This window comes from Leuresthes tenuis, unplaced genomic scaffold (genome assembly GCF_036924035.1).
Source record: "Leuresthes tenuis unplaced genomic scaffold, fLeuTen1.0.hap1 SCAF_3, whole genome shotgun sequence".
Lineage (NCBI taxonomy): Eukaryota > Metazoa > Chordata > Actinopteri > Atheriniformes > Atherinopsidae > Leuresthes > Leuresthes tenuis.
This window is the reverse complement of record NW_027325357.1, coordinates 23,017,981-23,248,895: the sequence shown is the minus strand read 5'-3', so window position 1 is coordinate 23,248,895 and position 230,915 is coordinate 23,017,981. Positions and strand designations below refer to the sequence as shown.

The 230,915-nt window shown below is 40.8% G+C and overlaps 21 protein-coding genes and 2 non-coding genes across 47 annotated transcripts in view; 13 read left to right on the top strand and 10 right to left on the bottom strand.

Moving 5' to 3' along the window:
• Positions 1-1,190: 1,190 nt before the first annotated feature.
• On the top strand, positions 1,191-5,267 carry cd8b (cd8 beta). The gene is made up of 7 exons (XM_072382641.1): positions 1,191-1,342; positions 2,338-2,691; positions 3,585-3,662; positions 3,931-4,020; positions 4,208-4,241; positions 4,401-4,453; positions 4,541-5,267. The coding sequence occupies exons 1-6, from the start codon at positions 1,291-1,293 to the stop codon at positions 4,417-4,419; spliced, it is 627 nt and encodes a 208-aa protein (XP_072238742.1). The 5' UTR covers positions 1,191-1,290; the 3' UTR covers positions 4,420-4,453; positions 4,541-5,267.
• Positions 5,268-10,594: 5,327 nt separating this feature from the next.
• On the top strand, positions 10,595-12,892 carry cd8a (CD8a molecule). Its single transcript, XM_072383053.1, is given in 7 exon segments — positions 10,595-10,858; positions 10,977-11,052; positions 11,054-11,317; positions 11,398-11,492; positions 11,569-11,679; positions 11,893-11,932; positions 12,554-12,892. Coding segments are annotated over 7 exon segments (687 nt in total). The 5' UTR covers positions 10,595-10,809; the 3' UTR covers positions 12,606-12,892.
• Positions 12,893-13,414: 522 nt separating this feature from the next.
• On the bottom strand, positions 13,415-40,557 carry cast (calpastatin). Of its 3 annotated transcripts, XM_072382632.1 has the most exons (34): positions 40,377-40,555; positions 28,195-28,263; positions 26,266-26,409; positions 25,472-25,573; positions 24,735-24,872; positions 24,384-24,428; positions 24,212-24,313; positions 24,010-24,090; positions 23,270-23,308; positions 22,168-22,245; positions 21,818-21,949; positions 21,522-21,659; positions 21,337-21,441; positions 21,008-21,124; positions 20,803-20,916; positions 20,612-20,707; positions 19,372-19,476; positions 19,114-19,218; positions 18,857-18,973; positions 18,111-18,224; positions 17,807-17,920; positions 17,596-17,679; positions 17,345-17,449; positions 17,075-17,191; positions 16,855-16,968; positions 16,664-16,768; positions 16,452-16,556; positions 16,249-16,341; positions 16,108-16,152; positions 15,888-16,016; positions 15,589-15,675; positions 15,266-15,295; positions 14,996-15,096; positions 13,415-14,902 (listed from the first exon to the last, which is right to left on the bottom strand). In XM_072382632.1, the coding sequence occupies exons 1-33, from the start codon at positions 40,449-40,451 to the stop codon at positions 15,004-15,006; spliced, it is 3,237 nt and encodes a 1,078-aa protein (XP_072238733.1). In that variant the 5' UTR covers positions 40,452-40,555; the 3' UTR covers positions 13,415-14,902; positions 14,996-15,003. The 3 variants fall into 3 exon arrangements, with proteins under 3 accessions (XP_072238733.1, XP_072238734.1, XP_072238735.1); XM_072382633.1 differs by lacking the exon at positions 25,472-25,573 and having other exon boundaries at positions 22,156-22,245; positions 40,377-40,557; XM_072382634.1 differs by lacking the exons at positions 24,735-24,872; positions 25,472-25,573; positions 26,266-26,409 and having other exon boundaries at positions 22,156-22,245; positions 40,377-40,557.
• Positions 40,558-51,279: 10,722 nt separating this feature from the next.
• Positions 51,280-65,022, top strand: pcsk1 (proprotein convertase subtilisin/kexin type 1). The gene is made up of 14 exons (XM_072382624.1): positions 51,280-51,712; positions 52,792-52,896; positions 53,024-53,146; positions 55,665-55,811; positions 56,838-56,914; positions 57,877-57,965; positions 58,700-58,872; positions 59,271-59,483; positions 59,627-59,727; positions 59,847-60,080; positions 60,792-60,949; positions 61,045-61,178; positions 61,404-61,565; positions 62,998-65,022. Exons 1-14 carry the CDS (start codon positions 51,524-51,526, stop codon positions 63,415-63,417), a joined length of 2,325 nt encoding a protein of 774 aa, XP_072238725.1. The 5' UTR covers positions 51,280-51,523; the 3' UTR covers positions 63,418-65,022.
• Positions 65,023-66,444: 1,422 nt separating this feature from the next.
• Positions 66,445-69,108, top strand: LOC140303740 (globoside alpha-1,3-N-acetylgalactosaminyltransferase 1-like). Its single transcript, XM_072382623.1, has 3 exons — positions 66,445-66,741; positions 67,181-67,243; positions 67,489-69,108. Exons 1-3 carry the CDS (start codon positions 66,708-66,710, stop codon positions 68,445-68,447), a joined length of 1,056 nt encoding a protein of 351 aa, XP_072238724.1. The 5' UTR covers positions 66,445-66,707; the 3' UTR covers positions 68,448-69,108.
• Positions 69,109-74,840: 5,732 nt separating this feature from the next.
• ell2 (elongation factor for RNA polymerase II 2) lies at positions 74,841-89,525 on the top strand. The gene is made up of 12 exons (XM_072382622.1): positions 74,841-75,029; positions 78,132-78,179; positions 78,731-78,855; positions 78,970-79,133; positions 81,329-81,588; positions 82,002-82,126; positions 83,438-83,510; positions 83,600-84,275; positions 85,211-85,274; positions 85,466-85,637; positions 86,089-86,133; positions 87,015-89,525. Exons 1-12 carry the CDS (start codon positions 74,856-74,858, stop codon positions 87,129-87,131), a joined length of 2,043 nt encoding a protein of 680 aa, XP_072238723.1. The 5' UTR covers positions 74,841-74,855; the 3' UTR covers positions 87,132-89,525.
• Positions 89,526-91,665: 2,140 nt separating this feature from the next.
• glrx (glutaredoxin (thioltransferase)) lies at positions 91,666-95,887 on the top strand. The gene is made up of 3 exons (XM_072382642.1): positions 91,666-91,927; positions 92,860-92,992; positions 95,678-95,887. The coding sequence occupies exons 1-2, from the start codon at positions 91,721-91,723 to the stop codon at positions 92,971-92,973; spliced, it is 321 nt and encodes a 106-aa protein (XP_072238743.1). The 5' UTR covers positions 91,666-91,720; the 3' UTR covers positions 92,974-92,992; positions 95,678-95,887.
• rhobtb3 (Rho related BTB domain containing 3) lies at positions 95,696-115,788 on the bottom strand. Its single transcript, XM_072382635.1, has 12 exons — positions 115,308-115,788; positions 114,775-115,006; positions 113,800-113,992; positions 111,410-111,567; positions 111,100-111,208; positions 108,428-108,623; positions 108,095-108,291; positions 102,137-102,246; positions 100,795-100,900; positions 99,791-99,964; positions 97,401-97,567; positions 95,696-97,276 (listed from the first exon to the last, which is right to left on the bottom strand). Coding segments are annotated over exons 1-12 (1,776 nt in total). The 5' UTR covers positions 115,310-115,788; the 3' UTR covers positions 95,696-97,144.
• A 3,022-nt stretch (positions 115,789-118,810) lies between these two features.
• On the bottom strand, positions 118,811-123,932 carry rfesd (Rieske (Fe-S) domain containing). Its single transcript, XM_072382621.1, has 4 exons — positions 123,842-123,932; positions 122,772-122,929; positions 119,721-119,755; positions 118,811-119,519 (listed from the first exon to the last, which is right to left on the bottom strand). Exons 2-4 carry the CDS (start codon positions 122,911-122,913, stop codon positions 119,214-119,216), a joined length of 483 nt encoding a protein of 160 aa, XP_072238722.1. The 5' UTR covers positions 122,914-122,929; positions 123,842-123,932; the 3' UTR covers positions 118,811-119,213.
• A 1,539-nt stretch (positions 123,933-125,471) lies between these two features.
• Positions 125,472-127,898, top strand: nudt2 (nudix (nucleoside diphosphate linked moiety X)-type motif 2). 2 transcript variants are annotated; one of them, XM_072382620.1, is made up of 3 exons: positions 125,472-125,547; positions 127,039-127,169; positions 127,263-127,898. In XM_072382620.1, exons 2-3 carry the CDS (start codon positions 127,043-127,045, stop codon positions 127,583-127,585), a joined length of 450 nt encoding a protein of 149 aa, XP_072238721.1. In that variant the 5' UTR covers positions 125,472-125,547; positions 127,039-127,042; the 3' UTR covers positions 127,586-127,898. The 2 variants fall into 2 exon arrangements, with proteins under 2 accessions (XP_072238721.1, XP_072238720.1); XM_072382619.1 differs by having other exon boundaries at positions 125,480-125,870.
• A 5,041-nt stretch (positions 127,899-132,939) lies between these two features.
• On the bottom strand, positions 132,940-140,235 carry ube2r2 (ubiquitin-conjugating enzyme E2R 2). The gene is made up of 6 exons (XM_072382618.1): positions 139,545-140,235; positions 138,999-139,209; positions 136,783-136,869; positions 135,898-135,995; positions 135,104-135,238; positions 132,940-135,000 (listed from the first exon to the last, which is right to left on the bottom strand). Exons 2-6 carry the CDS (start codon positions 139,173-139,175, stop codon positions 134,715-134,717), a joined length of 783 nt encoding a protein of 260 aa, XP_072238719.1. The 5' UTR covers positions 139,176-139,209; positions 139,545-140,235; the 3' UTR covers positions 132,940-134,714.
• A 2,841-nt stretch (positions 140,236-143,076) lies between these two features.
• On the top strand, positions 143,077-149,682 carry ubap1 (ubiquitin associated protein 1). Its single transcript, XM_072382617.1, has 7 exons — positions 143,077-143,288; positions 144,780-144,828; positions 144,992-145,116; positions 145,837-146,673; positions 146,818-146,976; positions 147,348-147,449; positions 147,539-149,682. Exons 2-7 carry the CDS (start codon positions 144,789-144,791, stop codon positions 147,677-147,679), a joined length of 1,404 nt encoding a protein of 467 aa, XP_072238718.1. The 5' UTR covers positions 143,077-143,288; positions 144,780-144,788; the 3' UTR covers positions 147,680-149,682.
• Positions 149,683-151,052: 1,370 nt separating this feature from the next.
• Positions 151,053-158,083, top strand: dcaf12 (DDB1 and CUL4 associated factor 12). Its single transcript, XM_072382638.1, has 9 exons — positions 151,053-151,457; positions 153,075-153,365; positions 154,197-154,475; positions 155,102-155,162; positions 155,342-155,535; positions 155,635-155,700; positions 155,943-156,105; positions 156,818-156,996; positions 157,124-158,083. Exons 1-9 carry the CDS (start codon positions 151,398-151,400, stop codon positions 157,280-157,282), a joined length of 1,452 nt encoding a protein of 483 aa, XP_072238739.1. The 5' UTR covers positions 151,053-151,397; the 3' UTR covers positions 157,283-158,083.
• Positions 158,084-159,348: 1,265 nt separating this feature from the next.
• On the top strand, positions 159,349-172,909 carry ubap2a (ubiquitin associated protein 2a). 7 transcript variants are annotated; one of them, XM_072382631.1, is made up of 27 exons: positions 159,349-159,445; positions 161,173-161,310; positions 161,588-161,665; positions 161,794-161,904; positions 163,864-164,026; positions 164,166-164,237; positions 164,327-164,390; positions 164,950-165,047; positions 165,151-165,209; positions 165,335-165,405; positions 165,560-165,722; positions 165,808-166,078; positions 166,187-166,491; positions 166,612-166,838; positions 167,182-167,449; positions 167,994-168,033; positions 168,193-168,367; positions 168,644-168,695; positions 168,842-169,157; positions 169,329-169,422; positions 170,598-170,655; positions 170,775-170,868; positions 170,954-171,370; positions 171,492-171,596; positions 171,675-171,742; positions 171,817-172,008; positions 172,102-172,909. In XM_072382631.1, exons 2-27 carry the CDS (start codon positions 161,215-161,217, stop codon positions 172,195-172,197), a joined length of 3,753 nt encoding a protein of 1,250 aa, XP_072238732.1. In that variant the 5' UTR covers positions 159,349-159,445; positions 161,173-161,214; the 3' UTR covers positions 172,198-172,909. The 7 variants fall into 7 exon arrangements, with proteins under 7 accessions (XP_072238732.1, XP_072238731.1, XP_072238730.1 ...); XM_072382630.1 differs by having other exon boundaries at positions 164,166-164,246; positions 169,329-169,420; positions 170,605-170,655; XM_072382629.1 differs by having other exon boundaries at positions 164,166-164,246.
• A 613-nt stretch (positions 172,910-173,522) lies between these two features.
• On the bottom strand, positions 173,523-178,877 carry nop56 (NOP56 ribonucleoprotein homolog). Its single transcript, XM_072382637.1, has 12 exons — positions 178,798-178,877; positions 178,028-178,117; positions 177,830-177,944; positions 177,467-177,631; positions 177,017-177,215; positions 176,423-176,610; positions 175,928-176,079; positions 175,624-175,724; positions 174,961-175,109; positions 174,615-174,736; positions 174,249-174,350; positions 173,523-174,006 (listed from the first exon to the last, which is right to left on the bottom strand). The coding sequence occupies exons 1-12, from the start codon at positions 178,798-178,800 to the stop codon at positions 173,689-173,691; spliced, it is 1,704 nt and encodes a 567-aa protein (XP_072238738.1). The 5' UTR covers positions 178,801-178,877; the 3' UTR covers positions 173,523-173,688.
• LOC140304268 (small nucleolar RNA SNORD57) lies at positions 174,427-174,494 on the bottom strand. The gene has a single exon (XR_011915260.1). It is a non-coding gene; the product is annotated as a small nucleolar RNA SNORD57 (small nucleolar RNA).
• On the bottom strand, positions 176,153-176,283 carry LOC140304273 (small nucleolar RNA SNORA26). Its single transcript, XR_011915266.1, has one exon. It is a non-coding gene; the product is annotated as a small nucleolar RNA SNORA26 (small nucleolar RNA).
• Positions 178,194-183,127, top strand: mlnl (motilin-like). The gene is made up of 4 exons (XM_072382643.1): positions 178,194-178,290; positions 181,018-181,196; positions 181,681-181,811; positions 182,587-183,127. Exons 3-4 carry the CDS (start codon positions 181,692-181,694, stop codon positions 182,890-182,892), a joined length of 426 nt encoding a protein of 141 aa, XP_072238744.1. The 5' UTR covers positions 178,194-178,290; positions 181,018-181,196; positions 181,681-181,691; the 3' UTR covers positions 182,893-183,127.
• Positions 183,128-183,510: 383 nt separating this feature from the next.
• LOC140303750 (retinol dehydrogenase 11) lies at positions 183,511-192,783 on the bottom strand. 2 transcript variants are annotated; one of them, XM_072382639.1, is made up of 6 exons: positions 192,534-192,783; positions 188,680-188,919; positions 188,163-188,252; positions 187,856-188,044; positions 186,168-186,277; positions 183,511-183,756 (listed from the first exon to the last, which is right to left on the bottom strand). In XM_072382639.1, the coding sequence occupies exons 1-6, from the start codon at positions 192,679-192,681 to the stop codon at positions 183,577-183,579; spliced, it is 957 nt and encodes a 318-aa protein (XP_072238740.1). In that variant the 5' UTR covers positions 192,682-192,783; the 3' UTR covers positions 183,511-183,576. The 2 variants fall into 2 exon arrangements, with proteins under 2 accessions (XP_072238740.1, XP_072238741.1); XM_072382640.1 differs by lacking the exons at positions 183,511-183,756; positions 186,168-186,277 and adding an exon at positions 186,293-186,537.
• Positions 192,784-201,550: 8,767 nt separating this feature from the next.
• aqp7 (aquaporin 7) lies at positions 201,551-204,979 on the top strand. Its single transcript, XM_072382614.1, has 6 exons — positions 201,551-201,925; positions 202,756-202,882; positions 202,963-203,100; positions 203,212-203,330; positions 204,080-204,297; positions 204,468-204,979. Exons 1-6 carry the CDS (start codon positions 201,788-201,790, stop codon positions 204,655-204,657), a joined length of 930 nt encoding a protein of 309 aa, XP_072238715.1. The 5' UTR covers positions 201,551-201,787; the 3' UTR covers positions 204,658-204,979.
• A 1,123-nt stretch (positions 204,980-206,102) lies between these two features.
• tpgs2 (tubulin polyglutamylase complex subunit 2) lies at positions 206,103-208,485 on the bottom strand. Of its 2 annotated transcripts, none has more exons than XM_072382615.1 (7): positions 208,319-208,485; positions 208,128-208,207; positions 207,957-208,044; positions 207,715-207,855; positions 207,443-207,556; positions 207,129-207,292; positions 206,103-206,651 (listed from the first exon to the last, which is right to left on the bottom strand). In XM_072382615.1, the coding sequence occupies exons 1-7, from the start codon at positions 208,392-208,394 to the stop codon at positions 206,433-206,435; spliced, it is 882 nt and encodes a 293-aa protein (XP_072238716.1). In that variant the 5' UTR covers positions 208,395-208,485; the 3' UTR covers positions 206,103-206,432. The 2 variants fall into 2 exon arrangements, with proteins under 2 accessions (XP_072238716.1, XP_072238717.1); XM_072382616.1 differs by having other exon boundaries at positions 207,718-207,855.
• A 159-nt stretch (positions 208,486-208,644) lies between these two features.
• On the top strand, positions 208,645-223,554 carry kiaa1328 (KIAA1328 ortholog). 4 transcript variants are annotated; one of them, XM_072382599.1, is made up of 12 exons: positions 208,647-208,721; positions 210,239-210,274; positions 210,382-210,653; positions 210,813-210,913; positions 211,087-211,202; positions 215,953-216,077; positions 216,937-217,325; positions 217,458-217,676; positions 217,894-217,989; positions 218,107-218,198; positions 218,397-218,505; positions 223,209-223,554. In XM_072382599.1, the coding sequence occupies exons 1-12, from the start codon at positions 208,667-208,669 to the stop codon at positions 223,435-223,437; spliced, it is 1,839 nt and encodes a 612-aa protein (XP_072238700.1). In that variant the 5' UTR covers positions 208,647-208,666; the 3' UTR covers positions 223,438-223,554. The 4 variants fall into 4 exon arrangements, with proteins under 4 accessions (XP_072238702.1, XP_072238700.1, XP_072238699.1 ...); XM_072382598.1 differs by having other exon boundaries at positions 218,394-218,505; XM_072382600.1 differs by having other exon boundaries at positions 208,649-208,721; positions 210,245-210,274; positions 218,394-218,505.
• Positions 223,555-228,850: 5,296 nt separating this feature from the next.
• The window catches only part of celf4 (CUGBP, Elav-like family member 4), an 83,904-nt gene continuing 81,839 nt past the window's right edge, over positions 228,851-230,915 (bottom strand). For all 11 annotated transcript variants that reach the window (XM_072382603.1, XM_072382605.1, XM_072382604.1 and 8 more), the window contains 2 exons: positions 230,254-230,447; positions 228,851-228,936 (listed from right to left, as the gene is read on the bottom strand). In XM_072382603.1, coding sequence (XP_072238704.1) covers positions 230,320-230,447 — 128 coding nt within the window. In that variant the 3' untranslated portion in view covers positions 228,851-228,936; positions 230,254-230,319. The remainder of the gene's footprint in view (positions 228,937-230,253; positions 230,448-230,915) is intronic.

Here is a 230,915-nt window from a genome sequence, read left to right as displayed (position 1 = left end):
GAAAAGTGAGTATTGTCATGCCACGTTTTTTGAATGTTCTGGTACAAAATCCATGTATGTGTATGTTTCCTTTGCTCTTTGATTACCTTTGAGACTGATTTTAAAAGAATAAATCTAATAACAATATCATATAATTTGATCAGAAACAGCTAATTGATGGGCCCTATTGGCTCGTTCCAGATTACAGACTTCTGTTTTCATGCAGGATTTACCTGAAAAAGAAATTGGTTCGTTGCGCTGTCGGTTTCACACGGGATGTAAAGAAGAAACTTTACAGATTTATGCAGTTGTTCGTCAAGACCAGAAAGGCGAGTGTTGGGTGCAGACTGCACTACCAACAGACAAAGTTCAAGAAAGCAGTTGATTTAAAACACAAGCTGCACCTAAAGGTGTCCTGTCAAATAAAGGAGAGCCTACTTTGTCACAAATACTAAATCTGGGCAGAGCGAATGATTTCACTGTGAGACTACACATTTTTTTCCAGGCTGAATTGGGACACAAGCTGTTTTACAAAAGTGCATCCAAATACCAGAACCGTACAGGTTTTGATCTGAATATTTCCTGAACACGCGTCTTTCACTTTGCCCGCTTCTTTCCGAAGCTCTAAGACACAACTGAGACGGCTGTGTATACATGCAAAAAAATCTATATATTTGAGAAGGCTGTACATGGCTCAGAGGTTGCATCACTGACAGGCATCATGTCAGCGTGAAGCCTGGGCTCCGTACGGTGGTGTTCCCTCTCTGTGCTCTGCAGTGACACGTGAAGTTGCATGTAGGGCTCTGCTGAGCTCTAGGTCATGCACCTGGGCAGAGACCACAGCACTGCAAACTGCTGCACTGGGAATATAACGCGTTTTCATTGTTTGATATGTGGTATCATGTCAGCTCTCATTAAACGTTACCACACGTTTTCAGCTGTTTGTCACGATTCGTGTGACATGAGACGCCCGGTGCCTTGCATGTTGAATTGTTTGTTCTTTGACAAACCACACATTCTGCTGATCGGGTGCATTTTATTAATGCTTCTCCTTTTCCTTTAACTCAGATCATTTTAGTCAGCAGTATGTGACACAGTATATGTGCCCTATGTTGGCCCAGGCTCTATAGCTGGTGGACGGGCCAATCTGATAGGCCCTTCATGTGTCACATCTGGGTGTTACCTTGAAGACTGACGGCCCTGTCAGCAGGTTCCTCCCATAATCTCTGACAGATAGACAGCAGGAAAAGAAAGTATCAGCACCATCCTTCAGCGACAAGTCACATCTACACACACTGGCGACCTGACAAAATGATCCCAGTACTGCTGGCATGGACTCTGACAGCGTCGGTCTGGACACTTGGTAGGAGAAATATTATTTTGTAAGCCTGCAGTGTTGTCAGCATCGTTTCTCTGCCAGGGGCCTTTACCGTGGGATGCCGTTCCTCAGCTCAAACTGATGTCGTTTAACTTACATGTAACTCTTTGTTAAGCATATACAGACCGGGGTGTTATTATTTGTTTTTACAAAGTCCAAAAGAGTAGAAACAAACTAAATGCAGCAGCTTTTGGTTTGATGATTGTTATTTCAGAGATTTTCGTTGATACTCTGAATATGTTGTCGTGCTGTTACATGAACTATGTGCACGATCGGCCCCTGACTTGTGGAAATCCCGAGGGAAATGGTACACAGCCTTTTTGTGCTCTGTAGTAGGTCAACATGGTGATAATTTATCTATTTGCATACTTTCAAGACGTCAAAACTTGTTTGTAGACTGTGTATTGCATTTTGTTTTCAGACACGGCCAGCTGCTTAGTTATTTTATAACACTACTGTTTGCAACAGTGTGTACTTTTTTACATATATTTATATATGTATATATGTGTGTGTATATATTTATATATATATAAATATATATATATACACACACACCATTTCCTTTGCGATGTCTTCATGGTTTTGCTTCATTTTTATTTCTGTGGCACTTTTGGGGGATTGTAGGGTTTTCATGTCACCTATTGCATTTCCATTCTTTGTCCGCTTCACTTGAAGGACGATTACTTCATTATGCTTTTCACATTACAATCAGTGTTCGCTTTGCTGCGTAGCAAAGACGGCAAAGCGTTGAGGCTTTTTCCTTTAATCTTTACAAACCCCAAATGGTGGACGTGCCGGCTTCGGTTCAGTGACCCTTTAATGGATGTTATCTTCACAGTTCTTGGCTTTTTGGTTTTGACCCTTTTCAGTTCTCCAGTTAAATCAAATAACCAGAAGCTCCCTCACTTGGCTGTGGTTGTATTTTGGTGTACAATAAGTGCTCTTACGTTTTCAAACATCTCTCTGTTTCCACTCCCTAGGCTCAAGCCAGTTCCAGCAAGGAAATCCCGTCAATGTTCTTTATCCTAACATTTCCAGTAATGTGACTGTTGACTGTGACTGTGGTAACATCCTCTGTGACAATGTGTACTGGTTTCACACGGTTCCCACCGAAGACAAACTGGTGTTTCTCGGGAAATGCAACAATGCTGATCGTGTTATCTACGGGGATGTGAACGCCACACGGTATAAGTTAAGCAGGAGAGGTAGTGGGGCCTTTGTGCTGCGCATCCTTGGTGTGACAAAAGCGGACGCGGGGATTTATTCTTGTGTCGTAAGGGACTCCAAAAACAACAAAGAAACGCTTCGGCCCAGCTCTCTTCTTCGACCTGGAGGTTTGTATGCTAAAATGTCAAGTGCTTCATTTCCAGCAGTTAAATATCAGAAGTGTAATTAGAATGATCAGAGACTGTTTAAGTTTATCCGTCTAACTCTTAAGTGGCAGGTGGAGGAGTAAACAGTTTAATGAGGTGCCATTTATATGTGGTAGAACGAGAACTACTGAACCATAAAGATTATGATCTGAAATAATCGCATGCCACTGCGCACCCTCCAATTTCAGGGTACTCAGTTTAAGTGCACCCAGACTCAAGTTCCCCCCTCTGGTTTTTCTTTTACAGTGCGACATTCCACTGTTTACGAATCTTTAGAAATACATAAAGGTAATCTTAGAAATAAGAATATATATAGTTTTAAATCAGTCAGTGTTAGGGATTAGTTTTTAGTTCGGACCAAAATGTTTGTGTCACGCCATCTTTAGCTTGAATTGCTTTCTTGGCTGTGCTGCTCTAATACAACTATGAAGAGCTCGTGGACACTCAAGAGCCGTAGTAACTCCCAACGTAGCGCCAAATGTTGCTGCTTTTGTCGAGAGATGTAAACATGTCAGAGGTACGGTTTTGTGTAGGGATCAGCGCTTAACTTTGTCTCGCTGCTGTCACTTTATGTGAATGAATACGTATTTACATAAAACAACATGGCTGTGTGGACATGGTTTATTGATCATGGCATGAATTTCTATGAGCACAAACAGTGAAATACTGGAAAGAAAACTGGAGAGTCACATTCAGCGAACATCTGTAGAAGGAATCTGTCCAAAGATTCTGGTCACAATCATTTATCCTGTACGAATCATTATGCTGCGTTGATCTTCACAAAATTCTTTTTGTTCTTGCTTTACTGCTATTTGTTACTTTGTCCTCATGGCTCTTTGGTCTTTATATGGCAGAGATCCCCCCAACAACCCCACCCCCAACCGTGAAGCCAAGACCCAAACCGCCGTGTCGCTGCAAGAATCGTCCGCAGGGTATGAATTTTTCAACACTTTCCATGCATCGTATCTAAAGGCATGATATGTACAAGCTCTTATATTCTGTGAATATATCGCTGTGTGTGGATTCAGGTAGGAAACTCCCAGGTTGTAATTATGCAAATGCAGTGGAGAGTACGGTATTAAAAGAGGCTGCGCGGGAAGAAGTGACCCTGCAGTGATTGATTGTACCCTAAAACGACGGTGAAAATAAAATGTGTAACAAATTTAAATGTGACCTGTACATGTTGTGTGTTCTGTCCAGGCGGCTGTGACTCCCTGTTGCTGTGGCCACTGGTTGGACTTGCTGTTGGCTTGGTTCTTGTTATTCTGTTCACACTGTATTACTTCAGCCGTGAGTCCCGTTTCTGTTTATTGCGCTGATTGATATGAAGTCAGGCAGGTAAAAGTACCCTAGTTGTAGAGACTCATGTCTTTTAATACTTTAATGTCATTGAAATATAATCATTAGAGTTTTAAACTGTTTTCTCGTGTCTCTGACATTTTTTCTTTTACCTCTTTTGAAACGTTCCCGCTTACAGGGCTGCCCAAAAAATGTCACCACCACTTTGCAAAGTAAGTCCAGTACTAACGATAATGAAAAGAGCTGTATGTTTTCTATATGATTTTTCCTTTATGATCGGAGAAATATTTATACGTTTGGTTTTGCTTCTGAAACAGTTTGTACTGACAGTATTTGAATCTCTACTTTAACCATTTGTTTTTTCAACAAAGGAAGCGGATGATGACCTAAAAGCAGTGCGTCTGTAACTTTTATCCGGCAAAAGGTAAGTCCATTGTGTGTCTAATACAACGTATGATTATTAAGGTTAATTAACTGATAAAGCTAACGGTGCGCGCTCTTGTGATTGCAGACGCTGAAGTGTTTCACTGGAACTATCTGCCCTGTGGAGACGCGCAAAGATGCGCTCTGCTAATAAAAACATGTGCTGAATGCCGTGAAATGTGCGCTCAGCTGGTGAAAAGCAGTGACCATGTAAAATACTGTGCTATGTATATTTTTCTCACTGCTCATTTTGCAGTTTATATCATCAATTATAAAGGAGGTTTTCTACTTTTTCCATGTAAGGGTTGGGAACGTGTGTTGTTGTTGAGCTTTTATGTTGAGATGATTGTTGAATAAGGACTAAACCCGCCCAGATCCCATCACGAAGAGCTGTTCACCGTAATATGAAGATGTGTTGTGTAGCAGGGCCGTGAATCATTTTATTCGTTTCAGTTGGTATGGCGCCGCTCCACAACAAAATAATCTCATTTTACAGCGAGAGCAGACAAATTCGATACAAGTTCAGTTATATACAGTCCAGTGTGTAAAAGTATCCATGCCAATTCATAGAAAGTAGCCTTGTGAAGTTTATTTTTTTACATACTAAAGTTACAGTGCAGCTGAACTGAAAAAGTCATCTTCTGTGATACTTATCTCTGAGATGCTCACCGTGTGCACCTTTGCTCTCTTCTGTATTTATTTATGCTTTCGTTCTCCACAATATCATGGAAATGTCACATGTTCACACACCTATTACGTGTAGATTTTTCTGTGACTGTAATTCTGTTCAATCAATAAAGCTGTGTATTTCCAAACATTCACAGAGTAGTGAGACATTTATAATCCAGTCCCTTCTATACAGATAAGAGATTTATGGTATTCAGGGACACTTTTGCAGTAGCAGAAAGAACACAGATAGAAGGAAAGAACATGTTTCATATCACAGAAAGGACGTGGATTGCGTGGATTGCTGATGTTCTAAGAAGTACTCTGCTTCAAAATGTGCGTTGAGTAGTACAGTTCACATGTATGGAGAGTTTTGGAGGTGGGTGTTGTACTTCCATTGTCAATATTGTGTTCAGCGGAAGTTGAGTAGGTGAGTGACGGGGGTTTGGTTTCTTCCTTTACTTTTGATGTGTAAACTTATATCATACTCAGTTTCTGTCAAAAATGATGTCGCAACTGTGCAAATAATCTTTAATGTTGTAAAAATTTAGCCTACAATTAAAAAAACAACAACATTTTAATAGCACAGTGTGAGTTCCCTGCAGTTTCAGTCTCACATACACACACACACAGGCAGCACGAGATCACACCTGTGCGACTGAGGAGTGCGAAGACTCGACTGAGTTGGTGGTCGTCCGGGTCTCAGGGAGTGTGCACAACCCTTTCCTGTGCGCTGGAGGGAGAGGAGACACAGACGTGTTCGCTGAGATGCTATCGCCTCGCTCAACTTTGAGCTCGTCACATCGTCTCAAAAAACAAAAAGACCGCAAAAAGTACCACAGACCCAACCACAAGCACTGACACAGACTCCGAGAGATGTTAAGAGAAAGACACAAAGAGGGTTTATAAAGAAGAACACTGCAAAACACAAAAAAATCCACTGAAAACCTGTAAATTATTGTTCCTTTGTGCTTTATTGGATTTGAAATAATACGAGTGCAAAACAAAATGCATGGACAAGTGTCAGTGTATAGGTATTAATTAATGTACATACAACCACAAACTACTGTTGTAGTAAATCATGATAACAACAAACTCAAATGTGGTGATTCCCTGTAAATTGTGGAAAGATTTACTGAATTAATTTAGGAGGTAAAGCAAAATCAGTTAAAGAAAAGCATACATTTATTACATTCAGCTGCTTGTTTTATTGGAACACTTACATTTCTTGCATGAACTTAATTGATAAATCCTCTCTCAGTTGAAGACAACACAGCTGAACAGGGCCACAAAAAGCCTCCAAAATGTCGAGGTTGAATCAAGACCTCAGACTGTATCAAGAGTACCAAATATTATCAACCTTTGAGAGTGTGGAATTCATCACAGAATGATTGTATTAAACAGCTGTCGCTTGCTAGATCAACCTTATGAACTGGTACACAGCATTTACAAAAGCCCATTACAGTTCTGTCGAGATATTTGAGGAAATATTGCATTTGCTCTTGTGCGTTCCAGGAAATGATCGAATGAATGCGGCAGCTGTAAATGAACAGGGCCATCATTTCTGCTTTTTCTCTGATCACAAAATTTGAAACTTATATGAAAATCTCAGGACACAATGAAAAAAAAATTAAACGCACAAAATATTTTTTAAGTCGTTTGGGCTTTTTCTTCTTCTGTCTTACTTAAGGTGAAAAACTGTTTAAACTCGTAAGATTTATGAAAAACGTTCTCATCAAACATTAATGTAAGTCTTTGCTCTGTTTTATATAATAAATTATTACATAACCCAACAAAAAGAAATCAGCTTAACTTGCGTTTCACACCATGAATTGACAAACTTTTAATCCAATGTATCTATAGTCGTATGTTTCGACTCGAAGTGTGGGAGATGTTGATGAAAAACAGATGTCTCTGCTGCTTTTATTCTAAGAGAAGAGTTTGTCTTCAGCAGATTATAAGCGTACAGAATGCTGTATGTCACTGAGCTGTCCTGTAAAGAGGGGACAGTCTGAGTAGATAAAGATGTCTGATCTCAATACGCAAATAGCTGACGCAGCAATGCTGAACAGCTAGCAGTTTGTGGGGAAATCTGTATATGGTGCCCTGTGAAAGCTATTACTTTACACCAGGAGTGTTTAAAAGTCACGTACTAATGCGATATTCTATGGCGAGGCGGAAAGAAAAAAAACATGGTGGAGGCTGAACACCATTTAAAATCTGACCAAAGGCTGAAATCAGACACGACAATCTGTCTAACAGATACAGGAAGCAGTCAGAATTTCAAAGAGCTACATTTGTCACACCGCGTCTGAATCCAATACGTGGACGGTCGGCCACTTTATTTTGAGTGCCATTTGCCCATCATGACACAACAATGTAAAGTTATTAAAGTGCACAAATCAAATTATATGCTTTTATCTTTCAATACCCAAGACAACAGCAGCTCATAACTCAACTTAATAAGCATAAAAAAACATACATTTTTCCTTTGTCTGTTCTCTCTGGGAGCACATATTTGTTGACTGTGCTGCACACTAGTTGTCTGTTTCCCATCAGATGGTCAGAATACTTTTTAGTCTCTCAATAAGTCAAAGTATTACCTTGAGTAGACGAGTACACTACATTATAATACAGTACTTTTATGCTGTAGCGCTGGCACTTTCAGTTCTAAATAACATACATTTTTAAATTTGACATAAAGTAAAAAATTATCAAGAGGGCATACTTTAAAAGATGATTTTGTCAGACAATAGTCAAAAAGACATTCACGTTCATTTAGTTTTCTTTCCCCACTCGAATTGAGGGTGCTGCCACGCATCCTAACAGGAAGTGAGCAAACGTGTGTGCGCACAGCTATCTGCATTTGTCCAATTCCTCTTTTTCAGAGCTTTCAATTTCTACTTACTCCTGTTGGTGCTTTTGGTTTCCATGTAACAGCTTCTTGTCCCATAATGCTTGATGGAGAGCCAAACTGGCAAAGAACAAGCAGACAGTGCTGATGTTCATTCACTGGAATGGAGGAGGTTGCTTTTGAGAGAGCTTCAGCTGCTATGGCGCAACGCAAAGCCCGTCACATTTCCTGTACTGTGATGGAAAATAAATGCGCCAATTTGGTAATGGGCAACAAGAGCTGACATTTTGCTTTTCTGTGGGCGATTTATCTGTTCCATCGGTGGGCAGGAGATAGACAGTAACAAAACAGACTAAATAAAATCAGAGACAGACTTAGGCAATTAGGCAATTGTGTCATTGACTTTTGCCGTAGAGCTTTTACTGTATGCTGTCACAGTTTCCCGTTAATATGCTAGAATGATGGTTGGTACGATTTATACTTTTTATTTCAAATTAATTACTTTGACATTTGTTTTCACTTGAAACAAATGTCAAAGTAATTAATTTGAAATAAAAAGTATAAATCGTACCAACCATCATTCTAGCATATTAACGGGAAACTGTGACAGCATACAGTAAAAGCTCTACGGCAAAAGTCAATGACACAATTGCCTAATTGCCTAAGTCTGTCTCTGATTTTATTTAGTCTGTTTTGTTACTGTCTATCTCCTCCCACCGATGGAACAGATAAATCGCCCACAGAAAAGCAAAATGTCAGCTCTTGTTGCCCATTACCAAATTGGCGCATTTATTTTCCATCACAGTACAGGAAATGTGACGGGCTTTGCGTTGCGCCATAGCAGCTGAAGCTCTCCTCAGTTAATCTGAAGAGAGTTTCACTTTCCCGCAAATGTTAGACCACCTTTCACACAAAGTAACAGAATGTATTAACTTTTGCTATTGCTTTCAAGTCACAGTCAATTATCATCCTGGCTGTTTTGAGTCAGATATTTAGCTTTGATCAAAGCTGGATCGGGTACTAATTCTACTTCTCCAGGCTCTTAAATAAAAATACTACAGCTACAGTTTTATTTTTTGTTATTTTCAATTTGATTAATTTGAATAAAATAGAATATATATATATATATTCTGACTTTTAGTGCAAGTTTTCATCAAGATGCCTAAACGAACCAGTCTGACAAGGTCTTCTGTCAGACCTTACATGTCAGTGTCTCCCCAATCTCTCCACTTAATGACACCTTATCACCATGTCCATTCCCACTCTAGCTCTTCTAGCCATAAAACACATGAGTAATTAATTTTCCCCTGTTTTTCTCTTTGTTGGTCCAAACCTACTGTATGAGTGTGTAGCCACAGCCCACAGCCCCGACCACGGATGTCAAAGCAGGTGTTTTTCTTTTGAAGTTTCCTCATGTTCTTTTAAGGGTAGAAACACCTGTAGTGTCATGACGGGGGTGTTGACAATAAAAAAAAGCACACTCTCAATAAGCTTTGGCTCTTGCACAGCACATCAGCCCACTCTAATGTGACTCATGATTTGGTGATCAACTGTTCAATAAAACGTCACAGCTGTGAATCCTGCTCCTGCTGCCATCTAGTGTCTTAAATCTTTCATTTCTGTAGCAATGTGACGCCACATGATGCCAAACTCTTACAATACAAATGAGCACTTTTTCATTACAGCAAGCCATCGCTACAAATATTTGGGAAATGCTGTTAAACCAACACAACATCCAGCTGAAAGGGTGACCACATTGACAATAAAGATAAAGAAGATCATTTACACATGTGTGCAGACTCATAATGGCAGATATCAGATGTATAAGACATAATATCCAAAACAATCATTTTTTGTGGATGTACTTTTCAAATGAGTAAAGAGGCTATAAATACAAGACAAAACCTGATCCCATTACTAGTTGGCAGAGGACTGGAGAGACAGGAAAACCACTAACATGAACTGTGATCAGGTTCTTCCTAATTTTCGGTGGAGACTATTTCCTAAATTTCTCGTCTTTCAAATGAGGAACCAAAACAGCAGATCAAAAAAGAGAAAGCCACACAGCAACTGAGCATGTTTTTCTGTAAGCAGAATATGAGATCAGTTCTCTGTTTCACACACATATTAGGATTTCTAGATTTTTTTTAAAACAAAAGTTTTATTGGAATCATAATTATATCAAAAATATTCAGTGTTTGTTGTTTGAGATAAAGATTTATGGCTTTTTTTTCTTAAACAAATTTGTTGAGTTGTTTCCGAATCCGGGACTTTTTCACTCTTGACTTTGAACTCAATTTAAAAGCGTAAACCACCCCTATCAACGTGCAAAAGGGGGGGTCAAAGGTCAACTACCGACTGCAATTGTCAGAGATTCTGGAAACTTCTTCGGGGCACATTTTACCGACATCGTGTGTGGATGAAGCTCAGCATTTGATTTGTGCAAAAACAAAGTGAAATTGTGTAAACAGACTTCATATCATGTACCCCATGCTCATTTTTTTTTTCTTTTACACTTCCTACCCATCCTTTTCAGCCCACATACTGTGCATTGCTCCATTTGTGTGCCAATAGCTTGTGGATCAGGTCGTGCCGTTCGATGCTTCAAACTAGCGGCAGATCTAGCGGGCTCTACTTCAAACGCCGTGCAGACCACGACTGCGTTGCAGGAGGGCTCTGCAAACGCTCCGCTGCAATGATACCATTTGACACAGCAGAGAAGAAGGTTACAGCTGGGGCGTGGTTTCATATCTCATTGAACTATCTCCCAGCAGATTCCAATAAACACCACAGAGACGGGTAAAGCAGCTATTGCTGTCTGCAGGATTTTTTAAAAAATGGCCAGAAAATGGATTCAGATCCTGGTGATTCTGGTGTTCTATCAACGTAAGTTAGACCTAAATGTTTTTGATTTGTTTTCCTTGAGTTTTTTATACTTTTGTGTTATGTTCTGAACAACTGAGAAGTGAATAATCGCTGTTCTTCTTTTATGACAACATTGAAGAAATCACCTCAGAAGCTGTTCAAGAGAAGACAGTAAAGGAAGGGGAAAGGGTTGATGTTTATTGTCATACTTCTGGGGGGGACCATGGTCATCTGGTTTCGAGTGCTGAGCTTATCTCGCATGGAATTCATTGGATCATTCAGCCCCGGTGGTACACAAAAGTCAGTCATGACCAACTATAACAGCATCTTCCAACACGAAACAACAACAAAAAAAGAGTATATTCTAAGACTAAAGTCCTTCAAAAGAAGCGACAGTGGCATCTACAGCTGTGCCTCTCTTGTCAAAGGAAATGAGCTGGAATTTGGAGAAATAACACGGCTGGTTGGAGGTGAGTTTTTGTTCTCTAATTGTGGTCGAAAACACATATGATTCTTTCCAAAGGAATAACCTCTCATGGTACTCTTACCTCTTTCATAAGAAAAAATAAAGAGCCAACAAGAGAATTGTCGCCGTTCACAACCAAAAGAACTCCAACTACCACGAGCTGTGCTTGTAAAGACAGGAGCAAACCAGGTAAATGTCCCAAAACACATCTAAGTAATGACTCTTTATCACTACATTATAATGTAGAACTGGTGTACATGTTTAGCAGCACCAGCTGGTCTTTCCCTGTTTTGCGCTCCAATCATACTGGGCCCACTGGTCGGCGGCTGTGGCTTTCTTCTGCTGCTGCTCGTCATCATTTCCTCATACTGCAACTGTAAGTCCATCTGATATATTACACCTAAAACAACAGCCCTCTTGTACATCCAATTTGTCATTAAATTACATCTAAAATGTTGTCATTGAATACCTCTGGAAATCTGGGAATTGTTATTTGTGATTCTACATCTGAAAAATAATGTCAGGTTTGTGGATTTTCTGTAATTTGTATGCAGTCATTTGCTGAGTTTAAAATCCCTCTTTGTTGTAGACATAAGAACGCGCAGGTGCCCACACCATCACAAGAGAAAGTAAGTTATTCATTCTTTAATCACAAATCGTCTTTCCATCGGGGGGCCGCAGTCACAGTTTAGAAACAGATCTTTCCATTTCCTCCTTGAAACAAAAAAAGATAAAAAACTTCAAAACTGAAGTGTTTACATATTCATTAATTTTATGTATTGTTCAGTGATTATTTCATTTTATTAATTTCTTTTTTTAAGCTTAGCTAAGCTTTTGTTTAGATGTTGCTTGTCATTGAAACAAAACTGTGACTCGAGTTTTTTCTGAAAACTGCTGCATTTACCTCATAATTGGTCCCTAATTAAATTCTTCCTGAGCTCTTCATAAGAAACATTTTTACATTTTATTTGTAGTATTATCACCCACCATGAAAAAAAAAACTATCAAAACTATTTCAAAGAATTTTGCATGTAAGAAATATGTTGTAAATAGTGAATTGTTTGTCTATTCATAGCATATTTTATGTATGACTGCAAACTGAAATGTATCACACTAAATATCAGCCCCCTTAAAAACATGTTCTGTAGTTGTCTGTATATTTATTTTTTTTGTAGCTATGGCCCCTTTTCCTTGTTTATATTTAAAATGTTAACTTAATGTTCACTTTTCTTTTTTTCTCTCGCATGCAGGCCGAGGATGGTGGTGACAGACAAACTACCGATGACAAACCGACACATCTGAGCTAAAAGTTGAAATTTCATTTCATTTTCAAACTGCAGGCATTTTTTTCAAAGCATTGCATCTTTCGCCAGAATCGATTTCCAATTCAGCTTCGCCAAGTCTCCGCAAACAACGAGCCGATCTGCTAACTTTGAACTATTTCGCAGTGCAATAGAAAATGTTTAGAGGTCCAAGAATTAAACTCATCAGCGCCATTCGTTGCCTCTGTGAGAGTCTTTACCGTGTTGTAGTTTGATGGCTGATAACACTGTGCTGTGATATTTGAATAGAAATTGGTTTTCTTTTTTTCTTTTAAAATAAAATCATGTAACATGAAACAACTTTTCTTACTTACCCAATTCCCATTCATGCTGATGGAAACTGGAAGTAATCCTGAGAATATACGACCATATTTTAATCCTCATTTTTCTTAAGTCAAATTTATACAGAATGTATATAATTATTATTGCTTTTGTGTTGTTTACACTTAAAATCTGTATTAATCATAAATACCAGGATGATTTATCTGTTTTTGCATTTTTCTTTGGAAACAATACTTTTTTAAATAAAAGCACATTTAAGAAAATAATTTCCTTTCATGTTTTTGTTTTTAATTTCTTTTTTAGGGTTAGGGTTTAATTTCTCTCGAAATGTTAAAATATTACTTTTCACTTTTTATTTATGATGTCCTTTGTAAGATTTTTACGATAAAGTCATATGTTTCAAAGGCTGGAAATGGATTATAAAAACAAAAAGCGATCATTCGGGGGTTTTTAAAAAAAATAACGTACAAAACCAAACATGAAAAGGGAGCAAAGATGCCCTCTTGCTGTAGTGAACTGAAATTTTATTTAATTATTTTTCCACACATAAAACCCACTCATTTGTGTCCCCCCATCAGTCATTCAGCGTCTTGGCACAATAGCACAATATCTGAGAAAAAGTCGTTTGTTTTAAGGCCCCCTTGAGTGAGAAGGAAGTGGGCTGCTTCAGCTGTATGCAGAGTGAAAAACCACACGTCAGGGAGTAGAGAAAGACACTTTCAGAGGAGATTCTGTTCCATCTCACTTTAATGCGCGCGCACACACCCACACACACACACACACAGATATAACTATTTCCCTTGCGCTTTCAAGACGACCAACTCTGTTGATTTTACTTACAGCATTTTACATTTTATGGTAGTTCATATTAGCTTTAAATTCTCTTTTAGGCACAAATGATAACCAGACTTACTGGTTCTATTTTTTTTTACATTTGCTTTATTGCTATTATTTAGTCAGCATTCCCACATCTGCAGTATCCACCCCACAAAAAAATATTAAAATTAACATTGAGAATGACGTTTAGTGACTTTTTACCACAGTTGAAAGCTACAGCCCTTTGTAAATGTGTACAGTGTTGTCTTTTTTCTTTTCTTTTTTTTTTAACAGTATACAAACAATGGCAGTTTACAAAGCTCATAAACACCTCGGTTCACTAAATGCACTTCTGAATGCCAGGAATTTTTTTTTCTTTAAGGCCAAATACATTGAAACGATCCTTCTCTTGAGAGACACTTCTCTACAGAAAAGAAAGAAGCGTTTGCAAAAAGCTCTCCGATACAGAAAAGAAAAAAAAGAAAAGAAAAACATCTCCTGGAAATCCTCCACATAATTAATAATGTAAACTAGGCACTGTTTAAAACATACGCAAACTAAGCTGTACACTAGTGTTTTAAATGGCATCTGACCACATGATAATAAATTTGGCTTTTTCTTTGTACATCAACATTGCACAAACAATCCAGACACCATACAACTACATGCGCACTGCTCCCCCGCAAGCTGACAGCCACCAGTGCTTCAACCAACACCACAACACCTGGCTTACGTAACTGCTGAGTTGCGATATTAGAGCGTCACTGGAGAATGTCAGCTGACATGTAGATGCAAGGCTTTCAGTGGCATGAAAGATTTTGTGTCTCAAACTCGTCTGCTTCCCCACAGTTTCCCTTTGTTCCTTCTTTTTTGTTTCTACACTCAGCCTTTACACCCATCTTGCCATAAAAAAAGTCTCTCTGTTCCTTTTTCCTCCAAAGACAGAAATCAAAAGTTCTCATCTTTGAAAGTAAAACTTTGCGAGAAAGGCGGTGCTCGCAGATATGGTTATGTGTGGGTGTGTTGAGCAAGCGTTGGGGGGGGGGGGGGGGGGGGGGGGGGGTATGTCGGTCATCCAGTATACATTCTTGACAATTTAGAAAAATAGAATCATTATCCGAAGAGCAGCTCCTTCGCCGATGAGTCCCTGTGGCCTGGAGGTCAAATTACACCCACGAGCTGAAACAGGTAAAACATTTAGCAGTTCAGTAGAAAGACTAGACATTGGTGCTCGTCATGTTCAGCAACTTAAACTTTAAAAGCAAACCTTACCAAGTGAACTAGCTCTTGCCTCCCTTCGCTGTAGATACAACATCTGAGCTTAGCTGAGTTGTTGGCAGGTCGGTGGCAGATGGCTCAGCAGCATGTTGTGTCTGAAGTGCAAAGTTTTAGGCAGTTAATAAAGTACACAGGGGAAGCAGCATTCTCACACGACATACTTGTTACAAACTGGGTTTATTTGGTTTATGGACTCAGCACACAGATCCTACAAAAGACAAACGTCGTGCATATTCAACTTCATGCAGCAAGCACTTCTCTTACTTTAGACTTTGACTTTGACTTGCTCTTGCCCTGTAACAAAGTTGACAGACTAGTTATGCTCGTCAGCTCCACACTGCTCCATGTGGTGGTGATCACTGATGCAGTAACTGCTCGTGAGCAATCTATACGGGGCAGCCATGTTACATTAACTAAAACAGTGCAGGATGACCAGAAATATGCAGAGAAGTCTGCATTTAAAAGAGTGTCTATCAGCTCTTGATTGACATATGACAGACAAAACATGGCCCCAACAAGAGATTTAACTACTGGATCTAATAATCTAACATCCTGATATCTGTATATATAGAGACTCATACGTTTACCTTCGGCTTATCCATTTTAGATTTGGACTTGGAGGCTTCTGGGAGGAGTGTACCAGCCAGGGAGTCCAGAACAGGACCAGCCATTGGCTTGGACAGAAAAAAAAAGACAGTACTCATAAACTTTAACATAACTGACTCCTAATGAATTCAAGAAAATCCCCAGAAAGCATCTTTTAAGCGATCTCTAAAAAGTGTAGAGCTTAAGTGCTGGAAGTAAAAATGTCAAATATGGTTTATTTTTTATAAGATCCACAAATCCCTGTGCTTTATGAGGGGTGGAATAGCATTTCGTCTGCTACCTTCAGGGGCTCTGAGTCAAGCACAGGTTCCAGCTTTGTTGGGGATGAGGTGACCGGTGCAGGAGGCGGGGCAACAGCAGAGAAGTCACCAGACAGCAGCTCCAAGGCTGTTTTATCATCCATAGTCTTCTGCAGGGTCAAGAAGAAAAACAGGGGATTAACCTCCTTGCATCCGTAAACATGTCCTATGTCTGTTTGATTTAATCATATGAGGACCTACCTCCTTGGATGATGCAGCTGCTTTTATCTTCGGATCTGCCATGCTCTGTTAAATCAGATAGATGTATATCAAACATAAACTGAAGTTTAAAAATTGAGCAAATGTACTTTTACCATCTGTTTTCAGCAGCTGTCAGTTTACCTTGAGGTCTTCCTCAGTGGGTCGATACTCTGGAGGCAGCGAGTCGTCTCTCTCTCCCATCTTAATCAGCTTCTCTTCAACAATCTTTTTCTCCTGCAACAACCCAGCAATCACACACGACAAGGCACCTTAAGTGACTGTGTTTCCTAAGTGAGTGTGCTTTTTCGAAAAAGAAAATCATGCACTTGAAGCATGTGGGCTACCTTGATAATGTCTTTAGTAGGAACTGGCACAGGCTGAGGAGCAGGAGCGATATCCTTCAGTGTGTCTGACAGAGCATCAAAGGCATTGTCTGCGTCACCTGGCAGCTGAGTTCACAAAAACAGAAAAAAACAGCTTCATTTGAAACTGTCGGAAAACAAAAAAGAAAAGAAAAAAAGCTGCACTTAGTTTACACTTAGCACTTAGTGCTTACCTGCAGGTCAGCTTCTCCTGAAACACAAGGTGAAGCCTTCACTGCCGGAGCAGCAGTGGAGGCAACAAAGTCTCCAGCCAAGGTTTCCAGAGCGAAGTCAGAGGCCTGAGGGTGTGACAGAATGAAATGCGCTGTCTGAAATAAGTGACTATCAGCATCAAATTGTTCTTATTATTTCCACAATTCTGCACCTGTGCAGGAGGAGCTGATGGGGGGACAATGGGAGCCTGGACAGAAGGAGCTGCTGAGGAGGTCAGGAAGTCTCCGGACAGAATGTCCAGAGCCTCACCAGTTCCCATGGTGGGCTGCCAAAAGAGAAATTTCAATCAAGAACCCAGACTCAATCCTGACTGCATCCGGATTACCCAGCTCACATTCTGACTGGTTAAAGTGAAGATGTCCAGGGCTCACCTTGGGTGTTGGAGCTGGCAGTTTGTTTAGCTCGTCCTTATTAAACCTGTATTCTGGAGGGAGAGCGTCGTCTCTCTCACCTACACGCACACCCTTCTCCTTTTTAAGTTTGTCCTCCTGTAAAAAGAGAAAATACACATGAAAAAAGGCAAATGCAAACACCTTCCTCTGGCCCTAGTTTGCTCTTGTAAGCACACGAACCACCTTTAAAACAAAGATCAGTGCGGACTTCCTACACTAAAGCAGTATGTGCATTTGTGTTCCCCTTACAGAGACAATATCTTCAGGTCGGAGTTTGGGGGGTTCAGGTTTTGGTTCATCTGTTGGCAATGTGTCGCCAAGAGCACTTAGAGCATCCAGGGACAAGGAGTCACCCTAAGGAGAGAGCAAGAGAGGGTTTTTTCCAAGGTCATGCTTGAGAAGAAAATTGTACAGTACTAGGCAGTAAAAAAAAAAAATTATGACAAAAATTCTAAATGAAAGAAAACTTCTTCAAAAAGAAATTTGTTGAAAGTTGTTACTGTCACTATCTTGGGTTTTATGTATTGGGGCTCTGCAGGGAGAACCTCAAGTGGGCAATGTTGCTCCAGGGGACAAACAGTTACCTGCAAAAAACACAGACACATGCAGACAAAAATGCAAAAATGCAAAAACTGGCACACAGCTTAGAAAATAGATAAATATAAATAAAAAGAGGGCCACAGATTTGTTTGTGCTCACACAAGAGCTTACCTCTGGTGCCTTTTTGGTTGGAGGAGGGACGGGCACCTGAACTCCAGTAGCCTTAGATGAAGATACAAAGTCTCCAGCCAGGAGATCCAGAGCTGACAAATCCTCTACTTTTGTCTAGAAAAAAAAAGAAAAAAAAGGACACTTTTAGCACATTGTTTAAAAACATATGAGGAGATACTGGAAAAAGTAAGGAGAAGAAAAAAAATGGATAAGAAACAGCTAGCCAGGCTTCTTCTAAAAGCACCTGTAAAATTACATGCGTTACTGTGATAAAATATGCAGGATTTCAGTATCTTCAGTATACCTGTGCAGGAGGAGCTGTGGGGGTTACAATAGGGGCTTGGACAGCAGGAGCTGCAGAGGAGGTCATGAAGTCTCCAGACAAAATGTCCAGAGCATCACCAGTTCCCATGGTGGGCTGCAGAGGGACAAAGAGAGGGAGAACATTCAGTATCCTAAAGTTACCGATAAGTTAATTCCATAAGTGTTTGAGCATAACCCTTAAAGCATCAGTAGAGAATCTGGCCATTTTTTGTTCTTTGGCTCCCCCTATAGTCGCGGTTGGGGGGTTCCCAGCCTACGCGGTGCAGACGGAGAGATGACTGAGATCATATTCTTTTTATGGTTATTACTGACAGAGCCAAGCAAGGCCAACATCATACAAGACTAAACAAGACAGCTAATCAGCTATTACTGGCAAGTTCACCAGAAACAAAGTTAACTCTGAATCCATTGGTCATGCTGTTTTTTCTCTGAGCTCTCTGCAGCAGCAAAAGCCAGTCTGATGTTCATTCTACACTTTATTTCTTTTTCACTTTATTGATTTTTTTTGTCCCCCAATCTTTACTTGTACAGGCAAAAGTATGCTGTTATCGATGTTGCTGTAAAGCTGTGGCGCTGGGATGAAAACCAAGTGTTCAGTGTGCTATTTCAGGCCCAGGAATGTGCATACCAAAAGTTGATAGGTATCAAAACTAGTCAGAAGTACATAGTTTTAAGGTTCACACATTTCTCTAGTGCTGCTTCGAATGACAGCTGTCCTTATCTCACCTCCGGTTTTGGAGCTGGCAGTTTTTTGAGCTCTTCCATATTAAATCTGTAGTCTGGAGGAAGTGTGTCCTCCCTCTCTCCAACAAGCACACCCTTCTTTTTCTTTAATTTGCCCTCCTGGAAAAAGTAAAAGAAGACTGAATGATACATATGAAGATCTTAGCCATAAATGCAACGCAATATGTAAACAACGGGAGTTTTTCCTGCTGTCAAAAAGCTTAAAGCTCCAAGTCAGAGAACGGTCGACTTATTCTTACAGAGACAATATCTTCAGGTCTGAGTTTGGGGGATTCAGGTTTTGGTTCATCTGCTGCCAACGTGTCACTAAGAGCACTGAGGGCATCCAGAGACAAGGAGTCACCCTGAGGAGAGAGCAAGAGAGGTTGTTTTTTTTTGTTATCTCAAGATGTCACACATTTTTTCATTTAACTGATGAAACGCAACGTCTCTCCCATGCAAATGCAAGACAGGAAGCAGGGGAGAAGGGAGGAAACTGCAGACATCCTGTATCACACCTGATTGGTTTTGGACTCAGCAGCAGTTTTCCTTACTTTGACTTTCTTATCAGCAGGTGGAGCAGGGCACACAGCCACGGGAGGAACTGCAGAGGATTCCACTTTCTACACAACACAGACAAAATTCAACTTTACGGTAACAACCTAAAACACACACAGATCACAGAAAGGGATCTTGTTATTTTAGTCACTATATCATTAATCTATTGAAAAAGCTTCTATATAAAACATTTCTAATAACACCTCAAAATATCTCTGTGTCAATAGCGCAGTTCTTGAGGGCAATTACTGGCTTAAAAGCTAAGCAGCTTGTCCTCATACTGCCCACAAGGAGTCAAGCTACGGGCTGGGATCTGAGAAGAAATGTCTGAACATTTCAGTTTTTAACATATTTATTTTGCTTTATAGTGTGAAGAGAAACTGGTGACAGAGTAATATATATATATATATATACACGTTATATATTGCTGAGTTCTTGGGTGCGGCTCACAGACGCTGAATTTTTGCGGCTGTCAGACATACCTCTACTTCAGACTCCAGCCTTGGCAGAGGAAAAAGCCAAAAAATATACAAAAGATTAGGGGTGTGACGATGCACTCAGCTCATGAGACGAGACACGATAATGGGTTCACGAGAACGAGACGAGGTTTTAAGAAAACTACCATGACACAATATATGACTGGACCAACAGACTTTTATTTAACCGAGTTGCCCATGCATTTTGAAATGTTTTATCATAACTCTTTACATGCATGATGTAAGCATGAGCTTTTAATAAACTTCTTCTTCCACAAATTGAAACTAAATTGCCGCGGTGTACGCCATTATTTTCATACAATGCTTGCATTTTCTCCGTGTCTTATCAGTCACTCTCCTGCATTTATAATTTCCGCCGATTACCCAAAATGCTGCCAAAAAAATTATTTGAAAGTGGCAGGGGCATCTTCAATGGTAATACCGGTATTTTCAAACGTCATTCTGCCTGCTTGCTGTTCCCCTCCTTCTCCTCCTCTTCTTCTCCTTCTTTAGGTTCTGGCAGGCTAGACGTAGCAAAGGCGCATTACTGCGCCAACAGGTACAAATAGAAGTTTGCATAGCTCACAAATCTCACGAGACAGATTTTTAACGCGATGAGAAATATTGTTGAGTTTAATCTCGCGAGATCTCGTGGCACAAGATCCCGTCACACCCCTACAAAAGATATTTTAAAAAAAGCAGGTGAAATGTTGCCATTCGTTACCTTAGCAGTGGCAGCGGACAGACCAGCTTCAAGTGAGAAATCATTTGAAGCTACCTCCTTCTTGGATCTCTTGTCAGCAGGAGGAGCAGGAGCTTTCTACAAAATCCAAAAGTTGTTATTAAGCAAGTTACCAGATACTCTAACTGTGCCTATTTTTGCCTGCTGTGACCTGTACGAGATCCACTGTGTACCTGTGCTGGAGCCGCTGAGGGGGAGACAATGGGTGCCTGGACAACAGGAGCTGCAGAGGAGGTCATGAAGCCTCCAGACAAAATGTCCAGAGCTTCACCAGTTCCCATGGTGGGCTGCCAGCGGAAAAAGAGAAGATTTAGGGAAAAGTGTTCCCATAATAATTCTTTAAAGGACCCCCTTTATGTGTATTTGTCCCCGTCCTACCTCAGGTTTTGGAGCAGGTAATTTTTTGAGCTCTTCCTCATTAAACCTGTAGTCCGGAGGAAGTGTGTCATCCTTCTCTCCTACACGCACACCCTTTTCCTTCTTGAATTTGCCTTCCTGAAAATGGGGAAAGAGGAGAAGATAAGACATTCTTCAGATTGTCAGTGTCTCAGAAGTTGTGTTTCAGAGGAGATTAAATGCAGCTAATCAGCCAAAAAAAAAAAAAAAAATTGTAACTGATCAAATAAAAGTCAACTCGAGGCTAAGTGAATAAATAAGTAAAAGGAATAATGCATTTTAAAAAGAGTGGGTTTTTTTTCTGCTCTTACCGAAACAATATCTTCAGGTCTGAGTTTGGGGAGTTCAGGTTTTGGTGCATCTGTTGGCAATGTGTCACCAAGAGCGCTGAGAGCATCCAGAGACAAGGAGGCACCCTGAGGAAAAAACACGGTGTTTATGATCAGCAAATCTGACTCGTTTTTTTATTTTAAATTCTGTTTCATCTCTACCTCACCTCATCATGTTTGGGTTTTGTGTCTACTTTATGACCCAGTCCAGCTTCCAGTGAAAACTCAGCAGCAGCAGTCTTCCCCATCTTTGCTTTCTTATCAGCAGGGGGAGCAGGACACACAGCTACAGGGGGAACTGTTTTCTGTCAATCGATACATGACCACACATAATAATGAGGTATAATCTTAAAGCAGCAGGTAAAATGTTTCACTTAATGACAAATTCCTCGTCGTCTGAAAATAACTGCTTTAAATAGTATCAGCTGATTGAAATTTTGAGACAGAGAACTGATCAAATTACAGTGGAGAGAGCAGAAGGAAGTCCAGCCTCCAGTGAAAAAGCATCTGAGACTTTCTCCATCTTGGCTTTTTTATCAGCGGGAGGAGCAGGACACACAGCCACAGGAGGAACGGCCACAGGAGTTACAGCTTTCTACAACAGAAAACATATTACTGAATGAAAAACTGAGCCTCTTAGGGCTGATGTTAAAATAATGAGGCTACTTTTAATGGTATAGAAACATGAAGGTGAGATTTGTTGGAATTGAAAGAATAATCGTACACCAAGTTTACTCTCTGTGGCAACATGGACTTGTCAACAGGGTGCACTGGATGGTATAACATCTGAGTGCTACATACTTTAACACTGACCTCTGGTCCAGGAGGAACAGTGGACGTCATGAAACCAGCTGAAAGGGAATCCAGGGCTTCGTCTGTACTTAGTGGTTTCTGAGATGAAAAACAAAGGGAACACCTGCAGATAACAACTTCAAACCAGATCTGATTTAGGGAAACCGATATCATGATTCAGTTAGAAAAAACAGCTTCTAATGATTGCCCAAAACAGCCACATAATCCTCCACTAGATGGCATAGCTAACTAAGTCACAAGGGTATACAATAGGGCAAAATAATACAAACCAGACTACATGTACCAACAGTGCAGGAAAAGTACAGGCACACCCTTCTTCACATTCCACTGTAACTAAAAACCCACAAATAAATGCTTTTGCACCACAGATTTGGCACCAAAAAATTAATTTGTTGTGTCAAAAATGGGATCAACACAAAAACTGAACACTAAAGTTGCACAGGAAGAGAGCTAGCTGGGGTCGAAAGCGATAATGCACAGAACCAAAGATCCACGACAACATGATGAAGCTGAAGTAGGCTGTCAAACTAATGTGGGCGTGTTGAGGGTAAGTAAATACTAACCTATGGATACATCACTGCATGTGCGTATGAGTTCAAGCGCACATATTTATGTGACTGTTTGGGTTTGGTCCGACAAGATTCGCTGGGCTCGGCCAGAGGAGGTAGATCCTGTGCTGTTTGCTGAGCCAACACCCCCCATTGCAATGCAACATTCCCTTCTCTAGAGGAACAAGCTTGTTGCAGAGTAGAAACAGTGCTTCCTGCATGTGAGCGTATGCATTTGCGAACTTGTTTTTCTATTTACACAAGGTTAAAAAAAAACTATACTTGTGGGGTCCAACGAGTTTTGTGGGGACAAAGTGGTGGGCCCCTCATGTTCAAAGAGATTTTTGAGGGTTTAAACCTAGTTTTGTGGTTAGGGTTGGATTTAGAATTAGTTTATGGTTAGATTTAAGGTCAGAGGACTAGCCCTCTGACCCTAAACCTAGTGAGTGTGTAAAAAATTGAGTGTACGAACTATATCTATATCAAAATTAGCCGTATGAGCAGCGTACAAGGCGATGGGTCCACTAAAGGAAAGGGATGAAAACTTTACTTACAGGCACATCCTTGGGCTTGACATCTACAGGAGCTGGAGCCTAAAAAAATGAATGTAAATTAGTTTAAGAACAAAAATAAATAAATAATTACAACGATGAGGATGATTTAAGAAGTTAATACTACTTCAAAGGTTAAGTTCCAAATTGAAAAAGAAAATTTGGAAAAAGATTTAACATGTTGATCAAAGTTAACTCTAAATGCATCTGGCTTTGGAACTATAGCAAACAAATTACTTCTGTAAGAATCCAATGTAACTGAAGACACTTTTCTGACATTGTGTCAGAAAAAACGGGGACGAAATGAAGAAGCAGTACTAGTTTTCCACACACACCATTTCTCTGTATTTGAACTGCTTTTGTCAACTACATAATGACATGGTGTCGAATGTCATGTGTTGTTGTTCATCTGAAGTTGTTTTTTACCTCATTTTAAAGACTACAGTAAGGGACAGATGATATTTTATTTTGTGCCGATATGTAAAAAAATAAATAAATAAAAATCGAGAACTGAAAAAGGGTGTTCTGTCTTTCATATGAGCATTGAGTGTCAGAGAAATATCCTCAATGCTCAACAGCCTTCACTGTGAACAGCTTACATAGGACTAATTCCAACCTGTAAAAAATCCACAGCCGTCCAAGTGAGGTATGGAAATAAAACGTGCATTAAATTATTATTTTTTTAAAGCTAACAAGGAGAATCTCATGCATTTCCAAGGAGGCAGAAATTGTGACAAACTGACCATATCCTCGAATCTGTAGCCTGGAGGCAGTGTGCTGTCTCTCTCTCCACACTTCTGACCCTTCTCAGTAGTGACGCCATGCTGTGAGACATGCATCACACAGTGAAGACACGCCAGATACATGCAGCTTAGTGTGATCACTCACTCTTCACCTTTCTGCATGAACAGACACAAATGCATGCAAGCTGGAGCTATGCTGTACCTCTTTGACCTCTGGCCCGGTGTAAACAGGCTGTGTGGGTGCCACGGGATCTGTTGATGGCAGTATGCTGGCCAGGGCGTCAAACGGGTCCACAGCAGGAGCCTGCACAGGCAACACAACTCAACACACAGGTGCAAGCAACATGCATTTCAAAGCATCTCTATGTCTTTACCTCTTTAGCTGCTGTCGCTGCTGAGGAAGAAACCTCCACCTGCACCTGCAACACGGATCCAAAGTTAGTGCCATATAGGAAATAAATCAGAGAAAAATCACTGCGTTATAACAAATAGTGTAGTTTATTGGAATATTTTTTAGCAGTTTAAAGAATGTTAACAGACCAAGTGTCATGTTTCCACCTTGAGACTATTTTTTACTACACAAGAAAATGGGTAAGTTTTACATCAATGAAAAATCCCTTGAGCCATATCTTGAATAGATCCAATCCTACACTCAATATTTGATAGAAAATACAGATTATTAGGTGTCGACCAGCCTCCACCATGGTTGTTATAGGATCAGCTACCTTTGTTTGTGTTGTTTTAGCTTCTTTCTTCCCGTGCACAGATACATTTCCAGCTGCAGCTGCTGCAGCTGGCTTTGAAGTTTTAGCAGGATCGGCTTTAGGCACGTCAGCTTTGACTGTTGACGCAGCAGTTGCACTCTAAAATATAATGAATTTGATTCCATTACAGACCAGGTACATGTCTAGTGAAATGAAAGGTTGCGTGTACACATTCAAATTCTGTAATATACAGTAAACAAAGAACAAACGGAAAACAGGAAAGCGAGGGGTTGATTTCAGCAGAGGAAAAGCCTCAAGCACCTGGATGATGTCAGTGATTGATGTGTTACGAAACTAGCCCAAAAGAACAAATGAACAAGCTGTTGACCTCTCCTCTTCCTTGCTTTCCCCTCACTGACTCAGGTTTAAGCGATGATTAGACTGGCGCTGTGGAACAACAAGCAGAGGCATGCTATGTAGAGAGAGCTGAAGAGCGATAAATAAAGGTCTTTGAAACCTCCAAAAAGTTTCTCTGTGAAGTAGAAAGAAGAAAGCCGAAGCAGAGTTTTCTTTTAAAGTAAACTCTTTGAGCAATGTCCAAAGCAGAAACCCGAGCGTTTTCAAGTAACAACAGTTACAAAACCTGATAAAAGCCAACCACACGAACAAGCAGAAAAGAGACAAAAGAGACAGCCTTGAATGAAACTTCACGAGAGTTGGAGTAAAGGCTCAGAATAGCCTGTCGCAGTCGAGTCTACCTTCGCTGCCTCTTTAGGTTTAGTTGCAGCAGCGGTGGCAGCTGTTCCAGAGGCAGGAGAGGGAACTGTAGCCGTGGCTTTGACTTGGGAGGCAGGTGTGGTCTACAAACACGTAGTCAAATGATTACTCAAAAACACAAAGATGAAAGAATTACAGAGACTCTAAAGAAAGTAGATGTGTTGCAAGAGATGTGTTAACACTGTGAAGGTGTTAGGAGCAGCAGACATGAGAAAAGTACACAGCGATGACTGGTCAGATCAATACTGTCTAAAGTAGTAATTCTACCCTCAACTGTGCTGTGATTCAGGATGGACGAATTAAGACCATTGCACAATGTATGTTGAAATACTGGTGCTTTTACACGCTTAAGCCAACAACTTGAAAAAGCGCCACCAGGCTTTAAGTTGGCATCTCTTCAAGACTGACCGCACAGTCTTCAAGTCATGGATTTAAAGGAAAGTTATTCACGTGGTCAGCGCTGCGGTATGTGAGGAGCATACATCCCAAGCGAGAACAAATGAGAGCTCATTAATGTCGCACAGTGACTGCTCAGGCTGTGATGCACGTGAAAGATCAAGATGTGCGAGTTAGACAGACATCCCACACACAGAAGTAAAAGTGCTTTGCAAGATGAAGAACCTGGATGAAGCAAGTGAAGAAGAGGCGCGCGCTGCCTCATGATGGGCACACACCAAGTGTTGAGACCAAAAAGAAGGAAGCTGTGATTCATGTTACACCAAACAGCCAAAAGCCCCCCATCCAACTTTCACTGAGTCACCCAGAGTCCATCTACCTCTGGTTTGGCTTTAGACGCCCCCTTCACTGCTGTTCCAACTGTAGCAGTTCCTCCTGCTGTAGCACCACTCGCTGTGGCTCCGCCTTTTGATGTGGAGACCACCCCAGGCTTTGTAGCCATGGTAGATCCTGATGATGCTTTCTGCAAAGCATCAGGTGTGGAAAAGTTGATCATCAATAAGTGTTCTCACAGCTCTTTGGACGCTTGCATCACCCGTGTGCTGACTTTTTTCTTGAGAAAATCGAGTTGCTTATTAAAGTTATTAAGTCCCAAACCGCCAGATTTATTCACAACGACTGCCACCCAGCTCATGTGCCGTGTCCTAAAAAGTCAATGTCTAAAATGTAGATGAAAACAAATTGCAATTATATGCATAGCATTTAAAAACTCTACATTAAACAGAAAATAGTACAAAAATAGGATATCAATAGTGGTCTTTGAGAAAGGAATATTCATTGGGAATTTGATCAAAGGGACAACCCAGACACCAGAAACAAACCACTTTAGCATCTGGAGTCATATTGTTGTAACATTTGCAGAGTGTGGCAGTGGATGGATGCATATGTTTCTGCAGAAACTGAACGGATCATTCGGCTTAAATGATGCCTTTAAAGATGTGCAAGAAGTTGCCCATGTTTTGTGCATCCATACACATACTTCACAGGCTTCACAGGCATGATCACAGGCTTTTGAATAGAGTGTTGATAACAAGCCAGATGGTAGCCCTCCCTCCTGGGCCCAGAATAAGGGCCTAGAAAAGTGCTAATTTTATACCAAATAATGTTACAGACCTGATTCTAATTTACTTAACTGGGTGTGAGATGTTACGCTCAAAATGAGCATATATTTTTCAGAGAGCAATTTTCAGTCCCAACGTTAGATAAATCGACTATGTACTATCATTTTGAACCATTTTCTATCAAATACTGAGTTGAAAAACTTAAACTGTTAAATTCTGTTTCTATTTACGTCTTTGGATTTATATACAATACTGGATGATGCATCATAAATATATTACACTCGGCACATCCTTCCACGCCGTCAATGAAACTTCAGCAGCTGCGGCATAATCAGCAAAGAAGAGAAACGAGGGTCAACAAGGTAGGAAGAAAGAACAAGAGTCGCTTTTAGCAGAAGGGTCGTGACTGATGAGCTCAGTTAAGTGGGTAAAAATGTGTAATGTTATAATGATCAAATACATTGTTTTATATCTTTTTTTGCACACAACTACCTGCATAACCAAAAATAGACCATGTCCAAGTCTCACTGTTGAGGGACAAGTGAAAGAACTTCAGGCTGCTTTGTTCAAACACTGTAAAACAGAATCCTTTCAGACAATCAGGCTGTGTCGTGGGAACAAAAGGAGGTGTCAGTGCAAAAGGCTGTCAGTAGGTGCTTTCACTCGTGGGACTGTAAGTGTAAATAAAGAATACCTTATGCCAACTACCATAAAAAGTCTTTGTTGATATCTGCCATTTGTTTTCTAGCAACAGAAGTCATCCAGATAAAAAAAAACAGATGATCAGAGAGTAATTACAGAGCAGTCTTTACGTCTGTAAATGAGTCCAGTCAGCAGCTCAACATGACTAATCTAACAATCTGATCCATTGTTTCAGAGTAGCTTTTATGCCTTAAACCGGGTGTTACCTCCCATGTGTTTGAACAGAAGGAAAAGGAAAACGCGTCGGAAAACTCTTTTCTGTGCGTTTCTGAGACCGCACCAAAGCCTATTCCCGGACTCTAATTAAGGCTGCAACTTTTAAACACAACACAGTGCTGGAACGGGACAGGAAGTAAGAACACAGCTCAGATAATGGGGGGGTCAGGGGTCTGCCAGACACAGGAAGTTAACGAATGAGTTTCTTTGGAGAAAGAGGTGGAGCGAGAGAAAAGGTTAAACAGCATTACAAAAGGAATGTTTGATACCTCAAACTGTGCAGGCTTCACAGTGGAGACCTGAGCTGCCGGTTTGGGTGTTGCCTGACTCGGCTGCGACTGCAGAGGAGAAAGACAGACAATACAGAAAGAGAGAGAAAAGTTAATCATGTGCAGTGAGCACGAGAAAACATGGTAATTATATCAAGATCCACACAAAGTGATATCTCCATTTCACAAGAGCACTACTTGTGGGAAAACAACACATTCCATGAAGCTCATTTCTGTATGGAGAGGAAAATATGCCTGAATCACCACAGCTTCAAATTTCACAGATGCACAATGCACTGCTCCATAATGAACACAAATACAGACATCATACCCCTGTCAGAGTTCAGCTATGGCCACACTGAAGGGTGCGACTGTTGGTTGACAGCAAAGTGCAAAATGACCCAGCATTGTTGTTGTAGTTGATCACCTTGGCAACTGGCAGCAGAGACAGCACATGATTCCAAAGTTAGCTCCTCTCGAGCTGAGGTCACACAGTGTTAAAATAAAATGCTAACATAGCTCACATATGTCTTCAAAGAGAGCTAGAGAGGTCAGCGTTTGACTTTGCAGGGCCGAGGGCCTCAGCGTAGCCGTGTTTCATGCTAACACAGTTAGCATTTACAATATTTGAGCTGCACTGCTTTGGATAAAACCCCTAACCCTTTCAGAGCTAAATTATTTGACTCCACTTTAAGTTAATTGAGCAAAGCATCTGTGGCAGCACGGTATTGATCAATTTGAACCTAAATCAGTACCACACACCTCTAAAATAGGACAAGTCAAAAAAAAGCAAGCATTTTCTGTGATTCTAGGTGCTCTGCAGATAACTGACTTATGTTTGTTGGCTTGTTGAAAACAAGTTATGCATGTATGGATGTAATCCTTTCCATGTAAAACCTGCTCGTACTGAAGGACAGACTAACTGCAGGCAAAATGCTTCACCATCAGAATGTGACCAGTTCAGTCAGACCACGTTCGGGGGGTCAGAGAATGTGAATGGGTTTTAGCCAGTTGTAAATGCAATCTGCATTCCATCCATGCATTTTGAAGATAAAACCCTAGACCTGCAAATGTCAGACAACTCTTTCTTTTTGTGTCACTTCATTGCCTCGGAAATGGTAAAACCCATGTGTTGGTTCCTTTAACAATTTGTTTGTACAATTAAAATTCCCTCAACGGTTTTTCCCGACGGTTAAGTTCTCCACAACAAGCTTCACACCTTTGGGAATGCTTGCAAAAAATGTAAATATTAAATTTCACAGAATTGGAACCATCTGTAAAAGCCCCAATGATACAACTCTGGTGCGTTCTCCTTGTATGTGGTGATAAGTAAAGTTATTGTTAACAAAAGGTTAAATAAAACATGAACAAAATGATGCACCGCTGTATTTTGTGAGCATGCCACATTCTCCAGGTGAAGCAGAGTATGCTGCAGAGCCAAGCCCAGATCTAACAGGTAGGTGTGATACCAGGATTGCTGCTGTTATTTCATGTCCAACCCTGTGCATTGTGTGGTGTCATATAGTTGTTTTAGTCAGACCTAACCTTGCCTGTTGGTGAACATTACTCTGCTTGTTTGTTCATAATAAAAGTTTCTAGAGCAAGTTCACCTGGAAACTAGCAATAAATCACTGCACTGGGTATGAGGGAGTTAGAGGAAAATGCCAATACCAATTAAGGGGACTGAGTCCAGATACAAAAAGAAAGAAAAAAAAAAAGACAAAAAAAAAACCAACAAAAAACTACAGTTACCATTACCGCACCTCAAAGCACACGTAAGCCTCTGACTGATTTAACCTGTCAGGCCAGCTGAGAGTCTCAGTTTACAGCTTACACCGAGCTAAAAGGACAGATGGTGAAGTCAGACTTGTGTGTGATAGCGAATGAAGGGAAATGGAGATTAACTACAAAGTGGGAGAGATATTTGGTAAATGGTAAATGGTAAATGGACTTGTACTTGTATAGCGCTTTTCTAGTCTAGCTGACCACTCAAAGCGCTTCACTACATGCCACATTCACCCCTCTCACACACATTCATACAGCACGTCTTAGGACATAACTACGTGCTTTCTAATCATTCACACACATTCATACCCCCAATGATACACTGGGGGAGCAACGTGGGGTTCAGTGTCTTGCCCAAGGACGCTTCGACATGTATCCTGGGGAAGCCAGAGTCGAACCACCGACCTTCCGATTGGTGGGCGACTGCTCTTCCTCCTGAGCTACAGCCGCCCCAGCGTATTTCCCAACTTTCACTGAGGCATCTGCAATTTTGAACCTCTCATTAGGAAATGATTGCACCTCAGCACAGTCAGTGGTTGCCTGACGCACTGGTGGCGCATCCAACACAATGAGATCACAGCCCTGCTCACAAAAGTCAATCCCACACAGAGTTTATCTTAGTTTCAACTAAAGGGCAACTTTGAGGATTAGACGTTTCCTCTATTTTTTCTCAGTCCAAGTTAACCATCAATATAAAAAAAAAATAAATAAATTTAAAAAAAACCAGTAACTTTAAAATCTGTTGTAATATCATTACTATCACTACTTTTCTACCATGATTGCTTTTACCTCTTTTGACACGTGTAGAAATACATATTTAGTATGAGCTAACTGACTGTTAGGAAGGTGAACATAATGTTCAAAAGAGATTGAGGAGGAAGTTTCACAGAGGAAGAAGTGAGGTCACAGTGAGCCTGGGTATCCCCCCCAGCTACGAGGGAAGTCACGTTGCCTCTGTGGGTACAGTAAATACTAAGGTTGCCAAGTTACCACAATAATGACTAAAAAAATGGAAGTTGTACTGCATGCTGGTAATGTCTTTGCCCATACACAATCTGTGCAGAAATGATTAAGCGCTGAACTAAAGCCATGGAAGCCTGACAGGGACACGCCACTGTTGTCATTAAACACATTAATTACATAAATGTATCTAACATGAAAACAAAATAAATGCTTTACGGCATCAACTCACATCAGTGTGGATTTGCCTTTATCTCAGGAGGGATTTCATGTTGAAACCAACCTTCGACACTGTACACTACACAAACAACACGGCCTTCCCTTGAAGGCAGATCTTAAAACAAACCCCTGTTTCAGCAGCTAAACAAACAAGCAACTTTTTTTGTCCACACTCCATTATGGTACATTATGGTATATCAGCATACCGACATGAGTCATGTTGCCAAAATCAGTAGATAATATAAATAATTATGTTAATGTGATTTCAAGTCAGTCTCTTACCTCAACTGCGCAGTGATGTAAAATGCAATATTAAGTCGAGCCAGCCGAAAAAAATTTTGAAAATGTTTTAATTGGTTGCTAAAACAGGAAATAAACCCAGAAAGATAAAGTCTAAAGAATCTTAAGGGTAAGGAATCCAAAAATGATTAAAAAAGAACCATAAACATCAACTTCAGCCAAAGTGAAGCACAGAACTCGCACCAAGTTTGAGTGAAATACCTGCTCTAACTTGTCTCCGGGTTTCAGCTGTATGTTAAAAGTTAAAGCAGACGGTTATTATGTCATCCTATTGAGCTCTTCGTGCTCACCTCTGACCCACCCAAAGTCTTTGTGAGTTTTCTGGCTGCTGTGACACCAGACTGCCACATTCCTGCATTCCTCATATCATCTGTGCAGCCGCAGCTTGTAGACAGGATGCCCATCCACAAACACACAATGCAAACAGTATTTATGCACTACAGGCTGTTTTAGCACAAGATGCACACGTTCGTTTTCATCTAAATCACCTTTAAGGGAGATTTCTTTGGTGCAGATGAAGTGACTCCAGACTGAATTATAAAGTAGACTGCCCTGCCCTCTTTGAGTTAAATGCTTCTGCCCAAAGATTTATTTTTTCATGGATTATTTTAAAAAAAAACCACAAAAACAAAAAAAACAGACCCAACCTGTGATGTTTTACCTAAAGAGTAGAGATGCTATCACATTGTGATGCTAGCTGTAACATACAAGTAACAAACTTTAGTAAACTTGTGAATACGCTGATGGGTGACAACTGAACACAGAATTTGTAAAGGAAAATCTCACAGATATTTATGTTATTTATAACCTGAAACCACAATGTGGAATGCAAGCTAACACCAACGGGTTGAATTTACAAAAGTAAATGTATCTCACATGAAAAATCCTGCCTCTTGTAATCTTAAAGAGACCTTTTAGAGACCTTAAAGTCACCTTTGACAGCAAAACATAAGAGTCCAGATAAAGCAAATTCTTGTAGCAGTGCTGAGAAAGCTTGTTGGTGCAGGAAAATGGGCCTTAATTGCCATTCATGTGTTATTTAGTGGATACGTGTTGATACAGTGAGCAGTGAATTAGTGCAGTTGACGACATACATGTAAATACTTGATATGACCTCATTCAATATGGGGCAAGGCATCAACATTCAGAACTTCAGAACTCAAAGGCAAACACAAATCCCGCAAAGCAAAAACTACTCTTAACTAACATTCAATTTTGTCCACTAACACACTGTATGTGCACTCACATGCATACATCTTTTGGTAATACCACTATATCAGTAACCAGTGAGGACAACACTGATTAACAATGTTAATAATAGGACACTTATATCAACATCATGGTCATTCTGGAAAGGCTAGCAGTGCCTATCACATGACCAGGAGAGCTAGTGACAGCGCAGCAAAACAATGTAGAAATGGGTGGCACGGTGCAATCTAAAACCATTTTCAACTGGAAGTGAATAGACAGAGCAATATGAATACAGGCCTTACCCAACAACAGTGATAAAAGCTTGGCCCTGTAATGAAAACTGATGACTAATGCTGTGCCCCACCCGACACCGCCAACAGGCATATGGTCGGAAAGGACTACTCAGCTAGCTGCTAACTGTGTTTTAAAATAGCACTGGCAACTTTCTAAGCAGTCTGCAGAGATGATGTAGGTCACCCCAACAGTGCAGTAAGCTGCAGTCAGTGTGTCATGGGAAGAACTTAGTAAAAGTTTCCGTTTAAGCACAGAACTGAATGAGATTGAATATCACTGCTGCAAGGAAGGTTTGCTGAGCAAGCAGGCGGCTGGGTAAAATCAACGGTGATGCAATCAGTAAAACCTAACGGCATAGGCTCTCTCCTCTGATGTGGTGCTGTTACTTCACTGTCACACGAAAAGAAAGCAAACCATATCCATCTTACTTCACAGTTTCTGTTTTACATTTCACCAGTTTTGCAACAGCGCTTCAGCAGTTATAATTGCTCTACATTGATAAAGGAACTAGGGAATTTTTCTTCTGTTTTTGTCAATGCATTACACAAGTATCAAAAGTTCAAGCTGACTAGCAGAAGTATGTCTAGTGTTAAGATTTCATTTAAAGTCACATTCATATTTAGTTAAAAAATGTAAAACGTAAGTCTATATTCTCTTAGTACACAGTCAGGCTTTAACTTTTTATTTGGATCCCATTTTGTTGTTGTACCTTAGCAACAACTTCCCTTGAGGTCCATAAAAGTAACAGCAACACTTGACTCATTTGCCAACTTTCCATAACTTGACATAAACAAAGCAGCAAACTTGTGCACCACCGCAACATGGAGGGTAGCTGCTAAACGCTGTCACACGAACTCTGATCTGAAAAAATATTCTCCAAAACAACAGCCATCAAACACATCTGACTAGTATCAGTCTAACACGGAGGCTCGTCACACAAGCATTCACAAAAGAGCAAGGATAAAGGGAAATACCATCCAGCTACATACCATAGGTTTGACTGAGAGTGTTCTGCCAAAATGCTCTCCTAAGCCTGGTTCACCTTGGACACTCGCTTTGGAAACACTTTAGTTAACAATGTACGACAAGCAAACACACAAATGCACATAAATACACATATGTAAACACACACAAAAGCACACGACATACACGCCCAGTGGTGAAAAACTTGCCGGTCCGCCCTCTTAAGTCAGATAAGGCGCCACCTCTTCATCCACAAGGCAGCAGAGCGTGTTCAATCAGACTGGACAACAGGACACACAATGACCCACCCCCTACTTGCTGCCTGCAAGGAGAACTAAATAAACCAGCTCACGGGAGACTTTGGGTTGGATCAGGGCAGGCTTTGTGACGAAGGATGTTGTGGTTCAATTACAGGCATGACAGTCTGACTAAGTCAGGAAGAGTTGCAGTTGAGGAGGAGCTGAAGGCTGAAGCAGGGAAGAGGCTCATGTGGGTTTATCGAAGCCGTCCTATTTGAAAGAGTCAGGGTGTGTCAGATCGACTCACTCCTTAGGAATCCAGACTGCAGAAGCACTTGAACAACAAAGACATGCATGTGTTCAAGAAAAAAAAAAAGAGGGAGGGGAATTATATCACATGTTGTGTTCAAACCACACCCAGAGCAGAGAAAATAAGAAACTCCACATTTAAGACAGAAAAACCTAAACATAAGAGAGAAAACCCAAGGAGGAGTCTTCAACACATTTTCTCTGGCCTTCAAAGTAGATTCTGGACAAAGGTTCAGACAGGAAGCAGCCTCTGGACAACAGCCAAAGGTTATGTAAGAGTTTTAGAAAAGCACAACAACGCAACCATTCCTCTCTCTGCATGAACACTGTTCAACTTTAAAAGCACTAACAAGTTTATGGTCTCCTATCAGCTTTTGTTAATTCAAAGAATTAAACCCTCTTCACGGATGGACGACTCAAAACAAAAAGTGTCAACCTTGCCCTGTGGGGCAGGGCTTTATGAGCAGCACCCCCTTCTGCCTGAACATGCTTATGGCACTTGGAGGAAAATAAAAGGTGGCTGTGTTCGTGTGTGTCATCTGTAACTGCTGGGTGCACTTACCGTGTCTGTCAGCTGATGTATCAACTTGTTGTTTTGTGCTCAACAAAGACAAGACTGGAGAATATGTGTGCCGTGTCTGTTTGTTTGTTTAGTCTCTGCAGACTTGATGTAAGATCTATTGGAAATATTCAAATGTTTTTTTAAAAAGACATGGGCAAATTTTCCTCTTCGACAACAGCCTGAAATTAATTTCCTCTACTTTATAAGATACATTTCTGTTCTCCTGGGAAGCTTCTCTGACATGGCCTTAAGCATAGTTGCTTAAACATCAGCCAAAGCAAGCTGATGATTAAGACATGGGATTATCCCATGTAACAATGATAAACAGAGCTCAAGAAGAGAACAGTTGTCATACTTTGCATTCTTCTACTTTGTGTCAGATCAGCTCTGAGCCTATTTTCTAAAGATATTTTCAAAAGGACAAAACAAGTGGACCTCTGATGTTCTCACATGGCTGCGCATTTTCCCAGACAGAAATATGTTTGTCTGTTTTGGGACCCTTTCAGAGAAATCTCTTCCAATAGCTTTGGTCCTGCTCTCCTCAAACACAGGAGCACCAGTGCTCTGCTTCTCTGTGTTTAAGGCTTTAGGTGTGAGAGAATGTGGAAAAAAAAAAAAAAAAAACATGTTTGTACTGGATCCACATGCCTAACACGGTGTCCCCTGGTAACACTTATTGTTGTTGCCCACCAATGAGCTACAGCAGACCCACCCACTCAAAGAGGGTCAGAACCATGAAGCTGTTTAGGAGTTTATTTCTCTGAAAATGTGGTTATTTTTCTTGAAATCCCCACAAAAAGAGTGTCAGGCAGTATGGCCAGGTATTTCTCAGCTCAGGCTTTTGGACGGACTGAGATTTTATATGCTCACTTGCAAGAGATCCCAACTGGAACTTCAGAGGAAGGTTAAACTGGCAGAGGCACACTTCCCCCAAAAGATACTATGGGAATTTAAGAGAGTCTTCATTATGTTAAGTCTAAAAATAAACACTGGCTGCCAGAAGAAATATGTATCAGTAAGATTATGTTATGGGGGCGCTTTTACGATGCGGAAACACTAAATCTGCAGTCAATATTGAGTCGGCTGTGTTGAAATAACCACAAATAATTCCAGAGCAGCAACCTGGATAACCTGACATATCAGACTAAGAAATACTATAACATGGATTAAACCTGCATTGAACAGGGTGTTGTCATCCTCAAGTAAAGCAAATACGAAGTGATCTTTTCAAAATATGTGACAGGTTTCCACTGACTGGTTTGAAATGAATAAACTTGGCGTCACAATCATCAGTAGGTGGTGGTATAGGTAACATAGCTAGTGGTTGTAATTCAGTAGAAGAAATAGTTCTAACCGAAAACAAACAGGAGGTGGGGAAAAAAGAAACAAATAGAGGGAAATATGAGGAATTGTTCTTCAGTAATGTTTTTCATTTCTGGGAATAGCTGGGATATTATATAGAGTCTGTGAGTTGAGTTTAGCGTTTCCTAGCTCAGTTAAAGAAACTGTGCTAGGAAAAAGCTAGATTGCGCCATAGATAAAGAAACTAGGGAGTTCTTTTCACAAAACAACAGAAAGCAAATGTAGTGTCTAGGTGTTACGGGTCTAAAGGGCGTTAGCAACTGGTTATCAGTTTCCTAACAACATAATTTCAAATCAACCCTGCCTACAGTCCAGGAAATGGTCAGCACAACACATATGACGTTATATATGACAAACAATTTGACAGCTTGCATTTTTCTCATGTGTCTTTTCTCTGGGCACTGTGGCTAGCTTCCACAATCCAAAAACATGCATGCTAGGTTAATTGGTGACTCTAATTGACTGTAGGAGTGAGTGTGCATGGGTGCTTGTCTTCTCTGTCTCTGTGTTGGCCCTGTGATGGACAGGTGACCTGTTCAGAGTGTTCTCTGATAGCAGCTGTGATAGGCCGGGATACCAGCTTGTCATAAAGGCCACATAGAAAGATTTTAGACCAGAAAGGGGCCATCCTCAACTGATGTTTGTTTGCCTCTTGATGACAAAATAAAGCTGCTGAATTTAGCAGAGGTTAGACACGGTAGAATGTTTCGAGCAATGTTCTCACAGTCCGCAGCATCTGACAGACTTCAGTCAAAATGAATCTACTCCAGTGCGTGTATGCCGGGACAAGAAATGTGGTCCAATCATACCACAATTTTAAACCTGTGCTATATTGGTACATGAGTACAAATAGAATGACTGACGTGTAACTTCGCTCCTCTGGTTCCGTCATGTGTCTGACAGCCCTCACGCTCACAGTAATGTCCTTTGCTCTCTAAATTTAGCAACCCACGTTTTAGACCTGTTTGTTGACCCATGTTTTATTCAACACCAGAGATACTTAGAAATTTGCTATTACCTGTAACCATATGTTATCTTAAGCTTATTATATGACATGCACTCACACCACAGAGTAAAGAGCCATTAGCCAAATTAAAGAATACAGCACAAGATTTACAAGGGTATCAAACAGTAGCTGGGATTAGTCAGCAACCACCATCAATAAATTCTGCTTGCTTCCATTAAGAGCAAAACCAAAATCCTTAATCACTGTATCACATTACAATTTCTAATCAGTGTGGGGCCGCAGGGTCTTCATTACACAGCTTTGCTCCTAAGGACAAACATCATGTGGCTACAAGCTTTTTCTCAAGCATGGCAGATGTAAACAGATTAAAATTACAGAGCTTGATGCCAAGCCATAACACATCGCTGACACATTGTCTCAGCTATGGCCAAAAGCCTAGGAGCTGTCCCGGGTTGCCTTTACATAACTGAGAACATTTGGGTCAAAAGTCAAGCTAAAGCCAAACTACAGGCAAAATCTGAGCATAATTCTCTACGAGCGTCACCGCCTAGTCATGTGATAAACTCCTTTACTTAATAATGATTTTTACAGGAGATGGCAGGGCAATGTTGAGCCGAGCAGGATATGCATGCTTATGGATAGGCTTATTTATGGCAACATGTACACAACGAGCCTTTCCTCTATCACACAAGCACACACACAGCCTGGGGGTTTAGTGATGTGCTCCACATGCTAAAGCATCTCATCAATAATGTTTTTCTCACACCCCTCCAGTCTTTTAGAAGCATGTCCACCATAGAGTTAATGCCTATTAGTTTTTATATTGTTTTTTTCCTTCTTCTCCTTTAAGCTCGTGGTAGATTGAGAGACGGTGAAAATGATTTATGATATTTGAACATCAGTACCCAGACACCACATGATATGCTTTCAGTAAGCTGCACATGACTCCAGCTCTGGCTGCCAACGCAGTATTTTCCTTTTTTGACATTTTATGCTTGAAGTTTCTCTGTGATGTTAAAGACTGAGTGGGTCCTGTCTGTGTTTACTACTAGCACATGCGTGAGGATGAGTGATGAAATGCAGTAAACATGGGTTTATCATACGTTGGAAACTGTCAAACATAAGTCCAATATTTGCTCTCTTTCAGCTTGTTGTTTTTGGTCACAAACCACTCTTAAAGGAAAAATCCAGTTCTTTCACTGCGCTTCACTATGTTCACCAATTTATATCTAACTATCCTTGTTTAGCACTGAACAAGTAAAGAACGGTTGAGTGTGGATTTTCCACTCAAAACAGCTGCCTACTGCAGCGTTCAACAATCTGTTAAAGCGGCAGCATTCAGTCATTCAGACATAAGTAACAGTCCTGCTGCATTCCTCACAACTTTACTCAGAGATAACCTTGACAGCAACTGAGTGAGCCACTGTACACACTCAATACATGCCACTCACTTGAGATTTGAGAGTACATTAAGTCGATTTTAAGCTCATAGCCTTTTCTGACAACGTCGTGTTATATTGCCGAAAGCAACTCATATTAGCGTGCAAGTGTACCATGACTGCGTAAAACATACAGGAGCAGAAAATACCCATCCTTCCATTTACATGCCTGCTTTTCAGCACAGCACTGTCATCTATTTACTGAGTAATGTGATCTGTTGGATTTCCTCCAGTAAATAGATCATAAGGCAACTTAGGAACCATTCTGCCGTTTGCATACCCATCTGTTTATCTGACCTAGTAATATTTCCTAATACATGTGGCAACAACACATTCAGTGGCTGTCAGATTAGTAGAAAGCAGTTTGTTGGTGGAATGGGCCTCTGAGAGCACTAAGAGTAAACCAATGGAGCACAAAGCTGACCCTGACAGTTAAACAATTAACTGTATTTAGCTCAATTTAAGGCTTGCTTCCTATTCAAATGATAATTCTTTTCACTTCTTATTCATTTAAACCCTGAACTTTGTTAAATTGTAATACTGCATCAATGTCATAAGTGAGTTGTGCAACAGCTCAGGACTTGATAAACGTGCCTATTTCACAATGGAAGTACATTGGATGTTATTTTGTCTTTTTAAGTATTTGCTGTATTAGTTAGGCATGGCATGGTTATAATTCAATGGAATTACGGTATAACCATGCCAGATGACTGTGAACTGCAAAGAAAACAGACTGGTGCTGTCCAGAGCTGGGAAAATTCTACTGAAAAACATAATTACTCCCCACTCCAGCTCTGAATGCTTTCTGTGTGCAGCCCTCCTTCCGGACACATTTATCTTCAACCTTTAACACATAAAGTGACTCATAACAAACTAGCACAGTCCTGATAAGAAAGTAGTCGCATCAAGACAGCCAGTGTAGCGTGTAGCAATCACATTCTCTGGCTGACATCTTTAAATGCAACAGACGATTATGAGGCTGCAGGATATGACATACAGTACATGCAATACAAGATGAACCATTAGGCCTATTCTAGCCACACACCCTGTCAGATTGCTTCATCTGTTCCTGCAGATTATCACAGGGGATTGCTATTTGGGGTGTGGGAGAAAAATCTAACTCTTTATGTAAAATCCCAAATAGAACCAAATGTTCTTTTTCTGTTAACCCACAGTTACGACAGTCTGAGCACAAAAACACACTGCCAAACAATTCCAAACAGGTTTTACTGCTATGATTCTATCAAGTAGTTTGATGCTTGTAGCAGCTCATGGCAAACACTGTAGGCCTTGTCCCTGTCTTGTTTTAATAATTCACTCTGAAAAGACACACACTGAACTCTCAGAGGCTAACCCGAGAGCCTCACACATTCCAACAGAGAGGGAGTGAAAGACATTTTGACTGGTGTTTCTCTAGAAGTCCTTTGGTACATGCAGTACAAACTAGACTTGGAAGACTAACAAAACAACAACATAGTTTCATAGTTGCAGGATGACCTACATTAACAAGACAAAACACACGTGGATACTTCTGGATTTCTCAAATTGACACATGTCACAAACAGACAAACATAAACACATTTGGCACAGACCTGCTCCTCCACAGCCACATCCTGCAGGCCCTGGATGTCCCGTGGGCCTCGGATCCAGCTCAGTATCTGGCCCATGTTAGCTCAATGTGTCTCCAACCGTGTGTCTGTGTGTGTAAGTCGGTCGGCCTCTGCTCTATCTGAGGGCTTGCAGCATGATTCCAGCAGGCAGGGAAAGAAGGGGAAAAGGGAGGGCAGAAAAACCAAAGGGGAGGGGTGGGGAGGTGGAGGTGTGGTCAGCCAGCAGAGAGGGATCGTGTGAGGAAGTTGCAGGAGGCTAGGCTGTAACTGAGCTATAAAAGGAAGCAAGCTGACCGTGGACTGACACCCACTTGATGAGGGGCCACATCTGAGCTGCTTCTCAGGGAAACAGATACAGCTTCTACACAGGCACAAATGCCCAAATGTGTAAAAATAGGCACATTTGTGAACGTGTAAAACTAGATTTGCAGAACACCATCAGTTTTATTTGAGTCAATATTTTTCTTTGTTATCAACAAGAGCCAACCAATACTTGTGGTAACATAGAATGCATTCTAAATCACAGTCAGGAACATTCAGACTCATATGTACACATCTGAATGCAGCAAAAAGACTTCCCAGGCTGCCTAATTACTGAGAGCCTACCATTACCACTGAGAGCAAACGAAAACTTGAGCCCATTTCCCGCTTACAGTAATATCACCTCTTAAAAACAATAACAGGAAGACATATTGATTACACACCGTTTTTAATCGGTGTCTGGTTGAACCAAAGAAAAGCAATCTTAGAGAAGTGCAGGGGATTTTATCATGATTTGATGCACCAGATCAACCTGTGCAACAGTCAGCACAATTGTTTTTCACAAACAGGAATGTAGGGAGTGTTTCTATAAATAGATGACTAATAGATTTGCTGAAGCTTGAGGCATGGGTGTTGGCTTTCTGTACATTCACCTATCCACAAGCTTCCTTTTCTTTCTGCGACAGATATTTGACTTTAAAATTTATCTAAATATCTAACTACGCACAATAGTGAAAAAAAAAATCCTATAACTGTCTTTTGTTTTTTTAGTACCTCCTGATACTTAATAACATTACGGCGTGAGAAAACAAAGTCAGGTTCTGGGACGAGGATAAGTACTTTTATTTAAAGTCAATGACAGTGCAAAGTGCAATCTCAGCCATATTTCTAAGGCCTCACTTCCTTTACAACTATATATATAAAACCTCTGGGTGTTTCATGGGTGGAGTGAACAGATGATAAGGCCTTTGAGTAAGTCACTGAGAGAAACAAAACAATCAGTCTGACAGATGAGTCGTCATTATGGAGGGTTTTAGAAGAGCACCTCAGCACTTGGTGGAAATAATTCCACTTGATAATTAACAAGTTACGACCAGCTTGACATGAAACTCCTGTTTGTGCTGCTCAGAGGTTGAATCACTAAATCTAAGCGTATAGGAACAGAGCCGCCCTTTTAAACAGCATAAAAGGGTTTGAGGGATAATTTACATTGATTGCAGCATGACACAACAAAGCAGTGACGATAGGAAAAAAGTAACTAGAGTAATACATATATCATGAAATGGATAAAAGACTATAAGAAGAAACTAAATGACTCAGCAAGATATTTAAAAAAAATTGAAAAATAGCCAGGCAAGGCAGAACTTGCCTTCCACGGCAGCACAACGACAATGCAGGAGTAGGCAGCTGTGTCCCAAAGGAAATCCATGTGATTTGGCCCGTTTACCATCAAAATCCTAAATACAAGCTAATAAACACAAATTGGAGACTTTGAGACAATGGACATGACTCATAAAAGGCAGAACTTGCCTGAGAATCTTTGAATTCTAATTACTAGTAAAAGCAGAAAATTCATATATAGAGTCAAATCTTTCACCCATACCTTACTTACTTACTCTTTAACAACATTAGGCAAACTTCCTGTTTACTCTCCCTAAAGCATGTGGTGATTTGATATGTTTCAAGTGGAGGGTGACCCACTGGAAGCACCCTCCCCTGCTCTTACACCACCAACTAGCACACGCATGAGGGTGGGACACTACGAGGGGTGATGCATTTTCAAGCATTTCCACCCCATCCCAGCACAAATCACCAAAGGTGGGACAAACAAAATGGGAAAAATAAACAACATAGGAGTAACACGATCCGATGAGCATTAGTGAAACAGAAAAAAATGTGCAGTTTTAGCATAATAACGGCTCCAAACACAAACATCTGAAGAAATACTGGAAATGTTTTGCGCTGATGCACTTCACATATACCCACACAAATGGCCAGGATTGCTCACAGATGCAAACCTCAAATACAGGCTTTTCCACATAACTCAAGGCACTATGCATTCCCCATCTGACAGACACACCTTTGGCAACATAAAGTGCTGGCTGGCCGAGCCTGTAAAACTAGCTGTTGCACCATGGGAAATTAGATTGAGCTGTAACCTCACAAATACCCATCTAAAGACAAAACTCTGCCAAATATGTATGGAGACATACTCAACATAAAAGTACGCATCTAAAAATGAATAAGGAACTAAAAGATGCTGTTATCAACATAACTATATGCAGTATACGTAACTGGACTCCCAGAGTAAGCTGGGGTTCATCTTTATATTTAGACATATGCTGGACTTAAATTGTCCCCATCTCCACTCCAAATTCAGTCCATAATAAACTCACACGTCACATCACTCTACGAACCGTATTGCATTGTTCACATACCATCCTGGGACTGTATGAAGATAAGCAAATGAAAAGCAGGTTGCAGATTAAAACTGTTTTTTATCTGTGTGAGATTTCTATGTTATCAAGTAAACTTCACAGGTCTCTTGAGAGCTGGTTCCATTAGTGGATTCTGACAAAGTAATCTTCAATTGTGAATCTTTAGAGACTTTTTAACAATGCGACACAGGTAACTTTCTCAGAGAACATCACCTGATGAAGTCTTTGAGTGCTCACTGTAAGTATGAGTGTATTCAGCAGAGGGAGACAAACGTAGATGAGGTGTTGCCTTCCTCCCAGTGCCGTTTGCAGGCCTTTACATCACAACAAACTCGACTCACCTACAGTCAGTTTCGTGACCCCATCTTTGGATTCCAAAATTCTCAGAGAAACAGCAAAAAGTTATCATTGTTGTACAAGACTTTCAAGTTCTTCAATTTCAAGTTATCTACATCAGATAGAACTGAAGCAACAAAGAAAGCTGTCTTTATATACACATACTTATATATATGTGTGTGTGTGCGTGTATACGACAAGAATCTTTCTGGGTGGTGCACAATGATATGGTGCATGTGAAGATTCAGGAATGGGTGTTGTCACTACCTTTCCATAATGAGACCCTGCAGTTGGATAGTAGACAGAAGTTTTGCTACTATGGGCTTGGAGGTGGGGGTCCAGTGCTTTCAGGGCTGTGTGCATTTTTTGCACTGACTTCACTGGAACCTCTGAACAGGATGCAGTGATTTCAACCTATTGTGTTGGTGGGTCATTCATAGCAGCTCTGACTTTTTTTCCTTTTACATTTTTTGACAGAGAGTATAATGCTACCTAATTTAATCAACAAAAAGCAAACATGTTGAGACATATGTTCATATTTTATCATATTTTGCAATCAGTAGGAGAAGGCAATGTATTCAGTTATTGTGCAACACTACTAGCCTACCACTCAAGTGTGTGTCGAAGCCTGTCTCAGATTAAATAGTCACACACCCTCCTGTATAAACAGCGCGTGTGTGATGGTAGAATATAGGCAAAGCTCTTAACAGTCCTTCATTTCATTTTCTAAAGTTCTCTTGTGCAGCCTGTGCCAAGTTTTAAAAGCAGACCGTTTCAGACGAGTTGTGCTGGTTTTCTGGTATAAAAACACACGCAGCATCCACACAGACGCCAAGCTTCACATGGAAGATAGTGTATTAAGCGTGTAGCCGGAGGGTAAGGAGAAAGAAAAGGAGGGGTGAGAAAAGAAGCATATATACTCACAAGACTCATCCAATACGCAGCATACGCCATGATGAACCAAATGTTGGCTTAATCCTGAGCCACTCTCTCACATCCCTGCCCAAAAGGTGTGCCACTCCCCGCACTGCTCAGACAATCGTTACGCACGGCTGCGTCCTGTCCTGCAGTGCCTCTCTCCACAAACTTTGCGGCTTTTTCCGCATGAACAAGTATAATCAAGCCTTGATGTCTTCACAGCACCACTCCTCCCCTCTCCTATACCGACATGGGTGAATACAAACCAACACACACACCAACTTTACCGCCTTAATCATCGTTTCCAGTAAGACATCGCGTTGCTGGAGGTTCGGCCAAATGGTCAAACCATTGGATGCTTTACTGGTTGAAGAATGGATCAAATGTCCGCACCACAGTGCAGGAATTCCTCACATACGATCGATCATAAAACATATGATCAATAAATAGTGGACTGACTGTCGTCTAAATGAGTAAATTCAGCTCTCTGGAGCAGGGTCTTTTTTAATGAAAGTTTTTGGTTGTAAGTGTATTCTAAGGAAGCATCTCTCATACGCGAATTCGCTTGAATTTTCTTTGTTCGCCCACAACAACTATTGCAACGACGTGTCAAAATAAGCCATCGGTGTGTGTTACAGATCTGCAATGCAGCAAAGAAGGCAACCCTACCTCCTTTTTGTCCTTGTGATGACCATGGCTCTTTCTCTTATGTGGCATCTTTAAAAACCTGATTGCACCAACTTTTAAGCTCTCTTCGCGTCCTCAGCACACTTTTGGAAAATCTGACTTTTACAAGCTCGTGCCCGCGAATTCAATTAAGATGCCCCTCCCGCTGAGAAAGCTCTCGGCTTCGATGACAGATTGAAGACGATAACGCCAAAAAAATTTCAACCAGATGTAGCTATGCTCGAGGAGCAACATGTAACGTCTTGTTCTGTTGCCACTTTAATAGATCTATAGGGTTAATTACGATATCTCGGATGGTTTCGTTACTTAAGTACGTTATCGAAATAGATGTAATAATAGGGATGCTTGAAGATAAAACTGGTTAATCTGGTTCAGTATAAACTGAAACAAACAAACTTTTACTCTGTCTGGATTTGTTTGACACGACCCACCCCGCATCCCGTGGAAGAGTTGAGTCACCCGTAAATACCATCAATACCATTAAAGAAGCGCAATGCCTCCCTCTGCTGGCCAAAATACGAACTGACCGAGTCAACAAAACGGCAGCAGGCGTTGACAAGTTTTTTTTTTTGGGGGGGGGGGGGGGGGGATCCTCTATTTAAATATTACAGAGGAGAGCCCTCCCCAGCTTGGAGCAACAGCTTGACGGCGCTGTTATTCATTTCCCTGTACATGGGCGGCCGTGGATAATAACCGGAAGGTTTGTGTTTCGATTCTCACTCTCGCCACTTATAGACGGTGACACTGACAGCGCTACCCCTCGAGTTGTGAGTGCTTCAACAAGGCATTAACAAGGCATGCTCCAGGATATGGCATCTGTCTCCATGAGTGTGTGGAGGTTCCCTGTACATGACTATAAATCGAATTTTAATTTATGGGAGCTGCCCGGAAAGGTATTGGCAATATTCCCACCCTCTTCCCACTTCCAGGGAAGGAAAGCGGACCCATCACCTCAGTTGCATCAACTGTTTGCTGCGCCACACGAATGTTAAAACTTTCGATGACTCACCCAGTCATTCCATCTGGACTGGTTGTGTTCATCTTTATCGATGAACGAATTACATCGATTCAAGTGTGTGTCGAAGCCTGTCTCAGGTTTGTCAGAATTAGAAGTTTAATTTTGTTGGATTTTCACCCCACAATCACTTTACCCTTAGAGATCACTCTACTACAGTAGAAATGTTGTGGTACACGTGAATGGTATCATTATTAGATACACGGCATTTTTTAACAGTTCTCGGTTGAATAATGATTGGGATTTACACCTAATATCTTGTTTTGTTTAAAATTATGTTGAAAATGGCTTTTTAAGCCAAAAAGGAAATGTCATCTGCATTCAGATGCAGCCAGTCAAATCTAGCATGTGATAACACAGCAGATACAGCCTGAGTACAAATATTTAATTGTAAACTCGTTTTCAATTCACGGCCAGTGTAATTTCTTGTATTAATGTTTTCCAATATCTTAGATATTACATTTGATTAAATTCAAACATACAGATTACCGTTTCAGGCTGTTTTATAGTACTGTTCTGAAGCATTTTTGAAAACTCTCATGTTTCTATCTATCTGCCAGAGTATGTCAGGCAAGTCAGCATCTCTGTACTTTCATTATTTCACTTTTATCTGTGGGCTTGGATACATGCATAAGCACGAACAATTAATGAGGTTTATTCCAAGACATTAAGAAATAAGAGGTAAGGCAACAAATCCAAATAAAATCAGCACTGAGGTGTTCTTTCTGTCTGATCTGCCTCTTGTGAAGACTCAGATCTTTAATTTTTTCTATCTGTTAGCGGCACAGAGTAAACAAAGTAATGACATGCATGTCCCTGGACCACTGGACCGCCACACCTCCTGATAAGAGTGCAGACGCCAGTAAAACCCTGAGACTGATTAACCGTTTCCTCAGTCTATCACCTGCAAAGTGATGCCCATCTCTCTGACACCAGAGCGGCGACATTTCCCCAGCACACGCAGATAACAGGTGACATTTGCACAATGCCGCTTGAACTTTGCTGACTCGAATGACTGAAACAGACTCTTAACTTGTGTTTTTGTTTCTGTTATTACTGATATTGCTCCAGCTAAAATGTCAGCCTAGTTCTTAGATAAACAATGGGCTGTTTTTTTTTTCTGCGGCTTCATCATGAGTTTTTAAAGAACATCAAACAAGCAGAAGATAAGTGGAAAGCAACATCTGTCTAACTAGAGCTCTGGAGTTTTGAGATTTAAAGTGAGTTTTTTTACCACAGCCACTAAGATAGAATTTCAATTTGCTATTTAGAACATTCAACAGCTCCGTGTTAACATAATTTCAGTCAAACACCAACTTCATGACAATAAAGTATTCGTGACAAACATAGCTGCATACTTTTAATTCTTTATCCTTTCAGTGACTTGGCTGATGATGTTTCTCATGTTTTGAACTCTAATGGCCGCAGTCACATTATAGACGACTAAAGGAGGGGGTTGACATGGCAACCATGTGTTCTCGGCATGGTCATAGCGGGCAGCATAGTTTGGAGAGGAACACGGGGGTGAATTGATCCCATACAGTGGTGTAATGTGTCTTTTTACTTCACAGTGGTTTGTTTTCTGATCACATTAGACGATGCTGTCAGTTGGATGGCAGATTTGGTTTCACTGACTTTATCTATTAGCATTTATATATTTCATGTTTTTTCTTTTACAGTGAAAATGGTGAAGTAAAATCAGAATACTCCAACCTTCAATGAACCAGCAGGAAGTGCAGTTGAAGTCTTCACATCTATTTGCTACGCCTAATTGATTTTGGTTGAATTATCATGTGTTGTGGCAGCTTTCCAGCCACCACGTCTGCATCTGCGTCACCCTCCAGCTAAAAGCTTTCCTTTAACACTGTGTGTCCGTGCAACTGGAAAAATAATTAGAAGACAACACACAGTCAGACCTCTGAACTCATTTGATGGGAAGGATGTGTGCAAGTGTGTGTGTGTTATGTACATTGGTGTGAGTCTTTTCTCATTGGAATAAGGAAGGTTGGATGAGTGATTGCCTTCCACGAAACGAACAGTCATCTCAGAGGTAAAGATGGAAGATGCTGAGGAACAAGGTCAAAGATTCAGTGATCTGAAAGCACAGCAGCATTTCCTGACATAAACCGCCCAGCTTATTAATATTTCTGCAGCTCCTCGGTTGTGCGTTTCTGCGTGCCTGAGTGAGTGCCTGGGTGAGAGCAAACAGTTGTTGCTAGGTAAAGAAGGATTATACTGCAGATCTGGCGTAGACCTGTTTACACATGACCAGATGACCACAGGTAATGACTACAAACTATCGAAAACCACGGCTCATCGGAATGAGACTTGAAGAGTCCTTCACTGCAGCGGTGCTCTCTTTGTTGTGTTTCTTTGTTCTAAATTTCGGCTGTCAGGAAATGCAATTGCATTATCTCTACTGTGTCCAAGAGGAAAAAATATCCCCCACTCAGAGAGCACCACTATCTCTGGATCATTGAACACACAACATTAAATCACTAACACATAGTTTCCATGAGTAAACAACCTGAGCAGCACCCGAGGAAGGCCACATCATTTCCATCAATATCTGCCAGTGGTCATTGTTTGATAGGACAACAAAAGGAGCGGGCATATTGTAATTAAACGCACTTTAAAGCATGCTGGTTTTCAGAGTGAGGGAAAGATTTCTGATCCATCTGCTGATTTGGAGTCACAAAAGCTTAGTCATTATTACCAGCATGTTTTAGACAATAAGGTGAAGAGTCTCACAAAATTGTGACATTCAGATAACTTAATTAATCCATATTTTTGTGATGTTTTTTCACACAGTGAACAAATCAGTTTAGAATCACCAAATGATTGACCATCCACACCAAACCCTGAATTCGCCTTAAATATGTGCTACACTATGAGATGAAAAACATGCGCATGACTGATTTTGGTCATATCGTGTTTTGTTGGACATTTGCAAACGTCCCATCTAATATTCATGAAAAACTATTAGATCAAGTGTTTATTTCATAATCACACTAATCGTTTTTAACTACCTTGTCCTATTTTGTGCCTTAAGCGTGCCAACATGAATTTATAATTTCAGTGTATTCATTTCTGTTGTTTTAACATCACATGTTGACATCAACACAATCAGAAATATTCATGTGTGTAGTGAGGGATGAAAGGAAGCATTCAACCAGTTTATGTGGGCTCTGTCAGGCTGACGATGCTATCACACATGCACTCACGTGTTGTATTAAGTGTTATCTGGAAACAGACAGAAAACAGTATTAAAGCCCCGACTGACACCTGTTTGTCTGCTTTAGTCTACACTGTGTGTGTTGGATGTTGGCTAAAATATTCTTCTATGTTTGTTTCTTTATGTTTAAAAGATTCCTAAGGCTGTGTGTTTTATTTAACCTTAATGTTAGATTATAAAAGTCAACACAGAATGATTGCAGTAGATAGCTGGGTTGATGGCTATCTCCATGTGCTGTAAATGTACTAATTTTCTATTCATAAATCCCAGACATGTGATACAATTCTCATTGTTTCTCTGGTTCTTATCAAGTGTGAGCCAACAAGAGCTATAGCATAAGGCAAAAGGGTAACAATACTATCTAAATATCAGCTGTTATACATATACCCCAAATTACCAGAATTATTGAGTGACCAGTTGGGTTTAGACTGCAGTTTAGTCATTCATCTCTGTTATTTTCTGTTATGACTCACCATACTGCATAAAGACTAATTCAAAACAAATCAAACGAAAGTTTATAGTACTTGCCCATTCAACACCTAACCTTATTCGGTATACGGCATGCCTTTTACACCGTACACATTCATAATATGAACACAACTGTAATGCTACTGGCCCATTTTGGGTCAAGTTATTGTGTAAGTAGTATCACATGTCACTGTTTGAAACACAGGGTTTGTGTCGTCTAATTAAATGTTGCTCAAAATACATCAGGGCAGACATGAAATAGAATACTCACTTCTCCAGGTACCACAACAGCACCACAGCTGTACAACACCACCTCAGTTTATTACAATAACTGCCTCATTGCTCTTGAGTTGACTCTCAGAAGCCCTCTCTGATTTTAGTAAATGAAAATCACTCTGTCTATTGTTGCAGGTTTTTTTTGTGTGTGTGTGTGTGTGCGTGTATGTGTGTGTTTGTGTGTGTGTGTTTTATATGAGTCATGGGTCTTTCCTGTCATGAAAAATCTTGACAACCACAGCAATAACCACAAGGAACATTTATATAATCGCAGTGCACTGTAAACCCTCTTAAGAAGGTGTCGCAGAGGAGCATTTGTCACAGACACTCTGTCGTGACTGCCAACTCAACAGTAAGGATTGTGTTGCCTCTGAGGCAGCTTTGTAAAGAGGAAAAATAAAACTAGAAAACCCTCATGGGCATGAGATTCGTGTATTTCAATACTACCCTATTGTAAGTGTAAGTTTTAATGTATCTTATACTGTGAAAATGCTTGGATGCTGAGTTATTATCTTCCACCTCCACCTCCATAAATCATAATATTACAGAGCTGCATGTCACTAATTACATCCCACCTAGGACTTTATGAGAATGCATCTTTCTTAGAAGCCATTCACCTGAAGCCTAATTATATCTTATTTTCGATACCTATTCTAATACCAACAGAGCTGGAGAGAATCTATTGCTTTATTCTGAAAAAGATGATAGTATTGTCTCCTCAGCTGCTGGGGCGACCAGCTTTTTCTCTCCTCCTTGTGTGTTCCAGTCAGTCTCATCTCGAGCTCTTGATGTGATTCAGTGGTGTGAACAGGAGCTGTCCGCGGTGCTGAAAACGTCTCGTCCCGCTCCTGGGGACGAGAGCACAGCCTGAGGACAGAGAGAGAGAGGCTTTACAGACTCCGGCAGACTTCCTTCATCCATAATCTGCATGAAATGGAGGAAGTGTGGCACAGATGCTGCAGAGCCTCCTCTTCATAATGATAAACTTAGTGTGCCCTTGGTAAATAGCTAATGTGATCACAAAAGATTTGTTTGACTGTTGTGTTTTTTCCCCCACAAATTCTCCTACGTCTCCTCCTCGTCCTCCTTTGGGGATAAACAGTGGGATATTTTTAGTTGGATCACCCTCACCTCCTCCCGTTTAGACTTTCTCCCTCAGGGACTAGAGCTCAATCTAACCAAAGGTAGACGCCAAACTGACGTCAGAGCACCCGTAATTTGACGTGTGAATACCCCCCCATCGCGACCACAAACAGACTCTCAGCGCACAGACCAGCCCTACCTATCAACAGTATTTCCTCTCCTTGGCGGACCAATAACGCGCAGTTTCCCTCCATCACAGCCAGCGGTGTCTTCGGGAATAAGCAGAATATAAAGGGGATTCTTTAATATCACCACGCCACAGCTATATCTCGGAGTTTTTGGCTGCTTTTCTTGGGGGTTAACTAAGCTATTTGTAAATATCTTTTTCTTATCTGGTTGAATTTCCTCTGACATGGAAATGAGATGTCGTCCAGCTGTGATGTGCTGTGTTTTCGCCGTCCTCTGCTCCGTGCTTCCCCGCACGCTTGGGTCTTCCTTCGGGGACAGGCAGTACCTGAACGAGTGGGCTGTGGAGATCCCTGGTGGGCTGTCCGCTGCGGAGTCGATCGCCCGGGAGCTGGACTACGAGCTGGTCCGACAGGTATGGCACCAACGCCCTGAAGCGAAGCACCGATAAAAAGCTGAAACTGAGTCCAAAATGTGTGCAAGTGTGCACAGACTGATTTCTGTGGAGTTGTGTATTTACTGGGCAGAGCTGGAATCTAAACAACAGCTTCACAATTTAAATATCCAACATCTCATCTCACAGCCATTAAACAGACAAGGCTTACGCAAAAATGTTTCATGAAATTTTAATCAAGCCAGTAGCCTACAGGGGGCTAACATGAGCTGTGTTGTAACAGCAGACCAACCAATAGCGGTTTGAATTATTCTGTTTTTGCTTAAAGAGGCCTTCAGAATACGCTACTTAATCCCTTTTCACCTGCATTTTCAGTGTCTTAAAAAGATAAAATAGGACAAGCTATGACTCATTGTTTACCCACTTTTGATAACCTATAACTGGAATTAGCCAGTTCTTTATATCCTTGTCTTTCCGGTAATGCAGCTTGAATAATATAGTCTTTTCCTAAACAAATATATTACCTTCATTCTTTATTGTAAGGCTAGTTCATGAATTCCTACAACATCTATGGCTCTGAACAACCACAGGTCCTTTTAATCTTCCAGGTAGAGCTCACAGTGTGGTTATTTTTCATAGAATATTTTCTCTTCAAATAAAACAAGGCATTTGCATTAAAACCAAATGAATCGGTCTTTATTTTGACAGTTATTTAATTTATTGCCAGATGCTTGGTTTATCTGTGGGAGGACCACATATATAGTTATGGTACTAATGTGGTTAATAAGTGGAAGCACAGGTATAAGGATACCTGCTCGACATTACTACCTGTCACACCTCCGACGGTGCCATCCGGGTAGCTGCAGGGTCATCAAAGCTTTCACACGTGTAGGTCCAGTGTGCTTTGTTTACCTTATAATTGGATAGAAATATAAATCTGTGAATAAATTTGTCTACTCATAAACCAATATCTATTAACTGACATAATAAGGAAATAACTGAAATGAAATTGTGTGACAAGCCACACTCACCAGATGACAGGTGTTATCTTTTCTCAGAAAGCGTTTTGCTCTTTTGACTTCCTGTCTGTTTCCTTGCAGATTGGGGCCCTGGAAGACCACTTCTTGTTCCGACACCGCAATCATCCTCGCAGAATGAAACGCAGCGCCCACCTAATTACCAGGCAGCTGTCGGAGGATGATCGGGTAGGTGGTGTTTTTTATAAATATATTTAATTTTTGTCAGGATTATCTTGTCCTGATCTGTGCAGGAGTATCTTGTCTCATCTTTAGGAAGACTGCCGGAATCAGATGTTTTCATTTGTCTGTTCAGGTGCTGTGGGCAGAGCAGCAGTATGAGAAGCGGCGCAACAAGCGAGCCGCCCTCAGAGGGTGCAGGGATTGCCCCGTGGACAAGCTGTTTGATGATCCCATGTGGAACCAGCAGTGGTACCTGGTGAGTCTCCAAGAAAGCTTGAACACTGGCTGAGACATGAAAAGTTTCAACAAACCATCCAGTTTGAAGAAAATATCTGAATACCTACTTGCAGAATTCTATAAACCACAAATTTAGGTTGATAATCACCCCTTCGGTCGAGAGTTGTATACTTTGGGTCTGCTTTTGCCTTCTGTTTGCCTTTCCATCCTCCCAAGAGACACAATTATTAAAATCCAGTGGCAAACAGTAAACACATGTACTTAGAGGAAAACATGATTTGAAAAAAAAGATAAAACAATCGAGTGCCACCAAGCCATTCAGGCCAAAAGAGCCATTTGCTTAATTGGTAACACAGTCCCTTGTGGAGATAAGAGGGGTGGAGAGACTATAATCCAACAGGATGGAGCAGAGTAGAGCACCATGCATTAAGTCCCAGTTTACACAGAATATAATATTATAGCAGCACAGAACATTGTCACAGCTGTGCATCCCATTCCAGACCTATTACTAACACATTCACTTTAGACAGATAATAAACTGAGACCAAAATTTTGACAGATTTAAATCTATAATCTTAAAACAAATTATATGCACATGCATATTATATAATGTGTACCAATCACTGATCATCTAAATGAGCTAAATCTGGGGGAAAAAACGGGTGAGCAACAATCAAAAAAGCCTTTTTTTAAAAATATTTTGTCGAAAGACAGAGATCACAGTGCGAGACCACCAGCTGTTTAGCTACAGGAAACAGATGTGATCTCTGCTATTGCCTATGTCAGATCACCGCTATTGGATTAAAGGGTTTATCAGGTAGGGATGATTTGAGAAAGTGGGTAGGGTACATATGTGTGTAGCATCAGTGCTTCTGTGTGCAAGGGAGATATTTGTTTTCTCAGCTTCGACTGCTTTGCACCTGCAGTAACCGAGCATGAGTCATGCTTGTGGGGAACAAATTGAGATGAATCATTTTTGCCGATGAGGGATGATGACACTAATGGAATTGGCCTTAAAGTGCCGCTTACTGTATTTCCACATCAGCCCATGTCTGTGTCACTGACAGAGCCACGTTAAAGCTCATCTGAGGCATTGTAATTTAGTGTCTTTCTCCATCAAGCGAGGGAAAATATGTGCAGTCTCAGGTGTAATCTTTTTACACCTGTCACCGTGATAAAATTCTTTTTTTTTTACCTCTTGCATTAGTAAATGAGGGTACATGATAATGAGGGAAAGGATAAGAGTCAAGAACACAGACACTGCACTGTGTAAGTAATGCAAAGTGATGCCAAAGATTACAAGGCAGTGACGTCGGCAGGCCTGATGAGCATGGATATTGGAGTTTGGGTGGAGCTGCAGGAAAAGAGCAGGGGATAGTAATTATGGCAGAGCTGGAGAGCTGGGGCTAAGAGTGTGATCTTCATCTATTACAAGTGGGTGACTGCCTGAATTTGATAAGGGAGTGACTCATACTTGTAGTCTGAAATTCCTCCTGCCTGCACAGTTTTGTGTGTGTGCGAGTGTGTTAATTGTGCATTTAGAGATCTCTCTGTGCTCTTGCATGTACTTCCACTTGCTCTTTATTTATGTAGTCAGAGCTGAGATGCTTACTTAAGCTGCTGTGTGTGTTTGCTGTATATCATTAAATCCAATGCAAGGCAAGCCATTGAGCAAGCCCTTCAGCTGCTACTGCCATCAACAAGTGACTTATTTTGTGTTGAAAACAGTAATTATGACCTGGCAGGAAGTAAAAGCCTCTCAAGGAAAATTGTGGGATATGTTGTGCATTGCCATAGAGGATTGCAGTCTATTTGCAGTTAGAACTGGTAACTGGTGGTAGAAAGAGGGGTATGAGAGAAGACTAAGTAAAAACAGGGAATCAAAGTGGTGGCCAATACATCACAGGGATGAGTCACATCTTGGAGTGGCGTTCTGCAGTGTCTGTGCATAATGCGCTGAGAGCGTAAGAGCAGTTCTTTTTTTAGTCTTAGCTGTCTCCAGCTCTGAATCATACTCTTCCCAAGGCAGGCAGCATGCAAGCATCAAGCCCTGCTTATTCTCCATTGATCCCTGCTGATTCTACTCTTAAAACAGGCTTGCAGCACCCTACGCTGCGTAATATCAGACAGCCTCAGAGATGATTTTATGAATGCCATGACAGGGGGATTCAATGTGAGTAGAGCCTGAAAAGCTCAGGTGGAAAAACTATGCATGTCTGGGTGCTTAAAAGCATGTTGGAGGTTAAATTCATCAATAGCGTTATTATACTGATACCAAAAAAGCCTGAATTATTATGACCTTCAACTAGCAATCTGCCTGCAAGTGGCCATAGAGTAGAAGTGGACTCAAGGCACAACAAAGGAAACGCTTACGACCCAGTAATGATTTTCAGTAAAGGTCACTGGCAGACTCAGAGGACTGTAGGATCCTACTTTGTTCAACCCTCTTTATGATAATACTTCAAAAGCCTCTTTATTTAAAGGGGTTATAGATAATTACAGATGTGCAATCATATTACTTTTTGCCTGTCTTTCAGCAAGACACACGGACATCTTCCTCGCTGCCAAAGCTGGACCTGCATGTGATCCCTGTGTGGCAGAAAGGCATCACAGGAAAAGGAGTGGTCATCACCGTTCTCGATGATGGGCTGGAGTGGAACCACACAGACATCTACTCCAACTACGTAAGACACCGTTTCCATGGAGACAGCCTCCGTCGTCTGGTCCTTCCGTTGCCATAGCAATGTTGCTGGTGACACCTTCCAAGGCCTTTAAAGATAGTAATAAATCTGCTATATGATTGTCCTAGTCTCTGAGGGGGCTTCAAGGTCTCAAATTACGAGATGAATAAGATTTTTTTTTTACATGAATGACTGCTCCCTTTGAATTAAGGAATGTTGGATTTGAAAATATTCATCATTCCTCCAACAATGTTTTGAAAGTTGTAAAGGGGATGCAGATAATTATGGCTGAATGGAAGCTCAATAAGGTTTCATTTTGGCATAGTCTCTCTTGTTTAGAGGAACTCTAAAAGCTCCATCTGTGGTGTTGCTCTCAGCAGCTAAACACTGCTGCCTCACCAGAGCAAAAGAATGGAAGAGAAAGTGTGTGCGTCAGCAACTCCCACTGTAATTAAGTTAACGCTGATTAATTTTGGGATCAATCGACTGAGACGCTCATCCTTAATAATCAAGGCGTATGATCAGCATGCATAATAGCAGTAAAATGACAGTCACAGGCATCTGATTTAATTGGATATTATAGCTTTCCTGGTGAAACATAGACTGACAGGATGATAAAATGCCTCTTTTTTTTTAAATTTCCAATCTAATAGTAGCAGTATCTGTAGATTGTATCAAATATCATGTTAAAGGGGAACAATGGGAATGACAAAAAACAGAGCTCAAACATGACTTACTGACCACATAAGATGCAATGATAGAAACCCTGCTTTCTTTAATCCATGACACAGTCCTCAGATTCCAAACAATCTCAGTGCTTTGAAAGATAGCTGCTGACAAGTACTCCTTCATAACCAGTCATTCATCACGTGTCGTGCCACTGTTTTGAGACATTTCGTTTCCCTTATCATTCGTCATATTGTATAGTTATCATCAAGACAACAGGCTTTTTGAAACTTTCATTGATGCTCTCATTGACGTAATCCCATCTTTTAAAAAGTTTAAAAGTTTTCTTTATATTTCCCAAAGGATGCAGCAGCCAGCTATGATTTCAATGACAACGACCCAGACCCTTTCCCCAGATATGACTCCACCAATGAAAACAAGTAAGTACTTCATTTTATTTAAATGAAACTGTCATGGAGTGCCCAGGGGCTGAGATACGACAATTCACGGCTTTGGCTTCTAGCCCCACACTACACTGTTTTGCTTTACAGTCACTTAAGTTTTTTTTAGGCTTTTGATGGCATCTTTGTGCCCTCTTCAACACGACAGCAGTTCATGTGTATAGCTTTACATGAACAGGGTTCACACGAGTTTTGTTTTTATGACAGTGTTATCACATCCTACAATTGTAGGGGGAGCCATAGAGCAAAGAATTTGCCAAATTGTTTTGTGTTACTTTGAAAAGCTTTTGGCAAGCATAATCCCTTTTTACACATTCTACATTGAGAAAGCATTTTCAAGATTCCTTCACCTTGATTTTTCAACCTTTTGTAACAAAAACTTCTGATAGTCTCTAATGCACAAGCCAATTTGAACTTGATGCGGCCCCAGTCCACCAATATTCACTACAATATATTTTTTTAAATGTACAAATAAAACCTTTTTGGAGGGTTTTTTCCTTACTTTTTTATAAAGCACCATGCAGATTTAAAGCTTGCAGTCTGCAACCTGCCACACAAATACACACATAAGCCCCTGCCAGTTACCCTGTGCTCCACTGTTGTCAGATTACTCCTACTGGAGTTCAAAGTCTCCAAAATGAATCATTTCAGGACCAATCAATAGGTGGAGCTCCCCTTTCTGGTTATGTAAATTCTCCTGTTCTCTCTATCACTGTTTTCTCTCCTAAGCAATACGTTTGAAGTAATTATGTAACTAAACAGATGATAAGCTCTTGTAATTAGGTTTGCTTTTTTTTTTTTCAATTATGAGACAGGAGAAATCGTGACATGAATATAATGCCTGCCAAAAGAACATCATGTCTGAATGTATTTTCTACAAAGTACTCTTCTTTTTGTGAGAGCAGGTGAACAAATCAATTGAGCATACCATTTCTTTTCAGACATGGCACTAGGTGTGCGGGGGAGATCGCTATGCAGGCAGACAACAATAAATGTGGAGTTGGGGTGGCATACAACTCAAAGGTTGGAGGTAAGAGCCTCATTTGTCTTCTGTCTTAAATATGAATGTACCTGATTTTACCACACGATATGGTTTCTCTAAATGTCGTGGTCCTTTTTTTTTCTGGATATGGACTTATTCAGTTTACTTTGGTATTTGTCTTTTGGAGATTCTATTTTGTCCCCTCTGACTAACATGTTTATCACATCAACCAGAAATCCCCTGCATTTGTTTGGCATGTCTCCAGTTGCCCAGTCAACACCTGCAGCGTGTTCACAATGAGCATCCATTTGTCTCATCACTCTCAGTAGCATTTTAACCACCAGTTATCACCTCAGCTTGTCACATGCTCTGTTCTGTTTCTTGGTTATTGCATTGCCTTTTGTCTTGTAGTTAAGATTGAAGTCAGTCTTTTTACAGCTGATAGATTGTATATTTTCTCAAAGAATATAAAATAAGAGCAATCATCACATTGATTTCATAATGTACTACCTTTAAAATAGTTGAGCTCCAATACACTGTGAAAAGCTTTCCATTAAAGGGGCTGCAATCTATGAATTGTTTCAAATAGTGGAAGCTTGTGCCCTCAAGCCCCAGAAGCACCTTCCAGGTTTTACTGCCATGAAAAAAATGTCTTTACAATTTTACTGTTGCTCATTCCTTTCACACTAAGGTAGAGCCAGAAAGGATCAGTATGTCCTTGAGTTTACCAGTTGATAAAAAACAACCCTGTGGGGTGTTCCAATTTCTCTGTCCTTCTCTAGGGATTCGTATGCTGGATGGGATTGTGACTGATGCCATCGAGGCAAGCTCAATTGGATTCAATCCGAACCATGTGGACATCTACAGTGCCAGCTGGGGACCGAACGACGATGGCAAGACAGTGGAGGGCCCTGGTCGTCTGGCCCAGAAGGCTTTTGAATACGGTATTCAGAAGGTACATTAGAAGACAGAAAGGTTTCACTTAAATTCAGTTGGTGTGATTTCCTGAAGGGAGCAATTATCTGCTGGAGTGATGAGAATAAGATAGAGCAGGATCAATACGGACAATGCAGTTAGCTGCTAAGGATGAAGCTTCTAATGACAGACTGTCGACAGCAATAGTTGTTTGCAGCGAGTAGAGGCCTGTCAAATTGTGCCTGTGTTACACCATAACAGTATTTTGAGGTTTGTTTTTTTTATCAACAGAATTGTTTCAACTATACCTAAAAAAAAATGGTTAAATCCTTAAATTTTTCCCCTCTATAAACTACTTAATCATTAATGCTTTTTAGTTTTGATAAGATGCGTTTACAGCACAGGCAACATCTACTTGTCTTTTATTGCCTTCTGTAGGGCCGCGGTGGGAAAGGCTCTATCTTTGTTTGGGCATCAGGTAATGGAGGCCGACAGGGTGATAACTGTGACTGCGATGGCTACACAGACAGCATCTACACTGTCTCAATCAGCAGTGCCTCCCAGCAGGGACTGTCCCCATGGTACGCTGAGAAGTGCTCCTCCACTCTGGCTACAGCATACAGCAGTGGCGACTACACTGATCAGAGGATTGTAAGCAGCTGCACTTGTTTTACGTTGTGTTGTGTCATGTTTTATTACATCGTGTCACACCATGATGGTTTTGTTTTAGAGACAGTTTATGTCATACAAAGTTGTTTTGTTTCATGAATTTATCTTTGCGTGCTCGCTTTCAGACAAGTGCCGATCTGCACAACGAGTGCACTCAGACTCATACCGGAACTTCGGCTTCTGCCCCGCTGGCTGCTGGAATATTTGCCCTTGCATTGGAGCAAAAGTATGAAATTCTGCTAATCTAACACCACACTCACATTTGTTGTGTTGTAAGTTAAAGCAAATGTCATACAACTTTGAGCATTTCATTAAATTCTCACTGTGCTGCCTTTGTTACCTTAGTCCTGATCTTACCTGGAGAGACCTGCAGCACATTGTGGTCTGGACTTCAGAGTATGATCCTTTGGCCAATAACCCAGGCTGGAAGAGAAATGGAGCAGGGCTGATGGTCAACAGCCGTTTTGGCTTTGGACTTCTAAATGCTAAAGCCCTGGTGGACCTTGCTGACCCAGCCACCTGGAAACATGTGCCGGAAAAGAAGCAGTGTATTGTCAGGGATGACTCCTTTCAGCCAAGGTATGTGAAGATTTGTTGATTTTCAGTCTTCCGTTGGAGTATACCTGTGTGCTCTGGTTTAGTCCTGTAGACTGATGAGTGTTAACCAATGACTAATTAGAAATTGTAGCTCAAGCTAAGACTGTTTTTTGTTTCATTTTGTCCTGACATAGGTCCAACAAAGCAAATCTTCTCACTATTAAACAAAGGGATTAAAAACCAGAATCCAAAAGCAGCCAAAAACTGAGGAGGCATTAGTTTAAGTGTTCATTCCGCAGTTTACTTTGGATTATGAGACTCAATAGCACCAACACACAGTTTCCACATTATCTTGCCACACCCCTGTTTAATCCCAAGCATTTGGCTCTACATTTCCGTCAGTGCTTAGTCTTCAATCCTCTCCAGCTTTATACTCGCTTGAACACGAAAATCCTTTCATTCATGTCTGGAAGAGTTGGGGATTAGCTGCTTTTACAAATGAATGACCAAATTCTTTGAAATCTGCATATGCATATTATGTCTGTTTGTGATTGTCATGTGGAAAAAACTACACAGCGGCATATAATTTGTACAGGTAGGGCAGTATTGAGTTTTTATTTCCTTGGTACTTTTTACAAAATCCTGCAAATCGCAATAATGAGAACACACTGTATGAAAGCCCATATGACAGACTACTGTTGTCTTGGGAGGCTGTTTGTGTAATATTCGCTGCTATTTTCATTCATCCCACAGGGAGCTAAAAGCAGCTGGGGAGATCACTATAGAGATTCCAACCAAAGCTTGTCAGGGGCAGGAAAATGCTGTCCACTCATTGGAGCATGTGCAAGTAGAGGCCAGCATCGAATACACCAGGAGAGGGGACCTGCACATCACACTCACCTCCCCAGCTGGTTAGAGATATGCACCCAAGCACACATAAACACACGGACATGTGAGCAAAATAACAAAGTTGTTAAATGATTTATCCCTTTGGGTGTTTCCTCAGGCACCACCACTGTGCTTCTGGCAGAGCGAGAAAGGGACACATCATCTAACGGCTTCAGAAACTGGGACTTCATGTCTGTCCACACGTGGGGAGAAGATCCTGCTGGTACTTGGACCCTAAAGATTACAGATACTGTGAGTTTTGTTCATATTCCTACATATTGGCCAAACAAACATTTTAAGGTTATGTGTAAAATCTTTTTTATGTGCAAAATGAAGGTACACTTAAAGTAATCAGTTAAATATGACAAAAAAGATCTTATATGAAGCTTCTTACGAGTGAATTGCATTTTGCTGTATCAAAAATAATACCTGATTTGTTGAGCGTAAGATTACACCTTTCTTATTCTGGTTTCACAGTCAGGCCGTATGGAGAACAAGGGAAGGATCTTGAACTGGAAGTTGATTCTCCATGGAACATCAGAGAAACCAGAGCACATGAAGAAACCTCGAGTGTACATTCCTTACAACGCTGTGCAGAACGACCGCCGAGGTGTAGAACACATGGATGACATGATGGAGGTGAGCACATGATGGCGGTGATCTGCTTATTATTAACCTGGTTTGATGTTGAAATCTAATTCCCCACAAAATCCAACCCTCTTTTTTTGTACAAATGATGATGAGTTAATCAATCAAATACTTTCAGATACATTTAGCAGTGTGTTTTTTAATCGTCAAATGTAGTGGGTTTTTATAAGTAATTATACTGATAATAGTGATGTGTTTCAGTCTTAAAACTCAAAAGAAATTAGTGAACAATGTGTTGAGCATTATGTTATGAGGAGTAGATATGGACTGAGATTTAATTTTAGTGGCTGATCCTGTAGTTTGAGCGCAGAGTACAACATGGCGTTGAGACAAATTGGCATGTGGCAACAACTTCACATTGTTTACAGTTTCTATGTCTTCATCAAGACCTATGTAGGTCTTAACAAGTTAGCTAATCACTGTTTCTCAAGAGGCTACAGTTATGCACAGCACTTTAAGGCTGTGAAACAAATGCTTAGAGGCAATATGCTATTGTAAGGATGAAAAAGGTCAGATATGACAATATTTCAGACTGAACTTAAGGTGATTGATTTTGGCACCAAGACGTTTTGCCAGAAACATGACAATGCAATAAAAAAAGTCAAAAACCTGTTACATCAAGTCCAACAACAAAATGTATTATGTTTTTTGTAAAATATACGAGTGTAGTGTCAATAGTTGTACTATTAATTTTGTTTAAGTAAGACTGCTTCCACATTTTCTTACTATCGATTTCATGATCATTATCACACATATCTGCTCACTAAATCTAAGTTACATTAAATTGTTAGTTAGCGTAAATAGCATAAAAACTGAAGACACTGTCTGCTGATGCCGTTTTCCTAGAGGCAATGCAAAAATATTTACATTTAAAAAATTCATATTATTTGTAATATCTAACAGTGCACTTGGGCTATGAGTAATAATGTGCCCCTAATTTTCTTGCCAACAATTAGACAATTGCTATCACTCTTATTTGTTTATTATTTTATTTCAGCCGCATATTAAGTGCACATATGTAGAAATTATACCATTCTTCTCATCAAACCTTCATCGGGAGGACAGATAAATTAATTTTTACTGTTTTTGTTGTTATCCACATTAGCTATTTTCACCATAATATTAGAACAACTAAGAGCATAGTGGCAGTCCAGTGTTGATTAAAAATATGTTGTCATGCTTCTCTGGACATTAGCTCCATTGCCTTCCTTTTTTTGTTTGTTAGTGTGTTTTATTTAGTTTTTTTTTTTACCACATGCATATCATGAAACTGTAGAAATATGCAAATAAAAAATAGTGCCTCATTCTCTTGGAACCAGATAAAACACAACACAATTCACATGCCCTTTCAGAGGATTACTTTCGCCTCACATCGTGTGTCATGACCAAATGCCATGTCTCCTCTTTGTTTCTGTTCATACAGGAGCCCACTCAGGCCCACCCACCTCAGGACACTGAGGCTGCACAAGCTTCTCCTTCATATCCAGAGAGGGAGCCCAGAAAACCTTCAAACTCCTCTTACTCCCCCTCTCTGGCCTTATTGCGTCTCCTGCAAACAGCCTTCAACCGTCAGGTCACGGCCTTGCAGCAGCCCCAGACTGCAGCAAGGCCATCCTCTGCTTGGAGGAAGCAGCACCTGGGCCAAAGCCTCTCCCTTCCTGCTACAAGACTCCCACCGCAAAAGCTGTACCAGGCTCTGGACTTGATCAACAAGTACCGGGGCCCAGAGGACAGCATCTACAGTGACTACAGCGATGGCTTCTACAGCAACAAGCCATACAGGCACAGAGACGACCGACTGCTGCAGGCCCTGTTTCAAATGCTAGATCATGATCGGAAGTGAGAGCCAGGAGGTGCGGAGAGAAGATGGTGTTGGTTTGGGAGCAGAGGAACAAGGGGGAGAGGCAAAATAAAGCAAACGATTGCTACTGGGTCTGGAAGAGAGGAGAAGATAAGAAATATCCCAAATGCTGCATTTCTGATCTATTTGCCAATCGCCATTTGTTAATTTGTTAATTCTTTCATTCCTTCATTTAGCCATGCAAAATTGACTAATGTGATTCAGAATATCCACTTATTTAGAGCCTCTCTGCTGTAAAATGTATCTCCATGTGTTGAATATAAAAGCATTTAACTAGAAAAATAAGGGAGGAGGAGGTTATGGTGGCCTTGTCTCTCTTCTCTCTACTGCTTGCTCAAGCATGCCACCTTTAGAATATAAGTTTTGTAATAGTACCTATATCTATATATCATTCAGACAATGATTGTAATACGGTTTAAACACTAATTTAGTCCCCATTTCTTCATAGTTATACTTAGTGTCTTACAGTATAACAGGATGCTTTCTTTCACACCACTGGGGAAGAATTGATTTAAAAAAACAAAAAACTAAATGAAGTAATTGAATTAAAAATACATATTTGAAACAGATTTCAATTGATTAAATATTCTCAGGGTGTTAGCAAAGCTCAAGAGAGTAACAGAATGATTTCTGTCCTCTTTCAAGTACCAAGAGAAATATATTTACTGTGAAAGGTTACTTATATAAGTGTGCAGATGAAATGATGCACTTATACTAAGATGCTTTTAATGAGATTAAACTTTTAAATTAAAACTTGACATTCAAAATGAAAAAAAAGAAGCAAATGAGCACCCAAATAAGAGATTAATTTTATTGTGCAATTTGTTCAATTTTTTTAAGAGTACAATGCTGCATTAAAGGAAATATTTTTCTAAGGAACCAATATAACTCATGAAATAATAACTATGATATCAAACCCTTTTAGCAGTTTATTTTATTGTGGCACAGTTCACACAGAAACTACAAAGTCAGTTGTAGTTGTAACTACATACAAACACTGCCAAAATCTGGTTTTCAAAACAGCTTCTATGTATTCACTGACTGTACAAATGGCTAATCCTCTCTAATAAGCCAGCTATTTCTGTGAACCCTCCTTAAAATTTGATGGTTTTACACACTTGTTGTCAGTAGCTGTATCACATGCAGAGGCTGTCCTCAATCTCTGCAGAATAGGGACTCAGCACTGCAACATTCAAGCACATTCATGTTGAACGCCTTAATTTATGCTGTAATAAATGTGCATATTCATCTCCACGTGGTATAGATCAGTTTTACGGATGCTATTGTAAGTGTTTATGACATGAATTACTATGAGGCCTCAATTCTCCAGCTTGAAACGTCCTGGCCCACTTCTCTGCCAACAAAGTGACAGGAAAAAGATGAAGTCTGAGAAAAACCTTTCCATGCTCCCTGTAATTTATTCATTCTTTAGAGTAGCCTATGCTGTTTTCTTTCTGGTTTTTCTTTTGTTTTGACTGATTCTTCAGTCCCAAGTTGTTTACACAAACCAATTTCATGTTGCAATTTCTGTATGGATGTATAAAAAAATATATATAAGATTTATCGAAATAAACTGCAAAGTGACAACATGAGTCTGCTGGGTCTTTGACAGCATACAGTAATTGTTGGAAATTGTGGCTACAGTAGCATCTTGTGGTAAACAAAAGGAAGTGAACACTGTCCTCTATGAGCTGCTGTACAGAGGTATTAAACTGAAAGGAAGTTAAGAATAGATCTTAGATTTTGTAAGAAGCTTAAAGTGAATGCTGCCTTAGAGGAAGTAACTGGTACTGACAGTCTATCGAGTATCTCTATGCATAATCCATATGTTAACATTAAGGCTCAGTAAAATAGCAACATTTTTCTATCTGTGAGTTGGTCCAACACTTCTAATGCTATCATCAGGTCACAAATAGGATTTGCCCAAGAATTTAATCAACAATCAAATAATTACAGACTGCCTACCTCTGTTTAGTGTCAAGTGCAAATTAGCAGATTTAAGCACATTAATAGAGGCTTAATGGTGAAGAACCCTACACATACTAAAAATAAGCATGTTAGCATTACGATTAAAGGATTCATGTGAAAGCACTTGTTTGCAGGCTATAAGTTTCACTATATTTCTTTTCTAGATTGCATGTGCAAATAAGCCACAGAAAAGATTCATAACGTAAGGGATATTTGGAGTGTATTGCGCTAGTAAGCCTTTGAATATTGCTTCATGCATCAAAATTCATTATTCAGCAAGAGATGTATCAAAATGAGTCGTTAAATGTTGTGTTTTCAGTTGCAATAATAGATTTGGATTGGGCGCTGAAGTTTATCCACTTACTGTCTTACAAAAGACAAAAATAGGGGGTTGGTAGAAATTGGACATCAATTTACCATACCTCACTTATGTTATATAGATTTATCTTGAGCTTCACATTGTAATTACAGTTAGCTGAGGAAAAACTGGTCTGAAATAAAAAGAAATTTCAGACTTCCACTGTCTGATCTCAACAAATGTTTTTGAATGTTTTGAAAGATTGATTACCCCTCACACTAACACATATTCATGTGTTTATGTTTTCATTCATGTGTTTAAGTGGGTGTGACCGCGGAAGCATTGAAAGGGTATCAGTAACTCAGAGGTAGCTCACTGACTACAATACAGATCTCAGACTTTACAGATTATTTTGTAAGACATATTAGTCACAAACTCTTCAAGAGGACTACAGTATGTTGACTGTTTTTTGGGGTGTCCATTCAATTGAATACTGCCACCTTTTGGTCAAAATGGGTTCAACACAAGAACTGGTATATAAAAGCGTGCATGTCTTTTAACTTCCTTTTTATATAAAGTTCATGCCTCTAACATAGATACAGTGACTTGTTCATGTTAATTCTCACTTACTTTCAGTGTCTGTGCTTCAGTGAGTGTCTTTCCCTGGTTGTGTTTTATTCTTCACTCCCCAGCTCCTCCCCACACATCTGGTTTATTTGGTTTTGCTCCAAAAGTGAGCACTGCAAAAGCACTAGAAGGAATTTGAGAGAGGGGAGTGGGAAACCAGATATGGGAAGAAAAGAAAGTGGAAAATAACACAAAAACGATGAAAAGCGAGAGAAAGAAGAGGCAAGTAAGGGAAATCAATGGCTGAAAAGAGCAACTTTAAAAAAAGATTTCCAGGAAGAGACTGTGTATACTACAAAGACACGCTTGCACATAAGAAAAGGCGAAAATAGAGTGTTCAGAAAGAGGGTTTCGTTCGTATCCACCAGTTAGTCAAAGTATGGCACGGTTCCCGTTCTGCAAGATAACTACAGGTTAGTCCAATCTTCTTGGCCTCTGCTCCACCTCTTGTGCCTTTGTCATGCCTTTTTGCGTTACTTTTAGTTGTTTAGTGACTGCTGTACATGTACGTGCTGTCTAAAAGAACGAGTCGCATTTAAGCATCAAATGCCCAGCTGTAGATGGCATAGTTTTATTTATCCGAGTGTCACTGGTTTCTTACATTCTCTTTTACCACCCTAAAAATCATAACTAGCTTTTATACACTGTGACAGAAATGACAATACATATTATTTTAAAAAAATAAATTCAAAGATTGGATTATTTGTGCAATCTCAGACTACCAAACTTTGTATTTTTATGTGATCAGCTCTTTTATTAATCAGGTTTAAAGAGGACATTTGTAGATAAAATAAGCGCAGCAACTTGAAATATGAACTGACGTGTTCATCTGTGTATTTGTCCTTCAAACAGGTCCTATCAGAACGGCCAGAATACAACTATTTTTGTATTGCTTTCTCCTGTCTCTTATCATATGTAAGTATTATAGAGGAACATGTTCTGTTCTTGCAAGTACTGTCAGGACACTGCATGCTCATGGACAAAAAGAACTTTACCGTCTATTTTTAAAATGACAACAGCTGAGCTGTATTGTAAGCAAATAAAGTGTGATCAGTTGGATTGGCGTGTATGACTCCATACAGAAGTCTGCTTAGCAAAAGGACTTACTGTTTGAAATAGTTTTGATCTTGAAAGATGAAACTATTTTTTTGTCTCATTAGATTTTCTTCATGGGCGTAAAGTTACTATCAGTCTGGATTCATCTCACTCCATCTACGGTGCCATGGAAAGAGAAAGGGGAAAAACACTGACTGACATGACAGGGGTCAGAGCAGCAGGACCACAAACTCCTGTGAAAACTTCATGGGGCGCTCCTATAGTGTGGGGTGACAACCGCAATTCAGTGTGGCGTAGGGCCAAATTTGCAGAACAGGGAATCCGCATAGGTCTGTTTGTCCTCGTGGTGGGAACTTATGCCCAGTTTGTCCGGCGTTTCATTTACTCAGCTGAAACCCACTTTCTCCCTGGTCAGATGGTCACATACTACATTCTCACAGACAATCCCCGTACACTGGATCCTCCTGTCGAGCTGGGGCCTGAACGGCAGATGAAGGTTTTTCCAGTCACAGAGCTGCCTGAGTGGGACAGGTTGGCTTATCGTCGGATGGTCCTACTTGCTGATGCCATCAGAGATCAGATTGGCAGTGAAGTAGAGTACATCTTCTGTGCTGATGTTGACCAGGAGTTTGTGGGCCTGGTGGGAGAGGAAATCCTCGGAGACCTGGTAGCCACATTACACCCAGAACTCTATGGGATGGCGCGAAATGCATTCCCTTATGAAGTTGAGGAAATATCATCAGCTTGTGTGGAGGAGGATGAAGGGGACTACTATTACACATCAGAGTTGTATGGTGGGCTCGTATCTGAGATGTACAGTTTGGCTCGTGCCTGTTCTTTTCTTATTCTACAAGACCAAGCAAATAAGGTTACAGCCAGAGGCCTGGAGGAAAGCTACCTGAACCGCTACCTGATCGACCACAGGCCGAGCTGTGTGCTGTCACCGGAATACAGCTGGTGGAATTCACACCTGACTGCTCCTGTGCCTGCACAGAGGTTAGTCTCCAAAGGAAGGCAATGTGCTGCTTATGATTTGCAGAAGCGGGAGCAACATAAATGTTGAAATTACATAACAGGAGGGTTCTGCTGGCTAAACCCACTAAGGTTAGATATAAACCTCACTCCTGTGTGAAGGAAAAATGTTTTAAAATGTTATCAATTCGTGTTATGATAAGACACCAGATGCAGAAAATTAATGAGGAAGCACATAATGCAGCCATCTTCATAAAATTTAGAATGCTCATTTGATGTTCTGTTTTCTTGGTCGACAAATGGAGCCTGCAATCACACAAAAACAAACTGCACAATCTGCACTGAATTAAAGCTCCATTTGTGTCAACAGCACCTTTGTATGCCTGCTATCTCTTCCCGGCAGAAAAAAAAAATTGACCTGTCTCTTTAAACGAAACACTGTCGTCTCTATTAATGTCAGCCTCAGAGATACTGCTCCAGTGGCTTTGTGGTCAGCAGCGATAAGAGTCAACAGTGTAAGTGCACACTTTCCCCACAGTGGCCAATCATTAACTGGAAGAGCTGCTGTTTCAAGGTCTTTAAAGACCATCTGGGTGAAAATGAATCCAACAGGATGCTGTTTCTTTAGGTTACACATGTTTAAAAGTTTGAGAATCGGGAAGAAAAAAAGTATTTTGAAAATGGTTTGTGTCCTGGAAACTATATGAATGAAAATATTCTGTTTGTCTCATAAGTTGGAATAAAAAGGAAACCCAAATGACCTGATTCTGATTGTTATGTTGTATGCTTCCTTCTCTTATACAAACACCTACATGCTCTCACATTCACACATTGCTTTCTCTTCCTTGTGTGCTGTATTTTTATGGGAGGGTTAAACAGGAGCAGATGTTGTTTTCTCACTGCCAGCAGAATCTGTGCTCAGCGCCAGATCGCCACGTGGAGCGAAGTTGGAGGTGAACTTCAAGTAATCCCATGAAACTTTTGTGCTTCTAGAGTCATGATCAGCATAAGCTTTATTCAAATTTGAACAGAACTGTTCAAAGGGCTGTAAGTTTCTGTCTCACAACACCCTGCTTTCACAAATCAGAATAACCATGAACCACAGAATGATAGCCATGTGCAGATGTTTCTTAAGATCTAGGGGTAGTTTCACTCGTTAAGCTCTAAATAGATCTAACTAGACACATTTCAGAAGGAACTAAATGTATCTGTTGCACAAATCTGTCTTCTTTTTTGTTATTTCTTGAAATATATTTTTGAAACCTGCCTCTGCAGTTGTTGGTTACGAATGCATGTGTCACGCAGTATATCACACAGGAGAGCACCACAGTAAAGTCCCTTAAACTTCAATTAAATCAAAATCATACCACCCCAAACTTGCAGGGTTGAATTACTTGTAACTTGTACAGTTATGGTACAGTGAAAAGGGACAAAATTATAAAAATAAAAGTACTGGGGAGCCAGCTGAGACCATTACCTGTCTAAAGCCACCACTGGTAACTGATAGGCCATGTGTGGGCAATGAGAAGGCAACCACTCATTAAACCATGGCAGTTACTAAGGTCTCTAACACTCTGCATCTGCTACTGCCTAAACAAGGTTGACTCTGGCAATTGAGATGTCATATAGGGTTACCAATGTCATACTGAAAGTTTCCCCTACTTTACAAAAACAAGCTATGAAAATAAAGTTCTGGTGTGCAACAAGCAAGGTCTTCCTTTGACAAAAATGCGAGAAAATACTCACAAATATCTTTTACTTTGTGTAAAATTGTGTCAGTATGATGCATTTGATTATCCATTCAAAACTAGATATTAGCACATGTGTATATACAGTATTATATTCTTCAATGATAATATAATAGGATAAAACATGTTGCTTGTGTCTTATTAAATCTATTAAATCAATAACAAATTGTTCTAAAATGAGGACTAAATGACTAAATTCCTTGATTTTGAAATGCTGTACAGATATCAAATTCTTGTTCATGCTATGCTGGTTCAAAGCTTTAACCATAAAGGTCTGTTCACAGGAACTTTATGAATTTAGGGGTGGCTGATTTGAACCCAGAGATTCAAACACCAATGGAATTTACAGTCCCATTGACTGACCAATCCAGGAGCTGCTCTGTTGATAGCATTGCTGTGCCAGTGCCCAGCCGAGGCACCAGATGATGCAATGCGTTGCTGCACTGGCGCTTTGCACAGAATTACAAATGCACGTTTTTTTGTTTTAAGATATTGCTTCCACTTGGTGAACAATATGATGTAAACTCGTCTTGCTCGTGTTGTTGGTCCTTTAGCTTCGGCCTGCCAGGAAAGACTGTGGGTACAGATCTGCTTTGTGGAGGAGGGAAATTATTTCAAATTTAGTCTCTTTATTGGGCCATAGCACCGCAGAGTACTGAGATTTACGACATTATAGATACAAGCCACGTAGAAGGCACTCAATTGATTTCTTTCTTTCTTTTTTTTCAAATACTTTATATGTCAACCTTTATGACACAGTCAGTTTACGTCAGCATGGAAGTTATTGGTGTTGCATGCAATTCTGGAAAGATTTCTGCCCTGTCTTCAAAGACTTTCTGTCAGGTGTTCTTTACTGGAGGGCTTTAGTGGTTCTGCATTTCTTTTAATTACAAAAAAACTTGTTCTCTTGGATTCAATCCAGGGAATATACTCCCTAGTCAGAAACTCAACTGATTTTGGCAGTGAACATTAGATCATTATCATGTTGGAATATTCCTCTTCAGGCAAGAGTGAGGAGGCTGGGAGTCAGAGAGTCAGTATTTTGATATTACCACAGATTCTATCTATAAATGTCATATCCCCAACACCTTTTACTCTCATTCTGCCCGTGCCAACGACCTCTGTACATCAGTGTTGGACAATGCAGTTAATCTGGTGGTGAAAATATCTTGCTCCCCTCTAACCAAACAATGTACTCCCAAAACTCCTCAGGTACTCCTCTTGTACTTTAGCTAAATTTCCTTTAGAAGTTTGATGCTAAAGTGTAAGTTTTGTTCTTTGTTCTCTGTCTGAGCTGTCACAGAAACGTTGTTTTCCACTAATAACTTCTATGCCATGCCTGTAGCACCTGCCAGTCTGTTTTTCCAGAGCTGGACAAGGAATACACATTAGATGATTAACAATGTTGGTGGCATCATTTTGATGGTTTGTTCTATAAATCACGGTCACAGCAGCCATTGTATTTCGGGTTTATAATTTTCGATAATATTAGTAGTATTATCATAGATTCGCTGCCAGTTTTTTGGGGGGGAATATTTGTCCATCTTCGTAACATCTTGTAATCAGATCTTTAAGATCCTTTGGTGAATCTTTTCATTGCGATGCAATGATATGTGCATACATTTAGACAGACACAGCCAATAGGTCTGGCAGGTACAAAACTGAGAAGGGTCAAAGATAATTTAAAAACCATACTCATGCAAATCGGCAGAGAGAAAATCATAGATTTACTCGATTTGTCTCAGTGACCACAGATTTTAATTTTATTCACTTGTTGCATCTTTTGGGGCAAGTATTTTCAATGTGTGTGTTTTTTTTTTGATTGCTCATAAGAGAAAAAACTTGTCAAATTTGAAATAATGCAGTTATTGAGTCATCTGAAGTTATTTGAAATGTAAGTGATATTGCAGAGTTGTGTGCTTACGTCTGCCATACACAAGGCACCCGTTTCTTTTACTTAAGTTACTTTCAATGTATCGGTCTGACCCCTGTTGAGTTTCCCTTTTCATGCCACAATGCAAAGCAGTTTTAAAGATTTGTTGGTTTAATCTCTGTCAGGTGCTTTACTGGTGGTAAGTGAGTCTATTGCTTGAATCAGCATAATGTAAAGTAGAAAGAAATAGCTAACGAGGAAAGATTTGTGTAACCCCCCTCTTCTCCTTTAAAGCAACATTTCAAATCTATGTTGAAAGACAAATCTGCTGTGAGGCAAGAGTTGGACAAAGGTGACACAAAGAGAATGTATTGATATGATAAAAAGTCAGATTAAATAGTATATTCCTACCTGGTTCTATTTTAATGTATGGACAAATTTAGAATAGACTTAAAAGTAGAACAGCTGTTTAAAGGTTCTTTGAGGCTTGCATTCCCCTGGCTTTACTTGGTCAGACTTGTCATAAGCATGTTTTCAGTGGCCACTACAAGCAGTTTTAAACGTCTAACAGCTGCATCAGTTTTTAAGTCGGTCAAGAAGGAGGCTAGTCTTGCCATAAATCAGTTCTACATTTCAAACTAATGAACGTAGGGACCACATCAGAGCAATGTCCATGCAGAGAAATACAACTGATCAGTTTGCAGGTGTGACTTTGTGTCATTTTCTGAGCATTCAAACCATTAGGGCGTTAGGAGTCCACAGCCCACCTGTCCTTCATTTATCTGCACTGATGGAGAAAGCTGGAGCAGCTGGATAAAATCCAGCCCAAGACCTAGCTCATGAGCCATTATCACGCTTCCTTATTAGTATCACCTACAGGTTGGTTGAACTGCTGGAGATGTTTGTAGGACCTCGTGAGGAAAAAAAAAATATTAAAAAAATGAAAATATTAAATGAACTTAACTGGTTTAGTACTCCAGTTCTGCAAATATTTATTGCTGATTTCCTATTTTCTAAATGCATCACCATCTCACTTAAGAGATGCTTAAGTTTAGCTTCATCTCAGCTGTCAAAAATAGGTTTGAGATGAAAGTGTTAGAAATCATCTACACTATGTTCCCTTAAAGCTTTTTCCTTTCATTCACATGGCTTCTTAAAGAGCACTGATGCACTTACACTGATAAGGTCTGGGCCATGAAGAGATTAAGTAGATGTTAGTGCCATTTGCCAGAGTTTACTTTAGCATATAGTGAAACATGACATGGGAAGAAGAAATCCAATTCTGAAAAGGAAAAAGGCATCTTTAAATGTTACAAAAAGAGCAGCAGCATCTTTATAAATGATTCTGACTGAAGACTCCAAGCCAAGGTCACTAAAGCATATACCCCTGATTAGTTCTAAAACTGACCAAATAATACATACATACATTAATGGTTCACCTTTTTCAGGTTTTTGAGAATTGTCATTAAGACAAAGAATAATTCTTGAAGATAAGCTATGTGGAAAATGAAGCAACATCAAAGAAAAGGCATTGCATTCTTAGCAACACTGTAAGCACCCCATGTTTAATGATGAGCCTGAAGCAAAGCTGGTGCAATTTTAATGTATTCTTAAGCCTACGCTAGGTGACACCTTCAGGACCTATGTCAACACGTAAACTCTAAAACAGAAAACTAATGAGTCAGGCCAACTCTTTGGCCTCACTTCATTATTTGCATAGCAGGTTACAAGTCAGACAAAACCATGACTAAGTACTTATAATCTGCTTGGTTTCTAAGAAAGACAGGGCGCACAACAGGAAACAATGCTCTGAAGCAAAACTGTCAATTCAGCTAGTGCTGCTTACCAGGTTTGATTTTACATTTCATACCTTCATTCCTCTTTAAACCAACGGAATGTCAGGTTATTTTGAGAAACAGGCAAAGCTAATTGATCATTGTCAAAGACATTTCAAACATAAGACTTGTGTAGATGTGTATAAGTGTGTCAAGGGGGTTGGGTGGGGTGGAGAGCTATGGTAATCTGTCGGATTCACACAAGGCTTTCCCCACCCTGCCCGGGGCTACGCCACTAATCATCATGTCAAGGGGAATGATACTGGCAGATAGTCCAGCCGACAAGGGAACCCACTTTTTTGTCACCTCATATTTTAAAAGGAACCACATAAGAGTTTGTTTTTTGTCCAACCTGACAGCACAGCCCCCATATTAGCTGAAACTATAGTACAACAGCTGATTATTCTGTTGACATCAGTGTTCTTATATTGTTGTGTGAATGTAGTGTGAGGCAGTTCATTTGAGAAATCAATATATCTGAAGGGTGATGTGGAACGATTCTGAATGTATGTTATCTAACATGGAGGAAAAGTAGTTTACATTTCTAAAGTATAATGTATACCCTTATATTAAATTCATTCAAATACATCAAAGCCTCATCTGGGAAGTGTATTCACAAAAGCAGCTACCTTTAACATTTTCAGTAGGCTAGAATTAGTTCTGCCATGTCAGCAAAACAGCAGAACGTGTTTGTGTGTATAAGTGTTTGCGAGGAAGGTTACAGGCTTACAGAGAAAGAGGAACTAGTAGGCAAGGAATGTTTTTCTAATGAGGGTTTAAAAGACCAAACACGACTCCGTACAGTTTCCTGTAACCTCGTAGCAAATCCAAAAACAAAAACAAATATTAGGCTAAATGTAAACCAACTCATGAAAGAAACACAATATAAACGTAATAATATGTGCGAAGTTGTAACTTTACTGTCCGTAGAAAGTGAAAAACTAACTGCCTTGCAAGTTAAGACCAATCCAACTGTCAGCCCTGTAGGCAACAATATAATCCCTCCCCGGACCAGTGTGAGCACAGGGAGCCTGGGCTGCTAAATGCTCCTGCCTCAGAGGGACGATGGTGGAGGGCTGGTAAAGATGGCGGCTCTCTCCGAGGATGGGAGGTATGGATTAAATTGTGGCCAACAAAGCGCAGAAAGAGTCACCGTATTACACGTTAAATTGACCGAGACAGCGCTGAGAGCCATAGAAAGCTACCAAAATTGTATGGTGAGTAAAAACGTATTAATTCATGTTGAAAGCAGCCAGGAGTCGGGCTGACACCGCTGTCTTAGCTAGGAAGACCAACTGCCACGCACAGCTAAAGCTACATAGTTAGCTAAGCTGTTGACAGAGCGAGTTTCTGCCTGTTTTTTGTATTACATTAGTTTAGTGTCATTCATTTGACCAACCGAAGAAGATAAACGAGGACTTGGTCTTATGCTCTGGTTTGGTTTTATGAGCTGACAAATGTTTGTTAACTTAGAAAACTTGTTTGTTAAGTTCGACACTGATTAGTGTTAGCTCTACGTTTGTGTAAACCCCCCTGTGCTGTTCATAAAGTCCCTTTTTTTTTTCTTTTTCTCTGGCCAAGTTAACTAACCTTCTTTACCAAATTAGGAAAGTGGAAAATTCATATCGACCAATACACTCGTTTCAAGGCAATATTTATTCGACGTGTCTAATTTCCAAAGCTTTGTTCACTAACAAGTTTAATTCGATGAGGTGGTAGTTATGTTGGGAGCAGACTGAAAACATACACATGTATGAATAAAACCTATAAAGATTTAACTGTAACTCTCAAGGTACTGGCGTCCCAAGTATGTCGATGACTAGTCATCTTACCATATGGTTACAAGTTTCAGCTAGCTTTAAAACCTAACACCGCAACCTGGCAGGGATACTCACTCTTTTTTTAAAACCGTTTACCTCAATTTCATATATATATGTTTAAAACAAAACAGTCGCAAACAAAGGGGCGACCTCACTAGCTGAAGGTTATGAAAACAAATATATGAACAAATACCTCAGTTTTAGACGGGACAAATATTTAATATGGGCCTTTTTTTTTTTTTTCTTACCAGATTGTTTTTTTTCACATTCCCTTCAACATCAAGCAGCACTTTACAAAGAGTGGTCAGTTACATGCATGCTATCTGATGACATTAATATATTGAGATAATGTGATGTCAAATGCAGTGTATTTATGTACTTTACTTAACCACTTCAGCAAACTGATTTTACACCAGGGTTTGACACCATTAGCTGACTTCCGAACATCGAAGCTGGGTTTGTTGCAGTGCACTGCCTACCTGTACAGATTATATATAACTTGTTAATCTAGAACTGTTCAGGTGATGTAATCATGTTGAGGGGAACACACTTGATCTAATCTGAAGAAGCCTCTGCAGTCTTGTGTTGCAGGTGCCTGTAGTCAAGTTACTTGACCTTAACTCCGCCAAGCTGCCAACAGCTATACAATTGCATAACACGGGGACTCTGCCTAGGTCTTCACCCAGGACCAGTGCACCATAGCTTAGCATGAGGGTTTTAGTGTTCAGAGGTCTGTGATTGGCAGACAATGCCTATATGTGTGCCTTACACGCGCTAATGCGTATGCACCTTTGGCTCAGTGTCCCTCCTGTGGGGCTGGCTTTTCCAAAAATTGTTTGTTTGATATGTGAAAATAAGCAGTGATAGACTGATTATTTGGAAAGGTGAGAGACGCACCTGGAGTTCAGGTCGCCTTGTCAGTGTTTCTGCGATAGAACAATATTTAATTTTATACTTTGGCAGGTATTCACTGTTATCTGCTGCCGTTTATGGGAGTAAAACACGTTTCCTGCCCACTATTGACTATTTGTCATTTAATTAATAAATTTTTTATTAGAAGTACTCCAGCAAACAATGTAGATCTCTTGTTGTTGAGTTAAAAGTTCAACAAATCTGAGCCTGGTTTGTGATTTATTAAGCAGTTGAATTTTATCAGATAGAAAAAGTACATGATATCTGTGTGATTGGCCGTGAGCCACCTGCTGTTGAAATCATCAATAGTGGAGCCTGTTTTTAAAGCCACCAATGTAAATCACAACTTTAACTGATTATTCGCTGAGGTTCTCACAACTGGTAAACGAAGTCCACATTAAGTTGAAGGAATTCTTTTGTAACAGCCAGAGCTCCAACCTTGCTGGGTGTGTTGGTTCGTTCGCTGCACTGAACGGCAGCCTGCCATCTCTTGCTGACTGAGCAGCCAAAACGGCCTGCTTTTTGTTTCTCTCCCTCTCAGTAATGTGTGCTGTAGCCGAACCAGTCATCGAACTATGGAGGCTGGCTATCTTTGTCTTTCTGTGGTGATGTGAAATGTGATCAGAACTGTGTGTGAGTGGGGGAGGGAATCTGTGGCTTTGGAGTGGCTTTAGCTTTCACAAGCATAATATACTCTCAGTGCTATAAAAGTATACCTTTTTATCCTGCAGTCATTTCGTTTAGCTACATGTCGACGCGCATGCTTTGTGTCCGGCATCAAAAAGAGTCTGTTGTTGATAAAAATGCACATTCCACTCCGACCAGTTCATGCAGCATTTCAGGAGTTTGGCCAACTGGTTCTTCTGTGTGCTTTAAGCTATGTGAAGAGACTGGGAGATGAATGTTTTCCTGTCTTAACTGCCTATATGCTGCTCCAGTACAGCCACTGCATATTTGCGGCCTTCAGCTCCGCCTCAAATCGACTCCCAACAAACCTACACAAGACAAAAATGCTCCATAAATATTTTGATGAGTGTTTTAAATCCCTTCCCCCCCCTGCTTTAGATAATTTAAACTGCAACCAATGTATTTATTGATTTATTTCCTAAGCTAAATACATTTGGTTTTGTTCGGTGGTTGTCAGATCAAGCCATTATCTTTAGTGTTATGTGAGAGTTGTTCTTCATGTGTGGTTATTGTTTTATTGTTAAAACAATTGGTTATCAAAATCTGAAAATAGTTAGATATTTTTCTAATGTTTTGCATTAATGGGACAAACTGCTGCTTGGTTACTAGTTGTCACCTAACTGAAGTCTTTTCATAATGCTAAACTGTGACTTTATATTCCTTTCACTGCTTAAGTCTGTAAAAGCAGTCTAAAGATTTACTTTTTCTATATTTGGATACATCAGGTAAATACTGCAGTGTGTTCTGGAGATTTTAGACCATTGCAGTTGAATTTCCACAGCTGCTCTCTGTAACCTACCCATCTGTTGTTAACCTCTTGGTTATTTTCTTTTCATGAATGTACTTTATCTGCTTGTAGTTGTTAATTAGTTCCACTGTGCTCTGTCCTTTCCTTTTCAGAATGTACCTTCATTGCGGCCTACAATACAATTCAAGGGACTCCAAGGGGTAAGATTGTTTCTTTCAGTTCACCTCATTATATGGGTCAAATAAGTTAAGCTTAAACTTGGATTAAATGATATGGAGCACTGAAATATGTAAAGCATGCAGGGCAGGGGGCCATGAAGTTCGAGATTTGGAAACGCGGCGCTGGTTATACACGGATGTCTTAAACATCCATCAGACCATTGTTTCATTCTGAAAAGGGCAGGTTGGAGAGCTTCTCAGGTTCTGTGAGGCTCACACTTATTGATGTCACCAAAATTGGGCTATTATAGCATGATTACAGGTGTGCCGCTTTCACCGTTTTTTTTTTTGTTTTTTTTTACCCCTAACAATTTATGAGCTCTTCTTTTTAACTTGGAAAAATAGCCTCTCAAATCTCAGTGTTTCATATATAAAAACACTTCTCTTTTCATCTTTTAAAGCCCAACTTTGCTAACGCTTTTTATTTATTTAAACGGTATAGAAATATTTAGACACTTCCGTGTCACGGTAGTAGTCATGAATGCATTATAGAAGATGTGTTATACTCTGTGTCTGTGTAAATTATTTTACAGCGCATTAAAATCCCCAAGACTGACTCCTCCGCAAACACCTCCCACAATTTCGATTTCTACCTGTCTAATGTTGGCAAAGACAACCCTCAGGGAAGCTTTGAGTGCATCCATCAGTATGCATCGAGGTAATGGTAATCACTGTTCAGCTGAATCAACTGTTACTGTCTTACTACACGTTGCTGGAAGGGTAATCCCCCTCTGCCTCACATTTCTCTCTTATACTCCCTCTTTGTCTCCAGCTCAGGGGCCTCACACCTGGCATTGTTGGCGACGGTACAGGACAAGGTCACCGTGTGTGCCACCAATGACTCGTACCAGGTGACTCGGGAACGTATGACCCAGGCTGTGGAGGACACACGTGAACGTGGGACCAAAGTCATCAAGCCTGGGGGCCAGTACAGAGGTAAGGCCCTCACTTCAGTCTTGCTTATCTGTAGCAGCAACTGGATTCCCACATGCAGCCATGGCTTTCCATTCTATCAACACTCTGATCTCTTTTCAGACTCTGCCTCTTTTGAGAGACTGAATAGCTGACAGAGGCACTCTATTCAAAGCTGTTACTGCAACCTACTAAGCCATTTTGCCTCCCCCCCATATTAGGCGTCTGACTGAGTGCAAAACCTGGCAGATAAAGTAATTTCTGTGCTGTTGACCAATAGCTTGCCAAAATGGGTACTGTCACACTACAAGCGGGTAATTCTGCTTGTGTCCAACAACTATCTTACTGTTACTGTTTACCATACCTATGTTGACCACAGACTGACCATCCATAGCCTTGTCACTTGTTCACAAAACTTTAACAGAAAAAAGTTTTATTTTATATTTAATATTTAATATTTTATGCTGCTCATGTATCTCGTGGGATATGTTTCTAAAAAGCACCTGAAAATGCTTAAGTGGCAATGAATTATTTTCCCAAACAGTATTAACATGTAGATGGCTTAAAGGGGACACATTTAAAAAATCAAAACAAAAAAAACCCCACTATCTTTGGGTATTTGAAGCCAGTGAGGTTTGGCCTGTCACAGTTATTGATAATCATTTAAAATGGTTTCCACCCGTTTGGGCAGGCAGAATTTGTTTTTGGTTTTTTTTCCTTCTCTGTTTGCAAAATGTTGTCAGAACCTCACTCATGTTTGCGACGGCCAAAGGGGATAAGTGCTGCCCCCGGCTAGAAAGCAGATCCATCTGAGGAACACCAGAGAAAGCAGACCTGCCCTCCTAAACTCCAAATAAGTAGCTACAGCTCACTTTGCTGTTTTCCTGCTAGAGGTGCTTCTGCAAACTCTAAAATGTCAAAGCTATGAGCAAAGCAAGCCCTGCAAACACAAAAGTCACCGTGTACTCCCCAGTCCAAGGACCCATGGACACTGTGAGATTACTTTTTATTTAAATGTGAAAATCCTTGTTGATTTAGAATTTGTTCAGTAGGATTACAGGTGGTTCAAAACTTATAAGATCGGTCTTATATTCTGGCCTGTTATTTAAGTCATCTCTCCAGCTGCAGATCTAGACTGCTAACAAAATGTAGACGGGATGTTTTTATCAATTCATTATACAATATGTTTCTTCTCTCATACACTGAAACGGCCCCTTTAGAGCAGCTGCAAAAAGGGTTCACACAGGTATGGCAGATCTAATGATCTGTTAGGCACTTGGAGCTTACACTTTAAATACAAACTCTGAGACATTCATTTACTTGTAGAGAAGGTATACATTATGCCTCATTTAACATAGCCCGGGGGTAGATAGCAGATTTGCATACACTGGCTCAGACAGAAACTGGGAAACGAGAGGGGCCGCATTGAGAAAAGAGGGGGGGGGTCAGGAACTTGAAGCAGCTGGTTTGAAGTTAGTACTATGTTTACTAAAACAAAAGGGGTATTTAGCTTCTGGTGTTAAAAAGTGATTCTAATGGGTCTGTAATTTGTATGTTTCAATGAATGTATGAAATTCTAAAACTCCACTTCTGCGTAGAGTTTTCTGCTTGAATTTTTCCGTTAGATAACGTAAGGTGTGCGTGTGAGCTCATGTAGCTTCCAGTCAACTTTTTGATAAGAAGGAAAGGGAGGAGTGTCCCTTTTCTCTTCCTCTCTCTAACCTTAATCTCTTAAAGGGCTTTAGAATTTCATAACAACCATGAAGAAGTTTAGGGGAATGTGCAGACAACCTGGAACACAGCCCAGCATTACAGAGCTATGTCTTAGGAAAGTGCCGATCAGATTAAGACCTCTCACGTTATCCAAACTACCTTGAGGTAATAAAACTACAGTTTAGTGTGGCTTAGACATTAATTGGCTGTAGCGTTATTATTCTGTGACTGCCTTGTTTCAAAAACTGAATAATTGAAGCTAAAAAAGCTGGTATTAACTAACTAAAAATTCTAGGTACTGAAGTTAATTTTGAATTGGGTGTGACTTAAGCATTTCAGCTTCTGTTAGCGGTCTTTCATATTTGGTATGTTTTGGTTCCAACTCGTCCCACTGATTAAAACCGAGGACAACTGAGTCTGACTTCAATTAGCAACTGACCGAAAATATGATGATATAAGTCCCTCCAGAGAAATGGTTTAATGGCGCCATTACCTTCTGTTTTTAGGAAAGCAAGTGCATACTCGTAAGCCTGCACTGTCGGCTCCAGATGTGGTTCCAGAGCGCAAGCGCTCCACACCAATCAACCCAGCCAACACTATACGCAAGTGCCTTTCTAGTAACCCCGTGTCTCAGAGGTCGTTCCGGGATCGCATCATTCACCTGCTGGCGCTGAAGTCCTACAAGAAGCTGGAAGTGCTCGGGCGTTTGCAGCGGGATGGTATCAACCAGAAGGACCGAAACTCACTGGGGACCACCCTGCAACAAGTAATTCATGACTTTTTATGTTCGTCTGAAATTGTTGTAAATGTTCAGAAATGGTATGTAACTCAAATGGAGGTGATCCAGGTCACATCCTGGGTAAACACGGGCAAATGACTACAAATATTTGATTTTACCAAAGCTTTTACTGTAAGAAAGTACCAGAAGTGGCCTTCAAGTATCTAACCTGATCCCAGAGAGCCCTTTTACCCTTGTTTCAACATGAGTTTGAAGCGTGCACATTTGCCTGAGGTAATCGGATGCGTATAAAGGCCTCATTGACAAGAAACAATTCACTAAATTGTTAAACATAATTTGCATGCACAGATGGCCAGCACAGGAAATATGAAGTTTCTGTACATATTGTATAGGTTTCATGTTGGTGTAGTTTCAGCTTTGTGCCTATGTCTGCTAAACAGGTGGCAAACCTAAATCCCAAAGACAACACGTACTCATTGAAGGACTTCATATATCGGGATGTCCAGCGAGACTGGCCCGGCTATTCTGAAGACGAGAAGACCCAGGTGGACCGGATTCTGGCTCGGTACAAAAGTGGCCTTTTTTATATTTAATTATTGTTTGTTTGTTTCTAGAATTTCTTTCATACAGGCAGTAGATATATGGAAAGGAAATGCAGAGCCAAAACTGATCCTCGGGCTGTAAATGAGGCATCATAAGCCACATGCCTCACCCAGATGGCTAACACATGGTCCAGATTAGGTTTTTGTAAATTCTTATTTATTTTTTTTTTTTAGTAACAATTTAATCCTGAAAACCTGACCTAAGGATTTACTTCTTATTATGTGTCAACTATTAGGAATGCCATTATTTCCTGAAATGTTGTTTCATTCTTCAAATTAATTACCCATTATAACAAGGTACCGGACGCTCATTGAATCATAAAATAAATGTTTGAAATTGCCTTTTAGTGATAAACCTGAAAAGATTTCTCTGGAATGCAGCATACATAAAGAAGCTGTTTGTTATCTGACACTCTGCTTACCTAAACCATCCAGGTTTTACTATTTTATTAACCAGTTTATCAACAGTACTGCTGCAGATACAGGGACAAGGAAGACTATTGTTATTTTCCTTGAAAGGCATAGAGCTGTGCTCATTTTACAATTCATTGTGACCATAATGGTCTGGTTAAACTGTCTAATTTTCTTCTTAATCAGTTATGCTTTTATTATTTGATGGCAATAGTTAAATGACAATCAGTTAATCAACATCCCTACTAACTACACATATGTACGAGATCAGACTACCTGATATTCACAGTGCAGGAGTGCTTTTAGCATCGTAAGGGCTTGTTATGTTTGCATTGAAATATCGGTCTGTCACTCTCAACAACTGTAGAGTGAAGGATGTTTGTGTCTATGCAAACCGATTTGTGCGCTGCCCGACAAGGAGCTAACAGCATAGCCCTGGGATTACATCACATGTAGGTTGAATGCTGACTAGTTGAAAGTTGGCTCAAGCCAGGAGGGGCTGAGAACAGATTTTGTAACAAAGCGGACGAAGTGCCAAAATCATTACATGACAGAGAAGCTCAGGTGAAAAGCTTGAACAGCAGCTGCACTTCACAATCTTGATGATTTCACGGTGCTTTCACTTAATCACAAAACGGGTCAATCTTTTTACAGCAGAGCAAATATACGGGTGATGTCTGCAATTTACAGCAAACGCAAGCAAAGGCAGAGGTTTAACATCTCATGTTCATTCAATCATTTGTTTTAAGTGTGTTTTTTAGCAGTTTCTGGAGTAATTCTGGTGGCATGTGGGCTCCCACTGGGATTTTTCTTGTAGCAACATATTGTTCTCCTCTAACAGTACCTCTTCCTTTCCTAAACAGAAAATTGGGTCTTCCAGTTGAGACGGCCTCGTCAAACAGTTCACCTAAAGACTGTGTCCCCACATCTCCCCAGGTAGCTGGACAAATGCACACTAACACACACACGCAGAGGTATACAGTTTTTTTTGGCTTAATGTTTGTTTTTTGTTTGTGTCTTTGCAGAAGCGCCAGTCTGACTTTGACTTCATCGATCCCTTGGCTCCCAAGAAAGCCCGCATTTCTCACCTCAGCAACCGAGGGCCAGCTGCATCTTCATCCTCCTCTGACCGTCGTGAGGACGAGGGCATCAACAGCTCCAAACGCTCATCCCTTCCCCCCAATGTTTCCTCAGGTCCTCCCACCCATCTCCCCATCTCATCCCATCCTCCTGCACCCTCTCACCAGCAACCCAGCCCAGCCTCCAACTCCAACTCTCCTAGCACCCCAGAAGGCTGTGGCACTCAAGACCTGCCCATTGACCAGAGTTCCTCTTGCAGAGACCATTCCCCCAGCCCCTTTTCCTCTGATAGGACCCAGCCGGACCGCTATCGGCACCCTGCCCCCAGACCAGTGGCCTCCCCCAGCCCTCCTCCTTGCACCACTCTCACAGTTACCTCTACTGTCATCAGCAGCCCTCCCTTATCAAGCAGTACAAATAAGAAGTTCAAAAAGAAATCAAAGAAGCACAAAGACAAGGATCGAGAGAAGGAGAAGGAGAAAGGGAAACGAACAGAAAGAGCCAGCATTAGTGCTCCCATTGTCGCCGAGCAGGCTGAGAAGAGTCGTAGGGCCAAAAAGAAGCGCAGTGCTGAGGAGGAGACTGGGGAAGTTCTGGTGAAAAATTCCCACAAAGATCAAGGTACGTCTCCAACTTCGTTAATATTTGCACAGCTGAGTCAAATGTTTTTAAGACTTAAAGGGTCATACAGGATTTATAAATTCAATATATATTCACTGACACAGGTGTTACTCATGGTATTAAATCTGAAGATAACTAACAGCAGCTCTGGTGAGTCCAGTTATTCCACAGGCTTCTGGGCAAGACTTGAATCCTTACTAGTACCGCCAATAGGTTTTATATGGATTTATTAGTTGTTTGTTTGTTTTTTTCGGTTTTTTTGTTTTCAGATACCCCACAATATTTCAATGGGAGTCAAATCTGGCTTTAAGATGCTCTCACATTTATTCAGTCACTCTTTAATGATTCAGAATTCATAGTTGAATCAATTACCTGAAGCTGTCCAGTTCCCGAGGCAGTGACTTAGTCTCATACTGTAACATTTAGTTCTGTCGTTGCATTTTCAGATCTCCTGCTCCAGACTGTTTAGAGCATCTTTACTTTTAGTATATACAGTATCCAAGTCATACTTTTGTTCTGTAATCCCCCTTTTATTCGGCAGTGGCGTGTATACAGACTGATTTTCTCAAGCAGCTCGAACGTATCTTGTGACCGATGTGACTTATTGAAACCAGTTTATTTCTCAGACTTCAAATCATTCTCACAGTGACTTTTCTTTACTCTTTGGCCTTCTCTTGTTGACCTGATTTTTATGTATTTTTTTGGTGTCCTGCCTCTGTATTTGTATAAGCTTTTTCACTACACAATTTTACTGAACTGTCTAGTATAGCAGAAACTTTTACTATTCTTTCAAAATACAAATTTTTGTATTGTAACTGATAACTATAACGTTAAAGATGGCGCTCGTAGGTGTGTAGATTATATGTATTATGGATTACAGTATTTACATTCTCATGCTCTTGTTTTTTGTTTTTTTTTAACGTCTTTCTCTTCAGACAAAGATAAGCCGGTCCAGTCCACTGAATTATCATCCAAAATTGAGATACCTGACTATGTAGCGTGAGTAACTTTGTCCCATCTTTCTATATTGTGTCCTGCTTTGCCTTTCATACCCACCCAAAAATTAAAAGAACAAAATTAAGATAATTTGATATTAAGTTCGTTAAGCTTCTGTGGATTTGTAAAAGTCATGAACCTTGAAAAAAAGATGTACTTGGTACTAAGTTTTCTTCTTCTTCTTCTTCTTATAGTAAGTATACACCTCTGGTGTCCCTCAACCAGAGACAAAGCTACAAGGATGACTTCAATGCAGAGTATGACGAGTACCGCCAGTTGCACGCCCGTGTGGAGAGCATCACACGCCACTTTACCCAGCTGGATGCCCAGTGCCGGAAGCTGGCACCTGGCACCAAAGAGCATCAGGTCATACTGAAAACACTGCTTAGATCTTAAGATGCACAACTGTAGCATATCATTTTCATCTTAAAAGATTATGACTGTCGGGAGCAGAATAATGAAAAGATTACTCATTTTAACAGTAGTTTGGACAACTTTATGCTCTGTGTGACAGTTGTTTCATATGTACAGTCTGGACTTCTGCAGAATAATCTTAAGCATTTGGATTCAGGTTTTTCACAATTGTTAGAACACTGCTGTCAGATCATTGTGGACTCTTAAGAGGCTGAAATGAAAGAGGTGCTAAACCAAAAGTTTGTGTTGTCTCCATTCCACTTTTGTTCCTTGATCCTGTCACATCTGCAACCTAAAGTCATTAAAGCAGTAAAAACACTCAGCTGCTGTTGGGTGTGCCATAATGTAAAGTTATTACATGGTTTTACTGGCATAACCCTTTTATTTATTTACTTATTTACAGAAAGTGCAAGAGGAAGTCATGAAAGAGTACAAAAAGATGAAACAAGTGAGTATTTGCACAGTCTGTGATTGATAATTGTGTGTGTGTGTGTTCACTATAGGTATTTCTGCCTTTGTGAGCACTATGATTGACACTTTTTTTTTCCTCAAGTGCTCACCTCCAAGGTCAAAATCTCAAATTGTTAGGAAGGAGAGACACTCAAGTGGGCACACGTGCTTCGGTGTCTGCACTTTTTTAACGTCCGATATTTAACTTTAATTTGTTGAAGTTATGGCACGCAGACATGGGTCACTTGTTCCCTTTCAGACACACCCATGATAATCACAGAAAGGCCATGTGAGTGATATTAGCCATAAACATGTGATTGGACAGTATGTCGAGTGAAATATCACACAAGGTCAAAGTTTTCTGATTAAAGTAATTAGACAGTTGTGTCATAAGAGATTTTTTTATTTATTTTTTCCTGCTGCGTTGGGAACTCTCACAGTCACACTGGCAGTTTGGCGTCTCCTTCTAGACCGCCATGTTGTCTACTATTTATAACTGTTTGTGAGACTGTTACTGCTTACAGTTTTTACTTGAACAGACCAAAGGTAATTGCTGTTGTAACTTTTATGGAGAAGTGATGCTCATTCTGATGCTGCAAGTTTAATGGAAAGGAGTATGTCTGAGAAGGGGAGAGGGGTAGGAAAAGGTTTGGAACCCCCAGTGGAAATTACCAATTCTGTTAAGTGAAAGGATGTTGATAACAGATACTGAACAGTCAGTCATGCTCAAGTTTTCATGTTTGCTACAGGGAATGTATAGAAAAACCTTCCCTTTGGCAAACAACAAGTAACCAAAGACTGTCCAGATTTAGCTCTTCAGTAGCTGTGCATATGGGACTGACATTGGTCTAATATCATGAATTTGTGTTATTTTTCCAGCATAACCCCAGCTACCATGAAGAGAAACTGCGCTGCGAGTACCTGCACAACAAACTGGCCCACATCAAGCGGCTAATAGCTGATTTTGACCAGCGCAGAGCCCAGGCCTGGTGCTAAGAGCACAGCACAGGACATCTTCACTTATCAGTATTGTGAATGGAGTGTCAAACCAGGAGGGGAGTGACCGCTCTTATTTATTAACACCCCTTCATTTCCTGCCTCTACATCCTCCTCCCTTACTCCTTCATTCCCTTTCTTTTTGACCTTTGATTCCACAGGCTTCTATGTTGCCTGCAGTCTTGAAAATTTCACGTGGACTTTCCTCCCACCCTTTGGTTTCTCAACGCTTTATCTTAATTAGCTCCTGTGGAATTTGATACCACTGGAACAGTAAAAGGGGCCACCTGCATGAGCAACAAGGTGTGCGGGAAAACTTCCAACTCTAACTTTTGAAGGACACTCTCTTCAGGCAAAAGTATTTTTGAGCATCGGAGAAAATATTTAGGTGTATTTAAGTAAAACATTAAAAAGAGGAGATATTTATTTTGAGACTCATAGTCCAAACAAGAGTCAACATATATTGTTTAATTTTTCTTAAATGGTGAGAGAGGGAGGAAAAAAAAGAGAAAGAATTACCACGGGCCTTATATGTTGTGAAGCCATTTTGCACGCAAATTTGATACGTCATCTCATCTGGCAAAACTATCTCTGCTGCCTCATTTCCCCTCCTTTTCAAACAAAACTGTACTGGAAAACTGATTGGAGAGGAGGGAAATGAGATGGTAAGATGAGGGGAAAACGCAATATGTGCATGGGTCGTAAATTTACTTGTATTGACCACAAGGGGTGGTGAAGTTGGGACACCTAACAAGTTATGGTCCCGTGTGTGGGGGCAGTATTCCTTGCACCTAACGATGTTTATGTTCCCGGTGCCTTACGGCGTTTACATTCGGAAACGTAGTTGGGCCGATCCCAGGGGTCCACAGACTATGCAAAGGAACTACAACTGCCTGGAAACTGTTGTATGTGCGAGTGTGTGGTGTGTGTGTGCGCTGATACAAATGTCACCTGGTGGAAGAAGGAAGGGATGTTGAGTATGAAAGTGTTACAAATTGTGTGTGTGTTTGTATGGTTGTGAACTTTGTTGAGCAACAGCAAAAATAGTAATGCGGAGAAGAAGTTAGAAATACGAAAAACGACGAAAAAAAGAAAAAAAAAGCTGCTATAGTGTTTGACCAGCCAGAGCACTTGGGATCAACCTGGCTGGAGTAAAAGTACCTGATCCTTGTAGAAGAAATACAGAAAATTCTTGTTTTCCAGAGTGGTTCCTCTCTTAGCTCCTGGAAAGTACTGCACCCACCTGATGAGCTTAACCCAACGGCAAAGAGAAAAAAAAAAAAAAGGAAAAAGAGGCCACTTTGTCATCCACCAGAAGACTTATCTTTACTGTGGTGTTCAATGTGTTTGATTCTCAGTTTTGACTTCCACAAAGTAGTGAAAGGTTTCAGTATTTCACTTCTATTTTTATTTAATTTTTTATTTTCCCATGTTGACGATCATTTATTTTCACGATGGATGAATGGCTTCTGGTTTATTCTTTATTTCAACAAGGGAAAAAAAAAAAAAACTGTTTACAAACTTGTGTTAGAATGTTTGCCAAAAATGAAAATGAAATGCCTTTCTGGTACTGCTTCCATGGAGTGAAATTTTCTGATAGGAGCGGAAGTATGGGACATAAATACTGAAACAAATGTCACAATCACTGAAGAATACTGAACACTCAAACTCGAGTTTGAAAGTGTGACGAGAACGTTGGGCACCGCCCGCTCTGAATGGCTATCCTGTCAAACGAGGGTCTGTGTTCTGTTCTCGGGGGGTGGGAAATGAGGCACAAGATTAAAGTCAATAATTGTCGCTTCCATCTTTTGGTTTTGGCAGACTTTTAAATGGTCAGTCTCTGCAGTAGACTGGCTGTTGATATTGTCTGTCTGAATCAGTTTAGCATAATTTAACAAACTTTATTTAATTTGTACTCTTATTTTCAACAGAAAATCAGCACATATAATGGATAAATGTACACACACCTGTGAACCCCCCCCCCCAAATGTTTAGGATTATTTTGCTATCTCACTTAAATTGCCAGCATTTAGAGCTACAAAAGGGCCATTCCAACAAACTGATGTTGGGAGATTGGAGCTTTTCATCAAGTCTTTATGTCGCAGTCCGTCACCTATGTCCTCTTCTCAGCCTTCCAAAGATTTTTTTGTCTTAATCATATAAAATATTCTTGAGTTTGGTCTGAGGATGCATACGCACAATGTGACTCATTGTGGAGGGAGGAAGGAGGGAAGGGGGTCGATCAGTCTTAATGAGGAAATGGAAAATGTCCCGGCAGTGTTTAGAGACGAGAAACTACAGGGAATCAAGTGAATTTGAACTGAAATGTCATCCTGCCCATCTGAAAATGTACAAGACGTTTCAATAAAAATTAACTTAGTTTTACCTGGAAAATGTCTGGCTGTGTTTTTGTTACATGGTTTCACCCAAGAGTTATTTCAAGAGGATAGAATAAAACATGAGTAGGTGTGGGAGTAATGGAATCTAGATTGATGGTCTAGTTATTGAGGTATAGTATACTGTATTAAAGTGATATACATGTATATATGCCTTAAGTATTAAATCATTTGTTAGTAATGCTGTGGTTGTGAATATTTGTTCATGATTTTATGCCATTTCTTCCAGGTGAGGTCAGACCCATAGACATAATATACATGGACTGAAACGAGGAAGGAAGTAATCCAGTGTCTCCGCCATATTGGGTGGGTCTCCTCACTAGGCTAACACCAGAGTCAGTCAATTGGAGTCAACGGAGAGCTAGCAACTATACCCGTATTTGTGCAGCTTACGGTTGCAATAGTGTGTAATGTTTAAGCAAAGATAAATACTAACAGAGACGAGTTCTGACATAGTGATTTTTGAAAAGGTTCCAACAGTGGGAATACAGAGCGATATACTTTTTCCTCTATTTTGAGTTCCTCTTCGTTTGAATTTAGCCAACAAGACGCAATCTGAACGTATCTTTCAAACGCACATTGAAGACCTTTTTGTCTGCTTCTCTGTGACACCTCTGAAGAATTTTGCTTGAAAATTTCAGATAATTGCTGAGGAATATGATTTAACGCTACCGGTAAAAACTCCATGTTTCTCGCTCTAGGAGGCAAAGCTTGACAGGCGTAGCAACAGTAATCAAGGGGGGCTCAGTTTAGCGAAGGGTCATGCTTGTGTCATTTGTGGTGTCTGTATTTCACAAAGTAAGGCTGCACCACATCGCAAAATTAATTACACTGGAGTTACAGAGTGCCAGCATACACAATAAGCTGTGCAAAACAGTTATTTGTCAAGGGTTTTAGCTCTCCTGCCCCAGTTGCAAGCCTAAGTAAGACGCTGGAATTATAACGCTTACTTTTCTAGGCCTTTAAAAAAATGTAATGAGTTGGGACGGGAGCTTGTATGTCTATGTGTTACAGAGGGGTCGTGTGTGTGAGTGTGAGAGAGAGAGAGATAAATACATTCAAATTATTTCATTGATACATTTATCACTATGCCATAGCCTGCCATATGTCTTTGTTAAAGAGCATAATACAAAGTATTTCACCATAAAAGCACGTATGTTTTAATGTGTGACAGTGTCCTGTATCATAACTAAATCTCTGCCGTTTGTAACAAACCAAACCGTGCGAAAATCCGGTAAAAAAAATCGGCAAGTTATGATTATTGTAGTTGGGGTTATACACCTTCCTCAGTCAAAATAAATGCAATGTGGGGGCATTGGAGACCCATCCAAGATGGCGGCCGCGCTGATACGTCAGCTCCAATACGCAGCGTCAGTCTATGAGGCGTCTACGTATATTATGTCTATGGTTAGACCCCTCAAAAGTTTGGGAAATAGGGTGGATCCTGGGAGTAACACTTGAAATCTGACGGCTAAAACATAAATCATCACTTACTAATGGGAAGGAAGGTTTGCACACAATCATCAAGCACTTGTGCTTAAATTTAAGTCAAAGGGAAGAGCTCAACACTGCAGCTCTTCAGTTTGCCACCAGACAGGCTCGATCCCCCCCAAAAAAATGCACTTCTATAACCCAGCATGATGGCAGTCCAATAACAAGCTTCTGCTTCAAAGGGGTGGCTCATACTAGTTGGGGGGTGTCAAGTGACTGCTTCTGTTTTACATTCTCTAATTCTCTAACACAATGATGTATCTGTTCGAGACAATGTTGACATTTTTACTCAGAACGAAAAATATGGACAGAGGAAAACTTCCATGGTCTGTTAGTACAATCCACCGAACAATAAGCCACGACTACAATAAACACGATTTGGTAAAAACAAAAAGGAAAAACTGGAAAATGCATTGCCTCTCACTCTGTTGCTGGTCTCTAATAACTCTCAGCAGTTCTTCTTAGTACCTACATTTAGTCGTGTGTTTACAAGACTCAATGGTAACCTGTAAGATGTGGACAGCCGTCCAATTGGCTCCGTTGGTGCGTCTTTGAAGCAAGCCGTACTGTGTCTTTAAGATGGTGGACGTGTCATTACGTCACACCTCATTAACATAAATTGCCTAACGCAGATATATAATCTTTCATCTCCCGTTGCATCACCACTCCCCAACATTTGAGTGTTTCTCCGAGTGATTTAAAATGGCGCAGCAGTATGTTAAGGCTCAGATTAAAGGCGACAAAGTAGTGGTGTTTATCAAGCCCACTTGCCCGTTCTGCATCACGGCCAAAGACGTGCTGTCTCAGTACAAGTTCAAGCCTGGGCATTTGGAGTTTATTGACATATGCGGACGCAGCGATATGGACAGCATACAGGACTGTTTCAGTGACCTTACCGGAGCCCGCACGGTAAATACTGAATGCTCTCTCGTGTTTCACGCACCTGGGAAGAATTTAACTTCCAACGACGTGGAGAAGCCACGTCTTCTTTAATTCACGATGAAAATAAGGTTTTCGTTAACTATACCGGAAGTGTATTGGCTGTCGTGACACAACCTAAACCTTCTCCGAGAGATAATTTGATGTCTTTCTTAACTGCCCCCCCTGCACCAAACATACCGAGCACATTTTACTGTTCTTCATTAATACAGCTTGTGGATTTTATTAAGCTAGTTATATGCCAGATAAAACATGCCTGTTGTATAAATCCTGATCCACACAAGGCTCTTAAACATTTATGTAATCGGAATAAGACTGAGTGTCAAAATGTGACCAACTTTCTCATTTAGAGGTTGATATGTTGGTGTTTTGCTTGGGAGTGGGACTAAATGGACTCCACCCTGGCTGTGGAGAAATAGGACTGCACCCTCTGATTTGCCTTATTAATGGGAAGTGAGCTGCAGCAGAAGGAGCCCATGGCAGATCCCATTTCCTTTATATTTGCCCATTGGTGTGTGGATATAGAGAATGGAGTGCAAACAGAAGTGTTTTTATGAATGATAAAGTGTTTTGTAAAACCTAGATAGGTTTGTTTTTTCTTTAAAAAGGGGGGAGGTTGTTATTTAATTGCAGACAATCTACATTTTCCAAAGCTTTGCAAGAATTATTTGTTGGCCAAGGAGTACCCAAGGTTGCTCACCAGTTCTAGACAGCCCAGGCATCACTCTGTCACGTCGTGCAGGAATGACACGGATTCTCAGGTTGAGTGAGAGCATCTTGTCATGAGCGCACAAGAGGTCCCACCCTAACACACACACACACACGCACACAACGTGATGTGTTGTATGACTTTACCCCGTGCACGAGTAAGTGGTTCCATTGGTGATATGATTGTCATGCAGGTCCCCCGAGTGTTCATCGGCGAGAAGTGTATTGGAGGTGGCAGCGACGTTGCAGCTCTGGCTAAGAGTGGTAAACTCGAGGGCATGCTACAGTCTATCGGGGCCCTGCAGTGATCTGCTTCCAGACGTCCAGGTACAGGACACCTCAAAGGCATTCACATTGCATCTTCCCTTTTCCTCCACATAAGTACAGTAAAATAAAGTCAAACTAAGTTGTTCTGCCCGAGCCATCATTTTGTGCTTGCGTCAGTGGTCAAATAGTTGGGAATAGATTAGTTAAATAAGGTACACATGTCCATTAAAAGCAGCAGTGGTTTGTTCATTCTAAAACATGTCTTTATTTCAAGTGAGACAGCATGTTATCTACAGTCTGTACAGCTCTGACCCAGCGCAGTCTCCAAACGCCAGGTGCAGATGCAGCACCGGGGTCCACTTTGTTTTACAGTACGGAGTTTCACCTGCTTTTTACTGACTGTATTGGTCGATTTGGTTTCATTTGAGGATTTCTTCACAGACACAAACTCTGATTTCTGCTGTGCACTTGCAGGAAAAACGCATACTAACTGCTTACAGATGCCCATACTCTCTCACTTTAATCTTCTAGATGTTGCCTGATTTGATGCTATATACGGCAACATTTCTGCACAAATACTGCTTGGACTGGACACTAATGGTGCTAAACATGGAGTCCTGACTATTACTATTATTACTTTTTCATAATTCACAGACAAAAAGGAGTTCAGAAAGTCGCCCGGTAACACATTGATCAGGACTTTCTTCCAACATTTCTGTAAAAAGCAGTGAAACATTAGACTGTAAAGGTGTGCGACCCTGCTGTCTTTTCCCCTGATGTTTAAAAAAAATAAAATAAAAATAATGTCCACATATCATTAGGATACAAAAATAATTGCAGCACCGAAAATCATAATCACGTTATGATTAAAAACAATATTGCCAAAAAAAAAGAGGATAAAATAAATGCTGTTTATTCACCCAGAGGCAGCAAGGTTTTTATTATTATTTTTACTGTGCTCACTCATGTTCATGATATTTTCTTCTACATCTTAATTCCGCTTCTGTAAATGCTACAAAAGGCTTTTGCCTCTTTGTGACAGACAAATCTTTCTAATGTGTTACTCTGGACGAATAAGGACTTTTTTTATTTTTTAACTTGCCAAAGAAATGGTATAAAACTTCAGCTCAGCAGGTTAAACATGAACATGTCAAACATATCGATTGCTGTGCTGGATTTGGTGCACAGAGCACTCGATGTGAATGCAGGCTAAGTGCAGTTTTAATTTGAAGAGTTCATTCCCCGGCCATCTTTTTCAACAAAAGCTAAATGGCTTTTCAATCATAAGATGAATTTGCCTGGAAGACACTCACCCATGATGCGATTTTTAGATGTGAAAGAATCTAATAAAAGTCGTTGTAATTAGATTGGTCCTGCTTAGAAGCCAAACTGAATTTCTGATATATTACAGATGGGAGGACACTGGCCGCTTCAGCGTTCGCTTTGAAACTCTTCTCTTTCTTAATGCCGCTCACTGCTCCGCTGAAGTGCTGATTGAGCCGCTGAGAAAATAAGACGCAATAATTGTTTCAGCTGTGGAAATGCTGGGTGGGCACACTTTACTGAGAAGAACGAGCTTCCGTTAGGGTTTTTATCCACTGGTGACATTTTGAGTGCCAGGCCCTTCTTCACACTGATGATTTCTGAGTACAGAGCCGCCATCTTAAATCCCTAATTCAAAAAGACAAACGTTGCACTGCGAGTGTACAAATAAGTGCAGATGCTACTTTTACCGCCTTCACTAACAGACAGAGTGCATCTGCTCTAATGAGTATTTCTGATGGCTTGTTCACCCTGATTTCCTGTATGTAAGAGCATGTTCTTGAAAATGTGTCTTGTTTTTTTGTTGTTTTTTTTCTGCATATATCTCTCATTCAGTCTAGCTTTTATATAGCAGAAGTAGATTTTAAGATGCTCATCTGATATTACATCTGAGTGTTTTTGAATGGTTGCATGTATTTCTGTTTGTGCTCAGAGGAAGAGCCTGGCACTCGAAACATCTCAACAGGTGTGCAAATCATTCTTTTCCTCCCACTTCAGTGGACTGCTGGATGTGCGTCTTTTCCTTTTTACTTCATCATGGCCGTGCACACTTTAACGATCTCTAAATTCAAGAGGATACAGTTTTAGTTTTGAGCCATCGTGAGTTTAATCCATGGAGTGGCCATCCTGTGTCCAGTGTACAAAAGATAGACATTGCCGGGTATCACAGGTATCAGGTGTCTTATTTTCCTCCTCCTTATTCAGCCTGACGTTACATTACCCATTAAACCCTCAGTGTGAAAAATTCTGCACGTGGTGCCGTTTTGTTTTCCAACACACGTTTTTTTAACTGATATATTGTTTATACTCATAATGGAGACAGTCTCTATAATTGTTTTTTTTTTTTTTTTTTTTGTTATCTTTGAAATCCACTATTTTGCATCAGCCCGTAGAAAATTATTATATCACAGAGCCTCTGGCCAGAGGTCAGACGGTCGTTTTTAAAATCATACTTGGATTTAAGGATGGATAGTTTTGTATTGCCCACGGTGGAACGGTCCTTCTGCAAAGAATTATTCCTCTGGAGACTCCTCTGCTTGTCTGATTGGACCTTGAACTTTCTCCTCTGCAGCATTGTCCTTCAGAGCCAAACCTTAATCCAGCAGGGTACTCCACATTTTAAAGACCATCCTCCATGCTATATCTTTTTTTTTTCTCTCTCTCTCTCTGAATTCCCCTCTCCTTCCCATCCTCTCTCCACAGGGTTTTGGCGTCCAGATGCGATCACATGATTATGCAGCGGGACTTGCGGAGTTTGCGCCGCCTCTGCTGGTACTCGCTGAGCTCCTGTAGATAGCCCCTGGACGGCCAGCGTAGCCTCTCCACCTGCTCACGCTCTTCATCTGGAACACGCAGAAACACAATCACATATAACTCTAATTGGAAAACGTAACTATATGATGCTATGCTAACTGTTACACATGGACTTTTGTACTTGGCACATGCTTACATACACACAGTAATAACTACCTGGCATGCTGCAATGAACACAGCTTAAAAGGGATAAAATATCAAATAATTTGTGTCTACTTACAAGCAACTGAATATCACTGCTACTCAGTTGTGTGCTGTCTCCTTCCTCTGATCTTTTACTTTGCTTGTACCCTTCAGTAACCGTCCAATGGCCTTTAAGTGTGTATGACTAATGATGACAATAAAATGTGTTTTGGCGATGCAATGTTGTTGTTAATCTTGGCGATTAGCCCGTCTTTATCTGCTTTTATCCGCTGCCCATTAAATCCACAAGATGCTTGCAAACAATCCAAGCGTAAATGTACAGTATTTAACACACCATACGTAGACATTCTTCTGAGGTGTTCTCGAGATACAGTGTAGTGTTGTGTTACTTACACTCCAGGATTTTGTATATTAGAAAAACAGGCCCCCACAGTAGAGCATGAATGCATCACGAGCCAGTGATGTGAACTCTTGACCTTTTTTTTTTTTTTTTTTTTTTTTTGAAATACAGATTCAATGCCCTTCAGAGTGGAAGCCTGCTTCTGCCTCTTTCTATTAAAATACTCTGAAGCTTCTTCTTTTAAAATCAGTTCCAGAAACATACTTATCCAAGTCATACATTTGGAATTGTTTCTCCTTCAGAAAGTCACGTATGATGTGTGCTGGCTGTGTGCTTTGAATTCGCTACCATTCAGGAATATTGCTCTTCAGCCAAGTCTTGACACGCTCTGAATCATCTTGTCAGCTTTTATTTTGGTTTTGGTATTTTATCCACAGGCATTCATGGTGCCATGAATGTGTCGCATCTGCCAACACCTTTTCCTCTTGTGCAGACCGGGACATCGTGCATTCAATGTCCCGGTCTGACCTCTGCATCATGGGCAAGTTCACACCAAACACGCTGGGTCCCCCATCCGTCCATTTTTCCACATCCTCCTTATCTAATTCAGCAGTCATTTTGAGAATGTTTATTCGATTAGGAAATCAAAAGTGTGCACGTGTACTTTGTTTCCACTTAGAAATGATATGGTTGTTGAGTTATGACACATTCTGAATCATTTGATATTTAAGTGATGCTGCACAGAAGTCTACTCACCTGTGCATGGAGACAAAATGGTTTTATTTTAATCCACAACTAAATGATGGGCGCCATGGTTACACCTAAAGTGTCAGCATTTTCAGAGCAATTTTTCGTAAACTGTCTGTTTGCTCTTAATTGCGACATTTGAGATAAAGTTCCCACTGACCTGAGAGTTCCAGGAAGTCAGGTTTATGACTGAAGATCAGGTAGTTATTGGCGATGAAGTGGAGGAGCCAGACGTACAGCTGCTCTGCATTGTGGCACTGGGAATCAATAGAAAGATGAAAGTTTTGGAGATGTTCTATCATAAGAAAGTAGTGGTCAGTTCACAAATGCGTCCTCAGATGCTCTCTTTTTTACCCACACATGCTCTGTGCTGGCACTGACCTTTGCTCTGCGGAGCAGTCGAACCACGCTGATCCCCGTCGACGCCAGCTCTCTACTGGGCATGCTCTGAAGGTACGCGCACACACACACCTCACACAGATGCTGCAGTCGTTTCACCTGGTACATCTCAGCACAAACCAGCACGGCCATGGCTTGGAGCACGCTGGCTGGAGACACAGACACACACGGCACCGTCTCATACACTGTACTCACATTTCACTAATTTCACTAATCAAGATGTATTTATAAGCCGTACACGTTCTTTATCTAAGTTCAAAGAGCTCCAGGGGAAATGAAAAGCTTCGAAATGTTCCTCGTTAGAATAGCTATATGTTTTTCATTAATTCACTCCTCTAAGTTCACACAAAAAACAAGAGCTTTAAGAAAAATAAATGTATTAAAACTGTTATAATACTATTCTGTACTTCCTCTAAAGTTAAATACATTTGTTTGCAACATTCTAGTGCTGACAAGGTGCCTTTTAAAAAAAGGATAATTCATTCACATCAACCTGGACACATTCATCTCAAATCAAGAATAAAAACTCGATGATTTATGCCATTTCTTATTCTACTTCCTTTAAAACATAACATTATCAGTGTGGCAGACATGCGCTCCCTTCTGCAACATCTTTGACTTGTAGAACATTCTATATCCTTCATTTAAAGAAAATTTGATGATCGGAAAAAAAATCCCCCCTCGCCCGTCCGTTATCTCAAATAGAACTCTGTGATCATTATCCACTGTGCTTTCCACACTGTTAAATTACATCAGGACACACAAAAAAATGTCAAATACGCGCTATCAATCCAGCTGCATGTTCAATTCTCAAATCAGATAACCCCTGACGCGGCCCGATTCTTCTTAGTTAACCAAACACCCTCTTCAACAACCTTCACATACACACTGGCTCTCAGACGGGCTGCAGCAACACACACACCAGCTTTGTTCTATCCCGCTGCACAATTATGCAAACGAGCATTCGGGGAGCGTCTTCTGTCATATGCACTGTGGACATTATCTGGATGAAACACTCCGATAGTCTTCCTGCTATGATTTCCCACCCTTCGTCACAGATGTTCATGCAGTCTCCTTACTCTGACCATGAGAGCTGTGTTCTTACGTAACAGAAGGACGGCTGCAGCCTCTGAAGCCGCGTCTTGGCTTTAATTTCCTGTTGTCATGGCACTGACCCTCAAGCTGTTCCTCTGGAAGCAGAGATGCTTATCCCAGCTGTAACTAAGCTGGATCTTGCGGATTTCTTGCTGGATTTATGATCAGTTTTCCATCAAAAAAGATCTCTTGCCTCAAACTAATGGGATCATCAGCTGCTGGGAGCTGCTTATTGTGAAGTGATCGTTCTGAGGCTTCACCTCATGTATTCAGCAGTGTCATATAATATCGCAAAGAAAGAGGAAAGACAAAGTTCTGGATAACTCATCTACAACCTAATTATTAACAACTGTGAAGTGTTTCGTTTTTCTTTTTTTTGTGGTTCTTTTTGAATTTGAAATAACCTGCAGATAATAAACCTTGCTTATAAGAGGCATGGCACTCGCTACAGTCTGGTGTTTAAAAACCCAAAAACACACAAAAATGAAACTTACAACTCATCCAGTTGTTGCGACTGACCTGCAAACATGTCAGGCTGACGTGAGCACTGCATGCCGTCTTTTCTCCAGCCAGTGACCAAACTAAAATCAGTATCATTACAGAAAGGTCATTGTGCTGGACCTAAAATTCACCACAGCTCTGTGCATGTAATGTGCTGTAGCTCACTGCCATGACCGCTGAGTATTATCAGCAGTAATTACTTTGAGAAGCAGGCGCACAGTGTGACAGACAGTGACAACGAAACAACAACGTGTGTGGGTCTGTGACATGACAACATTAAAGGCAGCAGAAGCCGCGATGCCACGGGTCTGTATTCACTGAATAGAATTTAATTTTAAGCTCAGCGCTGGGACTCGGCGCCTCTTGACTGGCAACACGTCGCAGTCATGCAGATGGAAAATGGGACTTGTCATCTGCATCTTTGTTTTGTGATCAAAGCTCAGAGGAAAAAAAAAAAAGATGCACCTCTTTAAGTGTTTTCTGATTGGTAAACGGTGCCAAATTAGAGAGAACATTATATTAAAATCAAAGGTCCACTGTGCACAGCATGTGGCGTGACTGTCATCTTAATTAAAATTGAATCAACTGTTCTCTTATTTACAAAGGAAGGTTGTAAGATTGTCCCTTTACTCATCTCCTTCCTCTTCCCCCAATAGATATGTATTAGCAGCTTATGTGCCTGTGAGTCGTGGCTTTTTCCTTTCGGTGTGTGCTCTTGGGCAGCAGCCACACTAGTATCGTTGAGTAAACCTCCAGGCTGTGTGTAGTAAACTCACCAGGACAGCAGGAGTCAGTGTAGAGGTACTCCAAGAAGGACAGGAAGGTGTCAGAGGAGACGCCGTGGATGGGAACCACTCTGCTCCGAGCCTCTGCATACTTCCCACTGAACATGGCCGCCATCACATCGCAGCGGGCCACCAGCACTGCCCGGTGGGCCGGCAACACACTTCCTAAATTATACACACAAAATAAACATCCCTGTTTAAAATTTCCGAGCAGCGTCCAGAAACATGTCTGAAACGGTGGGACCTGCCAATATGAACAAACAAGGACGGATGATAATTAATGTATTTAATCTTGACAGATTGTAAATGAATACATTGATGGCATCAAACCCGATAACAGATGAACATATTAAATCGTATTTAGTTAGCCGACCTCAAAGGGGCATTCCTCATGTCATTAACATGATTTAGCTTCAACTCAGGAGAGTACAAACTCAGTTTATTTGGCTTCACTGCAATGATGGTGGCAATGTGCCGTTTCAATAGGAAATAAGGGGCACGTAAAGCGGGCCACAGATCCTGCCACGATTTAACGCCATTTAAAGAAAGAAAATTAACTTTATTTTTCTTTCTTCTTTTTTAAAATATACTCTGATACATTTCCTCTTTGACCTCTAAACGTTTACCTCTTAGCTCAGAGGAGCACAGACAGTAAAAGGATCACTGCTTTTTTTTTGATTAGATAAATATTGATCAGAAGAGGTTTTGGGGCATTTGTTCTGTTTTCAAGGTTTAAGAGAGAGGAGGTGCTTTTATCGAGATGAAGCCCGACAGGAACGGAAGAGAGCATGTCTCATGGGCTGTTTTATCTTATTTAGTCTCCGAGGGGATGATCGGGCCCGGGACTGAGATCATAATTCAATCACAGGTGATAAAATGTGACCTTCCTCTGCTGTGTGAGACGATGCGTGCATTTGTAAATGCAGAGAGATGCCTGCGACTGCCCCAGACGCACCATCCGCTGGGGAAGTTTCAGTTGATCAGCCTGACCTTACCTTGCACCATGAAGATGACATCGGAGTAAAGAGGAGAATTGAATAAGTTGACGAGAGTCTGAGGACCCAGCTGAGCTGCCCGTGCACTTGGTGTGTCCCTGGAGGCCTGCACACACACACACACACACACACACAGTGGAGAGGAGGCCGGAAGTATCACACACTGGAAGTTAGCATTCCTCTGTTTATGTCCAGCAAAGTGCCATTCTGAGCATCTATCACGCCTCCCCTGTGGAATACAGATGGCCCCTGTGCCAGCCTTGCTTAACACTACCCAAACACTCAAACTGCAATGCCAAGAGCGACATGAGTGGAACTGGCTAACACAGAAAACAGAGTGAGAACCAGACGGTTGCCCAAACTTCCCAATATAAAAAAAATCAATGCTCAATTTGTTTGTTTTTTCGATGAAAGTATGCAGAATATGTTGACATACTTATAAAACAGGTAGAATTTGAAAGGCTGACAGTGTGCGAGTGCATTTTTTTTGCAGACACGGTTTTGTCAAGTCCACAAATGAGCATTGTGAAGCATCTCATTACCATTTCACGACCTTTATTAGTCCACTGAAGCACAAAGGACCCACATTCTCGCACTGCTCTGCTGCAGAGAGGCAAGTATTTAGTGGAGACGGTGGCAGGATAATGGGCTTTGATTTTGTAAAAAAAAAAAAAGCAAAGCTCAATGAAAGTTCCATTCAACCAATTTTAGAGTCAGATGGCCTGGAGGTGTTTGCAGGGGAACAGATCAAATCATGACAGGACATTATGGTGTCTCATCACGTTAAAGTGGCCATTCCATCTCGGTGTGTCAGCTCACTGCCTCAGGTAGAAGACCTACTTCTATCCTGCTGGGTTGGTGGAACAGGCACAGGGCCAAAAGGCTTGCAAGATGCAGCCACGTCATATTTCCTGATCCCCCTCTAAATCTCAAAGTCTGTTGCTTTTTACATGAACCTACATCGTGCTTTTGAAATATGTGTGATGCAGCAGGTCTGACAACCACCTTTTGGTGTTCATAGCTGATGTGATGTCTTTTTAGATATTGTGTTGTGCTTTTGCTCCTTACAGACTTCTTGTTGACTTTGAGCTAATTCCCTTATTATTTGAGAGGTGATTAAAGCACTAATTATGTAAATAGGTTCATTATAGCCACGGTATTACTGCACAGATTCAAAACAGGATTTCTCTAATTAAGGTACAAGACCACATGTTTCTACATTCAAAGCATCGCTTTGACACATTAAAGCAACTTAACCTCTGTGAGGGAGTGCTGCATACCCCTGTTATGCACACCTTAAGATATTGCTCTTTTGTGCTATTTATTCAATACAAGACCTCACCCTTTCTCTGCCGATGAGGGACCGTATGCGCTCCATAAGCTGAGTCACAGCTATTGAATTCTTCAGCTTCTCTTCCAGGGCCTCCTGGAGGTGCTCCCACTCCCACGCTCCTACAAAATATCCACAAACACACTTATTCTATGGGCCCACAACAAGTACAGTTTTTTTAGAAATTCACAGGCAAACTATTTTCTTGCTGGCACTGTGCTCTGGCCACCCACATACCTTTTACTGAACACTCGGTGTCTGTTTTACTGAAAGCTGGCTTCTTGTTAAATGCGTCGGTTTACATAATGTTTGGCGGTTACGGGTGGCGCGCCCAGTCCAGATTCCACAAATGTTTAAAAAAGTGAATAAAAGGCCTTTGTGAAATAGTAATTCTCCTTCAATTAGCCTCATAATGGTTGTTATTGTTCTTGATTATCATTTCAGTGCAGTTGTATTTGTATCCTTATCTCCATTTATAACTCCATAATTACAGAAAATAAATACTGAAATGAGTAAAAGATGACTTGCAGGATGATTGTTTTGGTCTTTTACAGCTTTTTGTAATTTATGAGTAAGGAAAGGAAATAAGTGCCAAAAGTTGTTGTTTTTTCCAGTGTGTGAGGGCAATAGCATTTTAACTTTGTGCTGACAAGCAAACTATGAACGCCTCTCAGCAGCACCCTGAAAATGAATACAATCCATGCCCGGAAAGCAGCCGAAGCCTATACAGAGATTTTTCATTTTTCAGAAAATAACTTCTTTTATTTGTAATGTCATTTTAAAATATGGCAGTTAACAGCAACAGTGGAGATGTTGAGCTCTGGAAAAATAGGAAAACTCTCAGAGAACCGGTAGTAGGAATGCTAGCAAGGCAAATAACTTCTCTGTCTGACTGAACAAAGACTTTAAGGAAGATTAATCAAGAGTCTGGAACGGTGATGCATTGTTGCACGGTGCAGCTGCACCTGCACAAATCTCACCAACATTAAAGAGTTGTCAGAGAAAAGCCTTTCCTGTCTCCTCACCAGAAGATTCAGTGGCAAAGTTTGCAAATGAGCATCTAAATAAAGGCCGATGCATTTTTGTAAAAAAGTCTCATAGATTTATAAAGTTAAAACGGGATTTTTAAAGTTTCAGTGAGCAAAGACACGTTTGGAAAGACAGGGTGCAGAATTTCTCTTGTGGCCAGTGTCACAGGGAACGTTTCACGGGTAGAAGCTAATGGATTCAATCACATGCTGGCGATTTCTGCTGTCAAACAGCACAATTAAATAAAAGCCGAAAATCAAAAGAAGATGGCTGACGAAAAGATAATCCTCCTTAAAAACTCAGATCTGGAACAAGAACAGAGAGACTCGTGGCTGGCTGACTCTTGTCAAGGGAGCTGTTACACAAACTGACGAGTGAACTTGTTGATTTGTGATGGCGATAAAACAGTAACTATCTATAAAAGTGAATTAGTTTAACAGTAAACTTAAATTGAAACATAAAAAATGATGGTGCCGCTGGGGATAAACTGCGATCATCAAAGATTATGAGTCCATAGCTGGGAACTGTGACTCATAATTTCATGACAACACATTAATAGTTTTAAAGACATTTCAGACCAAAATTAAGTAGGCAACCAACAAGCAAAGAAACCAAAATGCTTAAATTACTGTCCTTGGACCCAGGCCAGAGCCACAAACTCCTTCCCGAGGCAACGCACATACTCACAGGTTAAACAGAGTGGTGCGCTCTGACTCAGGTACAAGCAGGCAGCTGAGGAAATTAGGAAGCTCTACTGGGCAGGATTTAGCTCATCGTTTGTTATAATGACGGTATTTATGCTGAAAGAGGGATTACCTCAACACACAGTGCACGGTAATGACACAGCATCGTGCACACACCTCGAATGCAGGGTGAGAGATTAGCTCAGAAGCTGTTGTGCTGACGTGATGCAGACAGGCACCACCAGCACGAAGTATGCACACCAGAGGATGGAGGTAAAACAAAGCAAATTGAATGTACACGATATATGAGGAGGAAGCAAAAGCTTCAAAGCACTTAGATCATTTCCAGATCCCACGAATAAATGCACTAAGTGTTGCCATATTATGTCAGCACTCTTAAGAACTAACAAAAACGCTGCTGGAGTGCTTTGTACAGATTAAAGATAATTGTAAAGAGATTTTCTTTAACTGCGTCCGCGCTGCCTTACCGACTCTGAAATTCAGACTACATTTATTTCACATCTTACTCATTTTCCATTTTTGTAGAAAAACAACTGGTCTGTTGCATAAAACCTTAAAAGGAGTGTCCACACACACACATTTATTCATCTGCACGTATACTATTTATGCAGACGAGCCACATGCACGCAATTGCGACCAAGTGACAATTTCAATAATTCAGCAGCGGACCACAAAAGGAGACAGAGTCTCGGAGTGTTAACGTCTCACATGCAAAGTCATGGTTTATGTGACTCTCCTTATGCAGTCAAGTGATACAGTATAATACTGCGGGTCTGATGCAGCGACTTTACTGAAATCTAAAGTTGTGGTGGGAAAATGAGCTACAGCTGAAGACCGAGCGGATCTAAATTACAAAAGAAAGTTCCTTGTTCCGTCTTTAAAAAGACAAAGTGCAGTTTGTTTTACAGCAAATGAACGCCTGATGTTTGCTCAGTGCATGAATGTTTCGGTGGGCATAGATCCCATTCATACATTTGAAGCCAATTCAAGCAAACAGACTAATACACACAACGTACTGTACATGATGTCTGCTCCCTCAGACATGCAAACGGACCCTTCGTGTTGAAGGTTAACTGCAGTTATTTTCACATGGCTTAACATTGTCCGCCTGCAGCGGTTTATGGAAACGTGACATTCTCATTTCACTCGGCTCGTGCACAAATATTCCTCTTTCCCCTATTCTCACCAAACCTCGCTCACTCGCACACACAGACACACACAGTAACAGCACACTGTGGTGCTCAGCCTTTTACTAGCACATTTTCTTACACAATTGCAGAAAAGCACCACCTTGCTCTCTCCTCCTCCAACACTCTCCCTCCCGTCTCATCTGCCACCTTCGATTTTCACCCTATACAGTACTTTCCTTTCTTCCTAAAACACACGCACGCACACACCGACTTGGTACTGTATATGTGCTCATGGAAACACGCACTGCTTCCTCCATATTTCAACCACTGGCCCTTATTCTTATTCATGCAGTCACTCACAGAAGAAGTCTCGCCCTATAATCTTTTTCCCCTCTCTGTTAACCCTCCACCATATTAAGCGTGTGTGCATCTACCTCTTATGGTTATGTGTCAGAGCATCAGTGCTGCTCGCATACATGTTAACAGGCAGCCATGAATCAGATGCTAGAAAAGCTTTTTGCCGTGAGGATTCGTGCACGACGTGCAGCCTGTGGTGGAGTGCTGGCGAGTGAGAGTGCTGTGATCTAACGTGCACACTCTGCAGACTCTAAGCCGCAGACCGAGAAGGTTTTTTTTTTTATTAAAGTCACAGAAGACATCACATCCCTGATAAATTATGCTTCAACATTTTGAGTATGAGCTTGATACACTCCTCTACGTCCATATTGAGAGAGGCTAAAGATAAGACCTGCTTCATCATTAAGTTCATCATAGATTATTGTGAATACGAGCACTCAAACCTGTTTCAGAGTCAGATTCTAGCAGATTAGCCATCAAATACAATACGTTTCTGCAAAGCTTCCCCTCAGTGTCCCTCCTGACTTATTTCCATTATGACAAACCGAGCAGGGAGGATACTAATTCAACACAAGAGGTCTGAGGTAGCCAAGTGCAAATACAGGTTATGAAAGCAGTGCCAGATCACACGTTTACAAAATGAATCACTCGGTTTGACTTTGAAATACTACTGTTGCTTACTATCAAGTGCTTTCAATTTGACTGATTTCTGTTCCTCGGTGTAATGGAGCATTGGATCAGGCCCAAAAGCAGGCCAACTGGCTTCTGCTGCCAGGGGGCATTTATCATTACATCTTAATTATTAGAGAAAGACTAACTGCTCTCTACCTTCTCATGAATCTCAGTCAGACTGTGTTAGCTGTATGTAATGTCAACAATATGTTTATATTAACAGAGCAGGAAGGATCAGGGCTGAAACACTGGCCTCGCAAACGTAGACACTAAAAATCCCCCAAATAGTACAATTATTAGACATGTCATTACAGTATATGATGAAATGCAATACAAACGTTCACATTTAATGGCAGGGAATAACAGACTTCTTCACTGTATAGTGTGATGGGAGAGTAACGACTGCACCATCCTCGCTGTGTTAATTTGTTTGGATGAAGTACACGATCACTGCTGCTGGCGAGATGCTTTTTGTCTTTTCTGATATCCACCCTCTGTTTGGCACTTCCTGTGCATCTGATCCTGCTGCCAGAATGTCAGTTTGGGCAACTTCATCTTGGACTGATCACAGAGGATGGCAGGCAGCACTGTTGCTGCTCCCCTGCTCTCACCCTATCATCTATCGCCGCTTTTCATTGCTCTACGCTTGTGTTTTAACGACCACGTTTGACCCAAAAAGATTAGTCTGCTATCAAAATAAACATGTAGAGCTAATAGTGTTAAAAACATTTAGTAGAATAATTGATTTTGGACATGCGCACAACAGGTCAACAACTCCAGGGATGGCACTGTGGACTGTACTTCACATGTCATTCAATTCTAAACAGTAATTGATTGTCTCCAGAATCCAAGTTAATCATGGCGGTCCCCTATCTTTCCATCATCACAATGGTACTTTCTGCAGTACTGAAAAACCGGCTCCCATCAGCCTCAGCATAAACTTTGTGTTAGCATGTATCAGCATGAGCTAAAACACTTAACCAAGATGTTGTGGACCGTAAATATAACACCTGTTTACTGTCAGTTACAGCTAGCATGTTTTTAGCATTTAGTCAACTGAAATTACTTCCTGGTAGTGTTGGTATAACAACAAGACTTCTTGAATGGGTGAATTTGTGGATTAGTTTACTCTTCTGTGATAGCAAATTGGATTAGTTACACTTAACAAGGGAGACATAGATATCCGTATTTACTAAGATAATAATGAGGAAATGTCACACAATTTATGCATTGTTTTTGAGTCCTACCCTGATAACTCAAAATCCAGGACAAAATACTATTAACCTTAAAAGTGCCTGTAGAATACTGTATGGGTAATACTTAGTTCATTGAGTTTCCTCTTGAGTTGCTGCTTATGAACTCTATGAACCGAGGCATGGAGCAGCTCAGAACAGTAGTTATATTTATTTCTGAAAACTCTATGGTCAATCTTTTTAGTTTTACCAACTTTTTTAGTTTCACCTTTTTAGTTTCTTTTTCATTTGGAGGTGAAGTGAAACATCATCGTGATTCGTGGTGATCGTTACGGAGTACGTAATCGTTTTCATAATTACAGCTTTGTCAGTACTGAATATAGTTCCTGTTTTGAGCTGCTCAGTCTTTAGATACAAGTGAAGGAGGAGTGCTTCGTAAAGAAAAGAGGGATACAATTGATATATGGATCATTATGAGCTATTCGCTAACTGATGATTCACAGATATAGCCTTTCCCAGTCAGATTTATAATAAACAATCTTTACATATGCCATTCGGAGTTATGAGGGAAATATATATGAAAAAAGCATCGATTACTAGGTTGCTTGTTCTTGGATAACTAACCAAATATATGTTTTCCTTATTGTTATTAGATGCTTGAATATGTTGGGTGTTATTCTGAGGAGCAATGAATGAACTAATCGAGAAAATAATGTGCAGAATGAACGCAACCAATGATGTGAGCTGTTTCTGTAACGGTTCTAGGTCCTGTAGTGCAAGCATCTTTGCGAGCAGAATAATGGTTGTTAAACAGGTGAAACAGACATATCTGAAAAGACACAAAACAGCAATTTCATCTGAGCTGTGTTTGACAGGTGGGTTTACCTCTGTAAATGAACATTAGAGTCTCCCACAAGCACATACACAGGAGGGGGTCTTTCACCACCAGACGAGTGAGGCGTCCCGTCACGTGTCCATCTGATCGTGGCATGTCATCAATAATGCCCCCATCCCAGGTGGAGAGCAGCGAATGGGGGCCTCCGTCCCGCTCTCTGCAAATACATCGTGACTGTGGACGTTCCCTGTGCAACCAGAGGTGAACAAAGAGCTTCGCTGTTATACTAAAGGCAGCGTTTGGAGCAGCTGAGCTCAGTCTGGCTACGGTGGTGATATAGCTTATTAACATCCTTCCTGTGAACGTGTAAATACCTCTCCTACCTGTTCTTGGGCCCCAGGAGCAGCTGTCTGAAGTATGGGCTGACAGCACATAGCACAGCCGCATGTGCCCACCCCAGTTCTTTCCCAGAATCCCCGGCATAGAAAGCCACGTCTGCGAACTGCACGCCACGCTCCAACAGCCACTGCATGTCCTGGGAAAAGCTGGACTCCTCCACTCGAATAGGGGGAAGACGAGCTAAAAGGATCGAAGGAGGGGTAGCAAGTCGGATTAAAAGGAAAGAGCTTTTAATGACCAATTACAGCTGAAATTCAGCTTGTCCCTTAATAAGAACAATCTGCAAAATGTGTTATATTTAAAGCCTGCCAGTAGATTTGCTATACAGATAAACTTGTCTTCTTTCACTATTGATTTCCTCCTTTGGCTTGAAGTTTTGTCTGAGAGAAATGGGGTGTACACGGACAAAGTGACTGTGACAGCAATAGTGTAGTGAAGTCTTTTAGCCAATAAAGTGAGAGAGATGAGAGAAACTAATGGCATGCTATGGCCTTTTCTGCTGTGCAAGTGAGAAAAAAGTGCTTCCAGATATTTTTCTTTTTGAACTAATGACAGTCCTGGAAAGACACAAGCTCCCCCCCCCCTCCCTTTACTATTGGTTTACTGTTAGTTAGGTTCTGAATTATTTTGGTGATAAAAAATACAAAAACTCATGTGAACAACATTCTGAAAAACCTGAACTGGCAATAGTTTCAAACTGACAACAGGGGATAAACTGAAAAAAACATCTCACTGAAAGACCTGCCTGAGTCAATAGCCTTTAAAGATGCACAAAAGGGTCAAACAAATGCCCGTTATTTATGTTTTCTGCATTCATGAAGTCAGTTTAATAAAACGTGAAAAGCAGCGAGCCGGAGAGTTAAGGCAGCGTGCGGTCGGGGCAATAACAGGGTCTCATATCACAGTCCTATTTGTGCTGAATACACAAGGCACCTCTTTGCACCTCATCTTCCTTTTTATGGCTGCACTGATTTAGCCTTGAAAACCGTGCTGGTCCTGAATCAGTGCACGTCATATTTAATGTAAGCCGCCCCCGTAACTTGAGTTAAGTAGTGTCGGACAGGCACCAATAAATCCACCAGCACTTGCTTCCATTTTTGGCAGGACTTTAAGCTTTCAGTCACTGCATCAGATTTAAATACACACAGCGGCAGAGTGGCCAGATCAATATTTAACGCCAGTTTAACAGCTCGGTTTGGGTTGAATATTTCCAGGTGTCCATATTTTGCAAAAAATAAAAAAAATAAAAAATAAATCGCATGGCAGCAGTCGCTACATGGTACTGCTGTGAATTCAGTACGCCTCACACAAGCCATTACTTCAGATTATGTCCTTTCAAATTCACACAGAGAACATTTTCAGTTTGTATCAACATCCGAGGGTTAAGAATGGCAGCTGGTTTTAGATTTAATCAGATATCTTTTATCCGCTTAGGAGAGAGAGTCCCACAATCTAAAAAAGTGGAACATTAAGACTAAGAAGAAGTGACAGAAATGCAGCTGTCAAACTCTCCAGCTTGGCTTATTATGTTCAAGCTTTTCTACAGTAATGAAAGGTCCTCTCTCCGAGCTGCCCACTGCGTATGAATGTGTGTGTGATTCTGGGAGTTTTAGCCTCTTTTGATCAGCACGCTCACTTATCCCCTCATAATTAACGTTTTTTTGTGTTTAGCAGAATCCGATTGGCTTAGACCCAGCTTGGTTAAGTCTGTGGCAGAGTAGATGTTAATGCTGGAGCCTGAAAAATCCTTCTGTGAGGGGTTCGTTTTGAAGCTTAATTGAAATTTAATATGCAATTCGCAATGAACCTTAACTTCTAAAATAATAAGTCAACAATCAACTGGCCACTTGTTGATTATTGATTAACCCTTTGAATAACATGTTGGGGGGGTATTTCTGGCTTTAGCTTCTAAAAGGGAAATGAGTGTTTTTGTTTTAGTTGTTGTCAAGTTCTTTTGTACCACAGCTACCGCTGTTGAAGCTTTCAGCTCATTTGGAAATTAGCTCACCTGAAAATGCCTTCCCTCTGCAGGGAATACATTATTATTACAATCAATGTTACGATGCAACTTATTCATTATAATATTTTATATGAGCTAAAACCATAACTGATTCAATGAGCCATTCGCAATTTCACTGAGCCGCCCATGTGGACTTAGACCTGCATGGCCTCATCTTTGAGACATTTATAGAGACCAATTTGTTAAAGATGAGCCTAAGGGGTGATCCTCTCCTATTCTGAACCGACTAGTCTCAACTCAAGACACTTAACCCCACAGCTGACTTGAATTGATTCAAATGTCTCTTAAAAAAAAAAAAAGCAGTCTACCTAGCTTTTTTGTCTCTCTTCTTATTTCCGGTTTGGAATATTGATCCACATAAACCTTTGTGCTCAGCTCTTTTTATAGCTAAGTAAGCTGAAGAGGAAACAATCCAGTCAGTCCACTAAATACGCTCTAAACTCAGAGAAAAGGACTTTGTAAATAAATGATAATAACCTTGTAACATTTAGAAAGTGCATTAGTGAATTAAAAACAATGAAAGAAGATTGAAGAAAAAGGTAAAGATTCGGTTTATGGAAAGCAAATGAGACATAAATCCATGCTACTTCGAGTAAAGGCAGCATCACTCATTAAATGCCAATAAATTCCTCTGACCTGGTTGTTCCAAGTGAGGGGGACGAAGCTCATTCACTTTATTCCCACGCCTCTTCTCCGGCCTCTCTTTGGCTTTGTGTTTCAGACACTGGATCATGAAGTACTCTAGCTGAACAAAACAGACCAAAGCATGGACATTAAGTCATTCATTTTTAACCTTAAGAACAATTCACTGGAATTGATTAAAGCATGAAACTAATGTGGAAATGTTGGGTTCCTCAGGGAATGAGGTTTAAAAACACACACACTTAGCATCAGGGACCTCACTTAAAACTGGGTCCACTGGTTCCTGTGTTGCATTATCACTTACCACACTGCCAAAGTAGCGACCAACAAAGACGTGGTTGAGAGAGGGCAGCTCCAGATAGGTAGCCCCCAGGTCCCGGGACAGCTGCAGACCTTCGCTGTGAGGGACACAGCTGCTCCAGTCAGACGCACACAACGGACACGTACAAGGAGGGCCTTCATCTGGACACAGAAAGAACAGAAGCAGAGAGCCTTAATTAGCATTACATAACCAAAGTCCTGAAGTAGCGAGTAGTATGTGTATGACGTAATCTTTAAGAAGCGGTACGTGAGTTATTGATGTTATATTGAGCTTTATAGGAAACGTGAAACTAGTGTGAGTCAGACAGCAAATGCTGTCAAAAACCACCGACATGTGACTGAATGAGCTGTGCTGGAGCGCCACAGCACACTGCAAAAGAAAGGCTTAAATTTCTTCAGTACTCAACATCGGTGCTAATGTCAACACCTGACATGGATCGATACGTATTGAACACATCTTTCCACTAAACTCTAAAGCTCTCAATAAAAACACTTCAGGTAAAAGGAAAGTTTCATTGCCGAACACTGTATTAGGCTTTATGTAAAACACACTCATCCCTCAGGTTGTTGCGATTTGCACACTGACTGATCCTCTATAAAGAAATAAAGTATACAAGGGTTTATAATGTCTTACTATATAACGACTTCAAACGTCTAGAGCATTACAAAACCCAGATTCCAAATTAGTTGGGATGTACATAAAAACAGAATGAGAACATGTTGAACCTACATCACAGACACCCAGTAAAAGAACATGCAGTCCGTTTGTCAATTTAGCAGTTAAAACTTAAAGTTCCTTGATGCGCGGGCCAGGCCACAGCTATGTGTGGTTTTATAGTGTGCATCCTCCTTCCTTCTCTCCCTCTCTCTTTTTAAAAGGCATTCATTTATACATACTTCAAGTTTATGAAATATAGTTGTTTTCATTTTTGTCACATGTGGCTCTTCAGGCTCTGAAACGAGAAATCTTCCAGTGGCGCTTCAAGAATGCAGCTTTTACATCTTTACTAAGTTCATGGGGGGTGGGGGTGGGGGTGGGTGATTACAGATATGACTAAGATCATCTAACCGACTCAAATCTGCAGTGGCACGTGTACAAGGACCGACTGCACTGTGTGGCATGTGTGCACATGGGAACTCAGAGGCAGAGTCAGACAGAGAAAAAAGAGAGATTATCTTGAGGGTGCAGAAAAGACTACAGAAAGGCTGTGCAAAGGAGGAGAGAGAAAGGCAGAGTGAACCGAGGCATTTGGTATATCATACGGCTAATAACCTACAGGCTTGACACAGAGACACAGCTCGGCTGAGTGTGTGTTTCAATGAGTGAGGGGTAGGAAGAGGGAAGAGAAAAGCGTCCATGAGCCTCTGACAAGCAGTGACTTGGCATATCAGTGGTACAGTTGTGTGCGATCGTGCCCTTGGACAAATCTGTCCGCACTCCTCCGTCCATCTCCAGTTTAAAGGCTGCGTTAGCGCACGAATGGTAGCGCTCGTTACCACAGCTGCACCTTAGGTGGCCTGAAGTCGACCGGCGGGAAGTCCTCAGAGCTCCGCCGTCATCTTCTGCAGCCATGAGGGGATAGAATGAAAATACTCACAGCAGCCACAAAGAAAACACAAACAAAGGCTCCAGCTTACAGCTCCTCGCTCCCTCCTCTTTGCCTTCTCTCTTCCCAGCAAAGTCTCACACTGTGATCACTCTGCAGCAGTGCTCTGACAGGATCTCAAAGTATGTTGAGCAGACAGGCTAAAAATACAACCTGGGTTGTTTGATGGGCTTGTTTACACATTATGAATTCACCAGTGGTCAGCATGTCTGTGAAAAAACACTCACAGACTTACGTAAGGTGCAAACATATGTGTATGTTAATGCCTCCCATATCAATCAGCCTCCAGTCAGGCTGCACCCAAATGCCCAAATCTACTTACAGTAAGGGATACGCCAGTGCTGTGGTGCACAGTTGGGCCATAACTATGAATTGTTGCCCACTTGGAAGGCTTCAAAAACTGCAAACTTGGTGTTTTACTTTGGTGCGTTTCCTTCAGGGAGGCACGTGAGCTGACAGCCTGTAGGCAACCAAGGGGAGATTTAATCATGAGCATCCCTCTCATTACTGGAAGGACGCTGGAGGACACAAGACAAAGACAGTGGTCTCCCACACCAGAGAACACGATAGCCTCCTTGAACTCAACAACTGACAGAGCAGAAACTTTACGCTAAAATACTCGTATATCACACACAGTGGCTGAAGGTTTGAGACACTTTATGTTTGGCTCCCCTCATTTGCACTGTTTGCATGCACCGATGATGCCGGCAAGACTAAACTCGGTCCGACGCTGACTGAAACGCAGAGCAAAGGCGTGCGTGCTCACCATTCAGCCGCGCTCCAACAGCAACGAGGATCACAGGCACACCCCAGTGTCTCAGGAGAGGGCGGAGCCTCGGGGCGTAGCCGTTCCGGACCTGCTGGAAGGCCAGCTTGTCTGTGACTGAATATTTAATGACAAGGATGTCTGCCTGCTCAAGAACTTTCCGTACACTGGCCCAGTCGCTGTCCAGCAAGTCCTAGTGAGGCAAGAAAAGGATGACAAATAGAAAACGGGGGGAGAAGGGCAGATACATGACAAATGCAATACACAGAGTTCCCTGCATGCTCAATCTGTACCATAAATCTTACCTCAGATAGCATCGACCCCTCCCCTTTTAAGTCTAAATACCTCAGCTTCGGGTGCTCTTGGGACTTTACCCCTGAGGGCTTGTGTGAGGCTAGCTGCTCTAAACCAACTTGATTCAACTCATTAGGCAGAAAAGAATAAAAAAACCAGACTGAAAGCTCTTTGCAGTTTAATAAAAAATGGACAAAGAAATAGAGAATTAGACTGACAGATTTCTCCAGCTACAAGCCTAACACGGAGCGACAGCTGTATAATAGGACGTGTACAGTGTACAAAATCATAACAGTGCCTTTATTTCAAATTCATGTGCCATTAGGAACAAAAGGTCTTTCATCAGGGTTTTTTGTGCACTGCATGTTAAAATAGCGTCCTCCAAGAATAGGGACGTTTTTATGAAGCCTGCAATCAGCACTGGAAGGCCTTCTAATTTGAAATGCTGTACTGCATGTCTTCTGAGCAGCAGAAGCGGACTGAAAAGTAAACAGCGTGTCAGTGAAGTGACACACACTCTCCCATAATGACAATGCTCTGGAAAAATGACACCACCGTTTTCTGGCATGTTTTGCCATCTTGGGCATGTAGCCTTCCTCTTTAAATCCACAAGCTGAGATGACGAATCTTAAACATCTCCTGTTTAATGCACATGAGAACACTGATGTTACTGTCTCTCACCCAGCTGGGACAATCTCGAACCACTACAGTGACATCTCCAAAGACACGTGAGGTGTACTCCATGAAGGCTGGATTTTGCAGGCTGCCCTCCACGTCGCAGGGTCCCACCAGCGCACCATGACCCAGGTAGCTCCACAGCAGACCCCCCTGAAGCTGCCCCTGGCCCATAATCTCCTCCCCAGGCCCGACTCCTCCGGGACACTCGCTGCCCAGAGCCACTATGTGGATGGACCTGCAAGGAAGACAAGTCATTGAGACTGAGTGGAGGTATTACAGAGGAGCCTATTATTCATGTTCATCACGGACACAGAGCACCACTGTTATGTCAGTAAAAAAAAAAAAAAAATGACAGAGAAGAAGCTCGCCGTGGCCTTTATTACAGCTGAGAGGGTATCATCGATAAATAAATCACATAGATGCATACTTTCGGTGTTGTGTTTGTCCCTACCGCGCAGTGACAATAGTAAGAGAATATAAATGAGCCATCCACCTCCTCGCATGTTTGAACGAGTTGCAGCCTCAGAGGAACTTACATTGTGACCAAGCGCGGTTTTGTTCCGCTGCTCTACGCTATGGAGCCCGTTTCCCTCACGGTGCGTTTTCACGCCAGTCTGCAGTCACAGGCTCGCTTTTCCGCAATGAGCCGCGGCTCCGCTCCGCCGTTAATCCCTCTCATCGGTGGGTGCCCCCTCTGGAGCCCGTCTGCAGGGGAGTTCGGCAGTCACTCGCATTTCCTCCAGCCTCGTTACTCATTCATAAAAACGGAGCTCCCGAAACCGTCCCGAACCGACCGCAGAGGCGCACCGGACAGCCCAACCGGCGGAGCAGCAGAGTGGATAAACAGCAGCGCCCATGGGCGGCAAATGCGCTAACTGACGAAACAAGTTGCCAGTCGCAGGAAACACAATTAACCTCGGGGAGAGGAGGGCTTCGCGGCTCGCTGTTCAGACCAGATGAATGACGGCATGACGTCGGCTGATAAAACAAAAGTCTCGCTGGCGAGAAACAACAGCGAGAGAGAGGGGGGACGACAGAGAGTCGCCGCGTCTGACTCAGCAGCACGCACGCGAGCACATAAGCAAAAGTGGCGCGCGCTAATGCACGCAAACTCTCTCAATAGGACAACGCCACACACATGCGGCGCGGCGCAGGTAGTTTTGTCTTGACAAAGATGGGTTTGCTGCAAAACTCTCGTCTTTCCATGTCTGTTCAAAGATTGCAAAAGTCCATCACACCCAGGAGATATAGGCCACAGAGGTGCTTGAAAGTGTGAGAACCCGTGAAAACTGCCAACACCTCCAGTTCCTGCAGATGTGAGAAGCTGTGTAAAACGTAAATAAGATCAGAATTTTGCCATAAACCAGTATCACATTCACAACATAGAAAACATCGAATGTTGACAGTGAGACATTTGACTATATCATGCAATATATGAGCTCATCTTGACCTTGTTCGCACAAGCACATATAAAGAAAAGAGTTGGGACAGGAGTAACAGAAGACTGTCTGCACAAAAGTGCTCCTAAACTCAGGAGAAGAAGATATTAAATGTGATCACACTGCAGAAAAGCAGCCATCGTCTCTGAGCCACACTCATTAAGAATGGACTGAGGCAAAGTGGAAAACTGATCCGTGATAAGATGAATCAAAATTTAAACATCTTTTTGGAAATCAGCTAAAGAGGAGAGGGACCATCCGGCTTGTTATCATCAGTTAGTTCCAAAGCCCGTCTCCCTGATCGTGTGAGGGTGCATTAGTGCCTGTGGAACAGGCAACTTGCACATCGGAAAGGGACCTTCAGTGCTGACGGGTATATACAGCTTTTAGAGCAGCGTGTGCTCCCATTCAGACACGATCTTTTTCAGGGGATGGCTTTGCATATTTCAGCAAGACAACGCTAAACTGCATACTGCATATTTTAGACTATCTTGGCTTTATAGTAGAAGAGTCACCACACATGTTGGCAGAACGTTGCAGAGCACATTCCATAGCAGGAGATTTATAGTGACCTACTCATAGGGCTGGAAATTATATAATTAATTGTGATTGTACCAATTGTACCACAGACCTATTTCTTCCGCTGCCCAATAAACAAGTGAAGAGTGAGTCGACCTTTGGTTCAGTTCACTTAGGGCCCCTTCAGGGAGCAGATAAGAAGGCTGTCAGTGAACCTTAAGAAAGAGGAACAGTTGCACTTACACAATTTACTGATCGAGATTGAAGCACTTCAGAATATTATGTTGAGACATTCAACAGTCTTTAAGTTCTCCAACAAAACTGTCCATCAGACCTGTTCAGTTTTGCTTTGGCCATGTCTTTACCCCTCGGAAACTCAGTGCATCACCTTATCCGCACACATGGTTCAAAGATGGGCAGAAAGACCCTTATTATTCCAATCAAGAAAAAAAATTAAAAAAAACAATCACATTAATTGTATATGCTCATGGTTCCATTTTCCTGTTGGTCAGAATTAAAAGTGTGTTTACGTGAGACATTTTCATTCTGATTGGCCTATCGATCGGATTAAAAGTGATCCATGAAAATAAAGCTGAATTACAGCATAGAATACTACAAGAAAAAGTCAGCCTATCTCTCTGTGAACTACAGAAGGGGAGTCATGCAGCAAGACAACCAGACATGCACATAATCATTTGACCAAATAACAGTTAAAGAGAGAGAACATGAAGTCAAAGCCATGACCTGAATCCAACAGAAATATGGCTGAAGGATGTGAAGGGAGCAGTTCATGAGGAAAACCTGAAACTGATCTATATGGAGGAATGGGCTAAGATTTCTCCAAGCTGATGTGCAGGACCGATCAACACTTCAGGATCCCACCACAGACTGAATGCAAAGGTTCACATACTTTGCACCATTCACAGTTATGTAATACTAGATGGTTTCCCTCAATGAGTTAAAGGTTAGCAATGATACTTTTCACCTATTTGTATAAATTGGATCATGTGAATCTGATGATGTTTTGGGTCTCACCGATACAGAAGTATAGAAAATACTGAAGAGATTCTTAAAACACCACTGCAAAATACATAAACTGGCTTCGAGTTTTTGTTGTGGGAGTTGTAAATAATAGGTAATAAACAAGATCTGGATAAACTCCAGGGCTTCCAAGCTTTTTTAGATAGAAAGAGCCCTGAGATTTAAACATTTAATCGAAACCTCCCGAGTCATTCTCAGCTACATAATGTAAACCATAACATAAAGCATGCACTGAATTGGAATTCTCTCTACAACTGCAAAGCCATGGTGCTCATATGCTGTTTTTATCCCTCTGGTAGCCCTACTTAGCAATTTCCTCGCAGTCTGCTCTTTATCTTGACAAACAGCCCTCACTTGACCTATTACAAATGACCACCTGCTGATAATTGTCCTTGTGTCAAGATTCCCAATCCGACAACATAATCATATTTTAATATCTAATGCATGGTATCTGGGCACACATGCTCACCCCCTCACTCTATGTAACCTAAGGTCCCGTGCGTATTGTGATTATATTCAAAGTGTCACTTAGGCCAAAGCCTCCAGACCACGCTGGGAGTCTGCTGTAAGCGAGTAACAGAGACTAACATCATCCATGCTCACTGGAACATTATAGTCCGTGGCTTCTGTGTTCTTTACCCATGGCATTTGCAGTTCTGGGGCAAGTTTGCTGTTTTAGTCTGTGCTGTTGTGAATCAGAGAAATAATCTGAATGTGACAAGCTGTCTTGATTTTTTACATCAAAAGGTTAGAAATTACAAAACTCAACTCTTCTGTATTGTAGTTGCAATGAATTATGATATAGTTTTTCCCATCCCCCAGTAATGATATAAAATCCACTATAGATGTATCAGATATGTTTAAAGTATTCCACTGTGATGTACCATGAATAATGATACCAACAAAATGTAACTTTTCCCTTTATTAGGCAATTTCTCATGTCTCTGTTTGGACGATACACATATCACAACATAACCCCCCCCCCTCCAAACTGATCTCCGTGTGCCAGAGGGAAACAGACATGGATAGCACAGCCTCTGTTGTTGCGTGATCTTTTTATTTTTTTCACATAAACACTCATCCACTTCAAGGACCTTATTGATCAGTGCAAACCCCATCAATTGATTCGCAGTTTGCATAATATGTGAGAGGAAGATATGCAGAAGAAGAGCGTGGGCACACATCTCATTCTGCTTTCCAATATAAACAGACAGAGAAAAAAATCGAAATTCATCCACAGAAAAGTTTGTTTTGTTCAGATGATTTTAAGAAACAAAACATAATCCACGTGTTTTTTTCTATTCTAAATGGTCCTGAACTCATTCAAAAAGCCATCTATGAGTTGATGTAAATAAACATCAAAGTTATCGTCGAAGTTAATCATGTGAAGGAGATCAGAGAATGCAAAAATCAAAAAAACCCAAAAACATTGAGAAGTAATCCTCAGCTGTCATCGTCTGTTATGAGTGTTTCCGACTCGTCTGCCTCAGATTTAGCCCTTTCCGCCTTTCCCTTTTCTCCTTGGTAGTAGTCTGACTCGATCCATCCTGGCTGCATGGATAGCTTGACAAAGACCTCCCCATTGGTCTCTGTGACTGTGTGGGTCCGCTGCTTTATACCTTTGGAGTACCATCTGGGCACAGGTGGCCTTTCCTTTGGGTTTGTGCCCTTGTACAAACCCTCCCCGTCGGCTAAAGCGATCTTGTACTTGTGCTTCGGACAAATTATGCACAGCTTGCCACTAATTTCCTGTGTGTGAGTGGGAAGACAACAAGTAGTGTAATGTTAATGTTATGCAGATTTGATGTCATAATTACAGAATCCCTGTGTGTCTCAGCCCAGCAGTTGTTTGTAGGTGTTTAAGTACAGTTACTTTAACATGTAAAAGTGGGAACATGATCCAGTCATCTGAGTCAGAGTCTACCTTCTTTAGTCAAGTGAAAACCTCACCTCAATGTCTCCAGTCTGCAGCATTCCTCCAGCATCTGTCAGGAAGAGAGTTTGACTTTATTACAGAAAAATCCAGCAGTTTACACCATGCTAATCCTTTACAAACTGAACACACTGTGACTAGGATCTGTGTTAACATGTGCAATGTGAACGCTCCAAAGATTAACAAGAAAACAGATAAATCCTGTCCGTATCTCAAAATGCGACTAAGACTAATCAAATGTAGAAAATTAGGAATTTCATTGTTTTTTTTTTTCAAATAAATATGTTCATTTAAAAAATGTGGAGCCAGTGAATTAAGAAGACCAATGGCATATTATATTTTTTCCTCCAAGTTTTCTTAGTAGATGACAGATCTAAGCTGCAAGCAGACCAGGTCCAATACATTGCTATCTATACAGAATGCAGTCTGACTTAGAATTAAGAAAGGCTTCCTGTAGTTGCCCATATCATATGCCATCCATATCCATCCCCACCACACTATCAGGAATACTGGCTTTTGAATGGAGCAAAGATGATGTGCTGGATGATTCCTCTCCTTCTAATTTAGGAGAATATATCATTCGTTTCAGATCCTGATTTGTTGTTCTGGAGTAAAGTGTTTTACTTCACCTCAGTCCAGAGACGGAGGCAGTATTTCTCAATCTTGTATCTGCATTTTTTTTCACTGGGGTTCTAACTTGTATTCCTGCATCCAGCTAATGCAGAGATTTCTACCACAGAATCCCATCTGATCTTAAAGCAGTGCTGCCTAAATGGCTGCACATCTCAACACAGAGAATATTGATCTGGGCCCTGTCCCCTGTGTGCAGCATTGTTTTCTGGATTATCTGAATCTTTTAACTATTCAATCAGAGCCCAACTGCTACAGGACTTTGTATATTTAGGAAGAAAACTAAATCAGTGTATCAGTCAATATTATTTCAGTATGGATAATGTATAATGAACTGAGAAAAAGATGTGTTCATTGTTCATTAGCTTTCCAAATTGTACAGCCTTGTAAGAAAAGCAAAAAGCACAAACTCTTTCAAATCTAAGGTTTTCATGTGTCAGGACCAGATATAATATCCCCTGGTCCTTACCAGGTCTTAAAATCAGGTGAAAAAACAAGCTCAGTTGAACCACAACTCATGACATATTACATTGTGATGTTATCTATTGAAGAAAAAACTATTCAAAATGCAGAAGCAGTGTGGGAAAAACTCAGCAAACCCTATTATTCTATAGCTTGTAAACTACCTTTAACAGGATCTATTTTAGGTGATTGTTTTCTGTATGATGTTATCCGTCTTCTGCATTGTTATGGAGGCATTTTGGCCCACCCTTCTTTACAGTGTTGCTTCAGATCAGTTAGGTTCGCAGACATTCATTTATATGTAACCCTTTTAAAGTCTGTTCAGGGTGTTTCAATCAGGTTGAGGTCTGGACTTTGACTTGATTCTTTTCTTTTTTCAGTCATCCTGTGATAGATTTGTTGCTGTGTACGGGATCTTTGTCCTGTTGTGTTACCCAATTTTAGCCAAACATTTGGATCTGTCGGACAGATGGCCTTACATTTGACTCTGGAGTACTTTGACATACAGAGGAGTTGATGGTGGACCCATAGGCCACAAGGTGTCCAGGTCCTGTGGCTGCAAAACAAACCCAAATCGTTAACCCTCCACCACTGTGCTTCACAGTCGGAATGAGGTGTTTGTGCTGATATTGGGTGTTTGGTTTTCACCGCACAGCTCCACTATGGTCGTGTCTGTCCAAAGGACATTGTTTTTAAAGTCTCTTGGTTTATTCAGATGCAACTTTGCAAACCTGAACTCAGCTGCCATGTTCTTTTCAAAGAGAAGAGGCTTTCTCCAGAAACCCTTCCCAACAAGCCAAACTTCTTCAGTCTTTTCCTAAATTTTCTGCCACAGCTTTCATATTACCATTCATCATGCTAACTGAGGCATGTGGAGTCTTCGATGTTGGGGTTTTTTGGCTATCCCTCTGAGCATTGCACAGTCTGACCTCCGGGTGAACTTGCTGAGACATCCACTCTTGACTGTTTTTCACTAAAATCTTTCTCCCTGTAGAATGATGGACTAATTGCTGATGTGTCTCCAGCTTGGCATCATGTTAACACCCACCTGAATGCTCCAGAACAGCAAACTGATGAAACTTCTACTTTTATAGAGGTGCTCACACTAGCCGGACAACAATTAGCCAAGTGCATTTGACTAGCAGAACCTGGCTGCTTGTCCTCCTAATCTCTAAGAAAGCAATAAGTATGAGCTTGCTTTTTCACACACTGGTTCTCCATTTTTGATTAGTTTTTGTATATTAAAGCATGACACAGTGTAAAAAGTGTAAAAATGTGTTGTTGTTCTTCTGATGTTGTATTTCCCTTATTTTAGGACCTGGTGAGGACCAGATTATATTCTATCATGTTTTGATATGTAAAAACCTAGTGTTGAGAGAGGCTGTACTTTGTTTTTCTCAAGACTGTGTGTGTGAACACAATTTCTAAATTGCATAAATAGTTTTTCTGTTTTTTAAATTGTGTTCTGTGAAAATAATGTTTTTATGTCAGTGAATGAAATACATCTGTGATAGGGCAATGCTGGCTTACAATATTCTTTAGATATCATTTGCTGTAGACAGTGAAATCACCATGTTCTTTGATTTAGACTTGAACTGTTGATGTCAACTCCTCAGCCTCTCTGAGATAATTTTTTTTAATGTCATATTACTGTTCCGATGTCTGTTAGATATCATCATATTCCATTTTATTCATTCCAGTTGAACATGGGGTTTGAATTATTGATAAGTAGCGACAGTCTGTTGTTTTTTAGAAACTGGATAGGAAATGAAACATCAGGGGATTCATATTGGCAGCCACAGATTCAGTGATTTGGCTTTTATCAGCATATGCTGTTCAGGACAGAGTGTATGGTGCTCAATAAAGTCTTCTGGCTTGTAGGTATGCAGGGGAACTTGATAATTATAGTCATGCTTTCCATCTCCAAAAGGAAGCAGGTGTTTCAAATTTTCACCTGTAAAAAAACCTGTACTCACGATAACAGTAAGAGTCCAGAGCATAGAAGGTTCCCTGGTGGTGGATAATCAATATGTCCCGACCCGCTACTGTTCTGAAAGAGCGCTTTGCTTCAATCAGTTCATCCTTCTTGCCCACAAAATGAAGTGGCTGTTCCCCCATGACTCGCTGTAAAACTCTGTTTCAAGAAAAAGCACAAAATATCCCAATTTGTCAGTTTTTCATGTTATAATTTGAAATTGTACTTTTCATACCACCGAGATTTGGTACACAACTGTAACTATCTCATCATCACTGTCACGATGCAGGTGGAACCAAGTAGATGTGACATATTTCAGTCTGAGAACCACCAAATCCTTAAACTACACGTGGAAAGAGTGTTTTTTGGATTCGTCAACAGTTTACAGTGTTGGCACCTCTGGTCACAGTTGTCAGCTTACTTTAAGTCTACAACACCTCCAGAACATTGAGCATAAGACTTACAGCATTAATCCTTAACATCTGTCTTACTATAATCCGATAAACATTTAGTGGACATTTTGACAGTTTTGTTGGTTATTTTGTGCCCCCCAAATGCAAAATAAATTTTCAGTCGAGTGCCTAGTGATTCACGTATATGACTGACAGGAACTGGCACATAAGGAAAATTACATATGTTTGGCTATCATCGTTCAGCACAGTCACTGGTTATTCAAAAGCCTCAGTGCAACATCTATCCATGTGTAATGTCCATGTGGGCAGTGCATAAGAATTATCCGGATGCGAGTGTGACTCACATATAACAAAGTAGAATAATGAGTACTACAGTGCAGGCTGACTAAGCACAGTAGTAGCAGCAAAATACACACGTCTTCAAGCCTATGGCTAAAACAAAGACGATTTTCAGAGAGAAGATACAAAAGAACAAAAGGATTTTGTCAAACAAAAGAAAAAGGAAAACTTTTTCAAGCGAGCCCTTTAGGGACTATTGAGGCTAAATTTGTATCATTCTTTCAGAATATTGTTGCACTGCTCTGTCAGTTTGCATCCTTGTCCTTATACATATTGTTGAACATGACAAAGTGGAAATTACCTCTTATATTGTCTTTACCTTGAAACTCAGCAGCTGTGTCTCCTCCATCAAATGGAACAACTGCTCCGCGGACAGTTCAGGGTTATGTGTAAAGGAACGCCCATCTCCATTATCTTGGCACACAGGCTGTCTCAGAAGGCCCATCCTAATCTGGGTATGTTTCTTATCTCACTCCTCTCAGACATGAACCCCTCTCCATTAATCTGATGACATCTGGACATGTTAGCTTCATTTCTGACACACAAAAGCTATTTGCTATTAAGAACGTGTCAACAGGATATATCTGTAATAAATGTATTAATTTATTTTTTTAAAAATGTACAAATCATTTTAAGGCCAATTTAATGTAATCTGTTAGTCTGCTATGAGTTGGCAAACACTATAAAAATGTAAGCTTTCTTTGTTTAGGCATGCCTGTGCGTCTGTGAGTTTGTCTGTTTCAGATCTCTGTCATTAAAGCAAATCAAACCTCCAAATAAGGGTTAAAGGGTTAGGACTCAGTTCAAACACTCTAATTAAGTCCAGATAATAAAGAAGAAACCTTATACAGCAAAAAGAGCAAAAAACAAAACAAAACTTGAGTCTCCTATATTTGCTTGAAAAAAACAAGGCAAATCAAGGCCTTGATATATATGTCAAATGACTTTTGGATATAGTTCATTCTACTCCTCTGCCCTGCTTTGATTTGGCAGCAGAATGATGTTTTACACACAGAATATTCTATTTGTTAACATGATACACACAGAAAATCAATGGTAGATTTGTCTAGAATTATGTTAAATTTCAGTGGTGTACCTAAATATGTTATGGGTTGCTTATGGCTGTTTATTAGCCCTGGTAATTAGATATTAGTGTATATGTTTAGTATTGAGTTCATAGTATGTGGTGCTGCTTGTTGTTTACTGTATTGCATTCAATAAACATGTACCTAATGCTTTGTACTCCTCATGTATGTTAACAGACTTCAGTAATAACCATGAAGTCAAATTATTCCCTTTTTTTGGCTAAATATGAAAAGATAGATCATTAATAGACTACAACTTATGGTAGATGTTGTATTACATTGTGTTAGTACTGTTACTGTATCACACAGAGACTTTTAATTAAAAACAGGATGGATATTTATATGTGGGGGGGGGGGGGGAACCCACTGAGTATGATAAAGAATATAATGTGATTAAAAAAAAAACAAGACCATTTCATATTAAATCAAATCTAGTAAAACATACAAACATGTACTTTATTGACAGAGCCAGAAGAATTAGGCATGATAGAGATGTATCATGAATATATTTTTTTCAAATGTCAGAATCCTTTGTTTTGGTACACTTTTATTCAGTATAACTTGATTACTGTGAAACGTTAATAAATATCATCTTAATTTTGGTTTGGTAGATGTAATGTACAAATTTGAACACGCTGCAGCAACGAGAGGAGAAATTTGTGAGGTTCAAACAGTCACAAAAATATTACTGTGAGGGTAAGATGAGAAAACATGACACTATATTCTATATATAGAGAGTGAAATATAATGAAACTAAAAGTGCGCAGGACGAGAATTTTACATTCAGATCTGCGCTCATTGGTCATCTGCGCTTCTTCACAAAGCGGAACTGTTTGTATCAGTCTCAAAATCCTGCCGGACCAATTTGTCGATGCACCGCTGTGCTCTTAGCTGAGAAATCTACCTGTGCTAAATGTGATTTCCTCATTGCAAGTAGAGAGTAAGTTTTGGACGTTTTTAAGAGTGGGTGGCTAACTGTTTGGGGGCCCAGTAGTCAGTAAAGGGCAGAAGAGAAGGAGACGCAGAGCGGAATTAAAGTTCAGTCTGTGTGGTAGAAGAAGGCCAGCTTGCTAACATCGTGGATTTGACAGCTCTTTACGCTAGGTTCAGTCATTAAGTACACATGGAATCAGTCTCGATAGTTTGTATGTTTAAAAAAAAAAAGAAAGTTGACTGGCCATGTAAAAGAGGGCTTTATATTTTCTTCCTCGTGCTTACACCATGGTGTGGTAACACAATTACTGTGGGACTTGTTCCGTTTGTGTACGTAAATTGTGAAGATTTGTGTATAAAGTTTGAACAGGAAACCCGGCACTTAGTCGGTTTAGCCCATTTGAATCAAAGTGACCACCTCCGGATTACACGTGTTCAACCACACGATCCAATCATGGCATTATGTAAATGGTACAGCTTGGGCAAAGGTCTGCATATGTAGCACCGATCAGTCACAGTTACAGTCGTTGCTATCATGACATGTTACCTGATGATTAACTGTGATTAACAATACTTTCTTCTTCCAGTCTCCGTATAGGCCTAATGATAGTTTAACATACATGCACCATAAAGATAGGAAGATGATGGGATGTAGGCCGTATATTTTTTTTCACCACAGATCACTAGTGTTAGTGTTTTTTACTTCCATCATTTTGCCACAACTGTGTCAAATGGCATCCTCCCAGCTTTTTGCCTTTTCCCTTCACTTTAAAAACCAAAATGTGCCTGTCATTTTATTTTAAAATAATAAATCCCTCAAACTAATTTTGAGATGAACATGTGGTGGCACTGATTCTCCACTTAGGCACCATTAAACCCCTGCAGAACAAGGGGGGGGCACAGCAGGAGTGGAAAAAGTTGTGAACAATAGTGATGGAGATGTGTTTTTGTGAAGGTGAATGAAAACAAGTAACCATAATGGGGCTAATTCAAATAATTGATTGGGTGATTGTTTGACAATTTTGACAGGCTTATCCTCCACCACATTTAAACAGGCGGGGACTCCACAGCACCTTTTAAAGTCTCCCATTGGGGCGGTAATCTGAGATGTCAGAGCAGGTCTTCAAGTCCTATAACCTCTTGAGATGACGCCTCAGTGGATTGGACTCGTTTTTCCCAGCACAGTGAACTCTTGCTACTCAAACGATTAAACGATTTTTGCTCTTGTAAGAGAGTGTGTTATGCTGCTGAAAATGGCCACCGCTATCAGAAAGAACCATGTCATGAGGGGGGTTAACATGGTCTGTAATTGTTTTTCAGTAAGTTGGATGCACCACACTAACATGCACAAGAATGGCAGGACCATTGGCCAAAGTTTCCCACCCTACTGTTGAGTCCACCCAAAGCTTTCAGTGGATGATTATTGGGACTACTGGTCTTTTTTTTAACAAGCACAAGAAAATTGAAAGAATTCTTTATCTGGCAATTTGTTAAACAGGAAGATGGCGCTTCGAGCTTGTGGCTTTATAGTGTTTCGCCACCTTCTTGGCTGCATGCCCCCACCAGGCAACATTGAGTATCTCCTCTTGCAGACTTCTTATGGGGAACACCACTGGACCCCACCCAAAGGTGTGTTGTTATCATTATGGTCACATGAGCTGTATTCTATTTGTTTAGCTTGAAATGCTTTTAACTGTCAGCCTCCAATGTGTTCACTGCCAGGTCACGTGGACCCAGGTGAGGACGACCTCACCACAGCTCTGAGAGAGACCAAGGAGGAGGCGGGTCTGGGGGCGGAGCACCTGAGGGTGATTGACGGCTTTGTGCAGGAGCTGCACTACGAGGTCCGTGGCAGACCCAAAGAGGTGCTGTACTGGCTGGCCGAGCTGAGAGACCCAGGAACAGCGGTGACTCTGTCTGACGAGCATCAGGACTACCGCTGGGCCCAGCTGGAGGAGGCCTGCGCTCTGGCCGGGTACAAAGACCTGCAGAACACTCTGAGAGCAGCACAAAGACACTTAGAAGCACAGCAGGACAAGCAGTGAAATGTCAAAATGTAAACTGAAAAGACTGCGTGTTTTAAGGAAGGAAAGTAACTCTCAGCTGGGTCATATCCCACCCTGCTCTTTTTTGTTGTTGTTTTTCTGTTCAAGCCAATGTGATGATACCGTCCCTTATTTGTGTAACTGGACTGTAAAAGGATTCAACTTTTTCTGCCTTTGCTGTTTGTTAAAAGACTTTGTCTCTCCTGTGTGGTCTTATGTAAGGAGATGACATCCGTCTGTGCACAAAGTCTTGATACTCTGTGCACTCGGATCTTAGCCACATCTAAGGGGATTGAATCAAGAAATCATCTTTGTTTGGATGTGAATAATCTGATATACACAACACAGAGTATAGAAAAACTAAATTAATTGAGCCTTTTAACCTGTAACATGGTCCCATAACCAAGCAAAATAACAACTTAAAGAGTGTTATGTGTTACGTGGTAGTTTTCGCATTGTCTATTGGTGGAATCAGATTTAATTAAAACAAAATGTTTTATTCTACCTCTTGATGTATCCTCAATTTACTAAATGCAAATAACAAAGATTTAAGGGAACACAGGGTGAGTTTAGACATGACCATGTCCATGAAACGTTAACTGGATAAAGATGGATTGCAAGTGTTATATCCTGCCACAAGGTGGCGACAAACACATTATTTCATAAAGCTGCACAGTTGGTTCTGTAAGGCCCAGATCACAGTGGGCTGTGGTGTTACCCAAAGTTGTTGCTGTCCAGAAATGAAAAGCAAATATTAGACATCATTATTATCAAGTTGAAAATATTGATCATAACATTTAAGAAAGGATGCCATTACGTAACAATTCTAATTGAATGCATTTATTGTAAATAGTAACCGATAAACATCAGGGAATCCATTCCTGACGATCAAATGAACTGTAATTCTTTTTAAAGACCTGGTCTCAAATAATCGCTTTCCACACATAAAGCAGGATGGAAGTGCCGATGCCAACTAAGTGTCTTTTTTCATGATGAAGACGCAGGAAACGTGGAAGCAGAGGTGAGCTGTAGTTTCCAGCGACCTATCGTTTTATCCTGTGACATACATACTGTACAAAGTAAAACTAGAACCGCTGCTTGGTTTAACACTTGTCAGAGCATAGTTTAGAGCAAAGGTCTCAATGATAGAGCACAAATACTTGTTCTAACTTAAAATGACCAAATGATTACGCAGTGTTTCCTCATTTCTAAATGATCTGCTTCTTAGAAGGTGTGGCGTGTCCTCATAACATTTTACTGTGAATCAGTTTACCAAGAGCATACAAAAATATACTCTCTCCCTCGCCATGCCTAGTATTTACAGATGTGAGTTGTTTGGCTCCAAAATGAGAAGAATCTACAAACCCCATTTCCTGAGAGTTGGGATGATGAAACATAAACTGAAATATGTAATTTGTGGATTCATCGAATATTTTTTTTTTAAACAGAAAATTTAAACATCTGGAATTTGATGCCAGCAACACACTCAAATGTTGGCACAGATGCATGTTTACCATCGTATTATGTCACTCTTTCTTTTACTTACATTTTTTAATTGTTTGGAGTCTGATGGCACTATTGTCACAGTCTTTTGGAGGAATCTGTGGCCATTCTTGTGAATTCTAAGACGTTAGCTGCTCAGCAATCCGTATTCATTGTTGTTGCCGATTCTCTTCTTCATTATACTGTCACACATTTTCAGTAGGAGGCAGATGTGAACTGCGGGCGGGCAGTGTGAAACACAGATTAATTTGGCTGTTAGGCACCGCTCTTGTAAGTGGTGCCTCAGAATGATTTCTGGCATTGTTCTAAAAACTATTTTCCTCTCACGAAAAGAGATTTCCTTGATTGGAGCATATTTTCTCTCCAAAATCATACTTTTGCAAGTCACTCATGCCCTGGATACTGACACACCTCCACACCATCACAGATGCTGGATTTTTCTTTTTTTTACTGATAAAAACCAGGCATGCAGTCTTTTTCTCAAAGCCAGCTGAAGCGTGGAGTCATTTGACCTCAAAATGTATATTCTCTGAATCCTCTCCATCCAAGACGAGTTTTTGTCCAGATTCTGCACGCAGTTGACTCTCTTCAAGTGAACTCTTCAAGTGAACAACTTTGGGTTACATTTATGGGTGCAGTGGTGGACTGAGTGAAAGGGGTTTCTCATGTGGCTAAATGGTGGTATGGCGATTTTTCATGCAGTTCCACATCAGAGCTCAAAGGTCACGTGCATCCAACAGTGGTTTTCATTCTTGGCCTTTACACACTAAGATAATATACACTGTAGAGACAGAACGAAATAGTTAATTTACAGTTTTTTTATTGAGGAAATAATGGTTTTAAGACCAAATAAACTGATTATTTTATGACTCTGCCTCATCTCAACTTTTTTTGGAGTGTGTGGCTTCTAATTTTTCCGAATACAGTGAAGTTGGTCAGTTGGGTCAAAGAGAGTTTGTGTTCTTTGCACTTACTCCACATCAGTACAATGGACATGGATACTTTTATTTGTAATTTACCAAACACGAGAAAAGAAAAAAAAAATCACCATTTTCCAATGACCACTGTTCACGGTTTATCCAGGTAAGACCTGGTAAGACCCAGTAAGACTTGAACATTTCATGTGGAAATGCAAGGTCCTTTAAATCCTTTTTTTCAATGATATGTCTGAAAATAAGGTAATGAACTAACAAACTATGAAACACTAATAATCACCAATCAGAAGCTTTCAGCAGGCTTCGAGGACATACTTTTATTTGTCAATGATTATCAAACTTAACCACAATAATTTTCAATCTGCATACCACTCTTAACTTTAACCCCACCCTCAAAAAAAAAGAAAAAGAAGAAGGTACTTTCTTTGTTGTCTGTGATGGAGGACATGTAGGCTTAGCAACAGAGATCTGAGCCATTTTGCAAACAAACCCAACAATGTGGTTTTTTTACAACAGAAGCCTATGAGTGACATTTACATAGTAACAAACACAATATGATGGGGGGGGGGGTCTAAATTAAAAAGAAAATTAAGCCAACAAAGACGGCAAAAACAAAAAAAGGTGTGGGCACATTGTAGTAGCACTGTGAACACGTCAGTCTTTCAGTGTGTGACCATGCGAAGGCTTCAGGGGGACCTCACTGTGTGGACCCACAACTCAAAAACTACACATTTGCACACACATTATCACACTCACACACGGATCAAATTAACTATTTCATTCAGTTTTTGTATGTAACAGTGTGTATACATTAATATTTCATCATCTCTGACATCAGTCTTTTCAGTGAGTCAATTTGTACATTGTGTTTTTTTATATATATATATATATATAATAGCTGATGGCTATTCCACAAAAAGGGAAGCACTACCTCACTTTTTTCCACCTGTTCTGAATATATATATATATATATATATATATATATATATATATATATATATATATATATATATATTTATATATAAACATACTTTCAAAGTGGGCCATTCTATCACAGAAAGGCTTTTAACTGACAATCAAATAGGGTCTACACTAAACCGGGATATTTCATTATAAAAAGAAAAGGCAGATTCAGATTTCGACATTTGCAACAGAAGGTTTAAACTTGGCTTGAAAGCAGCCGTTTGTCATTTTGGGAATATCTTTGCTTCCTGCTGAGGCTTCGATGAGAAAGTTTATGTATGTTCTTGTGTATGTTTGTAGAATGCAGAGCTACTGCCAGAAGTTAGCTTAGCTTAGCTTAGCACAGACATGAAAGTGGGGAACAACTAGCATGGCTTGGCTTAAGTCACAACTCCTGTCCAAAATTAGCATCTTAACAAGTAAATCCACAAACTGTTGTTTGTACATTTTTCTACAGGTGCTGGCTGGTGGGCTCACTTTGTTAGTGCTGGGCAGAGCCATGCTAGATCCTTCCCATCCTTCTGAGTGCTAAAATAAGCTAAGCTGCTGCTAGCTGCTTACTTCATGCCAATTCACGTCATCCTCTCTATTCGTGTCATTATATTTCTTTGAAAAATAAATATTATGAAAACTTTACGTTCATTGGAATTTGTGAAATCCTAAACATCAAATCTGAATACTTAGTTGTAAACAAGAAGATAGACTTTAATTGCCACACAGGGACAAATAAAGTTGTTTGAATTTGAAACATTGGCGTTAGGGACACAGAAGTTTTTTTACAGGACGTTTTAAGAAAATCCATGGCATGAACTGGGAGGGTTACATCAGACTGAGACACAACATGTACATCCACATCCATTGCATCAAGTGCAATAAAGAAGTATGAGTGGAGCCCTGCAGTGTGTAAGCCTTTTTGCATTTTTCCGTCAAGGTTACTTGAGTTGCCATGGAGTAATGTTCAATGGACAGACATTACGATGTCAATCTTCCCATCTGACTTATCATTAAAAAGCATACATTTCACAAAATGTTCAACTACTCCTCAATCAGACACACGAGACTGGTACTTTTCATTCCTTAATAGTAAATTACTTCTCTACTTTATGAGGGACAGAGAGAGATAGGGGCCACATCAAGAAAAGCTCAGAATCTCTGGCATCTATCCTCCTCCTCTTGTGCCATAAAATCAAATCCATTACAGGTCCGGATCAGGAGTGGATTTCCTCTATTCTGCTCGCAACAGAGTCCAGTCTCTGGGAGAATCCGAAGCACAGGACCAGGAGAGAATGTTTAACTCCTTTGGTTTCACATTAAAATCCAAACGGTATCTCAGGAAGAGTTTAATCAAAAAGTAGTAAATCCACTACATGCATCCATTGCTCCGTAGTCTTTAAAATGAAAGCTTGAGGGGCGGTACTTGGTTTCCGTGGCATAAAAATCCATCCATTTGAATCACAGGTTTGCCCCAGTGCTCCATTGTGTTGAACAGGGAAACAAGATCTTAAAACAAAATGTGTGGTTTATTGGACGCCGCACGAGTAATATTAGCCACATTGTGCTGTAGAGGGTGTTCAAAAGCCTTGTACTCAAAGGGCGTTTATTTTCATTTATCAGACAAGTACTTGGCTGATTCAGGCCACCTAAAGCAGCACTGAATTGAGTGTTCCCTCAAGTTCAAAATGTCATTTGGGCAAACGTGACATCATAGCCAACGTGGATGAAAATATACACACACAAACAGGTAACAGGCAGTCAATGTAGTTTTCATTCAAATGCAAATAAGTATCCAAGCTGAATGTAGATTTGTCAATAAACAGACCCCGAATACTCAAAGTTCAGTTCTCACAAAGTTGCATTTAAGCATAGGTTGGAGACAAAGAAAAGAATAAGAAAGAAAAAAAAAACATTTTTACATCGATCACAACATAATGTGAGCATTGTTGAGAGGACAAGTCCCAACAGATGTATTTTCTTTATCTGGCTCCTGCTTTCCGAGAGCAAAACAACTTAAAGCACCCTAATCTGGACCAACAGCAACACTCACTCATGTGTAAACGCTAGCAGTGGGATTGGAGACTAACGGAGCAGTCTTGGCCATCTAATAACATTCAGTGATACATAAAGAGAGAAAAGGAAGTGAAGAGGAGGAGCAGTTTGTGTCTTAGGATCTTTTTTTTTCTCTCTCAGTGAAAGTCTACTGAGGCCCTGAGGTTTGAGAGGCAGAGATAAGTGCTGGAGGCGACAGGAGAGAAGGTCTTGACCTTGTCACCTCAAACAAAATGATGCTGCTTCAGGGGATCATGATGGGGAAGCTGAAGTTTAAGGACTCTACTGAAGTTGCAGGGTTAAAGATGATCGAAAAGTCGAAACAGACAGCCGCAAGGACCAAAGATGTCCTGACACTGGACACACTGAATGACAGTGGGAGGACACGATGACTCGCTCATCGACCGGTTAATGAGCCAAAGCATGTGTGCAAAGTGTCCATTAGCCAGGCTGTCTGAGCCATTTAAGATTATACAAGAGACAAGTTAAGGAGGACACAGTGTCAACCAAACAGACTGCAAAAAAAGGGGAAAAAAGACAGCAACAAGGAAAGACACAGTGGGTAGACCCAATCTTTCTTTCAACAGAAAACAATCTGACATGGACTGGCCTGACAAAGAACTGGCCAGCGACAGTGGGGTTCAACAGACCACCACAATTACAACTGGTTTTCATCATTTATCAACACTGGAACAATTCGTTTACTCAGAGGATGGTTTGTAGGTAAAGAATGCATGACATAGAACCAACTGCTCTATCTTTATGAAGTTCGTGCCAGATGATGAAATACTGATATTATGGGAAATTTTCTCTATTTATCGATTGTTACTGTTGATAATAGCTGTGCCTGGAATTTGTAAAGCAATGTGTAGTTGCACTGTAGCCTTGAGGCTCACGAGGCGCGGGGCGGGAAGATGGTTTCATTCAAACCAGGCCCAGACGGACCCAAGACATGGCACCACCACTGTGGTGAACTGAACCGCGCCAGTATCAAAGATGCCAAGCTAACTCCATCTGACAAAACTACAGGTGCAAGAGAGAAACTGCAACAGTGATCAAATTACTCCTTTAATTGCACCAAGTCTAATTATTAACAGATGTAATACATTACTGTGCGATACATGAGGAATTTGTTGATAAACTAGAGTTGAATAAAGTGATGAAAATATTAAAAGAGTGGAGTCAGTAACATGCACGTTGACCGCATGCTCACCACACGGCGAAACGGCTGAAGCATTCCGCAGTTTGTGTTTATGGAAGAGAATCGATCCTCAAGCCTCATTGGACATTTTCAAAAATGTGAAATATGACTTTAAAAATACTCTTGGGATTCTCTGGAGCTGTGGAATAATTTCACATCTCAAACTCTGCATAACATTAGACAGAGTGCAAGTTGCAATTAAGGCAAACGGTGGACACACCAAATTCTGACTTTCAGTGCAAACAGTACCAACAAGCTTTAGCTGTTATTCAACAACACGCGAGAACTATCATTTGACCAAACACTCGTATTAGTTTAATAAATGATGAAAAAGTTTTTTGGCAGTAGACTTTTGAACCCACTGTATGTGCAAACATACGCACACACGTACACACACACACACACACACACACAGACACGCAGACACAATGAAAAATGAAGGGGTGGGGGTGCTGGTAGGGAGGAGTTATCATCCAGATCATCACGAGTCTTCATTGCCAGAGTCGTCCTGGTTGTCATAACGTCTGGTGGACGTCCCACCGTCCTCCACGCTGCTCATGCCCCCGGCCTCACCTACGGACTCCATCTCACTCTCGTCCTCCTCCTCGTCTTCCTCCTCCATGTCATCATCATAGAGGTCGTCATAGAGAAGGTCTGAACTGCTGTCCTGGGAAGGGACTCTGGTCTGGACACAGTACTCCGCCAATGTCGTTGGCACCTTGACGCCATCGCGCTCAGCCTCCGCTGCTGTTGACATCACCTGCTTCCTGTTGGTGGATTAGTTCGAAGTTTATAACGTACCTGTACTGAATTTATGAATGACAATTGTTTAAAGTAACTCCAGTGTGCCTCCGTCTCATATTGCTGTACCTGATAATCTCTGCATACTCCTTGTCCTTGCCTTTGCTGTCCCTCCATTTGCGAAACATAACAGAGGCATCCACGTTGGCTGGGGAGAAGGTGTTGGGCTCGTTGAGCAGGGAGATGACACTAAGAAGGATGGTCCTGATGACAAAAAAAAAAAAGAAACTTCATAAGCCTCATGCCAGTAAAGTCAGAGCAGTTCAATAACACGCTACATCCCGTCTGCTCACGTTCTTTACCTCAACTCCCGGCATCTTGTTGACTAACGGCCTTAAACTTAAAGCTTAAACGGCCCTCTTTAGTTGCAACCAAGGAAAGAAGTTAAATCAAGCAGTACCAGCCTTTCGATTCGCATCTTCAAAAGTTACAATAACCTTAATTCTCACAGAGGCCGTTTTGGCATCAGATGATGATGTTGTTGTTATACCTCCAAACTCTTTGCAGATAAACAGGGTTTGTCACTAATGAATTACATTATCCACAGTGTAACTGAACTTCATACACTTCTGTTGGAAATCCAGGTGTGTGTGGATAGCTTCTTCACAGCAGCAAACTGAACTCTAACCAGCAAAGGGGCGCTGACTCGTCACACTAAAGGTTTCTGAATGTACTCCCAAAGACAAACATCATCAAAGTTCCCCTTTAATCATCAGCTTGCTCGCTGTTTGAATTAAGTTTATTGTATTTTTTTCGCCCAAATGAATATGAGCCAAAAAAAAAAAGACAACTAACTTTGGAGCACGTGTGTGTGTAACAGAATGGGCAAAAAGAAGCATGCAGAACTTGTGTTGAGAAAGTACCTGACGTTCTGGGTGGGGTTCCACCTCTCAGACGGTAGCTCCCCGCTCTGTGGGTCATCGACAGGCGGGTGCAAGATGGAGATGCACACATCTCCATTCTGGAAGGAGACCAGATGACAATAAATGATCTGTCATGAGAGCACGAGGGTCTCGATATTTCCATCCAAACTACTGATCGCTGACTTCGGTCTGTATATAAATGCCAAATTCTGCTTCCCGGCAGAAACTCCTTGAAAATCGCTAAACTGGAAGGCAAAGCTGTTGATTTAGAAGTCGATTTAGTCAATTTCCAACTGGAGGCCACACACTGCAGGTAGAGACTGTAAGAATAAGACTGCAATTAAAGACAGCCAAAATATGCCTCTTCCAAAGGGTGACTGGGCCCAACCTTACAGATAACAGTTCAGACCCCAGACTCACTGAAGAGATCTGATCTCTCATCTGGCTTGGGAACACCTTGGTGTCCCTCAGGAAGAGGCTGGGGCTGGGAAAACAAAGACCTGTGGATCTCTGCCCAGACTGTTTCTCCCACTACAAAGTCTAAATAAGCTGCTTAAAATGGATTGATGGATAAGAAGTCATGTTACATATTTTCATGATATACACCATATCATATATCCTCCTTCTTATCGCAGATACGTTTGGTGGAGTATTATCTATAGAGCTAGAGTTTCACCCCTGCAGATGCACGATAAACTGGAGAGGAAAATGTGGTCAGATTTTAGCGACAGCGCCATCGTCTCTTCACAAAGACAAAAAGGAAATCAAGAAGAACGAGTGCGAGTCGCAGCCGCCACAAACCAAACAAAGTGCATACATAACCTATTCACAACACAAGTATCAACACTGAGCACACGATATCCACACGGACGCACAATGTTTTACCTCATATATGTTTGGGTGCCACATCTTGGTGAGGAACCGAAATGTAGGTGGGGAGTACGGGTAATCAACTGGGAACTTGATGTGAGCCTGGAGGAACAAAGAAGATCCTTTTAGCTTTGTTGTGAACTCCTCTTGATAGAGATGAATATTCAATGTGAAAAACACAATCAATCTTCACAAGGAGCAATACGTGTCTTCAAACTAAATGAGCTGAGATTTACTAAAAAACAACTTTATATCTTAAGGGGATGCAAGTTGCCATCAACTTCATCTTCACATTAAAGCCAAAGGCTGCTTTAATATTGACCTTAGCACGTCTTACAATAAGTTCAAACTGGGGTGGGAAATGTGGGATTGTGTTTACCTTTAAATTCAAATAAGAACATTTAAAAAAAGCTCTATTTCGTCTGACATCACTAGTTGAACAATACGACGGGTTTAACCACAAAGACGCTTCCTGTTTCAGTTGAAACATACAAATACAGAGAAAAAAGTTCAAGCATACATTTAGCCGGGCAGTCAGTGTGAAGCGGCTGATGTCACGTTATCACTAATTCTCCATCACTTCTAAAAATCACTACACATTAGAGGATATAACGTAGGGCGCTTCAGGTTCTGTTCTTTCTCTTCTAGGCACAATCATCAAACTGTGACAGCTGTATGCTTGGGTGTGTGTGGCACCACCCCAGCCCCCACTGAGCAGACAGATAGGACTATCATCACTCCACAGCAAGTCCCTACACTGCTCCAGCCGTGGCTCATTGAAAGCACAAACTTTATGATTCACTGTTGATGTCATTTTCTTTTCCTAAGGATTTGCAAAAGTACGTACACATGGGAATCTCACTGAAAAAAGGAATAAAGTCTAATATCTGGTTACGCTGGCCTTTGATGCAACAACAACATTAGATCTCCAGCCTGGCATAACTCGGTGTTCAGCACCCTCTTTGCAAATGCTTGGAAAAGCAGCGGCGTTGAGTTGTTGTTTCAGACCTTCCAGCTTTGTCTTTCATTTTGGTTCCACAGGCAGCGTGTCTGTGGCCATTGTTTCATCGCAGGATCAAGATCCAGCCATAGCTGTATATTTTTGTATCGTAAACCATTACACATGTCACATTTGTATACTTATCAATGATTTCTGTGGCCGCCATCATCGGTCCCACAAAGTTCGACAAGTACAAAGCCATACCAGACTCGAGCTTCTCCGTGTTTCACAGGAGAGGTGGAATTGTCCAGCACGTGCTCATAAAAAAGCAACAACAAGAAGCTTCTTCCTCCTTTATTTCGCTGAAAGTTAACTTTGATCTAATCTAGCCGTAAATCTTTGCTCCAGAACTGTGTTGCTTATCTTCTTTGGTAAAGCCTCAACTTTGCATGGCTGAACATGTGGGCAAATGATTCTGTGAAATGAGCGTTTTAGCCTGCGAAGACCATCACATGGAAGCTGCTGAGAGCTCCTTTTATTTCGCATGACATTTGTCACTCTGCACCACAACATACTTTTGGTGAGCTCTACAGCTCTATACAGACGTGTGTGGTCCATGTGCCAAACATATGACCACACATCTCATATTGTGATGCGATGTTTAGAAGCACCCTTCAAGGACTTTCTCTAGTATTTCATGCCACGATGACCTGATGCGTTCACACACAAGGCTGGGGCATCTACATAATATCACCATAGCAAGTATCTCATCAAACAGACATGAAGATTGTGTAAAACCTGAACCTTAACTTTCCAGTGAATGTGTCTGAAGAAATACCTACAGAGCTCGTTTCTAGTTGGCATCACGACATGACCCCAACCTCAAAGCAGGCTCTTGCTCTCTGTCAATTTCTTTTATGGAATAAGCTACATGAAAGCAAGTCAGATGAGTCTAATCATGCCCTTCTCTCCTACGTTTTCTCTGTGGTGAGGTGCCATTTATAGCGGCCGCATAGCTAAAAATAGCCATCTGAAGCCCAACCACCATACAGAGAGAAGGGTGAAGGATGAGAATGGAGGGACACGAGAAAGGCTGAATATGACTAAGACAAAGAAATGGCCAATAAAGCCTTTCGAAGACTAGATGAGACCTGTAGAGTTGAGACAGTATCAAAGCTGGACTAAACGATTCTCAGTCTGTTGTGTTCTCATTTCACGAATGCGACTCATTAAATCATCCCGATACCCTGCTTTGACTTTTCTGAACACACGCCGAAAGAGTGCATCCCACCTTAAAGTAGCCTCCCTCATACAAGGTGTTCGGGGGTCCGAAGATGGCCACTTCCCAGTTGTAGAGGTCAGACTCCTCCACCAGGGTGATGCGGAAGCCTTCCACGGGCTGCTCCTGCAGAGACTTCAGCTCCATCATCAGGGCCTTCTGGGAACTGGGGGTTGCTTGGTGAGCCATGTTAACTCCACTTGTGACACCAGTGGCCACAGATCTGTAAATGTGTAGAAAGAACAAAAATAACACGAGTTTCACGATACTGTCAGCGCGGTAGTTAATACTCCATGGAGTCCTTCATTTAACTGTTACTATGTCTCAAAAAGTTAAACACCTCCAACCTTTTAGCTTTGGTTTTATGGATAGTTTTCATAGAAAACGTTAAGCACAAAAAAGAAGGCTTTTTTATTATCTTTTAAACCAAACCAGGTAACAAGCTTGTTGGTAAACTAAACTCAGCATACAGAACAAACACGCTAGGTGGTCTGTCAAGCTAGGTTTAGTTCGGAGGCCCTTCATGGGGATAAAGCAAAGTTAATAAAAAGTGTTTACCTCTGTCTCCTTGCACTGTAATATGTGTTCGGTTCGTTACAGCGGACACCTGGAAGGTAAACTCATAGGCTGTCCATGCTAACCTTGCTATTTCTTGATAAAAAGACTGTAACAGGAGCAGTGGATTCTCTGCTAAAGCCTATGGCTGGTCCTCGTGTTGTGTTTCCGAAATTCTTTGTGCCAGTGTTGACAGTTGACATGGAGCGAATATCAGTGTGAGTCACGGTCTCCTGTGGATTATTCTTGGGCTCAAAAGAGGCATTTCGCTCCCCCTGCCATCTCTCCAAGCTGCTGGTTCGGTTCGGACAGACGCTCAGCTGATCCCTGCTTGTTTATGTTTGTTTATCTGCTCTCTAGCAGTCTCAACTTCTCCACACGTCAGCTAAACCCCTACCGAGCAACTTCGTTCAAATAGAGCAGCTTTCCTGCTCTCTACCGTCCCCTCTGGCACGACAGCAGTGGAAAAGACTAAAGAATTCGAGCCTATGATCGCAAAAAAGAACAGCAAGTGAGAGGTTTACTCTCGCGAATAACAGTGGATTTAATCGATTTTTATTTTCCTTCCATCGATGCTTCCGGCTATCATTGCGCGTGTCTGCAGAACGTAACCTGCGTACTGGTCTGACGTTACGTGCGCGCACTCCTTGATGAAATCAAGTACATATTTCACGTTCCGTAACTCAAACTTGTAAACAACGGAACATACAATTTTTTTAACGTTCTTTTTTTATTAATTTGATAATTACGTTCGTCTGTTTGGATTATATATTATTACGATTTCAAAGACACCATATTGTGTGGCAACGCAATTAGAAAAGACTCATGTCCAAACCTTCACACCTTCCACAAGGACCTGATCAGCCACGCAAAAATGGACTCAGTACAGGGACATTTTGTTGCTTCACTTTAACAGTCATGCCGAGATATTGTACCGAAGGAAGGTGCACCAAAAAGGAGCTCAAGATCCCATGTGAGCAAGTTATTAAAAATAATAAAAGGATTGTTTCCACATGTGTTGTTCCAGATGTTTCCATTCAGTTACGACACTGGGTATAACAATAATCAGACCATTCAACTTGGTATATTTTCAATCAAATGGCCTTATGGAAAAAACAATTTGTCATTGAACTGAACTGAGATTGAATTTGAATTTACCCAACTTGCCCAGCTGAAAATGAACTGAGGCGTTAACCAGAGTAGTGTAAAAAGATTTCTACAGAAAGAAAGGAATGCGGAAGTCACATGGGTCATGGAGCTGCCCATAGCTCCAAACACCAACAGTTCCAGCATTGAACGCCGTTCATTTTTGGTGTTTTGGAAGTATTTTCTCCGGTAAGTTGATGCAATTAAAACATGTTGTGGCATTGTGAGGCATTAGCTGACTACTCTGTAACAAATTAAGTTAACAGCATTATTTGATGTAGCCAGTTATATATATATACTATATATGTAGTTAATTAATCGTGTTAACCAACTGTATCAGCACACCTGATTATAGTTCCTGGTAGTGAACTATCCCAACTAGAAAACATGTTTAGCTTTTGATGTACAAGAATGATATGATGGTTAATTTAGGTCGGGTTATACATCCTTTGACAGACAATGCCTCAGAGACGGCAACATAAATGTGGATATTATTAGTACATATGTCAAGTCTTGTGCAAATCCAAAAATATAGTGATGTGTACACTTAGACTATAAATCTTTCTCTTCTTCTACCCCCAACATTGCATACTAAGAAAACTAAGATTAAAATAATAATTTAAAGTGTCCTGAATTGTGTTTGCTGATGCAGCACTGTGCAGAAGTGTTGAGCCACCCCTAATTTCTTTATATATTTTTAATTTTGTTTGTGGTTCATTATGTGTAGACACAACACTGGTTCATCTCCCTCATCCCTCGAGTTAGGAGCCTTTTTCTCTGTTTGAATGATTCATAAGTCAGAGTTAAGTGGCTTAACAAAGGGGAAAAAAAACACATTCCTCTGAAAATGATCAGGTACATGGACTTGACTGAAAATGAGTGAAAAAGCAGCCAATGTCCAAAGAAAAACTTTGAAAGACCTTCAGAAAGCCTGGAGAACTGTTGCTCAAAACCACTTGAAAAGATTACAGGAAAGTCTGGCTGCTTGGAAGGAAACAGAAAGAAATGAGGTCTGGATTCCTCTGACAGTTCAGTGAACACCTACAGAACCTTCCAGAATAATCTATGTGTTTTCATTTAAAACAGAGGTTGACCTTCTAATAAGTTTATTTAATTTTCTTCTGATTACATGAGTTAACTCCTTCAAAGCAACACATATTGCCACTTTTTCTCAGCATGACTTTGCACCTGTGATAATGAATAGTTTCTCTGTTGTTGTCAGGGTGGTCAGCAGATGTGACGGTCGCTGTCAAAGGGAGCTGCTGTCATGCTGCCAAGGATCAACCCTCATTAGGACTTCATCACATTTCTACAATGATCAAATACAGTTCATTGTTGCAGATTAATCTACCCAACAGTATAAATAGCAGTAAAATAACTTAACTTTATTAAGGCTTGTTTTCCATTTTCCATGACATTGTATCATAAAATGTTTGGTTGAAAGCTGTTTGTTTTTTGCAGAACTTATTTTGTCATCTAATATAGTTTTAACCAGAAAAAGTTTTATGTACGTTAATATTTGAATCAATTAATTAATATTTTACAATAGTTTTCTGTCTTGAAGAACAATAAACAAGGTTACAGATACATGCATTCAGTTCATATGAAAAGCAAAAGATGTAATCCAGAATAATTATGTCTCCTTCAAAAAAGAAGAATTCATCCCGGCTCAAAGCATCTGCAGCCACATATTTTCTTCCAAGTCGTTGAAAGCTTCTTTGAAATAATTTATTTAGATCAGATTTGCCATTCAGCTCATTTTACAGAACAGACAGACCGAATGACATCTTCTACAGATGGGGTGTTTGGGACAATAGGAGTAAATCCTGGGAACAGACAGTAATATTGCATGCTTTGTTGAAGGATTTAGATCTAAAGGTAAACTGGAGCAGAGCATTTATAGGAGGATAAGGTATAGCATGCCCTTGTTGGCATGCAGAGAACAACAGAAAGAGCTTTAAAATGGCTGTTATACCTCCTGTGTTTGGTTTTCTTTATGTGTATAACCTTATTATAATACACTACAGACATGCTTATATTGATCACTGTATTGCCTAAACTAACTAACTTTATTTTTCATCACTAAATATAATCTGTAAATGTATTCAGTGATGTGTTTGCAGTCTCGCTTCCCTCTAAAATTTAGAACAGTGATACATTCTACCGCTCCCAAAAATAATGCTTTGACAAAATACATAGAGTAGTAATCGATGCACATTATTGGTCAATATTTACCGATAATTGCGGAGAAAGAAGTCGTTTTTGCGCTGCATCCCGTTCAAACCGATTGACAGCGCTGAGCTGTGTGGAACTTTTTAGGGCTACATGAACCACGTGACCGTGTCTCAGTCACCATAGACATATATACCGGCATATATATCTCTTTCTGTAAGGCACTGGTGATAACGTGTTCTGACGTCACGAAGTGACATCACACAGGAACCAGTTGAGAGAGCTTGACAAATCAAGATGGCGGCCTACACCGAATCAGGAAAGAGGTTTCAGTTTAAATAAAAGTGATTCCGAACTCAATTTTCATTGGCGTGTCAGCGCAATTTGGCGTCGTTTGGTTTTTGAAAGGAGAAGACGGAGCAGATACTGGTGAGAGGGCTCTGTATTTATATGCGAGCTCGTTTTTTTGTGAGGGGCGGTGGCATCAGACATCAGTCTGTCTTATCCAGCTCGTAACGTTACAGCCAGGCCATCGGCGAAGCTAAGCGTATTAGCATGTACAGTGGTATTCCTCTAAGGCCATTTTCCTGTGTCTTGATAGGATTGTAGCACTTTTAGTTTAATCGGTCTTTATCTAATTCCTAATGCCAAACAAGCTACTGCTATACCATATGTTGGTTTCTTAAACTTTTACGGTTTGTTAGCTGTCAGCGCGTCATGCCAAGAGTAACCACAGATAGCGTAGCTTGTGGCTAAGGCTATCTTTATTAAGGTGAATATGTTGAACTTTCATACGGTTTCTAACACGTATTATGAGTCACAGTTGAGCTGTGGGAGTAGGGTAATTAATTCAGTAAAACAAAAAGTTTACTTTTTACTTTCTTACTAATGCCAGGAACTGTACTGTCATTCCTCGGTTGTCAGTTTACATTAAACCCAACCCGAAATTAACTAACCGTTCTCTACCTTGACGAATTGTCTAGGACTGTGGTAGTTATCCTCTTATATCAGGAATACTATAATTTACTTGTCTTAACTCTTCACTTACTGTAAGTACATGCTAAGCTGTTAAACAGCTATGGGGAACAACAACTGGTGTTGCATAACTTTGTGCTGAACTACTATTAGCTGCTAACTATAGTGTAACTACTAAGTTAAGGTCTTCACGCTTAAAGTTCACGCTTAGGAAGTACGACAGAAAGACACAGGACCCTGATCACAAGATACCCCCTGTACTAGTCATGTGTGATCCAAGGCGAATTAAAAGCACTGACATTTAATCTGAGGAGTACGCACCAAGGCAAATAGCTCCAAGATGTTGAGAGCTTGGTGGCTGTGTTTGTTTTTGCTAATGTGGGGAGTGCTGGCAATCTGGTCATTATGTCCGTGAGTAACTTGGATGTTCAATGCTCATTTAAAACGGAACTTGTTATTTTCCGTATATACCGGCTGTGTAAGGTAGATCTCTTTACCTAAACCTTCCACATTGATCAGAGTTCCATGTAGCAGATTTGAAAAAAAAAAAATTTTCCCTTTTCAGCTTGTGATTGTTGACTAAGTTAATATAACTGATTTTTTTTTTAAATATCCAGAGAGGTTGTCAACAGAGACAAATATGATTGTCATTTCTCTTTTTCTGACATTTGCTTTGATAAAACCGTTCCAGTGGAGCAGTAATACAACTTAATACACAGCGTGCTGTACAGTGAATATCATACCAGGACTGACAAAACATTATTCTACAGAGTGGTGGGGGACTTTGGACTCTGGAATCTTGGGTTTGTTTTCCCACTTTTGAACCCCAGTGTGCATATTAAGATAGATTAATTGATGGCATATAATTATTAGCTTTTACTGTCTACTGAACAAACCATGGCTTGCTCTCCTCTCATAGACCCATGCACACATTTCTATTTTCAGATTCTCTAAATGGCTGCGAGGAAGTCTGGATCAGATGCATACAACAATGGCAAGACCTTGTTGTTTTTTTTCATTCTTTCTTGCTCTATTGTCAGACTAAAGCGATGCTTGTAGTTGTGATTGAAGTGTATGTTCAAGGTTTCTATGGTTCTTAAAGTTTGGGCCCACACTCCTCTCATGTATGCCTCATTTAGGATTTTGTTTGTGCACAGGACCCATCAGCTACCTTGAGGACGTTCCCTTCAAGATTAATGATAAATTCCGCTGTCCGGCTAAAGTGGGGTTGCCTGTTGGCTTCTGTATGCCAGACTGTGGGTCTTTACTTGCATACACGCAGGTAAGTCAACTACAGGGAAGGTGCTCGTTTTGTGCTGATGTGTAATTACTCCTGTTTTGATTCTCAGTTACAATAATCCTTGTACAATATATTGTTTTGCAGTGACTGTTGTTGTTTTGTCTTGCACAATAAATTCAGTGCACCCCTTTTCTGTAAAGGCATGTCTGTGTGCGGTCTGTGGCATGTTTATCCCAGATTAGACCCCCCCCCCCAAAAAAAAGAAAAGAGTTTTTGATAAATACTTGGTTTTAAGTAGTCTGACAAGTTATAACAAATACAAGAGCAATAGATTTATGAAGATTTCAGTCACCTGATGATTGTGTCAGTATTGTTTTAGATAATAGTTTTTATGATTTTTGCCACAGTCAAAATGCATGCATGCAGCCTTCCATGTCATGTTTTTGATAATATTTTTTGTCTCATAAATTGATATTTGAGACCAGAGATAAGGAATTATCAAGACTTTTTATGCATAGTTACAAGAAATATATCTAAATGGTATGTTTGTATTGAGAGGTGTAGTAAAGCATACACTGTCAGTGAGGTGACAGTAAAATACCATAAATTAATCAAGTATTGCTAAAAGTTGAGCTTACCAGCTCACATCTTGCCTATGATGGCATTTTAATACCATGTGATAGATATGTGATACAATAATCATTATCTCTGTTCCTTATTTGCCTATTACCCTCATTCTTCTTCTCCCCTCGACCTAAACAGTATGACTATTCATTGGAGAGGCGTAGTGTACGCTGGGGGATAGAACTCGCAGAGGCCAGAGCTGCGGAGACCAGAGCAGAAGAGGCAGCAGCCAAGCGGGAGGCAGAGAACCAGGAGTCTTTGGCCCAGTCCCAGGACATTGATAGTGGTGGAGGGAAAATGCCCAGGTCTGCTACAGATGATCACGATCTTCCACCACCAGCGCTGAACCCCGTTCTGGCAGGGTTGAGCCATAATGCCATCCTCACTCCACTGCCTGCCCCGAGCCTTGGCCCCAGAAAAGCCCAGCCTAGCACTCCTCAGCCACACAGCCTCAATCTAGCAGACTTTGAGCGGGAAGAAGACCCCTTTGACAAGCTGGAACTTAAAACATTGGATGATAAGGAAGAGCTAAGAAGCATCCTACAGAGCCAGCCCCAACCTCAGCCCCAGCCTCAGCCACCTCCAGCTGTGTCCGCACCAGAGGCCTCTCAGCAACAGTCAGCATCTCGTGGAAACAGCCCATCTCCACCCGGTACCAACGCCAGCCTCTCGGCCAAACCAGGCTTTGCCCACAAACCCAACGGGTTGGTTGCCTTGCTGGATATGGACAGAGTTGGGCATCCTGGAAGAGTAGGGTTTGATACTGACGATCGGCCTTGTAACATCCGCTCTTTGACTTTTCCCAAACTTTCTGATTCTGGTGACCCAGAGCCAGTTAAATACAGTCCACTTCCTGCACCCATTCCTGCACCGCGGCAGAGCCTACCCAATGGCAGCCCGACGACTCCACCAAAAACACAAGTTATTGTTGCCCCCGAACCACCCAGCCATAATAAGAGTGACACACCAAAGCCGGTGAGTGTTGGAGAACATACCGTACTGCATATGTGCGTAAAACTTATGTGAGATTTTGCACTGAAGACTAAAATGTGATGGTAAATGTAATAGAGCCTTATGTAAATAAAGCCTTATGGATATTCACTTATGATTTCTCACTAGGCCAACGCAGGGTCAGGATCTTCTGGTCTCCCGTGTGGCGGAGCTCTTCTCAGCATGACACCCAATGAGCAACAGTGTGTGGAAACACTTGTGGGCATGGGCTACTCTTATGAAGGTGTCCTGCGGGCCATGCAAAGACAAGGACAGAATGTGGAGCAGGTGTGACTCCCACTCACACCAGTGTGCAGAAATTAATTTAATTTATTTCTAAGATATTTACAATCCGTTTGTAATTATAGTCCTAGATTAATAAAAGTATTGGAAATGATCAGGTTGTGTATAAAATATTAAGATACTTAAAACCACAGTGTTCTGATAGATCCCGGCCACACTGATGTGGTAACTATCACTAGATGTGATAGAACAGGGTTTGTGATGTCCTATACTGCATACACCAGATGTCATTTGACTTGCAAATGATCCAGTTGATTTGTAGACGATAAACTTGTATCGGCGGCGTACTGTGATGTGCTCATAAAAAAGTGTTCTTACTAAACAAACGGTTAACCTTTACTTATCATCTGTCCAAGGTTCTGGACTATTTGTTTGTTCACGGCCGCCTGTGTGAGCGGGGCTTCGATGCAGGCGCAGTAGAAGAATGTTTAGAGATGTACCAGTGTTCAGAAGAAAAGGTTTGTACATTTTACTATTAGATCGCTACATCTTTATTGTAGATGTAAATGCACAGTGTTTATAGTTTTCATATGAAATTCCTTCCCAGGCCTTGCAGTTTCTTGAGCTCATGTCAAGATTTGGTGAAATGGGATTTGAGCGACACGCCATCAAAGAAGTGCTGCTCGTCCACAACAATGATCAGGACAAGGCTCTCGAAGATCTGATGGCCCGTGCCACGGCTAGCTGAGCCAAGTCAGTCAGCGAACCAAAGCTCTACCCGGGGCCTGTTTCCCGCTACCACCCAACAGCCCTTTTCCCTTTGCCTACCTTATCTCACCATGCCCTGCCCTTGCCTCGACTGTGGAAGTGACAGCTGGGAAACTTTTTCTCTCTGTGCTAATACATATTTTGTCTCAGCACTTCTGAAAGTTTGTGTGCCTAGACTGGAGGGAGTTGAACTGTAACATTAGTTTGTGGTTATTCCAGGACTTGGTACTGCTAGTTTATCCAAGAAAAGGAAGAATACCTGAGCCAAGAGAAACTGGAAGATTTGGGCCATGGCATTTTGATGCCATGCTGATTTCCTTCTTCTAGAAAGTGTTTATCTGAAAGCAGGTGAAACTGCAGAACTGAAAGAGGAGGAGCCAGTGACAGGCTCTGTGAACATCATCGAAAGAACAGTGTGAACTTGGAAACTCCCAAACAACTAAGCTGCCATCTTCCACTGCTCACTGCAGACCTCGTAAATGCAGGTGGGAATGGGGGGGGCCGGAGGAGCCTCTCTAAAACTGAACCTACTTGCATTGAAAGAAAACATAAAAGGCACAGCCTCCAGACAGAGCTGACTGTCAAGAAGTGCCCACTGAGCTGTTGTGCCCTGCACCTGTCTCTGTTCTACTTTATGCTTTCATTTATTCATGTCTTCTTTTTCTGTTCATTTTCGGCACTTTTACATGTCAGTTTAAACATTGCATTTCTTTGCTTTCTGTTTTAGGAATTGCGTAATAGATCTTTAATCATTACAATTCAAAAGATGAGTACTACTGTCTCATTGTACTCTTTGACCTGCACTGGAATAGCCTGCTTCCGTGGGGAGAGATGGGGAAAAGTCTCTGTGGGGGAAATTTAGAAATATCCCATGACTCCTTGTCATTAATGTTTCACATACTGCACAGGAACACATCTTTCATAATTCATATCTATTTAAAAATAGTACACTGACACTTTGATTTCAGAATAAAGAGTTTGATACGATAATGTAAGATATGTTGACTTACAAATGTGATGCTATAAACTGTTGTGGATGTTTGTTTGCAGAATTGATAAGTGAGTGGGTTTAAAACAAAAAAGAAACAAACTAAGTGAGGGTTGTTTTTTGCAGCCGCATTTCGGTGCAATAGAGACATTTCATGTTTTGCATGACTGTTGACTGGCACTTTTAGCCTCAAATAATTGTTGGGAGAAACAGAATGGTATTTAAGCCTTGCTGGATTTTGGTTGAAAGTAGAGAAGGTTTGATTTCAGTGATTTCTGTCATTCACTCATTCTCTGTTATTGGAGTTCATACCATGAAATATAATCAAACCTTACTTTGGATTGTTGAGTGTCAATTTTTTTCTCTCCCCCCCCCAAATGTATATTAGTTCTACTTTGGTTGGCATCTGCGCAGTCCTAAATGAAAAAAATTAAAAGAAACAAAACATGTTTAACATATTCCCAGGTTTTGAATGGATGCAGTTATGTACAAGCAGGCGTGTTTCTGTATTTGATATGTGAGAACGGACCTCCTGCCTGCTCATTTGCAACTGGGGCAAAGTTGGCTAAGACTTGAGCCGTGTGATTTATTTTTTTTGTTGTTGTTTTTTTGTCGGGGACTGTGAGAGGCATGGTAACAGATTAAGGGCTTAAAGTTGGCAAAATGTGACTGAAAACTGGCACTTTGTTTGGGACAGGTTCTGTACTTTGTCCAGTGTTCAAATGCAAGGGGGGGGGGGGACCCTTCTAACAACCAACCTGTTTGAGAACAAACCAGTGAAACTGTGTTGAGTTGCCAATCTGTTTGATTTGTTCGATAGAAAATAAAAGTGACCAATTATTTGCAGTGTATAAACTACACATGTGAGATGTGACGTCGGTAAATTCACCCCCCGAACATGTCATAAGTCTGTTTGTGACCTAAATTTTGCTGTATTACGATGTTTGTAGAATTCGCATTCCTGCTGCAGATGATTAAATATTTCATTATCAACATGTTATGTCAGACTCAGTAAAGTTACACCAGCCAGCACTGGAAGTCTGACATGTCACTGACATGATTGCCAAGTTGTTGCTGTTTTTGTTAACCTTACTTTTTTAAATAATGTGGAGGGAAGGTAAACTTACCTGAAAGGAGCCCACGAAAGGGGAGTTATTGTCTCCACACATGAGTCAAGTGTGGTTTTGTAAGTTATGGTTAAAGTAAGTCCATATCCACTTGCCTTTTACAGTGTACATTTCTGGACCTCCTCTTGTTGATCCTTCCACTCAGTTATGTTCTGATCTTTGAGTTCTACTTGGTTCACATTATCAAGGGGGTAGCGTACTTAAGGTTTTATCTATCAAAATATCTTTTTAATCACTACATAACTAATGTAGTTTCAATGATACAGTAAACGGTCGGTGAGCTCTGCGTTCTTTCCGTTAAACTTCCTTGTGAGTTATTTGGAAAATTCACATGATTAAATATCTTTCCACTGGTGAGACTGTGGTTGTTGACTGTAGTCTTGCTTTTTGAGTGCATCTTAATATTGTATCTCAAGGAAAACTACACATCAAATGCAGTACGTTAAGTTGGCGAGATGATACACCTCTCTTTCCCCTCACTGGTCTCGTCTAATGAAGGTGTTATTTTTCTCTGTGTTCTGTGTACAAGTCAGCAACTGATGATTGTCCGTCTGGGTATTGTCAGTGGCAACTGGAAACATCCAACTGTGAGGCCTAGTCAGCAGGAAAAAAGACCAATACGCAACAGAGCAAAGACCATATACAGCCTGCCAGTAAGGGTAAATAAACTGCGGGAGGTGCAGTCATGTCTACCAACTGTTTACATATCAGAGGAAAAGTTTTACACAGTGCTCAACATCTGTATGACTTCAGATTTCCTCAACAGCAATACCTTGGTGTTCATAAAATGGAGCTATTTTCAGGTTAATCCAGTAAAACCATTGTTATAAGAATTTATGAGGTCATGATGTGTGATTTCTCATTTTTTTCATTTTCTCATCTAGTTTTTTTTGCTGACATTACAAAAATATCCTGTTGGCCACATAATGTTCTCATTCTCCACAATAATTGTAAAGATACTTATGTGATAAATGATAAAACGCGCCAACACATTTGTTTAGTGTCACAACATATATGCTAATCGCAGATATCTTTGCTAATTTTCCCTAGTCTTTAAATGTACTTATTATTTACTTAAATTGAAAATGTTTACTACTAAATTTTAGTGCGCGTAGAAGCAGTGAATTTTACACACTGTGTCACTGACACCAAATAAAACGGTTATCAGATCAATGGGCTCGCGTGTTTAGCGTGAACGAGCACGTATGACGCACCCGTTCACGTACGACCTTGTTTTTGTTGATGTTTAATTTGAGTGCGGCTGCGCACTGCCCAATGCTTTTGCCGTTGCTGCTGACGCGACTTGGCAGGGAAAAACGAACCCCTTAATATTACCAAGCGAGTGTGTCGAAACTGAATTGTTTTCACAGCTTAAGAACCGTATTATTTAGGAGGTGGGGGAGCCAGCTAACTTTATCTTAGCCTGCGACTGACCAACATCACCCGTATGTGATCGCCCTTCCTCATCGGCGGACACTGCCAGAGAGGGCCAAGGAACAAAATAGCATATCGCCATTATATGATCCAGTGTCCAGCGTCACTTTTACCCTCCATGTGGGTGAGGGAATTGTGTGTGTCAGATTATGGCGAGAAAAACAGTTAGCAGGAAAAGGAAGACAGGAGAGCCCAAGGACCAACAACAGGTAGGCGGAAACCGGTTGTATTAGCATGCTAACTAGCACGATGCTAGTCAGTTAGCTGATATACGCTATGTAAGCGTGAGGACATACATCGCCTTAAACTGATATACCACCGCTTTAAAATGTAAAAACCTCAACAAAACGAGCACAATTGTGGTTTTGTTTGAACAATAATACAACGTGTATCTGTTTGAAAGTCACGACGTTAGCCAACGGTAGTCCGTTATCATACGACAGCTAACGTTAGCTAAAGGGTTGACTGCTTCACCTTATTAGGGCTATTTCCTCCCTGTAATTATGCTTAAGAAACATTGTTTCAGGTTGTCAAATAAGATTGACATTGCTTTGATTGAGTGAAGTCTCCGCATCACCATTGAGAACTGCGGTGGTCTTAACTGCAAACGGAAATTCCACTGAAATGACCAATGGGTGTCAATAGGGATCTATCTAACGTCAACGTTAGCTTGCACGTTAATGGTCCGGTGGTTATTTTACGTGCAGATTAACCATAGATTGCTTGTCCAGTGTATATTATTCAACCACACAACCAGTCGTTACAAACAATTGCATGGTCTCTCTAGCTTTGCTTTGATCCATCAGTAACCTTAATTTACAACATTGCTTGATAAGCTTTTAAAGTAACTCAATCTGCACAAGCACAACGGTTTTCAAGTTTGTACTTGATTTTATGAGGGAAGACTAAAAAAACTACAAGAAAGGCTGTAGATATAGCCATAGGCTCTACTTTCTTTCCCAGGGCTATGGATAACTAGCTCTGTTGCCAAATTCTCTTAATGGACACTTATTTGTTAGGATTTACAGATTAGATTAAATTATGTTTATGCCCACAATCTAACAAATTGCATATGTTTTTTTTGTCGTTTGTTTTTTTGTGTGTGTTCTCTTGTATTCAATTAAAAAAATTACTCAAATCAACTTGATCAATCCAAAGCGAAAATGATGAAATTATGGGAATGAGCTGGAACACCATTGCCTTTTGATGCTCTGTGGACTGAATTTGTACACTGTGATGTTAATAGAGCATTGGTTGGAGGTTTGACTTTTCTCAGAAAAGTCTCGGCTAACAAGCCGCTCAGTGTTGCAAAGGTTAATTGAATCTTTTGATAAATTAACACAGGTGACACCGTCAGTATGTATTTGTTGGCGTGTGAGATATTTGTGTTTCTGATCACAGATGTTGCAGCTAGAGGTTTGAGGGAGTTTTGTCACATTTGTGTGAACTAGTCCTGTATTGACAAAGCCTAATATAATGTCATAACAGTGTGTATGTTTTTGTTGTAATACTCTTAAAAAATCTACAAAAGAAACGTTAAATCCGTACCATGGTCTTCTTGGGGATGGGTGTGACAAAGAACTAAAAAGAACTCTTAAAGAAAGAGACGAAAAGAGTTATTATGATGTGGTTAGATCATGTTAATATGAGATTTTTTTCTGTTTGTTTTTAATATTGATTTCAGTGTTGTGCGTAATTGCAGATGAACATTTCCACAGTTGTTTCCTAAACATAAAGATTAAGAATTTGAAGAAGTCATCAAAGTCACCTGCTTTTTCAACAAATCCTCTTCAGACACCTGATCTTCTTCTCGTCTCTTTCCGCAGCTGAGCTGGTGTCAGGCACCACACAAGCGGAGCCGTGTTTCTTGTTCATCACGACATGCCCATCCGTGGTGGTGCAGCCGGCGCTCTGTGGTATGTGCCCTCCGGGGGCGGGAGTTCAGACCCCAGCAGCAGCATGAGTTGCGGTTCCAAAGGAGCTTGCGTGGCTTTGCAGCTGGCAGGCTCCCTGGGATTCTCAAAGAAAGGGAGTTTTCTCTGGGACGGCTCAACAAGGTGTTCGCTTCACAGTGGCTCAACCACCGACAGGTGGTGTGTGGGACTAAATGCAACACGGTGAGATCCCTTCTTGGTACTACTCTGGATAAGCTTGCCTGTCCTTTCCATAAATTTCTATAATTTTATTTTAGTCAGGCCGATATCACAAAATTGGTAAGTTCACGTGCATTTGAACAGTTTTATCATTGGTGATAGAAACTTTTTAGAATATTGCAGCTTATAATTGGTCTAAAAGCATGTTCATAACTACATGCAATGAATGCAAGAACCTCAGTTAGCTCTAAGAGTTATTTTGTATTTTAGTTGGTAATATCACATAAAAGTCTGCAGGATTTCCCCCAAAGAAATGTGTGCTGAGCTTTGGGTGTTGAAAACAGAAGTGTTTTCCCGTGGGTCGAGATATTTGTATGTACAGAATTTTAAGCGTCATGAACCTGAGGCTGTGTGTCCAGGGGCACTTTGCATTTGGAGTGGGATCAGTCTCTGAGGCAATGCAAATGGAGTTCGGGCCTTATTCATGAGTAAATGAGCATTGCTTGAAGGAGGAAGCAGTCATTTATTTATTTGAAGTAAAAAGGCTGCTGTCAGTTAAGATTTTGATTTAGTGTCTGTAAATGAAAGAAATAATGCTAATCACATCCTATTATTTCTAAGAATTTACATTGCTGATCTTGCTGCCATGCACAGTGCCCACATGGTTTTAGTCAGTGACCACTTTCGATTTAAGGCTAAAATCCTTGCGTACGTTTGTTAAATGTTTCAGTTTGGTGAATACGAAGTCAGCCCCGGCTCTTCTGCCAGATCGTTGCATCAATGCTCCTTTCAGAATCTTGGTGTGCTTGCGGCATAATTTGGGCTCACCAGATGCATTTTCTTCTTTACTTTCAGCTTTTTGTCGTTGATGTCCTGACAGGACAGATAACTCGCATTCCAATGTTGAAGGATAGAGAGTGTCAGGATGGAGGTTCTGGGTTGGTAGGTGGCGTTGGAGCTGGGCGACATTACCACCCAACAGGAGGTTCCCGCGCCCGGCTGGACCAGCAGGGGTGTGGGATCCACGCAATTGAACTCAATCCGTCAAGAACACTGCTTGCCACAGGAGGCGACAACCCAAACAGCCTGGCCATCTACCAACTCCCCACACTGGACCCTGTTTGTGTTGGAGATGTAAGTGTTTTGATCTGCCTGGCTTTATTTATATGCAATTCTGGTCGCTAATCCACCAACAGGCTCTTTTTTTGTTTGTTTGAATCTTAGTTAAATGATATCAACCATTTTCACAGCTGACCTTTTAACTTAACTGTGTCACACCATGAAAAGCAAAGGTGTATTAGTTGACACTAACATAGTGCCCCATGGAAGTTCCTCACTGTGAGTGAAAAACAAACATGGTTTCCAATTTGAAACACCAATAAATCACACGGGCGCTGTCATGAAAGTGTTAAACTGACTTTTTTCTTTTTTCTTACCGGAGAAAAATATTCATTTTCACTGTGTTTGTTGTAATCCAAGCAGCTGTGTTCAGTGTTGTGGCAGCTAGTCTACTTGTTAGTGCATGTTAGTGCAGTGCAGAGCTCGCAGACTTGATTTTTATTTTTCCCCCAATAAATAAACCAAATGTTTATTCCGTCCATGTGCAGGTTGAGTCTCTCAAGTTAGTTAGTAGTTAGTTCTTTGCCTAAATCAGTGAAAAAGTAGCAGTGCTTCACCACTATTTAGCATTGGTTGTTTGTAATCTAGTTTGATTTTCATATAACATCCTTTTTTTGTGGGGCCATGTGTGTGTTTTACAGGATGGTCACAATGACTGGATTTTCTCCATTGCATGGATCAGTGACAACATGGCAGTTTCTGGTGAGTTTGCATGAGCTTTGTGTGCGCTGGACAGTTTACAATACAGTCATGCACGAGTTTCTACACTCTAAGCTGGTGCCCCATACAATTTAATGGTCACTGTCTGGTTTTATAATATCTCCACCTTTCTGCATAATTAGTGGATTAATTGACTGGCCCCGTGTGCATTTTATTCACAGGGTCCAGAGATGGCTCCATGGGTCTTTGGGAGGTTTCAGAAGAGGTAATGAGCCAGGCTCAGAGGAGTCAGAGTGAGGAGACGGTACCCTCCTACGCTCACATCTCCCACCGTGCACTCAAGGACATCCCCAAGGAGTACACCAACCCATACAACTGTAAAGTCCGTGCTCTGGCCTTCAACAACAGCCATAAAGTAAGGCTCATCCGGATAGAATTTGAATGGGGAGTGGTAGTTGGACTGTCTTCAGATAAATTTATGTCCCATTTTCCCATGTTTTCTTTCTCTTTGCAGGAACTAGGTGCTGTGTCCTTGGATGGCTATTTCCATCTCTGGAAAGCGGAGCATAACTTGTGCAAGGTGCAGTACATAAGTTAATAATCATTTTGTTTCATCAGCGTTTTTACAAATTGACTTTGGTTTATTATTCGCTCTGCTGTCTAGCAAAATAGTAAATGTTTCAATCATTCTATGTTTTGTTTTTTCCAAAGTTTAGTGGATCTTCGTAGTGGGGTTTTGCTTAAAAGCTATCATAATAGAACTTGATAAAGTTATTTACTAGAATCCTTAACATTTAACGTCCTGTGTCCATCTCTCTGTAGATACTGTCCACCAAGCTGCCTCACTGCAAAGAGAATGTGTGTTTAGCGTATGGACAGGACTGGTCAGTGTATGCTGTCGGTTCTCAAGCCCATGTTTCCTTCCTTGATCCACGCCAGCCAACACACAGCATCAAGTCTGTTAATTCCAGAGAAAGAGGAAGCGGTAAGTGATGAGTAAATTCACAAAAGAAGTATTGAAACATAAGCAGAGGGCAGCTAACCGTAAGATATGAGTCGCTCTACACTCTACAACATAGAAAAGATCAGGCCCACTCAACTACTGGAATGCTCTTCTAGCAAGTCTCCCTGCTATCTGAGCTCAGTCAAACAGGCTTATGCTCCTTTTCAGCCACTCCATTCCTCAGAGGAATGTCGTCTGATGCTGCCATCCTAACGCACAAGGCAGTCTCAGTCCAGACTGTTTACTCTGCTGAAGCTTAAAGATTGCTTGTCGCTTTTGATGGAAGTGTCGTCATAAATGTCTCAATGCAAAAAAAAAAACAAAAAAGCAGTTTGGAATCACCAGTCAACCTCAGCTGTGATTTCAAATAGGAGTGTTCTTGGTCCGCCACAGTGCTAACCACCATGTAGCTGTGAAAGCAAACCATGCTGCCTCTAATGCAGCTAAACGAACCCAAATCATGGAGCGGTCTTTGATGAACAGTCACTCCTGGGGAGGCTCGTGGTGCTTCCTGTAAACTGGTGTCCAAATTCCAGTCACAGTTGTTCCAGTCTGATAAATAGCATCTTGTTACTTGTTAGTTGTAGTGATTCCCAAAAGATTTTCTATGTAAAGATGGAAAACCTCCGGATTAGAGGGGAGACGTTTACTTTTGAGGAGCTTTGCACTAACACTTGCACCTCTCTTTGTGCAGGGATTCGCTCTGTGAGTTTCTATGAGCACATTGTGACGGTCGGTACCGGCCAGGGTTCTCTTCTCTTCTACGACATCAGGGCCCAGAGGTTCCTTGAGAACCCTTTCAATCCGGCCGGTGGGTATCGGAAATGTCCCGGGGACGGTATCCTCAAGCTCACTACAGGGAAAGGCTGGCTGGTATGCAGTGTTTTATTTTTTTTTAATCTGGCACCACATTCACACTGACATAAATGGTCATAACTTCTTTACCCCCCCACCCCTCCTGAACTCATAATCTCCCCCTCCTGCCCTCTGTTGCCTTTAGAATCATGATGAGACGTGGAGGAGTTACTTCTCAGACATTCATTCCTTCCCCAACGCTGTGTACACCCATTGCTATGACGACTCCGGCACCAAACTGTTCGTAGCCGGTGGACCACTCTGCTCTGGGCTCCACGGGAACTACGCAGGTCTGTGGAGCTGATCATTGCTGTATCACTACAGAAGCATCCAGATCTTCACTTATCCAGTCCCTCCATCCCTCTCCCTGCACAAGTTCATCTGCACCTCTGTCTTTGGTGTTCATCTTGCTCAACAAAGTGTCGGTCCTTTTTGCTCATGTGTGGACGTCAGGAGCACAGTCTTCGTTACTTTCAGTATTCTTGCGGTGTATATTTGTGTCCACCTTTACACGATCTCTTCTCAACAAAACGATCCCTTTGCACCTTTCACTTCAGCATTTACTTTTTCTTTTTATATATATATTCGAATATATATAAATGTACAAACAATTAATAATTTAAAGAGCTGCAAAGTCTGCTTCTAAGAATTTTTAAAGGATTAAAATGTCCATGTTCACATCATTTCTACATTTACATCCAACCTGCAGGGATTATGCCATTGGTCTTTTGCTGGCTTGTTTTTTTTTTGTTGGCACGAATAGAGTTAATCGCGACTTCCTCTGTGACAAATGAGTGTTTTAGTGAAAAAACTTTGGGATTCCCCTCTGAAAGTTTTGTTCTCGTTCTCTCGCTTCAAATGGATGGCAATAAAAGAGAGGGACAGCAGAAGAAGGACTAAAGAGACAATGATTTCTGAAGGACTGACCCCGGAGCGTGGTTTTGACTTTTGTTTGAGAGTAGCCACCGGCTGGACTGCCAGCAGCAATCACTAAGGACTTCTCTCTTCTCCGGCCAGAAGTAAAACAAGGTTGAAATGAGACTTTGTGTTCATCTTACCTCTACAGAGATGATGTAAAGAAACATTAGGATTGATAAATGCAGTGTTGTTGCTCTGCTATGACATAAAAAAAAGGAAAAAAAGTGTTTTATTTTTCTTTTGCCTGTGATTTGACAGGTTTATCTTTTCTGATATTCTAATTTGCTTGTTTGTATTTATTCCCCCCCTTCAATTTTATTTGAATGGGTAGGATTGTTTTGCTGCTTCTTTTGAAGAAGGTGTTTTCTATCTGACTGTTCGTTCTAGTTCCCCTTTGATTGAAAGGTTTTCAGCAGGTTTTCTTTTTTTTCTTCTTTTGTCCTCATCTGAAACCACTCTGGTGTTACTAGGGAGCTTAGCCCAACATATTTTGGTAGTGAATTAAGTATCATCAAATGTGATGATTAATAGCCTTTAATCACTAGACTGAAACCCATCCACAGACACTGGGGAGAAGATCTGTAGGTGCTGGGTTTGATCTTCTCATCTAGAAGGGTTGAAAGGAGAACTTCAGGCACATCGTTTGTTGTCATTTGTAAAAACTTCTTTTTTTTTTGTTTATTCTTCCACTCTTTGTACCGAGGAGTGAGTGATTCTGCTCATTTCCTTGAGGTGGAGGTGGGGAAGGCTCAAGTTAGTGTTTTGCCTTTGAGTCTTTCTGTGAAAGACTGCCACAGGTGATCATAGTTTTCCTTTTCTACATGGAACTTTTCTCCAGTTTTAATGATGATGATTGGGGGAAAAAAAACAAAAAAATTCCGACCACGTATTGAACAAACAACCAACACTTTAAAGTGTATTTTATATATAATTGTGTATATATACATATACATATATGTGTGTGTGTAGAATGCATAAGGACAATTGCATACATTTTATGTATATGTCTGAGGAAGGGTGTGGATTAATCTGTCTAGTTGGTGATACCGTTTTTCTTTTTTTTTTTATACAAGCCTCTTGAATGTTTTTACAAATGACTGAAACAGGATATTGTAAGATATTAACATCTGGGGAAAATATATAATTCTTTAAAAGGAGTAAATAATACAAATAAAATGTATATTGATGTAACGTTTCTTTGTGTTTGTGCTTAATGTCCGTATAGTTTGAGTTTAACATAGGTTATTGCAATGCCGAACAGCTTTCATAAAAGTCTCAGTCACTGATGGTGTCATCTTTCTTTGTGGGTAGAAACTGTCTATATGTAGCTTTTGTGTGCATCTTCCGTTTGTAAGACCATTAAAGGAAAAAGTTCCGTACTTGAACGTCCAATATGAATCGGTTTTGAACGCGTCGTGGATAATAATAATAGTCAGCAGCGGACTTGAGAGGAGAGTTTGACCTGGTGATGAGAGGGGAGCATCTACCGCGGCAGCGCGCGTCACGTGACCATCTTGTCTACTGCTGGCTGAGTGAAGCGTGTTAGCAGGTAATAAAAACACATTTACTAAGCTTATTCAACTTTACTCTTGAGTATTTCGCACCATGTAAACACCGTACTTAACTGCTTGTTCGCTGAAACAACTGCTCGCCGGCTCCTTTGTTCCCCTTACACCGGGTTTTAAAAGATGTCTTTCGCAATTTTTCTGTTGTCTTGATTCCCGGCGAGCAATGTCGGAATGGGATTGTGCGCTGCGAGGCCTTTTTTTTTTCTCTTTACATTTGATACACCTTTGTTGTTAGCTTGCAATAGCAGTTAATTTAGCTGTGTAATATATGTGTAATATAGCTGCTACGATTGTTGAATAACCGCGAAGCTCAAAGTGCGTGAAATACTTTAGTAAGACAGTTTGATGGCCGTTGGCTATCAACTTGGACCAGATTTAGATAGCATCGTTAGCTAGCTTCTGTTCCACTGCATCGCTTGTTCTGTATCGACGCTAATGTCAGCAGTAGCATAAAATAGCTAACTTCATGCTAGCGAGGACAAAGAGGACCTTAGTATCAACAACACAAAGTCGGTCAGTTTGGATAGATAGCTTACAAAAATCCAATGTGTTTAAAATGTGAAGTATTTGGTGCTAATAGCCAGATGGTAATCTCATGTTTGGACTACAGAAATAAGTAACAAAACAACAACGGGCTAACGATAGCATTGATTTAAAACAGCGCTCCCTTTCCTCTACTGAATAATAATAATACATAATAATGGAACAATAAATAGCTTCTAACCAGTTTGTTAGCTCAAACCACATGAATGCCACTACACTTCAGTGCGTATCCACACGTTATTTAACGGATGTCTGACTTATTGTTTTTGGTCGCCCAAATAAATGTGATAACTGAGATTTGCATAGCCGCTGGACGATTGTTTTGTTATTGTTTTTGTGGGACTGCCGAGACTCATCATTACAATCCCATGATTTATGTAAAATATTTGTGCAGCTGTAGAATCCAAGGGATGAACACAGTTTTGAATCATTATTTATAAATATGTTTTTCTGAAATGATCTTTAAAGCCTGTCCGTGTTGTAGCTTTGTTCAGTTCAGCCAATGGCAGCTTTGTATTTGCCAACGTCACTCAGGCACCTAAAGCTGGATCGCTATTGTTCTCTGACATATCTCAAATGAGTCATTGAGGAAATCTATACTTCTTTTAGTCTTGAGCACAATATTGTAAGATTAGAGTTCAAATCGTCTTACACACCGTTTTGAAAAGAAAACATTAACATGTGTTTTCCCTGGGACACAGCTCAGTGTGTATTGTAATGATATTTTGCAAGTTTAGAATATGTAATTTATCATTCCCATACAAGTTTATCACAGCCCACCTGCAGCAATATATTAGTTTGAATGAGATTCAGATGTCAAACGGATCATTTCAGTATTTCAGTGCATTGGTTTTTGAGGTGTGAATAGAAACTGTCAGAGCTTAGGGTGTATAGTGTGTGTTCTGTTTCACACACACTCTGGGGTCTGTGCCTATCTATAAGAGGACTCAGGGTTGCTCTTCCTCTTTGACCCAGATCTTCAGCAAAGCTCTTTCATCACTGGGCCAACTGTGTGTCTTATAGCCTTCACAAGGCCAGTATGCATTATTTGTCAAGAAGGCTTTGCCGTGCATTTACTTTGTTCTATGCACTCATCCAGGTGAGAGTATATAGGAGCTCTGTTGTAAGCAGTACTTTTTGGTTGATTATTATTTTCCTTTTGCAGGTTTTTCTATTTTGTACATACAGAGTTTTGTATATACTGTATATGATGAGCTCGCTGGGCAGCGACAAGGCCCGGGGCCCTCGGGAAAAAGTGCTGCCAGCTGCCACTCACACATCACAACCACAGAAACAAATACAGGTGAGCCACTGCAACCACATGGTGAATGTGAAAACACCCCCGCTTGAGCAGCAGACACCTCTGGACAAAAATACAAATGTGCACATGACCACCCTTTCCAACCACAATGCACACATTATGCGGTGATCGCTGCAGCTACACAGCACCCACACTTTTAAGCCACTTTTTTTTCATAGTCACTCACTGATTTCACACAATAAAAACCGAGCTGGCGGTTCCTTTCACCATTTATACCACATGTATACTTTGTGTTTGTCTAATTGGATGTGCGTTACAGGCTACTGCTGAACAGATTCGGCTTGCCCAGGTGATCTATGACAAGAATGATGCTGACTTTGAGGACAAAGTTAACCAGGTGAGGAACAGGGCTCATCACTGTCTGGTTCCTCTTTGACTTTGGTGTCTTTGTTGTGAATGTTGCTATTGGTCGTAAGCCTCATTCAGCTGCAGACATCTAATATTTGTGTTTGTTGCTTTTCCCAGCTGATGGAAGTGACGGGGAAGAACCAAGATGAGTGCATGGTAGCACTCCATGACTGCAATGAGGATGTTAGCCGAGCCATCAATTTCCTCCTGGAGAGCACCTCGGATATGGTAAGTGAATACTTTTTTTTTTTTTTTTTGCCTCATCTAAAGATTATAGCCTCAAGTTATGATGATTATCAGTAATATGAATTTGCTCTTTCAGATAATATTACTAGATGTGTTTTACTTTGAAAGCAGAACATAAATTAGGACCAGGAAGTTTATTACATTTCTAATTGATAGGATTTCGTTTTTTCAAACTAGACAATAAGATGAGAAAACACCATTTATAACAGTAAAGTTAGATGTTCTGTTAGATAACCTGTTTCCTTTGTAAAGCCGGGCCACCGTTCATATCCCTCCTCTCCCTTACTACACAGCCCCACTCCTGCTTTCACTCGAGAGCTGCGAGCCAACTTGATGAGCAGCAGCCTCGGTCAGGCTTCTTCTCAATGTTACCAAATTAATAACTGCAACCAGATGCTTTCAAAAATGCATGTGGCAACAAATCCAGCAACTTCTTGGATAAACTGTAGCCAGTGTAACTATTATAAGGGCATTCAATTGAAAATCAGTTGTGTTGGGCCCTTTAACCAATTCTGACACTTGATATTAAGAGTTAAGAGTGCCTGTGTATCTTTTTGTCTTTAGTAAGATAAGACTGATAGTTTATCCATTAAATTTCCTTCTAGAAGATTCCAATAGCATACGCAGCTTTATTATACTTGGGGAAAGATGGTATGAGTTGTCTACAGCTGTATTATTAACCACTAATGTACTGTGTTAACCACTCGTGAAATCCACATGTTGAATGCAGTTAAGCTTTTAAAGTCATGCTTTTATCCAGTCGTTGAGTGGCCTGTGAAAACAGCGACCTTAATCCAAATATACATTTCTGTTCTGACAGCGAGGCACAACGTAGATGAGTGAAACATTCTGTGTAGGCAGCCTGGAAGGATCAGATATATTTCCAACATAAGATCAAAAGAGCACTGAGAAAATATTTCACGATTTCCCTTTTTTGTATTGTTTTATGTGCATTCTTCATGAGTTTGAAAGATGCAGTTCAGGTGCTGATCATTGGGAATAAATCATTGAAAGACTTTCAAGAAAATGCTGCACACTCTGGCCCTGTATTCATCCAAATGTATTAATCGCTGTTTCAACCATCGGGGCTTCCTCAAGATCAGTATTAGTAAGGCAGTAATAGTAAGACATAGTAATATATATATTTGGTATATATTATAAGGTGTGTTGAACATGTTCAGGAGATCAACAAGTGGAGGCACTTGGTGGTTCTGTGCTTCGCTCGACTGACTGCTTTAACATCCAGGACTCGATGGCTTGCATGAAAGCATACCATTGTACGCCTTTTTCTTTTTTCTTTCACTCTTTCGCTCAGAGCAGAGTCACACAGGCAAACGTCAGGCAAACACTTGGCCGTTGTTGTGCTTTTGTGTCGTAAGACAGAGCGACTGTCCCAGAAAGCATTTCTGGGGGAAACCAATCAGCACAGACGGTTGGGAGTGGCCACACAACTACCTGAGTTTGATGTTGACGTCTTTCCTCTTTTACATTCAAGTCTCCGTTGTGATGCGAGACACTGCACCCCGCTTATTGCATTTGAATGAATGGTTTCTGATTGAGTTTACTTATGCTGTGAGATCGGTGCAGCACAGGAGAAGATTCACATTATAAATTATAAATGACCTAATTGATGTAATTTTGTATGCTAATATGGTGTTTTGGAGACAACTTTATGCCCTGATCTTAGTCTGAGATCCCATTTCATTCTAAATATCATCCTGTGGTGAGCTTTATTTTGACTGCTGCATTGTGCACAACTGACACCTTCTGTAGCTGTTTGCAAGACCGAAAGCAGTTAGAATTGTTGCATTGCTAGTGCTAATTCTGCTGTCTTTTTTTCAAATGAGAGTTTTCACACAAGATTAGCACATAATGCACCAGCCCTGCTGTTGTATATGGCTGCTGTAACATCTGTTCCTTTGATTTCTCTTGTGTGTATAGACCTCATGGGAAACAGTGGGGAAGAAGAAGCCCCTGGTGAAGGAGGGTCCATCAGAAAGTAAGGAGAATAAGGAGAACAGGGAGAAGAAAGGCGAGAGGGAGGCTAGCAAAGGTCGCACTTCTGCCAGCCGCAAAAGCAAGGGGGCCAGTCGAAGCCGACAGGGTGAGAAGTCTACGCTTGTTATTGATTTAAATCTAGTAAATAGCCCAGTGTTTGTGCCATCCAGCTTGCTTCGAACATATTTGATCACACAGTCAGTATTGTAGGTTCTAATTTAATTTGTGTGTTTGTGCGCAAACAGCTCGTCCTGAGGAGAACGGAGTAGAGGTGTCACCGGTGGAAAAAGGTTCGGATCGAGGTCGCAGGGTCAAAGGTAGCAGAGGTCAGCAGATGCATGGTGCAACTCTCTGTTTGCCAAGTACTTGAGAGCATGTTGTTGACTTTTAAATGGATATTTTGCAGGATCTGGAGTTCGAGGTCGTGGTAAAGCCCCAACAGGGAGCAGGTTCTCAGCCCAGGGCATGGGGTATAGTGGCAACACACACCTATATTCACAGCCAGGACTTAAGGCATCAGTCTAATTTTTAGTTTTTTCTATTGTTTATGCCAGAAAAAGACAAATAAATATTTAGTTTTTTAATTACTTTTTTATTAATGAATGTAGGTGGTATTTTTTTCTTGTAATTATCTAAAGAGTATATATCCATATCCTCTCTGTAGATTGTATATATAATCCTGAAAAAATGTCTGTCTTTAATTGCATTTTTCATTCCGGTAATATGTATCCCAAAAAAAGCTGCTGCACAAAGCCCAGAAATCCAAACTTCAAACAGCTTTGTTTCATATGAGCATATAAGGTACTTTATGAGGAACCTATGGCAAGGCATCGTATGACTGTGTTACTAGGCAGATTCCAAACACTGCTGGATGGCACTCATGGCCATTCCTCATCTAATGGTACCAACGCCAAACAAATCGTTAAACTGTTAATATTTCTTATTTGGAAATGTATGAACCACATTTGACATTTATCACTGTCAGTCTCTCTTAATCAGCCTGCGTTTCTGTCCCTGAATTCGCACCAGGACTTTCAACCCTGCAGACTACACCTCAGAGGCTGGAACTGGGACCACACAAACAGAGGTTTGGGACACAACGACCAACAACACCACAGATGGGACAGGTGAGATCTGCAGGGCACACGTTTCTTATGACTTATATACGACCGCACTGTGAACTGGCTTGTGATATATAATGCAAATAAACATGTTTTCCATGTCCTCTAGTTGCCTGGAGGAGTACTTTGGAGGACTGGGCAGCTGAGGACTGGAATGAGGATGTCAGTGTGAGTTGACACAACACAACACACACATATACTATGCCTATATACATATATATATATATATATATATATATATATATATATATACTTTTTGTGTAATGAATATGTCTCTCTGTGTGTTTGTACAGCTTTCAGAGACCAAAGTGTTCACCCCCTCATGTGCACCTGCTGCTGAGAACCATATCACACCTGGGCAAAGGTGAGCAAAGTGTCTCAGTCAGGCAAAAAGTATCTTTACATGTGAATCTGTACATATTAACCACTATCTGTTGCAGAGATGATTCATAACAGACAGTGACACAGTGTTCTGGAAGCATTTGCTAATAGTTTTTTCCCAACTATTTCGTTGTTAGTCTGGACCTCGCCTCTCTGCTGCAAAAACCTGCGGTTGGAGGAAGAGAGCCACCTTCCTCTTCTTCCACTCAGAGTCTGGTCTTCACCAACTCCCACCATCACCAGCAGCCGCCTCCCAGCCGCAACACCACCAGCAGCACAAGCTACGCACATGCTGCTCTGGTAAAAAACTCATTTTGTTCTTTCATCTGTCACTCATGATACAGACAAACAGAAAGATTGATGACTTTACTATCTCCGTCATCAGTCATCAGTTCTGGGAGCTGGTTTTGGGGACTTGGGCCAGGCCAAGAGGACTCAGCCCAGTGCTGGAGCTCAGATACTGGAACAGCTGAAGGGTCCAGGCTTGGGTCAACTGCCTTCATCCCAGACAGCCCCTCCTGTCAGCACCCAAGGAAGCAACCCCTCTATTGGTCGACTGCCAGGTCTGGGGGGATCTATACCTCCGCCTTCCTCTTCTAGTTGGGACATGAAAGTTTCAGAATCCAACACTACTTCGCTGTCTTCACAATTCAGCCGTAAGTGGATCAGACTTTGTCTTGGACAAAAGCATGGCTGTTGTTGTATTAACTTACCTACAGTATTGTAATTTCTTGATCTGGGCCTGCATTTTGTCATGTGTGCAGGTGAGTTTGGCCTGCAGCCGGAGCCTTCTCTTGTGTTGAGCCAGCTGGTTCAGCGGCACCCAGGCCCTTCCTTGCCCCTGGCTCGCCAGCCCAGTCCTCCATCGCAACAACAAGCACCCCCTGCATCAGCCTCGCCTGCTTCCCAACACACCAGCACATCAGCACAGGCTGGCCCGGTGATGGCCGCTGGTGGTGTTAAACTTCCTGTCCCTAGTGCAGGGCTGGACCCTCTGGGAAGCAGTACGCCACAGCAACAACGGGCGCAGCTCAAAGGTCCAAAACGAAGGATACCTCCTACATCAAAGGTAGGGAGTGGATGCGAGGATACAATAAGGCTGCAGCTACACTCAGATAGACATTTGGCTGCAAAGATGTTTGCTAGAGGGTTTGATATCAAAGAATAAAAATAACCTCTTCTCTGTCAGATCCCCTCCACGGCAGTGGAGATGCCAGGCTCAGCTGATGTCCCTGGGTTAAACCTCCAGTTTGGAGCACTAGACTTTGGCTCTGAGTCAGCATTGCCAGAGTTTGGAGTTGTGGACAATTGTGTGAGTGCAGCGTCCAGGGAGTCCACACCGGCACCTGCCCCAGCGCCACCCGCATCAGGGCCAGGGACAAAGAGCCAAACGAGCCTGTACTCAAAACCGCTCAGGTACTGTCACTGCTGATAACGATTCGATCTTCATATGGCAATGTAAGGAATGTCATTCAGCGAGTCAAAACACACATTCTGCATTTCATCAAATCAGTGCAAAATGAGAAGTAGTAAAAATGAAAGATTAAATTTATCAATGCATATTAGGAAGGTAAAATAATTTTTTTATTTATATAAAATAAATAAAGTATCAGTATCGTACTCAACAAATATTTTCACTTTTACACCAGCAGTTACTTCCTAATACAGCAGTTTCCTCTTTTCCTTTTTCCTGCGGTCTAATTTATTTGAATTTTTACTGACTTTGGTCATCTGTTCTCTTCCTCATGGTGCCTTGCAGTGAGCCAATGGGCAGCCCTCTGTCGGTTGCCCTGCCTTCACCCCTCTCCGCATCAGAGCCAGTATATCACTCCTCCTCAGTGGCGCTGTCCAGTCTCCCTCCATCATTAGGGACAGCCAGCTCCACCAATCTTGCATCATCCTCTTCAACAACCTCAACCACCTCCTCCTCTCCCTTCTCTTCAGTGGGGCCAAGTTACGATGGGTCGATGCCCTCTCACACACGACTGGCCTTTTCCCAGAGCAAAGAGGCCACTGGGACAGTGATGGTGGGTAGAAAAGCTTGTGGCAGAGATTTTCCACCCAGCTTCAGAAGAGTAAAAGTGAATGAGTGACTGTGCGTGTTGAGAGTTTCAGCATCATTGTATGTTTCTTTCCACTCAGCCGTCACTATCATGGATGCATTCAGATACTTTCAATATTGTTATCAACATGACAAGAAAACTCACATTGAATTTTCAAGGTGTTGCAAATTAGAAATGGAGAACTATGATGGGAATTTCCCCAGAGCCCTGTGATCCTTGCAGTCAGACACGAGCTGTATTGCAGCGCTTCCTTTTGAAGCGAGTGGAGGCGCTCGATATGAGTCATATGTCGGTTCAGGGCAGCTTACTGTGTTCTCGGATGTGTTAATCTATAATGAAACGTGATAAATTGTGTTTGGGTTACACTTTTACCTTTTTACTGTTAGATAAGGTGAGTCTCGCACTGAAGTCATTTAAAGAAGTTTTTCTTTCCTTTGCCATATGTTAACGTTTCTCACAGGTTAACCGTGAATTCAAATTTCGGTGCTTTGTGTTTTTTTTTCACCAGAATGGTCTGAATGGTGTACGGAGTTCTGCTGCTCTCGACAGTATGTACTTATGACTACTTTATCTTTCTTTGCATAATTTACCCATTAAGACTTAAGACTGCATCATGTCTTAATGGGTTGATGGTGAACATATAGGCCACCTTTTGCAGGCTACGATACTTTTATTTTAGTTAAATGCTGTTTTACCCATCCTCTCAGCTTCGTCTGCTTCCTCCACACCGAAGCCAGAGTCGTCCTCTATAAATATCAATGCCAATGGACCTTCAGCACCTTCTTCTCACTTACCCTCCACCCTCAGTGCACACAACTCGACCGCGCTCTCCAACCTGACACAGGACCTTCCCTCAGCAAGTCAACTCAACTCTCTCAACAGGTGATACAGCAGACTTACCTCACATGTTTTGACCACAGTCCTGGTTTTTACCAGTTTCACCAATCTTGGTTTAACCCTCAGTTAAACGCAGACTGTTTGTTGGCCATTACTAAATGGAAACTTTTTTGTTTATTCTTTTTGATGGGCACTGTTAAATGAGTTTGTGTCTGAAGCAACTTTGGGAAAGAAGTAGGGTTCTACTAACAGAACTGCAGAAAAGCTGTGATGTCTTCTTCTACGCTTGCTGTTGCTCACACTTTCCTCTTTGCCCAACAGCCATGTCAGCAGTCATTCCTCAGTTTCAGCTCTGGGATCCAGCTCTCTCACTGTGAGTACCTGTTTGGAGGGTACATTTATTGGAGGGTTGCTGTTTCTGTGACATTCCCTGTGTTCTCTGATATCTGGGGGAAAAAAAAGACATTATGGATAGACACATTTCAAATTAAGTTGCATCTTTTATTTGTCACTCTTCAGCACACCAGTGTTGACAGCAGCAATGTGAGCTCTCTGGCTCCTTCGTCTGGCTCTTACACCTCATCGCAGCCCGCAGTGTCATCACTCCATTCAGCCCACAACAGCAGCAACAGTAGCAGCAGCATCAGCCACCTGGCCAACATGCCTGGCATGGGCAGCAACATGAGCAGCACAGTAGGTGGTATCATTGGTACAAGTGGACTTCACTCGGGTGTCGCCATTGCCACCAGCACAGTGCTGGGACTTGGCTCCAATGGAGCTACTGCCACGTCCAACCTCACTGCACCAAGGAACACAGCCCTGCTCACCTCCACCGGTACATACACACACCTGAAAAAGTGGAACTCTTTATTTGTAATGGTCTGTTTTTCTTTCTTTTTTCTTTTCATAGTACTGGATTTTTGTAATGGTACCATATCAAAGAGTTCAGATTAGCTAAATAGGCTGTAATGTAAAATGGACGACTGTTATGTCATTGTGTTGGCAGGTAAAGCTCCTCCAAACCTGTCCCAGGGAGTGCCTCCTCTACTGCCCAACCAGTATATTATGGGCCCCGGGGGGCTGTTGCCTGCTTACCCAGTAAGTGGATCATCATGACCTACAGCATTACACTCCTCCATAATTTTACTATGGAGGAGTAAAAGTGTCCATTAATATGGCTAAATAATAGAGTACCTAAACATAGCGGAGGTATAGACTTGATCCGGTTGGCATTGTAAAATCATTCAAAGGCGAGGAACACAAAACCAACTGTAATCGTAGCAGCTGTCCGTAGTTTTGTACTTCAATCCAATCCAGCTTTATTTATAAAGCACTTTAAAATAACCACAGTGGACCAAAGTGCTGTACAGAAGAGTAGGTCAAAAACATGGTGACATAAGTAAGATAAATAAGCAATAAAAGCTGAGCAGTTGCCTTCATTTTCTTTTAGTTTTCAGAGATTGCACACCGCCACTGACCAAAGGAAGTCACACTCACCACCGTTTTGTTAGACCACTTTCAGCTTTGATTACAGCACACATTAACTGTGACATCATTTTGATAAGCTCTTGCGATTCCACAACGTGTGTTTCTGTCGAGCTGCTTAAATTTTTCGTCCAGATCCTGTATTGATGACGGGAGAATTGGACGGCCACAAAAAGTCTTCACGAGCACACTCCCAAGATTCTTAATGCGGAAAATAACAACATTGTTGAACCTAGACCTGACCAAATGAAGCAATCCCAGCTCATTATGTTGCTCCCGCAGCCTTACACAGGAGGCACCAAGCACGATGGATGCAGCACTTAATTCGCTGCTTTCCTTACCTTGATGCACCTATCATGGACTCAGTAGACCAATTGACCCTTTTTAGTTGCCCCAGTCTTTATGCTAGCTAGAAAACTGAAGCCTTTTTTCCCAATTTGCCTCATTAATAAACGGTTGTATTTTTTCGGCGACCTCTAATCACGATCATTCAGTATTTACTGCCATCCAAATTTCTCCCTTGAAGGTGGTGGTTCACTGCTATCCCTCCAGGTTTTAATGTGTTGTACAATTCGAACCCCATTCTAGTATTTCTACCCATTTCCGTAATTGTTTTGTTTGCTTAACTAGACTATTTTTAGACATAGTAATATATTTTCCACAACCACAGATAGGTTTTCTGACATGGTTGCTAAAGGAATAAGAGGTGACTTTTGTTAGTCAGGTAATGTAGAACCATTTGCATTTAGCTTTGTTTTGTCATTTGTGTAACTGAGTCTTCTCTTTATGTCTCACAGCAGATCTACGGCTATGAGGACCTCCATATGCTCCAGTCCAGACTGCCAATGGTGAGCCACATTATCATGTTCTTGAGACATCTCTTAACCTATCACTATTGTCATCCTCACACAGGTATATTGGGTTGTTGGATAATCGTTAGTCCTCTGATCTTCTTCTGTTCCTTTAGCCCTCTTTGCAGGATTACTATGGAATCACATTCCCTGGCCCCGCAGCAACTCTCTCTGGCAGAGATGGGAGCCTTGCCAATAACCCCTACTCAGGTAAAGCATCTCAAGCCTTTGGCTGCCTTTTCCAAAATCCATTAAACTAATTTGTCCTCACATGACATCTCCTTCCGTTGTTAAGGTGAAGTCACAAAGTTTGGTAGGAATGACTCCACCTCGCCGGCACCCCCCACTAGCCTGGCTGCCCCTCAGCCTCCCCAGGCCCAAAGCCAAGGACAGACCCAGACGCAGCCTCAGCCTCCTCAGGCCCAGCCTCAGCCCCAGGGCCAGCCGCAGCATCACAGCAGTCAGCAGGCCTTTCTGCCACCAGGCTACAGTTACACAGGCCTGCCTTACTATCCCGGAGTGCCCGGCGCAGTACCCAGTGCTGCTGCCTTCCAGTATGGCCCCACTATGTTTGTTCCGCCTGGAGGCCCCGGACCAGCTTCAGCCAAGCAACACGGTATGGGCCTCGGCCTGGGAAACCCCTCAGCTAGCCCTTTCCAGCAGCAGGCACAACAGCAGCCCAGCGGTTATGGCCAGCACACCTTCGGCTCAGGTTCGAAAAAGTGCACTTACTTAAAATTAAGTGCTCAAAGTTTGATTAGTCTTGTGCAGAAAATTTCTTGGAGAGGGCGTAGTGAGTGCTCCATCTCTGAGGCTGATGTTTTCCTTTTCAGGGTATGAGGAGCTGACAGCAGGGCCAGCGGGAGTCGAATATAGTAAAGGGTACAACTCCTCATCACAGGCACAAGCCAAATCTGCTGCTGCCGGGCCTGGGAAAGGTACGAAAAAAAACCCACTGGATTGGGATTTTCTTTTATTTCAGTTTCAAGATGTAAACATTGCTGCTTCTCTGCCAGGTGTCTCAGTGACATCCAGTAACTCCGGTGTGCCAGACATCAGTGGAAGTGTTTACAATAAGACCCAGGTGAGTCCAGCTCAACCCCACAACCACTGTGTTGTTTTGCTTTACAGACTATTCTAACAAACCTTTATTTGCAGTCTTTTGATAAGCAGGGTTTCCATGCAGGGACCCCTCCTCCCTTCAGCCTGCCATCAGCACTGGGGGGTCCAGGGCCCCTGAACCCTGGAGCAGCTCCTGGAGGCTATGCACCTGCCCCATTCCTCCACATCCTGCCTCACCAGCAACCACACTCACAGCTGCTGCATCACCACCTAGCTCAGGATGGACAGGTAGTTCACTTCCAAATGTTCTCAACCCTTTCCCGCGTTTAAACTTACCGCCTAATCTGCCTTCTGAATATTAAAAATGTTGTTGTTGTTCAGGGTGGTCCCAGCCAGCGGGGCCAGGCCAGCAGCCTGCAGCAGAAGAGCCAAGTTAACAAGTCGAGCTATGGCAACTCCCCCTACTGGGCCAACTGAGATGGCTCTGTCTGCGATGTGTGTGTGTGTGCGTGTGTGTGTGTGTGGGTGGGTGAATGTGCATGGACACGCATTAGAACAGGGCACCACTCCAGCAGATCTGACTGACAAGATAATAGAGGGACAAACCATTTTACACCACAAGCTAAAACACACACACTACCACCCTCCCCTTTGCTCTGTATATCCCCTTTTCAAATTTATGGCTGTTGTATGTAAAATATATTTATGTATTTATACAGTATATATGTATTGGTAGGACATAAAAATGTGGTTTTCTGCATTGTTTTTATTTTGAAGGACATTTTATTTCAAAAAGATGAGAATGCTAAATCATGGAGATGAAGTTGGTGAATATACTTGAACACAAGCATCTTGTGATGTGGATTTGGGTTTTTTTTGTATGCATACATGAACTGAGAATGATGTACATAGACTATACACATCATTTTCACGGCAAAGGCCTTTTTTTATTTTAGGGAAGAAAAAAAAAAAAGACATGTTTTTGTAACTTTGGTCTCCCACATCTGTGAATCCTTATATTGAGGGTGACTTTATAGCTTGATTTATCTTTTACTCCCCATTTCCTTCCATTTGTCTCTCATTCCTGAATTCTTACTAGTTGGTTGGTTTGACCACCCAGGCCTTGGATTTGATGTCATTTTAACATTGGTTTAATCCTTGTTGTCCAAATTAAAAGTTATCAACAGTTTCTATGGATCCAGCATCAATATTTCCACACAACATTGTGTTTTGCCTACAGCTTTTATTCAGGACACGGGGACAAGACTCATGTTCAGGACCGCCGCTCCCTTCACAACTGTCAGTTCCTTCAGGTTCATAAAGTTTCTTTCATTTAGATTAATAAAATTTTTAAGCCAGTGCCACAATACATTGAAAATCTACCAACACAAGAGCTGTAAGGGGGTTGCAGTGTATGAAATTTGCAAAATGACAACTGATGTCTGTGTGTCCCCATTTTAATCCACATATCTTAAGAGCTTACACATGGACATCAAAAGCCCACCGAATGTTCGCTTTTCTTTTTTTTGGCCTATTTGGTGCATTTGCATTGTCATATGCTGGCATCTTTTTAAACCATCACCTGCTTTTGAGGTCAACTGAGGGTCATTTCCATTGGGACCAACTGAACCGGTATCGTGGTACGAGCTTCAGGAGGAACGTGGATGTGAGAAACCCTGGTTTATGGTCTCTTCCACAGGTTATTAGGACATCCAACCAGTATTGATCTGTTTAACAGCTTTTGGAGGCCATGTTCAAGTAGTTTATAGTTGAAATTAGATGAAGACTAATGCTCAAACCTTAATTCATACAGGATTTATTTACAAAAGTATAAGTAACCGATTGAAAGGCACAGTTACAAGCATTAACCATCTGATCTGACGTTGCAAAAACAAAAGACAGAACATAAAGCAGCCTATATAAGTAAAAATAAAGCTGTACACAAAAATAATTCAGTCTCTGTTCAGTCTATTCTGCAGTCTGTTTTTTCTTTTTCTTCTTCTTCTCAGATGCAACAGTTTCTGCTGCTGGTTCTGCATCCGCAGCCTCACTGAGTCGTTTCTTTTTCTTCTTAGCTGGAGTGTCCTCTGTTCCATTATCTGTGGCCTCTGCCTGGGCCTCCAGGTCCTCTGCCTCAGCTTTTCGCTTCTTCTTCTTCTTGCCCGGGGTCTCCTGTGCTCCATTCTCAGCCACAGCAGTCTCCTCTGCCTGGACCTCCATCTCCTCAGCAGCTTGCTTCTTCTTTTTCTTCTTTTCTATTGTTGTATCTGCTTCTTGATTCTCCACCTTCAGGTCAAACAGAAAGTACCATGAGGATCAATCTTTCCTCCTTTGACCAAAAAAAAAAAAAGTATCTTTCAAATGGCTTAAATGTGAGACTCTCTTCAGTGATCAAGCCCACTAATTAGGGCCAGCCAATGGTTCGGAGTCAAGTTAATTTAGCATGTCGTACACTGAGAAAAGACCACATTGTGAGGGTCAACTCTCAAATCAAACACGCAGGGCCAGAAGCTAAAACAAAACATTACCTCTGCATCGCCATTGGTTTCTTGCAACTTCTTCTCACGCTTCTTGCGTTTCTTTTCTTTCTTCTCTAGTTTGCGCTTGATCTCAGCAGCAACATCTGTCGCCTGAGTTGACAAAGAACAAAGAATGTGAATAAACCAGGGTTAAAGCAGGAGTTATTTTTCTTTCATCATTCATGCTGCATCAGACTCATTAAATCAGCTTTCACCCCCACGGTGATGTCAGGGAAAGACATTTCATCATTTACAGCATTGCCTCATTGAACTGATCGTATGTCATTTTGAGAAAAAGGAAAAGGCCATTTCAGGATATTTTGTGGTGCTCAGTGCACCACCCCCAAACTGGGCTCTATAAAAGACCAAACTCACCTCTTTTACAGCCTCTTTCATGACATCCACATTTTTCCGCGGCAACTCGCCCGACTCGTAGAAAGACAGGCGCTCTTCCACCTGCTCACGCAGCTTGTCACCAAACACACTCGTGGGCACCTCTGTAAGAAAGTTAAAACCAGAGATCAACTCAAACTCAGTGGGAATTACAACAGGCTGACGTGTCTCTTAAAGGCACGGGGCTTTGCTCAGGCAATAGCTTCTCAACACCAACCCAAGGGTTGAATACTGTTGACGAAAAATAAACGCATCATGGCAACTGTGCCACCAGCCCAGGCACGTACGTAAAGTTTTACCATTGTTATGTTACAACGGCGTCACTTACCAGAGAAACAGTCAATACGTGAGGCGATAGTGCATTTGTTTGCCAGATATCTGGAGATGCGTCCTTTATTCTTGGCAGCTGCACGGCCAATAAAGGTTGAGTGGAAGATGAGGCCGTACTTGGGGGTGTTGCCACGTGTCTTCAGGGCTCTGTGTGAAGATACAACTGCTTTCACATTCAGGATAAACCGGGAAATGAGAATTCTCCAATTGAAAACAAGCCAATCTGTTAGCGAGAGAATCTTTGAATCAGTGTCGTCAGTAAGGACACTTTCTTTGGTTTAGATTCGGGCAACAATTTTTCTGTCTGAAAATGAATAGCACCCTCTGGTGGACTCTGCTCTCACATCAACACTTGAAATTAGGGGGGTGGGTCCAATCACACAACTTTTAACAGTAATACTAAATAAATTGAAGGTGATTACCATCAGGAAAGTTTCATATATGGATTAAAAAACAAAACCAAAAACAGCTTCAAGTAAGTCTTTCCAATATTCTACCTCTGTGCTGTGAGTGGATGCTCAGACTGTGGGGGTGCATTAGGGCGAGAGGGATCACTCCAAATGAGACTTAATTTTCATATGGTCACCCTGCTCTGCTCCGGCCCAACCCTGCCATCACTGCAACCACATCTTTCCCCAGCAGGGAGGGGGTGCCCCAGTACCTGAACAGGGCCTTCTCTGCTCCCAGGATCTGAACTGTGGACGCTGGGTACTTCGCCAGGTTGGTTAAACTCCCAGCATGAGAAATCAGTCGAGCGCCAACCTAAATTAAAAAAAAACAACCAAAAAAAAACCAACAATCAGTCTTCCACCACAAAAAGCTCAAACTTAAACTTGGATACAGTTGGAGGACCATCAGCACCGGATATGTTTTTCACCACAGATATTCAGTGGATTGACAGATTTTGGCATAACATCATTGGTCCCGTGTCCAATGTAAAAACACATATTTGATATTGTGCTCACCACTTCTCCGATTAAGGCTGCCAGGTTTGGTGCCACCTGGCTCATCTTGGACCGCAGGTACTCCTGCAGCTCCAACCGATACTCAGCCAGAGACACAACGCGACTTGAGAACCGCTCTATGTTGATCAGGTCAATAGGAGAAATGTCCATACCTGAAGGAGAAACAACCAGGAGGAAATGAGCAGAGGAAAACGCATACGGCATATTATGTTGGGTGCAAAATGAGTTTGTTTCTCCCGACAGGATCCGCAGCGAGGATTAGTGCCTTCACTACAGGTTTATGAGAGAGCTTCTCTACCCCCCTGTGTTAGTCACCAGGGACAATTATTGGTCCAGGGTGGGCAAAAAAGGGGCACAAAATTAATCTGTAAATCCCTAAAGAGTACACATCAATATGAGCTTAAACCAACCACAAAGTGGCTGCATTAGCTCTTCTGAAGACAGTTAGCAAATGCAGCCATGTACAGATCAAACTCTAGAATGTAGTGTGCTGACCCATAGAGGAGCGCGATGCGTCCAGAATGGCCTGAGCCTTGGCACTGTCCATCACCACCTCCTCCAAGCTCTCCAAACTCTCCTCTGACAGCTCCTTCCTGTTTCCAATGAGCTGGGCCAATCGGCAGTACATCGAGTTGTCCGACACAATTTTGATCAGCTCTGGAAAGTGGTAGCCATACCATTCACTGTAAAGAAACAGTTGTTAGGTTCAACTGTTAGCAAGCTGCAACGCCAGACTGACATACACGTGGCAAGGTGTCTCACCCAAGGGTGATGCCTTAGCAGACATTAGCTAGCAAAGCACAAGTGTCAGGGGAGGTTGATGTACCTCCTGTTTCTATACAGACAATATTCTGTGGTGCACTGCCTGTGGTAAACATTAGGAGGATACTCAAAACAGGAATCTCATTTGCAGACCGAATAAAACTAAAAATGGTCAGAGCCAGTTTATTAGGACCCAAATAACCAACACACCAAATTACACCTTTCCAGTAAATTTATACCATTGTGCCCTCACATATAGGTGCTATGCGATAATGTAACCACAGAATGAAAACTAAACTAAACATTTTGTTCCGATCAGAAACCTACCGGACGCGCATGGAAAAGGTGTTGATGTCCTTATCAAGCTGATCCAACAAAGCAATAGACTGGATGATCATGTTGTCGACTCTGTTGACATTAAATTTGACCTTCGCTCTGGAGTAGCTGTGACCGAGACCCAGCTGTGCCTTGGAGGCAGCCTGGCCAGTCAGGCCCTTAACCAGGGAGTGAAAGTGCAAACGCACGCCTGCCGGGCAAAAAAAGAGAAAAAAGAAAAGAGTTTGTTGGGGTTAAGGGGAAAGGGTCAGAACAGCAAGCGTCTGTTGTGGCTGTTCAGATTTTCAGTATGAACCATCATGATTTTCAGCATCACAAGATCACATCATGACAAACCACTTTAAAAAATAAAAAAAAAACATCTTTCATAACAATTTCAACTCAATCATATTCAAGGTACATTTGCTCACAATTCACAGAACCGGTAACCTGCCCCCTCACCTCTGGTTATCTCAGCCACCACCCCTCCAGTCTGAATAGAAATGGTAAATTCTTCCTGTAAAGCAGCTCCGATCTTTGCATCAGAAACCCCCAACACAGCTTTCTTCTTTCCAGATAGGGGAAGGTTTGTCTCCAGGAACAACTTGAGATCAGCATGAACCACACCTAGATAACAAAATGACACATTTGGATGAAATCATGAAACTATGTTGTCAAATGTTCAGTTAAATATTAAAACAGTCAAAACGTCTTTCCTCAGATGTTCAGGACATTTAAGCGTCAGCATTTTAATTCAGTGGATTGACAGATATATCACATCATTACAGCTGAGGATACTTTAATCTTACTATGGGAAACACTTGCCTTCAGAAACAGCATTCATGTTCTCGAGGGCAGCCTGGGCAGACTTGAAAGGGAAAAAGGCAGCCAGGCTCACCATGCCGTTGAACTTTCCGATGTTCAGCACGCTTTCCTCAACCTGATAAAACACACACAGTGAGTGATGCCTTTCCTCATCTGAAAAACAGACTCGAGTAGCTAAAGTTAGCTCGGCAGATTCACCTGAGGTAGCAGCATACCGATCTCCTCCACCTCTTTGACGGCGAACAGTGCGTAGCCCGCCGCATGCTCGAACAACACGTGCAGCAATACCTGCAAACGTCAGAGTACCAATACTGAGAAGGGAGCCAGACATCTACTAACTGATAGCATGCAACGCCAGCACAAACAATGAAACGTGTGCGTAGAAACTTTGGGTGAAGCGGAAGTTACCACTGGTCTGCACGTGGTCAGCTGTGCGGCACAAGTCAACCTTTTTTTTTTTTGTTGGTAGGTTGAGTCAAATATGCGATTCTGTATTTAAATTGAGTAGCTATCAATGTCTTATACGACTGTTTTAAAATGTATATTGTACTGATAAAACCTTAACACGTCACCACGCTGTCGTCTTGACGAACCCACGTGTTGACCTGGGCCCACCCCAACGTGCTCTTAAGCTAACATGTGCTAACAGCCTAGCTAAAACCACCTAACGCCAACCCATGTTCAGAAAGTTAAAATGCACATTACTGGAGTTAGCTGCATGACTGCGACTAACAAAACCGCTATTGTCTAATACAAGATATATATGCTTAAATTGTTCAAATAAAAATACTTTTAAAGACTCCCGCTAAAAGAGTGCGAAGTGCTGAAAGGCCCACTAGACAACATTATACTTATCAATCTAGACGTTTTTCTTTTGGAACGACCGCAGTTTAACAAAAAGTCTTGTATTTTATAGTGCTAGAATAAGTTTGCAGTAAAGTTCAGATCGCCAAGTCCATTTCTCTTACCATGATTACAAAGTTTCTGCAGCAGCACGCAATGCGTGTCTGCCCTGGTGGTTCGCCTCACAGAAAAAGACTGCGATCACTTTTCAGCAAGCTGCCACATTGCCCAGATCCCGCGATATTGTGCTAACATCGCGCGATCCAGCCAAACTCTCTCCTTGTTGCGCATGGATTCAGGTAGTGAAAAGGATTATCATTTAAAATGTTAGGGCTCGTGCTATTGTATGTTTCTTGTAATTGTTAGGAAAACATCAAACCAATAAAAAAGAAAAAAATATTTGCTGCATCACAAAATATCTCCTCTGTTATTCAAATCCATTATTTACTGACTGTAGTGTAGACGATTGCACATCCACAAAGGTGTTTCTTGCATACTCTGGTTCACAGTATTGTCATCTCCTCAGGGACACTTTAAAAAGAAAGATCAGGTTAAAAGATAAGCAAATTAACTGTGAGGGGGCACAATGCAGGGAACTTCCACACTGTGGGATTAATGAAGGTTTATCTAATCTTAACAAGCATAAAGTAACACATGAAAACGGCAAAAAAGGAAAATAGAAATATGAGGGCAAAGACATACAAAACCACCTGAAGAGAACAACAACAATGTCACAATACAATGCAGTAAGTATACAGATGACTGCATTGAGATACAAGACGTACAAAAAAATAACAGAGATATGGACACACGCCGCCAACACAAAACGACTAAAGCAGGGGTTCTCAAATAAGGACTGTGGGCCTGCACTCAGACGAAGGCGGATATAGGTGGATCGATGTCCTCCTTAATATATCTCAGTCTCTGGATGTTTATGAAACATTAATGATTATTCTATCACACATACTTACCAGGGAGCAAAAGCTACATTTTGCATATGTCTAAAGTATTACTTATCATTTTGAGTGGGAGTTATTCTTTTCTCTTTCTGTTTTTTTTTTGGTGTCTGTCCTTTTTTTGTGTAATTGGGAGCATTTTGTGTCTGTCCATGTCATCACTTCAAGTCTCTTGGTTGTTTCTCCTTGTTGTTGCTTAGTTCTAAATGTCTTTGTAGTCGCTTTGAGCTTTTTTGTTGTTGTTGTTGTTATGCAATTCCTTTCGGTTGTATAGTTCTCATTTTGGTTGTTTTCATTTTCTACTTGTGTTATGTATCTTGGTGGTTGTTTGGTGTGTCTTTTAGGTTGTTTTCTGTCTCTTTTGGAGCTTTGAAAAACACCTGGCCTAAAGACATGTATGTGGGCAAAACATTACTAGAAGATGCAAAACGATCAGCACAAGATACAAAAACTGAAAAAAAACTACTGCAATCAGACAAAATTACATAAGGGGACTCAAAACAACCACAAAGAGATAGGCAAAGAGACAGGAAATGGCAGGACTTATTAAAGATTATAAAGATTTGGAAATCTACAGAACACTGAAAAACTATTGCACAGAGTGGACCTACAGTACAGTGCATGAAAGACTCCAAGTGCGTGGTGATGGAAAAATGCAACATGAGCTTATGCGTCACTCTGGTGGTGTTATATTAAAGTGCCAAAGAAGATGCGCAACTGTACTCACGTACTTGACTTGCCAGATCGAGTAATGGGGGTATTTTTAACTGCCCATTCCTGCCAAGTATTTGGACAGCAGCATAAACCTAAAGTGCAATAACATTTCAAAATGTCTATAAAGCTCTTCAGAGTCACAGGGTTACTAAGAAACGGATGTATGCGGGTCTGTGTGCACACGTTCACCATTTCCTGGCAGCTTATAAATGTCACTTTGTGTTAGATAATAACTTGGAGCAGAGAATTTATGACTGACCTCTTAGGACAGATTGTCTCCTGGCTGTTTCCTTTTGCTATCTAACTGTGTGACCCTCATGAAAATCATGTACAGATTGAACTTTGTCTTTCAGTTCGCACTTTGTTTTCATTATAATGTGATCATTCTCATCCCAAGTTGCGTTATACAAATGTGTGTTTGCGGTCATGGGAGATCATATGACAATATGAAAAATATGAGACTTTTTGTGTTCTCTGACGAATAATTAACAATGGAGTCTGTAGACCAAAAGCTACCCATACTTAACGCAAACAAACACTGTCCACACGGTACAGGGATACTCATCAATGTGTCAATGTGTCAGTCTTGTCAAAGGCCTACATACAAACAGCATGGGGAGCTTATTACCCTTATAAAAAAGCAAGATTCCCACGTAATGTCTGTGTTTCCAGGAGCATGGCAGAGAGTCTTTGAAGGAGCCTGTTGAGAGGCGGATGTGAGGGAGGACAGCAACAAGTTTAAGGATCGGGAGAAGGCTTGTTATAAAGGCTGAGAGGGACAAGCTGATGCTCAGACAGGAGCCCTGCTCATCTTAAAGGAAACTTCAAGTAACTGAACAAGGCTGACACAGCACGTGAGTGAGATATAGTTCGCTCTGCCTCTCTCTTTGTTGTTTTACTGTTGCCTTTCCCCTCTTTGATGTCCTCTCTTCAGCCGCTCATATTCGTATACAGAGCTGTGTTGCTATCGTAAGTATTGCTGGTTCACTCCAGGTTCTTGTCTCTCTTATCTGTGGAGCAGTTTGTTGTTCTGCCTCACAGAGCCCCCCACACTTCTCTATCCCTTCTTCTTCCTTATCTCCTATCTGTTAGCCAACCTAGTTCTTACATAGGCAGAGAGATCCTTTGAGTCCTTCTCTTTGCTATTATCAGTGAGTTGTTCGTGCATGTTATGTCAAATGTTGACCTATTTTCACTGTCAAAAAAAAGATTTCACGGGGTCGCCCATCCCCCGGACATTGTTGTATATCTGTATAAACCTTCTGCTCTGAATGGACTGTGCTTCGTTTTGTGTAAGATTATATGCCAATACGTGTGTGTGTGTGTGTGTGTGTGCAGGTGAGAGCAGAATGAGCATGCGCAGAGCAGTGGCCGGTTGCACGGTGCTGTTGTGCCTGGTGGCGCTTCTGGTCGAGAGAACAGAGGGACACATCACGTTCTTCAGCCCAAAGGAGATGTTGCTGATGAAGGTAAGCAGCTTGTGTGCAGAAGTAGTGCCGAACCAGTCAATTAATTGATCATGAATGCAACAAAAGAAATCAATCAGCAGCTCCTGTGACAATGTTTCTTTTTCCTGGCGGCAAACTTTTCAGTACAAATGGCAGTAAAAGCCTGGTTTAACCCCCCCCCACCAATAGGAATTAATTGGCAGAATAACAGATTTGAAAGAAAATGTTTCTTCCAGCTGCAGGCTTAGTAACAATTCAATACCAACTTTTTGTGGTAATATAAGACTTTTTCTCTACTGAATCTGTTTGATAAGCTGATAAGCTTCTTATTCCCTACGCAAAATATAGAGGTAAAAGCATTGGTCAACTAATTGGTTAGTGCTCTTCAGAAGACACAATCTGCCAATATTTTGATTAACAGTTAATCTGATAATGAAGCCATATTTTCATAAGTAAGAAACAAAATACAATGCCCCTGATTCCAGTTTCAAGACAGACATGAAGAAACTAACTCCAACTCTTGGACATCTGTCCACTCCTTGCTTGAATTGAACAAGCAACTGAGACGTGCAACTGTCAAAGTGTTTTGTAATTTACCAGAAGGTCCAAATCAGCATATATTAGCTGTCTGTGTCTGAGGAAACTAAGAGTCTTTTCATAAAAGATGTATCCATACATACCTAGATCTTAATAAATATGAATAAAAGACACAAGAGAATGTTTATCTGGCATTGCAGTACTTTTTACATTATTTTCATATACATTTGTATGCTTCTCCCCTGTGTTTGTGTGCCAGGAGCGAGACAATAAAAAAGACATGGAGACTCGATCAGAGGACGGTCAGTTCGAAGAAGTCATCACCCAACAGCTTCCTCAAGTGCAACATGATGGAAATCCTGTGAGTACACACATGCACCACCTTTACTCCCTGTGCCATCCAAATGTTCACCTGCAAAATATTTGTCATTCTTGCTTTTGTTGTGTCCAGGATAAAACGATGGAGATAGCTGTCCGTCTTTCACCCAAACAACTAGAACACGTGGCGCCGGTGCTCGAAGAGATCATCCATGAAATAGTGGAGGAGCGTCAGAAAGGTATTTGACTGGTGCATGATATAGTTGTAATACACATTAAAAGAAGCCAAATAGAAAATAATGTTTTGGTTCAAGAATTATTTGGTGACCATAACATTCCTTTACTCTCTGTCTCTGCAGCCAAGTAACAAGGCCGAAGGCATGAAGTGACGAATACTGTAAAAATCTTCAAAGAAAGCACTGAATGCTCAATTGTTTTGTTGTGTTTCATTAAATCAGTCAATAAAGGAAAGCTATTGAATCCTTCTGGAGCTTGTTTCGTAATTCCTGAGAGAGCACTTCAGATTGTTGGCCACATGGTGTCAGCAGCTTTCTCAGATGTCACAACACTTAGATGAAAAGGCAAAGACTTTTCACAACTGCTTCAAAACATGCTCTGACATTTGACTGCTTTACAGTGACTTGTTTCTCAAACCAATGCAAGGAAACATGTCAAAGATTTTGGAAAAGGAGGCAATGCATTCAGAGGTCAAAGTCAGGTGACAGTACTGAAAACCTGGGCATTTAATTATTTCATAGAAAATACATAGCTGTCCATGCCCTATAAAAATTGTGTAAAAGAATACATTCAAACATTTCCAATTGATACTGCGAGACAACTCTGCATATTTTATCAGATTATCTCAGTCAAGAAGAGCTAGCAGGACTTTGGTAGTTTTTTTTAAATGATCTAACCCTGCCAGATAATCGTTTTAGAGCTTTGATGTCAGTCTTTCACAGATCTCAAAATCCTTGACCGCAAGGGCTGCATCTCGAGCTAAAGGGGCAGGAAGAATCAGGGAACAGTCGCTGTCAAAATACTTCCCGGTTACCCCCTCTAGTTCCTCCGCCACGGCGCAGTAGATTGGGCTGACTGCACCATCCTCTGGCGACTGAGATGGAGACAAGAAAGGTGGATAGGGAGTGAGTGTACAGTCAACAAAACCTGACTACAGATATAAATCTTTGCAGGGCAGGTATAAATATGCAACCAGGAAGTTTACAAAATCTCCGGTCAGATGTTTATCTTGTACAGCCACTTGTTGAGCAAGCCTTTCATGAACATCATAAGGATCCCATTGCTCGGAAGCTCTAAATATATCGTTCATATGATCATGTTTCACCACAGATGAGCTGTGAAATAGGTGGCAAAGTCTCAACTGGTTTTCCTGGTTTTAGACATCAAACGACATTTGCCTTTTCCAAATAGTACACACAGTTGCCTCTGACATGTGTCTGCCATATTGAAACTACCGGGGTTACTTACTTTTAAAAATACTTAAGTATTCAAAAGTACATTTTCTAATATCAGTACATTGCTGTATTGTTTTCCGAGGGCTTTTAAGGAGCCATCTAACTCTAAGAAAGCACCTGATGACTTACTGACATGTAGAACCACTCTGTTACAAAAAGTCTGTATCACCTGTAAAAATTTTAGCATAAAAATTCAGTAAAAAAAAAACAAGGACAGTACTGCGAACAAACTACAACTCTGTTTTGATGAAGATCTTCAGTTCACAAAACCCTCTCGTTGTCTTGGCAGAAAACAGCCTTGCAGCCAAATCCAGTTTTCAGCTGAGACTCCAGGAGTGTTTTGCGATTTGAAGATCTTCACCCATCCACACATCAGCACAGGGTGAGTAGATATTGAGCAAGTTTTCACTCTAAAGAATGGTGAACTATCCTTTTAAGAGGTTTATTTCTAAATATACACATTTCTGTCAGGAATTTCCATTTCACTGCATTGTTCTTAATCACCAAATATAGAACATTAGTAGGGTTATAAGTTTAACATCATGTGTACATTTCTTTAATGCCCAAAGAAACTCGCAAACGAACAGCTTGCTCAGGCATGACTGACGAACCCAAGGCCTCACTGTCAGCGGCATTGCCTAGTTGTTAAGTGGATTAAGAACACAACAAGCACTCATCTTCTTCAGGTCATCCTATGGAAAAAAATTCAACACCCGCCAAAATGGCTAGTAAGTTTTTATTCATACCAGCCAAATTCAATTTTAGCCCGCATTTGGCGGGTTGACGGGTGTTAATTAAAGTTAAAGTTTAATTAAAGTTGATCTCTTTTACCAAACTAAGACAGCTTCATTGGCTAGTTAATTCCCACTTACCTAAACTCGACAGAATAACAGGTAAAACTCACCTAGTGGAGTCAACAGTACAATATTTGTCTTTGAAATGTAGTGGAGTGAAAGTCACAAGTTTCCAAAAAAACAAATACTCAAGAAAGGTACAGATACTCAAAAAATGTACTTAAGTACAGTACTCAAGTAAATGTACTCTGTTACTGTCCACCACTGCCAATAACATATAGGGGAAGTGTTATGTGCCCATACTTGTTTTTGTGGCAAAATAAATAATTCATACTGCTTATGTTGTAAAAGGGGATAGTAGTTGGGTTGAAGGTGAGAGCAGTTGGGACATATCATAGCCTAAAAATGCTAAATTTTTCCCTCCTGGTAATGTTGGAATGTACTAATAACTGAGTAAAATTTGGTTATAAATAACAAAAGGGAAATAAGAAGTGAACTATTTGTTTTAAGACAGAGCATTCTTTTTGTCCATCCTCCTTCCCATATTCTTGGAGCTGGGCACTATCTTCTTTCCTTTCATAAAATATGGTCCTCTATCCTAAAAGAGGACCTCAATCTCCATACTTTATTTTCAAGGTAATTTAAATGGCTGCCTCTCAGGTACTTACAGGTAGAAACCTTCCAAAGCAAACACTCTTGATCTTCCCTCCTTTTCTGCTCCCATGCATCCACTTTTTTCATGCTTCCTCTGCATGAACACTATCTATCAACTGTATAATTTTACAGCCACAGTCTTTTTTTGTTCTTGCTTATCAGTGATCATTGCCCGCTGACCTTGGACTACATCGTTAGGTGATATATTAAGTCTTGTTCGTTGGCATTTAAAGTCAAGTAAGCTTCAAGTTTACAGTCTACTGCCTTACATTTTGAGCCTTGACAGGAAAAGAAAGCATATTTTAACAGTGGATTCAATGCTTCAGCAGGCAGTTGCAACTTTGATCTAAATTTGGATAAAACAGTGCTAGAAGGTTAAATCTCTCAGTGTGATCACACGTCGTTCATTTTGTGTTTGTCTCGGAGCAAACCCAGCTTGTCACAGTTTAGGAAATAGCAGATTTCCGTTCTGTCTTGATGGGATGAGGGCACTACTGTAACAGGTAGAGCTTTTTGAACAGCAACACAACATGCCTATCGATGTGAGATTTAATAAATTGTGTGAGCCGTGACTCTGCAGTGACATACAGTGATGTACTCACCTTGAAAAAGAAAAACCCGATGAGGTTAAAAATATAACGGATCCAGAAGGGATAATGCCTCATTACTTCTGTCATGACAATACCAGGGTGGACCGAGTTGGCTGTGACACCTATGAGTACACGAGGAGAGAAATACACACAGACATACATCCATCAGCCATAACATTATGACCACCTGCCTAATATAGAGTGTGCTCTCCTCATACTGCTAATAGAGCTCTGACCAGTCAAAGAACACTTGAAGGTGTCCTGGAGTGTCTTGTACCAGGACTTTGACAAGGGATCCTTTGGGCCTTGTGAGTTGTTGGGAAGGTCTTTGTGTATTGAGCTTGCTTCCCATGGATGCTTTCAGATCCCATCAGATTGGTATCTAGAGAGTTTAGAGGTCAGGGGAACACCTCAGACTCTTTGACGTACTTTTTAGCCCCTCCTAAGCTGTTAAGCTGTTTATGTTATTGGTCTGTAAAAATGTTTAAGTAGGATGCAGGTTTTCCCAGCAGATGAGAAATGTTGGTCATTTCATTTCTGACCATGGAGAAAGAGGAACCAGGTTTCACTGCATCAGTTCTTTGCTTTTTTAAGCCAGTCCCATTGTGAACCTGACACTATGATACAAATGAAGTACGATGCTGTCTTGTCACTGTTCACTGGTGACTGAGATGGAGACAAGAAAGGGGGAGAGGGCGTGTGTGTGCAATATAGCCAACAAAAACAAACAACAGATATAAATCTATGCAGGACAGGTGCAAATATGCAATAAGGAGGTTTACAAAAATATGTTTGTGTCACGGTTTACGTTCTGTTTCATGTCTTGTCTCATCATTTCCTGTTTTATTTTGGAAAAAGCACTAACTGTCCCCTCTCGTTTCAGGTATCTTGCCCTTCCTCCCGTGTCAAGCGTCTCATTGTCTTCCCTGATTCCCAAGTGTTTCCACCTGTTCCCCTTGGTTCCTCATGTGTTCAAATAGTCTGCGTTTCCCGTGAGCTTCACTACCAGCCTCACAGTCATAGTACCACGAGCCTGCAGTGAGTGGTCCTCCTGCAGTGTAATCTTGTTTTGTAATTTATTCTTAGTCCTAGTCTTAGTTTATTTATTAATATGGTAAGTTTCATAGCCTTGTTTGTTCCTCCGTTTTCTAGGAGAGATTTTTCATTATAACATTTCATAGTCGCCTCTGTTAAAGGAGAGTTTTAAGTTTATAGTGCCTCTGTTTTTCAAGTGAGTCCTTTGTGTAATTCCATCTTGTTAGGAGGGCGTGTCTTTGTTTTGTAATTTGTTCATAGCATTTCTGTTTTCCTCCCAGTGTGGAGAGATTTATGTTTTGTAACTTTCATAGCTGCGCTCATCCTCCGTCATAGCTACCGAGGAGAGCGCTTAGGTTTTCATAACCCTTTACTTTGCTCTGCCTGGAGATCGCCCTGCCTTGCTGTGTTCTGTGTGCTTTGCTCTCCATTAAAACCTCTGTCTAGTACAGAGCGTACCTTTACAGAAGGATTGCACATTACAGCAGAAAAGTTTAGACTTTTTCAATAAATATATTGTATAAATTGTTTCAGTGCCTTCAAAATTTAAAATCCTCAGCCAACAGGATTTTATAAATAATTGGACATTCAAATCATAATGTCTCCATCTGACTAGTCCTAGTGCTTTTAATTTGCTATGTTTTTGACTTGAAATAGATTTTCACCTGTATCCCGTAGCCTGCGTGCCAGCTCATTGGTACAGATGATATTATGCAGCTTAGTGTGGTTGTAGACTTGGTCCATGCGATGACTGAGGTTCTCCCCATGAAAGTGAGAAAAGTTCACTTGACCTTTTGTGTGGTTGATTGAGCTGATGGTGACAATACGGGCTGACGCTGAACGCTTCATCAGGTCTGGAATAAAACAATATGCTATCAGGAAAGATCAAAAAGATGTGCAAAGAATAGATGGGAAATGACAGTTTAACCCTAACCCTTAAGTATGTCAGTGCGAGAGAGTTGACTATCTTACCCAGCAGCAGGTTGGTGAGCAGAAAGGGTCCCAGATGGTTGGTGGCAAAAGAAGCCTCAAACCCATCTTTGGTCAACTGCTTGGGCAAACCTGAAAATTAGATTTTAAAAATGTGCACATAAATGACCACAAAACAAACACAACTGAACAGCTTCTTCCCTAAACATGACTACAGCCCCAACATTCATATCAATACCAGAATTACGACAGCCGTAGGATTTATTTATTTATTTTTTTAGCACAGACCATTTCACTTACTAATAACTTCAATGTGTGTGACACATGCTCATTTTTGTGTGGATTCAGGTTTTTCCCATCATTTCACATTCCTTTTCACTTATTTTTCTAACTCTTTTGAAGCTCGACTTGTATGCTTTGGTTTATAGATGCTTTGGGTATAGTCCACAGTGGAACAGATCTATGACTGCCAAATCCAACAAGAATGAACGCCGTATGCAAGTTTCTGGTTTCCAAAATGCACAGTGAGTGCACAGTGCAACATGTTTGCTATTGTCACCTGATACTCCTGCATTGTTTACGAGGATATGGAGAGCTTTCTCCTCCTCAAGAATTCTCTTTGCAAATTCCCTGACAGAGTCCATGGAGGAGACGTCCACCAGACGCAGATGGACATCTTCATTTCCCGTAATCTGCTTGATTTCATTTAGTGCTGCTGACCCTCGGGACTCGCTTCGACATGCAAGGATAACACGGCCTCCACGGCGTGCAAAGTCCAGGGCAATGAACTTCCCAATGCCTTGCAGAGAGTAGGAAAGCAAAAAATTAGTGAACTTTTCCATGTCCAAAAACATGGTCAAATAACAGATACATCAGCAGTCAACTTATTGAAATGGGGAAAACACAAATGCACTTGTTTGTTATAATTATTCAAAATGAAGACCTTCAAAAAGTAGAAGAAAATTTTTATTTTCATTTTCATTTAACATTTGTTATTAACATTTCTATTTAAGGGCTCAAGTATAAACCCCCCCCACAGCACAGGGAGACAGGCTTCAGAAAACCAAACATTCTGCTCTCTAAACTGAATCCCTTACTATGGAGTCGTTTATATAATATGTTTATCTAGATAAATTCTGGTGCAAGGTAAATTAAAACTGTGCCATTTATTTGTGCAAGAATGGGGCGGAGAGAGAGAGGGAGTGAGAGATAAAACTAATTAGGGTTTCAGATTTCAGACAAGGGAGGAAAACTGCTCTAGAAATCATTAGCTACAGCTCACAGGGAAGCTTGTTCTGTTTGTGTATCAAAAACATCATAACCTGGTGCGACATATGTGTTTTTAACCCTTTAAGACTGGAGCAATGCACACATCACATCAAAATTTTCAAGACACACAAGCTATTTGATTCTTTTTTATTTAAATGGTGATAAACTTCAGAGCAAAGTTGGTCATTTGCAATAAAAGCAGAAAATTCAGCCTCTCAAAGGTTTTTTACTTCATGTTTGTTGTGTCTTCAGAGGCTGAGAATTAAAGTTTTAGTGGGCAGTTTGAAGTGTTTTCATGTTGTGTGGGTTTTGGTTTCCTTATGATGCATGTGGTTTGCAGATGCTCAGTGCCTTAGTTCAGCTTCCCTTGTGAATTATGTTAGTGTCTGCTTTAGATATTTGTGGATTGGTTTATTAGATCTAGTCAGTCCTCAGATTATTGCTGCCTGCCGTTATCCCAAGATGTACTCAGTTGCCTTTATCTTGTTATTCTATTACAATGTTAACCCCTGATCTGTAATCATTACTCACCAGCATTCACTCATCTAACCACCCCATCCAGTACATATGCTGATTGGTGTTCACTGATCAGATCCTTCACATAGCTCTGTCTTTTGTTATCCAGTCTTTGGTTATCTTCTCTTCTCTGGACTTCTCTGTTTTTTTGTTTTTTTTTTGCCCTGAGTTTATTCTTCAGCTCTGACACTTGTCTTCCTCCTGGCTGTTTGGTCTTGTGTTCGGGTCGTCCTTCTCTCGGGACAGTTAGCTTTTTCAAAGGTTCAAATTACACACAGTAGTTTTAATAGTTCTACAATACGGTGCATTATAGGACAGTTATAACATTTTATATGCTAACTGAATATATTCAATGACGTTACAATATATACAAAATGTAGTTGTAGACAAAAGAAACAAATATTGTGAAGATTTGTGGTAAAGATGAATCCATCACACAACAATGTCTGAGTAAATTCAATTCAAGAACTTGTAGGCAAAATGTTTTAAAATAACGATGGTATAAATTAAAAACGAGAAGACAGCCTTCAGTAACAGGTAGGGCAATTAGAGCTTATGTTTCGACTGGCTCAGCCTTGGAGAAAGTGGTGAAATCTGTTTGAATGAGAGGAGGGACAGAGTCATCATGTCAGTGCAAATTAAATGAGAGCCCATCTGGTCTCCAGGGTTTTGTGAGACTGTTTTGCTTTTGTGTGAAATTGCTCCTTTTTTCACTTTCTCAGTGTTGACTAATGCTCCTAATAATTTCATAGGCATAAATGTGTGCCAGGTGGGAAGAAAGAGGACATAAATGCAGGGCAACTGGACAAGAGGAGTTCAAGAGTGACGTTATTGTCAGCTCACTGGCTTGCAGGTAACAGAATAGCAAAAATATTTACATGATCGAAGCAACGATGTGGAAAGAGAGGGATGGAAAACAGATTGGAGCACAACGGCGGATAAAAAGGCAATAGGAAGCATTAGTATGAGTAGGTGAAGTGAATTCAAAAGAAAGTTCAAGATGAAAAGTGGATGAACTTTGATGAACATAGATGAAAAGTGGTAGGGTGGAATGCCCTTAGACTTTCTGTGGTACGAATTGTGATAACTGATGCGACTGCCTACATTTTTATGTATATATGTCTGGGATATGAAAAAACAATGCAAAATGTATATTTCATTAATATTTCCTCTTCTCATGTAGCATACCTTCACAGAGCTGTGATGAAAGAATGAACCCATTCCATACACAGACCCCCACTAACCACCATTTGCCCATTAGATAGTGTGCATGGCAGATTACACATATATGATCTTGCTGGGGAACTACCTGCCCTCAGGTTTACACTGCATACAAATAATCTGTGGTCATTTGATTGAACACCAGTGTACCCAGAGATGTGAAACCTGTAAGTGCATTATGAACAAGAACAACAGATGTCTTAATATTTCAAAACAGAAGTCCTATTCAACACATGACCTGAGTATCAGATTATAACATTCTAATTGCACTAATCCTTTTGATCTAATGGTAGCTTCTCAATGTTACAGAGATTTCTCACTTTCTCTGGTTGGCAATCAAACTTTTAGCAAACAAATAATACATGCATATTTGAACCCTGCTTCTCCGGGCTCCGTCACCCAAATGTCCCAACACTGAAGACGCTGTTTCAGTGAAACAACTACATCATAACTGTAATCATCTCTGGATGACAGGCTTAACAAAATAATCTGTTCAATTGATGTTTTCTCTGGAAGATTTCATGAATACAGCAGAATTTTTGGGAAAAAACTCTGACTTTTTGGGCATTCCAGGGACAAAGAAATCCTTCTATAAATTTGTAACCTGTTAACTGTAAAGTACATTCGGAAGGAAATATGCAGTTTTCCATCAAATATTGTTTTGACAGATGAAGCCACTCTTTACTTTTCACACAATACATGATATAAAAAGCCTTTAAAACACACATTTACAGAATAAGCCAGGCATTTTTTCGATTATAACTCCAAATGGCACAATATCTTACCAAAGAAAAAGCTAACAACAGGTCTGGGTCTCAATCCTCAGATTTAACTGGTGTTATTGTATGGAAATGTGTAGACTAAACGGTTTCCTACTAACTCCACCTCCAACGGGAACAACAATAAGTATGTTACAATTACTTTTCAGACAGAGCCCAAACTGGCTCTAACACATTTCTCTGCTCTTAGTCTACTTACGTGTTCAGCTTTTGTTTAGGCCTATAATAAATATTTGATTCTGGACTTTCTTACTTACTTTTGAATTGGCCTATTTTTGCCCATGGCTGATATTGCAACGTAGTCTGAAGCAGCGTGTACGGCCGCCAGTATCTTCTAATGGGGCTTAAATGTCTACCCCCAAACCATTATGCTGAGGGGTACGAATGTGGCTGCTCACAAAATGTTTTGTAAAGGGCTACAAATAGGGTGCCAGATGTTCATGTAATCTTAATAAAGTCCGAATAGCTTTGTATATTACGGCTTTTCCTGTGTGCCCACATCCAGTGAGAATGTTAACAAAGGGATGCAGACAACAATAATACCACAATAATAAGATCACGCAACTTCCACGAGAACTTATTCTGCTCAGATTTTGTGTTCGGTAACTTTGCAGTCCTCTCCACCAACCTGTATTGGCTCCTGTCACTATCGCAGTTTTCCCTGTGAGACTCACGGCGCAGGCTTTTGGATCCCAGCGTGCTCTGCGCTGTAAGCGCACAACAACATACAGCAGCACTGTTGAAACGGCCCAGAGAGGGTGACAAAGAATATCCATGACAATAATTTCCCGTATACAGTCCACCCTGTACTAGAAAGCAGTGTCCAGAGAACGCAGAGGCGATTTGTAGTCCTGTAATTGCGCCACATAGGTCCCGGCTGCTGCAGTAGGAGTGCCTAATCCTGAGGAGCTTTTAAAGTTGCTGGTTGGACCGTTGCTTGTGCTCTTTAAAGCGTCATTTCTCGTTAAATGAACGAAAATTAAATTTGAAATCGAAAGTTACCTAAGATGGTATCTCTGCTTTGTAAACTTTACTCAAATTACTCCAAGTATTCCTGAAAGTTCATTGAAATTGAGAGGTGAGAGTCGTTTTGCCAGCAGAGTTATTAAATATTAAATGAGACAGTTTTTAAAAATGTTATTGTTATCTAAATGTCACCCCACGGGGAATTCAAATGTGTGGGAATCTTTTATATTTGTCTCTTATATTGATCCTAAGGCAACACTATAATGGGTATAGGTACATATGGAAAGAGCTTCTTCAGGGGAGAGCGGGTCGTGTGCTGGTGCGAGATGTCATCTGTAACTGATTAGTTTAACAGCCCACGCATTAGAGAGTATTTTCTTCCTTTTTTTCAGTAACCGCAAAAGAGAAAGTGAAGCTGTGACCAGATCAGCTGCATTTCAGGCTGGCTGGTCCAAGATGCATTTCGACTCGAATGTACTGTTGTATGTTAAATACGTTACAATAAAATTTGCAGAGAAACATAGTGGGAGGGTTGAACTCAACGTGTACAGATTACTCAGAGTCCATCTTACCAGAATCTGCATCACCCTCCAACCTTAATGAAGAAATATTAAACTTCCCCATATCTAATGGAGTTATTCAGCAAAAGTATATATGAGATAAAACACTTGATGATAGAATATAATCTAGCAGGGAAAACGGAGTCCGGCAGACTGATAAATCCATTCTGCCAGAAACTGTATGCGCCTATATTTCATATCCAGTAAACTACCTGAGCCAACCAGGGTGTCATTATCTTGACATCACGCTAGGCTAAAGCATGGATTGTAGACGTTTGTCAATTTTACATTAAAACTGATTAATTATAGTCTTATGAAATAACTAACTGTGCATTGTTGGTTAATAACGGGGTGCAAAGGTGCTCAAACATTTCTAAAAGCTAGCTCTTTGACCTCACATCTGATGATAAGAAATTTTTATTATTTTCATAAAAACAATACAGTCACAATCCATTTCAAAGAAGATATTGTCATGTCTAAGAAGTCACACTAAGTTATGTTTAGTTTTTGTCTTGTGGCTTCCTGTTTTATTTTGACATTTAACTCTGTTTCAGGTAATTTACCCCTTCTCCTTGTGTTTCCCATTGGTCCTGATGGTTTCCAGCTGTTTCCCATTCCCTTATGTGTGTGTGTGTGGGGGTGTATATAGTTTGTTTTCCCTTTGTCCTGTGCCAGTTCATTTTGTCTTATTTAGTCAGAGAACACATGCCAGCACATGCCACGTTTAATCCCGAATCAGGTTCTGTAGTCTTTATTAATGAGCTTTGTTTATTTCTATAGTATTGCCTTATGTTATTTTGATACTTTTTTGTCTGCCTTAAATGAATGATTTTCAGTTTATACTTTATCATTAAAGATTGTTTATTTGTACTTTGTCCTCCAAGTCGTTCATTTGGGTTCCAGTCCTAGTTCAGTCGTGACAGATTTCGTCTCTCTGTTTCGAAGCTATCTCTTCAGACTTGTAAATTCAGTTTTTTTTCTGGACAAAATGATCCTTCTGGATCTGCTTTCGTTGAACAATCTCCCTGGTTTTCCAAAGGACAGAAAAGAAGACAACTGTACATTCTTGCAAAAGCAGAGCAGGGGAGGGAGACCTGTAGCTCAGGTCCAAATCAGATCAGTTTCTTTCCATCTCCAGTCAGTTGTGTCATTTACATTTGGGTCTTTCAGGTATATTTCTCCCTAAACACGTAACAAGAAATATGACAGAAAACTCTTGGGAGGAAATGTACTGATATAGCCTGTGCAACGTCATCTGATGTCAAAACAAAGTTGAGCTATTTTGAGTAACTTCCCACTTAGATTCTTTTGCTTTGTTTTTTTTCTTTGTCATAATGAAAAGTAAATTCACACGATTGAGAAATGCAAGAATTTTAAGGCATGGGAAATCAATAATCATAGGATGGGTCTGATTTAATGTTTTCTAAGAAAAATTCCTATGTTAAAAAGCTAATTTAAGGGCTCAGAAAGACAATTCTGACATCTGGCATATCTGTCATTTTTACAATGGCTCAGACCCATCCAGCTATTTGTGTTGAACACTTTAAAGTCCACGTGTTTTAATCTGGCAGAGACTAGCCTCTGAAGATTACAGAATCAAATTGTTGTCATAGAGCTGTAGCATTTTGTACAAAATGTGTTTTTTCCAGATTCTGTGAATGCAGTGAGTGATCCATCTGTGCCACCACCCTACATTAGCCAATGGTGTAAAAATGCTAAAAATGGTTTTTGATTTAAAAAGTCAAGTATCTTACCAAGTTAGCTCCCCCATTTTAGAACATTATCTTTTGTGCTGCTATTGCCGAAACCCTGGATCAGACCAGGGATCTTCAGTCTAACACTCTCCCAACTAAGCTAAGCCAGCTGCTGACATATGCTCAAAATTTCATGTCACACAAGGGATGACCTTATATATTTGGCAGTAACATCTGGCATTAGACTATATTTGAGCAGCTTTTGGCTAAAGCACAGAAATGTGAAATCATTAACCCGTCACATGTGTCTGCTGAGAATTTGTTTGCTTTACTAACTGAGATGCAGCAATTTGACCAGAATTTATCATTTGACGCACATATAAAACTGGTTTCTAGGACTGCCTTCTTTCACCTTCGTAACATTGCTAAAATCAGGACCATCTTGTCTCAGGGTGATGCAGAGAAACTAGTTCATGCATTTGTTACTTCAAGATTGGACTACTGTAATTCTTTATTATTGGGCTGTCCCACATATTCTCTGAAAAGCCTCCAGCTGATCCAAAATGCTGCAGCCAGAGTTCTGATGAGAACTAACAGGAGAGATCATGTTTCTCCAGTTTTAGCTTCTCTTCATTGGCTCCCTGTTAAATTCAGAATAGAATTTAATATTCTTCTCCTCACATATAAAGCTCTTAATGACCGAGCTCCATCATATTTTAAAGATCTCATTGTAAGATATTTTCTTAACAGAGCACTTCGCTCCCAAACTGCAGGTTTACTTGTTGTTCCCAGAGTTTCTAAAAGTAGAATGGGAGGCAGAGCCTTCAGTTATCAGGCTCCTCTCTTGTGGAATAAGCAGCCAGTAAATGTCCGGGAAGCAGACATCCTTTCCACGTTTAAGATTAGGCTTAAAACTTTTGATAAAGCTTATAGTTAGGGATGACTCAGGTAATCCTGAAACATCCCATAGTTAAGATGCTATAGGCTTAGACTGCTGGGGGACCTCATCTGTCACACCTTTCCTCACTTTGCTCTCTTTTTCCCCCTGTTAAATTTCTCAAATGATTTTATGTACATGTGACATTATTGTGGTTATTAACTTGTGTTTCCCTGTTCCAACAGGTATCCTTTGAATGGTGTTATGGTGTTTTTCCCCCCTCTTTTCCCTCTTTTCTGTCTTCTCAAACCCCAGCTGGTCGAGGCGGATGGCCACCCTTCCTGAGTCTGGTTCTGCCAGAGGTTTCTTCCTGTTAAAAGGGAGTCGTTCCTTTCCACAGTTGCCACAGGAACGCTCAGGACGGGAGATTGGACTGAAGAGAAGTTTCGGTGCAATCTGTTGGTTTCCTTAGTTAGGATATTATTTTTTGAATTGGCTCTATATGAATGAATTGGATTATGATTACAATGAATTGAATTCCAATTGGCTCGAATTGGACTATATTATTTAAGTGCCTTGAGATGACAATTGTTGTAATTTGGCGCTGTATAAATAAAATTGAATTGAATTGAATTGAATGGGACTATGGAGCGATGGTGAGACTTAATGTCAATGACAGCAATCCTGCGTGCTCAAAACAGTTGTGATCCAACAAATTGGACATTTATTTCTAAGTTCTCCATAATTACAATATTGTAAAGTGATCCCTGATGGTGTCTCATGAAAACAGAAAGGCTTAATTTATAAGACGATATTGTTATAATTGACTTTGTTCTTAGACATTATGTATCCATAGTCTGTATTTTTCTAAAAAAGCAATGTTCCTATTTTGTACTTTTCCACTCTTCTCATATTAGGCAATGTATGTCCTTGAATGGTCCAAGACTTTAGGATAGCATAACAGGACTAAATAACTGGGACAGATAAAGGTCAGATAGGTCTGTTACATTAGATACACGCCTAAGTTAACACTCACACACGTTGTTTATCACATCCAAAGAACATGACGAGGACGGTGGTTGGCCTGCTCATGTCACTAAAAAAGCAGCCAATTAGACTCTGTCGAGTGTAAGTACAACCTCTGTGAGATAAAGGTGAACATAAATATGAACTGTTTCTGGATATCGAGGGATTTCCTGCGAGAGCTCTGTCACTCCCAGTTCAGCGCTACCATACTTTACCTGTGACCACTAATAAATACTTTGTTTAACTTACGATTTCTCCAGCTTGTTCTTGGGCTTCCAATGAAAGAATCGGGCTAACAATGTGATCCTACAACCTTATTTCAAGAAAATTTGCTTTGTTAGCTAAAGATAACAAAATAATAAGTTTGTGATCTCAAGATGAAGGTATTACAATAAATCACTGCAGGCAGGGCTGTCCACAGCTTCTGTACTGAGGGGACTTGAATGTAGTGACTTTTCTATGTTCATCCACTGGAGGAATGTTAAAGTGGAACGCTCCTCAAAGTTGGATTTTTGGATTTCTGACTACAGTGTTTGCATGCAGAAAATACCGTATAACCTACTTTCAAAAGGATAATATTTGCTAGCCATAGTCAATGAGAACTACTACTGGTTTTCTGCCATCTTCTGAGACCAATGGAAGTAACCATGACATCTCACCATGTTCAAGTTCAAAAAAAAGGAAAAAAAAAGAAAAAAGTTGGCTATTGTTAGCATAAAGATAAAAATCCCTCTATGTGTATATTGAAGTAATATCTTTGTAATTGTGGAATTATTTTCAGAGGGACCACCAGCACAATGATGAGGAGGTCTGATTCTAAACTAGTGAGAAAATAGAGGCTTAATCAAAAATTGCATTTTAGACAAAGATAAATGTCAGGTCAACTCTGATCTGAATGAGTAAATCAGGCCTCTGAGCCTGTGTACAAAATTACTTGGCAATCAATACAGACTCTTGATTGTACAGTCAGGTGGGAACACACTACTGCCTGGCCTGCCTGAGCGGCTCCAGGATGAAATCGAAAGCCTGGTGCCTGCAGACATGGGGGTGAAGGTTTGTGTCACAAGCCCCAAAGAGAGAGACTCCTTGGTGTGGAGTGGAGGAGCAGTGCTGGTCAATTTACCCACCTTCAGCTCTGCATGGATCAATCAGCATGAATACGGACCACAGATTGTCTTCAGCAAGTATTTCTGAGATGGACAACTGCATGTCCTGCATGTTATTTCATCAAATGCAAAATACACAACCCTTTTACAGTGACGTGGATTGTTCTGAGCAATTATGTACCCTCTCAAATATCTTTAATATTTTTCTGTGGAGTCAGTTTTAATCTGGTAATCAGAGTGGACCTTGTTAGCTCCTACATTACGCCTGCAGGTCCCCAAAGGTCAGTCAAATTCCAACAAGTTCCCCTTCTACTGTTCTACAGAAATATTGCTTCCTTGCATCCCGTAATGGAGGTCATTGTGTCATGTGTTGACTGAAATGAGGAAATTATGTTGATGATGTCAAACAATGTGTCTTTAATGAGACACCACTGCAGTTCTGGAGATCAAGGCTGTCTGTCCAAAACTTGCCCCTGTGGCATTAGACCTTGTTAGTGCCCCTGCCTCACAAGTTTTTGTGGAGTGCATCTTCTCTGTGTGCGGACTGTTGTCATCTGGCCTTAGAAACAGAACAACCACATCTCTGGAACAACATGTTTTCCTCAAGATCAACAAGAAATTGTTACTTGAGATTGTCTATCCATAATGCAAAGGCTTACATTTGTTTTAGTTTACAATGTTGAACAGAAGGTTATGTAAGTTGATACATGTGCACTTTCAGTGTCTAAAACCTTTACTTTATGCCAAATTTAACATGTGATGTACTGTACTGTTAATCAACTGCAGTGATTTGCACTGAAGCAACTGCACCTGTAATGCAATTATTTGTGTAGTTGATTTTGAGCTGGTTCATCTAAATCAATTAAACCTATAGTTTAGAGTTTGTTGGGTTTTTGAGGCTGTTTGAGGTTTAGGTCCCTGAGACTCCTGGCTTCAAAGCATCGTGACTTGTCTCATGATTTGCTCCATGTTATGTTCATGTGTGTCTTTAATCTGTTGTTTTTTGTTTTGTTTTTTTACCCAGCACACTATGTGCATCTAACCTCAGGAACAGCATTGCACACATTCTGTATCTTATTGGCTGCTGTGTTATTTGTGTATGGCTGTTCACATGTCCTAGTCTGAACACATTTTGTTTTAGAATTGTATCTTTTGTTGAGTTTTTATTATACAATACTTGTTCTGATGATTTTTAATTTTGCAAATGTCGCTAATTTGCAAAATAAAACTAAAACTCACTCTGAAACTAATAAAAACTAAACTAAAACTAAGAATTTCAAAAATATAAAAAGTAATAAAAACTAGCAAATTTGCTCTAAAAACTAATTAAAACTGAATTTGAAAGCAAAAAGTCAACTAAATAAGAAACTAAATCTAATTAAAACTATTATAACCCTGCCCCTGTATGGTCTTTCAAGAATCTCTAAAATTTAATTTTTGGAAATGAATCTGTCCCACAAATTTAAGCTTTAATATTTCATTGTTTGTCTGGTCTGCCAACTTTTTCTGAAAAAGCATTTGAGGGTCAGCATACTGAGGGGGCGAGTGTGCCAACTCCTGTCAGTATAAATTAAAGTAAATTCAGTAGAATTAAGAGTTAGTGCGACAGTATTGAAGTACTCAGCCTTCAATGCCAATACCAATCCCACAGCATCTGATCAACAAACTGGACCCACTTGGACTGAACTCTCCCCTGCAAAATTGGATGCTGGACTTTTTAAACAGACAGGCCTCAATTTGTATGGGCAGGGAATAACAGGTCAGACACTATTAAACTAAGCACAGGCTCTCCGCAGGGTTGTGTTCTCAGCCCCATGCTTTACACCCCGATGACCCACGACTGTTGTGCTTTGTACAATACAAATCACATCATTAAGTAGTCAGACGACACAACAGTGGTGGGTCTCATCCAGGACAGCGAGGAGAAGTACTACAGAGAGGAGGTGAAACCTTTTCTAGACTGGTGCAGCAGTAACAACCTGCACCCCCACCTGGTCGCTACACACCTCCTCCACTGTCAAAAAGGCTCACCAGTGCCTGCACTTCCTGCGGAGGCTAAAGAGAGCTCATCAATCCTCACCACCTTCTACAGAGGCACTATTGAGAGTGTGTTAACCAGCGGCATCTTTCTGTGGCTTGAGAGACAGGAAAGCACTGGGGAGGTCAGCTGGAAAGATTATTGGGGTCACACTGCCACCTGTTGGGGGCCTGGCGAAACAACGCTGCCTGTCTCGTGCAACACGACTCACCAGGGACCTCACTCACCCCTGACTGTTTTCTCTCCTACCCCCAGGCAGAAGATACTGCAGCCTACCATGCAGAACGGCGAGGCTCCGGACCGGAACAGCTTCTACCCATCTGCCATCAGACATTTGAAAACCTGCAGATAACCTCAGACACTAACATTATTTGATCTACCCCAGTTTATCTATTTATTAAGACTCTTTGCCTATTGACATTTTATTTTTATCATTTTTCCCTTAGGATATTTCGCTCTGCAGTGTATCTCTGATGTTATGTTGAACTATAATAAAAGAATCTGAACATGAATCTGAATTTAGTCACAAACTACAGACATCAACCTCTAGGTGGCACTAGAGGAAAAGTTATCAGTTTCCCTGAGGAGTAAAAAATGAATGTTTATGCACTCTTATTAAAACATTCTCTAGGAAATAAAAACAGAACAATGTGATATCCATTAGGATGTAATCACTGAAAACTGACTTAAAAGTTGTACATTTAAAATGTAACAAAAAAAGGTTTTGGGGATTTCATCCGCTGTGATGTCACTTAAAAACTATCAGTTTCCTCGTGTTCTTTGCAAAAGGCTTTTTAAACATGTTTAAGTAGGATAAGCATACGTGGACTCTGTACATTTATGCTGTAAAGTCCAGATAATGTGTGACTTTGGAGCCCTCCATTTAATCAATACTTTCTGTTGTTTTTTTTACACCCCATAGTCTCCCAAATCTTGTTTTTTAAAATCTTATTTTGAATCTAATTTATTTTCATAGTGACTAATAATTGTATATATATGTATATATATATGTATGTATGTTGTTTTTTTAGTTTTTTTTATGCAGCATTATTTCCTGTTTTGGGATTGATAAAGTACCATTCAATCAATTAATTTCAAGTGAAACTGTGTAGTTCACATGGAAAATGCTGTGGAACATGCACAAAGGTTATCAAGAAAGCCTATGACGGATTTTCTTTAGGAAGCAGTATGTCTGGTGTAAGAATCCTCTTTACATTCAATCTAAGCACTGCAGGCTGATTTTTCTAAAAATGTCTTTTCCCTCATTGGTCAAGGACTTTCAGACATACATAGTTATTGGAGGATCTGCCTGACTGTGTGTTTTGAGCATGCCCGAGAGGAGGGGGTTGGATTAAGGCTATAAATTGCCGTCAGACCCCAATGGTTATGTGTGACAAAGAGAACAAGACTTGCACACAAACACACAAAAAGACTGTGAGAGAAAGGAGAAAGTTGTTTGAGAGAAGCAATATAGCAAAAGTCTAATCTGTGGAATACTGTGCGACATGGGAGAGACTTAAGCTCTTTAAGTGAGTGTGAACTTGGTTGATTTTTATTTGTTCAAAATTGGAAAAATTGACTTTTGCCAAAACAAAGAGAAGAAGAAGAAGGAAAAATGAAGGATATTGTGCAGTCAGTTGAACTAGGTGTCTCTAAGCGGAGAGGAGTTCATGTGTCCCGACCCAAAGTTTGGCTAAGGAATGAATTTGTTCGTGTGGGACTTGCTGAAGCCCTTTGCACATATGTCATGATGGTAAGAATACATTTATTATAAAAGACATGTTTAGTGCTGTGTGCTTACGTAGAACTAATTTCAAGTCTTACATACACCACTGTGATAACACGTCATTTTATCTGTATCAAACATTACTGCCTTCATATCTTGAACAACTATATGTCATTGATTATTAATGTAATGCTCTTTACCCTGATTACCTGTCCTGACTCCCAAAAACGGACAAACAAGTGCTTTTAGGAATCATGTGGGTGGTGACTGGGGATTGGTTGGTGCTGGTGGGTGAAACCAGGAAATCTAGTGTTACAAGAGGAATGTTCGGGCAGTGGGGCACATGGACAGAGTTTCAAGGGTTGCCATGTTATCTGTCAGCTGTTACAATGACCCGACACTATGAACCCTGGAAATAATACGCATGCATGTACAGTGAAGACAGGCTTGAAAATGTCATGTAGATTAGCACGATGGAGACATAGCAGTTATTTTTTTCATACAGTGACTTGAAATCAGATTCTTAACTGAAATGACCTCTGTAAGAGGAACTGCAGTTTTCCTGTTTCCTGAATGAACGGCTGCAGTGTTTCCTCTGGTGTTTCAGCGTCAGCTTTTTTTTCTCTTGGACTAGTTAAGGTTCAATGGAAATGAGAAAATGTTAACATTCAGCTGCTTTTGTACGAGGAAACACTAACACAATCAGTTTTAAAACAAAACATTCACTTACATTCTGGCTTTTTGGCTGACTCAATTAACCAAGTGTGTGCAAATCAGTCTACTAACTGAACGTCACTATTTGTTATGATTGCTGTTGATTTAGCTAAATTAGACTTTGTGTATTTCTTTGTGTTGAGGCATTTGGCCTTGGGTCTGTGGCCCAGGTAGTGACCGGGCAGGGAGCGTTCGGACAGTACATCAGCATCAACCTTGGTTTTGCGCTGGGTGTTGCCATGGGTATGCATGTTGGAGGAAAGGTCTCAGGTGAGAGAGTTGAGCCTTATAAATACTGGAAAGGGTTTTGCAGTTCTTGTTTAGCTGACATATGTCATGCTTTTATCCAGGGGCTCATATGAATGCAGCAGTATCATTCGCAATGTGTGTCTTTGGACGCCTAGCATGGAAGATGCTACCCTTATATGTTTTTGCACAACTATTAGGGACGTTTCTGGCATCAGGGACAATTTATGCTATCTACTACGGTAAGGCTACACTTCTGTACATGTTCAAACACCAAACACTGATTGTCTGTATTTTCATTTGTGATATTGCTATATCATTTTCCCCCCTGTCTACTGTTAATATACCTGCAGAAGCCATTCATGACTTCTGTGGAGGAAATCTGACTGTAACTGGTGAAAAGGCCACAGCAGGCATCTTTGCCACCTACCCTGCACCGTACCTCTCCTTGACAGGTGGATTTCTTGACCAGGTAGCCACGAAATTGGATCAAAGGATTAAAGCTATAAATCAGTATCATTTTACACATTCTGCACTAAGCCCCTTCTTTCTCAAACTGCTTTACAAACATTGTGTCTTGACAACTTAAGCTGCGAAAAAAAAAGAAAGAAGACGCTCTGGCTCTGTGGCTGTAAGGGACACGACGTGCGGTGATTTGCAAATCACTTAAGCCACATTTAACTGAAAAACAATACAAAGAACACATAAAATGTTTAGAATTGGTTTTATTGCTAATCGATTTATTGCTTTTTGAAAACTACACATTCATTTTGGCTTTGATGCCAACAGCGCAGAGTTCAGGCCGGAGATACAAAACACTGAAAAAATTATATTCTGCTGAGTAAACAGCAACAACAAAAAAAAAATGTTGACACAGCCAGTCAACTGACACCAGGTCAGGAACATGAGTGGCTATAAAAACAGTCTTTAAAAAGGAGAGATGAAGAGGGGTCATCACTCTGAAAGACTTTGTGTTTAACAAATCTCAACAAAGAAGTTGAAGATCTGCTGTAGCGTGAACTGATTCAGAGAATCCAGACAAATCTCTGAAAGCAGTTGATCAACATTTTGATCCAAACTTTGATATTTTAACTGGATATTATCTTAATGAAAATAGGCTTTAATTATTTGTAAATCACCAGTGTTTTTATTTGCATATTACAGTGTCCCAACTTATGTGGAAATGGAGCTGTATATTTATGTCCTGTGTGTGTGCGCCAGGTGTTTGGCACGGCAATGCTGCTGCTGTGCCTGATGGCAGTATCTGACCAGAGGAACCAGCCGGCTGCTGCGGGCAGTGAACCTGTCATAGTGGGCCTCGTGGTACTTCTCATTGGCATTTCTCTGGGCAGCAACAGTGGCTATGCCATTAACCCCACCAGAGATATTGGAGCCAGGGTCTTCACTGCCATAGCAGGCTGGGGAGCTGATGTGTTCAGGTAAACTGGAGGGATTTTTGTTTCCACACAATGGTATACAAACAGACTAAATTAAAAGGTAATTTTTTTTGTCATTTTAACTAGGTTCAGAGAAAAACTTGATTTGCCTTTTGTTTCATCGCTTTAGCTTTTTCTTCACGTAATCACTTGGAGGTTTTCTGTCCTTATAGGGCTGGAAATGGATGGTGGTGGGTACCTGTAGTTGCTCCCCTGATTGGAGGAGTGCTGGGAGCAGGGGTATACAAGGCCTTTGTAGAACTGCACCACCCACCTCTCACTGGACAGTGTGGGAGGCCAGTGGAGGAGGAGTTTGTCCCTCTGGAGAAAGAGCAAAACATCTGCTCTAATGAATGTGTGTGACACCCCAATCCTATGCAAACAAATAAGTGCACGTGCAGCTGCATGGACGTATGCATGCTCTCAAAACATTCCATGATAAGAAAGGGTTAAGAGGACCACAACAGATGGTTTAAATGGGAACAGAAGGCCTTTGACAAACAGTAAACGATAGGGACTTTTGATGTATGTAGAAGTATTGAATATGTTTCATCGCCTTGAATTGTCATTTTAATAAATCTGTGATGCTGTGTACTGATCTATGCTAGTTATGAACTTTGTTAAAAGGGAATATTTAAAACAAAGTGAGACATTTTTATGAAAGAACAATAAACAAAAATACACCCGCTGACTTGTATTTTGTTTATCTTGCGGAGGCAAGTGCAGCTGAACTTACCTTGGAAGAGACTATAAATATGCTTTATCATAGCAATAGACTTACATGGTCACTGGAACTTTGGTATTTATAAAGAGAAGCAAACAACCCCCCTACAGTGCATTATCACTTATTAAAATATAACAGAAGTAGCAGGAATCCACTTCCCACAGCTTGAGAGTGCAGCAGCTCTGCAAAAGATCAGGAACACGTTAATCTTCCCACCAACCAGCAGCATGTAGAAGTTTTTTTTAAGAATGTTTTTTGAGCCAGCATCTTTATCCCTGATGTCTGATCTGGTCTATAAAAGGAACACTGTGTAACAATTACTGTTATCTAGAATTCAAGTTGGAAATAGTAACTACATCAAATGCCATCCAGGTACTTTCTAGCCATGAAATGCAGCTGCATCTGTCGGCTAAATCACCTGCCCAGTATCAAATAAGTTCCTAATCAGTGGCTTCCATCTATGAAAAAAGCCACAGCAATGGCTGTTTCAGTTTTTCACCTTGTCCTGTCCTGAATTTGATTCTCCCCTTCACGTTTTTGACGAGATTAATTCACGAGACATTGCAATTCCTTTCATTATGTAACAAGTCTGTTACATTTCTTAAATGTCTATAGTTGTACTTCTCATAAAACAGCACCCAAAAGCACAAATTCCTCCACTTTCTTCCTCTTCATCACTCATAAAGCATGTGTCAACTTTCATACTAAAGCTTTAGGAGATCTGAGAAGTATAAACCATGCAACAGTTCCCACTGAGGCTTTCATTCTGTAGAATCATATTATCATTTTATTTTCAGTTACTGCTCTCACTTAACATCATGTCAAACCGACACAACATGATCTTCTGTCTTCTTGTTATCTGTAGTTTGACAGTCAGTTAAACAATAGGAGTTGCGTTGTCCAGTCTATAGAATTCTACATTTCATAATATTGTACTGTAATGCATTAAAAATTAAAAACATATGGTGGCTGGTGGTGATAAAAGCAAAGTGAAAGTGTCCTTAGTGGCATCAGAAGAGGTGTCCCTGCTAAACACGGTCTTAAATAAGTTTATGGTCGCTGAATCTGCTGATTCAAACTCTACTTCTTCATGCTTAGCAGCAAAAGGTAAAGTTTTAAAATGTATTTAAAAATGTAGGGCAAGCTAATCAGCTGTCCATCTCAGTCAGCTAAGACCAGGTTAGAGGAGAAATGCTATCAAACACGATCAAGGTTATTACAATTAACAATTCAAATGATCTATATTGGTACATTTTTTTCAAACATGCAATTCATCTTGGATCACATGCTCTCATATTGCACAGACCTGCATGACAAATCCAGCCAATAAACAATGGAAGACTGGTCTTTTAAGCCAGGTTTGTCATATATACTGTAAGGGTGCAAGAGATGTCTTTCTTGGATGGTGACACTTTCACCGCTTTGCTCCACTGTGTCTTCCCGTGTTGCCTTGGCTCTTAGCAATGCCCCCTGAGCCGCTCAGGGTCGACTGCTTCTTCTTAGGGGCTGGTGCCTTGCTTTTGCCTTTAAAGGCCTTGGTGGGGTCCAGTCTGTTTATAAAGGAATCTCCAGCAGGATCGGTCGGGTTGAGCTCATAGCTGAAGGTCAGTGGTTGGTAAAGAGACGCCCACTGCTGCAGAGAATCAGGATATAGACAGTTTACAACTCCGATAACAAAAAAGTTGGGATGCTGTGTAAAAAGTACATAAAAACCGAACGCAACGATTTGCAAATCTCATAAACCAATTAAACCAATAGAAACCGTATCAAATGTTTAAAGTTTAACAATAATGGCTCTCTGTGTCTCGAAGAAGCTGGGACGATGGAAAAAAAAAGCTGGATAAGTAAGTGGAAAAGTAAGTAAGTGGTACTTAGACAGCAGGAAAATCTTGCAACTAATCAGGATATTTAGCAAAACTTTAAATTTGTGTAAGCCTCTTAAATCTGTAGAAATTGTGGTGTATTCAAAGAAAACATACTGAATAAAAAGGATTTTGTATACCAGCAGTGACTTCAAGTTTTGTTAATGTGATAACCAAATACTACAGAAGCCATTTACATTATAGCACATACAATCTTTGACAAACTAATCACACGTGACATTCTCTACCTTAGCCTGGGGGCTTGGGCCATATGGGGTGAAGGCATATTGCCACTCAGGCAGACCAAGGTGTGTTATCATCAGTCTGTAGTAGGAGGTAAAGGTTGCCGTCAGAAAATGCCAGCACAGTGAGCGGTCCAGGAACCAGATTTCACTCTTCTGGGCGACCACACCTGGAAAACATAAAGAGAAACAACTAAATGATGCAAATTTTATTTTCACATAACATAAAACATACATTTCTTTCATTTCATACTTTTGTTTTTTTAAGTTTTAGGTTTGGAAGCATCAAAAGGTACAGTATGCGAATATCAACAGCACACCTGGAGTGCAATTTTTGTAGACCAGACACACTTTTCCATTCCCACCGCAGGAATCCAGCTCAAAGATACGGCTCCTGGCGTCAAAATGAGGTGCGGCGGGCGCATGCTCCAGTCCTGACAGCAAACATGAATAAATATTTACATTCCAATCAACTGCTCATTCATTAGCCTGCTTTCTGTGCAAGTGAGGACACATAAACAGACATAATCAAATGTGACATGCTGTAATTGTTGAGTTAAGCCCCCACGAGGATCTGACAGGTAAATTTTACCACTTCCTGTGCTGCTTTCTTCCCAGTCCAGGTCAGCCAGTGAGGGTGCATTGGGTAGAGAGAAAAGCGATATCGGCTGAAGCAGTGGGCACAGCCTGGCCACACTGTTAATCATCATGCATCCTAAGGGAACACACTCATCTGAAAGATAGATACACAAAACAGTGTTAAAAATTATTCAATATCATCTAAAATTATTTTTAATCTTACATTACACCGACGCACGATATGAGGGCACCTACTGTCTAGTTTAACATTCCAGGTTAAAGTGAATCCATCAGTTGTCAGATAAAAGTCTCGCAGATCTTCTGGTAAAATGCACGTGTTTTTCTGCGGGATGAATTAGACAGACTAATAACGGCGTTTCTCAAGACCAAAATTTCACACATTAAGGTGTTGTTTCTTTTTTTCACCTGTTCCCATGACAGCAGGGTCCTTTTCTCTGCAGGCTCCCTCTCTGCGAAACGCACATCCACCACACCTGGCATGTTTTCTAGACCAATAAGGAAAAATTCATTACACTTACTACATTTAGATTTTCTTTTATTGCAAGCTAACGTCACAGTTACGTTGCTAGTTTTGATGGAAATGCAATAATACAAACCGAGTATTCGAATAATGCCTAGTGTTAGCCTCTCAGCAACACCTTTGTACACCAAACTTTCTTTTGTCTCTTCCATTTGGAGGACTGCGATCACAAATTTATATGAAATCTTGTAAGCATCCACTAATAATGATGACTACACCTCATCCTTCCTTTTGGTCCTGATAGGTTAGGTGGCAACGTACACACAGGAAGCGACAAGGGGAGCACAAATGGCACAAATTTAAGCCAATAGAAAACCCCGTTTACTCATTTAGAACCAATCGGCTCTTCAGTTGTAACATAAAGGCGGGACTACTATTCCTTAGCAACGCTTGGCTCCCTGGGAGTGGTGGCGGTTGTTTCAACATGGCGGCAGCAGCAAAGCGGAATGGACATTCGGGGATATTTTGGATGAATAGCGGTATACTTTCGTTTGTTTAACTTAATTCACGCCATTGGCGAGTTCACATCTGTTCCAACCGCACGGAAAGATATGTTTGGTTTTTGTCAATAGTCTTCAAGAAAGTTGCACTTTCTGAGGAAGTGAGACAGCTTGTTTGCCGAGTGCCTCTTGTTAAGTTTGACATTACGTCTTTCCTTTTTGTTTCTTAGAGGTGCCAGTAGGATATGGTATTAAGGCTTGTTTCTCAATCTAACTAAAGCCCGTTGCTTCTCCTAATGCTGTGCAGTCTCAACAGCATGACCACCTACGTTAGGAAGGTCGTTAATGGATTTCCTGTTGACGCGAAGTAATAGTAATTTTTCTTGAAGTCACTGCGTGTGCAATTGTTATTTTTGTTTGTCAGGATTAAGTTTATTATTGAACTATGCCATGCTCTTGTAACCTCAAACTTGAAAACAAAGGAGGAAAACAGTTTTGCCATTTTCAATGGAATATATAAGGATACACAATTATTTGGAAACTAAACTGAACAAAGAATTATCCCCAAACGTATTTAGCCTGCAGACTAAGTAAAACAAATAAGTAGCTCAACACAAGGATAATTCGATAACAATTTTTGACTTTTTATACTGTATATATTTTGTGATTAGATTAGCTTTGTTTTCCATCACTTCAGCTTAGTCCTTAGGCTGATTGACAAGCAGGGCTCTTGTGTGCTGCACGAGGTAGAGTATGTTCCTGCATAAGGATCATGACCTTTTTGAAAATGATGCATTTGTTAATGTCTCACTGCTTGAAGAAAATAACTTTCTGAAACTAGTTGTAGGTTTGGGAGTTTTTTCTTTAATGCTAAAAGGTAATATTGGTTCATCCTTAATGGTAGCAATCCATACACACACCCCTCCACTTTGATGGGGCCTGATTAGATATTGTAACGCTCCATTCCCTCCAACCACAAGCCCTTCAATTTAATTTTAGAAGCGCCTCTTTCATGTGTCCACAGACTCTTTTTAAAGAAATCTGTCTTTGGGTATTTCTTGATCTAATCTTGATGCTTCAACTCTAACCTGGTGGTGGTTGTGTTTTAGCCTTCATTATCTGGAGACTTCAAAACATTATCTGGTGCAAGACCATAGACTGTTGCTGTGTCACACCTAAACAGTTTTGCAACTTTAAGAGTGTTATAACTGTATGAGGACTATGTACCATTTTTTGACTTTTCACTATAAATTAAATCTCTTTTACTTGGCCGTTTTTCAAGCACATTTTTGTATAAGGTCTAGATAACGCCAGGGTACATCCTCCCTTATTACATAAAACACTGTTTGTATCAACTGAAAATATTAAATTCTAGAAGCATTCGAGCTTACGCAGTTTTAATTTTGAGTAAAAAAATGTAGATTGAAATGATAAGGTCAGAACACCTCTTGCCTAATAATTCTGTACACAGTGTTGACAGCAGACACTTTACCAACTCTAGTTACATTTGACTGATCATTGATTAAAGTGACTGCTTTCTCTTTGCTTTGTTGAAGTCTCAGATGAGGAACAGCCTTTGGTTTTTGTTCCTGGTGAGTCTCATGACATGTTGACAGTTTCTCGATGTAGTGTGAAGGAATTCTATTCATATGACACCCAGTGGTATTCTCTTGTCGTGTCTTTCCCCGAACTGTCTCAGGAGTGGACGGAGGAATGAAGACTCGGACTCCGTGTAGCCTTGGACCAGACAACCCTGGCACATCCAGTAATAGGGGCACCAAGATGAGAGTACAGCACTCTGACAGCAAACGTAACGCCACACAAAAGACTGCAGGCAAAAAACAGGGCCACTTACAAACCGATTGCTCTGGAGCTTATATTAAGGAAAGTGTGTCACTCAACCAGAGTATTGCTGTACCCACAGAGCAAACTCTCTTTCAGCCGCCTGATGCTTTTCCCCTTTTGTCACAGGTAAGTCAAGGCTTCATATAGGCTGTATTTCTCTTCCCTCCATTGATAACATGTTTCAGTGTGTGTGGGAGAGTGCATTCAGTGTATTGAGGTTGACGGTGTTTCACTTTTACTCTTTTGAATAAGCCTTAATGCTTATTGTTATCCTTCCTTCCACAGGTGGTTTCTGAGACCAACAGAGCTAAGAGCGAAGTTTCTTTGAAGGACCTCTGTCCTGAAGATAAAAGGCGAATTGCAAACCTCATCGAAGAACTAGCTAGGTATCTGGCAGCATGTGACATTGACGTCTGTGATAGTTGTCTTCTATGAATGGAAAATTTAATGTCACATTGAATGTAATGGTTAAGTATTTGAAATTTGAATAGTGTCGACCCTCTTGGAAAACCCAACGTGGACACATTTTTCTCTAACACACCCATTTCCTGTTCCACAGAGTAAGTGAGGAGAAAGAAGAGTCAGTGCAACGTCTGAAAGATGAACATGGGACTTTCGAACGCAAGATCCAGCAGCTGGAGCAACAGAACCTGATCATAGCACAGGAGAGGGAGAGTATCCTTACAAAGCAATGAGCTAGAAATGTTGCAACGAGTTACGTTGTGCTGGTTGCAGTAGGTCATTTGAAATTAAATGTCAAATGCAGGGCTCTTAATTTTATAAATAGCTACCCTGCTTTTTGTTTACCAAGACAGGGATGTAATTCTACTGGTCAACATAGGGGTTTCGTGGGTCTTTTGGTGTGTCAATTGCTTTTTGCTGCTCTGCATTGCCCTGTCATGCTGAATGTGTTGACACATTACAGAAAGCAGACATCCCCACATGATTCTGAGGTGTGGTGGTAGGAAAGGAATCACTGATGTTTCAGCGTTGTAGTTTAAAAGGGCGTGACAAGGTGCACCATACTGGTAATGTGGTGCTGAAGGATAGTACAGACATGTGACCTGGTGAGAAGAATGTCTAAACAGAAATGGTGCAAAAATGCTTGGTGTTGATAAACTTCAGTATGTTAAGCAATGTACTGCTAAGTACATCTTAATGAAAATCACCAGTTATTGTCTTTAGTTGGGTAGATTAAATTACTGTCAGCTCTTTGTGGCCTGTGTTTGCATATCTTTGTTCGACGTTATTAGAGCACACACAGAAGTTACTTACTGGACTATATGGTTCTGTTGGCGTATGTGATGTTCTATAAGAACATCTGCAGGGGGCAGTGTTGTCTCATGTGAGGATAGTTACAGCCTTTGGCTAATACCTGTCAATCTGCCACAAAGGCAGAGAAATGAGTGCATTTAAAAGATGTTTTAAGCTCGCTGTATTGTTCTTTACATTGCTTGTAGCTTATTCACTGTGCATAGAATCAGTATCATGGGTTGAAGCTGTGATTACACCATTGGAATCATCTTGTTATCTAAAAATGAATTTTGACAATGACTGAGAAGACAGTGTTGTGTGCTTTAGAATGCATCCCTGACAGTTGAATGTTGAGTACAGAATATCTCTCACTTACTCTACTTAGAAATTGAATCATATGTGTCACCAGCTCATTCTTTACTGTCTAACATGAGGTAAGTGCAAGTGATGCAACACCATTAACACCAGCCTAGCGTAGACATAACAATTCTGCTCAGGTCACATCAGACCATGGCCAGCGGTCGGTTTAGGTTGAAAACACTGTAAAACATGAAGACTAATTGACCCAGCTGGTAATTTGCACAATTGGCAACGGTTCCGGGGAAAATTAGGAAAGCTCAACTCAATTAAAGGCAGTCTGGCTTGGAGACTTGGCATTTACACCAAACTTCTAAACTCCATTTAAAAGGCATTTTAGAAAAAGAAAAAAAGTGTTTGGATCCAAGCACCCCAGGGGAGTGATAACATAGTCTTTCAAAGTGTGTGCAAGAGTCATGAAGGCTCTTCTCAGGCAGAAGGTTCCAGCACTTTTTCGAAAGGTTAAGGAGACACCAAAGGCAAACACGCTGAGTGCGAGTTGTCAAATCTAATTCCATTACGCCTCATCTTATTTTATACAACCAATATTCAGGGTTGTTTGAGTTATAAAGACTGTAGGACCATACCTCAGCCCCAAGCCACTTTGGATGAGGGGAAAAAATTACCCTTGATATTTTGGACGTTCATCTGACATTTGAGCTGACTGGCATACGGGACTGAATTTGTATTTTCAGATAGGAAGGAGGCATTTTGGACTAAATGAGTTGAAACAACCTGAAGGAATCTTGAGGCTTTGTATAAAGGGTCATAAGAGCCATGTGATGTGCTAATGAAAAATACTAATTTATTGATAATTTAATGCTTGAGCTAAATCCCCTTTCTAAATCTAGTTTTTATGACATCTACTGTGTAGAAATCTGGTTCAGTATTCGAAGCATTTTGCGATAGTGGACTTGATAGCTTTGGCTAGTAACAAAATCATTAAGTATGTTTACATGACACTTGAATAAACAAATGATTGTGTTAATCAGACTAATATCGGACTTTTAACATGCATATAAACATGTTAGTCTGACTGAAATTGTCCAAAATGTGCACATTAACTCCAGCTCAGCTTAACTTTGCTGAATGTTTTCTCGATGTGCCGGACTTTGCTGGCGTTGCCATGGTGTGATCTTGGTGTTTCGTATCGTACATCTTGCTGTGCAATGTGTGCATAACCACAAATTAAACCCAGTTGAAATGATAATCGTTGCATTGTAGTACTTCTTACTGATCTTTTAAAGGCTGTAATTTGACATTTGAACTAAACTGTTAAGCGAGTATTTTCTTCCGCAGTGCTCAGTGGTTGTTAAATCTGTACCCATGACGATTTGGGGGGAAAATGTATAAACCATAGATGGTATAGTCTGTGATTATATACATGGACTAAGCTGCTGTCATTTGTGACTAATGGTTAGTTTACAGTGAATAAATTAACTGGAACAATCAAGGGCCTAATGTGTATGTAATGCATGATACACTGAGTCTTCGCTAAGGTAATTAAAATGGGATTGAACTGTCACAGGGAAACCATTTATAAATGATGTGGGTTTTCTTTCTGGCTGTGAATAGTAGGATCATGCATTCTTGGTAGGTGAGGGGAAAAAAACTTATTCCAAGTTTTTTGTTTTTTGTTTTTTTGTACTGATTCAGTTGTGTTGAGACAGTTTTGTAAATCGTGTTCTTCTTTAAATTCACCAACATTTCCTCCTCACACACATTCACACATCAGTCTCCACCCCCGTTCCCTTTGCATTCCCGCTTGGGCTCAATCTGTTTGGCACAGCATGCTAAAGCAGGCTTTAAAATATTCCCCCCTCCTGTGCAAATTTGTTCCACCTTGAAGTGGATTTCATTATTTCATTTGAGCCTCGGCCTGACAGGGAAGTGAATCATTTTGACAGGCCCCATCTAAAGCTTCACTCCAAGCCCTTGATTCTGAGTATTTTTGGAGCGAGGGGGAGGAGTAAGTCATTGTCGGCACTTTGCAGCTCTGATGTAAACTAGAGGTTTGCCGAGTGCTTGGCCCCCCATTGGCTGTTGTCCAAACTGTGGAGGCAGCATGTTTATTATGGTGACAGGCTGAGGGGTGGAATCTTATCAGTGTTGCTCCACTCAGTTCAGATTAACAAGCACTAGCTGTCCAGGGAGTACGTTACCCTGTCAACACGTTAACATGCTACCTTCATGTGTGCTTTAGATGCTGTGATGCTGCAGGGTGGTTGGCACTATTGCATCGATGGATGTTGTTTCAGTCATTTTGATTGTGGGTGGCTTTCTGTTATATCCAGTTTGTAAACAAGTTATCTTGAGGTTTTGTGTCATATGCTCTGCTATGTGTTTTTAACTATTGGAATTGATAGTGTTTTATGGAAATTTGGTGAGATAAGTCAACTAAATTCTTATTTTTGTTTTTTACTCCACAACCCCGTTTCTATCTTCGATTGGGCTGACATGTAACTTTAGACGTATTTTCAGTTGTTCCCTTCTAAGATCTTTCATACTGCATAAACAGGCCTCCAAGTGCAGGTTTACATGATGTGATGTCTTGAAGTTTTCCATAAAGAACTGCTTCCATGGAGATCAGTGCAGCCCGAAAGGATCTTGAGTTAAACTGAGTGTTTAATCAAAAGCGTTCCCTCACATTTTCTCAGTGTTTATGGAAGCTGCTGTATTGCATTCGTCTGGTGTCTGGTCCTCAATTCAAAGCCGTCCTTGCTCTGTTCTCTTTCCCCGTGTTTCATTTCTACAGCCTGATTGAAGTCTTCTAACAACCAAAGTGTTTTCTCATGAAGTGTTCCGCCACTATTTCTTCAATAAGACTCTACTTTGAACTTTGATTTTCTCTTTATATGGGAGTTTTTCTTTCTCAAATGGATGCTGAGAAACTCATCAGCTGGGGGAGAAGTGCCACCACCATAAAAAAAGATATGGCCTGGAGGAACACGCTTTATGGTCAGCTCGGGTGGGAGTGTGTGTACAACTTGCTTTGTGCACTACTTGCTTTATTGTGGTTTGTGTTCGGGCTGTTTACAGTGCAGGTAGGGAATTTGCACTCATTTTTTGCTGTCTTTGTGTGTGCAGACTAGGAAGTCAAACTGTGGTTGATTACTAAATGTGTGAGGGTGTGTCTGTGTGGAGTCTCTCCATTTTCATGCTCATTATATTTGTATGTGTTGGTGCGGTGCTGCCACTGTCATTAGTGGGCTCCTGAGGCACAGCAGTAGTCCCGCTCCAGATTAGTTTTCCTGTGGCTGCCAGCTCTCTGTCTGGCAGATAGCCTGGTGTGGCACAGCCCAGCTCAGCTCAACACAGCTTGGCTCGACCCAGATGGTGAAAGCTTTATGCCACAACAACTTTGATTTTTCTGGACCGCTCTCTCTCTCTCTCTGTTCAGAATTGCTGTTCTCTCTACATTTCTGGTGTGTAACAGATTGGTGAAATAAAGTTTTAATTAAAATTCGGTCAGTTTAACGGCAGCTTTAGTCTTTTTTTTTTTTTTTTTTTTCTATTCAGGTTGGACAAAAGAACCTTTTTCTTTTTGGTTGCTTCTTACAAGTTTACCTTCTTAATAGAGCTGCACACTGTTTTCACAGATAGAATCTAAGTAAATGTGTCTTAATGACTTTTTCTAAAGTAAGAATATAAGCTAACTCCTATTTCACCTAAATATCGAAGCCTGTATCTCTGACCCATGGCATTTCATGGCACCCGCGGCATAATTTTTTATCTAAACATTGGCAAGGGGTTATGTGTAAGGCCAGGGGTTCAATCGTTGTTTTACTTTGTTACTTAACTATTGGTCCACCAGGCCTTCAACAACAGTACAGAGAATGCCAAGAGCTGCTTGGGCTTTATCAACAATACCTTTCTCAGCAACAGACAAAGCTGAACCAGTCCATAGCCCAGCTCAGCCAGCCACCAACCCACAGCAAGGTAAGATATTGGATGCAGTTGTTGCTGGAATGCTTGTGCGGTACTACATTAGAGAGCTTTCCCCATTATACACATCAGTCATGCACTGGGGCATAAAAACAGCATATATAAAGCCATGCAAGAGCACACTGACCCATGTCATAATTCCTTACAAATGACCATAGTCCTCTTCAATCCATAGTTCCTTATGGCCAGAACATAGTGAAACTTTCTCAAGGTGACACTTCAGAAGCGAACATGCAACCCTGGTTTTAGCCTCTGTGAGAATAGATAACTTTGGTAACCTCACTGTCCCACAGTAGCTCTGAATAATGTGTGTTTGCCTGCTCTCTGACCCGCAGCAAATTAGTCAGTCTTTTCCCCATTCAACTATAAGATTGACTTTCCTCCTTATGTTTATCTCATAATGTTCTTGACCTTGGCTTACTTGCTCATGTGCTTAACTAAAAAAATATCCTCTTAATCCTGTGGCAGCTGTCAAGTTTACAGTTTTGAAAGATGATTTGTGCTGCTACAAACCAAGCCATACCAGACCAGATCTGTTGTGAAAGCAGTTGATGTTCTACAGTAGAGTCTACATGTGCTGTCCAAGCTCTGCTGTTTGTATAACCTGTGCTTTGGCAGCTCAACAGTTCATGCAAACAAATGGGGGAGAGGGGCTTTTACAGCACACAACAGCATTAGCAAATGATGTTAAGTGAGTCCTAATGTAGTATTGGTAAATTTAAGTTTTGTTGTTTTGAAATAATTTAAAGATTTATGAAGCACTATAATGTTTTTGCTGAGAAACTCCACCAGGTTTTCAGGGGCTTCCTAAATTGGCCAGAAGCATTCATTGTGCTCTTTGTTCTCTCTTCAGGTGCTCGGTAGCGAAGAAGTCCCCAGCTGGACATCTACAAGCAGAGCTAATGGCTCACCCTTTGATGGCTCATACCTCAGTCTTGCTGCTACTGTAGCACAACAGGCTCATGTGCACAGGTGTGGTGAAGCAAGAAGAGAAGTGGTACAAACATCCAGAAACCCTTCTTCTCTTCCCTGTGACTGTGAGTTAAGCCTAACTGATGGGCCAGTCAAACAGCATGTGAGTCAGAGAAGGGAGTACAGGGAGCAACACTCACGCTACAGATGTGAGCGCTGCACAGGCAGTTGTCACGACACTTGCTATGAAACACAGCAAGGGAAAAGTAACCGTGGCTCTGGCCTAGTGAATTGCCAACATGACATATTTAACCAGAAGCCTTGTGAAAGGTACAGTTGTGCTAATGTATTATCCCACATGATTGCAACACTTTTGTCAAATTTTGAATTGTTTTTGAGAATCAAACAAGAAAAAAATTTGAGCAGGGGTATTATAGCATATATTCATATATTTACTCACAGGCTACAGAGTGGGAATGTCACAAGCTCAGAAGCTAAGGAAGCCTTGACCAGGCCTGTGCTGGGGCATGAAGACTGGGAAGAGAAGAGGCACCAACTGCTGCTGCAGAAAATGCAGTTGGAGATGGAGAGAGAGAGGCTGCAGGCAAGGCTGACTGAACAAGAGGAGAGGCTCAACAGACAGACTGAACAGCTACGGCAGTCACGTCTTGATTACAGCAGGTAGCATACAGAAGCCAAATATAAATGGCCTGTATCTGGTGAGATTGCTAGGTAACATTTAGGGGCTTAAGTTGTTGGGTAATCACTTCTGGGACAGATATAACTACCCATTAAAGGCCAGTTGTTGTCCTTCTGTATGTTAATGAAGTTTCTGACACTGCACATTCTTAGAACCCGTATTCTGCTTTCTTTTTTTCTTCCTCTATTGTTTTGTTAGGATTCAACAATCTGCTCAAGCTGAACCCAGCAGTTCAAATGCTAGGAATGGCGGTCCAGAGCCGGCGGATCCCTCTCACCAAAATTTGCCCTCCAGGTAAACAAAGTCACTGCTTTAATAACTTACATTCAGCTTACACATCAAATAAGCAGAGTTACACACACATAGAATGCACAAGAAAGTCGGCTTTGAATTTTTATTTGTGTTCTGCAGTGTGAGTGAAGATCCGGAGGGACATCCTGCAGGACAGAGCTTGCATAAAAAACACTCTCAGACTGTACCTGCTCCGTCAGCCAGTGGAAATGGTAAGCCTATGTTATTTTCTGTTGATCGGCTATTGTCTGATGTGTGCACAAACCATTTCCTCTTCCACTCTGTCAAGAGAATTAAAAAAAAAAATCTTTTTCATTTAAACACAAAGCTATATCCTAAATTTACTTTGCTTGTATTACCTTCAGCCTTATTGCCTCTGGTCTAACTCTGATCTTATTTCTTAACAGCAGATCCCTTGGAGCGGTCCAGGAGGGACATGGCCACATCTCCAGCAAAGTCCCCTGCAGGCCTGAGTAAGCCCACTGCAGTTTCTGTAATGCAAAAGAGCCTGGAGGCCAGGTAAGCATATCTCCACTTAACATGAATAAATCATGAAATAAACATGAATTGTTTAATTTGATAGCTCCTAATGTTGCTAAAGAGCTTTAGAAGTGCTATACACTTTTAAATGCTGGACAAAAAGTGTGAATATAACGAACATGGTGGATAATTTAGCTGCATTAGTTGTCAGAAGAACAGCCTGTGTTGAATTCAGTACCTACTTACAGTTCCCTTATTGAGCAACAATGAAAAATTGCACATTTAAGCACCTTAATGAGGCAGTGAAAAGGCATGCATCTGTGCCAGTTTGAAATTGTTCAGACCAGATAGAAGTCTTGATCTTAAAAGATACTGTTTCCAGACTTATTTATATAGTAACAGGTCACTACTTTTGTAATTGCGGGACAGTTTGATATGCCCTTTTCACACTGGTCAAAAAAACCCTGTTAGCACTCACTAACATCTGGCTCTTGAGTGTTTAATTGGCATTCAGTTCTGCGTCAAATGACTCTGCATACACAGGTTTTAATTGGCTCCAGCCCGACTCAGCATCTGTAGGAACACAAGACCTCGGTGTACATGCTAATTTTCACTGTGGATGCTGTGGCAACAAAAACTGCCACATCTTGCAATACTTTTCACAAACAAATGTATACCGACCGTGACGTCTCACATGGAGGCTCTGCAACAAAAAAAACAAATGGGTGACTTTTTAAAAGAAAAATAAAAGTTTTCCCCCTCTTCTTTTGTGTGGCACTAACGCCTGCGTTCCAGTCAAAAAAAATTACTAGTCTGATTTATTTTAGAGCCGTTGTACAGAGGCCCAGCCTACAGGATACGTGTAATGCCATCCCCTGTGTTGTCGTAGTGACACGCACGCTTTGTGGGAGTAAGGAAATGAGGTCAAAACTTTACAATTGGCCGCCTTCTCAGAATTTTTGTCTTGTCACAGCTGCAAAAAGCTAAGGTGCTCCTAATAATATTAATTATGGAACAATTCCATCAACTGCCTCTTTGTAATGAAGAAAGTGAAAAGAAGAGCTACGATAAACCTGAAGGAACTCTGGACGGCTTCTTAGTTTCTTTTTGGTTGAATAACCACAGATCAGAAACCTGTAGCTGTCTATCCAGATCAAGGTGAAGAAAGAGGGAGTGCAAAAACACTGGGGAGATAATTAGCCGTATTTTATTAGTTGTTTATGGCTCCTCAAGGTAGTAGGTGTTTTTCCCCTAGTTACAAAGAAATATTACCAATTTTGCAACATGTAAAGAATACAAATATGAATTTTGAATGTTGCACCTTCTTTCTTGATCATTTTTGCCGCAGTGGTAGTTGCCAAATGAGGACTTTTTTTTTTCCCCTTAATGTCTGAACTTTTGGAGCTGTGAGGAGCTAAATGAAGCTTTTTACAGGGCTAGCTAGTGCTGTGGCCAGCCTGTCAGGACACATGCTGTGTTCCATTAGTCGGCCTAGCAGGGATCCTGCAGCAGGTGTAATTGAACAGACTTGCATGCACACGCTGCTCTCCCTTCTCTCTCTGCCACAGTAATGAGACACAGAAAGCAAGAGTGAGGAGGAGATGTTAAAAGTGTGTTTGAGGGTGAGAACGTTGGATAAAACGAAAAGTGGGAAGAAAGAAAAGTTGGCATTCCAACTTCTATTCTTGCTGTAGGTTTGCTTTATTTATTTATTTTTTCTTTTTTTTCTTTTTCCCTTTTATCTGTAATGTCAGATATTTTTTTTCTTCTAACTTTTGTAAATGTGGTAGTTGAGTACTGATACAGTAGCTCTGACATGAACATCCCTTGTGTTTTAAAGGATAATTCTCAAGAACATCTCAAATTTGACTACTTAGTCTGAACTGGTAATCAAGGCTGTTCATGATCCAAGTTTAACTGTGAGCTCTGGCAGATGCCCATTAATTCCAACAGGGGGACCCAAGGTATCAGATCTCATTACCATCCATTTTCATCTCTGAAGCCTATTAAAGTTGTTGTTCTCTACATTTTAAATTTTTACATTTAAAAAAAAAAAAAGAGACTTGCTGTGAGTGAGACAAAGACTTTATTGTGTATTGGAGTAATCTGATTACTTGTCAGAGCAGTTTGATTACCACAATGTTGTTGTTTTTTTTTTTTTTGTGAAAAAAAGGACCAGTGAATACATAGTTCCAGAGATGTTATTTCATCATGCATCGTGACAGAATGAATAGTATTGAATCTGTATTGAGTGCTTCTTCCTTTTGACAGAAATTTCGATATGAAAACTCCTTGAACCATAACGAAGATCCTACAACAACACTGTATAAATTGGTTAAGCAACATCAAATGAAAAAAGCTTCCCTTTAGTTGAGAAAAGTCTACATTGCTGTAAGGTTTTCTTTCCTTCTCTTTCACTTGGCAACAATGTACCCCTCATGGTCATCGAATATTAACCAATTCATTCTTGATGTGGAAACTGCAAAACCAAAGCTGGGGTTAACATTAGGTGACCTTCTTAATCCTTTCATGAATTCTGTGCTTGTTAGTAATGAGACAGTTCCAGCACACCCTGCCCATCTCATCTCCATCTATCCTGCTATTGCCCGCCTGCTATTGATTGGTTTGGAAATTGTCATGCGGGATGTATGCAGTGGCCATTATAGGTTTTTTATCTTACTGTTTGGACTGCAAATGAAAAGGGGCATCGGGGCGAGACGGCTATCTTTAATGAAAGAGAGGAGCCAAGTAAGCAGTGAAAGTTATGAGTGAAAAGAAGGTGGCAGTTACTATATGTGGAGGAGTTTTGTGGCCTTACAGAGGTACAATAGACACAGTATATTGATGCAGTTTTTATTGCATTCAAATGATTTTTTGTAATGCCTTCAAAGCATTTAAGAGATATTTGAAAGTAGAGCAGCACTTACCTTCTGTTTCATTTGGTCTGATACTTTTTTTTTTTTTTAAAGATTTTTGCATCAAGGTAAATTATAGTTCAAGTTTAATTTCTTTTACATTCCCTATGGGTTCTTAATGCTGTATTGACTGGCACAGAAGATGGAAGTACTTCAGTGTTGGCCATACAGTGTCTCTAGATGTCTCCAAAACGACCTGCTATTCCTAAGGTCTGAAGCCTTTTTCAACCACAGTAACTTGTGTAGCTTCTGCTATTGTCCATTCCGTTTAACTTTAGAAGTAAAATAGATTTGCCAGGACTCTAGTAGCAACTCGCTTTTATGAAAACTGGACCCAAAAAATGAAGTTCTTTGTGTACTCCTCAGAAATCCATTTGCAATTCTGTCTTTAGCCCTTCTGCAATCGCTGTGCCACCACTCCTCTCTCATCCCACCCACTAACCGTCCCTCTCGCCCCCTATTCCTGCCCAAACTGTACTCCCACTCCACCCACTCCACCCTTGTTATAGATTGTGACCGCTGGTAAGTGATGCATTATTCATTACCAACATGTCGTTTGTTGATGGATGGCTGTTTGAGAGCTCTGTCCGTTAAATAAATCAACAAATAAAAATGCAAATTCTCACATTTCGAGTGAAGCAAACCGGCCAGAATCCCTCCCCCACATTCCCTGCCTGCCTTCCTCTATCCACAAAGCAGCACTCATTTCCAGTCTCTCCCTCATACAGGCAGACTCACACGGATCACTCTCATTCTCTCCATCTTTTCCGCCTTTGCTGTTGACAGGCAGAAGATGAAATGAAGATGACAGATTCACTTATTTGATCTTTAGCCTGTTTTCTTTTCGCCACATCAGTTCTAATCCCTTAGTTGACTTAACCTTCATTCACTTTCTGTCCCTCATGCTCAAACATGTACATACATTAGCTCATGTTGTTGAAGCAAAATATAGCCTTCTAAAGCATTTAAACTAATGCTGTGTGCTGCCTCAAGTTGGTTTGAAAACATGACATTTTAAGGTCTATCAGCACGTGTGGAAGAACACAAATGTGCCTTGATTGGAAGTTCCACCAGTGTGTCTTGTCTGCCGACCACCCACCTGCATATCAACAAGTGCATTCCGAAAATCGCCTTTACCTGGGAGAGCTGTGTGCAGAGCCGCGCCATGCAAATCGATGCAGCTTTAAACGAGCAGAGAATTATGTTAGCCACATCAGTCGAGCGTGCTTTAAAGAATTCATGTTTTGTATCTGGAATGGCCGTCGTTCGACTGTGTATACACTGAATAATTTATCAGCCAGCCAGACTGAGGGATTGAATCTCTATTAGCTTAATCTCCCCCGTTTTGGTTTATTTATTTCACAGCACACTCCCTCATTTCTATTCTAGGGGAGAAAGCACCAGCTTCTCTACCCCCCTTTATTCTCACACACCTGCAAGAAACTGTTCTTTGTGGGGGCGCCCCGGTGGTGTCTACTTGTTAACACTGCTTGTTTGGGTTCAGTAGACACTTCAGCAAGAAATATTTTGTTAATACTTGGAATACAAGTTTTCATTTCCAAATGGACTTCAGCCTTGTGCGTGTCTGATGTCGGCCCTTTGGCTCGCACCGTCTCTACTTAACTTTGAGGCCACGTAGTGTAGCTGGCAGCCTTTGTGTGAATTTCTCTACAGTACAAGGATGCTCATTTACTGTATTGCCTCTCTATACGTGTCTACTGGGTTCTTTATAATGAACTTAGCCGGTGCCGATTCAACCTTTTGAAACAAGCTGAGGTCTGACTTTAAAAACGACAACAAAAAAACCCGAAGTGTTATGTTTTTCAGGTCGGACTTTTCTATGGTTGAATTGGTGGATATCTTTGGTCCCGTCTCTGCTCCTGAGCAGTGCAAGCTGGGTGCTCGAAGACCCAAAACGTCACGACACAGGTCGACCTTGGCTGCCCCCAAATCAGCGGGCCGAATCCTGCGTACTCCTGGTGGGCCTTACCCTGAGTGCACTCGGCAGGACCTGGAAGAAAGCCGAATACTGGAAGATATTTTCTTTATTTGTTGATAAAGTAGGAGGACAATAAAAGTCGCTTGATTTTCACAAGTCTGATTTTACTTTTTGACGTGTCTTTTATTTCATTCACTATTGGCCTTCTGAAATTTGAATAAATTTGATCTTGTACGTTGTGCTGATTTTATGGGAAACTCATTTTTCTTTTTTCATTTTGTCACACAAATAAATGCTAATTTATTAAGCACCGGTTCTGTTTGTATTAATAGCTTGCATTACCTCAGAAAAACTTGAGCACCAGCTGTGCTAATTGCCTCAGAATACCTTGAAAACATAGATGCAAATGGAATCACAATGGTCTCCTCTGAATCTGACTCAAATGTATTCTGCATAAATCATACAACCGTGGCGAGTCCCAGGAAATACAGAGCCAGTTGTTCCATGTTGCATCCAACACCTTCCACTGCATTTTGAGGAGCTCTGTGTGAGATGTTGTTTGAATAACAGACATTACATTCGAAATTAGGCTATTTGCGTCTTGACGATATTGATAAGTTGATCAATAATTATGACACCACTCAGGATACTTTGTTCTAGACTGTGCTTTATTATTGGGCTAAGCTGAGACGCATCATTCATTTAAAATTACAAAAGAGGAGTCCAGGGGACCAGAGAATGGTGCAGTCTGGAGAGACAGGGGCGGGGGCCTAAAGCGCACTGCCCAATCAGAAGCTCAGCTCATCAGGAACCTGGCAAAGCTTAATATGCAACATTCATTTCCCCACTCCCCATCTGTGCTGAAATTGGGAAATACAGTACATTTCCAGAATACTTTGAAAACCACATGATGTAAAATGGGATTCTAGCAACACTACTGAGCTTTAGAAATAAAAACACACCGACAACAGCACTGAGGAAAACGGATGGGAACTCGGTTTTCTTTTCTTATGAAATAGTGCAGTCTTGATTGAATTTTGTTCTTGGCAAAACACATCAGTTGAACAAGATCAGAGCTCTGTCGAACACTTCAAATAAAATTGGGAAAATGGTTTTAATTGCCAAAACTGTTGCTTCATGCCACCGATGAATCAGCGATCAACAAGAAATCAGTCTTTGTCTTACTACATCTTTTCTAACATTTATCTAAACAGTTGGTTTAACATGAAATGTTTAAGCAGGAATGACCCCTTGTCATAGTGGGAGGTTTCAGAATGAATCAAATGATAATTGAAATTGAAGAGAGACCAATTTGGCTTTTTTTTTTACCCCAACAATTTTAACAAAGCGTAGTTGTTGTTTTTTTTGTAAAGAACAGAACGAGTATGAATCTATAATTACAATATACATAAGGCTTAAGTGTTGTACTGCATTGCTGTGTATTGTTTACCAGCGACAGAAAAATCAGTCTTTGAAGAGGTTAAATTCCGAGTTCTGCAATACTGACTGTAACAGCGGTTAAGATGTGGTGTAGTGATACAACCGGGCACTTACAAGCAAGCAGATCAGTGGCAATAGGAGAGCTCAGATCTTGACTCAAACAGCACACCATAAATAAATGCAAATAAATAAATAGATAAATGATTTAAAATCTGTCTCTGACATCACTTGGTCAATTGGAGCTTTTTTTTTTTTTGTCTGTTTGTTGGTTTTCTCCATGATCAAAGAAGTGCTGAAGGCCTGGTCCTGCAGACAGGAACAATGATCATCTGTGGACCACGACAGTAGCCCGTGCATGTCATATAAAAACTATTTGGTCACGTACCAACTCATAGAAAAATAATGCCATGAAAGCATGCTTATCATCTTGACATGACTTCTAAATAAATATTTAAACAAATAAATGAATAGAACCCACTAAAGTATTTGTTTCTTTTTTGTTTTATAAAATAATGAGTGTCTAAGCTCTAACTGAGGTCAATGCTCTCCCTGACTGTATTCTGGGTAAATGCCTTGGTCAGGTCCTACAGTTTGTACCGTATCCTAGCGACTATTTTTTATTTATTTATTCTTTTTTTTTTTTTGTACCTGGTTTTAATGAGCATTATCACGTTTTCATTCATATATATATTTTTTTAAAGTATTTAAAGTACTTTTTCCAGTCCTTGTAGATAGAAGTAAAAGTCCTATAAAATATGCAAACCTATGTACAGAGGAAAACAGAGCAAAAAAAGAAACAATTTACAGTATATTCATCAGTTTATGTAAATATTTATATATTTATATATATATTTATACTCAAACTTCTGCTCTGTCTCTTGTTGTTTTTGAACCACTTTTCTTTTGACCTTTTCCATGTAAACTTGCAGCTTTAAGTCGGAGCAAATGAAGATGAGGTGCCTGGCACTCTTGTTCCTACGGTTGTTCTGCTTCGTCTTATTTCCCTTGACATGAAAACATGGGTAAAAGGCATGACTAATTGCTCAAACAAACCGTAAGAAAAGCACAAACTGTGTACACTTTTTTTTTTTTTTTTTTGTAACTGCTCTCTGATTAGCAGGGGGCAGTCAAAAAGAACGTACGGTGCGGCGATCATGGATAGAAGACATGTCACATTTAGGTTGATGTTGCTGTTGGATAGAGACAGTTCTGGAGGACACGGAGGGTTTTGCTTTAAGCTGCCACGGATCTCAAGGCGCAGTTGATCATGATGGTCATCTGGCTCGCACTGTATAACAAGATTAGGAGGTTGTTTTTGTAGTATGTGGCCCACAAACGGAGGCATCCTGGGACATATAGTGTGGTCTTTAAGCCTTGCTGGATTTGGAAGGTAAATGTTAAATTATTCAAACTGTTAAAAAGGTTATACACAGACGCTGGGGAAATAGCATAATGAGCGGTTTATAGGAAACTTGTAACTGCACACAACAGGAAGCATTGTCTTCCAAAGTGTCATATAGCCTTATAAATATTTATATATATGAATATTCATTAAGTAATCCCCACCAACTCAATATGTGGTGAATGCAGAATCCAATAAATCTTAGTCTGTTGACCTTTTGCAGGTGTATAGTGGGTCTTAATACCATTTTTGGAGACTGTTATGAGAAACTGTATGTCACAGCAATGTGAAGCCTGCCTCGTTGATACAGCAGTTGTAATGGATAAATGGATTTCCACACTTATTGCTTCATGTTACAGTTTCATTGTAGCTTTGAGTTTACGTTTAAGTGTAAGGACATACAGTACAATAAGGCCATATAACATCTTTTAAAGTATATGCTTCGTGCCAAGTATCACCAGCGGAGATTCACACATAAACTGCTTCATAGGAAGGTCCAAAAACCCTTTCACCTTCTCTGTCCAGTGGGAAGCTAGCTCGGCAACATATTCATCAACATTACACCAGTGTCATACTCACTATAATTATATTGCTCAGTTCAGTAAGCTCAGTCATGTCACTTGTCAAGCTGTGTTATGTCGGTTGCAACCCTGAACTCTACCCTTTTTCTTTTTCTTTCCCTCCATTCAGAGAACATAGTCACAGGTGCCCCTGCATACAGCTTTGATAGACAGCACCTGTGCTAACAGGTTATCTAATGCCCACTTTTGTTTGTAGTGTAGTCGTATGTATCTACTTTAGTTCTAAATGCCTTTTTTTTTTCTTTTTGAAAGACAACAATGGAACAACAGTGACTGGACGATTTGCTGTATTTGACATGCACTGAAGCTCTCTATGCAGCTGAGAAATGATATGGATCTTGCTGGAGTTTTTTGACATCATAATAGCGCATTGGCTGCTTGCAGTAGTGTGTGTTCGTTTTTTTTTCTTTTTTCTTTGTTTGTTTCTTTGTTGTCTGAGAGCACAGTGCTGGATGGCAGATTCTGCAGGTGACAAGGCACACCTTGACATGGTGACAGCCCATACGCTACATGCACTTTACTGAATGCAAAAGAGAGCAAGGGTTGTGAGACGTATTCATTTTGGTTCAAGTTTCAAAGAGAAGTTTTTGTGTGTGCGTGCGCGTGTGTGTTTGAAATGTTTCCTTGTGTTTGTGTGTGTAAGCTCAAACGATATGCTTGGAATAGAGTCGAAGATAATTGTCCTTTTCCTCTAAGATCGTATAGCCTGATTCTCTTAAAGCCTGCTACTGAGATGTGGCTTTTTGCATTTTGAGATAATATTTACACCATATGTGTTTTCTCACACATGTATCTTTTAGCAACATATTGTGTGTCAGCATATAGGTAATCAGAGATAGGAATGCCTGCAGTTTTGGGAGCTGCCAGATTTGCAATTCTTCCCAAGCAGAGCAATGCTTCAAACTCCAGCTAAAATCTACAAAAAATTACAGCTCAATGTAGTCAGTAGCCGTTCTATATACAGACACACATATATAAAATATGTGCATATAAATACATATATTTGTGATTAATATCTATTATCCATATATACTGTATATATGAATACATTTGCTTGAATGCTCGTTATACATATATATGTACTGCAAATATAAACAAGTTCATATATTTCAAACGTTTCTGATGTTAATTCTATTTATGAGGTTAGGATGTCAAGTTAAAAAAGATAAGGCTGTGATACGGAGCAGCCCCTCCCATGCACTCGCCATCCCTCGCGAGACAAAACAAAAAGGGAAAAAAATAAACATTTTTGAGTAATTGTAAACTAGCGAAGTGAGAGACCCCATTTGGTCGTCGGAAATAGTTTTGCCTGTATTCAAAAAGCATATCAGCAATATATATGTATATATACATGTGTTGTATATATTTGAAATGTACACTTCTTTTAAGTGCAACTCACCAGCCAGTTAACACTGGCTGAAAAGAGATGCAGTGGTCCGAGTATATTAGAGCTACAAGTCCTCAGCAATAAAAATGTTTGGTCTTTTGGTCCCTAAAACAACTAAGGAATGACAGATAAGACTCCCTGGAGACCGTTGCTATGGCTCTCCTCGGCAACGGTATCCCCTGGAAACGGACAGGCACTCCGAGCTAAAGATGGCCATCCCAAGTCTAAGCCAATTTGTGTCCTGAAAATATCACATTCCCTACTTAAGTTCTCTCTCCGAGAAATTGTCCCTCCTTTTTTCAAGTCTTATAAATTGGTCTTCAAAAGTCAACTGTCCAAACCCTTAAACCATCTCACAGAAAGATCTCCTACGGCAATCCGCTATTCAGTTTTTAAAAAGTTTTGCTCTTGCTGGACTTTTGACATCCGTCTTCCCTTAAGAGTTCAGGTGGGTTGGTCATTGTAAGTAGGTTTGATATAGTATCTTTTACTTTTTTTTTCTCCTCCCTCAGTTTTCAAGTAAAAGTTTTTGTGGTCCAGAAAAGGTAGCTGTCATTCAAGCAGGGTTTTTGTGGGGGAAGAGGTGTGTATATGTGTGCAGGAGAAAAGAAGTCCTGGGGCTAACCAGGCTGGTACAAATGCTCTCTGAGTTCTAAAGTTTAAGTACATCCAAAAGGAGGCGTCCTTGATTCGGCCGTCACTCTTTTCTCTCCTCTTTTTCTGAAGCAGCCTCAGTGGTCCAGATGTTGGATTTGCACTCAGTGGTGGGTAGCAAGTGGTCAACATACGATTCAGCCCAACAAAACCTGAAAAGCACAGAAAAAAATAGGAACAATTTCGTCAACAAAAATCGGAAATTTCCAAAATGTTTCACGCACATCTACAGTATATGTCCATAATCACCTCGACTAATTAGCTTAACAACCATTGTTATGGATTTCTTTTAGATTTTGTATTATGCAAAAGTTCGATTTAGGGCTTAGTTTTATAAGAACCTAACTTGAAAAAATAGAATCATGTTTTAAGCAAAATCATTTTTGTGTTGTATAATTCAAGAGTGTGAAAAAGCATCATGGCATCACGTCCTGCCTGACAGTGTCTGGGGTGTGGGTATGGAAAATGAAATAATGAAATTAAAGTTAGATTTTCTTTCCTGGTTGAATCATTTAAAGTGAAGTACAAGTTCAGAAACTGTAGTTGCAAACACTGTGGAAACTCTCTGGTAAAGAAAAGGTAATTTGAACTATGATTTTTCCAACATTCTGTTGAAAATGTTTCAATATATCAAAAGGAGTGGTGGTGCCGCATTTCTTGACAAATTCATACGAGATTGCAGTATTCTGCCTGCGGTGATTTGCCATGGGACACTGTGTGGTATGGTTCAGTTAGTTTGTGAGTGGGTGATAAGTTGCCCTTGAATGAAGTCATCAGTGGTGAATGAACGACACAGCCCAAACTCTCCATCACACAGATGAAGGAGGGAGACAAAGAGGAACGGCACAATTACCCGCCTGAGGGGTAATAAATGCCTCCCCCTTGGAAGCACTTCCTTTCCTGTGCAACACACTGAACCATCCGCCAATTATCTTTTACCTACAGGGTAAGATGCATGGTCACATACTGTAAAGATGTTCTGCAAATAGAGGAGGCAACGTGTAAGTAAATGCCTCGACAGCTTTGTTTTTGTTAGCCATTAAAATGGAATAATAAATTAAATTTCAAAATTAGAAGCATTAGGATGCATTGATTTCCATCCCAAAGCAGCATGTTTGTAACAACTTTCAATGTTTTTTTTTACTGTTATTAAACTGTAAGCTTTCAGATTTAGATATTAGTGAGATTTATTGCATTTATGAAAAGATTCTCTCCTTCCAAAATCCCTTTTTTCATTATAGGATGCATGGTCTACTTCACTTACACATGAGTGAATTAGCACAACTCTACAGTGAGTGTTGCACAAAAATGACTGACACTGACTGAACCAAATATATTCTTGGACTGCCGGAGTAAAATTTTATCTTCTCAAGCATTTTACAGATGGTCAGGTTGTTATAAGGTGCTTGCCAATGTTTGACGACATGTATGAGAGCTTATGGAAAACACATCAGAGCTGGATGCCTGACCTGTCTTTCCCTGTGCACGATTGGTGCCCCGGCCGCCAGGATGGCAGCGGCTGGCTGGGGCGGGGGCTAATAGGGGCGGTTGGCGTCCTTTGGCCTCTTGAGCTGAACCTTGAGTCTTTTCATGCCGATCTGGAAGCCGTTCATGGATTGGATGGCGGCTTGGGCACTACCGGGGTTATCGAAGCTTACAAACCCTGGGGATAGGCCAAAAGAGAGAGACAGGGAGGATGTTGTTAGATGAGGTAGCATGGGCACTTTGGGGTTATGCAGGAAAGGAGATGAGGATGAATTTAGTAAGCTGCCCTTTACATGAGATTTCTAAATCTGAAAGAGAAATTAAACAATTTCATTTGCACATATAATTAAAAAAAATTGACATCCACAATACAAGTTGAAACTATAATGGTGTAGAAACATCAGTTTATAGTAGCTTACTGGACTATAGTAGTAAGTGTTTGCACAGTGTAAGAGCAACAATACGATCACAATTGTGATTGATTGAACTTTCCTCTTGAAGATGAAAAAAGTTTCAATCACAAGTGAAAGACTGCATCTCAAAACATTCATGTTGTGTTCATATTAATGAGCAGAAGTAAATTTGCTTGCACCTACAGCAATGGACTCGCTATTAACTAGTCTTCACCATCCATTCAGAAGGTACT

What these genes read in the sequence shown, in the direction of transcription:
- pcsk1 (XM_072382624.1), top strand. Translation starts at nt 51,524, where the DNA reads ATGGAAATGAGATGTCGTCCAGCTGTGATGTGCTGTGTTTTCGCCGTC. An exon ending in ACTACGAGCTGGTCCGACAG is followed by an intron (nt 51,713 to 52,791) that starts GTATGGCACCAA and finishes GTTTCCTTGCAG; the next exon opens with ATTGGGGCCCTGGAAGACCA. An exon ending in CAGACATCTACTCCAACTAC is followed by an intron (nt 55,812 to 56,837) that starts GTAAGACACCGT and finishes TATTTCCCAAAG; the next exon opens with GATGCAGCAGCCAGCTATGA.
- kiaa1328 (XM_072382598.1), top strand. Translation starts at nt 208,667, where the DNA reads ATGGCGGCAGCAGCAAAGCGGAATGGACATTCGGGGATATTTTGGATG. An exon ending in CTTTTCCCCTTTTGTCACAG is followed by an intron (nt 210,654 to 210,812) that starts GTAAGTCAAGGC and finishes TTCCTTCCACAG; the next exon opens with GTGGTTTCTGAGACCAACAG. An exon ending in CACCAAAATTTGCCCTCCAG is followed by an intron (nt 217,990 to 218,106) that starts GTAAACAAAGTC and finishes TGTGTTCTGCAG; the next exon opens with TGTGAGTGAAGATCCGGAGG.
- nudt2 (XM_072382619.1), top strand. Translation starts at nt 125,731, where the DNA reads ATGGAATCAGTCTCGATAGTTTGTATGTTTAAAAAAAAAAAGAAAGTT. An exon ending in GTGGGACTTGTTCCGTTTGT is followed by an intron (nt 125,871 to 127,038) that starts GTACGTAAATTG and finishes TTTGTTAAACAG; the next exon opens with GAAGATGGCGCTTCGAGCTT. An exon ending in CCACTGGACCCCACCCAAAG is followed by an intron (nt 127,170 to 127,262) that starts GTGTGTTGTTAT and finishes GTTCACTGCCAG; the next exon opens with GTCACGTGGACCCAGGTGAG.
- tpgs2 (XM_072382615.1), bottom strand. Translation starts at nt 208,394, where the DNA reads ATGGAAGAGACAAAAGAAAGTTTGGTGTACAAAGGTGTTGCTGAGAGG. An exon ending in CTGGAATGTTAAACTAGACA is followed by an intron (nt 207,856 to 207,956) that starts GTAGGTGCCCTC and finishes TCTATCTTTCAG; the next exon opens with ATGAGTGTGTTCCCTTAGGA. An exon ending in AGAAAGCAGCACAGGAAGTG is followed by an intron (nt 207,557 to 207,714) that starts GTAAAATTTACC and finishes GTTTGCTGTCAG; the next exon opens with GACTGGAGCATGCGCCCGCC.
- glrx (XM_072382642.1), top strand. Translation starts at nt 91,721, where the DNA reads ATGGCGCAGCAGTATGTTAAGGCTCAGATTAAAGGCGACAAAGTAGTG. An exon ending in ACCTTACCGGAGCCCGCACG is followed by an intron (nt 91,928 to 92,859) that starts GTAAATACTGAA and finishes ATTGTCATGCAG; the next exon opens with GTCCCCCGAGTGTTCATCGG.
- ubap1 (XM_072382617.1), top strand. Translation starts at nt 144,789, where the DNA reads ATGGCTGCGAGGAAGTCTGGATCAGATGCATACAACAATG. An exon ending in ATCAGATGCATACAACAATG is followed by an intron (nt 144,829 to 144,991) that starts GCAAGACCTTGT and finishes GTTTGTGCACAG; the next exon opens with GACCCATCAGCTACCTTGAG. An exon ending in AAGGACAGAATGTGGAGCAG is followed by an intron (nt 146,977 to 147,347) that starts GTGTGACTCCCA and finishes CATCTGTCCAAG; the next exon opens with GTTCTGGACTATTTGTTTGT.
- LOC140303740 (XM_072382623.1), top strand. Translation starts at nt 66,708, where the DNA reads ATGGCACGGTTCCCGTTCTGCAAGATAACTACAG. An exon ending in GTTCTGCAAGATAACTACAG is followed by an intron (nt 66,742 to 67,180) that starts GTTAGTCCAATC and finishes TCCTTCAAACAG; the next exon opens with GTCCTATCAGAACGGCCAGA. An exon ending in TCTCCTGTCTCTTATCATAT is followed by an intron (nt 67,244 to 67,488) that starts GTAAGTATTATA and finishes TTGTCTCATTAG; the next exon opens with ATTTTCTTCATGGGCGTAAA.
- cd8b (XM_072382641.1), top strand. Translation starts at nt 1,291, where the DNA reads ATGATCCCAGTACTGCTGGCATGGACTCTGACAGCGTCGGTCTGGACA. An exon ending in CTGCAAGAATCGTCCGCAGG is followed by an intron (nt 3,663 to 3,930) that starts GTATGAATTTTT and finishes TGTTCTGTCCAG; the next exon opens with GCGGCTGTGACTCCCTGTTG. An exon ending in CACACTGTATTACTTCAGCC is followed by an intron (nt 4,021 to 4,207) that starts GTGAGTCCCGTT and finishes TCCCGCTTACAG; the next exon opens with GGCTGCCCAAAAAATGTCAC.
- aqp7 (XM_072382614.1), top strand. Translation starts at nt 201,788, where the DNA reads ATGAAGGATATTGTGCAGTCAGTTGAACTAGGTGTCTCTAAGCGGAGA. An exon ending in TGTTGGAGGAAAGGTCTCAG is followed by an intron (nt 202,883 to 202,962) that starts GTGAGAGAGTTG and finishes GCTTTTATCCAG; the next exon opens with GGGCTCATATGAATGCAGCA. An exon ending in CAGGTGGATTTCTTGACCAG is followed by an intron (nt 203,331 to 204,079) that starts GTAGCCACGAAA and finishes TGTGTGCGCCAG; the next exon opens with GTGTTTGGCACGGCAATGCT.
- mlnl (XM_072382643.1), top strand. Translation starts at nt 181,692, where the DNA reads ATGAGCATGCGCAGAGCAGTGGCCGGTTGCACGGTGCTGTTGTGCCTG. An exon ending in AGGAGATGTTGCTGATGAAG is followed by an intron (nt 181,812 to 182,586) that starts GTAAGCAGCTTG and finishes TTTGTGTGCCAG; the next exon opens with GAGCGAGACAATAAAAAAGA.
- nop56 (XM_072382637.1), bottom strand. An exon ending in ACGTATTGACTGTTTCTCTG is followed by an intron (nt 174,737 to 174,960) that starts GTAAGTGACGCC and finishes ACTTTCTTACAG; the next exon opens with AGGTGCCCACGAGTGTGTTT. An exon ending in AAACCAATGGCGATGCAGAG is followed by an intron (nt 174,007 to 174,248) that starts GTAATGTTTTGT and finishes TTTGACCTGAAG; the next exon opens with GTGGAGAATCAAGAAGCAGA.
- ubap2a (XM_072382625.1), top strand. Translation starts at nt 161,215, where the DNA reads ATGATGAGCTCGCTGGGCAGCGACAAGGCCCGGGGCCCTCGGGAAAAA. An exon ending in TTCTCAGCCCAGGGCATGGG is followed by an intron (nt 164,391 to 164,949) that starts GTATAGTGGCAA and finishes AATTCGCACCAG; the next exon opens with GACTTTCAACCCTGCAGACT. An exon ending in ACCTAGCTCAGGATGGACAG is followed by an intron (nt 172,009 to 172,101) that starts GTAGTTCACTTC and finishes GTTGTTGTTCAG; the next exon opens with GGTGGTCCCAGCCAGCGGGG.
- cast (XM_072382632.1), bottom strand. Translation starts at nt 40,451, where the DNA reads ATGGGCCAGATACTGAGCTGGATCCGAGGCCCACGGGACATCCAGGGC. An exon ending in TCAAGCCCAAGGATGTGCCT is followed by an intron (nt 22,246 to 23,269) that starts GTAAGTAAAGTT and finishes TTTTCATCTCAG; the next exon opens with AAACCACTAAGTACAGACGA. An exon ending in CCACAGCTCCTCCTGCACAG is followed by an intron (nt 17,921 to 18,110) that starts GTATACTGAAGA and finishes TTTTTTTTCTAG; the next exon opens with ACAAAAGTAGAGGATTTGTC.
- ell2 (XM_072382622.1), top strand. Translation starts at nt 74,856, where the DNA reads ATGCTCCTGCCTCAGAGGGACGATGGTGGAGGGCTGGTAAAGATGGCG. An exon ending in GCCTGGGGGCCAGTACAGAG is followed by an intron (nt 79,134 to 81,328) that starts GTAAGGCCCTCA and finishes TTCTGTTTTTAG; the next exon opens with GAAAGCAAGTGCATACTCGT. An exon ending in TGGGGACCACCCTGCAACAA is followed by an intron (nt 81,589 to 82,001) that starts GTAATTCATGAC and finishes TCTGCTAAACAG; the next exon opens with GTGGCAAACCTAAATCCCAA.
- ube2r2 (XM_072382618.1), bottom strand. Translation starts at nt 139,175, where the DNA reads ATGGCTCACCAAGCAACCCCCAGTTCCCAGAAGGCCCTGATGATGGAG. An exon ending in ATGAGGGAGGCTACTTTAAG is followed by an intron (nt 136,870 to 138,998) that starts GTGGGATGCACT and finishes TTGTTCCTCCAG; the next exon opens with GCTCACATCAAGTTCCCAGT. An exon ending in AACCCCACCCAGAACGTCAG is followed by an intron (nt 135,239 to 135,897) that starts GTACTTTCTCAA and finishes TTTTGTCATCAG; the next exon opens with GACCATCCTTCTTAGTGTCA.
- dcaf12 (XM_072382638.1), top strand. Translation starts at nt 151,398, where the DNA reads ATGGCGAGAAAAACAGTTAGCAGGAAAAGGAAGACAGGAGAGCCCAAG. An exon ending in AGCCCAAGGACCAACAACAG is followed by an intron (nt 151,458 to 153,074) that starts GTAGGCGGAAAC and finishes CTCTTTCCGCAG; the next exon opens with CTGAGCTGGTGTCAGGCACC. An exon ending in TTCCAGAGAAAGAGGAAGCG is followed by an intron (nt 156,106 to 156,817) that starts GTAAGTGATGAG and finishes CTCTTTGTGCAG; the next exon opens with GGATTCGCTCTGTGAGTTTC.
- LOC140303750 (XM_072382639.1), bottom strand. Translation starts at nt 192,681, where the DNA reads ATGGATATTCTTTGTCACCCTCTCTGGGCCGTTTCAACAGTGCTGCTG. An exon ending in AGTGACAGGAGCCAATACAG is followed by an intron (nt 188,920 to 192,533) that starts GTTGGTGGAGAG and finishes ACTCTCTGCAAG; the next exon opens with GCATTGGGAAGTTCATTGCC. An exon ending in ACGCAGGCTACGGGATACAG is followed by an intron (nt 186,278 to 187,855) that starts GTGAAAATCTAT and finishes GTGTACTCATAG; the next exon opens with GTGTCACAGCCAACTCGGTC.
- rfesd (XM_072382621.1), bottom strand. Translation starts at nt 122,913, where the DNA reads ATGGGGGAACAGCCACTTCATTTTGTGGGCAAGAAGGATGAACTGATT. An exon ending in TCTGGACTCTTACTGTTATC is followed by an intron (nt 119,756 to 122,771) that starts GTGAGTACAGGT and finishes TCTTCCTGACAG; the next exon opens with ATGCTGGAGGAATGCTGCAG. An exon ending in TGCAGACTGGAGACATTGAG is followed by an intron (nt 119,520 to 119,720) that starts GTGAGGTTTTCA and finishes ACTCACACACAG; the next exon opens with GAAATTAGTGGCAAGCTGTG.
- rhobtb3 (XM_072382635.1), bottom strand. An exon ending in CTCCTGGGGCCCAAGAACAG is followed by an intron (nt 108,292 to 108,427) that starts GTAGGAGAGGTA and finishes CTGGTTGCACAG; the next exon opens with GGAACGTCCACAGTCACGAT. An exon ending in CACTGACTCCTGCTGTCCTG is followed by an intron (nt 97,568 to 99,790) that starts GTGAGTTTACTA and finishes CTGTGTCTCCAG; the next exon opens with CCAGCGTGCTCCAAGCCATG.